Raw genomic sequence first — 285,827 nt, 5'->3', positions numbered from 1 at the left:
CATGACGCTGTGGCTAAGCTGTGAGCGCAGAGATACACGGCCGAGTCCCCCGGCTCTGCCGGCTGGATCTTGAGAGTGGAATGTGCTCCCTTGGGCCTCGCTGCAGAAAATCGACTCTTGGGCAACTGGGAATCATCCACAGCGTCTTTATTCTCAAAGCGAATCAGAAGCCCCAGGGCCTGTCTCTGAGTCTGCTGGTACCAGTAAAGGGTTTGGTGGCCAGAAATGGGATCGCACCACAAAGTCGCGGCCTGACTTTTTGCTATGATCCTATGTCTGGGTGACTGGGTGACCTGACCTTCTGTGAGTTCTGCTGTGTGAGGAAAGACAGAGGAAATAGGAAATGATTGGGATAATCACTGGAAAGATGACATGCAAAGATCTTGGTGTTCTTAGAACTCACCTGTCCCCAGGAGACAGAGGGTCACCCAGCAGAGGAGCCTGGAGCCCATGGCAACCTCAGGACAACAGAAGGAGTGATCACAGTCTCTCGGAAGACCCAGCTTTCCGGAAGCACCCCACCTTCCTGCATATCAGACTTGTATTAACCAGGAAGTCCTGTCAAGGGCCTCATTTTTATTTTCCCTTAAGAAGTTAATTCCCTTTAAAGTTAATTTCCTCGAAAAAAAACTCAGCCTACTGTATTTACATTTCAGAGGGCTTTGTGTCTGGAATACCTGTGAGTCAGGCTAAAGGAATCCAGGTCTGTCTTTGATCCCAGAACTGCACTTAGTGCATAATTGTGCCAGACTAGAGATTTGTCCCAGAGTTGATAGGGAACTAAGATCATTTGAGCCTATATATTTTTTTATTAAGTGCCTTGTTTCATTGTGTAAGATCTCTGCAAGACATGCATTATTGGTTTACAAATGCAAAAACTCAGACAAATATTTTCCGAACCACCAGCCCAAGGCAGGTCAGAATATGGACAGACAGGTCCCAGAAGCCGTTCTGTTTCCTCGTGAGCATATCACCTCTCAAGTGGACAGGCTCTCTGGTTTGAAGTTCTATGTCCTGGAAGTGGCAGGTGACCACACACATGATGTGTGGCCTCCCTGTCCCAGCTCAGATGCTCTTGAGGTGGGAGAGTTGGTGCCTCTTATATTTTACAGGTCATGGTCCTCAAGCGCCATGGGATTCTAGGACAATGGTGACTCCGGAGGCACGGCGATGTGGGTTTGATAGCAGGAGATATTAGAGCGTCCGGGAGCGACAGCGTCCTGTCCATACCATGATGTACTGAGTGCTTCCTGCTCTGAAACGTGGACACACAATGTTGACCATTCAGTAAAACATGTAACGTGCACATCCACAGTCACAGGGCCGGGGTTTCTCCCCTGTGCTGGGAATTGCAAGGTGCTGGCCAAGCTGGGAGAACATTCAGGAATGCTTAGGCTGAGCTCAACTGAGCAGGGAGTGTGAGAAAAGAGCAGAAACATCCATGGGATGTGGCTAAGCCCCCCTCCACCCAACATCCTTGCTGGGACAGGAAGGTTTGAGTACAGACAGGCACGGGTCCTGCAGGGCTGTGTCTAAGCTGCTGGCGCAGAGATACACGGCCGAGTCCCCCAGCTGCACCTTGCTCATGGCCAGCTCCGAGCTGTAGTCATCGAACTGCTGTGCTGAGAAGCGATCAGGGATGTTTCCTTTATCTCTCTCCATCTTTTCGTAATACTCAATGAGAAACTGGGGGCCCTGCCCCTGGGCCTGCTGGTACCAGTATACACTCCTGTGCCCAGTTATGGGATGGCATTTCAGAATAGCCTCCCCGCCGCGGCCTTTGATGAGGTGTTTTGGGGACTGCGAGACTCTGGCAGCCACCGACCCTGTGGAGGAAGGAGACCAAAGCTGGAGACCAGTACAGGAAGGAGACGGACATTCCAGCCGCTGTCGAGAACTTCGCCATCAACAACTTAGGTTCAAGACTGGTCCCACCTGAGCTCAGGACTCACCTGACCACAAGAGACAGAGGGCCACACAACAGAGCAGCCGAGTGCCCCTGGGAGACCCAGGCAGGACAGGACTGGCCATGTCCCTGCTCAGGGCTCTGGTCTTTGGGATAAGACAGTGGAGGTGTTGCCGCTCCCTCTGCTCTGTGTGGAGGCGTGCCTGTGATGTCACGGTTCTGAGTCACTGTCCTTGTAGCTCCTGCAGGCACCCTGCTCCCAGGACAGGCTCTGCTGGACCGGGCATTCTCTGTCCCTCTGCTCTATCTTCCTACCAGCATGTGCAGCTGGGCTGAGAAGGGTTTGCGGTAGGTGACCCTCCCCACAGCTCTTTGCTCTCCACCTTCCTGGAACACCTAGGCTGCCTCTCTGAAGCCCCATCACGCTCCCCACCAAAAAGAGGCTCCAGAGAGCCAGTAACTCCAGGCAGGGCAAAGTGCATGGCTCCCAGCTCTGACAAACCGACCTGCATGTGGGTTAATGTGAGAAGCTCTGATCAGAGGACTTCTGAGTCATCAGATAATCTCTCTGATGCAGGGACCTAGCCAAGACTCTCTCACTTAACCCTCCCTTTCCCCCAGGGCACCATTGGGGTCACTGCACGGATCTACAGCGCCCTCAAGCGGCCTCTTGTGCAGTAGTGCTATTGACATTGCTCAAACTGGCTGGATTCCCTCTAAATTGGGCGCCAGGATACTGCACAGCTACTCCTGCTTTTATGTTTACTGGTCTCTAGCTCACTCTTCGCATGTGTTAGTGAGGGTCACATGACACCTTTTTCTAAAAAGGGAATAACAATTCTAAATCTTACAATAAGTGTTCTAGGAAAGAAGATACCATCCAGTCTTTACATATCAATGTTCTCAAGTTTTTTGCATAAATACCCAAGAGAGGATTGCTGGGTCATATGGTAGTTCTATTCTTAATTTTTTGAGGAACCACCATACTCTCTTCTATGGAGGCTGCACCAGTTTACATTCCCACCAACAGTGAATGAGGGTTCCTTTTTCTCCACAGCCTCTCCAACACTTGTTAATAATAGCCAATCTAACAAGTGTGAGGTGGTATCTCAGTGTAGTTTCAATTTGCATTTCTCTAACAACTAGTGGAGATGAGCATCTGTTCATTTTGGGAGAAGTGTCTGTTCGGGTCCTCTCCCCATTTTTTCATTGGATTGTTTGCTTGTTGTTGAGCTCTGTGAGTTCTTTATATATTTTGGATATTAATCCCTTATAGGAGCTAGTATTTGTAAATATCACCTCCCATTTTGTTGGCTGCCTTTTTGTTTTGTTGTTGGTTTCTTTGCTGTGAAGAAGCTTTTTAGTTGAATATAGTCCCATTCATTTATTTTTGCCTTGACTTCCCTTGCCTTTGGGGTCAAATTCACAAAATGATCTCTACAACCAAAGTCCATAAGTACCTATGTTTTCTTCTATGAAATTTACTGTTTCAGACCTTATATTTAGGTTTTTGATCCATTTTGAATTAATGTTTATGCATGGAGACAAGGTATAGTCAAGTTTTATTCTTTTGCTTGTGGCTTTCCAACTTTGCCAGCACCATTTATTGAAGAGGCTTTCTTTTCTCCATTGTGTGCTTTTGGCTCCTTTGTCAAAGATGATTTATCCATATATATGTGGTTTTACTTCTGGGTTCTTGATTTTGTTCTATTGGTCTGTCTGTTTTTCTGCCAATACCATGCTGTTTTTATTATCATGGCTCCGTAGTATAATTTGAAGTCAGGCAGTGTGATATCTCCAGCTTTATTCTTTTATCTCAGGATTACTTTGGTTATTCGGGGGGTTTTATGGTTCTATATAAACTTGATGATTTTTTGTTCTATTTCTTTAAAAAATGACAGTGGGATTTTAATGGGCATTGCATTAAATTTGTATATTGCTTTGGATAATATGGTCATTTTAACTATGTTGACTTTTCCAATCCATGAACATGGAATATTTTTTCATTTCATTGTGTCTTTTCAATTTCTTTCAATAATGCTTTGTAGTTTTCAGTATATAGGTCCTTCACATCCTTTGTTAAGTTTATTCCTAGGTGTCTTTTTGTTGCTGTTGCAATTGTAAAAAAAAATTGGTTTGTTTTTTTTATTTTATTTTCTAAAGTTTCATTGTTGGTGTATAGGAAAGCTGCAGACGTTTGTATGTTGATTTTGTATCCTGAGACTTTAATGTATTGGTTTATTGTTTCTAATAATCTTTCTGTTGAGTCATTGGGATTTTCTATATACAGGATCATGACATCTGCAAAAAGTGATACTTTTTCTTCTTCTTTCCCAATATGGATGCCTTTTATTTTTTTCTCTTGCATGACTTCTCTGGCTAAAACTTCCAGAACTATGTTGATAAAAGTGGAGACACGGGGCAGCCTTGTCTCATTCCTGATTTTAGAGGAAAAGCCTTCGTTTTTTCACAATTTAGTATGATATTAGCCGATGGTTTTTCATATGTAGCCTTATGTTCAGGTACTTTCCTTCTGTACCTGTTTTATTGAGTGCTTTAAACATAAAGGGATGTTGTATCCTATCAAATGCCTTTCCTGCATCTATTGATAGGATCATATGATTTTTGTTCTTTGTTTTGTTGACATGGTGTGTTACATTAATTGATTTACATATGTTGAATCATCCTTGTGCTCCTAGAGTGAATCCCACTTGATCATGATGTATTATTTTTTTACTGTATTGTTGTATTCGATTTGCTAGTATTTTGTTTAGGAATTTTGGATCTGTACTCATTAGAGATATTGGTATTTAGTTATCTTTCTTTGTGTTGTTTTTGCCAGGTTTTGGTATCAGGATTATGTTGTCCTCATAAAATGTGTTAGGGAGTATTGCTTCTTCTATTATTTGGAAGACCTTGAGAGGGATAGGTACCAAGTCTTCTCTGAATGTTTGGTAGAGTTCACGAGTGTAGCCATCTGGTCCTGGACTTTTGTTTTGGGGGAGGTTTTTGATAGTTATTTCTATTTCCTCCTTGCTTATGGGTCTATTTAAGCTTTCCACTTCTTCATGATTCTGTCTAGGAAAATTGTACAGTTCTAGGAACTTTTCCATTTCTTCTAGATTGTTCAATTAGGTGGCATATAATATTCCATAGTATTCTAGTATGATCTTTTGTATATCTATGATGTCTGTGGTAATTTCTCCTCTTAAATTTTGATTTTGTTTATATGAGTCATTTTTCTTTTTTTCCTTAGTTACTCTAGCCAGGGGTTTGTCTATTTTATTGATCTTTTCAAAGAACCATTCACTTGGAGTCTACTTTTGTCCTTGCAGCTTAGGTGTGTCTCTTGAAGGTAGTATATTGTTGGGTTTTGCTTCTTTACCACCGATTTGCTACTCTGTGCCTCTTTATTGGTGAGTTCAGTCCACTTACATTTAGGACAAATATTGATGCTTAAGGATTTCCTAGAGCCATTATATATTTTGTTTTCTGGTAGCTCTGTGTCTCCTTTGGTTCTCTTTTGTGTTTCTGTCAGTTGTTTTTAATTGATAGTATTTCATACTTCTTTCCTGTTTCTTATATATATTTTTTAAGCTGTATGTTTCAGTATTGGGTTTTTTTTTTCATGGATGTTTACTAAGGTTATTAAGAGAAAAATTATCATATATACAAGAGTCCTTTGTCTTATGAGTGCTTCTGCACTCCATCCCCCTTTGCTACTGCAGATATTTATTCTCTCCCCTTTTATGATATTATTGTCACAAATCATCCTTGTTTTTATTATAACCTTGTTGGAGATTTTATTTGCAGTTTTTTTTGTTCTTTGTATCTGATAGAATAAATCCCCTTGAGTATTTCCTGCACTGGGAGTTTTCTGGTGATGAATTTCCTCAGCTTCTGTATGTCTGGAAAAGTTTTTATTTCTCTTTCATATTAGAAGGATAGCTTTGATGGATATAGTATTCTTGGCTGGTAATTCCTCTCTTTCAGAACTTTGAATGTTTGGGTTCACTCCCTCTGGTTTGTAGTTTCTGCTGAGAAGTCTACGATAACTCAATGGGCTTTCCTTTATCTGTTAGGTTCTTCTTTTTCCTAGGTGCCTTGAGGATTCTTTCATTGTCACTGATTTATGACGATTTTATTATGATGGGCCTTGGAGTAGTTCTATTTGGGTTGAGGTAATTCGGCATTCTATTTGCTTCTTGGATTTGAGGATTAACTTTTTCCAAAAGCTTGGGAAGTTCTCATCAATTATTTGTTTGAATAGACTCTCCATTCCCTTCACCCTCTCTTCTTCTGATGTACCTGTTATTCTTAAATTGTTCTTTCTGATGGAGTCAGACAATTCTTATAGAGCTCTCTCAAATTTTAAAATTTGGAGTCTCTTCTTCTTTCTGTAGCATCTCTATTTGCCTATTGTTGATTATCATTGATTCTCTCCTCTATCTGTCCTGTTCTATTAGCTAAACTTGCTACCTTATTTTTCAGTTCATGTATTGAGTTTATCTTCTGTGTTGTTTTTTTTGTTTTTGTTTTTTTTTTTCATTTTTCTGAAGCTGGAAACAGGGAGAGACAGTCAGACAGACTCCCGCATGCGCCCGACCGGGATCCACCCGGCACGCCCACCATGGGCGACGCTCTGCCCACCAGGGGGCGATGCTCTGCCCGTCCTGGGCGTCGCCATGTTGCGACCAGAGCCACTCTAGCGCCTGGGGCAGAGGCCACAGAGCCATCCCCAGCGCCCGGGCCATCTTTGCTCCAATGGAGCCTTGGCTGCGGGAGGGGACGAGAGAGACAGAGAGGAAAGCGCGGCGGAGGGGTGGAGAAGCAAATGGGCGCTTCTCCTGTGTGCCCTGGCCGGGAATCGAACCCGGGTCCTCCGCACGCTAGGCCGACGCTCTACCGCTGAGCCAACCGGCCAGGGCTATCTTCTGTGTTTTTAAAGTTTCAGTTTCCTTAGTGAAGAATTAATTTTGTTCATGATCTTTTTTTTTTTTTTTTTTAGTTTTTTGAGCTCGTTGAATTGCCTATCAGTGTTTTCTCACATCTCATTTATTTTTAGAACTTCAATTTTGAATTCTCTATCATTTAACTCCAAGGTTTCCATGTGATTGAGATTGCTTTCTGGAGATTTTTCATTTTCTTTCTGAACTACATCTCTTTCTTATGTAGCCATGTTATTTATTTCCTTCTTCCTTGATGGCACTTGAGAGTGGTCTTGTTACGAAATCTAACAAAAAACAACTAAAATAATTTAAAATTTTTTAAGAGAAATTAAAAATAATAATAATGAAAAGAGAAAACCTACAAAGTGCAACCCCCCAAATCAAAAACAAACAAAACAACCACAGACAAAATGTCATGTATGTATATACATGAAAGATGAAATTCAAAAGGAAAAAAAAGAAGGAAGTTCAGTTTTGAGAGGTTTTCCTATTTTCTTCTAGCAGATGGCACTGGATTACAAGTTGCAGGTCAGCAAAGTTCCTGGGCTGACCTCCCTGGCCATGTTGCTGCCATAAGGATGGAGGCGGAGCTGCGGTTAGGATGATGGGCGGGGTGTGTTGTGAGGGCTTCATAGCTTGGCTTTTCCCCTTCAGCAATGGCGAACTCCTGTCTCTGGAGCTCCTCCCTTGTCTCAACAGAGCAGGGGACCAGATGCCGGGCACCTCTTTCTTCTAGGGAGAGAGTGGTCCTGGAGAACTAGTTGTGTGGTATGTCTGTCACTCTCTGTACTCCCCGGGGAGGGAGGCAGGACCTGGGAAGCTGGGGCTGCACTTTGCTTTCCTCTGTATGCCCAGTGTGGGCTGTGGGCAGACTGCGGGAACACCAGCTGGGACCCTGGCACAGTTTACTATCTCCCTCACTGCCCTTCCATCTCACCCCTCCCCTGCAGAAGGAGACCCCATCAGTCCAGGTTGCTCCCCTCTCTGGAGCCCCCTGAGTGCCTCTCCTCCTCCAGCCCCTTCTCAACCCTTCCCACATGTGTTTGATTCCACCTTCAAACCTTTCAGGCACGCTGTTGAGCCCAGCTGCGGTTCCTTGAGGGCTGTTCAATTTGTTGAAATTTCCAGAAGAGAGCTCAAGGGTATTTCCCAGGCTGCCCTTACTATGACGTCACCCTCTACAGTAATTATTTCTATTTGCATATATGTCCTTTCTCAGATAGATGTGTATTTTTTCCTTAATATCTTTTGATAAACATGATTTAAATTTTTGTATTTTAAAAATGTGCTTTTCAAAGAAGAATATTTTTTTGTCCTCTAAGAAAGCTTTGCCGACTCCAAGGTCATGAAGATAATTTGCTATGCTTCCTTTCGGAAGATTTTATAGATCATCGAGAACGTTGACTCATCTCATATTCATTTTATGTATGTATATATGTATGTATGTATTATGAAAATGGTGGGGAGAATTGAACCGACAACCTCTTATACTTATTTTTTTTCATGGCAAGAGTCAGCAAACCTTTTTGGTGAAGGATCAAATGGTAAATAAATATTTGGGGGTTTCTGTCGCAGCTACTCAGTTCGGCCACTGTGTTGATAAAGCAGCTGGTGATGCTGTGACCGTGAGTGGGCGTGGCTGTGTTCCAATAAGCTTTGTGTATGGATACAGAAATCTGAATTTCGTATGATTTTTGTATGTCACAAAATATTGTTTTGAAATTTTTTTCAACCACATAAAACTGTAAACATCATTGGCTGACTTGTGGGCCCTTAAGAACAAGCAGAGGCCAGGGGTTGCCCACTTCCGGTTTAAGGAATGAGAGAAGGATTGAAATTCATTATTTTTCCACATGGATAGTTTTTTGAGCATTGTTTGTTGACGTGACAATATTCTCCCTCTTTGTGCTACTTTTAAGTTTGATCTAGGGATTACAATATGTGTCTTGACCTTACCATAGTCTACCTGCAAAAACGTCTATTGACCACAGGTTTTCCTAATAAATGCCCTTGATTAGGGGAAGGACTTTTCCAAGTGATTTTAATTTACCAAGAGTTCTTATCAGGAACAGATAAGGGATCATATCATCAAATGTTTCTTGAGCATCTATAGAGATGATCATGTGTTTTTTCTGTTTTTTAGTGTTTTAGATGTTAAACTACACTGACGTATTTTTGAATGTTAAACTGACTACATGTTCCTGAGATAAACCCCACTTGGTCACAGTGCACTATCCTTTTTGGATGTTGCATTTGATATACTGGAATTCTAACAGGATTATTAGAGCATGTTCATGTTCATGAGGGATATTGGTCTGAATGTTTTCTTTCTTTTTTCTTCTTCTTCTTCTTCTTTTTTTTTTTTTTTGGTAATATCTTTGTCTCATTTCAGTATCACAGTCGTGCTGGCCTCGGGATGAGGAATTATTCCCTATTTTTCAGGTTTCTCTCTGCAAACTGCTTTAACCACATCCTACAACTCTTGATATGTTATATTTTCATCTTTGTTCTGTTAAAATCTCTTTGTAATTTTCCTTTTGATTTGTTTCTTTGCCCGAGGAGGTTTTAGAAGATTGTTATTTCATTTCCAAGTATTTGGGAATTTTCCCAGAGCTCTTTCTCTTATTGATTTCTAATTTAGTTCCTTTGAGGTCAGAGAACATGCTTTGTAAAACTTGCATTCTTTAAATTTATTGCTACTGATAAGCCCAAATTCTGTAGTCCATCCTGGGACGTGGTCCGTGTGTACTCACTCTATAAGAATGTATATTCTGCTCCTACTGGGTGAACTACTCTATTATGTCTTCTATAGCCTCACTAATTTTATTATTTTGTTGTTGAGTTGTTCAATCAATTAGTGACAGGTGTTGAAATCTCTGACTAGTGAATTTGTCTATTTCTCTTTGCCATTTTTTGCTTCAGTATTTTATAGTTCTGTTTTTGTTTTGAATGCCTATATACTTATGATTGCTATGTCTTCTTGATCAGTTAGCCCTTTTGCCGTTAGATTATGACCTTTGTTATCTCAGACGATATTCTTGGCTCTGAAACTTCCTTTGTCTGATGTTCATATTGAAGCTCCAGCTTTATTTGGATTTGTGTTGGCCCTGGTATACCTTTTCCATTCTTTCACTTTTACCTTCTGCGCCTTTATGTTGAAAGGAGCATTTCTGGTAGGTAGCATACAGTTGTTTTTGTTTTTGGTTTTTGTAATTCAGTATTACAATCTATGCTTTTTAACTGGAGCATTTATATTATGTAGATTTAAAGTGAATATCTGGTTTCCTTTGTGTCTGTGGTTTTGCTAGTTGTTTAATATTGATCCCATGTGTTCTTTGCTCTTTTTTCCTTAACATCTTCTTGTGTGTTAATTGGACATATTTATAATGTTGCCATTGGCTCTCTTTGTTGGCTTGTTTGCTATAACCCGGTGTTTGTTATTTTAGTGGTGCATTTGCATGTCAGCTATAACCCATGCTACCTTCAGGTGCTAGTATACCACCTGACACAGGTTAGGAAACTCTCACAATGGAGAGTTATTTACCCGTTTACCTGTGCCCTGTCTTGCTGTTGTTGTGATGCATTTTACCTTTATGTACGGTACTCCACCCTTATCTGCAGGTTCACTTTCCATGGTTTTAGTTACCTAAAAATATGAGATGTTTTAGTCCACAAAATAGGAAATGGTGAATTCCAGAAATACACAATTCCTGATTTAGAAATCATGCACCATTCTGCGTAGTGTGATGAGGTCTCGTGTTGTCCCACCCGTCCCACCCCGGATGTGAGCCATCCCTTTGTCTGGTGTCTCCGCACTGTATAGACAACCAGCCCTTGGTCATTTAGTAGCTGTGTCAGTTATCAGACTGACTTTCATGATGTGCTTGTGTGCAGGTTACCCTTCATTTTCCTTAATAGTGTCCCCAAAGAACAGAGTAGCGACACTGCCAATTCAGATATGTGCAAAAAAAAAAAAAAACCCATTAAGTGCTTCCTGTCAGTGTAAAGGAATGTATGTATAGGGGAAAAACACCTTATATGTAGATGGTTTGATACTATCAGCTGGTTCAGGCAGCCCTTGCTGGTCTTGGAATTGAGTGCCTAAGGATAAGGGGCATCTCCTGTGACTGATACTCACACCTTCTTTGAGTCACTTCCCTTTAACACCTTTTCAGGTGGGGTTGTAGTTTATTAAGCCAAGCTAAATTAAAATTTCTATGAAATATAGACTAGAGAAAAAGACTATAGGGTCATCAAAAATAAATAAATAAAACAATACGGGACACACACTAACATGTATTACTGTGGGTGACTGTTGCTCCCAGATGATTGATTTTGATGACAATTCTAACTTAGGATTCTAACTTGTTTATTTGTAAGACTGGTGGCAGCCTGTGGTCTTACCAGTGTCCTGTACTGGCGGGCTCTCACTGGGGCAGGATGCAGTGTGAATCAGTGACACTGTGTGCTGGGAGTTTATTATAAATGTGCTGAAACTTGATACTTTACTAGAGGGGAGTTCACTACACGTGGGACTAAGCTCTGGAGCTCGGTCTCCATGATAGAATCCTGACCTGTTCAGAGGAATCCCAGAAATCCACAAGCCAGAATTATTATTCCCCAACATGACCTGTTCTGGTGTTTCAAGGTTATTTCCTAACCTCCCTCCATCAGTAAAAGAGAAAAAACGTACTAAATGCACTTAGTCCCCTTGAGAAGGGAGGAAGGGACACTCTTTGTTCAGCATCCTGGGAACTAAGAGGAAAGGTGAGCACATGAGGTTTGTGAGCAGGGAGGGTGGCGCTGCGCTGTGGCTACTGCTGGCACAGAGGTACTCGGTCGAGTCCCCGCTCTGCATGCTGGATAGTCAGGGTGGAGGAGGAGCCCTGCGGTCTCTGAGCAGAGAATCGAGTCTTCGGCATCCCCGATGTGTCCACAGCTTCCTTGCCTTGGAAGTACATACATCAGAAACTTTAGGCCTTGCCCCAACGTCTGTTGGTACCAGTAAAAGACAGTGTGTCCAGAAATTGGATCACACCTGAGAGCCACATTCTGTCCTCTCTCTGTGACAATGTGCCTGGGAGGCTCCAGTGTCTGTGTGACCTGTGGAGACAGAAGTTGGGGATAGAATAAGGAATAACAATTATAATTCACACACACACACACACACACACACGCACACTGAAACTGCTTGGACTTCTGAGGACTCACCTGTGTCCAGGAGACAAAGGGTCACTCAGCAGAGGAGCCTGATGCCTGTGGCAGAGTCAGGACAGAAACGAGAGGTTCACCAGGTCGGGGTCCTTGTGAGCATGTGCAGAGGAGGAGGGGACGTCCTTTGTCCGCACAAGGCAGTTTCCACAGTGACATCACAGAGCCTGACACTAACGAATGAATTATATCTAAGATGCCAGCATTTCTGAGATGCACCGTTCAGCTCAGTACTGTTAACAAAGAAAAATAAATTGTCACTCACAATGAGAAATGTTAAAAGATGAAAAGTTGTGAGACACAGAATGAGTGAAGAAGAGTGTTTTGAACGTGGATTTAAATATACATGGACCCTGGTGGACTGCTGGGTTCTCACCCCTCCGATTTCCGGTGCCCGTGTTCTGTCCCCCGGGTCCCACTCTCCCTCTCTGGCCAGTCTGCTCCCGTCCCTCGTTCTTTTCATGTTGTCAGCTGGGCTTTGCCACCTGGATTCCACAGCACCTCAACGTTGAGGTCTAAAGTGCTGACATTGTCATCTTCTCTGTGAACTCCCCTATTTCTGGCCTCATTCCTGCGTTTGCCTGGCCCTGCCCATGCTCTGGGCAGCAGTGAGCGGGCCGCATGGGAGAATTGTCACCTCTTTGCCCTGAAAGCAGCTTGAATTTACCGTTCAAAGCCGTAGGCACTGATCGAAGTGGTTTGGGTTCTTCTATTAACTTGGGAGGGAAAAAACAAAAAGCAATTCCCCTTGAGGACTTCATTCATCTATACACTGACTTTTGTCCTCAATTCCTGATCCTGATGCCTCCTGTGTTCCTAAGGTACTTCTAAAATAAATAGTGTCCTCAAGCTGCAGAGAGGGTAGAGGCTCAGGCCTCTTGCACCAGCTCCAGCTTAGAATAGTCCCGTTTGACAAGAAAGATAAGTGAGCTCCCTCTAGTGCCTGCATTTTCACACTCAGTAGAAACCAGCTCCATTTCCACAGGCTCTGAAATGCTCTGCTTTTGTTCTGAGTCAGGTAGCCGTGGTCTTACAGTGTTGATGGTGACATTGTCCCAGGGTTTATGAACAGGTCACAGCTTTCCCAAATAAGGTTTTCACAAGTGAGCAGGGAGAGCTGCTGTCATCTGTCGGGTAGATGTTCTCATGCCCGTCTTTTTAGGGTTCGACACTTTGAAATAAGGAAGCTATTTTTGGTCTTTGCTGCCTAAGGAGAGGAAGCCACATTAGGCGTTCAGGGAATGATCTGAATCGTTCAGGCAAAATTGGGCCTTTGGGCTATTCCTGTATCATCCTAGATAATGCGGTTCTTTCTACCCAGGAAGATGCCCGCAGCTCTTCAAGGACCAATGCATGGTTGCTCTCCATCGGTGGAGCCTCTGCCATTGCTAACCCCAAAGAAGGGAGGGCACATTGTCCTGCAGCACAGCCAGGGTGTGGGAGTGGGGGTCAGGACACCCTCAGCTCCATGCTTTTAGCATTGCCCACTGATACACAGAAGGGGACGTTCCTAGTATAGCCAGGGTCTCAGGCACATGGCCTCTATGTTAGCCAAGGGGTGTTCATGCCTTGGAAGCCCCTTACCTAACAGAGAAGTCATTGTGTTTCCTTCTCCATCACCTTTGAGTCCCAGTGCTTGACATCCTGCTCCTGATCGTTGGCAGTGATTAGGTGCCAATGGAGAAGGAAGGCAGCGACCCTTCAGTTGAGAAAGCCGGTGGGCAGATGGGGAGCTGCAGCCCTGCAGGGAGGCTTGGGATCCAGTGACAGAGCCCACACTAGGTAATTCTCAGGCATCTCAGGAGACAAAAGCAATGGAAGTTCCCAGCTGAAGACAAGGGCCATCCAGGTACCCACCTGTAAGAGACTGAACAGATGCATGTGGTACACAGTGGAATACTGCCCAGTGAGAGCGAGAATAAGCCAGTGATGGATGTAGCATGAGTACATTTAAAACATGTTAATTTTTGAGAAAAACATCAATCAAACAGAAGTATTTGCTATGTGGCTCCATGTATATGAGGTTCAAGAATAGACAAAATGATGGTGATAAAGATCAGTAGAACGGTCAGCCCCGGGAAATAAATCCACTGAGAAGGAGTGTTGGGAGATTCTCGTGGGTGATACAACTGTTCTTGATCTGATATGGGTCATGGGAGACTATGGAGTATGCACTTGTCAAACTCTCCCACGCTGTACATGTATTAATTCAGGTGCACTATTAATTATACCTTAAGACAGTCTTACTAAAACACAAATAAACAAGTTGCATAAAAGACGGAAGTCCTATACAATGTCGTGTGTGTGTTCCGTATAGTCCAACTTAGAAACGGATCCTACGCAAACCAGAGGAGGCAGGAGCACTCACATACATAAAATACTGAGAAGGTGAGAAGTGCTCGGTGACTGAAATACACAGCACCCACATTTGGCTTCAAAATCAGCCACACTGACAAGTTTGCCAAGAAACAGCTGAGGATCAGATCGGCGGTTGAGGGAGAGCTGTAGCCAAGCAAACACTTCAACAACAACAACAAATTCTCAAAGGCTGGTGAGATCATCCCATGAAGCCATAATTTGACAACTGGGCCATCCATCGGTTTCAGCATTTTGTCTTCCAAATAGACTTTCAACAGACTGGCCAGTCGGTGAATGGAGCTTTTGCCAAACAAACAGCTGGCTCTTGTCCCTGGGATCCGGTTCTGAGAGAGCCAGCACCCTGCCTTGCCGACGCAAAAGGGAGTTTGTGGGCACAGCCGGGGCTCGGGGGGTTTGTACCTCCCAGGAAACCCAACTATGCACCTTACAGTATTAGAGTTAGTGGGTCCCAAGCTAAGGAGCCTTGATTTGGGGTGCAGGATTCCACCTGTACAAGGACAGGGGCTGGAAGAGAATAACATTATCACCCAGTATCATTTTGTAAATTTTTACAAAAAAAACTTTGAAGGAGCTCGTGGATTTTAATCTAAGCCAAAGGGATGTTGAGAATTGGGTTCTTTCTCCCGTTACCCTCTATAACCTCCGAAGTCTCAAAGTGCTGCGCTGGGACCACGGGTCGAGACTTGTTTTGGAGCCTCCCTTTGACAGTTCCGCAGTTGGCCATCTCTGGGTCTAATGCTGTTCTCTGATGCATCTACCAGCATGTCCCCTGAGTGGTTTGCTTCCTGGTGTCTTACATAAGTCCATTATTGAGAAAGCTTTTCCTCCAGAGAATTCCTGCTTGGTATTCAGTGGTTTTGATGCCCGGGGCAACTGTATGTAAGAGTGTTGGACTTGGAGGATCTCAGGTCACTCGGGGGCTTTTAAAGCTGTTTCCAGCTTTGTTCTCCTCCATGGAGAAGACAATGAAATATAAATTTGATGTTGTATGCCACTGTGCCTCTGCTTCACTCAGTTACCAGAATGTTTCAAATTGAGTGAATAATAGTAAGTGCTGTTTGCATTTACACACACACACACACACACACACACCCCACACACATGCATACATGGGCACAGCCCAGGATGCTGGACCTCAGTTTACATGGAGGACACACTCACTGAGGTCCCTCAGACTGACACCCCCTTTCTGGGGAGTCTGGTGACAGCTACAGTAAGGGCAGTGTTTCCTCTTAATGAGACAGGGGCCTCTGGAAGGAGTGTCCCTCACGCTGTGGCTGCCCTTTTTGTGCAGAGAGGATGTGGGTGTGCGCTGCTGTGTCGTCGCCGCTGGCGCAGAAGTACACTGAGGTCTGGCTGGTGCTGGCCGAGTCCAGCGTCAAGGGGAAATGCTTATTCTTGGATCGGGATACGCTGTACCCTTCCGGAACATCCCCTTTGGCTGTGCTGCCTTCAGTGCTTGAATAATAGATCAGCCTCAGGCCCTGTTCCCGGTCTTGTCGATACCAGTACATTGAATAGTGGTTCGTATCCTGGGAACACTCCAGGGTCATCTTCTTCCCTGTTTGTATAATGTGGTGTCTTGGCGTCTGGGTGACTGTGGCCTCAGTGGGGCCTGCTGAAGGGGCAGATGGAGGTAAAGATCAGCCTGGAAGAGTGACTGGCTCTTTAAAGTGGGGGGAGGGCTTGGAGCTGGGGCTCTGCAGAGCCAGGGCAGCGGTCCCCAGCCGCACGTGGAGCTCACCTGCCGCAAGGAGACAGAGGATCAGGCAAAAGAGGTTGTGGCCCATGGCCGGGTCAGGGCGAGATGGGGCTGTCCCAGCTAAACGCTCTGACCCACGGGACTGAGAGGGGCTTCAGAGGCCCTTCTCCAGTGGACAGACGGGTCTGTCTGCCTGGGATATCCTTGCCCCCACCCCAGCAGATGCTTTCTGGCCCAAAGAGCCTTCTGACTTGGCTCTGAATCAACAGCCCCTCTCAGAGACGGAGCTCAGCGTGGCCCACGGGGAGAAGAGGCGTGGCTGCCACAGGCTGAGTTCAGAGAGCACCCCAGCCCTGGTTCCCACGTTCCTCTGAGACTGCTGCCTCTCCGTCTGCACCTGCCCCTGCCACCAAGGCTGCCCCGCCTGATCCTTCAACCACGGATTTCCTTACCCTTCAGAGGGACCGCCCACCTCTTCCGCCACCTTAGGTAGCCCAGCACCAACTGAAAGTTTCTTCAGCATCTGTCTAAGGTTGGATCCCTGCCAAGTGTTTCTTAACCCTTTTCCATTCTCCCAGATTCTCTCCCCAGAATCCCTTAGATGTCGGTGGCATGACAGTGCCATCTGGTGGCCAGCAACCGGAGTTTCATCCTTGTTTCTACTGCAAGGGCCCAGGGAATGCTGGGTAGTGTCTGCATGGTCAGCGGGGAGAATATTCTGTAAATGGTATTCTGTTCATTGTACGCTCAGCGTCCTTAAGCCCTCATGCCAACACTGATTCTAACCCTGACTCTGTTCCTTTGAGTTATCATGCTTAATATCGCCCCCTTGTTCTACGTAACTACAGCTGCATTATCCGGCTCCTCTAGACTGGGGTCAGCTTCTCGTACACTGTCTCTGAAAGGGAGAGATGGGGGATGGGAGAAAATAGTGTTTCGTCTAAAACAGGAAGGAAAACACAAGTTGAAGCATGATGAGTCTCTTTCCTCTCCATTACTAAAAAAAAAAAAAAAAAAAGCAAAGTGAAAAAAAGAAAAAAGACAATCAATGTTATCTCCAAAATATAGATCAGCAAAGGGCTGGGAAGATAATGAGGTGACCTTCAAGATGGGGGACAAATACATATGGATGCCTGGAGCTGAGATCAGAAAGGACAGTGTACCCTAAATGAGTGACTTTTACCATGTGCACCTGCTGATTTGAGCATCAGGGAAGGGAGGAGTGATTTTGGGAAAAACAGAGGTGTCCTGGGAGAGAAGAAAACCTTGGTGCAAAATAGAGTCATAAAGAAGTGGAATCTGCTAGGATCATGGGTGGGAAGGGGGCAGCAATGGGAGACAAGGTCTGGGAAGGAAGCCCCTGGGTGACATACTAGAGACAGGAAATTCCCTTCTGGGTCCCGGCTGTCCTCACTCCCAGGAGACACGGGCACCAGAGCATGGAGTGCTTTGCCGGTGCCACAATTAAGATAAGACCAGGAAAACTCCCTTCCAAGGATGCTCATCCTCTGGGGAAATAAACTTGGTGTCCTGAGCCACCACAATTTTTGAGTGGATTTGGAGGGACAGTTGTTCCACTTACCAGCTGTGCAAGGCCCGGGGCACCTGTATCATGGCCGAGTCTATGACATCAGTCCCAGTCTTGGAGCATTGAGTTATCCCTGAGGACACCCGGAAACCCATGATCCATAATCCCATCCCCTCTGACCAGGGCTTTAGATGTCACAGGTATCTGCAGCTGTACCCACAAACAGGAGTGTAGTTACTTATAACAAATAATACATAACAACACAACTCAGCAAATAAATAAAAAGAAATAAGGTATCATTGTCAAGAAAATATCTCGTCGTCTTGAGCTAAAGAATTCAAGGAAGTTAAGGTTAGGACGCCAAGTAACGCACTGTCTTCAGAAATCAGATTGCCTCATGGACTCAAGATGAAACCGGAGAATGGCGAGCATGTGCGTTAGTGTAGCGCTCAGGACTGGCGCAGTGGGGGAACAAAAGCAAAATAAAGCGGGTTGATCCGACCAGGCAGACGAAGGGTCAAGGTCTCACTGTATGACCATTGGGTGTATCAGTGAACAAACACAGTGAAGACCTTGACTTCAAAGAGGGAGCCAGGTTGGAGAATATGGATGTTGCGGAAAGTTTCTGATGTGACAGAAGAGGCTATCGAGGAAGAATACGCCAGAGGAAATCTTCACAGCCTTCTCGGAGCTGCCCACACTTGCAGAGGGGAAGGTGACTTTCACAGAAGGAAAGCTATGTTGGGGACAGCAGCCTCACGGTCCTATGGAAAACTGTTCCTGTCCGGGACACACAGTCTGTGTCTTGCAGCGCTGAGCTGCCTTGGGGACTCCTAGACCCCAACATTTTCAGCCACAACATTCCAGGTGATCATTTGTGATCTCTTTCTACCAAAAAGACAGCTGACATCCAAATCGACTTCTTTCTGTTGGGGAGTGGAGAGCGAAGAAGGGCCCCTTTAGGGTCTCTTGTAGCTGCAAGGAGAGAGGCAGGTTTGTGAGCAGGGCGGGGGTGGTGGTGCCACGCTGTGGTTACTGCTGGCACAGAGGTACACGGCCGAGTCCCCCGGCTCTGCACGCTGGATAGTCAGGTTGGAGGAGGTGCCCTCCGGTCTCTGAGCAGAGAACCGAGTGTTAGGCATCCCTGATGTGTCCACGGGATCCTTGCCTTGGAAGTACATCAGAAACTTTGGGCCCTGTCCCAGCATCTGTTGGTACCAGTAAAGAACAGTGTGTCCAGAAATTGGATCACACCTGAGAACCACATCCCATCCCTTCTCTCTGACTCTGTGCCTGGGAGACTGAGAGACTTCAGTGTCTGTGTGACCTGTGGGGACAGAAGTTGGGGATAGAATGAGGAAAAATAGTTGTAATTGTCACACACACACACACAGTGAAACTGCTTGGACTTCTGAGGACTCACCTGTCCCCAGGAGACAGAGGGTCACCCAGCAGAGGAGCCTGATGCCCATGGCAGGGTCAGGACAGAAATCACCAGGTCGGGATCCTTGAGAGCATGTGCAGAGGAGGAGGGACATCTTTGTCTCCACAGTGCAGTTTCCATGGTGACATCACTGTAGATCACCCCACCCTCTGCGACAGGTGGTGTACACTACAGCCCACTTGGATGACTAATCTAAGTAGGTACAAGCTCCTCTTCCAACAAAATCAGTGCTCGGCTGTCACTCTGGACTCCCGGCCCGTCTGGATGTGAGGTCTCACCCTCTGCATCTCACTCACCGGTCACTCCCGTCTGCCGGGCATTTCACGAGGACATGTCACTAGCACCATCAATAAAAGATGCCAGAGGGTGAATTCGGGATGTCCTGCGAGCATCTCTGTTTCTGTCAACTGACCTATTCAGAGGTACAAGATAAAATGATGCTCTGGGAAAAGGTCTGACTGGGAAGCTCCTCTTTCGTTGGCAGGTCACGACCCACTGTCCTCTCTCTGTTCATGAACCGCCAGGTAGTGTTATGTCTCCATGGCCCGTAGCAAAGCCCCATGTCCTTCGGAGTCACCATGCATTTAAAGACAAGATTTCTTACACCTTCTTTATGAAAGAAGGCTCAGCTCCATTGACCTAAGACACTAGGGTGTAATATTATATACCAGGGGTCTGGATGGATCTGGTTTACCGACAATGGCCCATCCTGGAGGCATCAGGTTCATGCTGATGACAAGGAAGGCTAGAGCTGGGAAAGCGCCTTCCCAGCCATTGGGGCAGCTGCAGAGGACAGACAGACAGACACACAGATGACAACAGTGGAGATGAATGTGCTTGAGGCTCTGGGCCCGGTCCAGGCCATGCAGACACTGCCCTGGAGGTAGATCTCCGCTCACACCAAGGTTCACCCTGCAGACACGGTACACTGGGATCCCCAGGGAGTAGGGGTTTGCACAGGGCTCCGTCTCGGGATACTGGGCCTCTCCTGCCTTTTTGTGCAAAGAGGAGGCAGCCGTGTGGCACTGTGGAGTCACTGCTGGCGCAGAAGTACACAGATGTCTGGGAGGGGGTAGCAGACTCCAGCGTGAGGGAGAAGTCCTCTGCCTTTGATCTGTTGACAGTGTAGCCATCAGGGACATCTCCTTTGTTGATGATCCCAACACCGACTGAGTTATAGATCAGTACCAGCCCATGGCCCCGGTCTTGGCGATACCAGTACATGTAGTTGTGGTTCATGTCCTGGGCACATGTCAATATCACTTTATGTCCTGATTTCATAATCTGGGTTTTAGGGGTCTGAGTGATGCCAGTGGTCACCAGACCTGAGGAGGAGAAAAGCAAACAAATGCTGCAGCCTCCACGGCAAAGCTGGGTGCTGGGACCCTGACATGGTTGTCAGTGGAGGGGACACAGCCCCAGACTCACCTGCCTGAAGGAGACCCAAGGCCACACAGCACAGGAGGCCACCACTCATGGCCGGGGCTGGGCAGGTGGAGTGTGCCTCTGGGGCTGCGTGCTGACAGAAGGGAACAGGGCTCTCCAGGAAGTCATTCTGACATGTCACTCTCGCTGCCTCAACCCCAGAGCTGACTTGTCACCAGGAGGGAGCCACACCCCTCCCCCCAGAGGGTCAAATCAAAAGTCAGCGTACAAGTGGACAGTTCAGAGTGAGAAGAATGCTTGGAGCTGTGGTGACACAGTGTTACAAGTCATCCTGAACCTTTTTGTAAATGGTGTGTAACTTTAGGTCTATTTTATTCCTGTCATTATAGATCTTCACTAATAATACTCCGGTGTTTGTGTATCTGCATCTTTCTGTACTTTTGAATCTGAGAGAAAATCCTGATGGATTTCTGATGCCTTTTTTTTCTGACTCATGGGTCCCAAATAGTCCCTCAAGCACCTTGGCTACTGTGTCTACGTGTCCATCATCCCGTCCACGTCCATCCACCCACAGTGTTCTCCTGGCCTCTGGTGGCCAGACCTCAGGCACAGGATTATTTATATCTGAGGAATAGTTTTGCTACATTTCTTATCAAATGAGCCAGAACACTGGCTCCCGTGTTTGGGGTGAGACGGTGGCCACCGACCCGGCTCACACCCGTGTGACCTTTCTTTGTGGCTTCCCAGCTCAGCAGGTGGCCTCCGGTGACCGAGGATCATGCTGTGTGAGGGACACGGGCAGAGGTGCCTGGCTCCAGGGTGAGGGAGTAAACAATGCTCTGTTTTCATTTGAGGCGTCATTTCATGGAGACTATCTCCTTGTGAAGAATTGCTGCACTAATTACATAAGTATCGTGGCTCTTAGACCACCTGTAGTGAACCTGCACACAGCCCCGCGCTTAGGAGGACCCCTTCCCTGCTTCAGTGATCTGTGGTCAGGACCATCGGGTCTCGAGTTGAACCACGATCCCTGCAAATGGTGCAGCCGGCTTCAAGTACGTGATTCTGAATTTCAGATCTGCGATGGCCTCCCGAGGGGCTGGTTTTCACATGTCAGGGGCTGGGTGACTCGACCTCTCGGGGCCTGGGAGAGAAGGACACAGAGTCTAAAGTCAGACTTGGAGGAGGCGCCTGATGTTGGAACCGCAGTGACAAGCCATGACCTGGGGCCTGGCCAGCCCACACGTGGGTTTCATGTCTGTGCCCGGGACTTCTCTGGTCCTGGACACAGAGGGCACAAAGCCTAGGACACTGGTGCCCAGGCAAAGCCCAAACTGAAGGGGGACTTTCTAGCTCAAGGGTCCTGTGTTATAATTTGGACACCTGAGACCAAGGTAAAGGGGGGGACCCTTTTCCCAATGTAAGATGTTCCCACTGGTGACGTCTCTAGTGCCCGTGGTCTGCTCAGCCCCGCACACAATGTGGGAGGGTCACTCAGGCTCTGTGTGTGTATTTGATGGGAACTGAACACCATTTCCTTGGAAATGGTGGACTTTTGTCAGAATATCATTACAAAGAAATTAAATGAATGGGTGCGGGAGAAAAGAAATGAGTGAAAAATAAGTAAATTCGTTGTATAGAAATAGCTTTGCCAGCTAGAAAGACTTTTTTTTTTTTACTGTTATAGAAATGATGAATTAAGCAGAAATTTTATTTCCAAGCTCTTCATAGATTGTTACAAACACAAAGTGTCCTTTTAAAAGTATCTCAAATTAAATCAAAGACATATTATCAAAGTAAAATACCTATGACATTAAGAATTCTTTTAGGTTGTAAGATTCTCATATTACTTTGTCTTTACTCATTCACAAAGTTTTTAAGTTACATTTTAAACATGTTTTAAAGACATGAAATAATGTAGTATTTTTTAAGTACAACCACAAGTATAGAGGAGAGGACCTGAGGCAGATAGAGATCAGATCTGCTTCATACACAGAATGGGCAGATCTAACACAGGACACATTAATCTTTCCAAACCAGTTTGCTAAGAATCAGCTCCCATTTTTAGTGTTAAAAATAAAACAATCTTCTCACAAAAATCAAGGCATCATTTGATTAACAAAGCCTATTCTTCACCCAATTTTACACTGCTTTACCTTCATTTAGAAATTATAAATTCATGAGAAAAGACCAAAGTTTGTTATGGTATAAAAATCTTAGAAAAAAAAAGTTACAAATACTCAATTTTTTAATAGCAAAAACGTTTTCCTTCCCAAAATGTAAACATCCAGTAAATAAAACATACACAATATTCCAAATGTAGAAACACTAGTAATTCACTTATGAGAGAGGTGCATTTTTGTGTATTCGGTGCTAAGATTTTTGTCTTAAGTATAAAGCACTTCGCCAAATAAACCAGGCCATTATTATTTAAAAGTCTACTCCTTCACTCAGTTTCCTTATTTGAGTTGAAACTCATTAATTTCTGTAGAATGTTGGCTAAAGGACCAGGCCAAGGAAAGGTCTGAAACACCTAGAAGTCATTTGGTTAAAGTAAAACGTTTGCTTGAGAGTTGGAGGCCGTCAGTCAGTCATCACTTCGTGCCTGAAGGCATTCCTCAGAGAACTTCTTTCCAGTCCTCAGAGTAAAGCACAGGATCTGGGCTCCCGGAAGGGGTGGCTGCCCGCCGGGACGCCGACCAGCAGGGCATCCTTGCAGGCGTTCTGCATGCAGTACTGCTGCAGCTCTGCGGCCGCCTGGGAGACCTTGATCCTCTCCACGCCGGCCTCCAGCTTGAGCTGCTCCACCAGGCGCTGCAGGGTGTTCACGCTGGCCCCGGAAGACATGGCGGTGATGCTGCACTTCTAGAAAGACCTTTTGATGATCATTTCATAGCTGGGTTTCAAGGCAAAGTGTGTCCATATCTACCTCTGCACGTAGCCTCCCCCTCAACAGTTCCTATCAGAGATTAACAAAGGGAATCCAGATACCTAGATTTCCATTATGTCCTATTTCAACCTCATTGCACCTCTGTACAGCCCTGGAAGATGGTGTGTTGGTCCGTTTAGTGTGTCCACTGGACTGAGCCGTGGCGTGTGCAGGTAATCTGTTCGAACATCATTCTGGGTGTCCCTGCGAGGGTGTTTTCAGATGAGGTTAACTTTAACTCGGGAGACTTGACAACTTAGACCTTAAAACTCTCGAAGGATCCAAACAGACTTATTTTTATTTTCTGTGTTTATGTGACATAATACTCTGTGCAAAATATGGGAGCAGAAATGATTGAGCAAAAGGAACGAAGGAGTAATAATACTCGTGTTCACTTCCCTCGAGGGGATTGTGTCTGCGTGCAGGAGACTGCCTTCTCTTGGCAAGTGTTCCATTCCTTCTACCCAGCAGCTGGGAAGATACATCTGGGAAGCCTTCTGCCCCCACAGCCTCCGTCAAAGATAGCACGTGGCCCGGGTCCAGGTGATGGCTACCGTGCAGAAAATAGTGCCTTTCTCTGTCGTCACAATGAAGGGTCAGTGGGTATCCATTGCCTTGAAGCCAAATGCTCCTCAAAGCTGTCTGGGAAGAGGTTGTGACCATCACAGGTGCTGCGTGGTGCTATCTGGCCCGCTCACCTGGACCTGGAAAAGGGAAGCCAGATGTGGGGACAAGGCTGGGGGTGGAGGCAGCAACCCCAGGAGTTGAGGAACAGACTTCTGTGCTTTCTTGCTCCACCAGTTACGGCACACGAGACCCGAGAACCTTATTTCCCATCAGATATCTAAATGGGTAAAATAACGACCTATGTGTGGCATGATTTCTGTGAGTGCTAAAAACCTAGCACATCTCTCAGCAGCAGGAAGAGCGCCAGGGAGAAAGGCAGTCGGCTGTGCCCGCCTGCACCTGTCTGGCTGGCTGCCACCCTCACAGTCACTTCCTGCGCCGGGGCGGGCGCGTTTTTGTACAGGGGGCTGTCAGTCGTTCAGGGCTGTGTCAGGGCTGCTGGCGCAGAGATACACGGCCGAGTCCGTCAGCTCCAGGGAGCTCATGCTCAGGTTCGAGCTGTCTTTACGAAGAAACTGGTGCACGGAGAACCGCTCAGGGAAGTTTCCCTTTGCACTCTCCTCCTCATTGTAGTACTGGACGAGGAACTGGGGGCCCTGGCCCCGGGCATGCTGGTACCAGAACACAGAGTGATGGCCAGAGATTAAGGAACAGTGCAGGGTCGCTGACTGGTTCCTTGCTTTGATCAGGTGTTTGGGGCTCTGGGTGACTGCAGAGTCCACTGGGCCTGTTGGGAGGAGACAGACAGAGGCTGGGGGCTGAGGACAGGGAAGTCCCCCCCTGGAGCCACCACCGGCAGGCTCGTGTCTCAGGGATGGCGGACGCCTATCAGAGGCTTAGACAGGGTGTCCGGGGCTCACCTGCTCCCAGGAGACAAAGGGCCACCCAGCAGAGGAGCCTGGGGCCCATGGCAGTATCCCGAGATGACTCCTAGCTCGGGGCGGGGTGTCCTGGGGTGAGCGGTCTGAAATGCTGGACCTCCCAGCTCCCTGATAGGAGCAGATGCCTGTGACGTCACTGCTCTGATGGAGATCTCCATGTAGGCTGCCTCTGGGCTCACTGTCCCCCTGTCCTGCACAGCCCCCTGCAGGGGTGGCTGCAGGTTGAGCACTGTCCCCATATGTTCACAGTGTACCTTATTCTCCTCTGCCTGCCCCAGCCTGACACTAATTATGCAGCCCTTGCCATCCCAAGCCCTACACCACCCCCAAGGCCCCTGTGGGCTCAGGGAGCCTGCCTCCTAGGCACATACTGAGGATCACGGCACATGTCCAGTTCCTGGCAGTGAGGAGTCCATTTGAGCTCCACATATGTTCCCAGGACCCACTCAGTGGCCTCAAACTGCTTCCCCCATGCAAACAGGAAGCCCAGAGTTCCCTTAGGCTGTGCTTGCCTAGGCCACCCCCTCAGCCCTCTCAGGGTTGCTTGCAGAACTGACAGTCCACAGTGCCTCCCAGTGGTGGGCTACCCACAGTCTCCTGGATTCACAGCTGTCTATATTAGGAGAACAAATTGGCCCCACCCATCACCCCTGCGGGCCCCCACCCCACCCTCACACTCACTGACTCTGCTTTTATCCCAGCCTGGCTGATTCAGGATTGATTTTCAATTATCGCCCTTTGTTTTGGAGGATAAGAATATATGAAACAACATTTCGACTAATGAATACTGGATGAAGTAATCGCCATCACTATGCTAAGAAGGGAGAGATGAGCCAGAATAACATTGGCCATTAAGATACACAGTCTGCTGGTCCCACATGGACCCAGCCTGGACCACTGCAGTCCACAGCCCCTCCTGTGTCAGATCCGCGTAGCTCCCAATCTGTATTTAAGTATCACCACCCTTTAAATAGTGCATTTTCATAAAGAGGGCTTGTACATTTTACCTATTTGTTTCTGAGATTATACAGTCTTGAGATACACACCCTGCGAGCTCTAGTTAAAGGTGGACCCAGTTGGGCTGACCTCTGCTGTCATTACCCAGATGCTCTGCTCACTGGCAGGATGACTTTAATACATGCCCACAGGAGAGAAACTACTTCAACTGGGCGTGTCTCTACGAGAAGACACATGCGTGTGCGCTTGCGCACACGCGCGCAGGTGCACACACACACACACACACACACATTAAGTGGCAAGAAGGCCAAAGTTCTATTACTGAGCACAGCAATTTTTAAATCTGCTGTTCAGGTTCGTGTAGAAGAAACACCTTCAATGTTGACTGGTGATGTCTCTAATGACGTGGTTGGTGGAGTGTGAGGGAGAATTTTGTACAGGCTCAGGGACTGGGTAAATGCCACTGTGACATAGTTTTCTCTGTCCCAGGCAGAACAGGGCCCATTTCACTTGGATTCAGCCGGGGCACTTTATAGCCTGGTGATCTGGCCTGGCTCTGAGGACACAGCTGCTCAGAATACCACACAGTTTGCAGAAAGCCCCGTGTGCCCCCCAGGGACTCCCTGCTGCATTTCAGATAGGAGGGGACCTAGGGAAGGAAAATAGTGGAGTGACTAATAACATTCCATGGCTCTCTAGAAGTGGGCATTCATTTATTCATTTCACGAGTATCAAAGTGCATTAATCGTAACTTAGTTTTTCCTATGAAAGTAAAGGAAGGGGGGAATGTTGTTTCTTCGAAGGGAATTATGCCCCCCCCAATTTATATGGTGAAGTCCTAACCCCCGATGTGCATGCACCTGGAGACAGAGCCTTTAGGGAGGTTAAAATAAGTGAGGAGATAAGGTGGGGACCCTAATCTGTTAGGACGGGTGGCCTTCTCATCAGAGGGGGAGACCCCAGAGAGCTTTCTGTCTGTCGGTCCAAGCACAAAGGAAAGACAATATGAGCACGCAGGGGGCCATCGGCCATCTGCAAACCAGGACTGGAGCCTTCCCCAGAAACCAGCCCTAGCCCCTTCCTCTCGGGGGTCCAGCCTCCAGCCGTGGGGAAATGAACGTCTGCTGTGGAAGAAGCCCTGTGGGTGGCATTTTGTTACAGCTGCCAGAGCAGAGGAGTCAGTGTTTAGTTCTGTGAAGGGTCAGGGTCAGAGGCAACTGAGAAGGCCTGGCTGAGCCCGTCCTCGCAAGGTGAGCAGTCTCCGCGCTGTGCGGGGAGAAGGGAGGGCCTCCGGGCCACGTGAGGAGCAGGCACGGATGCAGAGGATGTGAAAGCCATCCGCCATCCCTGTGTCAGGAAGTGCTGCGCAGAGCTGAGGGTCAGAGACCGAGGCTCACCCTGAGGCTGCCTAGATGCGCTGCTCTGAAGGTCACTGAACTTGGGCAGTGATGCTTATTTGGGGGGGAGGTGGAGCACCACTGCCTGTTTATAGTCAGGGGGGCATGCCTTCCTCTGAGTTTGAGGGGGTACTTGACTGTCCCCCAAGAAGGCACAATTGGGATAAGTAGTCAAGAGGGAAGAAGTCAGAACCAACCGCGGGTTCTCACAACATCGTGTGGTGATGGCCTCTCCTGGCACCGCCCCCGGGGTGGCCGCGCTCTAAGGCCTTGCTCTATACCTCCCGGGTGTGGAGACTTTGGAAGAGGGGAGAAGAGTGACAGTGTTACAAATAACCACCTCTTGCAGTTCTATCTCTGTTTTCAATCATCTTGGATCATATTTTCTTCCCTAGACTTTCCCTGAATCTCAATTTCTTCCCCCGAAATTATATAAAGCAAATGATTATATTCTGTGATTCTGTTTTCTCGAGTATACATTTAACTTTTTTTTTTTTTTTTTACAGAGACAGAGAGTGAGTCAGAGAGAGGGACAGACAGACAGGAACGGAGAGAGATGAGATGCATCAATCATTAGTTTTTTCATTGCATGTTGCAACACCTTAGTTGTTCATTGATTGCTTTCTCATATGAGCCTTGACCGCAGGCCTTCAGCAGACCGATTAGCCCCTTGCTGGAGCCAGTGACCTTGGGTTCAAGCTGGTGGGCTTTTGCTCAAATCAGATGAGCTCGCGCTCAAGCTGGCGACCTCGGGGTCTCAAACCTGGGTGCTCTGCATCCCAGTCTGATGCTCTATCCACTGCACCACCACCTGGTCAGGCTCTCGAGTATACATTTAACTAATAATTTTGATCCTCAAATGAACTGCCCCCACTCCAAAATAAGAGGCGCCAGGTATCCAGCCCTTCCTCTGCCCTGTCCACCAGAGCGGCAGGCGGGGAAGGTGACCAGTGAACGTGAGGGGGGAGCATCGGCCTCTGAGCACACCTTCCTGTCCTCTGTTGTCCCGGAAGAGCCGAGACTGCACTCCCCGGGGCCCCACGTCGCTCTGAGTCCCCCCACTACCCCCAGGTTCTCACAGACAACCCAGCAGCTCTGAGGTTGCTCGCGCTGCACCGGGGAGTTTGAGCACAGCACGCTGGTGACACCGCGGGGCTGTGTCAAGGCTGCTGGCGCAGAGATACACGGCCGAGTCCCCCAGCCCCAGCGAGCTCATGATCAGCTCCGAGCTGTAGTTGCCAAGAAACTGCTGCACCAAGAACCGCTCAGGGAAGTTTCCTTTTTCTCTCTCCTCCCCGTTGTAATACTCGATGAGGAACTGGAGTCCCTGGCTCCGGGCCTGCTGGTACCAGTACACAGAGAGGTGCCCAGAGAGAAAGGAACATCTCAGTGTCACCTTCTGTCCTCTGGTTTTTATCAGGTGTCTTGGAGTTTGGGTGACTCCAGAATGCACAGGGCCTGAGAGGGAGGGAGACAGGAGCTAGAGAAGGAGCAGGGGAGGGGCCCGATGGGGCCTTGGAGTCAGGCGCTGCCAGGCTTACACCAGAGATGCCCCACCTGGGCCGAGCACATACCTGCTCCCAGGAGATAAAGGGCCACACAGCAGAGGAGCCTGGAGTCCATGGCGGGGTGGGGCAGAGCTGGGCCAGAGTCTCCCTGCTTAGAACTCTGGTCCTCTGAGAGCTGACATTCTGGGCACTCTTCTCTGATTAGAGGGCAGGTAGTGATGTCACTGCTCTGATGTCATTGCCTTTGCTGGGTCTCAGCGGATGCAGGTACCCTGCTTTGTCCTGCAAAGCCTCTTGCATGACCTGTGGGGCTGGACGGGGCTGGTGTAGGCGGCCCTGTCTTTATGCAGACCCTGTCTCTGTGCCCAGGGCATGCAGGCTGCCTGCTCCCAACTTTGCACCCTTTACTTAACATTGTGAGCTCAGAAAGCCTCCCTAAGCACTGCAAAGTAGGAATTCATGGCTCCCGGCTGGGACAGCACCTGCAAATTAGTGTGTACACTATTGAGCCTTTTAGTAGATAAAAGCACAAGCAAGCCTATTCCTTAACCCTCTGGGTCCCAGGCAGCTAGCTCTGCCCCCATGCGCTGCCCCAGAAACCTTTGGAGAGCGTCAGCTCTATAGTGCCCCCGTGTGGCGTGTTCAGGCAGTAACTGAGATTTTGCCTTGGCCAAGATGCAAGAAGACAAAAATCCTGGGATGTGTTTAAATTAGGAATGATTTTTACCATTTGCACTGTTTTTCTTTTTTAAACTAGAGGTAGACACACAGTTCTAGTTGATTTTGGATTTATATTGTGAGAGAAAACAAGAGGTCATGAGATGGACTGCAGATGGACTCCCCCAAGGATTTTTGATGATTAGGAATGAACAGAAGCTGTTTTATCTTTGCCCAAGGCGACAGCTTGCCCAAGGCAGATAATTTAGTATTGCCGCAGCCAGTGAGGCGACAGGCAGTGTTCTGGTCTGAGATGTCTGTCTCGGGCCTCACGGGAAATGCTGAACCGAGCCTGGGTTCCCCACAGCTTCCTGGCTGGCCCCCGGGGATTTCTGCACAGCAGGAGGCGACTCTGCACGGCTGTGTCTCTGCTGCTGGCACAGAGGTACACGGCGGAGTCTTCCGGCTGCAGCGCGTCCATGTGCAGGTGTAACTGAGAGCTGTCTGTGCTATTGGGTGTGAAGCGGCTCGGGACAGTCATGTTGTCAACGAGTTCCTTATAGTTGTAGGTAAACATGAGCTCCAGTGGCTTCTGAGCGCTCTGTTTGTACCAATACATAGCACTGTGGCCCAGGTGTTGTTCACACTCCAGAGACTTCTTACTCCTCATCCCCGTTACCAGGTGTTTTGGTTTCTGAGTAACTCCAGAGTCCATGCGGACTGTTGGGGAAAAGGGGCAAAATTCAGACAAAGCCCAGAAGGAAGGGTGTTGCTGCAGCCACAGGGGAATGGCTTGGAGTCCAAGGGCAGCCCATTTGCACCCGACACTCACCTGCTCCCAGGAGACAGAAAGCCACACAGCAGAGCAGCCTGCAGCCCATGGTGGGGCCAGGACTGAGTGACACCATCTCACTAGGACATCCTGTCCTGAAGGGGGGTGCTGGGCTCTGGTGTCCTTGGTCTTGGTTGGTGGTTCTACCTATGATGTCACTGTCAGGCCCCAGGGGATCGTCCTTCTTCCCCTTTGGTGCCTCATGTTGATTCTGATAGAAGGTGTATTTCAATGGACTGTGGTAGAATATACCTCAGACAGCTGCTTGCTTGCTATTGGCTGCCTTCCTCATTATACAGATTCTCTATCCCCCTCCCTCCCAGGGCCCCTCTAAGCGATCTCCCCCCTTCCCTGCTCTGTCAGGCAGGACATCCCTCAAAAGACATTTCCCTCCGAGCCTAAGCTCCTTGGAGCCCCTGTGCCCGACTGCACGGAGGGGAGAAGGCTGGAGGGAATGCTGCCCCTCATTTAAAATGTACTACTCGAACGCCAGGAGCCAGCCACCGGGGAGGGTAGTGAGGGATCACACGGGACACCAGCTCTGCCCCTGGATTGCACATCCAGGGCTTTGGCTGGGCTTCTAGCAAGTGGATAAGGAAATCAATTTGAAAGTGATTTTAGTTTAATATCGTCAGGATGTCTACCACTGACGCCCCCAACCGACCTAAGGGTGGCACCCCAAAGCCCTAGCTTCCCTCCTTACCCCACCTTTCCCCTCACTTCCAACACCACCACCCCCACCAGCCTTAGAGGTTTTGAATAGAGCCACAGCGCCACCTTGTGGCCAAAGCGGCACATTTCCAGTCCAGCGTCACCAATCCAAGTCAATCCCTCTTTCCATGGACTGGGAGCAGCTGTGATGGGTATGGAACCCCAGGGAAGTGTGTGAAGAAAAAAGCCGCACCTAAAACAACAAAAATAGTTGGCAACAGTGCCACTCACCCACATGCCAAGGATAGGCAGTTTTTACTCAACAGAGATGGGCTATGTGTGGGTTCTTAGTAATGAACCAAACAGTCCTGCAGAAACTGGCCCAGCCTGAGGAGCTTATGGGCAGTTTGCTCGGTTCAGCAAATGCTCCCTGAGTGCCAGCTATGAGCAGGCCTAAAACCTCATGCCCACCCACAGAATTCTATTGCTGCGGGGTCATCGAGCATAGTCACCGATAACGACCTGGGAGTAAAAATGCATCATGTGATGTTTGAGAAATGTATTCAGCATTTCAGTGATAAAACCACTTCATGTTTGTGATTTCAACTATTACGGGGGGGGGGGGGGGCTGCAATGAAATGATCTCCAAAGCCTTGTCCTATTCTGAAAATGTTAGAAACCCAGGATTTGGTCTACAGATGGCTCTCCTCTTTGGGACTAGCGAGGGTGATCTGCCATGAGTCGGTTCTGCTTCACCATGTAGACTGCCTGTTTACGCTGTTATCTACTGCCTTACTGGGGTAGCATCTATTGTCATAAAATGTACTGTTATGCCAGTGTTGCGTTTTTGTTCTAGAAATTTTATATATATAAACACAAAAGCGAAATGATCTATAACTGCTATTTTTAACACTCATTTGTTATGTCAGATATTTATTGACCAACTAAAAACAGAATTTAAGCTGAAACCTTGAACAATGAGAGAACGTGGAAGGCTTGACTGTCTTGAAACGATGGCCAGAGTGGGTTTTTCTGCAGCAAGGGGTAGGAGGAAGGGGAGGCGGTTATCTGCTTGTGGAGGAAAAGGAATCTAAGGAGGGTCTGCCCTGCAGGAAGGAATAGCAAAGAAGTGAATGGTAAGCATGTAATTGAATGCAAATGTTGCCTGTATAAAATAGTAACGGCATACGTTGCTTGAAGATCAATAAGAGAGACCTAACTGATCCAGGACAGCTGGGAGCTGGGGTACAGAGTACTGAAAAGGAGCCCCAAGAATACAGGTAAGAAAATCCCTTTTTCTTAGCCAGTTTCTAATGTGGATGCCCAGGGTGGGCACCGACATGTACAGCGGAGAAAAGAAAGGCGTGCCTCCTCCCATCAGTGAAGGTCTTCAGTGCCCGGGACCGGGCCCTGTCTCGTTTGCAGAGTCCCGAGTACTACGGTGAATTTATGGGAAACCCTTGCTCTAGCTGATGACTGGGATTCTGTAAGACTTCTGGGTGCACAAACTTCAGAACTTCCCTACTGGGCTGTACTACAGAGGAAACTGCAGTCGGGTCGCACAGCTGGGGGACAGGAGCCTCGGGGCTGGGTGGACACGTCCCACAGCTTCCTGGCTGGGCCAGCGGGTTTGTGCACAGGGAGGCAGTGACTCTGCACGGCTGTGTCTTGGCTGCTGGCACAGAAATACAAAGCCGAGTCCCCTGGCTCCAAGGAGTTGATATGAAGTTTCAAATGAGCTTTGTCAGGAGATTCCGGTGAGAAACGGCCTGGCACTGACTCATTTAGAATGAGCATCTTATTATTGTAGGCAAACATGACCTTCAGCGGCTGCAGGGAGTGCTGTTTGTACCAGAACATAGCATTATGGTTCAGCTTCTGTTCACATCTGAGGGACGTCTTACTCCCCACTCGCGTGACCAGGTATTTTGAATCCTGGAAAACTGCTGTGTCCAAGGGACCTGAGGAGAAAGGAGGCAGAATTCAGACAGGTGCCTGAGGCAGCCTGTTGCTGGAGATGTGAACGGGCTTAGAGACTCAGAGGGGATCGTGCCACCAGGGCCCTCACGCACCTGCTCCCAGGAGGCACAGGGCCACGCAGCAGAGGAGCCTGGAGCCCATGGTGGGATCAGGGCCAGCGGGCAAGACCCTAGCCCAGACTTCTGGCCTCCGGTGGGAAGACTGGGCTGCAGTGTGCCACGCCCTGGGCAGGTGCTTGGCCATGACATCACCGCCTGGTGTGACTCCCCCCCCCCTCTCAGGCTCGCCTCAGATGAGTCCTTTCACGTCCTGCACTAGCTCCTTTCAAAGAAGTTTTAGCTTCTACTCCTTTCAAAGGAATTTGGGATTTCTAGGGATCGTCTGAGTGGGGTGGGCATGTCCTTCAAGGCTGTTTCTCTGACGTCATCCTTGAGCCAGCAGCTGCCTCCCTCCCGTGTCTGCCTCCTCCCCCTCCCCCGCTTGGGCCCCCTCTGAGTCACCGAGGTCCCCTTCACCATAGTGCAGACTGATGCCACTGGCATCCTGGCTCCCTGGAGTGTCCCATTTACGCTCAGAGGAGGGCACAAGATGAACTGCGAGCCCCTCCCCCAGAACCAGCCACAGGCCACACTGAATTGCACGAGTTGATGCTGGTTAGGAGCACCCCGGTCGGCCTGTCCTTGCAGGGGACAGACTGCAGCCCCGCTCCCTGCGCTGTTCTTACCTGTCCGGAGGGCCAGAGCCACGTGGGGACTAGGAGTCAAGAGTAACAGCGTGGAGGTTGGAGACATTTCAGCAGGATGATTTTACTGCCCATGAATTGTCTCCGGGTCACATTCTCTTTCGGTGGAGTTTACAACTCAGTGCCCAGCCCTCCTGACATGTTCTGTGCGGGGCTATCCTGTGCACTGCAGGACGTTCCGCTGCATCCCTGGTGTCCATCCACATGCCAGTGGCACGCCCCACCCCCAGCTGTGACAACCAAATGCCTGCAGACATGCCAAACGTGAGAACTAGTTTCCTCCTTGACTCCGTCATTCTGCCCTCCCTCAACCTCAGGGCAGTTGTCAGGGCTGGTGGTGGGGCCACAGTGCCTCCTAGTGGTCATCAAGGTTCAGGTTTTCCAGCGAGACTTCCACATGTCTCCAGTAGAATATATCGATATTCTGAGGCTTGTAATTTTGTGGACTTCTGGGGCTTTTAAGAAGCAAGAGAATTTTTTGTGTGTGTGTGTGACAGAGACAGAGAGAGAGAGGGACAGACAGACAGGGAGGGAGAGAGACGAGAAGCATCAGTTCTTCGTTGTGGCACCCTAGTTGTTAATTGATTGCTCTCTCATATGTGCCTTGACCAGGGGGGCTACAGCAGAGCAAGTGACCCCCTGCTCAAACCAGCGACCTTGGGCTTAATCTGGTAACCTCCGGTTTCAAACTTAGGTCCTCCACATCCCAGTCCGACACTCTATCCACTGCGCCACCGCCTGGTCAGGCAAAAAACAAGCGAAATTCTAAAGGCTTAAAAAACACAACAACCCAGGAGCCTTGAGTGAAAGCAAAGTGAGAAGCCCTGCCCCAGATCTGGGTTCTGGGTTTCTTTTCTATCTCTAGGTGTTTTGCTGTCAAGTGTTTTCATGTCTGGACAGTTCTAGCTTCCATGGACCACTGGATTAGAGATGGCGTCCAAAGGGAAGTCTGGTGCTGGTGTCTGAGTACACACGGACGGTTCCCTCTCATTGCTCAGAGCTCTCCTGCTCCAAGAACTTAGACCACCCCGCAGAGGGATGAGCGTAAAACCCCTCCTGGCTTAGCTCCCTGACACTCTGTGGTGAAGAAGGTGGGGCTCTAGGTGTCCTTTGGCCTGGTAAGGAGGTAGCCGTCCCTAGGTTACTGCTGTGTCCCACTGCCCAGGCGCCAGAAGAGCCCGGCTCAGTGTCCCAGCAGGGCTCCACTGGGCGGGGCTGAGTGGGGCAGTGGCCCTGCCCTCCCCAGCCCCTCTCTTGTCTGGGGAATGTCCTCCACCTGCACCTGCTGGGGGCTCCAGGCCCCCCACCCCAAACCCCTCTTCCTCCTCCCCCCCACCACGCAGGCGCACATGTGGCTGGCAGGGCAGGTTCCTTCCTGGGACAGAAACACCTGCAGACGCTCTGTGTCTGACCCTTCCCATTGCAGCACCGACCCCCAGCCTCTGCCAGACACACTCTCCCGTGCTGTAAACAAGACCAGACTTCCCCACCCAGGGAGTCCTCCCAGTCCACCTCCACAGCCACCTACCGCTCTGTAGAGTCACAGCTCCTCCTGGTGGCTGGAGGGAAACCATGTGCTAGGAGTCAGTCCCCCCAGCCCCCAGCAGAGACAGGAAGGCAGTGGAGGTCCTGGCGGTAAGGACGGACAGTCAGAGGTTGTAATGAGCCCCCAGCCCTCCCGTCTCAGAATGAGGCTTACTGTTGCAGCAAAGCACAAGCCCCGGTGACTTCCTACCGTTCTGTGCAGCCCAGTGCACACAGTGATGTCCCCGATGTCGTCTGCACTTCAGCGTGTGGCTTCTGTACTCTGCAGTGTCCTGCCTGCCAGCCTCCCCCGCGCCCTGCATCGTGCTCAGTGACCCCAGTGTCCCAGCCCTAAACCCCCTTCACCACCCTCCTCCCTTCTTCCTTTCCGGAAGCATGATTTGAAGAGAAGGCAGTGTGAGATAGGTAAGGTCACTAATTCATTCCAAGCCAGGCCTGATTGTTTCAGACCCACACCTGGGCATGTAAGTAGTTCTCTCCCTTCCAGAGCAGGGCTGACAACCAGTGGCCCAGAGACAAGTCGGCTACAGCCAGAGGCAATGAGGTTTACCCCGAGCCGGCTGCACCCGCGCATTAGCATCCTGTCTCCGGGAGCTGTCGTGGCTACACCACGGAGCAGTCGTGACACAGACCCTGTTGCCTGCAAAGCCAAAATCATTGACTACCGGGCCTGCTACAGAAGTTAGCTGAACCCTGCAAGTAGTCAGGTAGAGAGACTCACACTAGGGTGGAAATGACCCCCACACTGACACCACCTCTAAGCAGGGTTCCTGAGGAAACTCGGTCTGGTGGTCTGGTTCCGGAGTTCCCTTTACCCAGATAGAACATTCTATTCACTGGTTTTCTGTATATGGTAAAGGTTACAAATTCAGCTTAGGCCCTCTGGTTAGCATCAAGGTTATTATTACATAAGCATCTGCTTTGTACCTTGTTTTGTTTTTTTTGTAATTTTTCTGCCCTGTTTACTTCAGTTTTGGGGGGCTTTTTAGTTAAGTTTCTCAGGCCATCTTTTTTCAAGGAGTGGGATTATTTTAAAAATCTCCCCGCACGTTGGCGGTGTCAGGAGCTAGCCTGGCCTCAGGGAACAGTGTGTAGGAACCCGGGAAGTGGCCGGAGAAGGTCAGGACAGGAAAACAGAAATCCCTCAGGGGGAAAGAGCTTAAAATCGCCTTTAGAGGCCGGAAGCACTTGCTCCTGACCATGCACAGCCAACAGAAGTGCTGGCGCCCAATCGGACTGCAGCTCAGGCACAGGTTCACACGGTCCTCCAAGGCCACCAAGCGCTGTGCGTGGGAAAGACAGGTGACAAATACAGATGAATTAAATACTGACACATGCCTCCGGGCCACCATGTGCTTGAAGTTAGGAACAGAAGTATAGGAAGCAGCATCCCCTGCACGTGTGGACCACAGACATCCCCCACCCCCCACCCCTGAATTGATGGCTCTGTCCAAGGAGGGGGGGAGGGGGCTGAGGAAGGAGACCGGCACAGTGTGGCATGTCCAGTGATGGTTGTAGATGAGAATTCATGGATGTCCTGGAGAACACAGTGTGGCACTCATGAAGTCCTGGCAAGAATTATGGGGAACTTACAACCCAATTCCGCAGGGTCAAACGTCACAGAATGAGTCCCAGTGTTTCAGAAGGAAAGGTCTCTTGCAGGTTTAAGCTCTTTTACAATCATGCAAGGCCTCCCTCTCCTCATCTACAAAATGGTAAAAGTTACAGCAGTCGTCCTAAAGCTGTCGGAGAGGACTGGATGAGTTGATGTATGGAGATGCATGTTCACAGTGCTTGACGCATGGTACACACTCCGCAAATTTCAACTGTCTTATCATTGGCCAAGAATTCTGTATTGTCCTGCTCTCCAGATCCCGGTGAACTGACTGGGGCGTGTTGCACAGCGGCTAAGAGCAGGGACTCTAAAGGCCAGTTTCCTGGGTTGGGGTCCTGACCCTACCATGTACTTATTGTGTGGTTTTGGTCAAGCTCCCTATACGTTTGTGTGTCTCCATTTTCCCACCTATAAAGTGGGGATAATAATGGGAATCTTGTAGAGCTGTTATGAGAATTACTTAGTTAATATAGGTCAAGTATTGAGAAAAATCCTAATCTGTTGTAAGTTCTAGAAATATATAAGTTATCATTCTTTCACTCTCCTGTTTAGAGCTCTTGTAATTTCAGATCAGGATAATTTTTCTATTCTCAAGGGAACAAGTTTCCATTAGTAACGAAAAGTTAACATGGATACACAATACAAGACCAGAGCCACCCCTATCCTCAAATTAAATAATTGTGAAAGAGCCAGTGTTAAATATCAAGGATGTAATATTCAAGGTGGTCTTCAGGATAAAAGTTCACAGTTGGAACAACCAAGTGCCTACGACTTTTGTCTGGGAACCAGGACACCTGTCACCCTGTTCTGTGGCCTTACTCCAACTTACACTTCTATTCTGGGGAGCAGGTCCCACCAGGTGGGGTCACTGCTTTCATTCCCATAACCTTCTGGAAAAGTGGCCGATGTTTAAATTTGATGCTGAATTATTGTTCCGTTGGCACAGCGCTGGATTCTAAATTTGGATTTATCAGTTTCCAGTGAAATCACTTTTCTGGCACCTGTGGCCATGGGTCTCAGGGACAAGCCTGGAGGTATAAATAGCAGTGTTGGGAGACCTGTCCCACATGCCCATCCAGATCCGGTGAGCAACCATGAAGACTCTCATCTTCCTCGCTTTCCTGGGAGCTGCTGGTAAGTCTCTGTTACTACATGAATCAGTAGGTGGCTCGCATGTATTTAGGTTTGCACTGTGTACCCTTGGAGACAGCAGTGGGTGTTGAATATAATCTCTGTACTCAGGAAGCTTAAAATGTTGAGACAGTAGTGCACAGTACACATGTCTATAAATCTCACTTGCTGGGAAAAGATCACTGAGCAGGAGAACTAAGTCTTCTAACAGCTTCCTTTCTGTTATTTCCTGGAAATATCTATTCTATACCAACCAGTACAAATATTGAGTATTTCAAAGCGTTGTGGAATACCTATTGGGTAACTACTAAGCCCTGTTTTATATAAAAACTGTTCTTTATATTCTTAGGTAGTGGTGTGTTTATGTAGAGTCATTTATTATGTAAAGAGTCTCTTATCTGTGTGTGGGGAGCATTACAGAGGTAAAAGAGCAGAGTGTTAAAATTTAAAGCATAAATTAAAACCTAGATACTTGTCTAAGAAGTAAGGTATGTGTTAAAGGTATAGAAAAATTAGGTTTTGAAAGACTGTTACATTAAATATCACCATTTCCTGAGAGAGCAGTGCAGATTAGGGATAAAGAGGCACAACTTGCCCTGACAGTCACGGTCAAATCTATGGAGAGAAAAGGAAAGGAGAGTCGACAGTGAGGAAATGCTGTGTTGACCTCTGTAAGGGTTTGGAGTTAAGAACTAGGACTAATGACTAATACTGTGCTCCTTACAGAGGCTGTGCGGGTCAGAGCCCGAGGCTCCTCTATACTAAAGGGCATCTTAGCAGGGACCGTGACAGGCGAAGCTATTTTATTGCTCATGCATAAAAGCTATGAACTGGGTTTTATAACATCTTTGCTAATGAAATCTCTCCAGTGTAAAATAACATGTCCATCAATCATCAGAAGAGACAAATGACTATTTTTATACTACTAAAACTTACTACTAAATTTTCCCAAAATGGGCAGGTTTAAATTCAATACAAGGGTGTGTATATCTGGCGACATCTTTCCCCAAATTACTTTTAAATACTTAAAGAACAGGACACATATAATACAATCCAAGACTTTTGGAGCCTAAGAAATCTTCGTAAATCTGAATAGATTGAAAAATGCCGGAAAGATAAATGGGATAAGGGGAGAGGCTGGGGATGGAAACCTTATGATGTTCTATGAAGTTATTTTGTAAAAATTTTTGGTGAGAACCAAGAAGAGAAATTTCAGGGCAGGGGTGAGTATGAACTTCCCATGTTCTTCCTGGCCAGAACATCCTCAGGGGTCTTCTAACAGCTTCCTTTCTGTTATTTCCTGGAAATATCTATTCTATACCAACCAGTACAAATATTGAGTATTGCAAAGCATTGTGGAATACTAATTGGGTAGCTACTAAGCCCTGTTTTATATAAAAACTGTTCTTTATATTCTTAGGTAGTGGTGTGTTTATGTAGAGTCATTTATTATGTAAAGGGTCTCTTATCTGTGTGTGGGGAGCATTATAGAGGTAAAAGAGCAGAGTGATAAAATTTAAAGCATAAATTAAAACCTAGATACTTGTCTAAGAAGTAAGGTATGTGTTAAAGGTATAGAAAAGTTAGGTTTTGAAAAACTGTTACATTAAATATCACCATTTCCTGATGACAAGTGACAGGAAAACATTACCTGAGGTTCCTGGTTAAATGGCAAAAGTGTGGCAGTGAGTCAGAACCCCAGGACAGGTCTGCTTAACAGACAGTCTCCCACTTTTCCCTGCCAGTCGCCTTCCCCACTGATGATGACGACGACAAGATCGTCGGGGGCTACACCTGCCGGAAGAACTCCGTCCCCTACCAGGTGTCCCTGAACGCCGGCTACCACTTCTGCGGCGGCTCCCTCATCAACGACCAGTGGGTGGTGTCCGCGGCTCACTGCTACAAGTCGTAAGTGATCACTACCCACACCCTGTTCTCGAGGATCAACTCGACCCCCAGCGCTTCCAGAGCAGGAGCAGGGTAAACAGTAGAGTTAGACTGAGCGGTGAGCGTTCAGGGTCCGAGAGCCTCATTATTCCCCCGGGCACGGGATGATGTGTTGAGGGACTTGCACATGGTGCCCATAGAGTTCCCCGGCATCCCTTCAAAGACATGGGAGGGGATGAGTGAGTCATCCTGAGAACTAGCTTCAGAGCATTCACCGTTAAACAATCCTAATCCTCACAGCTCACCCAGAAAAACATGCCATGTGGAGGTCACAAAAAATACATGACATTTCCATCCAGTACACTGACAACAAGCCCAACTCGCTCTGACCCCTTAATACTGTGTCACATGTGCTGCCACTTCTCCCTGCAATGACTGGTAATCCCAACCAGAGAGGCTATGGCAGGGGCTGGTTAATTGCCACCAATTCTCTTTTCATCTCCACTGTTTGAGTGGTGTCACTGGGTCCCATGCCCTACTATGCCAGCAAAGATGGTGGACTATGAATCTGTGCCTGTAGTGACAGCTGCCTCAGGAATACTCTAACTGCACCTTATCTGGTGGGACAGTCTCACGTGTACAATAGCCTGTGTGTGTGAATGCCCGACCAGGCAGCATCCGTGCTTATGCTCACGCCTAGGATGTTCTGGTGAGGTGACATGCTCAGGTTGAGTACTTACAGACCCTTCAATCCTCTAATGCAGCCGAATCCAGGTGCGTCTGGGAGAACACAACATTGAAGTCATTGAGGGCAACGAGCAATTCATTAATTCAGCCAAGGTCATCCGCCACCCCAAATACAACTCCAACACCATCGACAATGACATCATGCTGATTAAGCTGAGCTCACCTGCCACCATCAGCTCTCGCGTCTCCAGTGTCTCTCTGCCAAGAACCTGTGCCTCTGTTGGTACCCAGTGTCTCATCTCTGGCTGGGGCAACACCCAGAGTGTTGGCTGTAAGTGTCACCACAAACACCAGCACCAGGTCTGAGGCTCCCAGTAGTAAAAAAAAAAGGCGGGTTGAAGGTCCGTTAGTCCAAGCTGTCCCTCAAGTCAAGGTTCACCGAGGGGAGTCTGTGGATCTGCGGAGCCTTAGAAGATATTCATGGAAATGAGGATTGCTTTGGGGGGAGAGTTAGCACAGGAGAACTAGGATCAAGATGTCAGGTAACCCACTGATTAGGGACTGGCCGAGAACTAGGAAAGGAGCGTAAGCAGAGCCGAGGCTGAGGGATTTGGGACGGTCTGAAGGCTAACCCCACTTGGGAAAAAATGTCTCTAGATCTGAGATCTGTGATCATTGACGCTCATCTCAGAGAGCGAACAGCTTGTTGATTAAAACACTTTGGGCCCTGGCCGGTTGGCTCAGTGGTAGAGCATCGGCCTGGTGTGCGGAAGTCCCAGGTTCGAATCCCGGCCAGGGCACACAGGAGAAGAGCCCATCTGCTTCTCCACCCCTCCCCCTCTCCTTCCTCTCTGTCTCTCTCTTCCCCTCCCGCAGCCAAGGCTCCATTGGAGCAAAGATGGCCCGGGCGCTGGGGATGGCTCTGTGGCCTCTGCCTCAGGCGCTAGAATGGCTCTGGTAGCAACAGAGCGATGCCCCAGATGGGCAGAGCATCGCCCCCTGGTGGGCATGCCGGGTGGATCCCAGTCGGGCACAGTGGGAGTTTGTCTGCCTCCCCGTTTCCAGCTTCAGAAAAATACAAAAAAATAAAATTAAAAAAATAAAACTCTTTGGAAGGCCTCCCAGATAAAAGTTGTTCTTCCAAAGAAGAAGTCATTGGCCATTGGAATGAAAGGGTGGGAGTATTGGGAAGGAGGGGAGAGACCGTGGGGATTTCTAGGAGTCCTGGGGGTAATCTTCTTCCATGTTCACTCCCGCACTGGACAGCTAACTACCCCGAGCTGCTGCAGTGCCTGGAGGCCCCCATCCTGTCCGACAGCGCCTGCCGCAAAGCCTACCCCGGCCAGATCACCAACAACATGATGTGTCTGGGCTTCCTGGAGGGCGGGAAGGACTCTTGCCAGGTGAGTCCCTTTGCGCCCCCCTCTTCCCAACTCCGTCGCATGCATCTCCTGCAAATCTCCCCGTTCCTGAGACACAGAAGGTGGAGAGGGCTTCTCTGGGACTGATCATGAGGGTGAGGGACAGGTTTGGGATCAATGGTCATCTTTCTATTCACCACATGAATGGTTAGAATTAAGGCTGAAAAGATGCACAGAAGATGGTGTGCAAACCATACATCAAAGGCGCCCTCTGAGGAGGTCTGTGATAGGACACTCTTTGGAAGGAGCAGGGCTGGCCGGCAGCCTTACACAACACCCCTGTCCCGGTCCTCACGTCCTCGCGGCCCTACAGGCCTGCAGCTATAGAAAGAGAGGGTCTGGGAGGAGGGAGGCGGAAGAATGGGGATGCACAGTGGAGACTGAGGGCAGGACTTCCGGGGGAAGACAGGGGCCTCACGGCGGATCCGCACCTGGGAAGACTGACCAGGACACTAGAGAACCATCTTTGAGCATTCATCCCATCTGGAGTGGCTGAGCATTCTAACTGGCTTCTCCCTCCCACACAGGGTGACTCTGGTGGCCCTGTGGTCTGCAACGGGCAGCTCCAGGGCATCGTCTCCTGGGGCTACGGCTGCGCTCTGAAGGGCAGGCCCGGCGTCTACACCAAGGTCTGCAACTACGTGAGCTGGATTCAGGAGACCATCGCTTCTAACTAAGCCCACATGTCCCGTCACAGAGCATCCCCGAGACAGCGTCACCGTCTCCCTATGCCTGAAAACAAACCTAAATAAAACTTTTTGTCCTGCACTCAATGTGTCCAAGAACTGTCCTTACCTGGTATTCACAGACGTTCTCTTAAAACTGGCTGCTGAGTAAACAGGTGGGCAGAGAATCAAGCTAGTATAGGAGGGTCGAATCTGCAAGGTGATTTAGTTATATATTCACAAACTACAATCAGAGACACTGATAACATGGAACAGACTGACGGCTGTCAGAGGGGACGGGAGTGGGGGCTGGATGGCAGAGAGCGAAGGGATTAAGCAAAAGGAGAAACACACACATATATAACACATAGACACAGACAACGGTGTGGTGACGGCCAAACGGAAACGGGGTGGGGGAGGTGTCCCCAGAAGCCTACAATATATGTGGAGCCTACGGTTATAGGTGTTTTATTTAACAGGCATTTATATAGCATTCACTACCTGCCACTAGGAGTCACTGTTCTAAGCACTTGATAAATAGAAAATCTGAACAGACCAATAGCCAGTAAAGCAGGGGACCCCAAACTTTTTACACAGGGGGCCAGTTCACTGTCCCTCAGACCATTGGAGGGCCAGACTATAAAAAAACTATGAACAAATCCTTATGCACACTGCACATATCTTATTTTAAAGTAAGAAAACAAAATGGGAACAAATACAATATTTAAAATAAAGAACAAGTAAATTTAAATCAACAAGCTGACCAGTATTTCAATGGGAACTATGCTCCTGTCTCTGACCACCAATGAAAGAGGTGCCCCTTCCGGAAGTGCAGTGAGGGCCAGATAAATGGCCTCAGGGGGCCGCATGTGGCCCGCGGGCCATAGTTTGGGGACCCCTGCAGTAAAGAGATGACAGTCATAAAAAAAACTGCCAACACAGAAAACCCAGAATCAGATGGCTTCCCCGGTGAATTCTACCAAACATTTGAAGAATTAATGCCTATCCTTCTCAAACCCTTCCCCCCCAAAATTGAGAAGGGACCACTTCTAGACTCATTCCACAAGGCCAGCATTATTCTGCCCCATGGACAAAGGAGGACATTACAAGGAAAACTATAGACAACAGTCCCGATCAAACCTGTTATTTGTTGCATATGTCTGGGGGGGGGATCAGAAAGAGGAGTAAGTGTCAGACACCTGGGCAGGCGAGGAGATTCACTCTGTTCAGACTACCACAGTAATCAGACACCCCAGACTCGAATGTCAGTCTCTCCACAGAATGGCTGTGCCTTAGATTTTTACCAGGATTAACAGACAAGTTACAAATGGGGAGATATGCAGTGAGATTGTTTTGCAGTCGGGAGTTCTCAGTCAGCTGTTTCCATTTAGCTAGTTCCAGAGGAAACAGTTCTGAGCTCAGCTAAGCAGCCACCAGGCAAAGAACGGGCAGTTGCAGGGTCTCTGTCTGGTTCAGGCAAAAGGAGCAAGGTCTGTGTTTGACCTTGTCACAGGCAACCGGTGGTGGTGGTGACGGGTCATCCAAAGTCTAAGACTGGGAGCCACCAGAAAGTCTCTTCTAACTCACCTGGGGAAGCCACTTCCTAGAATACAAAATTCCCAGGGGATATTTTTACCCACAGCTATTTTCTGGGAGCTCAGGTCAAGTTGAAGCTATCTAAGGACATGTGGACTCAGTTCCAAGTCCTGACTTTGCCACGAATCCCCTGAGGACCACAGCTCCCTCATCTCTACAGTGAAGGGGGGGGGGGGGAATTTATTAAATTTGTTTTCCACTCCAGTATTGAGTTTATGAGAATGGTTTTATGAGGGACGCTGGAAAGGGGGAGGGGCAAGTGAGGGCAGGGAGAGAGGCTGGAGTCACAAAGACAGGAGCAGACAACAGAAAGGCTATGTCACAGAGAGCAGGAGAAGTGTCAGCGGACACCTGGCGACTACGGAGACTCCCAGGGTCAGAGAAGAGGCACCAGGGGCTTGACCTGGCTGGCTCCTCGCTCTCCCCCACGGCAGACCCAGCCTCCAGCTTTCCCTATACACTGAGTTCCGCCAGCTTTCCCGATACACTGAGTTCCGACAGAGACTGGTCTGAAGGCTTCTCCTCCTAACCCTCAGCTAGCGCTCCTCTCCCACTGCTCTCGCCGGGCACACCTGGACCCAGGATTGGGCTCATTTCCTGTTTGACTCAACTTGTCTGCTCTGGGCGGGATCGCAGCCCACCATGAAGTGCGGGCTCTTCTTCGCTGTCCTGAGTGCCGCTGGTGAGAGGCTGGCCCTTGTTGCAGCTGTGGGGGAGGCTGGGTGCTGCGGGCACGGGTGGGCAGGGGCCGGGAGAGGAGTTGTGGGCAGTTCCTTCAGTGAGCCGTTGCAGGAAACAACAGGAACCTCCCGAGGCCCAGCGCCTCCCATTGGCATGCCCCCAACCCCCCCAAGTCCTGGCAGCGCATTAGGAAGTGTCACTAATGAGTGACCTGCTCTTGCGTACAGGCCTTCCTAGACCGCCACGTTCCGTGGGCAGCCGCAGGAAAAGCATGTCTTCCCTGTGTGAGGGCAGCGGGACTTCACAGCCATGAGTACAGGAAGGGAGGTGGGCTGGGTGGGGCTCTGGGGGCCTCGTGCTCCCGCCCCAAGCTTTCCCACGGGCAAAGCCAGGGAGTACTGCTTCCCTCCATGCCTGGCAAAGCCATGTCAGTGTCCTTGTGTATAGCTTGAGGGACATGCTTGAGTCTCCCTGATTTAAAATATATATATATTTTAAATATATATATTTAAATATTTTATATTTAAAATATTTAAATATTTTAAATATAAAATATATATTTAAAATATATTATATATTATATATATATATATATATAGAGAGAGAGAGAGAGAGAGAGAGAGAGAGTAATATAATTTGAAAACCTTGATACTATCTTTGAAAAAGGCTGGGAAAACTACCCCGGCCGCCCCTCACCTCTCAACCTCTCTCTCTCCACCTACGACCCCCATCAACTCTGTAGGAGTCCTTCTGGCCACAGATTATGGGAAGGAGAAGCTGAGCTCAGCAGGGTATTTCACCGTTCCGTACCTGGCCTATCTGCAGTCCAGCCCGGAGCCCTGTGTGGGCTCGCTCATTCACCCTGACTGGGTGCTGACTGCTGCTCACTGCCCCTCACCGTAAGTATCCCTGTGCCCTCGGGAGCCAGGAGGGACATGCTTAAAGGAGCAGAAACAAGAGCAGGTGTGGTGAGGCATTCCAGGAAGCTTCAAGGGTACCCTGAGGGAATGAGAGGCCCCTGGGAGAGAGAGGACCTTCTTCCCGATGGAGTAAGCCGCACACGTTTGGTTAGTTTCAGACGAGGCCAGTAGGAAGATGTCAGAGACTCCTTCCTACAGAGCAGGGGTCCCCAAACTATGGCCCGCGGGCCACATGCGGCCCCCTGAGGCCATTTATCCGGCCCCCACCGCACTTCCGGAAGGGGCACCTCTTTCATTGGTGGTCAGTGAGAGGAGCATAGTTCCCATTGAAATACTGGTCAGTTTGTTGATTTAAATTTACTTGTTCTTTATTTTAAATGTTATATTTGTTCCCGTTTTGTTTTTTTACTTTAAAATAAGATATGTGCAGTGTGCATAAGGATTTGTTCATAGTTTTTTTTATAGTCTGGCCCTCCAATGGTCTGAGGGACAGTGAACTGGCCCCCATGTAAAAAGTTTGGGGACCCCTGCTATAGAGAATAAATAATATTCTTTCATCGTCTCCGGGGACGGCTTCGTGCCCAGGGAGAAGAGTGAGGGAACAGATAGAAAGGAAGGAAGCCAAAATAAATAAATCACCAAAAAGAAAACACAAGAGAAGTGGTAAGTGGTAATAGACAAGAATGAAAAGAATGAATAGACACCTGCTTTAGTTGGGGTAAGGGGCGGGGTCACGTGAGGCCCTTTTGAAGAGATGAGACCCCAGGAAGAGGAGGAGGCAACTATGTGAACAAAGCCAGGGGCACTGGGTCCCTGAAGTAGGGAAGATGTTGAGGAGACCTGCGTTGGCTGAGTGTGATGAGTAGGGGATGTTCACAGGGTGAGGGCAAACAGCCAGGCAGGCTGTGTGGCACAGGAGGAGGGCAGGAGCACACCACACATAACAGCACTGTAGCTCTCAAACCTCAGCGTCCCCACTGTGGCTGGGTCAGAACAGGTTGTGTGACCGGGACCTAACAGAGTTGCAGGGATAGTCCAGGGCCACTTCAAACTCAGAGCTCTCAGCCACCTGGTTGTTTAAGATAATATCCTCAAACATAGACTGAAGCCTTGCTCTGCACATCATCAGAATGACAAAGGAAAGAGAATTTGCATGGGGTATGCAGGGCGGGCACAGTGCCAAGTGTAGATGGTGTTATGTTGAGTGGGACACTTGAGACCCTGTCAACACAAGAAAGAAGAAAGAAAGAAGGAAGAACTAAGGAAGGAAGGAAGTGGAAGAGAGGAAGGAAGGAAAGGAGGGAGGGAGGAAGGGAGGGAGAGAGGGAGGAAGGAAGGAAGGAAGGAAGGAAGGAAGGAAGGAAGGAAGGAAGGAAGGAAGGAAAAAAATACAGTTTGTCCCCTCTAAGAATTGGAGTTGGAAACTCGGACACTCTTCTCTCAGCCAGATCTGATGCGTGACCTGTCTTTGGCAGAAAATGGCTCTTGTATCTGGTGCACGACTGGCTTTCTGGTGATAGGAGTGAGTGGGTTTGAATTTGTCCAGGAAGTACAATGGAAAATGGTAACTGGAAGCCCTCACGGACTACTAAGAGCCTTGTGACTCTATGATCAATGAAGGTGGCACGTGGTAAATATGATGACATGGGCTGGAGCAGGGCTGGGAAGGGCGAGGGGCATCTAGAAATGAAGGGTGCAGTATGCTTGCTCAGGAGCTGAGTGAGACAGTGTAGCAGAGGCAGGGGCCACTGGAATAATGGACTGTGGTGGCATCTATTGCCTGCCCATCCCTATCATCTAAATCATCATCGTCGTCGTCATCCCAACAACTAGACTGCACAGGTATGTTTTAGGTGGCGGATACCATGGCCGGTTCCATACAGACACTGACTCTTGAACAGCAATCCTGTAAACTGTTGTTATTACAATATTACAGACCAAGACGGGTCACTTCAGTTCTCAGGTCCAAGAGGTAAAATGAAGACGACTGTAGAAAGTCCCCTCTGACGTTTCCTGCCACTGTAACATTCTGTGACCCTGTCCTTTTCCATCTCTCTGCCCTCTTTCTTCCAAAGCGTTCAGATTCGCCTGGGAGTTCACCAGCCCAGCATCAAAAATAAGAAAGAGCAGGTACGGAACCAGTCACTGACTGTGACCTACCCTGACTTCAATGCGCGCACTCTGGACAATGACCTGATGATGATCAAACTGTCCAGCTCAGCTGTTCTCAACACCCATGTGGGGACCATAGCCATCGCCATGGAGCCTCTACCACTGAACGACTCCTGCTTCATCCCAACCTGGATGTGGAATGAATACAAAAACCGTAAGTGCTGGACTCTGCCTTCTTTGAGCCGGGAAAACAGGGAGGGATGAACTTGAAGGAAACGGGCTGGGAGAGCATGTTCTTGACCCTGGAGCAATCACTTCCAGGGACCTAATAATGCCAAGATTAGAGGCCAAAAGATAAAATTCAAAGAGACGACAGCCCATCAGACATCAACAAACGGATCAGACAGTTATTGTTACGTCTCTAGAACATTCAAGGTCAGCATCCTGGGAATTGATTTCAAATAAAGTTGGGTTAGTATCTCACTCTAAAGACAATATCAAGGCATTTTGTGGGAGGGTGGCTTGCAGCTTCATGGACAGTTGTTGAAAGTCCACCAAGCAATTAATGAGTCCGTAGTGGGAAAACCCAAACAAAACATCACAGGGAGCCTGACCAGGTGGTGGTGCAGTGGATAGAGCATCGGACTGGGACACAGAGGACCCAGGTTCAAAACCCCGAGGTTGAGAAGACTCATCTGGTTTGAGCAAGGCTCACCAGCTTGAGCCCAAGGTCTCTGGCTTGAGCAAGGGGTCACTAGGTCTGCTGGAGCCCCTGGTCAAAGCACATATGAGAAATCAATCAATGAACAACAAAGGTGCCACAACTAAGAATTGATGTTTCCCATCTCTCTCCCTCCCTGCCTGTCTGTCCCTATCTGTTCCTTTCTCTGTCTCTGTCACAAAAACAAAACAAAACAAACATGAGAGGGAGGCAACAGAGGATACTCTCCACCCCCAACCACAGACAACCCAGCCTATGTTGATGGCTTTTCATTCAAGGGAGCCTGAGAGATAAGAGGGTGGTTGGGGAAGCCATCTCTCCTGTTACCAGAGCAGTTTCCATGCAGAGAGTGCCAGTCTCAGACCTACCGCTCCATCCAATAGTTTCCGCTTAGGGGCGGAGCCTAGCAGAGTTATGGGAGTTGATCATTATGACGTGCTCCTGCTATGTCTCTGGGTGTCTCTCTGGCCTGACACACTGGAAAAACGGCCACACCCTGTGCTGCAGGCACACCCCCTCTCCCTCTGAGCTCTACCTGTCTGGTTTCTGCAGGATCACGTCTTATCAAGGCCACTTTATGCAGAGCGTGGCTTTCTTACATATTTTGTTGGTCCTTGGTGGCCTTTACTTCATGTGGCTGCGAAGAGCCATTCTGTTCTCTTTAGGTATTGTCAAAGGGTGGTGGAACCGCCACTTGAGATCTGAAATGCAATGATAAAGCTAAATGTCGTAAGGCAGGGCAATGCTGAGCCAGCACAGTCTCGGAGCAAAGGAGAGTATTGGGCTTATACAAAGTTTGTGGGAAGCTTGGTAGACAGGGATTGGGGGACTTTCAGAGGCTTAAAAGAGTTGACATCATCTGTAGAGGCGTGGTTACTTGGGTAAGGCTGTTGTTGATTGGTTGACACTTGGAAGCATTTTTTTTGGAGGGCATCTGATTGGCTGACTTTAAAAAGTGACACTGATTGATTGGGTTGCCAAAGAGGACTCCACTGAGGCAAACTGTCATGGATATTAATCAGGTTTAAACCCACTGGTGGCAACAGAACAATCCATCTGTTCTGTAAAAACAAATAAAAAGTAGTAACTTTTAAAATCGATTTTGCAAAAACAAATAAAAAGTGGAAACTTTCATATTCTGCGTATCTGGCAACTTCATTTTCAATTTAGAAGCAACGTTCCTGGGAATCTAAGTGAACATATTTTCTGAACAAACCAAAGATTTATGATTTTTATCCTTGACTTTATAAGCCTTACTCAGAGTAATTGCATTGCATTTTACAAAAGCGATTTATTACATCCCATTTGAAAACAGAAGGAAACTGTACAGAGGGTTCATTACATAGGCCTTGCAGGTCAGAATCACAATGACACTCATTCTATTAGCTCTCTGCTGCAAGGCCCCCAAGAGTTATTAGGAATCCATTACTTCAAGTAACTAGATTACTTTTGTCTAGCTTCTTCTACTCATTTCAATTCCCATAAAAAATCTACAACTGAATGTTAACACCTCTCTTTTCCGACCTGACACACACTCTGGTCTAATCTGCTTTGGACATGAGATTGGATAGACTTCATGAGAAAAATCCTGCTCTATAACTAATGCTAGGGTTTTGCTTGAGCAACCTCTGGTCAGTTCTTTTGTTTCCTCCTCAGTATTCTCTACCAGAGATTAAAATAATATAATATCTTGGTTAGAACCCTTGCATCCTGAGCTTAACAGGATAGTAACAGTTGCTAGAACGGAAATAAATACTATAACCAGTTAGAGGAAACTTGTGTTATATTTATACATATAGGCACATGCACTTACAAATAAACATTTTTTTAAAAAGTCCTAAACACATTAAAAACAGTTTTCTCCCGCCCTGGCCAGTTGGCTCAGTGGTAGAGCGTCGGCCTGGCGTGCAGAAGTCCCGGGTTTGATTCCCGGCCAGGGCACACAGGAGAGGCGCCCATCTGCTTCTCCACCCCTCCTCCTCTCCTTCCTCTCTGTCTCTCTCTTCCCCTCCCGCAGCCGAGGCTCCATTGGAGCAGAGATGACCTGGGCGCTGGGGATGGCTCCTTGGCCTCTGCCCCAGGCGCTAGAGTGGCTCTGGTCACAACAGAGCGACGCCTCAGAGGGGCAGAGCGTCGCCCCTTGGTAGGCATGCCGGGTGGATCCCAGTCGGGCACATACGGAAGTCTGTCTGTCTCTCCCTGTTTCCAGCTTCAGAAAAATACAAACAAACAAACAAACAAACAAAAAACAGTTTTCTCCCTTTGTGACTAAATTTAAAGATGATGAAGTAGGTACCATAAAGATTTCTTGGAAACAAAGGCTTTGTGCCTGTCATTCCCGTGGTCACTTATGGATTTTCAAGGATTTCTAAACTGTGCCTAGTGGAGAGAGAGAGAACCACAGATCTCATGTCTGACGTAAGGAGGACGCACTGCTCTGAATGCAGTGCTCCGACACAGAGACCCCGGGGGTGGGGGGGAAGCCCAAGGAGGACGGGGTGCTCACTACCAGTAGTGGCTATGCGCAGGGATCAATGCACTTGTGAAACTGGGGCTGATCACCAGAGTGTATGTGATAAGGAGAATAACCCTGGATTTCACTTCTCTTCTCTTTCCCACAGTTAGTGACCCCGACAGCATGGTGTGGACAAACCAGTATTTCCTTCCCGTCAAAGTGTGCCAGTATATGCTAGGCGGCAAAGAAAAGGCCAACATCACGTGTGTGGGACAACCTCTGAACATCATGACTGAAATGAAGGTATCTTTCCTCCCCCCAGAGAGAGAGCAAAGGGTCCATGAGGAGGAGAGGTGATTGTGGGAAACCAAATGCGACCCATCCGAAAGGCCTGGAGTCCCTCTCTCCCCCCGACTCCGCCTCTGGGGGGCCACTAATCCCCCCCCCTTTCAGAGTGTACGGGATTCTGGGTAGCACCGTTTGTCCTTTCTTCACCTGCTTGGTTTCAGGTTGGACCAAGCTTGACCCAAGAGAGGTGAGACCCACGTGGCTGTGAAGAGAAGGTTGTCACCTCTCAAGAAAAACAACCAGTCCCTTAAATGCCCCTGCTACTCTTATACGCCCACGTCTGAGATTCACTCTCGTCCCACGAGGACAAAGCAGTGTTGGCCTCCTGTTCCCTCTCCCCGGCAGGAAGTGTCAGCTGCTCCGGCCATCTGTGGTGGGAGGCTGCATGGAATCTTGTCCTGGGCAAAAGGAAGTGTCACCCTGGGCAGCGAAGGATTCTTCACCAACATTTATCCCTACGCGAAATGGATCCTAAAAACCATGAAGAGCTACTGAGGCTCCTCTGTCCCCCTCGGGGCACTGTCTTCAAGACCTCTACATGGGGTCCCCAACTCTCCTGATCTTTCTTGTTCTTAAACAGAATCCAAATAATGCACCCAATAAAAAAAATGCCATTAAGAACTCATACTGTGAGCCCTGACCTCTTTAACATATCGACTGCGAGACCAATGAGAAATTTAGCAACATCCCCACCGCTGGGTTCATTCATTCAGAAATTACGGAACCTTCAGCTCTTCCAAAGGAAGAGCTGCCTATGCGAGGGGTACACGAGTGACAGTGACATGGTCTTTGCCACCAATCAGCCAACCATGATACCTTGTGACAACTGCCACAACAGAGATGAGCAACAAGTTTTGTGAGAATAAAAACACACATCACATTTTGTGACACACAGGGGAGCTGTCACCAAAGAGACAGACAGATTAGGGCATGATATTGTAAAACTGAGAATACAGTTAGTTAAAAGTCAGAAAAACACACAAAAATTGTGGCATGTTCCGGAAGATATATGTAAATAAGGAACATCAGAGACAAAACAGAGAGAGAATGTGATAAAAGACCATCACTGGTGGCTGAGCATGGGTCAGGCAGGGCCTGACCTGCTTGGTGAAGAAATGTAGATTTTTATCCTGTAGGCATCAGAGGTGCTGTCAGTAACATCTCTGGATTAGAGAGAATATGGCCCAATTTCTGAACCTGTGCAATTCATCCATAGACGTAGATGTGAGTAGCAAAAAGCAGAAATTGTCTGAGCTAACCCATATTTCTGGCTTGGGCAACTGGGTAGGTGGTGGTTCTCAAAGATAGCACAGACAGCCTGACCTGTGGTGGCGCAGTGGATAAAGCATCAACCTGGAAATGCTGAGGTCGCTGGTTCGAAACTCTGGGCTTGCCTGGTCAAGGCACATATGGGAGTTGATGCTTCCAGCTCCTCCCCCCTTCTCTCTCTCCCTCTCTGTCTCTCTCTCTCCCCTTCTCTCTCCTCTCTATAATGAATTAAAAAAAAAAAAAAAGATAGCACAGACAGAACCAATGTTTCCATCTATAAATGATGAGGGGCATGGTCCTGAATTCGGAGAGGTGGGGCACGTTATTTATGGCATCCTTGAAGGACATGGGGGCTGTTGTTCTAGCTGTCAGCTGGCGACAAAGATCTGGCTCTCAGGTGATATTTGGGTGGGGGGCTGTCTATATTTACGGGTAGCAGTTGCCGGCTTTGGTAGAGTCTCGTGCTGTTAGGAAGCGCCCTGTGGGGCTTACTTCGTCCTCTCGCACAGGCATGTGGTGGGGGGACGCACAGCATCCCATACCCACGACCAGACCGAGACACCTAACAATACAGAATTGTGCTTCCCCTAAATTCACTGTTGAAGCCACACCCCCAGTGCGACTATATTTGCAGATAGGAGCTACCAGAAGTAATCGAGTCAAAATGAGGACACTGGGGCGGGACGTTGACCTGATGGGATTAGTGTCCTCATTAAAAGAAACCCCAGCGAGACGGCCTTTTCTCCCCCTGTGGTGCATACGGAGAAAAGACCATGACAGGATACAGGAAGGCTCTGTCCACAGCCAGGAAGAGCACTACCCACTCACACTGAACCTACTGGCAACTTCATCGTGAACTTCTAGTCTCCAGAACCGTCAGAAAACAAATGTCTGTTGTCTCAGTCGCCCAGTCTGTGCTATTTTGTCATGGCCACATTCAGTAAGGTGTCTATTCAGCTCTTTGGCCCACTTTTTTATTGTTTGTGTTGCAATTGTTGAGTTTTAAGACTCCCTTATATACTATTTGGGACACACATGATGTAACAGATAATGTGTTTTGCAAACATCCCCACCTAGACAGCGGTACACTAGGTTTTCAGCTCTGAATACTTCATTTTGTAACTGCCCGTAAATGGCCTTGCTGTTCCCCTAGCCTCTATGGTCTCTGAAGGCAGAAACAATGTCCTCACATCCAGGGATCCCCAACAGTAAATCCAGCGCCTAGCACAGCTCAGACTCATAACATAAGTCAGGGGCTGGCTGGTTGACTACATGGCTGAGTAGTGACATGAAGAAAAAGGCTGCCTGACCAGGCAGTGGCGCAGTGGATAGAGCATCAACCTGGGACACTGAGGACCCAGGTTCGAAACCCCGAGGTCGCCAGCTTTACTACGGGGTCACCGGCTTGAGCGTGGGATCATAGACATGACCCTATGGTCACTGGCTTGAGCCCAAGGTCACTGGCTTAAGAAAGGGATCACTCGCTGGGCTGCAGCCTCTTGGTCAAGGCACATATGAGAAGTAATCAATGAATAACTAAGGAGCCGCAATGAAGAATTGATGCTTCTCATCTCTCTCCCTTCCTGTCTGCCCCCCACACACACACACTTTGTCTCACTAAAAAGAAAAGAGAAGAATGAAAAGGGCTAATACAGCCCGAGGAGGTGTTTGGTGTCAGGCAGGGGGCTGAGGGAAGCACAGGTGACAGCCCCTGAGAGGAATGTCAGCAGCACACAAAGAGAGGCTAGCATCACACAGACGGGTGGGGCCGGTGGCCTGCATGCAGCTCTGAGAGGGACAGGATTTCAGAGTTGACAAAAGGGGAAGGAGCAGGCTGAGGGCACGCTGTGAGCTCCAATGTCTGTCAGATGAGGTACTTTCTAATTGGATGGAGTGTAAGATGTCGACCTGTTCTCTTTGTGTCAAGGACTGAGTCACCCGATCTCTGTTCTTGTCCTTCTGACACTTGGTACCACCACCTACTGGACTGACAAACACCGTTTCTGGGACTGGATCCTGCCACCAAAAGAATTCAGATGGTAATTTTTTCCTACATGACCACCCTTCCTGCCTTCTCTCTCCCATTCTTTCCAGAGACTGAGCCGAGCCTCATCCTCTGACAAGCCTTCGACATCATTATGAAGTCTGTCCTCTTCTGGGTGGTCTTGAACTTGCCCAGTGAGTATCTGCACATCTCTCTTTACTTACCAGACCAAGAACATGACACGTGAGAGGTGGGGGGAACATGGAAGGCGGCTAATGACAGAGCCACGTCCCAGACTGCGGTGTAGGCCCAGTTCTCTGGCCCGCCCCACCACTGCCCTGCCCCCCACCCCCGGGTCACCTCCTGCGACACTGCCTGCCACCTCACTGCAGGGAGACTGCCCAGTGCTCTGTGGGGGCATGGGCACTGGAAGCCCAGCCCCAGACCAGCTGACCCTGAGCAGGACAGACTTGGTCCTGAGACAGTGAGAAGTGGAGGCAGGGGGTTGAGAACAGGGGATCTAGCTGGTGGACACTAAAGCATTCAGGGGTCTAGGTCTCATCTGGGTATGGCTCCAGTATTCAGGCAGACACCTTGGAGGTACCTGTGAATCCTCTTTCTCTCACACACCCCCATTCCACCAGCTGGGGAATTTCTGTTGACTCCCTCTTCTCAACAAATCCCGAACCAACCACATCTTCCCACCTCCGCGGCTCACCATGCTCCGAGCTCCTGTCTCGTGCCTGGATTATCAAGTCATTCTCCCAGCAGGCCTCTCCGTCCTGTCCGCCCACACTCAGCACGTCCCCACGAGGAAATGACCACTGCCCTTTATCACACAGCACGCCCATCACACTCAGAGGCAAGCCCATGTCCTCACTTCTGTGGTCCCTGTCCCCTCCCCTCTCCTCTCCTTCCCCCCAGTCACCATGCCAACCACATCGGCCCCTATGATGCTCCTGAAACAGGTGTTGGGACTCTTCATCAGCTGTCTGCTCTGCCTGGAATCCTGTCCCCAGAGATCTGACCATCCCCTCCCCCAACACATGTCACCGGTCATCTCTCATATCCACACGATCTGCCTAACTGCTGATGTAACAATGCACAGTGTGCATGCGCGTGCATGCGCACACACACACACACACACACACACCTGCTACTACCTTCCCCTCTCTCCTTGTTTGACTTTAGTTTCCAAAGCTCTAATCACCACCTACGTGTTATATTTGTATTACCAAATGTCTCCACTCATTAGAATGTCTGAGATGCAGGGATAGTTCTGTTTTGTTCACTTTACAGATCGAACACCCCAAACAGAGCCTGGCACACATAGGCACTCAATATTTTCTTGTGGAATAAATGGACGGTGCCCTCAGCTTAGACTCTGTTAGCACTTGATCTCTTTTTTAAACAACACTTAGACCATTTTGCCTTGCGTTGCTGTTGGGAGGACAGGATAAGGTTGGTCAAAGCATTCCAGAAATGATCAAAATAGCCAAGTTCTCTGTGAGTGGATTTGACACAGGCCCACTGAATTGCGGGAGGTATTTGAAAAAGCTTTTGACCCTGGCCAGTTGGCTCAGCGGTAGAGCGTCGGCCTAGCGTGCGGAGGACCCAGGTTCGACTCCCGGCCAGGGCACATAGGAGAAGCGCCCATTTGCTTCTCCACCCCCCCCCCCTCCTTCCTCTCTGTCTTTCTCTACCCCTCCCGCAGCCAAGGCTCCATTGGAGCAAAGATGGCCCGGGCACTGGGGATGGCTCTGTGGCCTCTGCCTCAGGTGCTAGAGTGGCTCTGGTCGCGGCAGAGCGACGCCCTGGAGGGGCAGAGCATCGCCCCCTGGTGGGCAGAGCATCGCCCCCTGGTGGGCGTGCCGGGTGGATCCCGGTCGGGCGCATGCGGGAGTCTGTCTGTCTCTCCCTGATTCCAGCTTCAGAAAAATGCCATAAAAAAAAAAAAAAAGAAAAAGCTTGTGTTTTCAACAGAAGAATATTTAGTGATGATCAAAAGGGAAAACACCGTTTCTCTTTGGAAAGAAACATGTTTCTATCATTTTCTTCCTATTTTACAACAAGGGAAACCAGCTTCAAGTTACAGGGACTGGAGGGGTGGTAGGGAAACGTGGGTCTACGCAGCAATTGGACTTTGTTTTCTCGAAGTGATCCCGGAAAAAAAAAATCTCAGAACTTTCTGTCAGTGTTTTCCTTCCAGGTGCTTTGGCCTTTGACCCGGAAGACCCAGACAGCTTTGCTCCCCGCTACCTGGCCTACTTGAAATCCGATTACTTGCCCTGCGTGGGAGTCCTGATCCACCCGCTGTGGGTGATTACAGCTGCTAACTGCAACCTGCCGTGAGTGACAGGCCCCCAGTGCCCCTCCACACTTGGGTGCTCAGGTTGGACACAGCCCCAGGGCCCTGCCCGGGACCATTGCTCATTCATTAGATGGGATTGGGGCGGTTCACTAGAGCCGCCTGGGGTGGTTCAGCAGTGGAGGAATGAGTCTTTGGGGAGGAGCTCATAAAATCCCAGAAGGATGGACAAGCCATTGCTGTTCAGTCCTCTCAACGACACCCACACTGTTCCAGGAACCTGCAGGTAAAGCTGGGGATTACGAATCCATCAAGCCTCACTGAGCAGAATGTGCAAGTGGTTAGCTATGAGAAAATGATCATCCACCCGTATTTCTTGGTCACCTCTATTGAGCATAACCTAATGCTCATCAAGCTGACAAGCTACATCAAAGTCAATGACTATGTGAACCTGGTCAGCCTGCCCAAAGCACCCGTCCCTGAACACACCATGTGCACAGTCTCCACCTGGGGCTACAGCTTCTGTGACATCTGTTAGTGACTCCAAGCTCCTCGTTTTCCTCCCAGAATCGGACACGCTCCTCCCCTTCTCTGCTCCTGGCTTCTGAAGTTCTCCCCGGCTCTTTGTTCTAACTCTTTATTCACCTGTTTCATCTCCTTTCTCCTCTCCCCACACCTCACTGACGGAAGCCTTCAAGCACCCACCCTCCCAACTGTCTTTCTATCCTCTTTGCTTTCATATGTGACAGACGTCGCGTCTGTGCCAAGGAGACACTTGCATTCTGGTCCTAATTTGCTATGTGATGGTGGGCCGCTGCACCTTGGACCCTCAGTTGTCTGAACTCTAAAACTATACCAGAGGTTTCCAAACTATTCAGGCAATCCAGAGCCTTAAGTACTTGAAATATGAAATAATAGTTGCGTAGGAAACAGAAGGTGTATGTGTACATAATATAGTGCTCAATCAGGCAGACCAGACCTTCCTAGTAGAAGACTGATACATCATTAAAAGTTTAAAAAAATATTTTTGAAACATTTTGAACTGATAACATTCTGAAGATTCTCTTTGTTATCCAGAAAAGTTAAAAAATGACTCTCATGATTTTTAGCCATAAAGGTCTCCTGTAGCCTGACCAGGTGGTGGCACAGTGGATAGAGCGTCGGATTGGGATGCCGAGGACCCAGGTTCAAACCCCCGAGGTCTCCAGCTTGAGTGCGGACTCATCTGGCTTGAGCAAAAGCTCGCCAGCTTGAGCCCAAGGTCGCTGGCTCGAGCAAGGGTTCACTCAGTCTGCTGTAGCCTCCTGGTCAAGGCACATATGAGAAAGCAATCAATGAACAACTGAGGTGCTGCAACGAAGAATTGATGCTTCTCATCTCTTTCCCTTCCTGTCTGTCTGTCCCTCTCTCTGATTCTCTGTCTCTGTCACAAAAAAAGGTCTCCTGTATATAATTTGAAACTGCTGACCACATGTTCTAATTAAGCTTTCTTTTTTGTCACACTTTTCAGATTCCATAAAAACAAAGAAACAAACAAAATAACAAACTTAAGACAGCTTTCTCTTGTCTAAGTTTGTGTCTGTCTGCCCCCATCCATCCCAAAATTTTCATGCACATTCTAACCAGCTATCTGTAACTATGAATCAAGACAGCAGTGAATACTGGGGAAGGGGGTAGTGGATTAGCTACAAGGGAAACAAAACTATGATATTGTCCACTTGGAAAAATTTTACTCATGAGTAACTTATTTGAGTTACTTACATCATACACTAAGACACCACAGTTTGGAAGGAGTGATTTTTTTTTTTTTTTTGAGCAGATACTAGAGTTTTTGATCTGACAAACCAAAAACTAGGCTTCAAGCTCTCTAAATTCCTTCCAACTAAAAATAGGCATGGAGGTTAGGGATGCTAACTTGCAACTAGTCGATAAATAAGTCCTGGAGATCTAATAATGCAGTCTAGTGAATAGAAACGATATTGTATTGTAACCAAACTTGCTAAGGGACTAGACCAGGCATGACCAACATATGGCCCACAGGCCGAATCCGGCCTGCGTAATGAGTTTATGCAGCCCGCGATTAAATTTTTAATATTCTCTGCACGACGCACTGTGGAAATGAAATAAGTGGTACTTTTAAATCATTATAGGTAAACTACGATATCTAACCATTGTACAACAATGAAAGTTAAACTCTCAGCTACTCAGAAGCGAAAGCGTCTTTGATTATTGGAAATGGATATATTTAAAGAGGATAATGATATGCAGAAAAGAATTCCACATGTGACTAATCTAGGGTTAACTTCCAATTGGTCGAATGGATTCACGCTACTTCTTTATTTTTTTTAAAAATTCCATTATAAAGATTTTTTTGTTAATTTGTTGTACTAAATCACTTACATTTATTCATAAACAAATTACATAATAAAATTTTGTTTACTTAAATGAGTCATTTTTGTATTTAATATTTTTTAATTTTAATATTTCATCCAGCCCGTTTTCTTTCTAATTTGGCCCAGGGGCAAAAACTGTTGGCCACACCTGGACTAAACCTTACTTTTTCCCAAGACAAAGAAGAAGTGGTAATTATGTGATGTGATTTTGATGTTAACTACTGTCACAAGAGCAATAATCATCTTACACCACACAAATACACCATACCAATATGTGGAATACCTTAAATGTACACAACATTGCAAGTAAAATATATTTCAAGAAATAAAAGAGAGTCGGTGCTGAATTTAAAATCTGGGACAAACAATAAACACAAAAGCTAAATAAATAAATGAAATTCCACCCCAAAGGAACACTCATTAAATGTTTAAATTTCCAGAAAGTTTTAAAGTTATTCATTTCATGTCACTGCAGAGATCTCTCATGTTTACATATAAACTTCCAAGAGTTTCATCTGATTTGGAAGGTATACATACTGATATCAAGAGAAACTGTTAATCTGATCATTTGCTGTTGTCTTAGCTGCCACAGTTCTGATTTCTATCTTTGGCCTCCTTTCGTTTCTGCTGGGAGAAGAAGAAATGTGTTGAAATAGGGGGGAGGGAGAAGAGGAAGAGAAGGTGTGGTATCCAAAAAATGCTTAAGGGTGTTTTCCTCCTGTCTTTCTGACAGCCAAAGAGCCCAACTCCCTGCAGAACGGGAACGTCTCTGTTATCTCAAACACTCGGTGCCAAGACGCCTATCAAAGACACCACAAAAGTATCACAAAAAGTATGCTGTGTTTGGGCATTGTGCCCGGAAGACGGCAGCCCTGCAAGGTAAGGTACTCTCAACGACCTCTCCCTTTTCCCATTTTTGCTCTTTGTGCCTGTGGCCAGAAAGAGAACCCGGTTTCCTTTTCCCTGGCAGGAAGTCACAAGTGCCCCAGCAGTCTGCAATGAGGTACTTCAAGGAATCCTAACTTTCGCAGATGGATGTGTTTTGAGAGCTGATGTTGGCATCTACACCAAAATCTTGAACTATGTGCCCTGGATTGAAAACACAATCCGAAACAACTGAGCTCCCAGGGTGGAACTTTCGGACCATTGGACCATTGGAGATAGCTGGTACCCATGTCCCGCCTCCCAATCAAATCAATATAGGACCAATGGACACAGCTGGTAACCACGTCCCGCCTCTCAATCAAATCTAAATAGACTCCTTGGGTCACATCCTGCATCCCTGCCTCCCTTCAGCTCAACAGAGGTCACCTGTACAAACCTACCCTGTGACTACACAGTGGTCTTTCTCTATCAATAAAGATGGCAAACTCAATACCCTTAGGCGATTGAAGTTTATAAAAGTGGGGATAGTGTTCTCTCTGACAAACTGATCACTGAGTTATAGAACAACGATAACAACAAAAGGCCACCCAATAGCCATTTTGGGTGACAACACTCCTACTACTGCCCGAGAGAGGGATGAGAGCCGACACAGTAACTGCGCGGATCGTGGAGAACCGTGGGCACATGGCGCCCCCTGGTGGACAAAAAACTCCCCCTCTGCACACACGCCGCGGAAAGTGCGCTTGCCAGCCGCTCTGCAACCCACACCGCCCACCGCAAGAGATGCAGGTACCCCACCTTGCACCCCACTTACCTGCTCACTTGAGATGAAGATGCTCCGAGCCAGAGTGAAGTGTCTCAGCTACTGCAGCCTGGCCCGCCTTCCACCTCTGCGGAGGTCTCAGGATCCCAGCCTCTCCCAAAATGCACCGCCCAGCAGGTGGTCCCCAGATGTAGCCGCCCCGGCCCCTTGGCCCCGCCCCTTGGCCCCGCCCCCTCTGATTGCAGGTGCACCTCTGGCTCTGCGTCCTGGCTCTTTAACAGGTGTATACCGGGTCAGCCCTCCTTTGTGGATTCCAGAGTTTTCCAAGATAGGCCCTCTCTGAGGACCTTCCTTTTAAAAAGATCCACCTCAGACTGGGGTGTGAGCCGCTGCAGGGGTGGCAGGCAAGGAGGATGTGGCTCTAATTAGAAAAGTGGGCGTTTATTTATTTATTCCAGGTGTGAGAGAGGGGCCACAATGGAGACGTCCCTTCTCTTCCTGGGCGCTGAGACTGATATTAAAAATGCAGTGTGCTTTTTCTGTACGCGGATTGTGTGGACAAGAGCTAATGCGAATTCCGTGCCTGCTGCCTACCTGTGTCTTATACTGAAGGCTTCACCTGCGCCGGGATGCTTCAGGCTCGCAGGGGCCCTCTCACCCGGGGAGAGTGACTGTCTGGACTCTACAGACACGGAAACGAAGTTTCAGAGAGGTGAAGTCTTCGCTGCAGCCCACAGGTGGCAGAGCCATGGTCTCACACGAGTCCCCAGAGCCTGGGTCCCTGGTGGGACTCTGCTTGCAGTAAAGATGCCAGGATGGAGGATCTGGGGCGAGAACCCGCAGGCCTGCGGAGGAGGAGCCTGGGTCTGTGGGTGGGAACCTGGAGTGGTTTTTATTCATTGGGCCAAGGAGGGTTTCTCACTGTGTCTGTGCTGCAGGTGCAGTATAGGGTTCTGCCCTGGGTCACATTGGCCACGTGCAGCCTCAGCTCCTCCTCATCGACCCTAGTGACTTGGTAATCCGCTCCAGGAAGGGATATGGCGTTCTTGTCCCCAGTAAACCGCAGGCTGGCCAGCACCTGGAGTTGCCCCTGGAGATCCTGTTGGTACCAGCTCATCCAGGGGTACTGGGCATTCCTCAGGAAGCAGCTCAGGGTTTCAGCCTGTCCACGATGTACCAGGGCCCACTGGGGCCTTTGCTCCACCAAGTCCACAGTGGTACCTGGAAACAGAGGCAGGCCAGGCTGGGGGTCACCCCCAGAAATAACCAGGGCAGCCAAATCCTAAAGGGGCATCCCATGAGTGATGCCGCTAGGAGACAGCTGGGAACAGAAAGGGCACTTTCTCAGGGCGAGAGCCTATCCTGGAAGAGTCCAGGCAATGCTGGGATCAGGAAGAAAAACTCTCTGTGCCTCCTGGTGACCCAGTGACCCAGTCCCTATCCCCTCCATCAACCCACTGAGTGGCTTTCCCTGCCTGGCATCTGACCTGTCCTCACAGCAGCCATGAGCACCCAGCCCCACAGAATGGGAAGTGAGGTCATCCCCTGGCCCCACGGGACCCCTCCAGGAGGGCGGTGGGACAGCGGGCAATGAAGCAGGGCCAGCAAGGCAGGAGAGCCAGACCCTGGCCTGCACGGCGGCGATTAGTGGCTGACACTCCCTGGACCTGAAGTTCGAGAGGGAGTGGCTTTTTCAGGAAACACTAAGACTTGTCTCATCTTCTCACTGGGCCTCAACCCTCAAACTGGAGACGGTTTCCCATTTCCTGGGTACCAACCCCCACTCCCCCCCACACACACTCCCCACCGTCACCTAGTGCCCCAGAGTCCCCGAGCTTCCTAGAACAGCGCTTCTGAATTGTGCCTCATGTCTTCCCAAGGGATTAAACTATCTCAGTGCAACCAAAGGACCCTTGTAGATTAAACACGGACCTCTCTCCTCCCCCTTGTGCTTCACATCTGGGCAGAGGCTGAGGGAAGGCCCCACTGGGCCGTAGACAACAGACACTCATCTCCAGTTACCCGCACTTCCCTCTCTAAGGGCAGATATAAATCCAATACCAGAGGCTTAATTCTCCAGGTTACAAATAAAGGAAGGTCCCCCTACCCCAACCCACCCCCCTCCACTTTCTTAGAGCATTTTACTTTAGATAACTTGAAAGTTCTTTCTCTGTCTCTTTGAAATGCATGCAGATCTTTCTGAAAGCTAAACTACTCGATCCAGGGTTAAGACCCAGGGATGCCTCCCCCCACCCCAAAAAAAAAAACTGTAACCACCTCTTTCAAATACACGTGTCAAGGGGGATGAGCCTAACTCAATTTACAGCGGGACCGACCCCCACACCAAGCTGCAAATGACTCCCAGTCCTCAAGTTTATTTTTCCTTTGGATAAAACCAGCTAGCAAACACAGAGGGACACCCAATGACCACATTACCCTGGGATGAACTATGGATTCACAAAAGGTCCTGTCAAGTCCTCCAACCTGAGGACTGATCACTGCTTATCTTGAGAGAGAGAGAGAGAGAGAGAGAGAGAGAGTGTGTGTGTGTGTGTGTGTGTGTAAAATGGGTTGTGTCTGCTGGCCTAAAAAAAGGCTGAGGTATCTTTGTCTTAAAAAATGCCTGGCTTATGTGTCGCATTCTGATTTAATGTTTATTCAGTAATAAAAATGTTTTATTTCCCTCCTGCCTTTGTGACAAGATTTTCTGAATCGGAAAACTCAGAAACTGTTTTCAATTGTATTTTCCCAATGACTCATAGTGCCACCATTACCTAGCCGATGCGACCTTGGTCTCCTAGCCTCAGCGTCTCCACCAGTAGGATGGAGAGAATAACGAGAGCTATTTCATAGGAATAAATGGATTCATACAGAAAATTTCTTAGAATGAGGCCTGGCACAGAGTCAGCTCTTTGTGAAGTGGACTTCTGTTCTTCAGTGGCGAATTTCTGATTCAATTAAAATCTGACAGAATGAATAGCAGTTTTTATCTTTCTCGGATTGTCCACCACTTAGTAATCAGCGGAGATTAAAATCACAACTCCTCATGACTTTTTACCATTAAAAGGCCTTATTTCTCAGAAAGCTTGGAAACCAGTGATTTGGGAAATTAGATTTAAAATCAGGCCCTGTTTCCACCATCTCTCCAACCTCGGCATCTTTCAGACAGCAGTGTGGAGACACAGGGGAGTTTAGCAATTGAACTTCACTATTTCAAGACTTGAAACTGCACGATATTCAAGTCAATAAATGAAGAGAATTGGAGCAGGGCAGGACTGCGGACCCATGTCCCTGGAGAGTCCCCACATTGGGGCCCAGCAGTGCCCTGCCATCCTGAGTTTGCACCTCCCAGATTCATTTTTCTCTTTTTAATCTTCTGAAGTTTTAATACATACAACAATAGAGTTCCCATAATTCTGACAAAGGATCCATTTGGTGGCAGCATAATACAGTGTATAATTCACTTGGCTTGCTAACTTTGAAGCGGTATGTTTCTTGATTTAAATAAAAAATACAGATTTTCATTCTGTACAATTTTGTGTATAAAGTGACTTCACTGATATCTTTTGTATCACCCGATTTCAAAATTGCACACTGTAATGATGCACAAAATGTCAGTTGTGTTACCTTCTAAGGAACACGCTGATTCAGTTTTGCCTTTGTCCCCATTACCTGTCCCCAACCGCTCTGGGAGGCATTACCCAAAGCACACATCCTGAGTACCAGAAAAATGCCCACACCAAGATATATGTGTCCTTATCTCAGCAAGCCATGTGCATTTAATGCTGAGTGTCGCTGTGGACAGAGTCACTCTGGGGCTTAGACAATGAAAGGAAAGGGGACAAAGGAGGAAAGGGAGAGAAAGGCCCCATGGGAAGCCAGGAAGGCCCACGGACAGATTCCCCACTGCAGTGGCTGGCTCCTGCTCTGTCCCGTGGTTCTGCCCCTCCGGACGCCAGCACTGAGGCCGGGCCAGACGGATCACAGGATAAGGGATCCCGGGCACATCTCAGTTTACAGGGCTGGCTATCCTGTCTCCCTTCCACCCCGTCCCTTTGCCTTAATCCCGAAATGTGATTGGGATCAGAATGTCTCTAACACGCCTGTTATCTCCTCCCTGAGCTCCTGATCCTCACGGTCATTGCCGCCCAGGCTCCTCCTCTGGCCTTGGCCTGGCTCCTGTCCTGGGCCAAGGTAAGCCTCTTCCTTCCGGGTGGCTGCCTAGCTCCCCACCTTGTTCCTTGCTCAGAGCTGGGCACTATCGCTGCCCCGCTAGGAAACGTGTTCCTCCCCCACCGCGCCCCGGTTCCTGCTAGGGTGCTCTTGGCAGCTGCAAACAGCCTCAGCAGGGTCCGTAGCAGCTTTGAAGAGCTCAGCAAGCAACAAGAATATGCACGCTCTGAATGGAGGCATAGGCAGCTCCCGTCCACCGCTGTTTGAGCTGAATTCATACGAGGAGATGTGTGGTCCAGTTTCTGGGCTAGGAGAGGCTCTCCGGACACATGTCCTTGTTCATGGTTCTGAGCCTCTCCTTTGTCTAATGGAGGAAGGACACTGGGGATCAATGAGATGACTTCCAGCTGCAGGTCAGCTGTGTCTGACCCCAGGAGGGAAGAACTTTGCTCCCCTCCCTAAGAAGCCATCCACAATGACACCATCTCCCTCCAGGACAAGCCCTGGTGAAAATGCATGGCAGGGGCTGTGCCCTGTGAGGTCTGTGACCTACGGAGGGACGGGGGGACGGGGAGAGCCCTGGCCTGGGGCAGGGCCCTGTGTCCTGTGTTGTCCGCCGTATCTGGATGATGACCAGCCTCTGCTCATGTTCCCTCGGCCTTTCTGTTTCCTCATCTACAAATGAAGTTGGTGGGAATTTTTGGAATATTGGGTGGGTCTAACATCCCTCTTCACTCTTGTGTTCTAATAGTTTAACATTCCTTCTGACTTAGTATTATTTGCACAATACCAAAGCAAGTGCTGGCCCGTGGGGACATTGGGCCAAGCCTCCAGCAGGAGTCCCTACAGGTCACTCCTCTGAAACCATTCGTGGGGGGAAGGATGAAGCACAAACCCTCTCAAAGGCGAGTTCCTGTCGATGCCTGCTCTGTTCCTCCTCTTCCCCTCACCTCCTCCTCCCTCCACCCAGGACTGTGCAGACACCAAAGCTGCCCAGGCTCGCCACCTGGAAGTTGATAATGGCTCCTTCACCTCTGCACGTCCTTCCCAGGCTTAGCAGCAAAGACTCCTCCTGGAGATGGAAATCACCGCCTTCCCCTCCCCTGCTCCCCACCACATCTCTCCTTCCCACTGCGGGGCTGGGGCCTGATGGGCAGGCTCACCGCACCCCCCAGCCCTGCTTGCGCCCCAGTTCTGTATATAAACAAAATAGAGAATGCCCATGATGGCTGGGGTGGGGACCTGTGCCATAGGACAAGTGCTCAGTAAGGATGTCCAAGGACCCAGGGATGGGGAAGGAGAGGGGAGGGGAGGAGAGGGCAGGGGAGGGGAGGGGAGGGCAGGGCAGGGGAGGGGAGCAGAGGGGAGGAGAGAGAAGGAGAGGGGAGGAGAGAGGAGGGGAGGGAGGGGAGGGGAGGGGAAGGGAGAAGGGCAGAAGAGAAGGGAGGAGAGGGAGAAACTAAACCCCCTTGATTCTGCGAGCTCCCCGTTGGCAGGACACTGGCATGGGGTTGGGGTGGAAGAGCCTAAAAGATTAACTACCAAGAATTTCATGACGGGCCCCAGTCCAGCAAGAGCAGTCCACTCTGCACCCTCCCCGATACCTTGCATCCCCAGGGTTATGTAAGTGGCCCCACTCTGAACCCAGGGAATGATCAGATCAGAAGAGCCCAGCCTGTCCCTCCCCTGTGGCACGGTGCCTGGCACAGGGAGCAGCACATATAAGTCCTCACTTCCTGAGTGTCGCCCGCAGGACGGCTGTCCCAGACCCCCGGAGCCATGGCCTGTGCCCCTCCCTTCCGGCTCCTCCTGCTGATGGTCCTGGTGGCCCCCTCCCAAGGCACCCGCCTCGGCCCCACATCTCGCTTGCGTTATTCCAGGTTCCTAGACCCTTCCAATGTTGTCTTCTTGAGCTGGGACTTTGACCTTGAGGCTGAAATAATCACCTTTGAGCTCCAGGTCCGGACGGCTGGCTGGGTGGGCTTGGGGGTCACAAATCGCTACACCATCGTGGGAGGCGATCTGGTTGTTGGAGGGGTCTTGCCTGACGGCCATGTCTATTTCTCGGTAAGTCGGAGGGCGACTTTCTTCCGAGGATAAGGGTCACTCGCTGGGGTTCAGGATAGTTCTGAGTCCAGGAAGGATCCACATTTTCCAGATATATGCAGACACATGCCCAGAATACCTGCTGGCTGCTGACCTCTCCCTACAGAAATGGTCCATTGGAAGGAGTCAGTCTATGTCTCGTAGATGCATGTCCCTAGGTGCTAAGGAATTGGACTGAGAGAGGAGGTCCTGTCTGCCATAGCCCACTGTAGCCTTGCTGGCCACTGGGGGCGGGGGCTGTCACAGCTGTTTGAGATACAGTCTTCATCCTCAATTTCCTTTAAGCTCAATCAGCAAGAAATAGTCTCATAACAACAGCTGCAGAAGCATTCATAATAGCTTGAATTTCTTACTTACTCTTAAGTAACCAGGCACTTCCCCAAATAGTCTGCATGTTAAAACTCACAGCATCACTGAGGTGGACGATTATTATCCTATTCACAGGGGAAGCAGCGGCTCGCCCCTCCCCTTATTTCATCCTTCTGAACCACATTTATATGGGGACGTGTTGCTGGGAAGAGCCACAAGGCAGAATGAGTAGCATAGAGTTCGGAGAGTAAGTGAGCTTTCAAGGGTTCGGGATACAGGAATATTAGGATTGATGGAGCTGGGATTTCAAACAGAAGTCAAGCAGGGTCAGGCGGTGAAATTCTCGGTAGATGCTGTCTATCCCTCTGCCTCAAGGACCCGCCCTGATGCTGCACTCTGTCCTGGGAGCAAATGACATAATAAAGAAGCCTTGGGGTCTGCAGCTCTAGTGCCTGAGGGGGGTGCAAAAGGGACATCAGCTGCTCCCAAGGCATGACCACTTGGGGCCCCTGGTTCTTATGCCTTGACCTTCACTGGACTCCAGGACCGGCACCTGGTGGGTGAAGACACCCTGCAGGAGGACGGGAGTCAGGACGCCGAGCTGCTGGGGCTGACGGAAGACGCCGTCTACACCACCATGCGCTTCTCCAGGCCCTTCCGCTCCTGTGACCCTCACGACCAAGACATCACGGTAGACCTGGGGGAGGGGAGGGGAGCAGCTGACAGCAAGCAGCTTCTCCTCCTGGGGAGGTGTAGTCACCTCCACGCCGGAGGGCCCCTACCTCTCAGGCAGCCAGCCACAGTCCCCAGGACTTCCTCTCTCCCCATCCCAACGGGGGTCCCCTCTTACAACCCACAAGCCCCCTGCAGGGTGGCTTCCCACTGACCTGACGCAGTGCCCACCCCGCCCTCCCCAGCCTCCCCCACTGGAAGCGCCTGTCCCACTGCACTGAACTTCAGGGCATCGTGGACAGGAGTAAGAGAGGGGACGTAACTTGCTCAGTGTTTCCAGCGAGTTGGCCTCGGGTGGAACTAGGACCAGACTAGCTCTGACACCCCCACTTCTACTCCCACCCCCGCCTGAAGCTCTTTCCATCCCACTGTGTGGGTGTGAGCAGCTGGCTTGTGTTGTGCCCGGGTGTGGTGTGTGCAAAGTACTGCTCATGGGCAGTACCTCAATGCCCACAATTCCCCCAGAGCGACACCATGAGGGTGCTGGCCGCCTACGGCCTGGACGACACGCCGAGGCTGGACCGGGAACGGACCTTTGTCAAGTCCATCTTCCTGCTACAAATAGTCCACCCAGACGAGCTTGACACCCCCGAGGACACCATCATCCATGACTTGGAGATCACAGATGTAAGACCCACTCAGTCCCACCCAGCCTACTCCGGCCCCCTTCCTATTGCCCCTCTCCAGCCAGACCCCCTTCTTGTTCCCAGTACTCAGTACGTTCCTGGCAGTGAGCTTTCTCTGACTTCCCTCAGTCCCTAGACGATGGCCCGCCCGGCCTTAGCGTGAGCACCCTTCCCCGGGCCGGCCTTCTTCTCCGCTCTCTAGGAAGCAGCCTCACTCCCAGCCCAGCCTGGGCTCTGTGTGTCTCCCTCCAGTTTCTAGTTCCCGAGGAGGACACCACGTACGCCTGCACCTTCCTCCCTCTCCCCATCGTCAGGAAGAAGCATCACATCTACAAGGTATGGTGGCCCACACAGCGGGACGCTACCACGGCGGCTGAGCACTCAGTGGGCACATGGACTGCGAGGGGATGGTGTCATCAGACGGTGGCTGGGAGGACACAGGAGGGAGGCAGCGGGGACCAGCGTGGGGACAGGCCAGGTTGGGTGGATGTGATAGTTTCATGATTTCCTGTGCCCAGAGCTATAGCTCCCAGCACTGTTTAACTCGAGCCCCACCATGCAGCGAGGTTTGGATGAAGGTGACACATTCATAAGCATTTGTGAAGGACAGAGTCAGCCTCACTCTGGCCCAGGAGGAGGTGCTGGCTGGGAGGGCCATCACCCAGGGCTGTCACGTCAGGGATGTCTGGCTCAAGGGAACTCAAACTTGGTCACCCACTTGCACATTGGGGTTGATTCCAATTTTGATCAAGTAAATGAAAGTGCAGTCTTATACCGAGTGGCAAATGTGTGGGAGCCATATTGTCTTTAGAGGGAGAATCCAACAAGGAGTGGTCACACGCTCAGTTACCATGGACTGATGAGGTGATTAAGGGGAAGGCCGAAGCATGGGATTTAGCGTGCTGTGCACTCAGGGAAGGGGTTCAAAGGGGTAGGTCCAGAGAGGGGACAGAGAGTTGGAGGAGAATGACAGGTTGGGGGAGAAAAGCAGATTAGACCTGGAAGAGAAAGAGAAACAGAGAGCAGCCGGGGGGGAATGGGTATGGTTTTATCTGGGGAAGGGGAGTGTGGGGACTAGGATGACAGAGATGACCCTTACCCCCTCCTCCCGCCCCCTGCAGTTTGAGCCCAAGCTGGTCAACCACAATGAGACGATGGTGCACCACATCCTCGTGTACGCCTGTGGCAACGCCAGCGCTCTGCCCACGGGCATCAGCGACTGCTACGGCGCTGACCCCGCCTTCTCCCTCTGCTCCCAGGTCGTTGTGGGCTGGGCTGTCGGGGGCATGGTGAGTCCTGGGCTGAGAGACAGGATGCTCAGGGGTGCGTGCTGTCCGGAACTGTGGTTGAAAGGCCGGGAAGGGCCCCTGCACCCAGCTCCCTGCCCTTCTTGCTGCCCTCTCCCTGTTCATCCTGCAGAGTTACCAGTTTCCAGACGACGTGGGCGTCTCTATTGGGACGCCCTCGGACCCCCAGTGGATCCGGCTAGAGGTTCATTACAGCAATTTTCGCAACCTTCCCGGTGAGCGGCTAGAGCATTTATGGAAGAACGCGGGGCAGGCTGCCTGATGCTGCTAGGTGTGGGGAAGGTGTTAGGGGTGCATGCTGACCCCTTCCGCTCACACCCCACCTCCGGCTTTGCCCGGCCTCCTTCTCCCACATTGCGACCGCTCTCCTGCCTTCCGCGACCGTGCCTTTCTGCTCCAGGAGTGCGGGACTCCTCGGGCATCCGGATGTACTACACGGCCAAGCTGCGCAAATACGACATGGGGGTCCTGCAGCTGGGCTTCCTCACCTTCCCCATCCACTTCATCCCTCCGGGCGCCGAGTCCTTCCTGTCCTACGGGCTGTGCAAGACGGAGAGGTTTGAAGAGGTGAGGCTGGGAGGGCCGCCTCCCCGGAGGGTCCCAGCCCCCCACCCCAGCTCTGGTCAGGTCCACAGCTCACGCAGCCCAGCCCCACCCATGGACGATGACCCCGCTCCAGCGCTCAGGAATATCACCCACCTGGATTACGCAAGGGATGGGAGGAGGTGGGGCTTTGAGGACAAGGGGACTGAGGCAGGTACAGATTAAAGGGCTCCAGGTCAGTCACGAGAGGAAGGTGTTAAATATTGACGGTGGTAAAGCAAGGGGCAGGACATGGTGAGCGTTCTCATCTCACCAGATGCCCTCCCCCCTATCGCAGATGAACGGCGCCCCGGTGCCCGACATACAGGTGTATGGCTACCTGCTCCACACCCACCTGGCTGGTCGGGCTCTGCAGGCCGTGCAGTACAGGTACCGGGAGAAGACACAGGTTGGAAGCCTTCCCCGTGCACGTGGGAGTAAATCTGAGAAACAGCTATTTATGCTGCAGCATAAGGTTGGGAGTAAGGGGGAGCCGGGTCTGTCCACAGGGCAGAGCGGGGAGGAAGGCTGTGACGACTGACACCCACACTCTGATCCCACACACGGCTCCTTCATCGAGACATACTCCCCACTTCATCCTCCTTGTCTTATCCCTGTCCCCTCTCTCCCTCTCCCTCTAGAAATGGAACACAACTCCGCACGATCTGCAAAGATGACTCCTACGACTTCAATCTGCAGGAGACCCGAGATTTACCGCGTCGGGTGGAGATCAAGCCGGTGGGAGCCGGGGGAGTGTGGCTGGGTCGGGGCCGTGGCTGGGGCAGTGTGGCTAGGGCGGTGTGGCTGGGTTGGGGGCGTGGCTGGGGCGTGGCTGGGGCGGTGTGGCTGGGTCGGGGGTGTGGCTGGGTCAGGGGCGTGGCTGGGGCGGGGGCGTGACTGGGGCGGTGTGGCTGGGGCGGTGTGGCTGGGGCGGTGTGGCTGGGGCGGTGTGGCTGGGGCGGTGTGGCTGGGTCGGAGGCATGGCTAGGGCGGTGTGGCTGGGTCGGGGGTGTGGCTGGGGCGGGGGCGTGGCTGGGGCGGGGACCGGCAGGGGCGGGCTCGCTGCTCTTAGTCGGGAGCATTCTATGACCAACCAGGCCCCTTGGAGTCTTTCTGTTGGCCTTTGCGTTTCACTCTGACTAGGGAGACGAACTGCTGATAGAGTGTCACTACCAGACGCTGGACCGAGACTTCCCGACTTTTGTAAGTACCGCTCTCCCGCCTTAGTCCCCTTGACAATAGGCTCAGAGTAGAGCCCTGCCCCTGGCCTGGGCTGCCCAGTGACTGGTTATTCTAGCTGCACCCCCCTCCTTTCTCCAGGGGTGTTGCCCATGCACACGGGGCTGTTCATGTTCTCACACCCCCAGAGACTGTAAGATGGGTACAAGGATTCCCTACTTCCTCTGTCCATGACCCACTAAGACCATGGAAAGACAACACATTATCATGCTGAAGAGCCTGGGTTTGAATGCCAACCCAATCATTAGTAGCCTTCTATTCTCAGACAAGTTATTCGACCCCTTTGTGTCTCAGCTTTCTAATTCACACAAGAATCAATAACACTATCCATCGCCTGAGAGGGCTGTGAGAGTCGATAAAGACAGGTAGAGTAACTAGGCCACTGCCTGACTGGTAGCAAATGCTCGATTAGAGTTAGCTCTTGTTATCATGGCCACAAAGAGCCCCACCCACACTGGGTGTGAGGAATGGTTTCATGCCTGTCCAATTCAGAAGGAGTTGCTTGCTGTGAAGAAAATACAGCCACTCAAATGATTCTGATACAAGGTGGACAGTGTGCACTCGGGGAAGTCCCCGGGGAAAACCATAAGGTCCTACTACAGGCATGAGAACAGGTAACCTATTTGAGCAGGCCCTCCTTTACATGGGCACCGATGGGGGATTCTGGAGACGATCTCAAAGAAGAGGCTCTTTTTTTTTTTTTTCAACAAATTCAATTATCTTGTCTTCTCTTCTCAAACCAAGATAGTGGCAGTGGGAATGTAGAGGACAGGGCAGTTATGTGGGCACTTCTTTGTAAATAGTATCAATAACTGTTCACTGATTGGAACTAGAGGAGGAGGAGGAGGGGAGAGGTGCAGTGAGGAGTGGTGAGTAAGGCCCAGTGAGCTGGCTGGGGAAAGGCAGACAGCTCCGTTGGTGCCGTGACCACCCAAATCCTCTCTGCCTGCTTCATGCTCTCCACATGCCTTTGTATTGCTGTCCCTCCATCTGTCCCCCCTTCTCCTCCAGGGGGGTCCCAGCACCACTAATGAGATGTGCCTCGTCTTCCTCTTCTACTACCCCCGGAACAACATCTCCAGCTGCATGGGGTACCCTGACATCATCTCCGTGGCCCGTGAGCTGGGGGAGGAGGCAGCAGAGTGAGTCATCCCAGACGATAAGACCCTCAAGTGTGAGCTCTAGAAGTTAGATCACCTATGGACGGGTTCTTGATCTCCTTTTTTCTCGTGCACTGCCTGATTCAGTGGGACTGTGCTGACTTTCAAGTAGTAACCCTTAATTTTCTGGGGATGAGGCTCCTCTCTGAGACTCTGGTGGGAGCCCAGAAATTCCTTTCTAAGAATGCACATCTGGGCAGATGTACCCCATTCTGCAGACAATTTTAGGGCATTGCCAGATCCCTTGAAGTCACCCCACCAACCTCCTTGGACATCCTGGCCCTCAGATGTCCTTAAACCACTTCTTTAAAGAATCAGAAGTTTCTTTTAGTCTTAAAAATTCTCATCTCTGAGTTTGGATGCGATCTCTTCTTCTGCCAAACTCGTGATTGTCTCTCCGAGTTGTAAGGCATCCTTTCGAGTTTATGTTGATACGAAACAGACACTAACAAAACTGAGGGTATTTCTTTTTTTTTTTTCTTTTTTCTTTTTTTAAATAAATTTTTATTAATGGTAATGGGATGACATTAATAAATCAGGGTACATATATTCAAAGAAAACATGTCTAGGTTATTTTGTCATTAAATTATGTTGTGTACCCCTCGCCCAAAGTCAGATTGTCCTCCGCCACCCTCTATCTAGTTCTCTGTGCCCCTCCCCCTCCCCCAAACTCCCTCCCTCCCTCCCTCCCATGTCCTCCCTCCCCCCACCCCTGGTAACCACCACACTCTTGTCCATGTCTCTTAGTCTCATTTTTATGTTCCACCAATGTATGGAATCATGTAGTTCTTGTTTTTTTCTGATTTACTTATTTCACTCCTTATAATGTTATCAAGATCCCACCATTTTGCTGTAAATGATCTGATGTCATCATTTCTTATGGCTGAGTAGTATTCCATAGTGTATATGTGCCACATCTTCTTTATCCAGTCTTCTATTGAAGGGCTTTTTGGTTGTTTCCATGTCTTGGCCACTGTGAACAGTGCTGCAATGAACATGGGGCTACATGTGTCTTCACGTATCAATGTTTCTGAGGTTTTGGGGTATATACCCAGTAGAGGGATTGCTGGGTCATAAGGTAGTTCTATTTGCAGTTTTTTGAGGAACCACCATACTTTCTTCCATAATGGTTGTACTACTTTACAGTCCCACCAACAGTGAATGAGGGTTCCTTTTTCTCCACAGCCTCTCCAACATTTGCTATTACCCGTCTTGTTGATAATAGCTAATCTAACAGGTGTGAGGTGGTATCTCATTGTAGTTTTGATTTACATTTCTCTAATAACTAATGAAGCTGAGCATCTTTTCATATATCTGTTGGCCATTTGTATCTCTTCCTGGGAGAAGTGTCTGTTCATGTCCTCTTCCCATTTTTTTATGGGATTGTTTGTTTGTTTGTTGTTGAGTTTTATGAGTTCTTTGTAAATTTTGGATATTAGGCCCTTATCTGAGCTGTTGTTTGAAAATATCATTTCCCATTTAGTTGGCTGTCTGTTTATTTTTATATCAGTTTCTCTTGCTGAGCAAAAACTTTTTATTCTGATGTAGTCCCATTCATTTATCTTTGCCTTCACTTCTCTTACTATTGGAGTCAAGTTCATAAAATGTTCTTTAAAACCCAGGTCCATGAGTTTAGTACCTATGTCTTCTTCTATGTACTTTATTAAAACTGAGGGTATTTCATGCACGTTTTTGTCAAAGCTGTAAGTCAAGCCTAAGCTAGTGTCTGTCACCACCACGCTGCCCCCACCCACACAGTTCCATGGAGGGCATGATGGCCATGAACAACATCGAGTGGACCCCAGAGAGCATTAGGAAGGCTGAGAAAGCCTGCAAGGAGGCCCAGCAGACCGTGATAATAAAGACCATTGACGTGAGTGTCCTAGGAGACACTGCCCCCTCAGAGTCAGGGGATGGGGTGGTGTTGGGAGAGGCCAGAAATGGAGAAGGAGGGAAGTGAATGACAATGGTCGGAACACCGGGTCGGGGGAGGAGAGGCTGGGGAGCTGGGAGTTGGGCCGAGGCAGGTCTGGGTTAGGGGGTGGGAATGGAGTCCCCCAGTTAGCCCGTGTGGCTGCAAGGACTGGGGATAACCAAGTAAGATCCCAGGGAAAGAAACAAGGTGGGGAGGCTCCTACCTTTACCCACTGCTCTCCTTCTCCTGCAGGAGACCGTGGAAAACACAACGGGCTGGATTCCGGAAATCACCCCGATGCCTCGGGGGCCCTGCTTGGAGTCATGGGGGGGCAAAGTGGAGCCCCAGGATGAAACCCCCGCTGGCTTCAGGGCAGCACCAGGGGCTCTCTCGGCTGTGGGCACTGCTACTCCATGGCGCCTCCCCATGGCTGCCCTCTTGTTTGGACAGGGGGCCTTTTCCTGGCTCCTTGCCAACCTGCAGGCTGGAGTCTGACACCCTCTCCTCATAGCAGATACCCAGGCCCCTCTCTGCTCAGTCCTCCCTGGTCATCAAACACAGAAAACACCCTCTGCTGTGGTTCCCCCAAAGCTCCCTATCTGTCCCCAGGACACTGCAGGTCTGGGCACTGCAGCTAGGCAACTCATCTGCTTCAGAAGGACCTGTGGGACCACGGAGTTTCTAAGTCTGGATGCAAGGTTGGGTGTGAAGTAGCGGATCACTCTCTGAGAAGTCCCATGCTCTGTCTCGCCTAAGGGGATGCCACATGGGGCGGGGGTGGGAGGTGGGGGCTGGAAAACAGGCGGAGAGCCCTGGGAACCCTCCACCTCCCATGCAGGCCCTGGAGGGTGCTCCTGTTTCTCTCTTCTCCTGGCGTTCCTGTCTAATCCTCCCCACAGCAGAGGCAGCAAGTCACATGGGTGATATTTGGTGAGGAGAGGGGCTGTGCTTGTAAGGAACAGAGCTTAAGACGTAAATTAAATAGAACTAAACTTGCTTCCTGTTGCCGTCTCCTTCCTTTGAGGCCTTGGTCCAGGAGAGACAGCTGGGAGGTCTCTTGAATTGCTCGGGGGAAGGCATTCGAGGGCACTGGTGGCCCCATAGACCACACATAACGCAGTCCTTGCTCTTTTCACTGTGCCTGTACCATTGGACGATCTTAATCTCATCAAATGTCCCATTGTCAACATTCAGGTCAGCAGGTGGGAAGATCCTTAACTAGCCAGGCCAGCTGAACTGGGCTCTGAGAACAGGTCAAGGACAAGGTGGAAAGCGGTGGTCCCTAGCTCGGGAGCCTGGGACCTGTTGAAGAGATTCACCCAGACACAGCCTGCAGTTTGCAACCCTGTTGATAGACCCACAGTGGTGGATGTTCTTAGAGCTTTTGGGAGCATTCTTTGTTCCAAGCCTGAGAAGCTCTCTGTCCCACAGTGTCCTTTAAGATTTAATGTGCTACTCTCTGAATTGACTTATTCATTGGTCATGTCCTATGGAGGGAACCCCAACTCTGGCTATGCCAAGGGGTTGAGAGGGATCTTAGTCCCTTGGAGACCACTGTCTGAGGGGTCAACATCACAGCCCTTCCTTTGGGCACGGTGAAGTGCATGGAAGGTACCAAGCCCAATGCCCTTAGTGTTATTTCTTCTGGGGAATTCTGGATGCTCCCTGCTGAGGTTCTGCAACATCTTCAGTGTTCATGTTCAGTTCCTTCGGTCTCTGCTGGGTGTCTGCAATGCTCGGGGTCACACTGGGGCCTCACAGAAGGACTTGCTGTCTTTCAATCAAAGAGGTTTTTCAAAGTTTATGATTATGGGGAAAGCTAGGCTCCCTTGAAACCAGAGAATTGTCTGTGCTCACTTGTGGACATCTCTGTTGTCATCATTCAAGGAAAATTGAGGCTTTCCTTTGAGAAAAGGGAGAGTTTTTCCAAGCAAGAGTTTTGGGCAAATTGGAGCAAAGAACTTCTAATCTGCATGCTGTAGTATAGACCCTTGGACTAATTTCACTGTCAGGCATAACAAATCAGTGACAGAATGTATTTCTTAGAGCTTCAAATCACTAGATTTTATAGGTAATTATTTAAATAGCTATTTTATTTATATAGCTACATATAATAGAAGCCCCCCCCTCCTTTTTAAACTAGATGTTGTGAAAGGGATGTTTGAAAAACAGGGAGCTATAATCTTGATGATTAGTTGGAAAATAGTAGCCACCATCAAAAAGGTGAAAGGCTATCAGAGAGATGGTTTAAGATGAAAAATTTAAGTGTATGAGTAAACTTTTCTTTTTAATTAATTGATTTTTTTTTAGAGGGAGAGGAAGGGAGAGAGACAGAAAGAGATATCAATTCATTGTTACACTTATTCAAGTCATCATTGGTTGGTTCTTGTATGTGCCCTGACCAGGGATCGAACCCACAACTTTGGCATGTTGAGACGATGCTCTACAGTAGGGGTCCCCAAACTACGGCCCGCGGGCCGCATGCAGCCCCCTGAGGCCATTTATCCGGCCCCCACCGCACTTCCGGAAGAGGCACCTCTTTCATTGGTGGTCAGTGAGAGGAGCACAGGATGTGGATGCATCCTATGCTCCTGGAATACTGTATGTGGTGGCGCTGCAAAGCACGGTGTCGCTCACGTACAGTACTACTTCCGGTAACGCAGTACACAGGCCTCACAGCTCCAGAAGCGCATCATATCACTTGTTAGGGCTAGCAGTGACAAATATGGAACCGACATTGACCATCTCATTAGCCAAAAGCAGGCCTATAGTTCCCATTGAAATACTGGTCAGTTTGTTGATTTAAATTTACTTGTTCTTTATTTTAAATATTGTATTTGTTCCCGTTTTGTTTGTTTTTTTCTTTAAAATATGTGCAGTGTGATAGGGATTTGTTCATAGTTATCTTTATAGTCCGGCCCTCCAACGGTCTGAGGGACAGTGAACTGGCTCCCTGTGTAAAAAGTTTGGGGACCCTGCTCTAAAGTCTAACCAATTGAGCTATCTAGCCAGGGCCCATGAGTAAACTAAAAAGTCAAAAGTTATCTCTGTATCCTAAACATGTTCTAAAAATTAATACTGCCCAACTGTTCAACGGGCAAACTTCTGAGGAAGGATGTGGATGCTGATGAGGGTTAGAAAGACATGGTTTAGAAAAAACTCTTCTTATGAGTAGGGATTTTAAGCTACATAGGCTTTAAAGTCTGTTCCAATTCAGGTGTGCTTTCATCTGGGCATATATTGGGAAATAAAATAGTGTTCAACCCATAGCCCAATCTGTCATCTACATTAGCAATGTTTTCTCTGATTAGTTACCTATTTCAATAATTCAACAAAAGACCAAATTTTTCTCCAGCTGGCATTAGAAACATAATTATTCACAAAGGCCGTAGAACTGTTATGATCATAAATTATAACTTGCCAGAAAGAAAAAAAATGTGTTGTTTGCCATATAAAATAAAATATTGTGCATTCTGAGTTCACACACATACACACACATACACATGGTCTGTAAGAACTCTGTTGGCCATTTCAAAAATTTTCTTCTCTGTCATTTGTTTATACATTTGGTTCTTAGCTAGAGCTAAGGCAACACACAAATAGCAGCAAGTATAAAAAACTTAAGAAAACAGTAATATAAAATTCCATAGCCCTGGCCGGTTGGCTCAGCGGTAGAGCGTCAGCTTGGCGTGCGGGGGACCCGAGTTCGATTCCTGGCCAGGGCACACAGGAGAAGCGCCCATTTGCTTCTCCACCCCCCCTTCCTCTCTGTCTCTCTCTTCCCCTCCCGCAGCCAAGGCTCCATTGGAGCAAAGATGGCCCGGGCGCTGGGGATGGCTCCTTGGCCTCTGCCCCAGGCGCTAGAGTGGCTCTGGTCATGGCAGAGCGACGCCCCCTGGTGGGCAGAGCGTCGCTCCTGGTGGGCATGCCAGGTGGATCCCGGTCCGGCGCATGCGGGAGTCTGTCTGACTGTCTCTTCCCATTTCCAGCTTCAGAAAAATACAAAAAAAAAAATTCCATAAAGTTATTTTGTAAAGTGAGGAAAGGCAGGCATTATTTAATCTAGCAGTGAAACCTGGTGTTCAACCTTATTATAAAGTACTAGCCCCAAGGAGAATATGCTCCACTATCAGGAAATCCAAGGAGAAGAAGAAGGAAAAAGTTCAAATAGACACAAGAACACTCAGGGAATTGCATAATAGTCATAATAAACCTTGCATAGACTTTTACAGACCGAACATGCATATCTATGAACATCACAGCTCCAACCATCAAGCCATCCAGACAACAGTACAGTCATGTAGGTAGGTCAGGAAGTCATGCAAATGTGGTCATAGTAGGTGGTTGACATCTGTGTGTAGCATGAGCCTTAAGCCATGTATGCTGGAGTTCATACATGCTGGGAAGTTTCATAGTATATGTGACTAGGACCTGAGAGTGAAACTAGAATATTGTTGCTCTAGGAAGTAACCTCCCTGACTTTCTGGTCTCAGGAACCCTTTACATTCAAATTCAGTAAAAATCCGTGCTTTGTTTGGGTGGGTTATGTCTCGTATTTACTGCATTAGAAATTAAAATTGAGCCCTGGCTGGGTGGTTCAGTGACTAGAGTGCTGTCTCAGTGTGCCAAGCTTGTGAGTTCAATCCCCAGTCAGGGCACATAGAAGAAACCAATGAATGCACAACTAAATAGAACAACTAAGTGGAACAATGAGTGAATGCTTCTCTCTCTCTTTCTCATTTCAATGGAAAATTTTTTAAAAAAATTAAAATTGAATCATTTGTACAATATTTTGTCAAATATTTTTTATTCATTAAAAATAACAATATATCAACTCCATGTTAACATAAATAATACACTTTAAAAAAAGGCCCTATATTTTCCAAAGCTAAAAATAAAATGAATGAAAATAATGACATGGCTTTATATTTTGTAAATCTGTTTAGTGTCTGGACTAATAGAAGACTGCTAGGTTCTTATTTCTGACTCTATAGTTATCTATGGTGATATTACAAAACAGAGTCTCTAGAAAATGCCACAATACACTAATGAGAGAATGAGAGTGAAAAAGGCTAATAGCAACCAATTTTATAAAAATAGATTTGAGTCCCTGGCTGGTTGGCTCAGCAGTAGAACATTGGCATGTGGATGTCCCAGGTTTGATTCCCAGTCAGGGCACACAGAAGAAGCACCTATCTGCTTCTTTACTCCTCCCTCCTCCCCCTCTGACTTCTCTCTCTCTCTCTCTCTCTCTCTCTCTCTCTCCTCCTCCTCCTCCTCCCACAGCCATGGCTCAGCTGGAGCAAGTTGGCCCCGAGTGCTGAGGATGGCTCCATGGCCTCCGCCTCAGGTGCTAGGAAGAGCTCAGTTGCTGAGCAACAAAGAAACACCCCAGATAGGCAGAGCATCACCCCCTAGTGGTTTTCTGGGTGGAATCCAGTCAAGGCACATGCAGGAGTCTGTCTCTGCCTCACGTCCTCTTACTGAATAAAAATAAACAAAAGAAAAGAAAAATAAAATAGATTTGATCTTGTAGAACCCAGAAAGAGTTTTGAGGCCTCCTACGGGTCCACAAACTATATTTTGAAAACACTATAGTAGAGGTAAGCCTTCTATAGCACTCAAAATTGAGCCTATTCAGGGGAGTCTAGGTGATATAGGAAAGTAATAGATCCAAGATGAATAGTGAATTTGGATATGAAAGGCCAAGAACATGCAGGAAGTCCTAACCCCATGACCGTGAGTCTGGAGTCTGAGTAGAAGTACTGGTTCTGGTCAGTGCCTCTGGACACGCATTATCTGTGGTTTTGTCACAGATAATGACAGGGGTGCCTAAAGAAGGTGGAACTGCATGATCTGAGTAGTAGTTTGTTCAGAAGGAGCATTTGTAATCAAAGTAACTGCAGTGATGCCTATCGTTCTTTATGTGTTTCCTGCAGTGGTAGTATTCAAAACATTTGTAGTAAGTGAATCCATATTAGCAGAATCAGTACTGGTATTTGTAGAAGGAGGAATAGTTGTAATTGGAGTGGTGTTATTCGTGCCAGAGGTATCAGACCCTGTTGGAGAAAGAGCAGTAGCACCAGTGGTAGTATCAGCAATGTTTGTCGGGAAAACAGTGCTTGTGGTAGGAGAAGCAACATGAGTGCTAGGAGTAGGAGTATTTGTAGGGGAAGAAGTCATATTAAAAACAGTAGTGCCAGTTGGGAAAGAAGTGGTTGTGATAGGGAAGGTAGTACTAGTGCTAGAAGCGGTAGTATTTCTGGGTAAGGGAGTAGTGATATTAGGAATAGGAGTACTAGTTGTAAGTTCAGTAGTACTAGCAGAGAAAGAAGCAGTTGTGATAGGAAAGGTGGTACTAGTGGTAGAAGTGGTGTCATTTGTAGGGAAAGGAGTAGTGATATTAGGAACAGCAGGACTAGTTGTACGTTCAGTAGTACTAGTGGGAAAAGAGGTGGTTACGCTAGGAAAGGTGGTACCAGTGTTAGAATCAGTATCATTTGTAGGGAAAGGAGGGGTGATATTAGGAACAGCAGGACTAGTTGTACGTTCAGTAGTACTAGTGGGGAAAGAGGTGGTTATGATCGGAATGATGGTACTAGCACTAGAAGTGGTGTCATTTGTAGGGAAAGGAGTAGTGATATTAGGAACAGCAGGACTAGTTGTAAGTTCAGTAATACTTGTGGGAGTAGAGGCGTATGTGGTAGGAAAGGTGGTTCTAGTGCTAGAAGTGGTGTCATTTGTAGGGAAAGGAGTAGTGATATTAGGAACAGCAGGACTAGTTGTAAGTTCAGTAGTACTTGTGGGAGTAGAGGCATTTGTGGTAGGAAAGGTGGTTCTAGTGCTAGAAGTGGTGTCATTTGTAGGGAAAGGAGTAGTGATATTAGGAACAGCAGGACTAGTTGTAAGTTCAGTAGTACTTGTGGGAGTAGAGGCGTATGTGGTAGGAAAGGTGGTTCTAGTGCTAGAAGTGGTGTCATTTGTAGGGAAAGGAGTAGGGATATTAGGAACAGCAGGACTAGTTGTACGTTCAGTAGTACTAGCAGAGAAAGAAGCAGTTGTGATAGGAAAGGTGGTTCTAGTGCTAGAAGTGATGTCATTTGTAGGGAAAGGAGTAGTGATATTAGGAACAGCAGGACTAGTTGTAAGTTCAGTAGTACTTGTGGGAGTAGAGGCGTATGTGGTAGGAAAGGTGGTTCTAGTGCTAGAAGTGGTGTCATTTGTAGGGAAAGGAGTAGTGATATTAGGAACAGCAGGACTAGTTGTAAGTTCAGTAGTACTTGTGGGAGTAGAGGCGTATGTGGTAGGAAAGGTGGTACTAGTGCTAGAAGTGGTGTCATTTGTAGGGAAAGGAGTAGTGATATTAGGAACAGCAGGACTAGTTGTAAGTTCAGTAATACTTGTGGGAGTAGAGGCGTATGTGGTAGGAAAGGTGGTTCTAGTGCTAGAAGTGGTGTCATTTGTAGGGAAAGGAGTAGGGATATTAGGAACAGCAGGACTAGTTGTACGTTCAGTAATACTTGTGGGAGTAGAGGCATATGTGGTAGGAAAGGTGGTTCTAGTGCTAGAAGTGGTGTCATTTGTAGGGAAAGGAGTAGTGATATTAGGAACAGCAGGACTAGTTGTAAGTTCAGTAGTACTTGTGGGAGTAGAGGCATTTGTGGTAGGAAAGGTGGTTCTAGTGCTAGAAGTGGTGTCATTTGTAGGGAAAGGAGTAGTGATATTAGGAACAGCAGGACTAGTTGTAAGTTCAGTAGTACTTGTGGGAGTAGAGGCGTATGTGGTAGGAAAGGTGGTACTAGTGCTAGAAGTGGTGTCATTTGTAGGGAAAGGAGTAGGGATATTAGGAACAGCAGGACTAGTTGTAAGTTCAGTAGTACTTGTGGGAGTAGAGGCGTATGTGGTAGGAAAGGTGGTTCTAGTGCTAGAAGTGGTGTCATTTGTAGGGAAAGGAGTAGTGATATTAGGAACAGCAGGACTAGTTGTAAGTTCAGTAATACTTGTGGGAGTAGAGGCGTATGTGGTAGGAAAGGTGGTTCTAGTGCTAGAAGTGGTGTCATTTGTAGGGAAAGGAGTAGTGATATTAGGAACAGCAGGACTAGTTGTAAGTTCAGTAGTACTTGTGGGAGTAGAGGCGTATGTGGTAGGAAAGGTGGTACTAGTGCTAGAAGTGGTGTCATTTGTAGGGAAAGGAGTAGTGATATTAGGAACAGCAGGACTAGTTGTAAGTTCAGTAATACTTGTGGGAGTAGAGGCGTATGTGGTAGGAAAGGTGGTACTAGTGCTAGAAGTGGTGTCATTTGTAGGGAAAGGAGTAGTGATATTAGGAACAGCAGGACTAGTTGTAAGTTCAGTAGTACTTATGGGAGTAGAGGCGTACGTGGTAGGAAAGGTGGTACTAGTGCTAGAAGTGGTGTCATTTGTAGGGAAAGGAGTAGGGATATTAGGAACAGCAGGACTAGTTGTAAGTTCAGTAATACTTGTGGGAGTAGAGGCAGTTGTAATAGGAAAGGTGGTACTAGTGCTAGGAGTGGTGTCATTTGTAGGGATAGGAGTAGGGGTATTAGGAATACCAGGACTAGTTGTAAGTTCAATAGTACTAATGGGGGAAGAGGAGGTTGTGGTAGGAAAGGTGGTACTAGTGTAAGCAGTAGTAGGATTTGTTGGAGAACTAGTGACAGTAACCACAGAAGCGGTAGCCTCCGTGGAAAATGTCGACTGTAGAGAAGTCGGTGAGAAGGCACTTGTCACAGGTGTAGTTGAAACTTCAGGAGCACTGTGAACCCAAGTGATCTGAGTTAGCTGTTCCAGGCTGATATGCTTGTCCATCAATTGAATAGTTAGTGTCTGCCAGAAAAGAAGGGACAACATTGGTATTTTAGAACTTAAACATCACATTTAACAATAATAACAACAAATGACGTATTCAGTCTTCTCCCAGAAAGTAAAAGTAGGTTCCTTTGCCGATCACACTGACTCCAGAGAGAGAGATATGGAGAGATGAGCTGTGGGCATCATCCGCATGCTGGAATGTTTCTTTCTCCTTCATTTAGTCAGAACCACACTGCTCCCAAGTATTTGCATCTTTAATTAGAACTAATGTCCATAAACATCTCTTTGTTTTGCCACTAGATTTTAACCTTCCTGAGGGCAGGCTGGTCTTGCTTCTATCCTTCCCAACCCCTAGTATACAGAGGAGCACACAATTCAGTAAATGTTAGCCCTGATATTTGGGTTTCTTTTTTTATTCTTTTTTGTTATGACGTAAAGCTTCAATTGCCACATCTAACTGTTTCAAAGATTCTCCCACTTTAGGCTCTTTTTGTTTTCGAGATCTTGGTTAACTTTTGATTGATTGATTGATTGACTGATTTTAGAGAGAAAGAAACATCAATCTGTTCCTGTATGTGCCCTGACCAGGGATTGAACCCGCACCTTTCCTTGTCAGAACGATGCTCTCTAACCAACCAAGCTATCCAGACAGGGGTCTTGGTTGATTTCAACAACTGACCATTTGGGCTACTTGTTTGTTTTCTCTTCCCATGCTTGAAAATCTCCATGTTTTAAATTCACCAATCAGGAGTGCACCCTGGAAGCCTTAGGCCCCCACACTTCACTCCCCCAAAAGCTGAACCCTCGGCCTTTGCCCATGCTCTCTCTCGGCTCAGGTGCTCCTCGTGTGGCCCCTAAGGTGCTGTGTGATCTCCAGGACTTGTAATTTATAAGCCTGTATCTTTTAAGAGTTTCTCGATGGTCATTGCTGACGAATGTTTTACCATCATAACAAGAGCCACAAGAGCTGGTCCAGCCACAAACCTTGGTTATTGATCGGTTGAGACCAGCACAAAACAAACAGGCACCTGATATGCTACAGACTTTCCCTAAAACAAGGTGTTCAAAGATTCTCTGTATCAGCCTTTACTGGAACTATTTACTTGCCAAGAGTAGTACTGAACTCAACAAAACAGGAAAAATGTTTTGAACTAGAGAGCTAAGAGACAAGAGAGAGAAAGAATCTACTTGAATGTTCATAGGGTCACTGTCCAAAATTCAAATACAAGCAGAGCACCCTCTTCACCTTTTGGAAAACAAGAACTCCCTTATCCATTTTCTCTTTTCTAAACCACCCCCCCTATGAGTGACTGGATCCATATTAATGACAGAGCTGGTGTTCAAAAGTGGGATACCTCTTCCTCCGCTGTTACTCTTTTTTTTTTTTTTCTTTTCATTTTTCCAAAGCTGGAAATGGGGAGGCAGTCAGACAGACTCACGCATGCGCCCGACAGGGATCCACCCGGCATGCCCACCAGGGGGCGATGCTCTGCCCCTCTGGGGCGTCGCTCTGTTGCATCCAGAGCCATTCTAGCACCTGAGGCAGAGGCCACAGAGCCATCCTTAGCACCCGGGCCATCTTTGCTCCAATGGAGCCTCGGCTGCGGGAGGGGAAGAGAGAGACAGAGAGGAAGGAGAGGGGGAGGGGTGGAGAAGCAGATGGGCGCTTCTCCTGTGTGCCCTGGCCAGGAATCGAACCCGGGACTCCTGCACACCAGGCCAATGCTCTACCACTGAGCCAACCGGCCAGGGCCCGTTGTTACTCTTGATAACTCTGCTTGTCATTTGTTTTCCAATGAGTTGGCTCTGGCCACCAAAGCAGACTTTACTAGAGGGTTCAGTGGGGTCTGCCATTTATGTCCCTCTGGTTTGTCCACCAAATAATTTATCTCACGTTGCAGTGGGGCATGCTTATGTTTATGATTATTACCATAGTTTACTGCCGATTCTCACCAGCTTAGAAGATCTGTTGATCATCTTGACCTGGGATATGAGTACTTTCAGGAAGGAGGGAGACAATCTCCAACAACAACGTTAGGGGATTACTTTGTTGGAGTAAAGTAATCCCCTTTTTACTTTTCTTTGTTGGAGCCCCTGCCACAGGTACAGGTTTTGTGACACTCACCTGGGACACTGGCCTCAACCCATAGCACCGTTTCTTCAGGAAGTGCGTGGAAAGGATTTCATCAGACCCTCGACCATCACTCCCTAGACTACACTGGCCAGGACCACTGATATTTTGATATTTTCTATCTCACAATATAATTCAACACTCGCAATGTTTCGGGAACATATCTATTGCACATAGCTATTACCTGACAAATGTAAGTAAATATAACAATGATAATAATAGTGGTGATAACTTTGCAGAATAATAAAATTAACGTATAACAACATTCTCTTGAGACATACCTGATGGGAGGGGTCACTCGTGAAATTTGCCAGAGATTGTTTGTTGTCATAGGTGACGTTGACTTGTGTCACGTAGGTACAGTTGGTCCCCCAGATTCTAATATATCCAACTCTCAGTGGATTTGAACCATTCAAGTACTTATTGTGTATGGTCTGGATTGTCAATATGTTCTATACAGAATGCATAAAGACAAAAATACATAATACATCTGTTGATCGACTATAGTCCACACATTCTTTATATATATATATATAATAGAGTGATGGTATATTGCATAACTGTCAAAATAAGAACTGTTTCTTCCTTATTTCTGTGTCAACAGACTTGATTTACAAAGGCCGGAAGGTCTTGCTATTAAGATGTGGGATATTACAGTTAATAGGTAATGTTTAATCTGTAGCTAACTGGAAAAAGACTTACACAATTCAATGTAAAAAAGTCTTACCTTAGTTGCTGAAAAGCTTGCCAAGAAATAGTTTCTATTTTCATAGCTGTCTGCAAGCAAGAAAAAGAGAATCAGCAACTACTATTATTTCATCTGCAGCAGATAACCTCACAGACGGCCAGAAAGTGTCTCAGTGGCATCACAGTTACCCATCCGGGGAATCCTGACTTGTCTGAGGAGTCTTAAAGGGAGGAGCCAAGGGAACATTTCCCTCCAGGTAAGTGTGGGGACATGCATATGGAAGAGAGCATTTGAGGGAAGGGTCCAGAGGTTGGAAAGACCAGAGAACTGGGGTTGGACTAAGGTCTGCTATCATAGGTAAAGAAGTGTGAAGGCTACTGGTTGGCTTTTTGTGTGCCAACACAGCAAGCACACAGTCATGAGAGCACACCTGGCTATGATGATACAAGCTCAAAGAAGAGGGCTTCAGCTTTGCAAATCAGACTGACATGGGTTCAAATCCCCACTTGTGTGCTTGGTAGTTGTGCAAACTCAGGTAAGTTCCCTAACATTTTATCAGCCATACAATGGAGCTAAAAATAGGACTAGCTCGTGAGAGTAAGGTCCATAACGCGCTGCTTATACACAGTAAGTGCTCAAAATTTGTTGTTCAATGTCATCATCGAAGTCATTGCCATCATCATCTTTGTTACTCTCTGTCTACTCTTAGCTCACCCTTCCACAAAATTCTACATCTGAAGCCCTCCTGCCTCTCTAGGACTTACTCCATCAGTTCTTCCCCACACCCTCCCTTCTCTTCCAAGCTCCAACTACGCTCCAGAGCAGGGTTCCCCAAACTTTTTACACAGGGGGCCAGTTCGCTGTCCCTCAGACCGTTGGAGGGCCGGACTATAAAAAAAAACTATGAACAAATCCCTATGCACACTGCACATATCTTATTTTAAAGTAAAAAAACAAAACGGGAACAAATACAATATTTAAAATAAAGAACAAGTAAATTTAAATCAACAAACTGACCAGTATTTCAATGGGAACTATGGGTTTGCTTTTGGCTAATGAGATGGTCAATGTGCTCCTCTCAATGACCACCAATGAAAGAGGTGCCCCTTTCAAAAGTGCGGCGGGGGCCGGATAAATGGCCTCAGGGGGCCACATGTGGCCCGCGGGCCGTAGTTTGGGGACCCCTGCTCCAGAGCATTCCACTCTGACAAATCCTTGACTTGATTCTCTATCAAGCTACTATATCTCCTTTCTAGTGCCACATGTCTCAAAAAAGGCACCTCTGCTTGTTAATGTTGGCGTACTCAACGCATAATTTGATTCTCCACCTCCTACCCCTCAGCTCCTATTTCCTCGTCTCATGGAATTGGATCCTTTCAATGTCACCAGTGACGTGATGCGTTAAATCTAAAGACTCACATGGCTGCTACGCCTTCTGTTTCTTAAAAGTCAGTTTCATGTCATGTTCTTGTCTCGACTCTTGTCAACACTGTATTTCTGACCAATATGATCTCATAGTCTCTCCCTGAACCAACAAGTCCCCTTCTTTGTTTTCTAAACAAACTCTACTCTTGTGGAAACAAACAACCATAAAACCCTATTTTTAAATTTAGCCTTGGCTAGAAAATGTAGCCTAAGCAAATACGATAGCCTTTTTAAAGCAGTTTTAAAGAATTTTTAAAAGGGATGATTTTGTTAAGATAGTTGATTGAAGATGATCCTTGAACTAGCTATTAACTCTCCTTAAGTAAGTAAGGGACAGTTTAACTAACAGCTGCAAACCTGTTTGCCAAAAATGTCAATGACATTTACACTTATGCCACATCTTGTTATTTTCAATTGAATTTATAAGTCTGTTTGGTGAAGTTTTTCTATGGAAGTTAAACAGTTTAAAACTCATGGGGACTGGAATAAATAGACTCTAAGCTACAGAACAAGCATCCATGATAAGAGGATTTGTGCCATACAGGGCAGCCCGCGATGACTAATGTCACTGGGGACCACAGTGATGGCGCCATAAGGAAGTCTACCTGCCGAGACACCATCATCCCAGTACAGCTCTCCCGTTGCATTTCGCTCGTCGTCCAAGGCAACGAGGAGTCCCACCGGATTCTGCCGACTGTGAAAGAGCAATAGTCCATTTCAGAGGAGGAAGTAGGGAGACAACAATGGTCAACCAGCCCCCTCTGTGCCCCACAAACAAGACAGATACTCTCAGAGTCTGCCCTAGGAATGGAGTAGATGCTGACCTTGTGTGGAAACACAGGAGCTGGTGTGGGGAGACAGCAGAGGTTAGCAGTGAATGAGCTCAGAAAGAGCAGGCGGAGGAGACGGTTTCTGCCGGATGCCAGGTGTGTGACAGTACTAACAGTGAGGACTCATGGGTGCCCACCATGTGCCAGGGACTCCTCTAAGTGTCTTACACACAGTAAATCATTTCTATTATTTCATGTGCTCCTTATGTAACTCTAAAAAACAAACCATCCTCCTCCTCGGTTTACAAGTGATGAGCAGAAACACAGAGGGTATGTCCTAGAACTGAGGCTTCAACCACAACTTTCTGACTCTTGACCTTGAAGCTATGTTGATCGTTAGCTCCTATTTAACTTGCATTAAATTGTACCTAAGCGGATCTCCTTGGGGACAATTTTTGCCCATAAAGAAATGCACACGAGTGGCCATTTGACTATTCTTATCATCCGAGCCTATCATTTTCCAAAAATAAAAGGCACCAGGAACCAAGGCTAATACTTACCCCCCGCTAAAGGAATAAGATGCTAATTTGGAGCCAATCTTGAGATAAGGGGAGGAAGATCACTGACTGGAGACATCTGCCCTGGGTTTACCCACGTTTAGTCTGTGGGTTACCCTTTCCCATCATGCTCTGCCTCTGGAAGCACAGAGCAGTCACGCCTTAGAAGGATGAGGAGCTTACCTGGTGTCTGTGGTCATGTCTGGCTGCTGGACGGGAAAAATGTAGCCCCCTCGAAGGTGAAGTCCTATCCTGTCAGGAGGCAGTTGCATATCCACCAGTTGTTTCCTCCATTGGATGGCTACTCCCTAACCAACAAAGAAAAACAGATCAGATGATAGGCAGCTTGGGCCAAGAGGCATGTTGGAGGTCTTCTAGTTTGGCTGCCTATTTCAAATAGGAGAGAAACAGAGATCCCAGAAGTGAAGTGATTGATGTGTCCAAGGCACACAGGTTGTAGATAGTAGAGCTAAGACTTATTTCTTTGTATTACACCGTGCCATGATTCCACAACTGGGCCTTAATTCTCTGAGTTATCACAGCCCAAGTCTAGTAACTAGTCCTGACAGTTGATTAGTGGCCAGGTTGACATAATGAAAACTCCCACCAACCTATCCCAGTTATTCAAAGTATTTCACTTTATATTTAAAAGGCCTTCCATTTGGAAAAGTACCCACAACCAACTAAATGTAAAACCACCAAGCTCCTAACACTGCCAGAAGTGTCCCTCTGCTAGAGACAGATCTCAGGACCAAGTGGGCTTCGTAGTGACCACTTACTGTCTCATAGTCGTACCAGATGGCGTCTGGTATGTACGCTTTCACAGAATGCGTGCCCTAGAAAAACAACATGAATGAGCAACATTACACTCCTTTGCAGTTTACACAACACTGCCCTGTGCTCCTCTGAACAATCCCGAGAGAGAGAGTGAGGATCCTCCCAGTCTATCAATAAAAATACAGATATTCTGAGAGGTCAGGCAGCTTACTCAAAACAGTTGTACCAGAAATTAAGTTTGTCTTGCTTTGAGGCACATGCACTTTCTAAGAGAAGCAGAGAAAGGTCATTCACAGAGTTGTTTGTGTCATCTGACAGGTGGGAGGAGGCTGGAACAGGCACCCAGGAGAGTCTTCTGGCAGGACCACTCGCTGGTTAGCCGGACCTGCCACGAGGCAGTGTGGCTAAAACACCAGCTCTGAGCGCCTTTGACCTAAAAACATTGGTGATCTTTCCTGTCTACAAACTGACCAGCATAATTCTGACCTCTCCTCACCCTCCCCTACACTTCCCCATCACAGCGGCCCCAAATCACACTTAGGGTGGGGACATGTGGTCCCTCACACATGGACTTCACAGTAACACCCTCTCCTACCCAGCACTCCTCTCTTCCTCCCTCCTCCTCTCCTCACCTCTTCTCTCTTCCTAACCCCAAGAGCATATCCCCTCTGGTCAAAGGGAAACACAGACAGGGCCAGCCCAAGGCATTTGAAGCCTCTGTCAATGCCCAGATGCTTAAGGACATAGGCTTTAATGTATCTTGCAAAATAGAAACTGTGCTGCTGAAGAGACAGCGGGACCAAGAATTAGTACTCTTCTCATTTCCAAACTTTCATAATCTTTCTCAAACTTATATTTGTATTTATAATTAAATGCATCTGAAGACACCCAGGCTCTGACTCATTCAAGTCCAGAGCCAGGAGGACACGTGTGATGTCCCACCCCACTGTGCAGATTATAAACACACTGGGTATAAAACAGGCGTGATGAGGAGTCCGGGCCCCCACAGGAACTGCTCGTGCACCTCCCACGTAGCGTTGTCCTGGTAGAACCTAGGAAACAGAAAAGGCAGGTGAGGCCTCCGGTATAGGACAGCCGCTTGTCACGTGGCAACAAGGTCCTCACGAACCTTGTTACGATTCACGAGCAAGGTGAGTTAGCGATCTAAAAGAGTCCCTGTGGGTCGGGAAACTCACTCGTGGACCAAGGGCCTGGCCACCGTGTCCCCCCGGCTGTGGGCGCGGAAGAAGAGGGTGTAGAGGTAAGGCAGCAGCATGTAGCGAATGTTCAGGTAGTGTCTGGAGGAGTTCAGCAGCAGGGAGTCTTCCCCAAAGGCAGCCGGATCCTGGTCCTGGAAGGAAACGGAAGAGATGCCTAAATATTTTCATCACGGGTTCCCTACGACAAAAAGCTTTCTTCGAGGCAAGTAGCTCTGTTCTCCGAGCTGAAGACATGAAGGCACTTCCAGACCTGGAAGGATCTGGTCCCGCCCCTTCACTGTACAGAACAAAACCCTGTGGGAAAGTGCACACAAGGGGCGGAGTGGGAATTTGACACGTCTTCTGACACGGGTTCATGGCAGCCTCCCACCAAAATTGGTTTATTTTCTCTACTCCCAAGACCGTGACCTCTATCTGTCCTTCAGCACACAAAATGCAAAGAAATTATGAAGCCAGTTTGTAGCAGATGCATCAAAGAGCAAAGAAAGAGCCCTGGATAAGGGTGATCTAATTGTCTTAGGACCCAGAAACATACATTTTCTGTCCGCGATGGGCACTCACTTTGTTTGTTTTCCTTGTGCGTGGAAAGATGGGCATATGGTGTTTAACCTTGTCATCCGTACTGTATTTTTATTTATTATTATTTTTTTGGTATTTTTCTGAAGTGAGAAGTGGGGAGGCAGTCAGACAGACTCCAGCATGTGCTTGACCAGGACCCACCTGGCATGCCCACCAGAGGGTGATGCTCAGCCCATCTGGGCCGTTGCTCCTATGCAACCAGAGCCATTCTAGCACCTGAGGAGGAGGCCATGGAGCCATCCTCAGTGCCCCGGCCAACTTTGCTCCAATGGAGCCTTGGCTGCAGGAGGGGAAGAGAGACAGAGAGAAAGAAGAGGGGGAAGGGTGGAGAAGCAGATGGGTGCTTCTCCTGTGTGCCCTAGCCAGGAATTGAACCCAGGACTTCTACATGCCAGGCCAACTCTCTACCACTAAGCCAACCAGCCAAGGCCCTGTACTGTATTACTAGGACTGAGTTTTAGAAAAAAATTATCTGAATTGATTCCTTTCTTTTGTTCCTGAAGTTGCCTCTGTTTCCCCTCCAAATAGAACTACTCCACAAGACCACTCTATGCCCCCAATATAAGGTTCAATTAAAACCCTGAGGCCAAACACCAGAGTAAATAACACTCCACAGTCTCTCTGGTCTCCAAATGAGGAAATACAGAGATGCACTGTCCACTGTGGTGGACACGAGACACGTGGACTGTGAAACATGTGAGATGTGCCTGACCAGGCAATGGCGCAGTGGATAGAGCATCAAACTGGGACCCAGAGGACCCAGGTTCGAAACCCCAAGGTCTCAAGCTTGAGCATGGGCTCATCTGGTTTGAGCAAGGCTCACCAGCTAGACCCAAGGTCACTTGCTTGAGCAAGGGGTCATTCAGTCTGCCATAGCACCCCCCCCCCGGTCAAGGCACATATGAGAAAGCAATCAATGAACAACTAAAGTGCCGCAATGAAGAATTTATGCTTCTCTCTCCCTTCCTGTCTGTCTGTCCTTATCTGTCCCTCTCTCTGACTCTCTGTCACAAAAACAAATAAACAAACAACACTTGAGATGTGGTTAGTAAAATTGAGGAACTAGGGCCTGACTTATGGTGGTGCAGTGGCTAGATCATCGACCTGGAATGCTGAGGTTGCCAGTTCAAAACCCTGGGTTTCCATGGTCAAGACACATATGAAAAGCAGCTACTACAAGTTCCTAGTTCTCCTTTCTCTCTCTCTCTCTCTCTTCTCTCTCTCTCTCTCTCTCTCCTAAAATCAGTAAATAAAATCTTTTAAAAAAAGATTGAAGAGGCCTGACCTGTGGTGGCGCAGTGGATAAAGTGTCAACCTGGAAATGTTGAGGTTGCCGGTTCGAAACCCTGGGCTTGCCTGGTCAAGGCACATATGGGAGTTGATGCTTCCTGCTCCTCCCCCCTTCTCTCTCTCTCTTCTTTCTAAAAAGATTGAAGAACTAAACTTATAATTATATTTGATTGTAATTAACTTAAATATAATCCTAAAAAACTGAATCACGAGAGAGATGACATCAGAGTAATGGCACAGTAGGAAGCGATACTGATAAATCTCCCAAAAACTCATCAAGATCTCCAACCAGAAACAGAAAAATCTATCCTTGGAGCCTCCAGATGTTCTGCAATACACCTGAAGGTATGGTCGAGCAAAAACATTGGCTAAATATATAATCAAACCCCAAAGAAAATAGGGAGTAAGAAATACTTCGCCTTCCTCACTAACCTAAATAGGGCTGCTTTCACTGGGAACTGAGAGTATAGAAACTGATGCAGGCAAAGGGGGTGAATAGATCCAGGCTGCGACACAAACGGCCAAACCAGGCTGTGGCACGGAGATCCAAGCCGAGGAAAAACTGTGCCTGTGGCAACCCAGGCAATACAAGCTAACACTCGTGCCAAACCCAGATAAAGAAAGACAAATGGGGCAGCCATTCGCCCCGATCTCCTGGTCAGTGCGCGCAGATAGTGGGCGAGAGATTCCGCCGAAAGCCCCGGGAGTGGGTGCCCATGTTATCCCACAGAGAGGCAGAGTCAGAGGCCTTTGTGTGGGCTGAAAAGCAGAATCTCGGGACCATCCCAGCGCCCTAGAAAAGCAGTGCACGGGGAGGAAGCGAGAGCTAATTTCAACACTGGAACTTCTCCGTGCAGGCGGAGGTCTCTCTCGGAGTGAGAGACAGCCGGCCTGATATCCTGGTCAGAGCGCGCAGATAGTGAGCGAGAGATTCCTCCAAGCACCCCGGGAGTGGGCGCCTGCCCGCCCATGTTACCGGATAGAGTGGCAAAGTCAGAGGTCTTGTGTGGGTGGAAGCCCCGCCTGATTATGCTAGCAGCTCTGACTGACTGAGCCTTACCCAGAACCCTGTGCTGAGTGGGAATAGAGTGGGGAGTTGCCAGCTTTTTGAGCCTCTTACTATCCAGGCAGAGGCAGCAGCAACCCCATAGCTGGATTACCAGGCTACTAATTGAGGAAGGAAAGACTAGGAGAGAGGCTCTGGGAACATGAACTCTCTCACTGTTGGAGCCTACAAATGCTAATGAGCCTCGACTGCCAACGAGACTGAAGCCCAATACATGACATCGCCATAGAGACTTATCAACTGCAAACCTCTACCTGAGCGTGCCACAGGGGCAGAACCTGGGGTACAGAGTCACCGACCAGGAAGAGGGAGAGAAAAGAAAAAGCAAGAAGATAACCTCTCAAAATCAAGAATAATCCACAGACTTTATAACCTATCCCATTTTATTATATTTGTTCGTTTGTTTCCCTTATCTTCATTCTTGATTTTTTTTTTCTCCTCTTCCAATTTGGTCGTTTAATTCTCTGCTGGTCTTATTCTCTCCTCTCCTTGAACTACACTACCTACAAGTGTTACATCTCCCATTATCTTTTCTTTCCTCTTCCTTTCTCTCTATGAGGGTTGCACTCCAAAACCCTTAACTCTCTCTCTCTCTCTCTCCTTTTTTTTCTTCTTTTAGTGGTTCCCTCTTTTTTTCTCTCTCTCTCTTTCTTTTCTCCCTCTATATTAGTTTCTTCCTTTCTCCTTTACATCTCCTCTCATTCAATCCTCAATAATGAACAAATGATCTTATCTGGGACTCAAACTTATGTTTCTGGCATTTTGGGTTTTTTTTACTTCACCTTTTTAACTCACTAGCAGTGATCCCAACCCGGGCTCTCCATTTTATCTAGTTTTTGTTCCACTAAATACAATAGTAAATTTTTTAATTTGTCCCCCCATTTTCCTGATTCCCTCTTATTCCTCTCATCATATCTCTTAGTCAACCAATACCTAAAAGCAAATCATTTTATTCTTGACCCAAATTTTTTCCTTATTTCCTTTTGGTAGGTCCATAACCCCTTCTTTTGCCCCTTTATTACTTCTCCCCAAATCAGGCCCTCCATTACAGGCACTGTTTGTTCTATTTAGTACAATATAATTCACAGTTCACCACAAGATTTTCTCAAGAAAGAGGGGAGAGGAGAGGAGAGGAAAAAAAGGGGGGAATAATTTTCTTTTTTTTAATTTTTAATTTTTTTAAAAAAAATTCTTTTGTATTTTTTATTTTTTAACTTTTTATTCTTTATTAAATCTCATTAATACTATCAACAAAACCACCCTCAGATGCCATTAAGGAAGAGAAAATCAAACATCATGGATACAAAAGAAAGAGAGGTAACACAGATAGATGAGGAAAATCTATAGAGAAAAAAATTAATATATTGGAAACCTTGGAGTTAAACGACAGAGAATTTAAAATAGAAATCCTAAAAATACTCAGAGATACACAAGAAAACACAGAAAACCAATTTAGGGAGCTCACAAAACAACTCAATGAACACAAAGAATATATTTCCAAGGAAATTGAAACTATAAAAACAAATCAAACAGAGATGAAAAACTCAATTCACGAGCTGAAAAATGAGGTAACAAGCTTAGCTAATAGAACAGGCCAGATAGAAGGTAGGATTAGTGAAATAGAAGACAAGCAACTTGAGGCACAACAGAGAGAAGAAGAAAGAGACTCAAAAATTAAAAAAATGAGATAGCCCTACAGGAATTATCTGACTCCATCAAAAAGAATAACATAAGAATAATAGGTATATCAGAGGGAGAAGAGAGAGAAAATGGAATGGAGAACATACTCAAACAAATAATAGATGAGAACTTCCCAAGCCAGTGGAAAGAACTAAAGCCTCAAATTCAAGAAGCAAACAGAACTCCGAGTTTTCTTAACCCCAACAAACCTATTCCAAGGTACATCATAATGAAATTGGCACAAACCAATGGCAAAGAAAAAATTCTCAAGGCAGCAGGGAAAAGAAGAATACAACATATAAAAGAAGGCCCATTAGATAATCATCAGATTTCTCAACAGAAGCTCTACAAGCTAGAAGAGAGTGGACCCCAATATTTAAAGTCCTGAAAGAGAGAAACTTTCAGCCATGAATAATATACCCATCAAAGCTATCCTTCAAATATGAAGGAGAAATAAAAACATTCACAGATACAGAAAAGATGAGGGAATTTATCATCAAAAAACCTCCACTCCAGGAATCACTAAAGGGGGTTCTCCAATCAGATACAAAGAAAAAAAAAGCCACAAGTAAAAGCTCCAAGAAAAACACAATAAAACCAAATTTAAACTGTGACAACAACAAAAAGAAAGGGGCGGGGGGAGAAGATAGAGATTAACAGTAGCAAAGGATGATGGAGTGCAAAAGTACTCACAAGACAGTGCGCTACAATGAACAGGGTAGGAACCCTTTTCATTACTTAATGGTAACCACCATTGAAAAAACCACCACAGAAGAACATGATTTAAAAAAGACAGCAACAGAGGAAAGATGTATGGAATACAACCAAATAAAAACAAAACATAGAAAAATGAAAGAGAAGAATCAAACAAGACACAAAACTAACAGAAAGCAGTCTATAAAATGGCAATAGGAAACTCACAAGTGTCAATAATTACACTCAATGTAAACAGATTAAACTCACTAATAAAAAGGCACAGAGTAGCAGAATGGATTAAAAAAGAAAATCCAACTGTATGCTGCCTACAAGAAACTCATCTAAGCAACAAGGATAAAAACAAATTCAAAGTGAAAGGCTGGAAAACAATACTCTAAGCAAATAACATCCAAAAAAAAGCAGGCGTAGCAATACTCATATCTGAAAATGCTGACTACAAGACAGCAAAAGTACTCAGAGACAAAAATGGCCATTTCATAATGGCTAAGGGGACACTGAATCAAGAAGACAGAACAATTCTTAATATATATGCACCAAACCAAGGAGCACCAAAATATATAAGACAGCTACTTATTGACCTTAAAACAAAAACTGACAAAAATACAATCATACTTGGAGACCTCAATACACCGCTGACGGCTCTAGATCGGTCATCCAAACAGAGAATCAACAAAGATATATTGGACTTAAACAAAACACTAGAGCACCTGGATATGATAGACATCTATAGGACATTTCATCCCAAAGTGACAGAGTATACATTTTTCTCCAGTGTACATGGATCATTCTCAACAATTGACCATATGTTGGGCCACAAAAACAACATCAGCAAATTCAGAAAAATCGAAGTTGTACCAAGCATATTTTCTGATCATAAAACCTTGAAACTAGAATTCAACTTCAAAAAAGAGGGAAAAAATACCACAAAAATGTGGAAACTAAACAACATACTTTAAAAAAATGAATGGGTCAAAGAAGAAATAAGTAGAAAGATCAAAAGATATATACAGACAAATGAAAATGACAATACGACATATCAGAATCTATGGGATGCAGCAAAAGCAGTGATAAGAGGGAAGCTCATATCACTTCAGTCATATATGTACAAACAAGAGAGAGCCCAAGTGAACCACTTAACTTCACACCTTAAGGAACTGGAAAAAGAAGAACAAAGACAACCCAAAACCAGCCGAAGAAAGGAGATAATAAAAATCAGAGCAGAAATAAATGAAATAGAGAACAGAAAAACTATAGAAAAAATTAATAGAACAAGGAGCTGGTTCTTTGAAAAGATCAACAAAATTGACAAACCCTTGGCAAGACTTACCAAGGAAAAAAGAGAAAGAACTCATATAAACAAAATCCAAAATGAAAGAAATCACCATGGACATTGTAGATATACAAAGAGTTATTGTAGAATACTATGAAAAGCTTTATGCCACTAAATTCAACAACCTAGAAGAAATGGATAAATTCCTAGAACAATACAACCTTCCTAGACTGAGTCAAGAAGAAGCAGAAAGCCTAAACAGACATATTAGTAGAGAAGAAATAGAAAAAACCATTAAAAACCTCCCCAAAAATAAAAGTCCAGGCCCATACGGCTATATCAGCGAATTTTATCAAACATTCAAAGAAGACTTAGTTCCTATTCTACTGAAAGTCTTCCAAAAAATTGAAGAAGCAGCAATACTTCCAAACACATCTTATGAGGCCAACATAACCCTCATACCAAAACCAGGCAAGGATGGCACACACACACAAAAAAACTACAGACCAATATCTAATATCTCTAATGAATACAGATGCTAAAATACTAAACAAAATACTAGCAAATCAAATACAACAACATATCAAAAAAATTATACATCATGATGAAGTGGGATTCATCCCAGAATCTCAAGGATGATTTAACATACATAAAACGGTTAACATAATACACCATATCAACAAAACAAAGAAAAAAACCCACATGATCTTATCAATAGACACAGAAAAGGTTTTTGATAAAATACAACACAATTTTATGTTTAAGACTCTCAACAAAATGGATATAGAAGGAAAATATCTCAACATGATAAAGGCCATATATGATAAGCCATCAGCTAACATCATATTAAATGGCACAAAACTGAAGGCTTTTCCCTTTAAATCAGGAACAAGACAGGGTTGTCCACTCTCTCCACTCTTATATAATGTGGTACTAGAGGTTCTAGCCAGAGCAATCAGACAAGACAAAGAAATAAAAGGCATCCATATCGGAAAAGAAGAAGTAAAGGTATCACTTTTTGCAGATGATATGATCCTATACATTGAAAACATTCCAAAGAATCCATAAAAAGACTACTAGAAACAATAAGCCAATACAGTAAGGTCGCAGGATACAAAATTAACATACAGAAGTCCATAGCCTTTCTATATGTCAACAATGAAACATTTGAGAATGAACTCAAAAAAATAATTCCCTTCACGATTGCAACAAAAAAAAATAAAATACCTAGCTTATATAATGAAAACTACAAACCATTGTTAAGGGAAATCAAAAAAGATATAATGAGATGGAAGAATATTCCTTGTTCTTGGTTAGGAAGAATAAATATAATCAAGATGGCCATATTACCCAAAGCAATATACAAATTTAATGCAATCCCCATCAAAATTCTAATGACATTTTTTAAAGAAATGGAACAAAAAATCATCAGATTTATATGGAACTATAAAAAAACCTGAATAGCCAAAGCAATCCTAAAGAAAAAGAATGATGGTGGGGGCATTACAATACCTGACTTCAAACTATATTATAGGGCCACAACAATCAAAACAGCATGATATTGGCAGAAAAATAGACACTCAGACCAATGGAACAGAATAGAAAGCCCAGAAATAAAACCACATATATATAGTCAAATAATTTTTGATAAAGGGGCCAACAACACATAATGGAGAAAAGAAAGCCTCTTCAACAAATGGTGCTGGGAAAACTGGAAAGCCACATGCAAAAGAATGAAACTGGACTACAGTTTGTCCCCTTGTACTAAAATTAACTCAAAATGGATCAAAGATCTAAACATATGACCTGAAACAATAAAATACATAGAAGAAGACATAGGTACTAAACTCATGGACCTGGGTTTTAAAGAGCATTTTATGAATTTGACTCCAAAAGCAAGAGAAGTGAAGGCAAAAATTAATGAATGGGACTACATCAGACTAAGAAGTTTTTGCTTAGCAAGAGAAACTGATAACAAAATAAACCAACAGCCAACTAAATGGGAAATGATATTTTCAAACAACAGCTCAGATAAGGGCCTAATATCCAAAATATACAAAGAACTCATAAAACTCAACAACAAACAAACAAATAATCCAGTAAAAAAATGGGAAGAGGACATGAACAGACACTTCTCCCAGGAAGAAATACAAATGGCCAACAGATATATGAAAAGATGCTCATCTTCTTTAGTTATTAGAGAAATGCAAATCAAAACTGCAACGAGATACCACCTCACACCTGTTAGATTAGCTATTATTAACAAGACAGGTAATAGCAAATGTTGGAGAGGCTGTGGAGAAAAGGAACCCTCATACACTGTTGGTGGGAATGTAAAGTAGTACGACCATTATGGAAGAAAGTATGGTGGTTCCTCAAAAAACTGAAAATAGAACTACCTATGACCCAGCAATCCCTCTACTGGGTATATACCCCCAAAACTCAGAAACATTGATATGTAAAGACACATGCAGCCCCATGTTCATTGCAGCATTGTTCACAGTGGCCAGGACATGGAAACAACCAAAAAGCCCGTCAATAGATGACTGGATAAAGAAGATGTGGCACATATACACTATGGAATACTACTCAGCCATAAGAAATGATGACATCGGATCATTTACAGCAAAATGGTGGGATCTTGATAACATTATACGAAGTGAAATAAGTAAATCAGAAAAAAACAGGAACTGCATTATTCCATACGTAGGTGGGATATAAAAGCGAGACTAAGAGACATTGATAAGAATGTGGTGGTTACGGGGGGTGGGGGGAGAGGGAGAGGGAAAGGGGGAGGGGGAGGGGCACAAAGAAAACTAGATAGAAGGTGACAGAGGACAATCTGACTTTGGGTGATGGGTATGCAACATAATTGAATGACAAGATAACCTGGACATGTTTTCTTTGAATATATGTACCCTGATTTATTGATGTCACCCCATTAAAAAAATAAAATAAAATGAAAAAAAACTGAATCACTGTAAATATTGTTTTAATTACACATAACTTGATTGTTTCAGTAGGACTACATTTCACTCCAACTACTGAATGGTTAGCATCTAAACTGAAATGTATTGCAAGTGCAAAATGCACTGAATTTTGAAGACGTTGCAGAAAGAAAAGAAGGTGAAATGGCTCATTATTAATATTGTGTACAAAATGTGGGCGATACGATGTTCAGGGTAGGTTGAGTTATATAACGTAGATTAAAAATAACGGCACCTGTGTCTTTGTACTCATTAAAGTTATATCTAAACTATCATTCTGGGGTCGGCAGCAGTTGGGAGGAAAGGAAACAAGCCCAGTCACCTGGCAGCCAAAGTGACCTGAGTTCTTATCGACATAAGTCCTTCCAGGACCCCTCTTCAGGAAGAACACTGCCTTTCCTGCTCCCAGACACCTGCTTAGAATTCAGAAACAGTTCATTTCCCTCTAGATCACAAATGGCTGGGAAATCCCCAAGGTAAAATACTTTGAAGACCTGACTACACATCTTTCCCACGTTAGAGACATGTCATGGGACAAAGTCACGAACTGGATTGGAAAGGAAGATGAATAAGTCACTCTACTGAGCCCAGTGAAAGCCAAACCACTCAATGGAAAACACTGCAGTTGCAAATTTCTCAAATAAAAGAAAGGGCATCCCACCCAACTCACTCCTGACATCACCACAAACATCTCATGAGTCCCTTGGAACCCATTTCTACTATATACTTGTGCATCAAAAATATGATTTTGGTTAGAAGAGGAGAAAAGTGGGATATGTCATGAGAAGCAGTGGGCAGTGGTCTCCCAAACTGTTCATAGAAAGAAGAATGTTGTCACAAGGTGAAAAATAAAATTTCACATCACTGACCTGCTCCTCCCTAAATCTTTTCCCCTTGCTCCTCCATATCTACGAGTGGCTTCCCTTGGATTACTTGAAGTGAAATATCCAATCGTCCCATCTTATATATGGTGGTAACAGAAGTGATAGCAACACCATAGAAACCTTAACAACTCTTCTAACCAATGTTTGCTGGTGAGTTTCCAACACTAAAACCATTCAACAGAGTATCTTTATTATATGCGGCTTAAGTGTCTGTTTGTCGCCGATAGCTTATTGGTTGCTTGCGTAACTGTACTAGCCAATGGGGTGAAGTTGCCATGGCTGAACGCAAATTGAGCCTGTCAGGGGGAAGGTGAACATTTGTTTGCATTGGCAATCATCTGCTTTTGAAACAATTTAAGGCTGAACGCAAATTGAGCCTGTCAGGGGGAAGGTGAACATTTGTTTGCATTGGCAATCATCTGTTTTACATAAAAACTACATCTTAACGTAATTTCTTTTAAGAATGCCTCCTAGAAAATACAGCACTGAAGAGGAAAGAAAAGGAGCTAAAGCTACACAAAAACGGCTTTCTCAACAAAAAGAAACCACTGAGCAGAGAAAGACAAGGCTTGCTTCAGTCGCAGAGCAAATGCGTCTTTCTCGGCAAAATGAGACTGATGAGCATAGAGAAACAAGGCTTGCCTCAGATGCAAGACAAAAAAGCCTGTCTCGACACAATGAGTCCCTTGAACAAAGGCAGGAGAGAAATGCAAAAAAAAATGACTGAGTAATGCTGACCGAAACGCAAAAAGGATTAAAACAGTTTCAAACGGAGAAACTTTAATTTTTGAGCATTCCTCTGGTGACATGAATATTAAATGTGAACACTGTCAGTCCTTAAACTTCAAGTTAGAAACTAATCAATTTGACTGTGGCAAGAAAGGATTTTCTCAATGTTGCAAGTACGGAAACATTGTAGTTCCACTAAATGACACCAGAAGGGGTCTTTGCAATGGTACAAGACTAGAGGTTCTCCAATTGAAAAATAATGTCATAATAACTAAGTCTTTGGCTCTTCTAAAGGTGAAATACATGTCATTCCAAGAATTGATTTGGCTCCATCTCAAACAGGGTTGCCGTTTCAATTGAGACGTAGACAATTTCCTGTAAAACTTGCCTTTGCTACGACCATCAATAAGTCTCAGGGCCAAACGCTTAAGCGTGTTGGCATTTTTTTATCTGAGCCTGCATTTGGACATGGTCAACTTTATGTTGCCTGTTCAAGAGTTTGTGAAAGAACGGACATAAAATTAAAAATAATTGATGGTCCTCTGCAAGGCGAGCTTAAAAATGATGAAAAGATCTACACAAGAAATGTTGTGTACAAAGAGATCTTTGACATGTGAATTAACATTTTATTATTTAAATCACCTTTATTTATTGAGCTAGCGGTGGCTCTTAAGAAATATACCGCCAGTGGTTTCCTTCATTGCACTCTACTTTAAGCAATTAAGCAAGTAGAAGGGGAAACCCCGTGGGGCAGTAAGCAAAGGGGCGTCCTCCCCACCTGCCCTGGGTAATTCAGTTTGAATTAGCAGACACCTTTACAAAAATCATTTTAATTACAATTTATAATATCTAGAACAGTGGTCATTTCGTATGACCACCGGGCTTTCTAGTATATATATATACATACTCTATCCCACACACCATCACCCCAATACCCTGCGTTTTAGGTCTATCACCCCAAATGTAACTATTCTGCTCCTGCTCTTAGAGGCCAACCTGGAGGTTCTTCAACTCCTCTTTGGGAACAGTTAGATTAGAGAACCCTAAGAATTGTCTGTCACTTCTCCTGGGGGTCTTACCTTGAACCCGGGCCCGTTGTGATTCCTCGATAGTGGATAAAAGGCTCCAAGCTGCATCCATCTTCTGCAGAGCTCCTCTGTGACGTCACCTTTGTAACCACAGATATTGGCACCTACCTGGGGAACAAGCACACACACAAGCACCGTGCCCTGTGAGAGAGGGGAAAGCGCCGACTGCACACCCACGTGATAAGGGGAAAGAGGACCTCTCATTCCTATCACTCCCTGCTTCCTGGGGGCCCAGGCTGCCAGGGCAGCCCTCCAGCCATGTGAGATAAGAGAGCAGGTGTGCAGTCACTGACGGACCAACCGAGAATCAGTTCCCGATTTCTCACTTTGCTTCTCATCAGTGCTCTGTGGATGGAATTTTTCTGTGATACAAATACATTTTTACTCACGGGATTTTCTCGCTAACTTCAGAGATGCCATGGACGACAATGCAGGGGTAATGCTACCATCCTATCTTCAGAAAGCAGCTGACACCACACAGAAAAATTGTTTTTTCTTTCCCAATACATATCTCAGTAAGACATAGGCCACTTGGTGTTCAGAGACCTCAAAGAGTGGTAATGGGAAGAGTGTCAAAGGGCAAAGGGTGAAGGCTCCTTGGCTGACCATGAAACTCACCATGGGGATGCCAAACAGGTTGAACTCCAGGATGCTAGGGATGGACCACCGAAGGTCATCCCATGTGGCTGCATTGTCCCCCAACCAGTGAGCAGCAAACTTGCCAGACCCGGCAAAAGTAGAACGGGATAAGATGAAGTTCCTCTTCTTGGGGAAGATGTTCTTCAAGGCCCTGAAAACAAACGTAGCCCATTGAATGTGAAGGGAGCGGCGAGTGTCCAGGATTTACCTATAACCAGAGGTAGCTATGGGCTTCCCAAGCAAACTGAGAAGAAACCTCAGGGTATCAGGAAGGTGAGCAAACTAGATTAGCATTCTTAAGTGCTTCTTTCTCACTTCTAGACAAGGTTTCAGACCTCATATAGGACAGTACATACCTCTACAGTCCCCCTAAGAAATTTCTCTAGGCTCCTGTTGATTATATTTGCTCATCCAGGACCTGGTTGTGATCTAGCCCTTTTGGTTGACAATACATGGGAACCATGGGGTCTTGACCCCATCTTCTCCTTCCAGAAAAAAATTTCCCAATGTCCCTTGTCTCCGTGCCTTGCTTCCCATTCACCACCCTGCTTAGCACAGCACCAGCTCAGGTCGGAACCCTGCACCCACTGCTTGCCAAAGAGGAGACTTTGTACACAATCTGGGCTCAAGGAACCTGGCTTCCCTTGAAGCTTCAGAACTTATTATTAGCAATTCCCAATGTTAGGAAACTCTAATCTATACAAACTAATCATAATTGAAATGAGTAAGTCTCAAAAGATGGCCCATGACACTCTTACTGAAGTTAAAAGCAACTAAAACATAAAATTTTTCATTGTATGAATTATAAAATAATACAAATCAAATAAAACTATACAAAAAGTAAAACAAAGGAATTAAGGACAGGAATTCAGGAAGGACGGGGGGCATATGGCTGTGAGATAATACACAGTAAGATGCAGGCTATTTTCCTAGCTTTTATTCAAAACACTATTTTGCATAGGCCTCTCCCTGCTCTCTCCTCTCTTATACAATCCATACCTTCCTTTAGTGTTTTAAAACTGAACAATGATACAACTATCGGATGGTGATACCTGAGCCACTACTGAGTCTAGCTCTTGGCAGGCAAGCTCCTTAATCTTTCCTTCCAACCCACCGTCTGAGACCCACATGCCCCCAGGGACTGGGCAGTTCCTCACAGACTCCCACACAGTCGCCAACCTTCCCCACTTCCTAAGGCTGTTGTGGGGCATCTAGAAATGCAGAACACCTTAGCATGAAAACAAGAAGAAAATTCTGAACTAGGAGATGGGTTTAAGAGAATGAAGTACCCCCATTCTGATGATTTAACGACTGAAAGATCAGGGCAGAATGGAAGAGACTCACTCTCCAACACCCACCCTCACTTCTCCTTCGGTATGGACTAGCGACCCTACCTGTATTACCGCCAGCGGGAGGGTTTACAGCACCCTGCCAACCTTGGTCATGAAAGAAACACCTGCCAGTTATATTGAATACAAAGTAAAACTGAAACGGGAATGAGGTTATCTGAGTTCCGTGTTGATTTAGAGTGAAGCCATTATGGTCACACTGATTAGATAACAGCCTATTTATTTTTTTCACAGCTCAGAGGAGGAAATGTACTCAGATATCCCCAAGTCCCTTGGCCTATTTGCAGTCAGGTCTTGATCTCAGAATGACAGGGTCTGGTTTCTTTCTGCCTTCAGGCTTTCAAAGGAAAGTGAACTGCATTCTCTCGGTAGACTGACCAGGAACCACTGTCCCCAAACTCTACTTACAGCTAACATCGAGCCAAACATTCACCAGATCTATAACTTCAGTTCTCCTGATGCCAGATCCCACTGGATGAACATCATATCTGTATTTTAACCAATGCTGCCTGATGCCCAAAGGCCAAATTCTGTTTATCTCCACTGTATTCTGGGAACTTAGACCTTTTAACCATGAACGATAGCTATTAGAACATATTGACCCAGTCCACCACGGGGGTACAGCACCTTGATCATGTGGAGACTCTGGCAACAAAGCAATTTGGAACTCTCCTTCCTTCCCCCTGCCTTCCCTTTCTCTTTCTCACCTGGCCATTAGCCACTCTACCCCCACCTTCCACGCTTCGATAGACGCATCCACGAGTCAGAATAGACCAGAACAAGAAGGCATGTGGGAAACACCAACCCGAGACTCTCACTGCAGAGATGTGGGAACTGTCTCACCCACCTCGCTGACGCCCCAGGAAAGGTTGAATGAAAGGCAAAGAGGTCAGAAAAGGGGAGACGACAAAATCAGAAATGTGTGTCCCTCTTCTTGCAGCTTTCATTTCTCAAAATAAAATCTTTTGCATTTGCTGGACAAGGACACAGTCTCACCATAATATTACATCATGAGGACAGAGCGGTGCAGGAAAACAAAACAGACCCCGTGATGGCTCTCATTCATCGGGTCCCATTGGGGCCTGTTCAGCTCTTCTTTCTTGTCTCAGGCTAGGTCAGGGGTCGGGAACCTTTTTGGCTGAGAGAGCCATGAACGCCACATATTTTAAAATGTAATTCCATGAGAGCCATACAATGACCCGTGTACGTTACACATTATCCAATAAAAATTTAGTGTTGTCTTGGAGGACAGCTGTGATTGGCTCCAGCCACCCGCAACCATGAACATGAGCAGTAGGAAATGAATGGATTTTAATACATGAGAATGTTTTATATTTTTAACGTTATTATTTTTTTATTAAAGATTTGTCTGCGAGCCAGATGCAGCCATCAAAAGAGCCACATCTGGCTCATGAGCCATAGGTTCCCAACCCCTGGGTTGGGTGTTTTATTCAACAACTGTGCTTTTAGTACACACACGATCCCTCAGGCCAGGGTGCATGGGTGACTGAGCCCACAAGGAACTGACAGTCCAGCAAGGAAAAAAGGGGGAATACCTAACAATTATAGTATGAGGTGTCTGGATACCAGGTATAGTATAATATGAACAAAGGTAGCACACAGTGAAGGGGTTGGGGGAGAACAGTCTTTTCCTAGGACGGTTGGAAAGGTTTCCAGAATGAACATCTGAGGTGAAGTTTTAAAGATAAGTGTATGTTTGCAAAATGGGCAGGACAGGGCAGGACATCCTGGGCAGAGAGAGCAACACGTGCAACCATGTGGAAGAATTAGATGGCATTTCAATTCAGGAGAAATACACAGTTCTGTTTGACCAGAGCGTAAAATATACAAGTAGCAAAGATGAAAGAAAAGTACTAAGGAAGTGTTACCCACGTGATGAAGAACCTTACAGGTTTGGGAGGGTACCTGGGCTTTATTGTCTAGGCGAAACCAAGCCAAAGATCATTTTTTTTCCCCCACTGGGGAGAGAAACGAGCAGACGTGAGATTCAGAAAAATCATGTCAACAGCAGTAGGTGAAGAGCACTGCTTTCAAAGCTTGAGCATCCGCTCAATCCCCCTGGGGATCCCGTGAAAACCCAGAATGCTCCAGTGCTAATATGCCTCCAAGCGATGCCGATGTTGCTGTGCTTGGACCACACTCTGGATAGCAAGGGTAGGAGACAGATGAGTGGGACACAAAGCTACAGGCAGGGAAGGGAGGCTAGCGGTCATGGGACTGGTGTAAGCTTTACGTGAACGATGATGATGACTTCCATTAAATGTGTCAGTGGGGAAAAAAGGGAGATGGGTATAAAAGTGTTTTAGGAACAAAAGGATTGAAGACTGATTGTAAGAGAGGGTGAGATGGGAAGAAATAACTCAAGGATGATGCCAAGTTTATCAGTTGGCAGTCTAGGAAAATGGGGTGGTGTTGCTACCAACCGAGACAGGGAATTTAACGGTCCCAACACTGATTAGCCAGACTGTGGAGGCTGGGCAGAAACAGGTAACAGAGTCAGGTGAATGGCACTGGAGGTGCTGGAAGACGTCCAAGTAAAAAAGATCAGGAGGTAGTTTTGGATATCTGGATCTGAAAATCAGGGAGCGATCTAAGCTATAGAGGTCCAGAATTATAGATTTTGAAATTATCAGGATACAGTACAGTAAAAACCGAGCAGGAATAGAGTATGATGGTGTGGCAGAGAGTGAAGAAAGAAGTCTAGGGATCAACCCCAAAGAGTCATCAATAGTGAGAGAGTAGATTAGAAAGATTCAGAGGTCAGGAAGGAACAGAGGTCGGGAAGGGACATCTGGAAAGAGAGCAGGTGAGACAAGTCAGAGTGATGTCTCAGCACCAAAGGAACTGACTTTCAGAGAAGTGGTCAGTGATGTCGGTTGCTGTAGAAAAGTCAAGTAGAAGGACTGGGAAAAGTTCCAGAAGGGTATCAACGTCTCCCTCCCTCTGGTCCGCCACCATGGAGTTCTAGAAACACCAAAAGAAATAAGCAGAGGGAAACCTAAGACCTTCTTTCCCAAGCCACTGGCCAGTCCCCAACAAATCCTCAAATACTTGAGTTTTGCCATCTGTTTTGTAAATGTAAATGAAAATCTCCTTAAGCTTAGCCCCAAGTTTCTTGCTGTCTTGGACACAATGCTTGTGTTTTACCGCCTTCCAAAGAAGGAACTTGGTGGGGGCAGGGGAGTTTGCAGGGAGCTATTCCCCAATTTACAAAGTCATCAGCAAACAATTCATGTGACAAGGTATGAAAAGGAAGCATCTGTCCCTCTGTTAGGTTTTCACGCCGAGTGGTGGTGACGGTGGTGGTGGTAACAGTGTGTGTGTCTTGGGGCAGAGGGAGAATTTTGAGGGTGACCTGGGGGGTAGTGGGGTGGGAAGCCAGGAAGGTATGGTATAACATTGCTGTATAAATACAGGACAGTCAGGTAAACTTGAATTTCATATAAACAATGAATTATTTTTAGTATATAGACATGTCCACAGCAAACTGAACTAGGTGTCCTGTATTTTTATTTGCTAAGTCAGACAACCCTAGTGTGGTAACCCTAGCACATTCAGTCACAGAACCCAAGCCAGGGCTGATTTCCAACTGAGGGTTCTAACTAACTTGCATATTGTTTCCAACTAGTATCAAGTCCTCAGGAAAAAGCCAATCAGAAACAATCCTGTGCAGAAACCAAGAGATTATCTGAAAAGACCTCTTCAGTGGCCTGCAAGATCTGAGCTTCTAGAGCCCTATAACTACAAAATATATATATTTGAAAAAGATACTTAGAGATGACAAGAGACACCCTCCATCTCCCAGCGCCACAGATCTGGCATTAGGAAGGTAATTAAGTGCTTACGAGTTTGTGGCTTTTGCCATGAGGTAGCCGTACAAGCTGTGCATGTTATAGTGAAGGTCCTTGCTGAACTCTGTGTCCATGCAGAGGGTCCCTGCAAACAGCACGGGGTCCGGGACTCCTGCGGGGAAATACCCATTGTGAACCGACAACGAACTCGAGCACAATCACCACAGAGTCATTTGGTCCCTGTACCTTCCCCACCCAATCTCCACCTGGCAAAACCCTTTCCAGATTTTAAATCCTATCCTAAATGCCACTTCCTACCTGGGGTCTACAGGAAACCCCTCGCTGAGATAAATCATTACAACTAATTTGCATTCCCTTGAGCTCACAAAGAATGGTGCTGAGTGGAGGCCACCAAGGAACAAGCCCAGAGCAATGTGAAGTTGATCTGAGATAAAACATAAATAAAGCACACACATATAACTATATATATTTAATCAAGGAGACTTGAGTGTACAAAGAACAGATATGAGAGCAGAGAAAAGGGAATATATTCACTCTACTATTACCTGCATTCACACCGCAGTTATACTTTAAAAAGAAAAATGAGGTATGACATTGGAGTGGTTTCAGGAATAAGAACTTAGGTCCTGCCTTTAGATATCAGCATTCTGAGTGAATTTTCCCTTTCTCACACCTAAAATGCTCAACGTGTTCCATCTTGTGGCCTACACTCTCCTCCTGCTCCTTGGGGACCAGCCCTGTCATCCTCCGTGAAGCCTTGCCTGTTCACAGGGCCTCGGTCTGAGGCACGATCTCAGAATCTCAGAAAGTGGTGGAACCAGGAAAGACCAAGCTTGCATTTTCCCCACCCGCCCAACAGAACCAGGGTTTGGAGTGAAGAACTGTGTATAATTATGAAAGAAAGAGACAATTATGTTTCTGGCATGGCTCAGTTTGTGGCCTGAGATTCACAGCCACACTAAGATTTCCCCATGGGCAAAGGTAATATGTCTCAATCTTTTTCATGCTAATGTACAATACATGTTCCGATCTATGTAAATAGACAAAATACTGGGAGGCAGGGAGTGAGGTACTTGTCACAAGCTTACAGGTAATGAGATTACAGTTTGTGTAGGAAAAAAATACCCCACATCTTAGTTTTGGCTAAGTAGAAAAGTAAGAGATTAAAAAGGAAACATGATTAACTGATGCACAGGGAAAAAATGGGGGGAACACAGAATGAGCAGAGGAAGAACAAAGGATAAGTGGGGGAAAGAGACAGATTTTGCAAGAAGTTAAATGGTCTGAAGTCACAGTTCCTCCTAAAATGTTCTCCACTCCTTTAGTGACCTAATGGGGAAAAGAAACAGCTAAACCTTGGTCCAAGGGTGCAAGTAAAGTGGAGAAACAACCAGAAGAAACAGGCTGAAGACTGGCCACATGCTCACCAATCCTGTGCCTTCTTCGTGGGAGCCTGAGACTGTATTTTATATTTTTGCCTGAAGTTTAGCAGAGACTACGTGATGGGATTATGGCCAAAGAAATGTAAGCAAGTTGAATACACCCTACTTCCAGCCCTGTCCATAAAATTCCCACTACCTTTATCTTTCTTTTTGACCTAGGGTGCTGGAAATGGAGTGCTCCGAGACAGGGGAACCAGGCAATGGAAGTAACTGTATTCCTGAATCACCACCTGGATGAGAGCTACACATCGTCCACCAGAGTATTATATAAGCAAAAAATAAACTGCACTGTGTACTCCATTGAGATGTTAGGGTCCATTTGTTTCCACAAATACTATACTGTTTCACAAACACACACACATACACACTGACACACACACTCTTTCAAAATCAGGGACTAGAAAACTGACTTTGACTAGAAATGGGAATCAAAAATAGTAAGGACTAACAGGAACCAATGACGCTGTTGAGAATGAGCTAAACACACACGCGCACACACGCAGACACACACACATTGCAGATTTACTCCAATAGAAGGTAGTTTGTACTTCCAGTATTCTAATAGTCTCATAAAGTTTAAACTTGAACCACATGTGTAAGGGGGTTAGACAAAGTGAACAGGAAGGGAGAGAATGTAGAACTCAAGACCAGGAAATATGAGTTTCACCACATGCTTGCCCTTGAATGATTGCAGCAAAAAGGTAATCGGGGACCAAACAATACAGCAAGGTCTCCAGGACAGGAGAGGTAAGGGAGTATGTGGGGAGTGGGGGAAACTCCTTAAACTGAGAAGTAAGATTGCTCCTGGCCACACTGAGTCCCACTGAGTTTATTTTCAACGTCTTATGTGTACATCCTTGAGAACAGGTGAAAACTTACGAGGAGTGAAAGGAGGATAGTTCCATCTGGTGTCTTCACACTTATGGTCACCATCCTGGCGGATAGACAGTTCATCCATTTCCTTCAGCGGCACAAAATACACACCGTGGAAAATGTTACGTATATACAATTAGTTTTTGAATATTGACTGAACTAGAAGCTGGATAGCTAGGGTCTCATTGATTTGGGGGTCTTAAGTAATCTTCCTAAATTTTCTTGACCTTTCTTTCATCTTTTGGATTACATTGTCTCTAAGGTACCTTCTGACTCTAAATGATATCAGGTACACTCAACCTTTTATATGTTGATTTTAATCAGTTAATTAAGAAAAACTATGTCAAAGGCTAACTCTTCCCTTTAATTTGTGATTTTATTGTTGCTGATATTGTTTCAGTATTGTTTTAAAGAATGTAAGATAGGGTAATAGTCTATTTTATAATTTTTCTTGTCTTTTATTCCTCTCAGTGGGGGGCAAAAGGAAAATACAATTGAGATTAAATCTATCTATAAGAGATTAAAAATAGGTGATGCATAATCTTGCTAATAAACAGAGATGATTTTTCACATTTCAAAGTAATTTCCTCACCTGCTATGCTCTGAAAAATAAAAGGGGCCCTAATAATAAAATAGAAGTTGGCTCTACCACTGAGCCAACCAGCCAGGGCTAAAATAGTATGTTTACGTGAAAAGACAGTTAATGGAAGAAAAAGCCAAACTCTGAGAAAGCAAAAGACTTTCTCAAAAAGAAATAGCCAGCTGGGTGCAGACTGAGGATTAAAATTCAGGGTTTGGGGGCATCTAATTTATCGCATAAGAGCTCAGCATTAAGTAAAAGGATTTTCAAAAACACTGTGGTGAGCCAACTATTTTATTACAGATTGGCATTAAAATTCCTCTCAAAATTTGAAATAGCCATCCCCAAAAGTAGTTTGATCCTGCAATAATGACTTACGATCCACACGCCGTCAAACTCGAGAGTCTTGTGGAATTCTTTGAATTCATCCGTCCACCACTGGGTACACTCGGGATTAGTAAAATCGGGAAAGACTGTGTTTCCAGGATACCCCTAAGGAACAAAGAGGCCATGATGGCTTGTTTAGCGTCTCACTCGTGCTGTTATTGTTGGCTGCTGTCTCTTCTACCAGAAGCCCCATGTTGCCTATCATTTTAGCTTCCAAACTTGTGACTCTTCTCCCAGAACAAAATGTTAAGATAGATGCAAGGGACCGAAGGAAAAAAATAAATAAAAGGGGAAAAACATCTTATTGTGTAGATGAGAAGCCACCAAATGTCTTTTTTCTATAATAAAAAAAAGTAAAATTTTATTATGCCAGGCCAATTGAGAGAACTGTTTAAAATACTGGAACGTCTAACTAACTAGATATTTTACAAGAAAATGATTGAGTTTATTTAATGTGATGTTAATTGAATGTCATCTAAAATCTGCTTTGAATTATGCTGTTTATAAATAATACATTGGTTTGGGGTATATAAACAATCTTTTTTTTTTAATGGTTAAATAAATTTTGTGCCTCTTACTCAGGTCAAACATTTTCTATTCTATCTTTTCTTCCTATCCCTACCAAAGGTGAGATTCTAACATTTTCCACAAATAATACTAAGACACAGTCATATCCAAATTACTGAAAATTCTGAATGGACAGGATATAAGGTTCTACACATCTATTCTTGCTTATTTTCCCACTAAATGATAGGTTGTCATTTAGGGACAACTTTATGCTCAGGCAGTATAATGAATATCTATTTGTCTATCTCCTGGTTCTTTGTTTTAGGTGATGGGGCACCATATAATAATCAGAAGTAACCTTGAACCCCAGGAAAAAAGTGGTGTGACAAAGGTATAGTATCTCCTATAGCAACACTGTACCTAGACAAGACCCAGCAACGCTCATTCTAACCAAAGTCCTTTATAATTAACCCATATCACCTCCAGCACTATCACTTCTACCAGCACCTTAGAGCAAATGATTCCTGGTATTTATTGGTCAGTGGAGGTAACTATCTAAATTTTTGTGATTTTATGCAGATTTCTAATTCTATACCACTCAAATACGAGTGCTACTGAAGTGACTCACAGGTCTGGATAATCTACTTGTCAGATAAACAAAGCAATTCTTATGTGATCGTGGCCTCTGATTTTGTATTTGTGTAAGAATATTGGTCTATCTGATATTTTAGAAATTTACATGAAACAGTAAAAGCAAAGAATTGGTTTGGAGAAGGAAGGGAACTTCTCTACTGCTTCAATGAAAAAGAAAATAAATTGAAATAAGTATGGTAGACAAAGTCAACACTAGGGATTAAGTGAGCAGTTAGGTAAGGGGTCATCGATAACCTGGAAAAGACAAGTTTTGCCAAGTGAAATGTCAGGAGCAACAAGAAGTGTGGCCATGTGAACTTTCAGATGAAGCACCAGTTTTAGTAAATCTCCCATGATCCAGTCATGCAGTGCTGATTCCGCACATCAATGGAAGAAAAGGTTGACTACGTGATTTGATTTAAAATACCTCTCAAAAGCTCAGCTGCCCTGTAAACATGTTCCTAGGCAGCCTGTTCAAATGCCTGAAATTGCTCTGTTAGAATAAAGGCTGGGTCCTCTTTATAAGTCTCATGTAAATGAAAAACCTATTCGCTGAGACAGTTTTCAAATTAGCCTATGAGCATCCTCGCTCCGTGATCATAGTTGAATTCATTGTCTTGGGGAAGAGAGAGAAACCGTGACACAGGAGGACTTGAAGAATAAGTACACTTTCTTCTAATAGTATATTGCTCCTCAACTTGCTGTATTATTAGAGGGGCGAGCTTTCTAGAAACTAGATATTAGTTATTCCACCACGAAAAAAAGAAATGAAAATACGCAATGCGATTGCGATGTTATCGCTATAGTGGAAATCATACGGCAACATCCAAATGTACCAAATCAACATGTTGTACACTTTAAACTTACACAGTGTTAAATATCAAATATATTTCAACTAAAAAAAAAAAACATCCTTAAGAATTCTAATCACTCTACTATTACATCTACGGGTTAAAAAAATAATAACAGAAATCTCTGAAGCCATGAGAATAGTTATGAGATTGTCATATGTCTTCCACTGATTAGCATACCAAAAGTACAAACTTTCCTAGATTATTGTAATTTATTCTGATTTTTTTTTTTTTGAGGAATTACCTGCCCAGCAGCAGGGCCTTTATTTCCCATGATCCATATTTTCTTGCCATTTCCATTCTTATAGGGCTGGTATTGAAGATCTTGCAAGATGCCAGCATGCTAGTAAATAAAGGAGATAGTGGTTTTCTAAATGTCTTCTGCATTTTAAAGGAAAAAACTAGGCTACCGAGTGTTTGAACATACCATAATAATTACATATTTCAGTCCATCTCTATGTAAGTCCTTGGCAAACTCCGAGAGATGGGGGAAATTGTTTACATCAAGAGTAAAATCCTTCTTTCCATCCATGTAGTCTACATCCGAGTACTGGACATCCTGGAAGACAGAGCTGGCCTGTGAGAACCTAGGCAATGTCACTGTGCTGATGACTCTGGTTGCTGATCATTAAAACTGAAGCTGTATTTCTTTCTCGTATGTGCCTTGATGGGGAGCGGGGGCTACAGCAGAGTGAGTGACCCCTTGCTCAAGCCAGCAACCCTATGCTTCAAGCCAGCAACTTTTGGGCTCAAGCCAGTGACCTTGGGGTCATGTCTATGATCCCATGCTCAAGCCAATGACCCTGTGCTCAAGCTGGTGAGCCCGCACTCCAGCCAGTGACCTCGGGTTTTGAACTTGGGTCCTCTGAATCCCAGTCCGATGCTCTATCCAGTGTGCCACCGCCTGGTCAGGCCTAAAGCTGGATTTCTTAATGAGCCTGGACTTTCCAGGACCTAACTCCTTCCTAGGAGTAAATAAGACCTTCCTGAAAGATGAAGGGGCTCTTAGGCTGTGGTTTTATCTTTTTGCCTTGATGGATGCCTGTTGCAAGGTATAGGGAGGAACCTGAGGTGAGAACTGTGTCTTCTTTATCCAGGCAGTGTGAGAGCTTAGATGTTTGAAATAAAACAGGCAATCTTTAAAAGTTTGTTTGAATGAGACTTTGAGTCACGTTATAACAATGTACTAACTTGGACCCTGGACATCAAGCTAGAAATATCATAAGAGTTTTCTCATCTTATAAAACTTCCAGGGTAACAATTTTAACAAAGATTAATGGGGGGAATGATGTGGTGTATAAATGGTGTTATATTGAGTTGTCTACATGGGTTGGCGAACCACATAAACCCAATAATTTTTTTAAAATAATTTAAAAATTAAATAATATAAATGACAAAGGGACAGAGTTTTAATTAACCAAACTCTCATACACACATTATTCTTGTGTTTACATACCAACCTGTGAAGAGTGGTTATTAATTTTAGTGAGAAGATTAAAATATGAAGGGGTTAAATGATTCCCAAGGTCACATGCAGGAGCAGGTGGGGCCGGGGTCAACTGGGGCTTTGGCGATAGACTCTTTGACCCCACAGGCTCTTTAGTTCCAATCTGCCTTGCACTTTAAAGACATATGAAGGTCTTCTAAGTACCTGTAAGTGTCCCCCATGTCGTCATGCATTACGGGCTCTGACTTATAAAAGGAGAGGGTGGCTGTGGCCTGTTGCCAAGGCAGCTCCCTCTGCTTTAATACTGGGTAGTCATGAGAGCCCAGATGTCCTCCACAGCTGTGTGGCCTGCTTCACACCAGAGTATGTCTTAGATTTTCATTTTATAAAGAAGGAAACTAAGCCCTGGCTGGTTGGCTCAGTGGTAGAGTGTCAGCCTAGCGTGTGGATGTTCCAGGTTTGATTCCCGGTCAGGACACACAGAAGCACCCATCTGTTTTTCCACCTCTCCCCCTCTCACTTCTCTCTGTCTCTCTCTCTCTCTCTTTCTCCTCCCCCCCCCCCTGCAGCCATGGCTCAATTGGAGCAAGCTGGTCCTGGGCGTTAAGGATGGCTCCATGACCTCCATTTCAGATACAAATGGCTCTGGTTGCAATGGAGCAAGGGCCCCAGATGGGCAGAGCATCGCCCCCTAGTGGGCTTGTCAGGTGGATCCTGGTCACGGGGCATGCGGGAGTCTGTCTCTGCCTTCTCTCCTCTCACTAAATCAAAAATATATAAGGAAATTAAGATACAGAGGTGGTAATTAACCAGCCCAACATTGCATACAGCAAGGAAGAGGAAAAGCTAAAATTCAAAATCACACCCATCTGACTCCATCACTGGGCTCTTCTCCTGATGACATAGGTAATTAAGTTTGCAGATTTATGACAGTAGTTGTGTCTGTCGGTCAATCTATCCAACCATCCACCCATCTACCTATCTATCTATCTATCTGCATTTTTCCTGATAAATTGAATTAGATACAAAAAAATTAAAAATAGGAAATGGCATCTTATGCATGATAAGAGAAGTTCCAACTTACATATGGGATCTTAGCTTCCTGAGTTCGTTTTACAACCTTCTTCAATTCCATGATGTTACCGTAATTCCTGCGACTCAGCTGGAACCCAAGATTCCAGTAGGAAGGCATGAATGGTCGTCCAATGAGCTAGAAAGATAAAGAATTGTCTAAACATTTAGAGTAAACACCATTGGTTGCACCATGTCCAACACAGACAACTTGGTCTCCATTTCATTTTCTGTTACATTCTCAGATCTAACATAACAGAGCCAAGAGGAATAGCCTGAGATAATCTGAAAAATTCTACAACTCACATCTTTATCAAGTACTACATGCAGGTCCAGAGACAGCTGCACCACCAGAGAACCATGGGATTTGCATAAAATGCTTACATAACAGAGTCATCTCCTGGAGGTGGGGGTGGCGGAGAAAGTAACATTTATTCACACAATAAACATCTTCTGAGTGTTCACAATAGGACAAGTGCCAATATCGGCACTTGGGATACGGAGGTGTAAAACAAACACAGTTCTGTTTGCACAGAGCTTAAAGGAAATACCTAAAAGTCTAATAGAATTTCAGATAGTTGTATGTGCTAAGGATAAGGGAATAAGGACTGATAGGGTTACAAGTGGGATGGGCGAAGAAATACTGAAATAAGATTAAAATCCAAGTCTGCAGGTGACGAAGGCCAACATTCTGAGATGATCCCAGATAGCGTCCTGCCCTGCACGGTTCCCTAAGAGCCCCTGTGCTCCCACTGGATGGTCCCCTCAGCGGGGTGCTTTCCTTCATGCTTCTGACATCCCATTCAGTTTATCTGCACCTCACTAATGGCATTTATTACAAGGTGTTTCCAGTGATAATTATTTTAGGTTGTCACATTTCCCCTATTTAATTATGAATTTGCTGGTCCCTGGGACTGTGTGACCCCTTGATATGTCATCTTGAACAAATCACTTTGGTTTTCCATTCCTGGGCTTTTTCATCTACAAAGGAGGAAGTATAGCCAAATGGTGTCTGAATTCCTTCCTATCCCCCAGGCTGAGTCAAAGGTAAGTAGCACACTTCCTTTCGCCTGGTTTCTTTTTGCTCCATTTTTAATTTATTGAATGAATGGGTGAACTCTGCTGAACTGAGGCCTCAGATCTTTGGAAGGACCACACACGGGTGGTGTGTGAGTTGCCGGGAAACAGCATAAAGCCTGGTTTAGTTCTGCATGTCTCAAGCCTTGCACGGTGCCCTGTTAGCACGCTGAAGGCATTTGATAAATGTGCATCCAAGTAAACATATGGTGAATGAAAGACTCATAGTCCCACACGTTCTGTTTTTCTCGGGCTGATTTACAATAAGCGTATGCAGTAGCAGCCATACATAACGACTGTCTGTTTCCCAGAGCCTTACCGCCAGATACTCCTGAACCACCTGCTCCGGGGTGTCTCCCAGGAAGACGTAAAAGTCAAATATGCCCCCGATGATGCGGTAAGTGATCGCGGGAGCAGGCTGAAGGGTGACCTCTGGGAGGATTAAAATGAGAGCCATTAGCATTCCATACTTGCAAATATACTCTCCTCCAGAATTTAAATACCCGAGCCGATCAAAACAGTCTCAGTCTCATTTCTGAGAGAGCTGAAAATCACACCTGTTCCTTTATCTGACTGCTGACGCTTATCAAAATAGTGAATGAGTACAACACCAACGAAGAATTGATCGATTATTTTTTTTTAAGAGAAAGAAGAACACATTCTATTTCTATCTGGCCATCTAAAATTACAAATGTATGGGATTTTCTAGTGATTTAATCAAAAAATGTTTTAAACTTTATTAGATGATTTTAACTCCAATTAAAAATAAAAATTAAAAACCCCTTATTAAAGCACCATTCGTCCAGAAGCTGGAGGAGGAAGACTCCGGAGTGGGGCAGGGGTGGGGCTATGAGAAACAGCCTCTGTGTGGACAGCACAGTTTACATGTTGATGTCTACAGGTGCCTCCGGAACATGTTTATCAATGAATCCTATCATCTACAAAAATTATGGGAAACTTTACATGAAAAGAGACCGCGCGAGCAGTTTTCCATAAAAGTAGCTTTCAGCGCGAACTGGAATTGTAGAGAGGTTACCCTACATTCTCTTTCCGGTTCCTACAGACGCTAGGAGGTCCAATACGCCTTCCCTTAAACAGTGATGTCACCACGCGAGTCATTTTTATGAAAGTGGCATCCCGAGACATGTTCCTGCCGAGATGAGGAGATGCATCCTACCCATGGCATTGCTGTTCATCAGAAAAACCCCGAAAGAGGAGCCACTGATGTCCTCCAGGCACAAGAAGAATGTGTGAGCGCCGTACAGATTCATCGCGTCCTGTCAACCAAACGACAAGAAATAACAGGGTACGTTTAAAATGTTTTATCACCCAAAACGAAAGTCAAAAGCCACACGCAGCACGTACTTGGTCAACACTTGACGTAGTTAGTGTTGTCCCAAAAAGGTATTAAAATGGTGTAACATCAACGTGTGGGCATGGTACAGCCCCACAATGGAAGACTCCAAGTAATAATAAGAAGTGAAATGCTGACACATGCTACTGCATGAGCAGATCTCATCAATGTTATGCGAAGTGAAAGCAGTAGGCACGAAGGATCATGTATGGCGTGATTGACTTGCATGAAATGTTCAGGAAAGTCAAATCTATGGAGACAGGAAATAGATTAGCGATGGTCTGAGGCAGAAGTGAAAATAGGAATCAAGTGTAACAGGGTATGGTAGACCTTAATGGGGAGATGAAAATTGTCCTAAAACTAAGTTGTTGACGATTGCACAACTCAGTCAATATACTAAAACCATTGCATTGCCCTCAAAACAAGTGAATTTTATGATATATAAGTTATACCTCAGTCAAGTTATGTTTTTAAAAATTGGAAAATAATCAACAGTTCAAATGCTATAGAGATGTTTACCTGAAACCTATGTGCTCTTATTGATCACTGTCACCCTTTTAAATTTAATTTCCTAAATAAAATTTTTTAAAAGTCCTGTAATAAATATAAACAGGGAGAATAAAGTAAAAAAAAAAATCAGAAAACATTTGCCATTACATATCATAAAAATGCAAGCAGAAGATGATAGTCTTAGGAGAAATTTTGCATGTCTTCCTTATGCTTAACTGTATCTTCTAATTTTTTTCTATAATTAACACATATTAGGTAGTAGCATAGTTTACAGTTTTTAAAAATGAAAAAGATATACTGGAACTGTCACAGGGCTCTGACATGTCATGAGAGCACTGATATATAATAAAACGTAATGTGTATCATTGTAAGTGATGTAGGAATAGAGGCTATGAGTTTATAATACACAGAACGCTCTAGGGAAGCTCCCTGTATAGTGTTGCACAGTGGGCCCTTGGTACGCAGGGTGAGGCATGCATTGCCGTCAATTTCAGGAGAGGAGGAGGAGATTCAGCATGGTGTGTAACACAGAGAAGCCGGCAGACCTCTGCGAAATCAGGCCAGCTTTAAAATTATAGACAGGGAAGTCATGGCATCAGCACTTGCAGAGAATACAGAGTAAATTTAAAATGTTAAGAGGAAATAAGGAGGGAGGAAAAGAAAAAAAAGAAAGGAAAGAAGAAAGGGAGGGAAGGAGGAAGGGAGGGAAGGAGGGTAAAAGGGGGGAGAGAAGGAAGAAGGGAGGCAAACTGGCTATAATATAGTCATTAAATGATACTTTTTTAAAAAGCGAAATGTTGCCTGACCAGGTGGTGGCGCAGTGGATGGAGCATCGAACTGGGATGCGAAAGGACCCAGGTTCGAGACCCCGAGGTCGCCAGCTTGAGTGCGGGCTCATCTGGCTTGAGCAAAGAGCTCACCAGCTTGGACCCAAGGTCGCTGGCTCCAGCAGGGGGTTACTCGGTCTGCTGAGGGCCCATGGTCAAGGCACATGTGAGAAAGCAATCAATGAACAACTAAGAAGTCGCAATGTGCAACGAGAAACTGATGATTGATGCTTCTCATCTCTCTCCGTTCCTGTCTGTCTGTCCCTGTCTATCTCTGCCTCTGTAAAAAAAATAAAAAAATAAAAAATAAAAAGCGAAATGTTTTTAAAAATTGATACGTTAGTATCATGAGCTTACAGACCTCAAGGACAAGTACTCTGCTACACAAACAGATGTAAATTGGGCCAAACAGTAAATAGATGTCACCCTGCAGGTTACTTTATAGTTCACCTCACTCTGCAGGCTACTTTCTGAGAAGGCACGAAGGCATGCGTCACTGTGAGCCATCAGGAGGGAGGGCCCTCACCTTGGTGGGGGTGGCATCCCGGGTGAAGATGGGCCACGTCTTCCAGGCCATGTCGTGGCGGTACCGCTGGTGCACGTGCTCTCCCAGCCCATACACGGTGGTATTGAACAGTCGAAAAGACAGCTGCAGGTACTGGTCAGTGTACACGAGGGGCCCGATGCTCGTGTCCAACCTGGGCCACGGAATAAGAGCGAGAGTCATCAGACGCTCTCTCTGCCAGGAAACCATCTGCTCCTTGTTCTGTACACTCTGAGAATAGTCGTTCTAGGTCTTGCCATCCATTACCATGCATTTGAAGATGGCCCTTCTAGGGCGTCTACGATTCTATAATTCTAGAGGAGCTGAGCACTGGGGATGTAATACCAGAAACTCAAGCGGGATGATTATGGGAGGAGCAGGCATGACCATGCATTTTCTGTGCACCTGTTCTATGTATAAAACCCACCGGGTGCTTTAGAAACATGACCCCGGTACACGTAGCAACAAGGGATGTTTTGATTCCCTTTCTATGGACAAGGAAACTGAGACCAAGATCGTGAGGTACTGTGCCTCGTGTCACTGAGCTGGCTGGTCATCGGCTCATACCAGGATTTGAATACAGGTTTGACTGACACTCGTTCCTGTATTTTCTCCAGCACAGTTTGTGGTTTAAGTGGAGGCTGCCATTAGGTGCATGGTGGTAAGTTTCTTAGGAAATAATACTTTGGAATGGTAAACAGTGAAGTTGAGTTCCAGTGCGAATGCTCATCCAAAAGGGTGAAATGCCGAATTTCATAACATACGTGAACCGCAAGGCTATTTCTATAACTCAGAAAACCAGCACATTATAAGTTTTTTGTTTATTGGGGTTTTTTTTGTTTGTTTTTTGGTTTTTGTATTTTTTGTCTGTAATCGTAACAGAGTAACAGTGTTAAAGATTTGCACTGAAAGCTCTGACATTTTTCTGTGGTTCACACATTTCCCGATCACACTTAGCTGACCTGACCGCCCACCCACAGGAGGTCTGAACGGACAATGATGGGACTGTGTATTCAAAGACATGCAAAAAGTGTTGAAAAGCTCACAAGACTCTTTGGTCGCTCTTCCTCATTATTTTGAATCTGAAGGGTTTCTTCTCAGTCACCTGGATGTCATAGTTCAAAGAGGTGGCCCGAGCAGTCCTATTAAGTGACTCAATATTTTCATGGGGGACTTCATAACGGATTTTATCATAATCAGTGATCTATATATAAAAAAAAAAGAAGAGATACCTCCTGATAATACCACTTCCTTGTAGAGCTACAACATATTCTCACTCCCACACAGCTCCCCCACCCCATGAGAATAGCTTCTCCTTGTTCCGGATCACGTGGTTTGGAAGGAAAAAAAAACAACAACAACTCAATCACGTGTTCCCCCTTCAAATAAAAATTAGCCTGCCCATGAAATCCGGAGACACTTGCAGAGTCCCAGAGGTCTAGTCTGCCTCCACACCCCTGTGAGATTGCATAAAAGAGCGTGATCTGAACCTGGTGTATGGGACCTGCTCTCTTCTGAGGTATAGTCAAGGATAACTACCAAACCGACCTTGAACCGTAGACGTTTGGGCGTCTGATATTCAGCTGTGAAGAGGGCATTGCTGATGTGATTTTCAAACAGAGATGTGTACTGCAACCTTTCCAACCTGGCAGTGAACCCTGGGAATGTAGAGTGGGGGGGGAGCAGAAGGAAAGAATGAAAGAGAGAGAGAAAGAAAAGGGAACGTGTAGCCTTTATTTTGCAGTTAACTTACCTGGTCATAAAGAGTTGTTGGGGAGCACAGTGCTCACCTGTGCTTGTGTTTCTCAGGCCAGGGCTGTCTTTACTGAGGACCTCATAGCCCCAGTTCCTGGGGAAGAAGCACCTCGGGACATCAATGTTTGCCACAGGCCCCCAGCAGCACCTGTATTGCTTTATGCAGGCCTCCTGTAACAAAAGCACGGAGTAAGCATCATATGAAATGAAGGAAGGAAAGTCTATTATATGTCTATTTATTCATAACCATATTTTTCCCCAAGTGTTTACAACAGCTCATAATGACTTTCAGTCACTTATTCATTCTTTTATTTTGTTATTTATATATTTAGCCAGCCAGCCAATAGGCATTTATTACCTACTAGATAAGGAACTAAGAATACAGTATAGAGAAATAAGACACAGTCCTTGCCCTGGGCAAACTTATAGTCTCGTAGTAAACCCAGACAATTACAGAATGAGGAGACCAGTGCTCCAACAGAGCATGCCCAAGGGCTCAAGGGACCACACCAGGCCTTGGACCCAGCCTAGAAGGCTGCCAGTGGGCTGGGGGTGGGGGTGGGGGGGGGAGGTGTCCAGGCGGGTGAAAGGTCAGTTCAGTCCTAATGCATGAAGGGGCTTAGACTTGAGCAATATTTCTTTCTTTTTTTTTTTTTTTTTTCTGAAGCTGGAAACAGGGAGAGACAGTCAGACAGACTCCCACATGCGCCCGACCGGGATCCACCCGGCACGCCCACCAGGGGCGACGCTCTGCCCACCAGGGGGCGATGCTCTGCCCCTCCGGGCGTCACTCTGCCACGACCAGAGCCACTCTAGCGCCTGGGGCAGAGGCCAAGGAGCCATCCCCAGCGCCTGGGCCATCTTTGCTCCAATGGAGCCTTGGCTGCGGAAGGGGAAGAGAGAGACAGAGAGGAAGGAGGGGGTGGGGGTGGAGAAGCAAATGGGCGCTTCTCCTATGTGCCCTGGCCAGGAATCGAACCCGGGTCCCCCGCACGCCAGGCCGACGCTCTACCGCTGAGCCAACCGGCCAGGGCCTTGAGCAATATTTCAAGTAGAGAAAGCAGCCATGCATGACAGACTCAGAAAACAAAACAAAACAAAAACAAACACAAGTTCAAGTGCCGAGAACATGGAGTGAGGGAAATGAGGCTGGAGGCAGACAAGGGACCTCCATCCCAGAGAACCAAGCAGCCTGGACTTTCTCACGGGGAAGAGTTGTAGAAATGGTTAATAACATGGCATGAAGAAACACATTTCTGAAAGGTAAGAAAAGTACCACAAAGGAAAATACAAGAAACTTAAGATAGAACTCGGACAGAGGGTGACATTAGAAAAATTCCTAAGACCAAAATAAATTATGTGTGACTTCTCAGAGTGGGTTGGTTATGGATTTTTAAAAAAGTACCATTATTTGGTGAGATGTGTTTTCTAAAGGTCCTACAACTTGCAGAAGAACTTATATTAATAAAAATTGTTTTGTTATAATAAATTAAGTAGATGGCAAATGGAATCAAAATGTTGAAATAAACACAGGCACCCACCTCTTCACCCAACTAAATTTGCATGAAGTGACAGAAATGTCATTAAGAAAAAAATACAAATTTATTATAAAACAGTAAAATATGCAATATGGTAAAATAGACAATGTGGTAAATTGGAATACCCTAAACTTAAATTTAAATGTTATAAACTTCCTGAAATACAGATGCCATCATTAGTAAATAGACCTTGTTTCCACTACTGATTTGAAATGTCACTTTTCTTATAAACTAAATTTAAGTGCACATAAATGAAAATATGAATACATATTTTGAGATGTTCTATTACATTCAAATGGTATACATATCAATTTCCGCTATAATTCCACACTGACAGCTCCTATCATATGCGGACATGTTTTGCTTTTAGTTTGGCAGATCAATAAATCTAAAGAAGACTCTTATAAAATATCAAAGAAATATGAATATGTCTTATTAAAAATCCTATTTTGACAAAAAGAGAGGGAGACAAAAATGATTAGAAATAAATATAAGAAATGACGATGAATACATACTTGATTTCTTTTTTTTAACACAAAAATTATGAGCCAACTGTGTGTATATACATTTGCCAATAAAGGTGAAATTGTAATTTGAATCTTTAGATAGTAAAAAAATTAAAGAATGAAAATTAGATGAGAGGAGATAGAAAACTTTGAAAGGATCAGTAGCCATGGGAAATTATAAGAAGTAGTCAAAGATATTTCCCTTAAAAAAAATGATATCTTTCCCCGGCCTGTTGGCTCAGTGGAAGAGCATTGTCTGGGTGTGGATGTACCAGTTTCAATTTTAGGTCAGGGCACACAGAAGAAGCAACCATCTGCTTCTCCACCCCTCCCTCTCCATTTCTCTCTCTCTCCCCCCTCTCTCTTCCCCTCCTGCAACCATGGCTCAATTGATTCAAGTGCATTGGCCCCAGACAGTGAGTATGGCTCTGTGGAGCCTTGCCTCGGGCACTAAAAATAGCTCAATTGCCGAGCAACGGCCTTAAATGGGCAAAGCATCACCTGTAGGGGGCTTGCTGGGTGGACCCTGGTCACGGTGCATGCAGGAGTCTGTTTCTCTGTCTCCCCTCTCTCACTTAAAAAAATAAAAGATATCTTGCCCAGATAACTTGGGGAATAGAATATGCTCATATTATATGATGATATCTTTTCAGGACATAAGAAAATGTGAAAACTTTCCTGACTCATTTTATTAAATCTGAAGAATTCTGGCAATAAACCAGGCAAGGGAAGTCCAAATAAACAAGCAAAAACTGGATAGTAAGCCAATTCTATTTAAAAGCATGAGGTATAAAATTTTAATTAAAGGTAATATTTGAATTCATCAGTGCATTGAAAATAATCAATGCATCCTAGCCAAGTGAAAGACATCAAACGAAAGCTGGAATGGTTCAAGATGAAGGAATCTTTGCATGTAATTTATGACATTGACAAAAGACAATCAACTGTGTGACCATCTCAACAGAAGCAAACATTTAAAAATATATAATTATGTGGTAAATTTAAATGACTTAACTTAAAAAGCAACTTATAAACTAACATATACAGTATAATCAAATCTGTGTTAAAACAAAACAAAAATACATAAGTATATGTGCAAAATATGTAAATATACATGCAAAAGCTTAGAAAGCTCAAGAGAAAAAACACACATCAAGCCATTGGTTAATTCTGGATAGGGTAATTTTGGGGTGGAGGAAGCTTTATGAATGAATAGGGCTCTCCCGTTTTATTCTGTGCATAACCACAATATCTGAATCTTTCTTATTAAAAGAATACATCACACAAATTGTGTGACAAAAAAATAAAACAAAACAAAGAATATGTCATGATGCTACTCATATGGAAAAGGTATAGTGGCTGACAAGTATTTTAGATGCTAACACTTGTTGTAATTGGTCTGAAAAACCACAAGAGTAGAACTTAAATCAATGTTCCATGCCTACTACCTGTATAAACAAAGCTATCACAATACGACCATAAGTCTTCTTAAATGTATCTACTTCTTCTCCATATATGTAAAGTATATCCCTGCTCCATCCTCTTCAGATAGAAAAAGAGAGAGTTTGGGGGTGTTGGGAAACCTCTGGATAACTGAATATCCTCGGTCAGAGGCAGACAGTAAGGACTTCTGCTACCGCTGAAACTGAGGGCTGTAAAGTCCAAAAGGTTAGTTTCATGGCCATAAATTGTTCCAAAGTCTGCAGACCTCTATAAAAATTTATAAGGCAAGAGATCCAGTACATTCAGCTAAACACAATTACTTTTGCACGCAGTCTGCCATAACATCCCTATTTCAGTTTTAAGCCATAACCAGTACCCTAGAAACCAACAGTCAAACCTGTGAGAGACACACAGGGCGGAGCAAATGTAGGTTTTCGGTTGTGAGTACACGAAATGTGGGGTTTATTTCTGTCATACTATTTATTAATTATTGTATTATTTTCCACCCAAACTATCGTAAACCTAGCATGGCTCAAATAGCTGATATTCTTGCAGAAGCTATTCAGGGAGGAACTCTATGTTCTTTAGCACAATATTCATTAGGATCTCTTGCCAACAACACAATTCCAGAAGGCTCTTGTTATAACAAGTCACTTGAGTTCACCAAGAGACTGGGTCACCCATATGTGCTTGATGGCTTCTGTTCTCAAAGGATGCGTGGTCTGTCTCACCTCCTGACAACCTTTCCATGGTTACCCTTGGAATTGCACCCATGACATGCTGAACCACACTGGGAACTCTCCCTTCATGCCGGACTGGAGACCCATGGGCCAACACTCTCGTTAGTTCCTCCTCCTCTCCTCTTCCCTTTACCCTCCCCATCCTCCCTCACCTCCGTAGTGCCGTTGCTTAGTAAGGCAAGAAAGAGAGAACTCCAAACACACCAGAGTCCCATTACCCACTCCACCCCCCATTTCAAATACTTATTTCTGGTAAATAAAACCCAGCAGGCCAACAGCGGGGAGCCCATTTCTCTGACCTTTGCCACTGCCTTGCCAGGTGCGCAGTCTATCCTTTCTGATACGGGGTTCGCTGAGCACTGTGAAGTAAATGAAGCACCTGCACAGGAATTAGAAAACAGAGTTACACATCTGCAGCACATGCACAGTTCCAGGAGGGAGCAGGCAGTGCAGGGCTCTCAGCCAGGTTTCCAGCCAAAGATCACCAGCAGCTGGTGTCTACCTTCATAGACAGTCTTTGAGTGATCAACACATTTGTTTTTGGTTTGGTTTGTTTGGTATTTTTTATTCATTTTAGAGAAGAGACACAGAGAGAGAGAGACAGAGAGAGAGAGAGACAGAGAGAAAAGGGGGGAGGAGCAGGAAGCATCAACTCCCATATGTGCCTTAACCAGGCAAGCCCAGGTTTTGAACCGGTGACCTCAGCGTTCCAGGTCGACGCTTGATCCACTGCGCCACCACAGGTCAGGCAATTGGTTGGTTTTTATTGAAATATAAATCACATGCCATAGAATTCACCCTTTTAAAATGTGCAATTCGGCAGTTTTGGAGAATTTTATAAAGTTATGCTATCACTGCTATCTATTTTCAACATTTTTATCACCCCAAAAGAAATCACATCCTCATTAGTCGTTATACCTTTCCCCTCTCCTCCCAGTCCCTGGTCAACACTAATCTATTGTCTGTCTCTATGGATCTGTCTGTTCTGAACATTTCATATGAGCAAAATCATAAAATACATAACCGTTGGTGTCTGGCTTCTTTCTCTTGGCATAATGTTTTCAAGGTTCATCCATGTGACGGTACATAACAGTAACTTCATTTCTTTTCTATGGATGAATCATATTCCATTGTATGGATATAACAATTTTAATATATTTTTTAATTTTATCTATTCAATTTAGAGAGGGAGAGAGAGAGAGAGAGAGAGAGAGAGAGAGAGAGAGAGAGAAAGGGAGGACCAGAAAACCTCAACTTCCATATGTGCCTTGACCAGGCAAGCCCAGGGTTTTGAACCCTGTGACCTCCAGGTTGATGCTTTATCCACTGTGCCACCACAGGTCAGGCACATATAACACTTTTAAATCTACACATCAGTTAATGTACATTTGGGTTGTCTCCACTTTTTGACTGTTATGCAGAATTCTGCTATGAACATTCACATACAACTTTTTGTGTGGATGGGTTTTAAATGATCTTATTGATATACCTGGAAGTGGGTTTGCTAAGTAAGATGGTTAACTCCAACTTTTTGAGGAACTTCCAGACTTTTTTCCAAAGTGGCTGCACCATTTTTTATTCCCACTAGCAATGTGTAAGTGTCCTACTTTTTCCACATCTTTGAGAACACTTTTATTGTCTGTATTTTTTATAAGAGTAGGAAGGATATTTCATTTGTCTTGCGTTTTCCAAAATAGCGATAATACCAAATATCTCTTCATGGTTTATTGAGTTTTTGCAAATGAAGAAATGTCTGTTCAAATCCTTTGCTCATTTTTAAAAACTGGGTGTTTTTTTTTAATTGTAAGATTTCCTTATATATTCTAAACACTAGACCATTATCAGATATGCCATTTGCAAATATTTCTCCCATTCAATGGGTTGTCTTTATATTTCCTTGATAGTGTCCTTTGAAGCACAAAATTTTTCAAGTTTCCAGTTCAACTTGCTTTTTTTTTCTCTTTGGTTGCTATGTTTGGGGTGTCATATCTAAGAAACTATTGCCTGACACAAGGTCACAAATATTTACACCTACATTTTCTTCCTAGAGTTTTATATTTTTGGCTTTTAAATTCTAACCTTTGATTCATTCTGAGTTAATTTTCATGTATGATGCAGGTAGGGATCCAACATTGCCTTTTTACATATGAATATCCAGTTGTTCCACTTTTTCGTTGTTTATTTGTTTTTTTAGTTTTGAGGGGGGTTTTTATACTCACAATCTGTGAGGTAAATTCAGAAGCTATTATTGTCCCTACTTGAAATAAAGACCTTCACTCAGCCTCGGCTAGTCTTACATTAGTCTCTATCGCCATTGTGAAACTCACTCTCCTTCCATATAGCAGTGTTAGAAGTAGGATCTGGTTCCATGGGCTCCATGAGCATCCACCACCCAAACCCCATCTGAAGTCTGAGGCAACAGTGACTACCACCACTTCCCTTTCCCTTCTCTCTCTCTCTCTCCCTCTCTCTCTCTCTATCTATCTCTTTCTTTTCCCCTCCTGCAACCATAGCTCAAATGGTTCAAGTAATTTGGCCCTGGATTCTGAGGATGGCTCCATGGCCTCATCTCAGGTGCTAAAAATAGCTTGGTTGCCAAGCAATGGAGCAGCAACTCCACGTGGGCAGAGCACTGCCCTATAAGAGGCTTGCCGGGTGGATCCTAGTCAGGGTGCATGCAGAGTCTGTCTCTCTGCCTCCCCAGCTCTCACTTAATAAAAAAAAAAGCAAAAGTAGACAAATAGGACTACAGCAAACTAAAAAACTTCTGCACACCAGAAACAAACAATCAATACAATGAAAAGGCAGCCTAAGGAATGGGAGCAAATATGTGCCAAACATATATCTGAAAGGATCAATTTCTAAAATATATAAGAAACTCCCATCACGCCACAGCAAAAAAAAAAAACAACAAACCCATAAATGAATGACCTGTTTAAAAAAATGGGTTGAAGACTTGAACTGACATTTCTCCAAAGAAGACATACAAATGGCCTACAGGTATTAAAAAAGATGCTCGATATCACTAATCATCAGGGAAGTTCAAATCAAAGCCACAGTGAGAGGTTAGCTCATCTGTTAGGGTGGCTATTACACAGAAAACAAAAGACAACAAGAATTGGTGAGGATGTGGAGAAATTGGAACCGTTGTATACTAACAGTGGGAATGATGCGAATTGGTGCATCATTTACCATTTCTGGGTAAAGAAAACAGAGTAGAAAAATAAAATATTATTATGACATTAACTGGACTATTATCCAGATTTTAAATATTTTAAAAGTTGGGCCATTTTTTAACAACTTGGATGAAGCTTGCAGACATTATGGCAAGTGAAATAAGCCAGGCACAGAAGGACAAGTCCTGTACGATTCCTACCTACATGCTATATCTAAAACAATCAAAGTTACAGAAGCAAAGGACAGAATGATAGTTGCCAAGGGCTGGGGAAAACGAGTTGTTGCTAATTAACATGGATAACATTTCAGCTATGCAGAATGAATGGACGTACAAAACTGTGCCCATAGATAACAATGCTGTGTTAAACACTAAAACACCGGTTACGAGGGTACATTTCCCATTCAGTGTTCTTATCACAAATAAATAATAATAATAATTAAAACATTTTTCAACTCATGGAAATATCGTCAAAAAACACATAGGGACAAACTCCATGATGTAAAACAGCTAAAATTGAAACTATGACGCATGAATTGAGAGTGTAGCTTAAGCCTGACCAGGTGGTGGCGCAGTGGTTCGAGACCCCAAGGTCACCAGCTTGAGTGTGGGCTGATCTGGTTTGAGCAAAACCCCACCAGCTTGAACCCAAGGTCGCTGGCTCCAGCAAGGGGTTACTCGGTCTGCTGAAGGCCCGCGGTCAAGGCACATATGAGAAAGCAATCAATGAACAACTAAGGTGTTGCAACGCGCAATGAAAAACTGATGATTGATGCTTTTCATCTCTCTCCGTTCCTGTCTGTTTGTCCCTGTCTATCCCTTTCTCGGACTCTCTCTCTGTCTCTGTAAAAAAAAAAAAAAAAAAAAGAGTGTGGCTTAAAATGAATGCAGGTGTGAAAGTCTAAGTTGGTGTTACATAAAGAAACTACTTATTCATGTACACTGGATACTAATCTCATGGGAACTGCTATCCAAAAAAAAGTTTTATAGGAAAAAAAAGCAGTAATAAGCCCAAAGTTGTTTAGATCAATGGTTTCCAAAGCATCTTTCAAAGTCATTGTTGTTCCTAGAAAGTGCCGTAATATTTACTGTGGATAGTGGTGAAGAGATTAGTAGCTAGGGTTCTGCTCTCAGAACAAATTTCTTTTAACCACATGCTTAATCTACATTTACAAAGTGAGCTTTATTAAGCAGAATATACCTCCAATTCCACTTGAATTGAGAAGAAAATTCTGTATTACACATCTTCTCTTGAGTATAATGTGTGTATGGGAGAGAAGGCATTCTGTTGGATGTTTCTATGAGAGAGAGAAAACAGTTTCAACAGTATCGTGGAGAAATCATAGCTAGTCCAAGTAGAATATGGGTTAGAGGCTGAATGTAATTGATATATGTGGGTCAAGTGCATCAGCCTGCAGCTTCACAGTCACCTCATCTCCTTTTCCACTGCATAACGGGACTGGGCACTGTTACCTCAACCGTGCTTTCTCCTGGGTTGAAAAATGGGCATTTGATGAGCCTAATCGTGCACCTTGTTAAAATTGCATCAAACGGGACTTGAGAGACCCTATCACTAGCATTCAAGGTTTAGTTGCAGAAAAAGAGCACACCTCCTTTGGAGACCAACTTGAATGGTAAACAGTGCAATGTGGTGGCATGCCGAAGAGTGAAGAAATAATTTCTTTGCCATCCAGAAGGGACTTCTTTGCCAGTCCTTCCAACCCAGCAGCCACAACATCATCCTTACCTGAAGACTTTCCGACCATCAGAAGCACCAACATGATATCCACGGCAAATACAATCAGGAAGAAGGTGATCAGAAGGATTTCCAACACGCTGAGCTTCCTCGCCATCTAATAATGGTATGAAGGCAAACCACAAAGTCCCATCAGTCCAAAAGAGTAAAACAGGCATCGTGATTGGAATAGGAACTCCTTGGCAAGATGCGTTCATCGATTGTCTGCATTCCCCTTTACATACACCAGAGAATATTTGTTTCTACTTATCACTGTCTCCAAGTTCATTCTAGTCACCTGGTCAGCAAACTGCGGCTCACGAGCACACGCGATTCTTTGGCCCCTTGAGTGTGGCTCTTCCACAAAAGACCACGTGTGGGTGCTACCTCGAAAAGGAATGTACCTACCTATATAGTTTAAGTTTAAAAAATTTGGCTCTCAAAAGAAATTTCAATCGTTGTACTGTTGATATTTGGCTCTGTTGACTAATGAGTTTGCTGACCACTGAATGCCTCGAGTGTTCTTGCCTAACCAAAATATCGAATCATTTTATTGTACACCTGAAACTAATATGAACAATGTAAGATTGTATGCCAACTGTACTTAAAGATAAATGATAAAGAAAATAAAATCATTAGTGTTAAAAAAAAAAATCCTGTCCCACCAGTTACCCTTCATTTTTCTTGCACTACCAAACTTTCCTTCTGAATTTGCTCTTTCCCCTCACACATACACCCCAAGTCATTGTAACTCTCTTAAACTCGGTGTTCCTCTCTAGGTACCGTAACTTCCTTTCTCCTTTCATAGCTAGCTTTCCAAAATGATAACTCCACGCTGTTGGCATCAGCGTCCTCCTGCATTAGTGGCTTGGCTTCAGTGTCTGGCAACTGCTCTTGCCAAGGTCACCAGCTGCTGAATACAATGGCCACTGTATAAGTCACCTGGCATATCAACCACACCTTCCTCTTTCAAATTCCCCACCTTTGGATTCCTTGATATCATTCAACCTCTGTGGTTTTCACCTCTATTTCTGGTTCCGCTTCAGTTTGCTCTGCAGTGCCCTGTTCCATTAGAGGCTGGCATCCCAAGTATCACTCTCTTAGGTCCACTCCCCGCTCTCCTTGAACAATCGTCTCCACTCAGGTGACTCTGTATAACTACTGAGGTCAATACAACCTGGGTTTCTAGCCCAGAGATTTAGCTTCATATATTCAACTACTTATTGGGGTGTCTCTCTTGGATGTTCCCCAGGCTCCACCAAATTCAACACATTTATACATGAAGTCATCTCCCCCAACACCTCAGTCCCAACCTCTGCCAGTTCTACCAAATTGGCTGCTTCTCAAATAATTCCGACCTTGAAAAACAGAACCATAATTTCTTTAAAAACCTAGGTCAGTTCTGTTTCTTTCGTTCTCTCTTCCTGTTCATCCGCGCAGCCTGTGACCGGTTAAGTCTGGAGCGTCTCTCAGAACCTGTCTACTCTGCTCCCTCTTCTCTATCTGTATTGGAAATGCTTCAGTTAGGCCACCATGTCTGGCCTGAACTGTGCCCACAGCTTGCCCACCGGTGCCCTGTTTGTGCTCTTTCTTTTCCTGGAGTCCATCAAACACGCTCAGCAGCATTGATCTTTCTGAAGCATAAAGAGGGCTGTGTGGTTCTCCTACAGTCAAGCCTTCAATGGGTCTCCAGATAAGGTATCAACTCTTTAGCTTTGTAATCAAGGTCATCATGATACCTCCCTATGACCACCTGTCCAGCCTCTTCTCTCTCCTGTGTTCCAGACATACCAAACCAACCTTTATGTAGTGACAATCTATAAATCTGTGTGGACAAAAGAATTTCTCTCTCTTTTTTAAAATTTCACTTCTCTTTTAAATTTCATTTCCCTGCGCCCCTAATTGTCTCAAACCCAGCCCAAGACCATGACCATTTCTACAAGTATTTTCATACAGACCTAGCTTAACTTTTTAATTAAGGCAGCCTTAAGGTCAATGTGTCATAAGCCAAGAAAAGAAGCACCTTAATTGTAAGATGGGGGTGAGAAGCAAGGACCTACAAATAACCTGCCAAGGTGGGGCAGTGTGGGGTGGGGTTAGGTTTGGGGTTTGGGATTGAAGTTGGATACATTTATTCCTTCTTATTAGCCTATATCTGAGGCGTCTCTCCTCTAGTCGAAATTATTCAAAGGTTTACTCTAATCCCCATAAGATCTATATTGTATTGTTACATTCCCATAAAATTTCTACACCAGAGTTGATCAGGCAGGGGTGAAAGTTGACATAAGTGGTGCCATTTTAAAATGGAGCCAAAAGCCATTCCAGGGGAACTGCCTTATACATCTTGCCCTTGAACCTTTGAAATGTTTGAACTGGGCAAAATAACCTTTAGGCTGGGTCACAGCAATATCGTTCTACAAACAATTGTTTGTAAGCTAACGGGAAAGCAGACATCCTGCCCACAAGGACTGATCATTAGAGAGATTCTTTAGAATCAATAGCGTGCCCTGTGTGGCTAACAAGACTCAGTGTTGACAATAACAGGAAATTCTCTCCTCCATTCATGTAATAATTTCCCTTCCTTTCCCCATAAAACCTCCTTGCCCTTACCCTGCAACAGGGACACAATTTGGGCTTCCTCTTGAAGCCATGTTCCCAAATTGCAATTCTGTGATCTCAAATAAATGCTTGTTGCTTCTCATAAAAAGTTAGCTTTTTACTTCTAGGGGAATGCAGGCATCGAGATCCCCATTTCACAAACCAAGGCTAAGGAGCTGTGCCTAACCACAGTCAGTTACTGAGGCAAAAGCAGAGTGGCCCCGCTTCTTACACTAGGACTTGAACAGTCTCTTCACAATATCACCTAGACGGCCAGAGCTTACAGATAGAGAGGCTGAGTCACCAGTGGTGGAATTTCAGATGGTGAAAGAAGTCTGAGAGACCACCCTATATGTTCACAACACCTAGTTGAGTTTCTCACATATAGAGTCCATGGTTCATGAACCCAGTAAACACACTGTCCACCAGTGAGACTCCTTTGCTTCTCGCCATGGGGAGACTTGTCTTTCCAGCCTCTGCCAACCAGAAGCACGTACCCCTTCCACAGCTCCTTCATCCTCCTGGGGGAGCAGGTCAGCACCCGAGGCTCAGCACACTCTGGGGACCATCCCAGGCATTGTCCTGCCACAGGGACTATGTCAGCTGGGCAGAAGGTAGGAGCGGAGATTCCTAAAGGTAGAAATTCTTCCCTCCTTAGAAACCTTCCTTGCCCGAAACCACTTTTCTGTATCAGAAAACATTTTTGAACAATTAAAAGCCAGATTTTATTAAAAACCTTCATAATTGTGTAGCCATTTCCCTCAGCTTGGAAAGACACATTCACCTGACCCTCCATCCTTGCCAATCTCACTGAGCTCCCAGAGGGGTCTCGTCTGGTTCTTCCTTCCTCAGTTTCTTCCGGTGAGAGAGAAACTTCACACATCAGACCCCCCGCATCTGCCCCCACACACACCCACCTCGTCTCCGGGCAGCCCGTGGCTCCATGCACTATCTCATCCCCTCTCCTCCAAGTCTGTGCCGAGGGAAGAAGGTATCAGGTCCAGAAAAAGGTATCTGCTGTCCAGACCACTTAGCAGAGAAGGAGACGAGGACCTGCCACTAGGAGAAAGGCGCACGACTTGCTCAAAGCGCTGCCTGCATGGGAAACAGTCCTCACCTCATAGCCCTGTTGTTTTATTTGTCACTTCTATCCCTCGGCGGTTCTCTAGAAGCACTGAGCAAAGGTGACTGGGCTGATGTAGCCAGGATTGATTTATTGCCCTATAAACTGACGGCCACTGGAGGAGAGAAATGCATTTCTCAACAGACCATAAAAGGCCCTCACTTCCCCTGTGACATGGAGGAAGCTTCATCTGTTAATGAAAGGGGCAAGTGGAGTTTTAATGTGACTGTTTCTTCCGTGTTTCTGTCTGTATCTAATTCCTTTGCTTCTCACACAGTATTACACTCACTTGCCTGACCATGGAGCCTAGAGAATTCAAGAGCTGAGGTCTCATCCATCTCCTTCCCTGTTGTACCTCCTATGCTGAGCACTCCGCCCAACATCCATGGCTAGTTCAAAATACACAGCCATTCATTGAATTAGAAAGAATGGGCCCTGGCCGGTTGGCTCAGTGGTAGAGCGTCAGCCTGGCGTGCAGGAGTCCCGGGTTTAATTCCTGGCCAGGACACACAGGAGAAGTGCCCATCTGCTTCTCCACCCCTCCCCCTCTCCTTCCCCTCTGTCTCTCTCTTCCCCTCCTGCAGCCAAGGCTCCATTGGAGCAAAGTTGGCCCGGGCACTGAGGATGGCTCTGTGGCCTCTGCCTCAGGCACTAGAATGGCTCTGGTTGCAACAGAGCGACGCCCCAGATGGGCAGAGCATCGCCCCCTGGTGGGCGTGCCAGGTGGATCCCGGTTGAGCACATGCGTGAGTCTGTCTGACTGCCTCCCCATTTCCAACTTCAGAAAAATACAAAAAAAAGAAAAAAAAGAAAGTGAAAGAATGAAGAGCTCTTGGCTCTCCTCATCGTTCCTTTCTTTATTTCTCTCGCCCAAAGTTTCCTTGAGGTAATTCAGCTCTTCATTTGTTTAAATAGCCTTCCCACCTATTATTCTAAATAAGTGAAGCACCATTAAAATAGAAATATCATCTTGAAGTGGGAAGACACCTCTAAAGGAAATCAGTCACACTCTTTGATAGATCAGCACTTTTTAAACGAGCCTTCTAATACTTTAGGAATTTCCAACTTTGAGAAGTCTGCCTCCCCAGGGAAGAGGCCAGAAATTCTCTTTCAGCCAAGGTGGAGGCAAGTGGCTTGTACTCAGTTGACGGGACATGGCTGTGACCCAGAAGAAAGTGAGGTGGAGTGGCCGTGTGGGATCCAGGATGGTGAAGACACACCATTTCAGAGGGAGCAGGGACAAGAGACCTATTGCTCAGTATTGGAGGTACAGGCTGCCAGACTTTTGCTAAGGACCCCACCCCGCAACAACCCAGCCCCTGGCCAGGGTGACTGGGCTCTTGTCCCTGGTCACACAGCCTGCAAACCTGACTCTAGCCTTCCTGGAGTTCCTATGAGTCACTAACACCTTTTAAGCTTTTCTTTTCTTCTTAAGCTAGCTAAAGAGAAAAAAAGTGGTTTTAAGAGGACTGAAATATAATTTGCATACTATGAAATTCAATTCACCCTTTTAAAGTGCAAAATTCAGTGGTTTCTAGTATATTCACAAAGATGTGCAACCATCACCACTATCTAATTCCCAAACACTGCTATTGTCTCCAAAAGAAGACATCCATTCACTAGTGGTCACTTTTCACTCCCCTCTCTCCCAATCCCTGCAACCACTAAGCTACTTTCTGTCTTTATGCATTTGCCTGCTGTGAACATTTCATAGAAATTGAATCATATAATAGAGGCCTTTTGTGTTGGCTTCCTTCGGTTGGCATAATGTTTTCAATCCATGTGGTTGCAGGTATCAGACACCTATAGACATCAGAACTGTATTCCTTTTGATGGCTGGATGATACTCACTATACTAACATATCGCACTATGCTTGTCCACTCATTAGTTGATGTACACTGAGGTTGTTTCTGCTTTTTGCTATTATGGGAAATGCTCCTATGAACATTCAGTTTTCTGGGTGATATACATAGAAGTGGAATGTCTGGGTCATATGGTAACTGTACCTTTAATTTTTTGAAGAACCAGAGAACTATTTTCCAAAGGGGTGGCAACATTTTGCGTTCCCACCAACAATAGATGAGGGCATCTAGCATATATAGGGTATTGTATAGTCCATATATGCGGGCATGCTATGTTTTGATGGCACCTAAGACCCATCAGGAATATAGCACCCACAGCAGTTCAGGTTTGCTACAAATGCTCAGTGTGACAAGCACCCCCCACACACACACTTGCTTTCTGCCTTTATAAACCCTCAGCTTATCTCTGTGACAGTACAAGGAAGCCTGTGTTACAGAGAAAATACACCTGGATCTCATTTCAAATTGGGATGGCACCTTGGCCAATGACTAAGAAAGGAGATTTATTATTACATAAGATCTTTCTATTTTTTTGTGTGATACTTGACTCTTTAACTCCTCATATCGCCGTGCTTACCGACAGGCCCAACTACCCGTTGTTGTTTTTAAAGCACTGAAAATAGCTAACTTTGCCATCCTTTCTTGCTGACTGGTCATTGGATGATACAGGGTCATGTGCTTGTGCTGATGATGAACAGGTAACAGATATTATACTTTGGAGGGAAGAGATAAGCATGTGACTGAATATCTTTTGGTTGTTCATGAGTAGAAAAACATGGTGAAGATAGCTCTTGGCATAACTCATAATGTGATCAAAGCAAGCAGATGGCTGCAAATCATCAGATCAGAAACCAACAAGATGTTTAGCCCTGAACTCTCAAGAGTTCAGGTTGGTTAGAGGAGGGCCAATGTTTTCTCACATTTTTAGATCATGGTTACTTCCCCACATTTCATATTAGTTGCATAGTTAGCTCAGGCTCTCATTCCGAATAAGCCCCTTATTTTGATAATTAGAAAATAAGCCAATTTAACAATATTATATTCTGTAGACTTCTGCACACACTCACACATGAATACACAAGCAGAATGTGGCTTTCTGGTATTAAAAAAAGAGTCATAAGAATATAAACACATTCATTTCTAACACATTCATTTTCAAGTACTATAATACTAAAAGTAAACACTCCATTTAATTTTCTGGATTACAAGTACTGGAGAGGTTGTGGAGAAAAAGGAATCCTCATTCACTGCTGATGGGAATGCAACCATTATGAAAGAAAGTATGGTGGTTCCTCAGAAAACTAAGAATAGAATTACCATATGACCCAGCAATCCCTCTACTGGGTATCTACCCCCAAAACTCAAAAACATTGGTACATAAAGACACAGGCACCCCCATGTTCATCGCAGCATTATTCACAGTGGCCAAGACATGGAAACAACCAAAGTGTCCCTCGATAGAGGATTGGATAAAGAAGATGTGGTACATATATACAATAGAATACTATTCAGCCATAAGAAATGATGACATAGTGCCATTTACAACAACAAGTCTGGACCTTGAGAACATTATAACTGAGTGAAATAAGAAATCTGGGAAGCTAGGAACTATATTATTTCACATGTAGGTGGGATATAAAACTGAGACTCATGGACATAGATAAAAGTGGTTACCAGGGGGAAGGGAGTATGGGGGAGGGGTGGGGAAAGGGTGTAAAGAGGACAAATATAAGGTGACAGAAAATGATTTGACTTTGGGTGGTGGGTACACAACATAATCATCAGTTCAAACGCTACAGAAATGTTTACCTGAAACCTATGTGCACTGTACTCTTATTGATCAATGTTACCCTGTTAAATTTAATTTTCTAAATAATAAACTTTAAAAATGTTTCTGGATTCATGTTTGGTTTTAAAAACTTAATAATTGGGAAATGAAGAATACATTTCAAATTATTCAAATTAAGTAAGACATTATGTAAAAACTAAAATTTGTATTTACCAACCAAATAATGACACCTTGAGTCTGCACTAGGTTTCACTGTTTTCTGTTTTAAGCACAAATAAAAACACCAAGTAGCTGCATGAAATGGCAGAATTTGTTATAAAAGTAAATATTCTTGCTCTGGCCAGTTGGCTCAGTGGTAGAGTGTTGGCCCGGTGTATGGAAGTCTCAGGTTCGATTCCAGGCCAGGGCACACAGGAGAAGCGCCCATCTGCTTCTCTACCCTTCTCCCTCTCCTTCCTCTCTATCTCTCTCTTCCCCTCTGGCAGCCAAGGCTCCATTGGAGCAAAGTTGCCCTGGGTGCTGAGAATGGCTCCATGACCTCCGCTTCAGGCACTAGATGGCTCTGGTTGCAATGGAGCAATGCCCCTAGATGGGCAGAGCATTGGCCCCTGGTGGATATGCTGGGTGGATCCCGGTCAGGCACATGCGGGAGTCTGTCTCTCTGCCTCCCTACTTCTCACTTCAGAAAAATAAAAAAAAAAATAAATTAAATAAATATTTCTGTTAAGCATTAATATGCAATTTTTTATCCCAAATTTTAACCATCTAGTGTTTTAACCAAGGGTATTGCAACTTCTATTTTGCCAGAGTTGATGTTTACCACATACAGGAACTGCTATGGTGGTTAAAACAACAATGGTCCAAGTACACTCTTCCCCAAACCTAAATTTTATAAAAAGCCATGTCAAAGCTGTCGGGGGGGGGGGGGGGGCGGAGGGAGGAGGGCTGGTCATCCTAAGCTAACCATTCCATTGGTGGATTTAGACTGCCAGAACTCTGATGCCAAGGAAAACAAGACCAATTTACAAGGGTTGGCTGAATAATACGTAGCCTTCATCCGAAGAGACCATACCCATGGTCAGCATAGTAAAAACGTCACAATCTCTTGAAAAGATGCTTGTTTTATTTTGCTCTGGCATAGAGGTCACATGCATGTATGTGTACATCAGGTCGGGTTATTTAGAGAAGTAAGATTTACACATTTCAAAGCACACCACGACAGCATTATTGGTTTTTTTTACATTCAAAGTCCTTTCTTCAGTTTCGCCTGCTTCAACGTCACCCTCACCCCTACTTCCATACGCTAAGGGTTTCCCCTAACCCTTCCTGCTTTCAAGTAGTTGGCTCTTCCTTTCTCTTCCCCCTGAGGCTAATCTTCCTAATATTTTAACACTATCTTCTTATTCATCAAAATCACTTTCATCACTGTCTGTTTCTGCTCTTTCCTACTTACCTTTCCTTGTGTTTGCATTTTCTTCCCCTTATCTCCTGCTCTCAACAGAACATTCCCATCTCCCCATAACCAACCAACAGGTGTTCTTTCTTGGTAATTTCTCGGGGTGATAGCTCCAGGGTCTGAAAGTGTTTTAGCAAGCTTTTTCTTGTGTATTCAGCAGGAGATTGAGACCCTTTTCCTGGTTACATGCACATGCACATGCTCACACCCTTCACCATGGACCCAGTTCATCTTCAGTAAATGTTGGATGATGAACACTAAATACTGTACTAATCACAGAGACGTTAAGGTAGCCTGTAGATTTTCTACATCTCTCTACTGCCTATCCCACAGGGCTAAGACACAACATATAACAGAATTAATAGAAGATTTTAGCCATGCTGGGCATGAACCAATTAGCAACAGACAATTTTATAAGCACGAAGCATAATGTAGTTTCAAAGTCATTCACAGGATCTTGCTCTTAAAATTCACGGAGTACTCCCCCATGTCACTGAAATGAAATTATGTAGGCTGATGTTTCTGCTGGTCACATCAATAGTTAACACCTGTGGGGAAGCAAAGGAAAAGTATTGGGCTTTAGATTATTGAAATTTCCTGCTAATAAATCAGATAGGAGCCCATGGTCACACACTCAGATACTTTCCCAGTTCATTGCCTAGATCCAGACCTCACTCAGATTTTCAGGTGAGAAGGGTGTTTCTTAATTCCTTAGAGTACAAATGTCACCCAGTGATCGGGACAAGACAGCAAGCCCCCAAATAAGGCAATAGGCAGCCACTGTAGAGACACAACCCCATAGACAAATTGGAGAAAATATTCTCATTTCCATTCAACTGAGGGTGTGTTGATTACCCTGAGATCTCCACTCCAGCTAGTCCCTAGCAGAGCCCAGCTGAGAGCCAGTTAGAGTCCGCGCTGCAGCTGTTTGTTAGGCAAATCCTTTCGGGAGAATCTCACAGCATGTGCTGTCCAGGAGTTGGTTGGCAACCAAAGCGGGTAAAGTCCTTTGTGAGCTCTCGGCAAAGTTTGGGGAGTTGGTTGGCCAGAAAACCACAAATAAGAGGAAACAAATAAAAAATACAAAATGGAAGGAAGAAATTCTGTTTCAGACCTTGTACTCGGGGAGGGCTCTAGGAGGAAAATATATATAGTCCAGGAAAAAGCAAGAAGCCAAGCTCACAAGGAGAGGTCCTTGACCACAGGAGAAGAGATGTGCAGGATGTGCATGAAGTCAGACTGCGTCTTGCAATCGACAGCCTTGGGAATGCGGTGAGTGACAGTGACGATTACCCCTACACCCATGGATGCCTTTGCTGTCGCTGCACTGCGAACAGGGGGGCAGCAAATCTCGTAAGGATTATTGTAGGGAGAAGTCTGCACCCTGGCTGATAGTAAGATCGAGAGAGCTCTGAGAGGCAAACCCATCTAAACATGCTAGTGGCTGGGAAGAAAAGGCTCCCGGACAATAGTGGGAGAGTTGTATGAAATTCTGTATCGCCGGAACCTCGGGTAAGTCACAGGAAACGCCTTAACCTGTTGGTGTCATGTAGCCTCCTTTCAGATAATAAGAAATAATAGGAGATTTAGATAATAAAATAATTTACATATATAAATAATAAAAGGGCAGTATGTGGTACACATTGGTTCGGGCATTTCTCACACTTCTTAACATCCGGGGTCTACCTCTTGTGAATTACTTCTATGTCGCAACATCAAAGCCCCTGTATCGCCGCCCCACGCTTTTCCCTGTATTATCACTTAACATATAAAAACCTATGTCAAAAGAAGTTTTACAAAACTCTCTATAAGATCAAAATAGAATGTTCAGTGATAGAAAGTCACTGTATCATACTTTTGTCATTCATTCTTTCTGTCTTTATGGCACATGGAACAATGGGGTGGCTTTTAACTATGGTGCTGTAGAGTTGATGAAATACGATAGAGAAAGCTATTTGGGAAGTCTATCTCTGAGGTCCAGGCGAGGGAGCAAACCGCCTGGTTTTACAAATAGCTTTGCAGGCAAGCGGTGTGCGTAGAAAGTATGGATCCAGACCCTCAGTCTCCAGTGAGGATAAGCCCGATTCCCCCTCCATCACCATGCGGTCCCTCGCCGGCACGCTACAAACAGAGGGACTGCGGGAGGGCTTTGCAGGAGACGGGGTGGGGGTGGGGGGGCATTAGAGAGCAAACAGGCAGGCATTGCTCAAGGCAGCTCAGGGCTGGGAAATGCCATTCAGACTCTTCGCTGGGCACACACCTGGGTTGTAGTGTCGTAGGTGAAGCTGGGGGTTATCACCGCGCTGCTCACAGAGACGTTGACACTGGACACGGGGACACTGCCCGCTCCCCAGATCTCAAAGTAGCCCAGATTCAAAGGGTTGGCATCGGTGATGTATTGGTTGAAAACTACACGACTCTCCATCGTATTCTGTCAAGTTGGAGACAAAAGAAACCAGAAAGAAAAAATAGCAACATTTGTTCAAACTTTTTCCCACCTCTTTCTTAGGGACAAATAAGCATCGTGAAGTAAGACAGCTTCAGGGTCACCATCGTGTGTGTCCCTGTGGTGCCGTCATGATTCCAGGACTCTATCTCCTTCCTGTCACCAACTGTCACATGAGTTTTCATTGGCTAAGAAGCACCTGCGAGGTCTCTAGCATCGCCCTGAACTAGAAGGAGACAGTCTCAGCCATCGGGAACCTCCCATGCTCCACGTGCAGAAGTCGTAAAACACACAGACCATTTCAAGGCAACACGGGAACAAGAGCTGGATAACACTGAACGAGTGCATCCATCTCTGCCCAGAGAATAAGTTTAAGATGAACCATGAACAGGGCTGAACCACGGAAAACTTCTTGGGAGCGCATTAAATCGATCAAAGTCTAGAAAGTGGGCAGTGAAAGAATTCTAGGTGGTTCTTTGTACCCTCATGATGTGCAGCATCCTACTAAGCCAGGAGAACTCTGGCTCCTCTTCGTAACATCAGTCACACTCACCCGGCTGGCAGAGAAGCGAGCCAGGTAATAGAGTCCTTTTCCATAGGTATCTGCAAACACACAATAGGGGAACTGTGATCAGAGTTAGGCTCTAGAATTGTCATTGCCTACCTGTCTTGGTTGAGAAAATAGCGGTTATTTTTTTTCTTTACAGATTTCTATTTTGTTTAAGACCTATGTACAGAGATCAGTCAGACTGTGCCCCCAACCTCAGTTTGCATAGGACGTTTGAAATGAGCATGTATAGACCATCTGTCCGACAGAGTCACTGCACATAATGTCACCTGAATCTACCTCTCTTCCCTGTGGGCTACCTCTCCCAACATCTTCCTAGACACCTCGGAACTTCCAGGCTCCTTCTGCATGAAGCGCACATATGTGAACATACATGCAAACAGAACAGGTCACAAACACCAACACTGGTGTCTGGGTCAGCTAGTCTTATGAGATGTCCAGTAATTTCTTAAATGCAATCCCTGGAGAACAAAGAGAACCACAGAAAATGCTTCTTTGTCCTTTATCCTCAGTTTATGCCACGGGCCCAGGGAGAACGTGAAGCGCAGCGTGTCCACTAAAGGTGGGTGGACCAGAGCCTTGTCACAGGTGAGCCCAGCCCGCATCCACCCTGCAGCTCTCTGCCTGGCCCCATGCACTCTCCTCTTTCTGATTTGCTTACCGCTCCCTCCATCAGAGGGCACTGGCTGGCCCAGTAGAATTGTGCTGCCCAAGGGAGCCACAAGCAAAATGTATTGATTTAAATTACAATGAATTAAAATGAAGTGACATTAAAAACTCAGTTCTGCCTGACCAGGTGGTGGCGCAGTGGATAGAGTGTTGGACTAGGATGTGGAAGACCCAGGTTTGAGACCCTGAGGTCGCCAGCTTGAGCGAGGGCTCATCTGGTTTGAGCAAAGCTCACCAGCTTGGACCCAACGTCGCTGGCTTGAGCAAGGGGTTACTCGGTCTGCTGTAGCCCCCGGTCAAGGCACATATGAGAAAGCAATCAATGAACAACTAAGGAACCGCAACAAAGAACTGATGTTTCCCATCTCTCTCCCTTCCTGTTGTCTGTCCCTATCTGTCCCTCTCTCTGACTCTTTCTCTCTGTAAAAAAAACAAAAAAGATAAAAAAAAAAAACTCAGTTCTCCAGATGCACTTGTCACATTTCAAGTGCTCAGTAGCCACCTATGCCCAATGGCTACATTGGCCACAGAGCTACAGAACATTTCCAATCACTGCAGAAAGTTGGCTAAGGCAGCACTAGGCTGGAAACAGATAGTGAGTGATACTTGAGCCGTCCTCCTGAGAGTTCACTAATTCCTGTAAGCCCGTAACAGAAAATCCCCCCCCCCCCCGCGGTAGTAAACAGCACAGCCGACAGCGGCACTGTCTCTCCTACTGGGACAATGAACCGTGCAATTTGGGAATTTACCTTTGAATAGACACCATACGGAAGTATATTTCAATCGGGTCTGAAGAAATTTTCACAATGACTCCCACAGTGGATGAGGACAGTGGATAATGGCGAGAGAGTCACAGCTAAGCTTCATTTGTGTGCAGCACAAAGATCACATACACTACGCATTACTCACTTCAAAGTGAGGGCTATCTTTAACGAGCGCAGGGTTGCTTTAACACGGGAAAGGAAAAACAGGTCTCCAAGGTACCCAGGAACCTAGCTAGTCAGTGGTATTGGCACGAGTCAGAGGCAACCCTTACTCACCGATGCTTTCCCCATCATCCCAGAAGAGCCAGCCTTCAGCAGTCCCCTTGTCGTCCAAAGCAACCTTGAAGCCCAGGAATTTCTGGCGGCTGCAGGCAAGTGGGAGAGAGGCGTCAGCTGAAAACCCAGCCACGGGCTCAAGCCAAGGGTTTCCAGAACACGGAAAGAAAGTCCTTCATGCTCTAAAGACCAAGTGCTAGAGTTCAAGGGGCCATGATGTACCTCTGGTTCTGTCACCGTTAGCTCTGTGGCTTCGTGCCAGGAACGAATGAATTAATGCATGAAGCAGAGGGGAGTTCCCTTCAAGGTTCTACAAGCTCTACCAGAAACTTAGCCCATCCCACTGGGTCCTTTTCCTTCCCCGTGGTGAGGAGAGTCCTGGTCTTGCGGTCTTCCTTCTTCCAAGACTTAACCTCCCAGATATGTGCGCCGAGAGTTCTGCTTACAAATGTCCCAAGTCCTTCTGTTGGTAACTGAATTTTTGAACTCAAGTGAGCAGGGCTCTAAGAATTTGAGTTTGATGTTAGACATAGATTTTAGTCCCTGCTCATCTACCTACTAACCATGTGACTTGGAGTTCATCACACGGCCCGCTCCCCAGACAGTAATGAAGCTCATCTATAAATTAACAGTGGGGATAATAACAGTGCTTGCACCACAGGGTTTCATTTCTTTCTCTTTGGTAAGAAAAAAAACCCAGAAATTTCAGTTCTGGACACACAGCACGCATTCATTTGAGTGCAGAGTGTGAAAAGGGTTAAAAAGCAAACAAGCAGGCCCTGGCCGGTTGGCTCAGCGGTAGAGCGTCGGCCTGGCGCGTGGGAGACCCGGGTTCGATTCCCGGCCAGGGCACACAGGAGAGGCGCCCATCTGCTTCTCCACCCCCGCCCCCTCCTTCCTCTCTGTCTCTCTCTTCCCCTCCCGTAGCCAAGGCTCCATTGGAGCAAAGATGGCCTGGTCGCTGGGGATGGCTCCTTGGCCTTTGCCCCAGGCGCTAGAGTGGCTCTGGTCGAGGCAGAGTGATGCCCCAGGGGGGCAGAGCATCGCCCCCTGGTGGGCAGAGCTTCGCCCCTGGTGGGCGTGCCGGGTGGATCCCGTTGGGGCTCATGTGGGAGTCTGTCTGACTGTCTCTCCCCATTTCCAGCTTCAGAAAAATACAAAAAAAAAAAAAGCAAACAAGCAAACCAACCACCAACAGAAATGTTTAGTAAAATTGCTTTTGGGCCCGAGGGGACTTGCTTGCAGAGCGGCGGGCACTCCACCAGGCTCCGAGCAACCGCGTGTAAGTGAGGAGGGACCTGGTTCCACCACTCACCTTAAGTGGGTGTTCTGCGCAGGCTCCTGACAGGGCAGGATGTGGCCCCCGCGGACGTGAAGATTGATGTGGTCAAGGGGGGCCGGCAGGGCCTTCCACTGCCTGCTTGCTTTAATGTCCACCCCCTGTGGCCCAGAAGGTAAGAGATGAGGAGGGAGAGAAGGGGCCTCCGAACAACACACTTACCAGAAACCTGTTCGCTCTTCTGAACTTACTACCTGTGCACAGTCCCTGCACACGTATCCATGACTACGGCCCCCCACCGTCAGGGCCCCTTGCCTAAAGGGTATCCCCAGCACCTACAACATGGGCCCACAGTGTGGGTCTCACTCCGCCCCCGTGCACCCCCTCCTCCTGTGTCACGGAGCACAGCAGGGCGGGACCGTCTGGTATGCAGGGCTTGTTGGCTCCTGGTCCACTGAGCACACTGGAGTTTCTGCACCTGCTCTGCCTTCGTCTGCTTTGTCTTCGTCTCCCTTCACACTGCCATCCCCATGCCCGCCAGCTCAACTAACACCTTTGGCACGTTTCACAGGAAAGAGGAGAGTGAGCTGACTCAGTTACAAATCCTTGTCTTAAACTCACTGGGTCTTCTTAGATGTTCAGATCTTTATCTTGCCTCATGAGTGACAGGGAGAAGTGCTCTCTGACCTGGAGCCATAAACCTCCATTCTTAAGAAACCATCCTTCCATATTTTCTCAAGCTACAGAGCAGGGCTTCTCCATGTTAGCACTGTGAACAATTTGTTCTCTGTTGTGGGAGCCGTCCTGTGCTTATTGGGTGTATAACAGGGACTGTCCACTAGATGGCAGTAGCATCACATCAACCCACTGCCACTCTTGCCAACCAAAAATATCTCACCATTGTCAAATGTCCCCAGATAGGCAAAATTCTCCCATTTCAGAACCACGCCCTTAGAGATAGGAGAAAAGCTACCATAACATTCCTTTGGCCCCTGATGTTCATTTTATTTATTTATATTTTTTATTTACTAATTTTAGAGAGGAAGGGGGAAAGAGAGAGAAAAAAAGAGAGAGACAGGAACCCTGACTGGGGATTGAACCGGCAACCTCTGTGCTTTGGGACGATGCTCTAACCAGCCGAGCTCTCTGTCCAGGGCAGTAATGTTTATTTTATACAGGTTCGACCTGTACAGAACTAGGTGGTAGAAGGCAGCATGGTGACAGATAACTCATGCCAAGTTATACCTGCTTCATGGCCCGCCTTAGGACTTCAACATTCATAGGACTTAATAAAAAACTCCAGCCCCCTGTCTCTGGGAATCTTCCATTTGCTCACTGCTATCACGGGGAACTGGATCACCTTGTACGCCAATATCTTATGAATGCTGGGCGTTTTCTGGGACTCAGAGTAGCCTGGAAACATTCTGCAACAGGGAATGATGTGTCCAGCCTGCATGTCTAAATGCAACTGCATTGCTCCTGTGCACAAGGGCTGGGCCCCAATACCTCTGTGTGAGTTTTACACATGGCCTAAGACCTCACTTACCCTAGAGAGATACGATTAACACCTCCTCTGTGGGCATCTGGGCTGTAGAAGGAGATGTGGAAGAGGAGAGGAAAGGCCTAGCAGGGGAGGACGAGCAGAAGCTGTATTTGCAGCACAGTTCCCAGTGTTTACTAGTGTGTGGTTCCACACCATTGTGAAGAGTGTTGGTGTAAGGAACAATACAAACTAACGCACAAAGACCACTCATGAGAGCCAGGCAGTGAGTGAGATGCTTCGAGTGTCATTTCACAGTTCGGTGAGGGGAGTGGAGGGAACTTGGAGGTAAGAAAATGGGTGGGGTCCAGAGCCACGGTGGGTGTGAGCGGAGGTCGGTCAGATTCCAAAGCCTGTGCACACTCCCGTTTTCCCAGGTTGTGTAAACAACCAGAAAAACTCACCATGTAGTAATCATACCAGCGGGCTTCAGGGAAGTATGCAGTGATGTTTCTGGTATTCTAAAATGAAACACACACAGGTCAAGGGCTCAGTTACCTAAGGTGGGGTCACCAACTTGGTCAACACTATAGTGATGGCCTTTGACCCTCATGCTTCATGTCTCTAGAGGTCGGAACTATGGGGGAAGCCTTCATTGTCCCCCTACTTCAAACAGGGGAGACTGGCCTACCCCAGACTGGTGGCTTCTGTCAAGTCCTTTGGGATCCAGGACTTTGGAGAAAAATTATCATTTGCTTATAGACTTAACCCTTCTAGACTGTCCCATGAACCAGACTCTGTTATGATGATGTTAAAGATGAGGGAGCGGAGGACCAGAACACTTAAGTGATGAACTTCAGCTCAGCGGGAGAGGCAGAGATGGAGGTAGAATAAGAAGCCACATCTCAGGACCCCCCCAGCAGATCTGGACTCTTCTCTTTGCCCTGTTCTCCAGGCTCCGTAACGGGGACCCGGGTCTATCGGAGGCCTCCCTACTCACAGGCCCCAGGACAGGGCTGACCAGGAGGGCTGGGCCCAGCAGGAACTGCTCGTCTATGTCCCAGGTCACCTTGTCTGACACAAACCTGGAAGGCAAGCCAAGACACCACAATCAGGACTCCAACAGGACCCCAGGCCCAGGCCTGGAGGACACTCCCCCAGTTCAGACCCAAGTTAGAAATCTAGCTTCTCCACCTCACGTTACCCTTCCATCTTTAAGCAGATCTACGTTCGCTTTCTACATGTCCTGTTCTTCAAAGTCCAGATATGATTGTGTTTAGACATGTTCTTACCTATAAACATCTCCATGTCTCTTAACCATGGCACATCCTAAATGCAAGAATGGCCTCCATCACTCTGATCTCGCCCTGGGATGCCTTGTAACCTAAACTTCTATAAAAGGTAGGTGGGTCTTCACATGCCCCAGTTAAAAGAAGTTGTTGTGTTATATCATTTTGAAAAAAAAATTTTTTTTTATTCAATAGCCTCTTATTAATGACCCAGGGTATCATTGACACTATGCTAGATAACATATTTACGTGCCTAGAGAGAGCTTATGGCAAAAGGTGATCATGTTTTTAATTCAATTTTGGAAGAACCGAAACCACATAGAGAGAAATCACTCCCTCATCATTTGGGTTCCAGCCAGACACTCACTCGTGGAGAAGCGGCCGTACCACCGTACTGCCCTGCATGTGGGCCTGGTGCATCAGGGTGTAGAGATACGGAAGGAGGGTGTATCTGGTCTGCAGGACGCTTCTGGAGATATTCACGAAGGCAGCATCCCAGGACACAGGGTCTTGCCTCTGGAGGAGACAAAGGCATTGTAGAGCTCGCCACAGGGGAGCTGTGGGACTTGAGGTCGCTGAGCATTTATTAGAAATGAAAATCATCCACGGCTAAGTCAAAGATGGTGACAAGTAAGACTTTGAGAATGCTCTTAACTGACTGAAAGGGGTCACTGAAGCTCTCCCAGAACAGCAGCTAAAATGCTCCCATAAGACACTCTTTTGGGGATATATTTGATACAATACTGCCCAAATGAAAAGGTTAATCTAAAGAACATGGAAGAAGATGGTTTGTTGAAACATGAGGGTTTTTTTCATGTAGCCAATTGGCCATTTGTACGTCTTCCATGGAAAAAATGCTTATTCAGTTCCGGTGGCCACTTTTTAATTAGATTGTTCGGGGGGGGGGGGGGGTTGTGGTTGAAATGTGTGAGTGCCTTACAGATTTTGGATATTAAGCTTTTATCAGATAGATGGTTTGCAAATATTTTCTCCCATTCCTTAGGTTGCCTTTTTATTTTATTTTCTATTGTTTCTCTGTGCAGCAGCTTTAAGTTTTACATAGTCCCGTTTATTCTTTTTTTTTTTTTTTTTTTTTTTTTTTTTGTCTTTGTTGCTGGTGCTTTCAGTGTCTTACCAGAAAAAAAAAAAATCATCTCCAAGCCCAGTGTCAAGGGACTTTCCCCTGTGTTTTCTTCTAGGAGTTTTATGGTTTGGGGCTTTACAATTAAGTCATTAATGCATTCTGAGTTTTTGAAAGACTTTAAGGAAGATTGGCATTCATTATTCTTTAAATGTTTGATAAAATTCTCCAGAGAAACCATCTGGTTTTTTCTTGCAGGGAGATTTATTATTATTATTATCATCATTATTATTATTACAAAAAAGAAATAAAAACAATCAGAGGTGAGAAAGGTATTAACTAACCCCACTGTGGTCATCACTTCACAATATATGTGTATAAAAAAAATTTTTTTTAAGGATAAGAAACATGAGGGTTTCATGGTTTTAAAGCCGGGCCTGGGGACTCCGAGCAGCTCAGAACAGGGGCTGCGTTCCTACCCGCGTCCCGATGGTGTTGTGGTTCCTGGAGAAGGGGTAAAAGGCCCCCAGCTGCATCCAGCGAGCGCACATCTCATACTCGGCATCCCTAAAGAACCCACAGATGTCGGCTCCGGTCTGAAACAAGACGGAGGGGAATAAGACTGTGACGGTTTCTGAGAAACGCCACTACCCTCCTGGGGGACTAGGAGTGACCCGCAGGGCACTTACATAGGGTATGCCGAAGAGGCTGAACTCCATCATGCCTGCGGTGGGAACACAGCTGCATCAGACATGACACGCCACGCTGCCCCGCGTCCTCCACGCCACTCTGCCCCGCGTCCTCCCTGCCCCTCCGCGAACCCCTCAGCAGGGACCCTGTCTCCCCTCGCCACCGCGGACGCCCCGGATCAGCCACACACCGATGACCGATTTCTTCAGCTGGTCCCACGCGGCGGTGTTGTCCCCCAGCCAGTGTCCCCCCCAGCGGCCGGAAGAGGGGAAGGTGGAGCGGGTGACGACGATGCCTCGCTGTCCCGTCACCTCCTGCACGGCTCTGGTTGGAGGGGAACAGGAGGTGGCTGAGATCCTGACATCAGAACAGGGGAGGACGGGCCACACAGCTCCCCCTCCCAGCACTTCTAACCCTGGGATGTGGGGACACAGTGCTTCCCCTGTCGCTGGAGGAAAGATGGAAGTCTAAGCCATGGTGGGGTCCCCACCGACCAGCACCAGGAGGCGGAGAGAATAGCAACAGTTAATCCTCTAGTGTAGTTACAGTTTTACAAAGAACTTCACCATGTAATAACTCACTGGATTGCCTAGAAACAATAAGTAATGAATCACCAAGTTTTACTATTTATTTACTCAGTATTCAGTATTATATACTGGAGAGGGATGAAGGTAAATTTCTTCATAAGGCGGTTCCTTGGGCTCATTCCTATTTGTCATTGGCTGAGCTCAAACTGGGGCAACGCTAATGCAGTAGAACTCTAGTTGGCTATCCAACAAGACTGACAAATTAAGGGGGGGAAAATCCCAAAAGAGCTAAGTGACTTCTGAAATAAAAGAGGCCTCCGGTCCTCCGCATTCCCTTTGCCTCTTATAGCTCATGTGGTCGCAGCACAAGCTGCAGTGTGTGATAATGGCCTGTGCACTCCCCACGAGGACCACCGTCCCTCTCTGGCAGGACTGGCCCTTATTCAAATCTGTCCTGTCAACTACGACCACGGGGCCAGGCTCCATGCGCATGGGCATTTGTCTAATAGGTGAGAACTGCTACACAGCTGTGATTAAAACCGTTTTGAAACCACAGGAAGAGGGACAGAGAGGGGAAGCAGGGTAGCGCCATCGTCATGGGCTGAAGGGGAGGGAGGTGACGACTCACTCGTATGTGGGTCTGGTCTGGGACCACCCGTACAGGCTGTGCACGTCGTAGTGCCGCACCCGGGAGCCGTCGGGCAGGACCTGCTCGCTCTCCATGCACAGGGTCTTGCTGCTCAGACCCCTGTCCCTGGAATCCAAATCTGCGGACCAAGAGCCTGGGATGTGAAAGCCACCTCTGGTCCTGTTTACCCCTGATGTCTCTTCGAGGGATTGCACTCTACATCTGCAAGGGGCCCTCTTCTTCCCAGAGGCATGGGAACTGCTCAGCTCTGTGACCTGCAATAGTGCCCATGGGCATTTTCAACATCGAGTCCTCGGGAATGTTCTCCAGGAGAAAGCCAAGGGCGTGGGGAAGAACACAGAGCTATCAGACACTTAGGGGACACGCTCCAGCCTAGGTTTTTGACATGTGGATTATTTCATGTCATTCTTATCTTAATCCTATGCAGAAGATATCATTATCCCCTTCTTACAGTTTAAAAAACGGAGATTTGGGAACATCAAGTAGTATGTTGAAGGTCACACACTCACAGTGAGGATGATTTATGGGGCCAAGCTGTGAACACAAACATTAAGGCCAAAGTCCATCAACTCCATGATAAGGGGAAGCCGCTAGGTGCCACCCACTGGTGGCACAACAGACTCTTGTGGGGGAATTAACGTAAGCCTGAAGAAGTAAGGAAGGAAGCTGGAGCATCCTTCGGAGAGACAACCACTATTAAGTGTTTTCTGAACAAATTTTAACAATTCACTCAAAGTGGCCTGTGACTTGCACACACCCTACTGCGTAAAGTGCTTAAAGTGTGTTTGTCATTGGCCCACCTCAAAAAAACCAAAGCAGCACTGAGGATGTGCGCTGAACAGCCAGGATAAAGCCCTGGCTGCCGGCCTCTCGCAGGGGTCACTCCTTGCAGCCACGCCCCTGCCAGCAGGGGAGACCCAGGGTCCTTACGTGGCATATAGGGAGGGCGGTTCAGGGTGGCATCCTTGCAGCCCGGAGGGACTGCCCCATTCACGAAGCTTGCCGGTTCATTCATATCCTAGAAGTGTCAAACACAGATACACTTTGCTTTTTAAAATAGACTCAGAGAGAAAGACGTAGGGAATAAATCATTCATCATCCAGTAGTCATCAAATCCAGCTGAGGGTTAACCAGAAAGGTCAATCAAGCCTGACAGAATGACTGGCTAAAGCCTGGTCCCTACCACCCACTAGTGGGCGCTCCAGCTTTCATGGTGGGCGGTAGCACAACAACCAAAGTATAAATAAAAAGATAGATTTAACTATAGTAAGTTGTTTTATAAAGATTTATTCTGCCAAACTTAGCGAAAATCCGACATAAAGTACTTGGTAAGTAATTATTATTATATGCTTTAACTTGCTGTAACTCTGCTTTATAAATTTTATAAAGTAAAGTTACTTCCCTACTTTATAAATCACCATTACTTTGGAACCGGTGGGCGGTTAGAAAATTTTACTACTAACACAGATACAAAAGTGGGCAGTAGGTATAAAAAGGTTGACTACCCCTGGGCTAGAGGATTTGTTTTTTGGTATTTTTTCAAATTCTCCCTCAGGATGTGAAGCAAGTCTCAGTTCCAAGAAACTCCTAGTAATCAGCTTGGAGATTTACGGAAGGAACCTATGACAAGGTCCAAGGTCTGAGGATTGTTGGGGCTGCCCCACTCCCGACAGGAGGAACCAAATCTGACATGTCCAAGGTCTCCCTGGGACGATTACCATCTTTCTCAATTAAAGGTCAGCAATAGCTGCACTTCCACACGCAAAGGCAGACACAGCCCGGCAGTGTGCGCCGACACAAACACTCACAATCCACATGCCGTCATACTTCAAGCTCTTCTCTGGACTCTGGGGGTTGGTGTACAGTTCCTGTAGCTCCCTCTTCCACCAGGTGGCAGTTGAATTACGAAAAAAGTCTGGGAAAGCCACATAAGCTCGGTATTGCTGTAAAAATTAAATATATTTGCCCCAAATGAGTGTATCAGACAGCCAGCGGGCATTCACGGAGAGCTTAACTCATGCACAGCCTTGTACTACACGGTGACCGATGATCCACAGAGAGCCCAAACAATGATCTTCACTTCTTTTATTGGTTTTTGTTTTTTTTTAATCTTTGTTTATTTCAAATAGTGCAGGGGGAAAAGCTAGCACAAACTAGATACCTCCTTAGCTTTTGGAAAGGATCTATAGACTGGTTTCCTCTCCGTATCAACATGAACAGTAGCAATCAACACCTGAACCCACTACCTCATGTATTAGATGCCCAACCCTCAGTTTCCATCCTGCGGACTCCTAAGCACTCCTCAAAGACAAGGCGTGAGTGAGGGAAGATCTCTCCCTAGAGCCCGCAGCCAGGAAGAGGCCGACAGCACATGCCCTGTCAACAGGTTGGAAAGAAACATCCAGTTGATCCTCTTGTGTCTCACTCCCATGAGGGAAAGGGGTGGGGGAGAGGCAAGGTTGCCTTATATCGTGTTAGACCATCTAACTAGTATGCCTCTGTCTTTTTTTGTAGTTTTGGAATCGCTTGAAAACAGCACTGGTGTGACAAGGAATTTGGGAGGACTTCAGGAGGAAGTTGCAACTCCCCCTTCTCTTTAATGTCCTCAAATAATAACAGTCACGTCTACATTTCAACCTGGAACGCAGACCCAAGGCATAACTCCTTAACTGTATTGTAAGGATTTTGAGAGCAAGGACCCTTGTTTTATTTCCTTCTGATTGATCTCTGTATCCACCCCCACCCTGAGTGCTTAGCTTAAAACCCGATGTAAAATAAATGCACAGTGGCTAACTGTGAATTCACACCACTTAGCAGCAGCAAATATTCATCAATTTCTAAGCAGGTCACATGGCTTGTTAAGGAAGTGTATGGTCCTCTGTACGTCTCAGTAAACAGGTGCCTCTATCTGTGTTCAACAGTGCGTTTTAGGAGTTCAAAAGCTCAATCATACTGGAAGTAAGGATGGGGGAGCAACGGAAGGAAGGTGTGCTCGAGGAACCTCCAGCTCTCACATACAACAGACAGAAGGCAGGTAGGAACCCGGTTTCTAGAGAAGAGGCAAAGAACACAGAGGGAAACAGAAACACGTCGGTACCCAGGGGTCCGGCTCACAGAGAAGGGAGAGGGTAGTGCCATGCCACAGACGGTCTTGTGAGGGGGGCAGGCCAGGGATGGCTTTTGTTCCACACGAAGGGTAGGAACATGGAACCGGAAGGTCTTTCACCAGAAACGGAGAGCTCCAGCATGGGCAGGTTGGAAAACACAGGGGAGGGGAGGGCGATGGAGGACTGGAATAAAGACTAATATCAGTCACATCTGAGTCATCTTTTAAAAATAAACTGATTAAAAGGTAGACCTTCCTGGCGACCCTGACATCACCCAACACCCACAAAGGGCCCTTTACCTCCACTTGACTCTCCCAGTCCAGGGACCCGTTGATAGTGACATTGGGAAAATCAGGCCAGACCTGTGGAGAGAAAAATGTTCAAAAGCAGTGCAGTAGGTAATGTCTCTTATATAGTATTTCCTAAGAAACTATGAATCCGAGTCCTACAGGGGATAATAACTTGGATTTTCATGTAGGATTGATCGAGAGAGAAGTGCATCTCACAATGCAGGTGTGGGCCTTAAAAAGTCCTTAACAGGCCCTGGCCGGTTGGCTCAGCGGTAGAGCGTCAGCCTGGTGTGCGGGGGACCCGGGTTCGATTCCCGGCCAGGGCACACAGGAGAAGCGCCCATTTGCTTCTCCACCCCCCCCTCCTTCCTCTCTGTCTCTCTCTTCCCCTCCCACAGCCAAGACTCCATTGGAGCAAAGATGGCCCGGGCGCTGGGGATGGCTCCTTGGCCTCTGCCCCAGGCGCTACAATGGCTCTGGTCACAACATGGCGACGCCCAGGAGGGGCAGAGCATCGCCCCCTGGTGGGCAGAGTGTCGCCCCTGGTGGGCGTGCCGGGTGGATCCCGGTCGGGCGCATGCGGGAGTCTGTCTGTCTCTCCCCGTTTCCAGCTTCAGAAAAATACACACACACACACACACACACACACACACACACACACACACAAAAGAAAAAGAAAAGTCCTTAACATAATTCTGACTTCAGAGCCCAAATGAAAAAAGCCAAAAAAGCCACAGGCACAAACACGCCACCAGTCACCCCCACCCTCCGGGCTGGATCAGGGCTCAGGCCCTACCTTTCCCCAGACAATGTCTCCCCCATTCGGGGCTTTGATGAAGACATCGTCCTCCACGCCCCGAGTGAACGCAGGGTAGGGCTTTGTCTCATTTCCAGAAATGGCTGGGTCCTAAAATCAAAGCACAGGTCAGGTGAGAACAACCAAAGCCAGAGAATGACTTAGGGACAGAAAAAAGGAAAACTCCGCCACAGGGAAGGCGCGGGCTTCCGCCTGAACAGTGGGCTCCTGCGAGTCCTGGCAGATAGACTTGTCTTTGGGACCCTCAACTTCTCTACTTGTAACAGAAGCACAATAGGTGTAAGGCTTTCTCCACCAAAGCTTGTCCCGCCCTCCAAACAGACACCTCCTGCGCCCAGAGGGACAAACCAGAATGAGGATGACCCGCATCCCGTCCGCCTTCATGCGGGTAATGAGAGCCGGGAATCCGGCGAAGTTGGGGTCGAGGGTGAAGTCCAGCTGCCGCTCCATGTAGTCGATGTCCGAGTACTGCACGTCCTGGGGGTGGGGGGCACACAGGGAATGGAGGGGCTGCTGGCTATGGAAGTCCAGGCCCCAGGCGAGGACAGCCTGCCACTAGCCCGACAGGTAGTGGATTCCAGGTGGCCTTTTTCCGACTCTCACATCTCAGTTCTATAATCTGTCAGGTGCTCGGTTCTGGAAAATCTACCTACCTTCCTAATTTTCCTTTGTAAAATAGTTTAAAAAAAAAAACACAAAAAACCTAAATTAGGAAAAATAAAAGATGACAGTGCCAATTGGGCAGGGCTGTTTTGAGGATAAAAGAAAACGGTGGATGAGGAAGCCCCTTGCATGTGGCCAACATAAGGAGCAACTGTGGTTACCTCCCCAAAGAGGCTGCCCTGGAGTCGGTGGTTCAAGTTCAGAGAAAATAACACAGTGTAAATCACCCACTATAGATACAACATGGATGGAAACCTACCAAGAACAAAACAAAACCTGCAATTGCTTTGGCATATCCAACCCTGGGGGGTGTTAAACGCGACTTTCTCATTAAGAATAAAATATGGCATGCTATACTTTCCAGCCATAGAAACAATTATAAGCAATAAAAAATAAGTAGGATAAAAATTAAAGACATGGGGCAGGCAAAAATAGGATTATGGTTGTCCATATGGAAAATAATACAATAATTAATAAATAATACAAGAATAAACTCTGTGTTTCCTGTACTCGCAAACTGGAAACCTATGTTTGCCCATCCCTGTACGTGCCTGGTTCGGGGGGTCGAGTCTATGATTACTGGACCCCTCTTGGCAAGTGAAAGAGTTCTCTTCCACACATTTTTTTATGGAAGCCACTTCCAAGATCCCCACATCCAGCCCGGATGAGCCCAAAGCTGAGGATGCTCTGTCCCCTCCGGCACTGGCCACGTGTTGGCACGGAGCTTCTGTCTACGCACACACAGTAGTCTGACTGAATTTGGGTTGAGTTTTTTTTTTTTTAATTTTTTTTTATTTATTCATTTTTAAAGAGGAGAGAGAGACAGAGAGGGAGAGAGAGGAGAGAGAGAGACAGAGAGAGAGAAGGGGGAGGAGCTGGAAGCATCAACTCCCATATGTGCCTTGACCAGGCAAGCCCAGGGTTTTGAACCGGTGACCTCAGCATTTCCAGGTCGATGCTTTATCCACTGTGCCACCACAGGTCAGGCAGGTTGAGTTTTTAAAATTAAACAATACTGCTGTTTGGAGGATCCCTTTTCTATGGAACCCAGGATGCTTTTGACTAAATATTTTGAAGCCATGTAACAGAAACAGAAGCATGGTCCAGCAGAGAAAGCCCTGAAGCTGGCCCTGGGTCCTCCTCCACTGGCAAATCACTCTGCAGTGGGGACCATGACCCCCACCTGCATCACTGGGCTGGGGTGAGACCCGCTGTGATATTGTATGAGAAAGCACTTTGTCACTATAGAGACTCACACAAAAATTAGACCAACGAGCACAGATGCAGAGACAATAAGGGGAGGCCATGTGGTCCCAGAGCGAGGGCACCACAGGTAGAGAACGTACATAGGGGACCTGGGCAGCCACCATGTCATCATACAAGCTGGCAATCTCAGCGTCGTTCTGGTATCCATAGCGACACAGCTGGAACCCCAGGGCCCAGTAAGGGACCATCACTGGACGACCAATCAGCTAGAAAATAGAAATAAAATATTAGCTCTTAAGGATCTGGATTGAAACTGCTCACTTTTCCAGCACCCTAAACTGGACAACCAACACATTCCAATCCGGAGAGAAACAGAGAAGGTGCACAGCCCCCGGGAGCCTCGGAGAAAGCTTCCTGCCAGACTGGACCTCCCTCCCCAGGAACTTCAGGAAATCTGATTTTACTCTGATTCCTAGAGGCAGTCTAGCTTACCAGTTAAGAACCTCGAATCCAGAGGCAAAATGCCTGGGTTGCCAGACAGGCTGCAATCCTGGCTGGCTGCGTGGCCTTGGGCACAGTACCTGATGCTCTTCTGCATCAGTTTCTTCACTTGTAATTGGGGGATAACTATTGTATATTTGCTTCTTAGTGTTTTTGTGAGTACTGAATGAGTTAATATATGTATGTAAAGTGCTCTAACATGAAGTAATAGATCAGTGAAACACAGTAAGGTTTATATACATGTTTGTTAATGCTACCAAAGCAACTGTCATGGCCACTATTATCACCATTACCACCACTATTCTACCATCATTATCACATCACCAACAACAACAACTATATCATCTCACCACGACCACCATCATCACCATCACCACCACCACCACCATCACCACCACCACCACCATCACCACCACCACCACCATCACTACCACCACCACCATCACCACCATCACCATCAACATCACCACCACCACCACCATCACCATCACCTCCACCACCACCATCACCACCACCACCACCACCACCACCACCATCACCACCATCACCATCATCAACACCACCACCACCATCACCACCACCACCACCACCACCACCATCATCAACACCATCATCACCACCATTGCCAACTCCACAATCACCCTATTAACTCTGCTGCTCCGCAATGCTTTGCAAGTCTATGAATTCAACGATGATTGGAATATATATTTTTCCTTATTTTATGATCTACCTGACTCCCAATAAGACCAATACTTCCAGTTATTATCAGAGAACTACATTAATAAATGTGGGTTTTGGAACACAAAATATACTGCTGAAATACTGTGTAACCAATTGAATTCCCTGCTACCTCAGTGTACTGCTGAGTGACAAGCTCTGGAGTTGGCCCCAACACCACGTAGAAGTCCAGAATGCCTCCCGTGGTACGGTATGTCAGGGCAGGCAAGGGCTGGAACGTCACATCTGAAAATGCAGGAAAATATCAATCAGTCTGCAGACCTTCATAGAGAGGGACTACCCCTGAAATGCTAACTTCCCCTCTCCCTCTGCCCCCGTAGCGAGAGAGTGTACTGCACAGTACCCTCACAGGACTGAGCACAGTGCCCTCACAGGATTGAGCACAGTGCCCTCACAGGACTGAGCACAGTGCCCTCACAGGACTGAAGACGTCTAGTGCAAATCTACAGGGCTCACGTCTGGATTTTCCCACTTTGGTGTTCTCTAATACCTTACTATGTTTTGTCATTCTGCTCTTTTTAATTATTAAAACTTTTATTTACAATAGTTTACAACTTACAAGTTACAGAAATTATATCCGAGTAAGCCCTGATAGGCTCACCCAGCTTCCTCCTATGATGACATCTTAGATAACCACTGTACATTGTCAAAACCAGGAAACTGACAGATGGAGTACTACTCACTCAGGTACAGACCTCATTCAGATTTCACCACTGCTCACATGCATGCTTTCCCCTCCCCCTCCCGACTGTCCAACCTCTTTCCAATAACGAGTACACGAGTACACGTGTTCTTCACATCCTCACACACACACACACACACCCCCAAGAGCGTCCTCTGACCCAAGCTTCATCACTAATTCAGATCACACAGGTGGCCCCACGGGCTGGCCTCCGGGATATTTGGGACTCACTTGGTTTTGTTATTCCTTCTTACATGGTTTTTTGTTTGTTTGTTTGTTTGTTTGTTTTTTGCCAAATCAGTTTAGTGAGCTCTTGTTAATACATGTTACTGAACTGAAATAAACAGGACAGCTAAATAGAAAGGCTAAGAAGAAAATAAAACTGTTTACATGATAATGATGTTGACATTAGGGGGCAGCTAGGTCAATACATTCTGAAGTTCCTCGAGAACTTGGTTTTGTGCGCTAAGGGAAGAGCTAGCACCTCTTACCCATGGCATTGCTGTTCAGCAGAAGCACTCCGTGGGCGCTGCCGTCCTCCTCCAGCCCCATGTAGTAGGGGTGGACGCCGTAGGAATTCTTCTTATACTGGGGGAGTCATGTGAAGAAGTGGCAAGAGGTTAAAAGACATTGTGACTGAGGAAGAAACAGAAACTCAACAGAAACGGATCACAAGGTATGTCTCGTCTTCTCTGTGAAACATACTAACTGCACAGAAGCAAAGGAGCCTGAAAACTGGTCCACTATCTGAAAGCAGAATGTGACCACCCACACTAAGTCTGGGGAGATGCAACAGGGAGTGTGCACAATGTGGGTGGAGAGAGGCAGAGGCGCAGATGCCAACCTTCGGCCCTTACCCCCGGGGGCTGGTCTCGGGAAAACATCCCCCACGTGTGCCAGTTCAGGTCTCGCCTGTAGGAGGTGTGCTCGTTTTCTCCGAAGCCATAGAGATACTCGGAGGGAAGGCGTGTGGAGATGCGGAGAAACATGTCGTTGAAGGTGAAGCCAAGAAGTTGAGAGTCCCAGCTGCAACACAAAAGGGTGTATGTGGGAAAGAAAAGAAATGGGCTGTTGGCTTCATGCAGCTGCACTAAATTCTTGATCCCTCCTCCCCCACTCTGCTAATCTCCCAAACCAAACAAAGTGTATCACAGATGTCTTTGCTAGAAGCCCAGGAGCCAGCTGCGTTCTGTTTTCCTCCATCACTGCCTCTTGTCAGTCTTCCCTGCAGGACGCCCAGTCCAATCACACCCTCCATCTCGGCCGGTCGCTGCCGCTCCACACCAGCCCCAGCTTCCACTCTCGCTCTCCCCTAGTCCATTGACTACGAAGGACTCAGAGCGAATCTTTTCAAAGTATCTCATGTCATGTCACTCCCTTGTTTACAATTCTTCAGGGATTTGCGTTACGACACCTTATAAAGTCTTCAACCGCCATGCCTGATCTGAAACCCACCTAAACCCAGCTTGACCTCCCACACTTACTTCCCTACGTACTACACTGCTCCAACAATATTGGCCATTCCCACCCCCACCCCCACTATGCCAAGCTTGTTCCTGTTTCGTGGCCTGTGACCTTCCTAGCTCATCTGTCTAAAATGCTTGTTCCCTACCCCTCAGATTTCCACCTGGGTGCCTCCTTCTCCTCACCCAGGTCCTATTCTCAATGTCACCGCCTCAGAGAGATCCATTCTGACCACAGCACTGAAAGCAGTGACCTCCAATAACCCTCAGCCATCCTGCTCTTTTCCTACATAGCAACTCTCACTAAGTCTCCTTATATTTGTTTTAACTTAAATTATCTTTGCTATTTACTTACTATTTTTTGTCATGAAAAGAGAGACCTCATCTTCCATAACCACATAATACAGAGAAGGCACCCCATAAATATTTGTTGAGTGAATATCTAAGCAGGTGCAATTGCCTCTGTAATTATTCCCAGGAGATCAAAGCATTCTGATAAGAACAGACCCCAAGGAAATAACTTATTCATTAATCTGGAAATGGATAGTGAGGTGCTTTGGGCCAGGATATCTGCAAGGACAGTGGACCGAGCAATAAATGTGCAGGTGACCATCAATCCAAGCCAGACTGGGAGCCATTTACATTACGGTGCCTGTACTCTTCCGGCGGATTTCAATCCCAAAAGGATTCTTCTTAATAAGGACATCATAGAGTCGATTCTCAGGGGTGCTGGATGGAGCTGCGGGTATATTGAGAGGGACTGGGACTTCATACCGCTTGTTGTTGGGATCATAAATCTAGGGACAGAGAAAATTGGTTTTTAGGTAAGCACAGTACTCTTAAAACCTGTACCCTTAGCAGAAACTTGACTGTGACAAAGAGTCTGAATGCCATTATTTGTCTTCTTGAAGCTCAGGATACTTGGGATTTGATTAACATATCAAAGAACAATGTCAGGCTTAATATGTGATTTGAGTCTGTCATATCTTGTTTATAAGATCTTTATTATAGTAATACCCGCACCTTGACATTGGTGTTATCTTGGCAAATCAGTCTAGAATCAGTTTGGTATTTAAGAATATATTATTTATCACTTTATGTGTAGGTGTATGAGTCAATGCGAATACCTGAAAACTTTTCTGAATTCAAAAAAAATTCTCCCATAAACTCTACTTGATCAAAAAAAGCAGATGTAGCCCTGGCCGGTTGGCTCAGCGGTAGAGCATTGGCCTGGCGTGCAGGAGTCCCGGGTTTGATTCCTGGCCAGGGCACACAGGAGAAGTGCCCATCTGCTTCTCCCTCCCCCTCTCCTTCCTCTCTGTCTCTCTCTTACCCTCCCGCAACCGAGGCTCCACTGGAGCAATGATGGCCCGGGCACTGAGGATGGCTCTGTGGCCTCTGCCTCAGGCGCTAGAATGGCTCTGGATGCGACAGAGTGATGCCCCAGAGGGGCAGAGCATCGCCCCCTGGTGGGCATGCCAGGTGGATCCCTGTCGGGCGCATGTGGGAGTCTGTCTGACTGCCTCCCCGTTTCCAGCTTTGGAAAAATGAAAAAAAAAAAAAAAAAGCAGATGTTCTTGTTAAAAATGGGATCAAAATTGATTCCCTGAGTATCTACTGTATTCTTGCTTATACTGTACTAGACACTAGGGCAGTGGTTCTCAAAGTGGTGCACATTAGAAGATTTCCAGGTACACCCTATGGTATTCCAGAGAAATATGTGCCTGTTGGGGACCAAAAAACCAACAGAGCTTTTGGAGTTTAGATTTTTGGGGGACAGAGGTGTGGGAATTGACTGTAAGCTGACAGTCTGCCCAACCCCCACCTCACTTGCCTGATTAGGTTGCAAAAGGCTGTTAAGCTGTGGTGCTGGATTGTTTACACTACCCCCCATGTTCCCCGGAAAGACTGGAGGCAAGTTTCTTCTATCCTTTGTTTGGTGTAAAGTTAAGATGATATGTATGGTGGGGGTTTTGGATTGATGATTAAATATAAGAAATTGTCTCTTGAAGCCTTTTGGATTTCTATAAAAGAAAAATATGTGGCAATATCTAAAAAAGCTTTGAACATTTTACTACAATTTTCTACATCCTATTTATGTGAATTAGGATTTTCTACCCTCAACACAATTAAGAGTAAAAAGAGAGGAATTCTTCAATGTATTGATGAGGAAATGAGAGTTTGCCCTTCAAATATATGCCCAAACATTGAAGAAATCGCTAGGACACATCAGGTTCATGTTTCTCATAAACACAAGAATAAAAAAATTTAACACATTTGCGCCCGGACCTGCTGAATTTGATAAATCTTACTAAGAATATATCTATATATATAAAAAGATAACATTTTTGTCATTTTTTTTAACCCTTCTTTTTTACGAATTCTAAAAAGCATAACTCTAAAAAGTTTTTTAATGTGAGAATAAATTTAATTTTGTCATATTTATTTCATTTAATTACCATAAAAGCATGCTTGGACTTTATTTTTTTCTTTAATATTTGACTTAATTATTATAATGTATTTCTCAGAAATCTGTATATAGTGTGCCTACAATTATTTATAGAATTTTAAATGTGCCTCGACTTCAAAAAGTTTGAGAACCATTGCACTAGGGATAACTAAGCTGCATAAGACACATTATTATTTTTAAGAAATTCACATGCTAACTGGTACACTCACAACCTTGGGTGATATATGCTGATGTAGAAGTGTTGTGACATGGTAGGGAAGGAGATACCTAACACTATTTCAGGGGACCTGAGACAGTTTCATAGGAAAAATACAGGCTCAGTCTTGAAAGCTTCGTAGCCATTAATCAAACACCCAAAGGAAATCAAGTCATTCCTGGTAGAGAAATACCGTATTTCCCCACGTATAAGACACAGAATTTTTCAAAAAATTTGGGGTCTAAAAACTGGATGAGTCTTATACAGTGGTTGTAGAAGAGTGGCATTTCATATGCCATAGATGAAACTGAGGACGAGGCAATATATGAAGACAGTGATTCGTCCTCAGACACAGGATGGGAGTTTTGACAGTGATGAGGAGTTGTATGAATTTTATGATGAATAAAACTTGAGTTCAATAACTTTATGCAATACATTTTTTTTTAATTTCAGGCCCCATAATTAAGGTGCGTCTTATACATGGGAGCGTCTTATACATGGAGAAATACAGGTAAATGCAAAGGCACCAAGTCTCAAAGCGGGGTCAGAAAGAGGCCAGTATTTCAGAGAGAGCTCAGGTGATCAGGAGGTAGAGTGGTAATGGGTTTAACCCTGGAAACCAAAGCAAGTTCATTTATTTCAAATCCACTAGGTGCTGTCAACTGTCACATGCCACCAGTGTTCCGGTGAGGACTGACATATAAAAGAGCCCAATCCTCACTTTAGAAGATGTGTAAGAACTCACAGTCCAGGTTGACATTAGATTGTGAAGAACCTTTCAGGCAACACCTGCTGTCTTTTGTTTATCCTCTCAATGAACACCTGGGTGCTAATTATCTATCAGGCTCTGTGTTAGATTTCAGAAACACAAACATAAAAAGGACAAGTCCCTGTCTTTCAGAGACGCACAATTTAATAGAGAAATAGACCCCAAACAGTCCATCACTAAGTCCTGACATGTAATCAATCATAGAAAAGAGGGATCACTACGTTCTCATGGCTATTTCACAGATATCCAAAGTTCAATGCCCACATCACCGTCATCCAGGAGGAGATTCAAGCTTAGAAACATGGTAACCACTCCTGACGCTTTCCCTCGTCATCCCCTACTGCAGCTGTCACCAGATCTCGTCACACTACCTTCCCGTCTCTCAAAGATGCCCACTGTTCCCCACCTCATTCCAGCACTTGTCTAGGCTCAGGCCTCGTCCAGCTTACCTAACTGGGCCGCCTGACCTCCTAATTTTGGCTCTGCTCTTTGCTCTTGTCCTCCCAACCATTCTCCTCACAGAAGACACAGTCATCTTTCTGAAATGCGAATTAGAACGGGTCTCACCATTCCATCACCGTTTCCCGTTGCTCGGAGGATAATGACCGAGCATGCTGAAGCATGGTTCACTCAGAAGAGCAAAGCTACGTTAGGGTTCTGTAACCTTGACTAGCAAAATGTCGGGGAGCGGAGAAGCGCCCGGTCAGCACTTGATAAGCAGACTGTAGGCACGCACCTTGAACTGCAGCATGTCATTCTTGTGGTAAGTCACATCCAGGCGGAGGGAGCTCACAGGCGTTGAGGGAAAAGCGTTGGCATGAAGGGGAGACTTTAAGGAGATGGCCGCCGTGGCCCCATGTGAGTGGTACTGATCATCACTGACGGAGTACAGCTCACTGATGAAATAGCAAGCAGGGACTCCTGGAAAAGGGGACACCTGGGAAGGAAAGCCAGAGTGAGCTCAGCATGTGGTCCTAAGATGATCACATAGAAAGGGGCTGGAAAAGGCAGTTTACAGGGAGATAAAGCCAGACCGTCCCTCACCTCCTTATATACTCTTTGGCTGTGATACAAGTTTAAATGCCTAGTCTTCATGTAAAATATTTGTTAAAAATCAAACAAATCCTATCTCACTCCTGTCCCCCAGACTTCATATCCAGATTAAAAGAATGCAGATTCCTTTGGAAGTCCTTTCTTTCTGTGGGTTTGAAGTAATCACAGAGGTACTATGTGCTATGCTCGTGAAATTGTAGGTCTAGTGCAGAGAATTTTAACGTAGGAACCCATCAGCACAGTTACCTCCCAGGCACAGCCGCGGGCAGTACAGTTTGTTTCAGAAGCTCCATGCTCATCAGGATAACAGTCAATTTTTTCTGTATCCTTGATCTTCAAGAGCTCCCATTCCACAGTGTACGCTTCTCCCAGGGCAAGATCAAGTCCTGTGATAAGGGCCACCTGGAGGAATGGGAAACAACAAGGAAATTTACCCTCAGGACAAAGGCCTTGCAAGATCGAAAACTTCTTTTAAGGGAAGGAAGAGACATCAGACCAGATCCAACAATCCAGGTAACACACCACTGGAGCCTCTATGAAGAGAACCACATGGGGGTTGGGGAGCTACTCAATGACCACAGGGCCTGTGGTCCAATGTCGCAACTCTATGTGAATCTTGTATATGACATTTGGAAAGAGTTTGGTCAAACACAATCTTCTGTAATCACCTCTTTCTTTCCTTCCCTGCCTCCTCTTCCTCCTCCTTATTGTGTCAGGAAGTCTCTCTTCTGCATTTCCCCTTGTGACATCATGCATGCAAGAACAGGGACCATGCCAAATTGAGTTCATCTCCTTGCCCTCCATTCCCCACACCAGTGTTCCCCATTGGTCTGGGCTGAGGGCAAGAAGAAGGGATGAGAATAATGGGGCCTGGCTTCTCCTCTCCATTCTGCTGGGGAAACCTAGACACAATACTTCAAATTCTTTGGGTGCCAGTTGCATCAACTGCAAAGTTGGTGACTTGGCAAAATTATTCCATTTTCTTCTGTTTCTAACATCCCAGCCTCTTCATATCTCTAAGCCCAAAGTCTCAAAATTTGAAACTCCTTTAAATTCATTCATTTAAATATGTAATATTTTTTCTATGTGTCTCTTCTTTAATTAGCAATTTTCTTAGAGAAAGTTCACAATTGTCTTGAGTTATGACATTGCATACTAAGGGGTATCACGCTTCTTCCAGTCTCTTCCCAGCCTGAATTCATCCTGAACTTCCCTGTACTATGGATCCCACCCCCCCTCTATAACACTCTCATAATGGCACAGCCTTGAGTTGAGGATCAATACGAGATCCTTTGAGAATTAGATCAAATCTTTCTCATTTTGGCACTAAGATCTTCCAAAATCAGACCATAAGCTATCTGTCCAAACTGATCTCCTTCCATAAGTGAATCCTACCTATTTCTAGTTATACAATATTCACAGACTCACGCAAGGCTAATCTCTCACTAAAAGAAGGCTCTCCTTAGATTGGCTCATTCTGATATATCAAACTTGAATGCTTCATCCAGGTAAGTACCCTTTCCAAGAAAATGATGCCCATCTGTAGAATATACTGCTAGTTGCCTACTACTCTGCATAGAAGTTAGCTCCCTTCTTAGTATTTAGAATACTAAAGTTTCCACTTAAGAACTAAAATTTTAACCCATGTAACATAGCTGTGGCTATTAATGGGTTAGTGCAAATCCCCCAGAAATTTCTTGCTTCCTCCTGCTCCCCCAGCCTTCCTCCTGCTCCCCCACCCCCAGTACCATAACAAGGTCACAGTGACTGGAATTAAGCAGGAGGTACTTCCAAGCACAAGAGAAGAAAAATAAAAAACCTCAACCTTGACAACCTTGAGCCACTGAACGAATACCAGGAACAGACCTCTTTCTAAACTTCCTATTGCATAAGGAGAAAGAAAAAATCTCAATGGGTTTAAACCACTCTTTAGCTGAGCTTCCTGTCGCTTGTAGCTCAGCGAATCTCCAGGTGATGCATCGTCTTCCAGAGTCCAGTTCCAGCCCCATGTTCTCCAGGGGCTTCACTCCATGAACAAGTTAAGCTTTGAGCATTAAATCAGCCTGGCGTTAAGTGAACACTTCCTATGTGTTGCTTTGGGTTGCCTGTCCCCTTCCTGATGTTCCATGTGTTTAAATCATGTCTCTCTACCGCCCAAACTGAAAGAGGTAAAGTGTTCCTTTGGTCTTATCATCCCTAATTTATTCAGCAAATAGTTATTGAGTCTGTTTTCACATATGTGTCCATCCAACAGCATGCACTTTGCTATACTTGTGAATAGAAACATAATACTTGACTTCTAACTTTATAGTGGATGCACCCTCAGGGGATGGTGCCAGGACATGTCAAATGTCATTGGTGTGTCATTATAGTAAAAAAATAAATGTACTTATTTCCTCTAAATTCTGAAGGTCCCTCAGAAACCACACTGACCCAGTAGCCCCTGCTCCCAGATAATACCCATTGCAAGGAGTATTTAAGGAAAGGCTCCCTAATGATGTTAGAATAGCAGAGGAACTGGTTACAGCCGGTCCAGGAGTATCAGGACTTACCACAACTGATAAAAAATTATGTTATAGTGATCATCTCACCAAATGAGTAGCCATGAAATTAGCAAGGCCTGTCAAATTCTTTGACTTAAAATAGTCCCTAAAAATGTATGTGTTGGAGTGAGAATCTATATATCACAATACATTAAAAAAAAAAACTCACCTCAAAATTTTTCATTAATGGGAATCCCAGCTCCCATTTTTCCCTTTCTAGCATCAGCCAGCAGCTTCCAGACCTACTTTTCCTCTAATGCTGGTTCCCAGGCTCCTAACTGTGCCCTCCTGTCAGCCCAGACAGAACAGAAGACTGAGGGCACCAGGGGAAGAGGATGGAAAGTTCGCTCTACCTTATCCCAGCTTCTCAGCAGCTCCCTCATTCATTCTAGCTCGGGTCCACTCCTGATTTTTCCCCCTCTCCTCACCCTCTGACTTCACACCCCAGGCCGCCAGGACCCATGCCACCTTGATAAGACACTATGAACTGTAGAGAATTCTTGATAAACTATCGCCACCAAATGGATTTTTACCTGCAGGTTAGAATCGTAGGTGACGTTAGGAGAAGCCTGAATTTGGACACCATTACGTTTCACTATAATGTTGTGAGGTTCCTGGGTCCCAAGGATTTTGATCTCTTTAAATACTAAGTTGTTGGGGTCTTTGTAGGTTGACTGCAAAATCTTCACATCCAAGCGGTTCTGCAAAACAATGAAGCACAAAGGTCTAACTATACCATACAGATTCTTAAGTCACGTGGAAATTCCATCTTAGACCAGATACCCAAAACTGGGTTGAATGCTTCTTAGCTGTCTCTACTAATGTGTGCTTAACCAGCATAAACTTATTTTGATACTCCCCGAGCAAAAGAAAAGAAAGAAAGAGAGAGAGACTGATTTGAAAACTGCATTTCAAAAACTGCTTTCACTTATTCATTTCATTGCCTCCTTTTTACTAACATGGACAATTTGATTATTAGGAGGATGCACTCACCTAAAACATAAATGCACATGAAGCTACAAATGTAATTACACACATATACAAAATACACACGAGCCTGTAGTCAGACAAAACCCCACACCTAAGATTCACAAAAATATACTACTCACTTGGGTGGCGGAAAACTCACAGAAGAGGTAAAGTTTATTGGCCACAGTATCTGAAAGTGAGAGGAAGACAACTCAGACTCCGGTCTGACCATTACAGAAGAACAGAGTTTACCCTGGCTGTTTTGAAGCTATATCTTGACAAGGACAAGATTATAGACAGAGTCTCCCAAGCCCAGCCACCATTGTCCCTTTTCCTTTCTCCTTTAACCTTGAAAAGCTCCCCTTCCACATGCTTCCAAGGCACATGCCTCAAGTGTGTCTACCTCCCAGGCTTGAGCCACAAGAATTGTTGGTATATTGGAGACAGAAAAATGTGCTAAGGAGCCATATAACGACACTTAGGTACATTCTCACTGCTTCACTGGTATGTTTTTCATATCGGCATGTGTTCATTGGTATTTCGGAGAAAGATGTCTACACTGAATGGCAGGAACAATCTTGAAAACATCTCCTTCAGGTGATCAGTGACAATGGAATGAGACTCTATGAATACTGCTGACCAATGAGAGAATTATAAGAGGGAGAAATATGTTTTTCTTCCATCAGTGGTCCATCTACCACTACCCAGCAACAGTGCTACTGAAAACAAAACTCCTCTCGAGTGATGACCACTACTGTGCTGGGGAGATTTCTCCCACGCTGGATGACCAGCAGGAGTGACTCAAAAGATGCAGGCTCAGAAACGGCCACACTGTCACAACAGTGCTCACCCTTCGTTTCCCCATCATCCCAGAAAAGTTCGCCTTTTGCTCCTTTTTCGTCGTCGAGGGCAACGATAAGACCAAGAGGGTTCCGTCGGCTGTGGGAGGACAAGATTTATGTCACAAAGTCTTTGAACTCAGAGGGTTTTTGACAAATGAGCTGGCAACGAGTCTTATCAGATTTCAAATGGGAAGGGATCCTAGCAGTGGATGGCTCCGCTTGTCTCCAGGCACAAAGGCAAAATCAACAGGTGCATCTTTCTCTAGAGTCAGTAATGCCACAGAAGAGAGAACTATCCCCAAACATTAGCAATAAACATCTATGTAGGGGGCAAGACTTTAAGCACAGAATCACTGCAGTGGCTACAAGAAAAGCTGCTGGTGCAACCATTATTTGGAATACAGACTACTAGGAGACAGAGAAATCCTAGACACTAAATGATTCAGCTCCATCATTTTAGAGATGATACATGCAGAAGAAGTATTAACTTTGGTCAGGATAGGGGAAGATATATATATATCATATATATCATATATGATATATATATGATATATATATATATATTTGCCCCTGCCAAATAACCATTTTGACTCAGAAGGCAGTAAAATACAATAAGATCTAGCTATATAATGGCACCTTTCCTAATTTTATTATTTATTATTAGTTTGCTTTGAGAGAAGAATAGAACATTCTAACTATCTGCTTTGCAAATACGAATAGGAAACACAACATGCTACTCAAAAAGTGGGTGAAATAGATGGACTCCGAGAAGGGGGACAAAAGAGCACCTTCCAGCTGGGATCTCTCCATAGGCCAGCGCTCCTGCAGACCCCTCCCGGGCCTCACAGCCTCTGCTGTGCACTGTCACAGCTCACGGGGAACGGGTGGGGGTGGAAATAACCAGCTTTGTCGGCCTCCCCCTTAAAGGGAATGCCCAGCCACGCTGTACCTGGCCACTGTGGTTGTGGCCGGCTGTTGGGTGGGGAAGATGTAGCCTCCTCTAAGGTGAAGTCCAATTTTGTCTCCAGGAAGCTCCATCTCCACTTGCTCCTTCCTCCACTTCACGTAGCCCCCCTGAAGCAGGAAGACAAATCAAACGCGTGGCATGACGTGACATCCACCTCCACCTGCCCTCCATGTGCTGAGCTGTCTAGGATTCTCCCCCTGACTGTCTGTCTAGCTGAGGTACTATCCAGTTGGGCAATCAAACAAGAGGAGGGGAAAAAATCAAAAGGTCTTGTCATCAGTTGCGGCTTGGGGGAGCATGTATGCCATGTTTGAGGCTATCTGACATATATTACATGAGCCAATGGTTCTAACTCGTGACCAAGTCAAACTGTCCACTGGGCCCCTCCCGTATTTGCTCATGAGGCACTCTACTTGAGTCTTTATCTTATCAATGGAGAATGTATATGAGAATATGTTTTTCAAATTTCATTGTGGCTGATGGGAAGTGACTTGGGCTCACGTCATCGGCTCGGCTGAAATTACAGACCGCCCTGCAGGAATACACGGTTCACGGACAGGTGCTTCTCCCTCATCGACACAGCTGCACCATGGCCTCAAAGACAAATCAGTGCTACTTACCGTCTCGTAGTCATACCAGACGGCATCAGGCACATAGGCTGTCACTTTCTCTGCGCCCTGAAATTGAGAGAGAATATTGTTCCTCACGGCCCCACCATGGAAAGAGATAAAATCAATGCCCTAGCGTTCCCTGCGGACTTCTTCACCATAGACTGAGTGCACATACATGAGCTTTCTTGGCCCTGTTATCAAATCATGCCTTTCTTCTAATAGGAATAATAGAGACAATAACTTGGCAACCAAAAAAACCAAATCCTAACTGGAACCACCTTAGGAATAATATTAATAATATTGAAACATGTTGCAGTGGAAACTCCAGTTCTGCATTGATGATCTCATTCATACTACACAGCAGTCCCTAGTGATGGAGGTTATTGTTATTCTCTGGTGGGTACAGCTGGGGCACTCGCATGACAACGTGTACCCGACCACACTGGTACTGAGCGGCCAGGCAACAACCACAGCCTGGTCCGCCCAACCATAGAGTGAGGCTGGGTCACTGCTCTGTTCTGCCTCTACCTCATGGAGCAAGCAGTGATTTGCTCTGAGGATCTGACAACAAATAGGGCTGTTCTGAGAGCCAGGGTCGCCAGGAGATGCTTCTACTCTGGTTGGGAACATGGTCAGGAAAAAAAGACTGCTAGAGGTGAACAATGTGTATCAGATGTCCAACTTCCCCAACCCCGGCACGCCGTCGCCGTCTCCAAGGCATACGCAGCCGCAACTGTGGGCGATGCGTTTGGAATACAGGGAAGAGAGATGCTCCCGAGAAGATAGCGGCAGGAGCAGAAACAGAGACCGCCATGTGTCTCTATGGCAACACTTGCCTGGTCCAGAACCGGAGTGATGAGAAGCCCGGGACCCCACAGAAACTGCTGGTGCACATCCCAAGTGTTGTTGTCCTTGTAGAACCTGGAGATTGGAGAGATGGTCCCTGAGATCTGGGCCATTGCTTCCCAGAAGCTCCCCCCCCCCCCACCTGTCCAAAGCACACAGGCTCCCTGCCTGGGGCAAAGCCTCCAAATTATTCCATGACACCCACTCAACTCCCCCCTCCCCGTTCCTGCAGAGAGCTCTGCTTTCCCCCGCCCTGTGCCCTCCTGTTCTCCCCCAGGTTGAACAGGACTTCCTAGAATAGTACCTAGGTAACAACAGCCCTGCAAATACCCGCTGGGTTTTCCAGGATATATATAATATACGATATATGTACTTATATAATACATACCGTATTTTTCGCTCTGTAAGATGCACTTTTTCCCCAAAAAAAGTGGAGGGGGAAATGCTCATGCATCTTATGGAGCAAAAAATACTGTATTTTATTAAATATTTTAACACACCATTTGGTTCAGCATATTTTTTTTTCTTATTTTCCTCCTTAAAACCCTAGGTGTGTCTTATGGTCAGATGCGTCTTATGGAGTGAAAAATAAGCTAAGTAACTGTTTGAATTGTTTCAATTTTCACTCTTATATTTGATGACATAGCCAATGCCACCCAGTTGCATAAACCCAAGTCCTTCGGGTTCGAAGAGCATACTCATGCAGAAGGGGCCTGGCCACCGTGTCCCCCCGGCTGTGGGCGCGGTAGAGGAGGGTGTAGAGGTAAGGCAGCAGCGTGTAGCGGATGTTCAGGTAGTGTCTGGAGGAGTTCAGCAGCCTGGAGCCAGCTCCGAAGGAGGCCGGGTCCTGGTCCTGGAAGGAGGAAGGAACTGCAGCTGTGGTCTGGCTGTGAATCCCAGACCCCATCTGTCCAGCTGGGCCTCTGATCCGTACAGGTGGGCAAAGGGAGGTCACTTGCAAAGTGAGCGGTCACTATTCACCTTGCAACTCAGGGAGACTGCCAGTTAAAACATTTGGAAGCATTTCCTCATTTCATTTTCATTACATAATGAGCAATGTGGATAATGTGCACAGAGGTTTCACATGAACCTTTCCCTGAATGCAGCAGTATAAACAGCACAGGGCATTTTAATGGTGCGGCATAGGTCCTGGTTGATGGCAAAGAGCGGTGCCAATCAGCCAAGGGAAGCACCAGGCAGGAGGGTAACTCAACACAGTCCTTAGATGCTGATAGGTCTGGTCCTAACATATGCAAATTTATTTCGATCCTGCCTCCTGGGGGACTGACCTTGTAGCCTTGGCCATTGTGATTCCTGGAAAATGGGTAGAATGCTCCCAGCTGCATCCACCGCCTGCACAGGTCCTCGGGGGCATCCAGGGCAAAGCCACAGATGTCGGCACCCACCTAGAAGGACACCCACAGCTCGTGAGGGCACCCCACTTTGCTCTCTACCAGGGGCCTCCCAACTGAGCTTTGCTAACCTCTTCTTCAGAAGGCTAATATGGTGTGACCAAATCAGGGTATATCCTGTGTCCGCTCTTTAGTGCCTACTGACTTTGAGTAGCTTACTTAACCCGTTGTGCCTCAGTTTCCCCGCTTTGTTAAAGTAGGCACAAATTAGCTACAGAGGGTTGTACTAAATTAAGTCATATAAGCAGAACACTCAACACACAATAGCTTTTTGATGAACAGTTACCACAACTACTGCTGATATCGTTATTTTGACCACACCACTCTCAGAACTTTCCAAAGTCTAAATCTGATACTGTCACTCATGAAAATTTCCAGGGTCTCTGTACAGCTTATCCTATTAGCTCCTCAAAACCAAGCTCCAACCCCCTTTTCCAGCACGACTTCCCATTCCAGTCCTACATGCCTTCCCTCACAGACCCATCAATGTCTTACTCTTATTTATTTCTCAATATTAAAATGACCTCCCTTGTGAATCAGGTAAAATGTACCCACTTTTCAAGATTAAACTCAAGTGCTATCTTTTCCACAACTTTCTCTTGACTCCCTCCCTTCTGTTCCCTGTAAACTTGTCAGTGCCAATAAGTCCCTTTCTCAGGATCTCCATTGATAGTTAACATATGTGTCCCTGTTGGCACGTGTACCCATTTGTCATAATTTTTTGTTTATACATGTCTCCTCCTGCTAAATTATACACTCTTTAGGAAAAGAGGAGGTGTTTCTGTTACTATATTTATGATTTTCTCCACCCTCATCATGCATCCCTAACTCAGTACCCTGCACAGCGGAGCTCAATAAATAAATATAGATGTTGAATTTAACTAAAAGATGCCAAAGCCACTTCTGGGGTGCTAGTAATGCTATGTTTCCTCATCCGGGTGCTGGAAACAAGGGCATATTCAGTTTGTGAAATTCACTAGCCATATAGTTAAGTACATGGGCACTTATTTGCGTGTGTGCTACACTTTAATAGAAAGCAATGTTCCAATGACATCGCTTCAAGGGTTAACTTTCTGTCTCTATAAGGCAATACAAGCAAGCACGTTGGGGTATCAGAGAATGAAAGAAGATGAAACACATGCTCTCAAAACATGAAATCCCTGGGTCACAGAGGGGATGGGAGGGGAGGAAAGAAGGGGCGCCTTATGATTTGAAAACTTTCTAGAACAAGGCTTTCTGGGAACTGGGGTTTGTAAGAGAGGTTGGGACGTGGACTCACCATTGGGATACCGAAAAGGTTGAACTCGAGCATGCCAGGGATGGACCATCGAAGGTCATTCCAGGTGGCCGCGTTGTCTCCCAACCAATGGGCTGCAAACTTGCCTGATCCCGCAAAGGTGGAGCGGGTTATAATGAAGCTTCGTTTATTGGGGAACACAGTCTTGACAGCTCTAGAAAGGGGGGACCTGGGAGTCAATGTGCAACCCTTAATGTGTCCCAGCCCAGCAACATATATACCCAGGATCTCAGGAGTCCACACCCCATGCACCCCTTCTAATTCTCTGCAGGATGGGTGAGGGCTGCCAATGGGAGCAGACTGCACCGTTAAGTATATTTGTGTTTTGTTTTGTTTTAAGGTATTTTATGTACATCAACACCTCCAAGATATTCAAGTATTTCCAAAGCAGACATAAAAAAGGCTACTAACTATAAATACAATTTTTAAGGAACAAAGGTAAAATTCAACTTCACATGGCTGTATGTATACAGGGTAAGGCAAAAGTAGGCTTACGTATGTGAAACACAGTTTATGCTTGTATTATTATTATTTCTTAATTCTTGTATTATTTTCCATATGAACAACTGCAAACCTACTTTTGCCCCATTCTCTACATTGATCTTTCATGTGGTGTAACTTTAGACCAGGGGTCCCCAAACTTTTTACACAGGGGGCCAGTTCACTGTCCCTCAGACCATTGGAGGGCCGGACTATAAAAAAAATTATAAAAAAATCCCTATGCACACTGCACATATCTTATTTTAAAGTAAAAAAATAAAATGGTAACAAATACAATATTTAAAATAAAGAACAAGTAAATTTAAATCAACAAACTGACCAGTATTTCCATGGGAACTATGCTCCTCTCACTGACCACCAATGAAAGAGGTGCCCCTTCCGGAAGTGCAGTGGGGGCCGGATGAATGGCCTCAGGGGGCCGCATGCGGCCCGCGGGCCGTAGTTTGGGGACCCCTGCTTTAGACACACACAAAAATGAACTCAGGATCCCCCTCTCGGAACTTAAATTCTTTTTAAGTAGAAATACTTTGGTCACAACTTCATAATAAGCAAAGACCTTTTAAAATTATATATGTGTGTGGGTATGGGTACTTTTTACAAGTAAACATAAATAGATATCACCTATATGTTTAAAAAAAGAAATCTGTTATATGCTTAAAGACGTTCGCCTCATAGTTTTTCAACAACTTTCAGGAAGGCTGAAATTCTACCAGGACTTTGCTAAGGAATGGACGTGGACGTGGGTCTGTCCACCTTCTGCCACAGCTGCAGTGACTAGAGCACATCCTCGACACCTTTTCCTCACTGTAAAATCGGAGTCCACTCCCAAAGGCAGACACGGTGCAGTAGAAGGATGCTAAGCCAGCATCTAAGCCCCAGAGCACGTGAAGCCTGAATTCCTTAACCCTCCACCTTCCAGTCAACACAGTGTGGCAGGGAGGAAGACACACGGACCTCAGACTCGGGCAGTAATGGGCTTTGGTGTTGCTTTTACAATTCATTAGCTGTTTGACCTTGGTTTAGTTACTTCTTTCTTTCTGCCAACTTTCCATTTATTCATGTATTCATTCGTTCTTCCATTTCATACATTCCATCAATATCTATGGGATTCCTTCTTCCCCGTGTACTAGGTAGTCTCTTCATTCACTCAGCAAAAAGAACCATACTTATCTGGGAAAGTCCTTAGGAGTACCACCCTGGCACCGAGCATCTAGCAAGAGCAGTAATGTGCCATGTGCGAGGTCTACAGCCTCGGTGGCCTTACTCTGCTGTGGCGATGGCCATGGAGTAGCCGTACAGGTTGTGGACGTCGTACTGCTTGCCCCAGTGCTGCACTGCGTCCATGCAGAGGCTCTTGCAGAACAGGCACCCATCCAGGATCCCTGGGACAAACAAGGGAGCAGAGAGTGGGCGCCGGCAGTACGTGTCCTGTAAGTGACCGCGCAGCGTCCTCGCTGTCGGAGGGCCACACACTTGGGGCAGCTGCTCTGATGTACAGAGAGACTGCACTGGCCCACACACATCCTCCCACCTGGGCGCTCACATGACCAGGGGCAGGCGTTTGGGAGCAAGAGGATTCAATCAGATTTGGGGTTTCTTCTGAATTATTCCATCCAACTCAGCAAAGTTAAATGATTCAAAAACATAAATATTGGGTGAAAGTATTACTTAATTTATCATCCCTTCTCTCCATTGACCGAGACTTACTGGGAGTGAACGGGGGAAAATTTAGATCGCTTGTCGAACAGCCTGACACTGAACCATCAACAAAGTTGGAGACCTCATTCATATCCTACAGGACAAAGGGCAAAAGTTATTAATAAACAAAAACATGTCCATCTAGGTTGTACTAATGGTGTCCTATTTATTTATTTATTTATTTTTGAGGAATCAGAATAATGATCCCAGATATTTCTTTCTTTAAAGAGGTTCTCATGTACATGGAGAGAAATAGACACTCCTGTCTTCTTTATACATTGAAGGTTTCATGGAGCAGGTTCGTAAAAATCCCTTCAAAATTATACGTCTATAATTACTGAAAACAAAAACTTTCCAAACGCATTAGGTGAAAAAATATTTCAATTTATATGATTCAATACACATCAACTTACATATTCTCTGTATATCCAAATATAGCTATGAACACACACATATACACAAGCAGAGAGAGAGAGAGAGAGAGAGAGAGAGAGAGAGAGAGAGAGAGAGAAGAACAGCGTGTCCCAGCGGCTGTGCAAGTAAGAGGTCCGGAAGATACATAGTAAGATGTGTCTTTGGTTGATATCATTTTAGAGGGTTTTGCTCTCATCTTTTTAGCTCTCTGTATTGTTTAAAGTTTCTACATGTCTCTTATAAACAGAAAATAAACTCTAGAGCTCCCAAAATTTGGCTGAACATCTGTCACTGTGCATTTGTTTTCCTTTGACAATACATGAGACATTGGCCCTTACTGCAGCCACCATTTGTCATGCACCTGGGCACTCTGGCTCTAGTCAATCTGCCCAATATCCCCAAGTAAAAGGGCCCTGAACTGGGAACTGAACAATTTGTGTCCTTGTGACAATGTAAGGAGTGTATGATATGACCTATTTCTGCTTCAGCTCATTCATTTGTAATAGCGGTGCTGGACTCAGAGGGGGAAAAAACAGATTACTTCTAACTCTAACAATCTGATTTTGATTCTAAGCTACATGTTTTGGTAAGACTGTCTGAATAGAAAGATGGGGAATTTGAACATCAAGAAGTTAAAAATCACACCCATAGAAGAAATACACAAGTCTAACATAGACAAACAAAGACACTGTAATTGTAAGGTAAGATTTTGCTCACCTTGGTTCAGTCATCAATTCACATGGAGACTGCAGCCAGGAAATCAACAGAAAGAGAAGACTCAAAGGGCAGCAATGGGAGAATTAGGAAAGATCATTAAGAGCAAGGATGTGTCACTGGAGACCGAGGCTGGGATCATCCCACACCCTCGGATTCCCAGTTATTCTGTACGGATGAGAAAGTTGGCCAGTGGAGAAGGCTGATAAGAAAAAATTGATTCATTTGAAATATGGTGTTAGAGGAGAGCTCTGTGGATACCATAGACCACCAGAAAGATGAGTAAGTGGTCCTAGAGCAAATTAAGCCTGAGAGATCACTGGAGGCAAAAATGACAAAAACCAAAGTGTCCCGCTTCTGACACATCATGAGGAGGCAGGGTTCTTTGGAAAGCACTTTGATGCTGGGAAGAACAGAAGACAGCAGGAAAAGAGGAAGACCAAACATGAGATGAACGGACTCCGTAAAAGAAGCCATGGGCGTGAGTCTGCAGGCGCAGAGCAGGGTGGTGAGGACGGGATACTGTGGGCGTCAGTCACTCACAGGGTCACCAGGAGTCGGAGCCGACTCAACGGCATGTAACACACACAAAGCAGGAGATGCTTAGAAGTCTCGCCATACTTGCCCTCCCCGCCTCTCTCCCCCTGTGCTCCCCGACTCAATGACAGCGTTCCGCACAGTCTGAACATCAGTCACCTAGTAATCGGGACATTAAGAACTCACAATCCAGATTCCATCAAATTCCACTTGATCGTGGAAAAGCTCAAACTCTCTTGTCCACCAGCCAGCACAGTTGGGGTTGGTGTAATCAGGAAACACAGTACTTCCAGGCCAAACCTAGAGAAGGGGAAAGAGAAAACACATTGATCAAAGTAAATTAAATGACTACAGCATGAAAGAGAGTACTTTGGGAAAAATCCCTCATATGATCATGACAACAGAGGTGCCAGGCACGGGTCCTGCTGAGTTAGAGACGTGAAGCACTCCAAGTACTAGACTACGTGTCAGGACTCAGTCACTTGAGAAAACACTGATTTTAAAAAATTGGTTAAGTCCGTGCTAATCTTCAACTCCGGTCCATCCTTCCCTCTGACTTTCTCTAGCCCCAATTCTAGGAATGATAAATGAGGGAGAGATATAGAAATTTCAACTGGTCCATGACCAATTGTGGGTTCCCACCATCAATTACTCTTCTTTCTACCTCGCCTGTCCACTTCCCCTCAGACACTATGTACTCGGGCCAGCAGAGGTAATAGACATGAACCGGCAGGTAACACCTTCGCGGACAACGAGGACAAAGAAAAGCTTGAGAGAGAAGTAGTCGAAGTTGTCAAATGCTACAGAGAAACTGAGTAGGAAAAGGGACTGAAAACAGTTCCACTGGGTTCGCCAGTTAGGAGGCAACGGTGCCATTTGGCAGAGCGGTGCCAGGAAAGTAATGGGGGAGGAAGGTGGACACTCAGTATGGGGGCTGCTGTGTACAGGGACTTGGCTGTGGAGGGAATGTAGGGGCTAGGATGAGTGGTCAGTATCTGAGGACGAAAGGACAGGGAAAGTTTAGCCCCAGCATACATAAAGCATCTGAAAATGTGAAACAATTACACACACACACACACACACAGGCACAGCCGCCCTGCCAGCCCCCAGCTTCCCCATTAAGTTACCTTCCCAATGACTGGAGTCACTCCATCCGAAGCACTGACCCATATCTTCATATCTGAACCCCTGTCGTAGGGGCCGTAGGGGTAACTTGAGGAAGAGTTGTCGGAGATAGCTGGGTCCTACGCAGGAGGAAACACAACAAAGGGCAGAGCTTTAAGTCAGAGGCATGAAAAGGAGATTGGGAATTGGGGACGGAGGAAGGGGAGCTGGGTGCAGGAAAAGGAAGAGCGAGTGCCCAGTTTGGGGGGAAACGAGTGTGGCACATACCACAATGATGACCAATTTCTGTCCGTTATTGTGCAACTCCTTAGCAAACTCAGGAAAGCCTTTAAAATCCACTGGATTATAAGTGAAGTCTTTCCTCCCATCCATGTAATCAATATCAGCATGCTGAACATCCTGAAAGAACACCCAAGGTCCACAATTCAGTGCCTGCCTAGGAATTTCCCTTGTTGAACAAGCCAGTCCAAGGGTCACTGACATTATTCAGGAAATACCCTCAAGCTGTGCCGGGCTCCAAACAGGGTTCCTAATCAGGGCCTGGCATCTAAGTGTTTCTTTTCCCAATGGTAATTTCCAAACAAAAGACCCATTGTTCCCCTAAGGCCTGACCCCACCCCTGAATCAAGATAACTGCACCACCCATCCTACCTTGTTGTTGGCCGTTGGCATTAGAAACCAATTTCACCAACAAACCACAACAATGACAGATCACTAAGGCTATCAGAGATAGAGCCATTCCCCAAAGTCTACTCCACCCACAAGACAAGGCGGGTAGGGGCTGTCATCACCCTCATTGTACCATCCCCACGTTGTCATGTTGCTTCTTTACTTCGTTCGACTCTTCTTTGCTGATTATTCTTGCCTAATCTAACCTGTACAAAAATAGTGGAGCCCAGAATGAAGCTGACTCTTGTTCTAGACCCAGACGTCTGCCTCCAAGGGGCCGGGATGGGAGAAAAGAGGATTATGGGAGAGAAGAGGGTTATTCCAGAGATTCCTGGGCTTCTCCCTTTGCTCCCTTGTAAAACCTCACCCTGCCTCATACAGCAGACATGTTCAAATTTAGCCATCCAAACATCCAAAACATAAAAATACTTTATTACATCTATGTACTGTATCCTTTTGCTCACTTAAAATACAAAAAGTCTTGAGAACTAAATGCATGAGGTAAATAAATGCATATGATATGAGGTGTAGTTACTATAGTAAGCATAAGAAAATGTTACTAATAAAAAATATGATTAAAAAAATAGAGGCAATAAACAGATTGCCCCCTAACTCCATAATTGCGGTCTCTAAGTACTATTTCTTACTAAAAAGAACATATATAATGTTAATACATATATGTGTATATATATAATGTAACATATATAATGTTTATACATATATATATATATATATTGAACTCAGGAGGAGATAATATAAACAATTATTCCCAAGGGAACTCTTTTATTTGTGGAGGCTTTTTAAAACGTGGCTTACGTAGGGGAGCTGGGCTGCCCGATTCCTCTCCACAACCTCCTTCATGTTATCTAGGCTCCCATAGTCATAACGACTGAGCTGGAATCCAAGTGACCAGTATGCAGGCAAGGCCGGCCGGCCAATGAGCTGAAAGAAATATTTGAAATAAAAATTAGCCACTTTGGTTAATAAACCATTGGTTTAGGGGCACAAAACAAACTCCATTTTCCAACACACACTTTTTTTCATTAATGATAGACGGTTAGTCTACTTCCCTGGTCCCTTTATAAATCACTGAGGGTGGGGTCAATTTGTAATAGTAGGCATACGACAGCTCCGAATAATAGCGGATTTTCAGGAGTCACACTTTCACATTGAACTTGCTATTTAGGATTGTCTCAGTCATGGTCAGGATGTGAGTTTACCTCTAGATACTCCTGAACCACCTGCTCTGGAGTATTTCCCAAGAACACATAGAAGTCCAGAACGCCCCCGATGGTGCGGTACGTGATGGCTGGTGTGGGCTGGAGGGCAACCTCTTGATGGATTCAAAGTGAAGAAAATAAAAATTAGAACCTACTCTAGAGTAATAATGACAAAGCCCCAGAGCAGAGGATCACTGCCATCTGAACATTAGTAAAGTGATCCTAAGATTTTTCTACACAAAGGGACAAACTCTGATAATCAAAGGCCACGCCCACAGCAAATGGGAGTCCAAGCATTGGCTCTGTGACAGATTTTGATAACTGGTGACTGGAATGTCTTCACTCCAGCATCTGGACCCATTCACAAAAAAACAACCAACTTCATGAAGGAGTCCAGAATAAGCCACTGTAGCATAAAAACTGTTTTAGAATAAAGATACTCATCAACCTAAAAGTACACAGTTGTCATAAACTCCTCCCCCAGAGCAACCGTAACCTTCTCTGAGACAAGCAAATATTGTCACAAGAACATCACATCTCCCAACTGTTCGCCTACGGGCTCATTTATCTTTCCAAAAAGTCATGTGCTTTCCCCTAAGTGCCTTTTCTCCCTCCCACCTCCTCTAAGTCATTCGTTTCATCGCAAGTGCCTTTCTCTCCCTCCCATTCACCCATTAGGATGATAAGTAAGCCCCAAATTATAACCACCTCTCTAAGTCATTCTTCCCTAGAGCACACGTGTGAGTATGCATTTTGCACATGTAAATAAATTGTCTTTCTTCTTGCTAACCTGTTCTTTGTCAGTTTGATTCACAGGCCACCAAATACTGAACTTAAGAGGGTAGAGGGAAATAAAATGGCATTCACAATCCTATCACATGCTACTCCTACCTTATACTCCACCGTTACTGCAGGAATATAACCCAACTAGACACATTGAGTGAGGTAGAAGCCTCAATGGATCTCACAACAATCAAGAGCCAATGTAAGAAAAAAGTCAGAGATGATACTCTACATTCAAAACACCTTTTAGCTCCAATCACAACTCTCAGAACTGAGGCCTCCCTATACTCGTTGTTTGCATTTAGGGGTGAAAGGCCTCAAAATCTACTGAATGTACTCTACAGCCATGGGAACCCTCACACAGGGTAGCTAGTACCCTGTGGCCTTTCCTTTGCTTTCTGGCTCCTCTCAACTACCTGAAACTGTACAATCCTTGTACTGTCTCAATCTGTTCTGAGATGACTAGGTACCTCTCAGAACCATCTAAAATTCCACTGGGTGTCATAGAACCATCTTAGATCACTGATTCTCAATCTGTAGTGAACGATCAGATCTTAGTTTTTAAATTTCCAGTTCTTTGACAACTGATACTTTTGTAAAATAACATTAAAATGAATTACTAAGAAAAAGGTTTATGCATGTATTGGATGCTTCGACAACTCTTACTCTCAATTTCTACACTCATCTTACTGGAGACCTGAAACTGTCTACAAACCACCTGTGGGCCATGTTCTGAGCATCACAAATCCAGCTGAGAAAACGGTAGAGATCAATGTCCTGTGGCCACCATCAACCCTGGGAGACTCTGATATATCCTTCTTCCCCTACGGTGATTGACTCATTGCCACTAGGATCAGTTGTTACTGCTGCAAGCAGAAAAAGAGTTGAGAATCATTGCTTTAGTCTAAAACCATCAAGGACAGGGAAGCTACCTACCTTCTAGAATCATGTGATAGTGCACTATTTGGTTTTAGACAAGCTGATCTTGCTCTGCATGACCCTTGCCACTCCACTTTGCTACCCCTGTAGTGTCTAATTGTGACATTCACTGCTCAGTGTTGTAGCTCCCTGGTCAGGCCCAGCTGCTGTCATCAACAGGCCCAGAGCAACTGGCTACTTCCTACCGGAGCTTATATCAACCCCTCTTCTGGATGGAAGTCTAAGGAAGGAGAAGAACCCATTGGTAGAAACTGCCTCTGATTACAAGGAAGAGCTTGCTGTCTTAACTCTGTAATAGAAAATATTCCAACAAAGAAGAACACATTCAGCAGAATCATGAGCTGGGAGAGAAACCCCTACTAATGGCTGCCGTTGGTCAACACACGTGGCCTTAAGCTATGGCTCAGCCATTCCCAAAGGGTCCATTCCTTTTATCACCATCCTGTAAGAAAGGGACTGAAGAGCACGCTTATGCATTTTTTCATGAATATCCCTGTAGTACTTTACCCATGGCATTGCTGTTCATCAGAAACACTCCAAAGGACAGTCCACTAGCATCTTCAAGGCACAGGAAGAATGTCTGTGTGCCGTACAAATTCGTTCCATCCTGCAGAAAGATCATTAAAAACCACAAATTTACAGTCTAATAGTCTAAACCCCACTCTGCCAGAAATGGCTTAGGTCAGGAGATCAGTGTTAACCACGTGACAGGGAACTCATGGTCAAAGAAGATGTGACTAAATCTTGAAACTATACGGTTGATGTTACCAAGCGAACTAGTGGTTCCCCTATTGAATGAGCCTGCTGTGACCATTTATCTTAAAAAAATATGAGAGCTTCGTGCTAGGTATTAGGACTTGAGAGAACAAGAATTTTGAAACTGAAGTTCTAAGAAGCTCTCCTCTCAAAGAGGCTTATCTTATTGACCTAACCCCATCTGCAAAAGCTCCATCAAGTCTTAATATCAATCAGTCACCCTTCTAATGTGCCACAAGATGGCGCTCTCCTTGAGATAGCGATTCAAGTCTTCACACCAGTCGAGTTCAGATTTTGAGACTTCAGAATAGTATAGTAGAGGTATTCTCAACCCAGGCTGCATCCCAGCCCAATTCAAACAGAATTCCTGAGGATGAGGGGGAACATTGACTTTTTATATTTCCCCAGGTGAGACCAACGTGTAGTCATGTTTGAGAATCACTGCTCTAGAACAGCATTCCTCAAATTTTGCTGTGCATACAAATTATATAAGACTCTTAGCTAAATGTGTATTCTAACTTAGTAGACAGAAAAGGGATCCGACAGCCCACATTTTTCCCACATCAGGGCCCACACTGGACACTTTAGGTAGCAAGGATCTGGGAGGGGGGGCTCCTTATTAAAGAATCATCACCAGCCCCTCCCAGAGGAGCTGCTCTGATCTTTTCTGTCTTTTTCTGCTAGGTATACGCATAGTAAGGAGCATAGTTTCAAGTTCAAAAGGCCAGGGATCAGATTTTATCTCTGTTACATACAAACATTTTCTTTCTTTCTTTCTTTCTTTTTTTTTTTTTTTTTTTTTTTTACATAGGGGAGGAGGTTATTTGGCCTTTCTGAGCTTCAGTTTCCTCATCGGTTAAATGGAGTAAATTATACCTATTTTTTCCAGAGTCCTTTGGGAAAATAGTAATGTTGGATAGAATAGCCAATAAGTTATTCCACTGACCCCTTTTTAACCATCTAGCCACTAGTTCTGCTTAGACAGGATAATTGCTGAACAAACCCTATATTTGCTGAGCCTAGAAAATAGCTCTGCTTTGGGCTTTAGCAGTCAAAATGGAAAATAAATAAACACAGAAAAGCAAAAGAAAAGAAATGATCAACAACAACAATAGAACTATTCTTTCACTGCCCTGAACATTTTTCACACAGAGAATGATTAATATGGTATTGTAGTTGATATTGTATGCTATTTTGCTGACAAAGCTGGTAAGCTGGAGATTTATAAAGGTCAACCTGAAATATGGAGACCCTAACAAACGTACTGTGCAGTCAGTATTAGTGTTTTCTCCAGGACCAGTTAGTTCAAGAGGAATATATAATGAAAAAGTAGTTGACATCCACTGAGCACTCTCTGTGTGGCTGACATCCTTCTAGAGACTGTATGTGTATCAGTTCATTTAATTCCCATCACAACTCTATGAGGCCGGTATATTACCCCCGTTTTGTAGATGAAAAACTGGAGACACAAGAGATAACTTGCCCAGAACCACATAACTGGTAACTGGCAGAGCTAGGATTCAGACCCAGACAGCCCCACCCTGACACCTCACTCTTAACCATTATACTGTCCAGCTGGGAGTGACCTTCAAGAATGAGGCTCTGTATTCAGTGGTGAAGGGCGACCCGGAAAGCTTACCCCATTGGGGGTTGTGTCCCTGGAGAACATGGACCAGGTCTTCCAATTCATATCGTGGCGGTACTGCCGATGCACATGTTCTCCCAGCCCATACACGTTAGCGCTTGGCAGCCGGACGGAGAGCTGCAGGAACTGATCGGCAAACAGCAGGGGTCCAATGCTCGAGTCAAACCTACATACGGGGGAAGGAGGTAGGGAACACAGGGACAGTGGGCAAGTGCGGTGGAGAGAACACAGTGCCCAGAGAAGTGGTCTTTCTACGCCAAGGACTGAATACCCCTACTTCACCGGCCCCACCTGTCCTCCTGCGACATTTTTCGGACACGAACAGATCAGGGCTCTTGAGGACAGGTACGTGTGCCACATTTCTTAGATTTGTCTCATAGACACCCTATCACATGACCTGAGGACTACTCTTGAATTACAGTAGGTATTCTGTAAACAGTTACTGGTGGATGACCATGATTAGATAAACGGAGGAAAGAAAGGGAGGGATGCCCAGTGTCTGGTCTATAATAAATGTTTAGTAATGACAACAACAGAAAGAAGGGCAGAGGAGAGTAAGGTAGGTAGAAAAAAATGTACATTCATTTGGAGGTGAAAAGTCTGGTCTCCAACAGGGTACTCGCAACCTTGAAAAATAATGTTGAAACGCACCCTCCCCCGAGCTTGCACAACTCCCTCCCCCTTCCTACTCGGTTCCCCGGGTAGCTTTTTCCAGACTTACAGAGCACGGCCATTGTTTCTCCTGATCACTTTGATGCTAAATGGCTGGTCAGAGACCGCAACGTCATAGGTCCGGGAAGCAGCAGCACTTCCTCTGAAGGCTTGGACATGTTCGTGGGGTACCTCGTACCTGCCGTTGTCTTGGTCAGTTAGCTGTCCCGAGGGATGAAGGAAAAAAAAAACAAAATGAACACTTCTTCTCCGTTTTCCCCGAATAGAAGCATCCCTACCAACACCAGTGCTTCTCGATGTCTGTGCTCATGGTTCGGGAACTCGGGCACTGTTCCAAATGGCATTATGTCTAAGGTACGTGCACCCAGTATATTATCAAACTCAGATGTTGGACACTTGGGCATAAGTTAGCCTTTAGGTAAAAGCTATACCCCAGGTCTGCAGAGATGGAGTAGCTCTAGAATTTTCAAAGAAGTGGTCATGTTTTTCTCTCCCTACTCCATTTCACAGGGTGTAAAGGGCAAATAAGTGAAAACAAAAGCTCATAAGAAAACTGTAATATATAGTTAGGACGTTACCACACTGAAGGAAGACTACAGATGCCTTCGACACACAGGCGTGAAGAATAATGACAGTGGAGAAAAAGACCTCCATTAGCAAAATTTTCTATTTTTAGTAACTATAGTTATCAGGTAGGAAACAAGAACCTTGCAAACTAAGATTTTTTTAAAAAAATAAACAAAGCCCTGGCCAGTTGGCTCAGCAGTAGAGCATCAACCAGGCATGTGGATGTCCCGTGTTCGATTCCCGGTTAGGGCACACAGGAAGAGCGCCCATCTGCTTCTCCACCCCTCCCCCTCTCCTTCCTCTCTGTCTCTCTCTTCCCCTCCCGCAGCCAAGGCTCCATTGGAGCAAAGTTGGCCCGGGCGCTGAGGATGGCTCCATGGCCTCTGCCTCAGGCACTAGAATGGCTCTGGTTGCAACAGAGCAAAGCCCCAGGTGGGCAAAGCATCACCCCCTAGTGGGCATGCCAGGTGGATCCTGGTCGGACACATGTGGGAGTCTGTCTCTCTGCCTCCCTGCTTCTCACTTCAGAAAAAAATAAATAAACTAAATAAACAAACTGTAACCTTAAAGTGGAAACGATTAGATGTCTGATACTCTGCTGTGAGAAGGACGTTGTTGATATCATTTCCAAAGGGGGACGGAGAAGGCAACCTCTTCAACTGGGCTGTGAACCCTGAAACAGAGAGGAAAAGGTGGCAGACCTGGCTGTATACATTCCCAAAAGACAGACACATAACAATGTGCCTTTACGTCAAAGGGGCTGGTGAAAAGCCCTTATTTCCCCCAACGTAGGGAAGATACAGACATATACCCCATCACAGACTCATACAATCTCCTGCCAGAATCTGAAGGTAGGTACTGTCATCACCTTGCCCAAACACCATGCCTCTCTTCTACAAGAGTGCTGGGAAACCTTCCCCAAAAGGCCTAACTCTCATTCCACCAGCCCATCCGTTACTCCGTGTTAATCACATACCCTTTCTACTCTCAGCCCTCGGTTAGCATAGCTACAATATTCCTTCACGGTTATTTTCATGTGGCATTACAGGTGATCATGTACATCGATGCCGTCTCACTAGTTACGTAAGCCAGCTGAGAGCGGAGACCTCAGAAGAGCCCGACAGGCAAGAGCCTCTGGATAGGGAGCAGGCCTCTTCCTTTATGCTGAGAGCCTCCCCCAAACAGTCAGCTTATGTTACGTCCTGGGTGGTCATTAGTATGCCCTGCCTTTTAGGGTAGGAGGGGAAAGAGGGGATGTTTAGTTCATGCACACCGACATTGGCTAACTTTCAAAAAAATGTTTAAGAAGTTGGAATTGTCTTCACATCATTAAAACAACATTGTATTAAGAGTTGTGAGTAGTCTCAGATAACTGAGTTCAAATCCCTTTCTTTAAAAGTTAGAAACTTGGAGACCAAAGAAGTCATGGGCATGGTGTTTGCACACGGTTACAAAGGTACATGAAGGGAGAGCCGGCGAGAGAGTATGTCTCTCAGACGTTCCAAGGCAGGGTGATTTTTCCTTGATGCCGAAATAAAATCTAGTCTTTGCTTACGAGCAATGCCCACCTTCTGCCACCTGTGCAAATGTGGCCGTGTAGAGCGAACTCTGCATGTTGCAAAAGGTCCCCTCTGGAGCCGGCAGAGCCAACTCCCAGAGGGTCCAGAGCACCTGCCCCCGGGCCGGGCTTACCTGCACCTGTGTTTGCAAGGCCGCCCTCCACTCGATAGCCATGGTTCTTAGAATAGTAGCACCAGGGCCCACTGGCGGACCCCTGAGGCTTCCAGCAGCAACCACGCTGCTCACACGTGGCCTGCAATAGAGAAGTGGTCCAAGTAACTCCACTAGGGACTGGAACACTATCACTTACGGACGCGGTTTGAGCTTGTGATACCATTCCCTTCACTCTACAAACAAGGGAATCGCTGGCTAGAGAAACTGTGGCCTGCCCCAGTCCATGCAGATCTCATACTCAAAACCAATTTTTCTGGCCTGTGCCCCTTCCTGGTTATTGTTATTATATAACAATGTAGGGATGACAGTCCGTATCTGTCATCACAATAAAACTGAAAGATCTATTTAAATATTCTACACTACAATATAGTTACTATTGCCAGTAATCCAAAATTACAGTTGGAGCTTCATATATATAGGTTTCGGCTTAAAAACCCACCCTCTATCTTGGTTGTAGGAAACCATTAATCTGTCATATATGTGCCCCACAGTTTCCTCTTCTGTCCCTTACTTTACGTCATCTCTTGCATCTTGAAATCACTTTCCATTCCTCCCATCTCTGTCAAAACCCTACCCATCTCTACGAAGGCTCTCACCTTCTCCTTGATAATACCAATCCCTCTGTCTTCGAGCACCACAGTATGTCCTTCATGTCTTAGGAGTTCCTGTTTTCTTTCCCACTCATTGACTCTCTGGGTTTATCTCTTCTACTAGAATTGACAATAAGAAAACTGTATACAGTCTAACCAAACCTGTAATCCAAGATACTAAGCTTCATGGCCTCTGGCCCCATACTGAGTGAAGTGCTTCTGTTCTTCTTTCTCCCTTGTGTCTTCTTTTTCCTTTATATCTAAGACTCTTATTCTCTCTGTGCTTCTCATTACACGACTCCATTTGGCCTTACATGGCTGATCCTTGCTGCTGCAGAGCAAAGCCAGCCCCTCCTCTACCTGATTCCCATGGTCTTCCAAACTCCACACCCACCTTTTCTGCTCCAAGGAGGCAAGTATCTGCGCTAATCCAAGAGCAGCAGGTCAGGGCAAGACACCAGATGAAAAAAGGGGACGGAATACTACCAGAGTCTCGGTAAGGCCAACTGATCTACCTGGCATGCCATCCTACCTCAGCAGGCTAGCTGCCCTTCCATGCTCCAACAGCTGGACCGGGCACTGCTTCATCCTGTCCTGGGCATTTCCTGATCCTCAGCTATCTGTTCTAGTGGATCGCTCTTTTGCCTTCAACACAGCCTCTGGAGGTCCTGGTTCGTTTTGCCTCATCACTCTGCTCCAATCTGCAGCCTGTAGGCATTTTCTCTACTCCAAGAGGCTGACGTGGCTCAGGTTGCCTCCTCGGCCTGCATGTCCACCCTGCCCACGAGCCTCGCGCACCCCACCCTCTGGTGCATCTCCCACCCCCTCTCTCTTTGCCACTTCACCCACTCTGGCAGCACCTACACCATCCCAGTCTATACCCAAGGCTCGAGTTGTGATCATTTCTGTTTTCCACAGTTCCCACCTCTCGGCCTTTGTCCATGTTATGGGCTAAATTGTGTCCCCAGAAAAGACATGTGGAAGCCCTAATCCTCTGTACCTCAGAATGTGACCGTATTTGGAAATAGGATTGTTGCAGATGTAATTCATTAATATGACATCACACTGGAGTAGGTGGGCTCTTAAATCCATGATGACTGGTGTCTTTAAAAATGGGAAATTGGCCTGACCAGGCAGTGGCGCAGCGGATAGAGTGTCAGACTGGGACGCAGAGGACCCAGGTTCGAGACCCTGAGGTTGCCAGCTTGAGCAAGGGGTTACTCAGTCTGCTGAAGGCCCACAGTCAAGGCACATATGAGAAAGCAATCAATGAACAACGAAGGTGTCGCAATGAAACTGATGATTGATGCTTATCTCTCTCCGTTCCTGTCTGTCCCTATCTATCCCTCTCTCTGACTCTCTCTCTGTCCCTGTAAAAATGGGAAATTGGATGTACACACACTCACACACACACACACACACACAGAATGCCATGTGAAGTGATAAGCAGAGATTGGAGTGATGTAGTTATAAGCCAATGGACATCAAGAACTGATGTCCATCACCAGAATCTAGGAGAGTCAAGGAATGGATTCTTTCTCAGAGTCCTCAGAAGGAACCAACCCTGCCCACACCTTGGTTTTGGACATTAGCTTCCAGAAATAATGAGAAAAGAAAAAAAAAAGAAAATTAAAAAACATCTTTTGGTGTTAGGACCTTCAGACAAACCAAAGCATCAACTCTTAAGCATTGCACAGATGGTCCCAGGCCACTGACAACAGGATGGCCACAGAGATCAATGTGGGAGTGCCATGTGCCCAGGCAAGACCTGCAGCAAGAGGCTTTCTGGGTCTGATACAATCCTGCCTTTTCATGTCAGTGGACTTCACCCCGAAGGCTGTACTTAGTGTTCATTCATTCTCAGTGTGGAAAGTGACTGATATGGCAGGTGCAAGGTATTTCACAGTCATGGCAGCTGGACTTCAGCTGATGATCTTGAAACCCTGCCCTGATGTCAATATGCGGATGCCTGCACTATCTCTAATCTGGTATTTATTGCCTTCTTCTTCCAGAGCACGGCTCTTGAAACTTTGTCCTTACTCTAAATGTTTTGTGCATGTGAATGACTTTTTACTGTAGACTCAGATAACCTTTTGGAATTCTGGAAGGAAAAGGAGAGTCAGAGAAAGGGCAAGAAACAGAGGCTGTAACAGAGTCAGAGAGAACCAGTGAAGCGAATAGTGTGGCCAGAGGAAAGGACAGAACCATTCCAGGATAACTGAGTCCCAAGTCTTGCATTGGACATTCTTACACTAAAAAGAAGTATTGGCCCTGGCCAGGTGGCTCAGTGGATGAAACACTGTCCCAATGCAATGAGGTTATCGGTTCAATCCCTGGTCAAGACATATATGAGAAGCAATCAATGAGTGTACAAGTAAATGAAACTAAGTGAAACAATGAGTTGATGCTTCTCTCTCTCTCTCCCTCTTTCTCTTTAGTGAATGAACTTTTAAAAAATATAAAACTATTAATTGTTTATCTGAAAGTCAAATTGAACTCGTCTGTCTGCACTTTTATTTGCTGATCTGTCAACCCCAAAGAATCTCGCAGCTCTTTCTGCCTCTCCCGAAGCTATGCCGCCACACCTGCATGGACACAGGACTCATTTGCCCGAGCCACGAAGAGCTGCAATGCAAACAACTCTCTGTGAGTTTTAAACAGAAAACAAAAGATACACACACACACACACACACACAATAAGTAAATAAATAAATAAAATTAAAAAAAAAAAACCTCCAACAGCATAAACTCTTAAATGGAAACAAGAGCCATAACGCAAACCTTTGTGGGTAGCTGCTCAGGGATGCAGTTGATCCGCTCCAGTTCGCTGACCACCGGGCAGTCGGCAGGGTCGGGAGGGGTGCTTGTCCCGGGACCTTCGATTACCCCAAAAGCAAAGGTAAAACGACTATCAGACAGACTTACTGTCACGGGCATTCAATATCCCCATGGTTCTCAACACCTCCAGGTACGCAAACTCCGCTACCCCGATTGGGTTTCACGCTCACGGGCTGGAAATGCATTCGCTTTCCAAAGCCTCACAGCGCTCCTGCTGACTGCGCGCACCTCTCTGCACACCCATGTCGTCTCCTTTCACCAGCGAGGCCCTCCCCAGTGACACGGCGCTGCAAGAGCAAGGCGCCTGACTCTGGCCTTCGACTGGAAGCTCAGGGAGGCAGAAACCAAGGCTGCCTTTTCTGGTCCAGGGGTCGGCGCAACAGTGCCCTGTGGGCCGAACCAGGTCACAGCCTGACTGTTAAGTATGGCTGGACCCCAGCCACCCCAGTTTCTTGTGCATTGTCTAGATCTGCTTTCCTCCAGTCCCAGCAGCTGGGTCACCACGGCTTTGCACACGGAACCTGTGCAGACTACGCTGTTGACTGGAATGTTACTAATCGAACCAGAGTAACCTCAGTTCTGCCTTGCTCAGTCGACAGGCAGTCCCTCCTGAATGTCATCACTCAGCACAAGGGACACATCTGAGTGACGGCGGTCTCAGGTAAACGTCAGTCTCGCATGACATCAAATGTGAAGGGAGCCCACCAGCCCAGAAACTGACAGCTAGAACCCGCCCAAGGGCTTTGATTCTGATTTAAAAGCGAGTGAAAGTTTAAAAGGCACATTTAATACACTCAAAGGTGAGGAAGTGAGACTTCTAAGACACTGCAGTGAATGAATAACATTAAGTTAAAACAATGAGGCTTTTCATCGGTTTTCTTTTCATTAGGGTTTCTAATCCAAAACTGCTGGATCACTTGGGGTGATGGGCGCACAACACAATCAACAGTTCAAGTGCTACAGAGATGTTCACCTGAAACCTATGTACTCTGATCGATGTCACCCCATTAAATTAAACTTCTAAATAAAAATAGAATAAAAAATGTATATAAAAACAAATGTTATAAAAAACTGCTGGATTAAAAGAACTGCATAGTTGTGCCAGTTTCTGCATAAGGTCTCAAGTTCCATTTTCAGAATCAGAGAATTTTAAGGAATGGACAAACTTTGAGAGTATTTCATCTAACTTCCCATGAAAGTAGGAAGTACTAGGACCAGGAATGAGATCAAAGGCCCAGGTCTCCTCTGGCCACAGACTGACCCTTCAGTGACTGACAGGTAAGAAATCAGCCCCTCTTTTGGACTGAAAGAGTCAATAAACTTTTTTCAATCTTTAAAATTTTTTCAATTATAGTTTACATTCAATATGAACCTGCATTGGTTTCAGATGTACAGCAAAGTGGTTAGAAAGTCATGGACTTTACAATAAACTTTTAATAAAATAACTCTGGGAATGGTTATTATTATTATTTTTTTAATTTATTAAATTTAATGCAGTGACATTGATAAATCAGGGTACATATGTTGAGAGAAAACATCTCTAGATTATTTTGACATTTGATTGTGCTGTATACCCCTCCCCCAAAGTTAAATTGTCTTCTGTCACCTTCTATCTGGTTTTCTTTGTGCCCCTCCCCTCCCCCAACCCCTCTCTCCTTCTTCACCCCATCCCCCCTCCCCCCACCCCCCACCCCTATTGCCATCACATTCTTGTTCATGTCTCTGAGTCTCATTTTTATGTCCCTTCTATGTATGAATTCATGTAGTTCTTAGTTTTTTTTTCTGATTTACTTATTTCACTCCGTATAATGTTATCAAGGTCCATCCATGTTATTGTAAAGGATCCAATGTCATCATTTCTTATGGCTGAGTAGTACTCCATAGTATATATGTACCAAAGCTTTTTAATCCACTCGTCCTCTGACGGACACTTGGGTTGTTTCCAGATCTTCGCTATTGTGAACAATGCTGCCACAAACATGGGGGTGCATTTCTCCTTTTCGAGCCGTTCTATGGTGTCCTTGGGGTATATTCCTAAAAGTGGGATAGCTGGGTCAAAAGGCAGTTCGATTTTCAGTTTTTTGAGGAATCTCCATACTGTTTTCCACAGAGGCTGCACCAGTCTGCATTCTCACCAGCAGTGCAGGAGGGTTCCCTTTTCTCCACATCCTCGCCAGCACTTATTCTGTGTTGTTTTGTTGATGAGTGCCATTCTGACTGATGTGAGGTGATATCTCATTGTGGTTTTAATTTGCATTTCTCTAATGATTAGTGATGTTGAGCATTTTTTCATATGCCTGTTGGCCATCTGTATGTCCTCTTTGGAGAAGTGTCTATTCATCTCTTTTGCCCATTTTTGGATTGGATTGTTTGTCTTCCTGGTGTTGAGATTTACGAGTTCTTTATAAATTTTGGTTATTAACCCCTTATCAGATGTATTGTCAAATATGTTCTCCCATTGTGTAGTTTGTCTTTTTATTCTGTTCTTGTTGTCTTTAGCTGTGCAAAAGCTTTTTAGTTTGATATAGTCCCATTTGTTTATCCTGTCTTTTATTTCACTTCCCCATGGAGATAAATCATCAAATATATTGCTCCGAGAGATGTCGGAGAGCTTACTGCCTATGTTTTCTTCTAAGATGCTTATGGTTTTACGGCCTACATTTAAGTCTTTTATCCATTTTGAGTTTATTTTTGTGAGTGGTGTAAGCTGGTGATCTAGATTCATTTTTTTGCAGGTAGCTGTCCAATTTTCCCAACACCATTTGTTAAAGAGGCTGTCTTTACTCCATTGTATTTCCTTGCCTCCTTTGTCAAATATCAGTTGTCCATAGAACTGTGAGTTTATTTCTGGGTTCTCTGTTCTGTTCCATTGATCTATATGCCTGTTCTTATGCCAGTACCAGGCTGTTTTGAGTACAATGGCCTTGTAGTATAACTTGATATGAGGAAGTGTGATACCTCCCACTTTATTCTTCTTTTTTAAGATTGCTGAGGCTATTCGTGTTCTCTTTTGGTTCCACATAAATTTTTGGAATATGTGTTCTATATCTTTGAAGTATGTCATTGGTATTTTAATTGGTATTGCATTGAATTTATAGATTGCTTTGGGTAATATAGACATTTTAATGATGTTTATTCTTCCTAACCATGAGCACGGTATATGCTTCCACTTGTTTGTATCTTCCTTGATTTCTTTTATCAATGCTTTGTAATTTTCTGAGTACAAGTCTTTAATCTCCTTGGTTAAGTTTATTCCTAGGTACTTTATTTTTTTAGTTGTAATTGTGAAGGGGATTGTTTCCTTAATTTCTCTTTCTGACTGTTCATTGTTGGTGTATAAAAATGCCTCTGATTTCTGAGTATTGATTTTATATCCTGCCACTTTGCTGAATTCATTTATCAGGTCCAGTAGCTTTTTGACTGAGACTTTAGGGTTTTCTATATACAATATCATATCATCTGCAAATAATGATAGTTTTACTTCTTCTTTTCCCACTTGAATTCCTTTTATTTCTTCTTCTTGTCTGATAGCTGTGGCTAGGACTTCCAGGACTATGTTAAATAAGAGTGGTGAAAGGGGGCACCCCTGCCTTGTTCCTGATCTTAAGGGTATTGCATTTAATTTTTGCCCATTGAGTATGATGTTGGCTGTGGGTTTCTCATAGATGGCTTTTATCATGTTGAGGTATGTTCCCTGTATTCCCACTTTGCTGAGAGTTTTGATCATGAATGGGTGCTGGATTTTATCAAATGCTTTTTCTGCATCTATTGAAATTATCATATGGTTTTTCTCCTTCTTTTTGTTTATGTGATGAATCACATTGATTGATTTACGAATATTGTACCATCCTTGCCTCCCCAGAATAAATCCCACTTGATCATGGTGTATGATTTTTTCCATATATTGTTGGATCCTGTTTGCTAATATTTTGTTGAAGATTTTAGCATCTATATTCATCAGAGATATTGGCCTATAATTTTCTTTCTTTGTGTTGTCTTTGCCTGGTTTTGGAATCAGAATTATGCTCGCCTCATAAAAGAAGCTTGGAAGTCTTCCTTCCTCTTGAATTTTTTGAAATAGTTTGAGAAGGATAGGAGTTAGTTCTTCTTTGAATATTTGGTAGAATTCTGTTGTGAAGCCATCGGGCCCTGGACTTTTCTTTGTTGGGAGTTTTTTTATAACTGTTTCGATCTTCTTTGTTGTAATCGGTCTGTTTAGGTTTTCTGATTCTTCCAGATTGATTTTTGGAAGATTGTATGTTTCAAGGAATTTGTCTATTTCATCTAGGTTGTCTAGTTTTTTGGCATACAGTTCTTCATAGTATTTTCTTACAATATTTTGTATTTCTGTTATGTCAGTTGTTATTTCTCCTCTCTCATTTCTAATTTTATTTATTTGAGTCCGCTCTCTCTCTTTTTCTTGGTGAGTCTAGTTAAAGGTTCATCAATCTTGTTTACCTTTTCAAAGAACCAGCTCCTAGTTTCATTGATCTTCTGTATTGTTTCTTTAGCCTCTATGTCATTTATTTCTGCTCTGATCTTTATTATTTCCTTCCTTCTACTACATTTGGGCTTTACTTGCTGTTCTTTTTCTAATTCTTTTAGATGCAGGGTTAAGTTGTTTATTTGAGCTTTTTCTAGCTTCTGAAAGTGTGCCTATAGTGCTATGAACTTCCCTCTCAGCACTGCTTTTGCTGTGTTCCATAAATTTTGAGTTGTTGTATGCTCATTGTCATTCGTTTCTAGGAATTTTTTTATTTCTTCTTTGATCTCATTCTTAATCCATTCATTATTTAACAACCTGCTATTTAGTTTCCATGTGTTTGAGAATTTTTGAGCTTTTCTGTTTCATTTCTAGTTTCATGCCGTTGTGATCGGAGAAAGTGCTTGATACAATTTCAGTCTTCTTAAATTTGTTGAGAGCACTTTTGTGCCCTAACATGTGGTCTATCCTAGAGAATGTACCATGAGCACTTGAAAAAAATGTATATTCTGCTGCTTTAGGGTGAAAGGTTCTGAAGATATCTATTAAATCGAGTTGATCTAGTGTTTCCAATAAGTCTGCTGTTTCTTTGTTAATTTTCTTTCTTGAGGATCTATCTAGTGATGTTAGAGGGGTATTGAAATCCCCTACTATTATAGTATTGCTGTTGATCTCACCCTTTAAATCCATCAAAGTCTGCTTTATATATTTAGGTGCTCCTATATTAGGTGCATAGATATTTATAATAGTTATATCTTCCTGTTGGATTACTCCCTTTATCATTATGTAGTGGCCTTCTTTATCTCTTACTATATTCTTTGTCTTAAAGTCCAATTTATCTGATATAAGTATTGCTACCCCAGCTTTTTTTTCATTTCCGTTTGCATGAAACATTTTTTTCCATCCTTTTACCTTCAGTCTATGTGTGTCTTTTGTTCTAAGGTGTGTCTCTTGTAGACAACATATGTATGAGTCCTGTTTCCTTATCCACACAGCTACCCTATGTCTTTTGATTGGATCATTTAATCCATTTACATTTAAGGTTATTATTGATACATAGTTGTTTATTGCCATTTTCTTCTTTAAAGGTGTATTCCTTTTTTTTTGCTGTATTCTTTTACCACTTTGATCTGTTTACACCAGGCCCCTTAATATTTCCTGCAGCATTGGTTTGGTTGTAATGAATTCCTTGAGTTGTTTTTTGTCTGGGAAGCTTTTTATTTCTCCTTCGATTTTAAACGATAGCCTTGCTGGATAAAGTAGTCTTGGTTGTAGGTTCTTGTTCTGCATTACTTTGAATATTTCTTGCCATTCCCTTCTGGCCTCAAGTGTTTCTGTTGAGAAGTCAGATGTCATCCTTTATGGGGGCTTCTTTGTAGGTGATAACTTTTTTTTCTCTTGCAGCTTTTAATATTTTCTCTTTATCGCTTAGCTTTGGTATTTTAATTATGATGTGTCTTGGTGTAGGTTTCTTTGGGTTTCTCTTTAATGGAGTCCTCTGTGCTTCTTGGATTTGTGAGAGTTTCTCTTGCATTAATTTAGGGAAGTTTTCAGCTATGATATGATTGAACAAAGTCTCTATCCCTTGTTCTTTTTCTTCTTCTTCAGGAACCCCTATGATGCAGATGTTATTTCTCTTCATGTTGTCACAGAGCTCTCTAAGAGTTTCCTCTGACTTTTTGAGTCTTTTTTCTCTTTTATTCTCTGCTTTCATGCCTTCATTCCAGTTGTCCTCTAACTCGCTGATTCGATCCTCTGCTCTATCTATCCTGTTTTTAATTCCTTCCATTGTGGTCTTTATTTCTGATATTGTATTTGCCATCTCCAACTGATTCTTTTTTATACTTGCTATTTCTTTATTTAGGTTTTCAAACTGCCCCTCCATTGTTGTTCTAAGATCCCTAAGCATCCTTACAATCATTATTTTGAACTCCACATCTGGAAGTTTGATTATTTCCATATCACTCAGTTCATCTCTCGAAGGTGTCTCTTGTGGTTTCATTTGGATTGCACTCCTTTGTCTTCTCATCCTCTTTTTTTTGTTTTATTTGTAGAGTTGGTTGAGTCTAGGCTTGGTGTTGTCTGTCTCCAGTTTTCAGTTGTGTTATTTCTAGGTCTTCTTGGGTTGGTATCAGCTGTTATCTGTAACCCACTTTCGGATTTGGGCAGCTTTGAAGTCTTGATTTGTTTGTTTTCTTAACAGGTGATAGTCTTGTTTACTGATCTCAGCAGGGGGCTTCCTTGAAACTGTATCCAGGAATGCGATGAGTGTAACCTGAGACTCTGAAGGCCTCTTTAGCCAGCTAGACTCACTGGGGGCAGGGTGTTTTCTCAGCTTCAGTAGGGGGAGGTGTATCTCAGATCTCCATGGAGACCTGAGTTACTGCCCCTCCTCCCCACTTCTTGTTTTCAGCTGTGTCTTGTTGCGCTGATTGGAGCTGGAGAGATGTCCAGAGATCTCTGATCTGGAAGCACTTCAGCTCTGTTTTGTGAAAGGTTCAGTCCCTCCCCCAGCTATGGCTGCCTCCAGCACAGCTGAGTCAGCCCTTTTAGCTCGTCTCCTGCATTCCTTATCCCCTCACAGTCTGTCCCTCTCCCTGTCCTCTCCACCTGGGAGATAAGCTGGTCCTTTCAACGCACCTCGCTCCCTGGTCGCCAGGCAAGTGGCTGTGAGCAGTAGTTTCTGCTCCCCTCCCACCGAGATCCTCTCTGGGCTCTCAGCCCCACCCCACCCCCTCCGTTCCGGCAAGCAGAGGAGGTTCAGGCACTCCCTACCAGGACTCCTGTGATTTCCTCTTTGCTCCTTGGTTTTTGAGAGCCGTTCTTGCAGTTCAGAGTTGGTTTTTCATGCTGATTTTTCCTAAATTGATTTGTATTCTAGTTTGGTGGTGAGAGCTGGGCATCTGTGCATCTGCCTACTCCGCTGCCATCTTTTTCTTCTTATTATTTTTTTTAAAGAACCAAACTTTAGACTAAAATACTTCCATGGATTATATGCTTATTTGACTGCCCTTTGTATAAGGGTATCGTCCATGATCATTGTTAACAAAACTGGAACTAGTCAATGGAATTGGGCAAATACATTTCACGTCAGCTGTGGGGTCCTGCACTGTGCTGATTGGGAAATGAATGTGTCAGGACCTAGGCCTACAGTGAATCGCTGCTGAGTGGTCCCAGTTTGGCTGAGTGCTCCCAACACATACAACACACACACACACACTCCCAGCAAAGAACACGAAGCATCTCCTCCCTGCCACTCCGGAGGACGTTGCTCTGGTAAGAGCAGCACATGGAGGGAGAACACCAGAGCGCCTTGTTACCTTTGGACTCGGAAGACTCTCTGGCAGAAAGCACGAAGAGAGGGATAGTGATGATGAACAGGATGAGCAGGAGGGCGATGAGCGTCAGCTCCAACTTAGTGAAATCTTTACACTTCGTTCTCGCCATCTACAAAAGGTGAAAACAGTTTTAGATCAGAAAACAATCCAAAATTTCCTACAGTTATTGATGTATGGCTAGTAAGTTTTCTGTTTTGTTTTGGATTTGTTTGTTTGTTTTTAGCTAAGTAGGTTTTTTAACAGAAATATATGCCCCGGTAGATGAATAACAAATCCCATGGACCCATCATCTAGAATAAAAATTACCAACTGACGGCCAATCTCGTGCTTATTCCAACTTCCTTCTCTCCCTAACCTTGCAGTACTGTTAAGCAAATCTCAGATTTCATATCTTTTCGTCTAAAAATGTTGAAGCGTATTTCTTTTTTGTTTCACTTTTGTTTATTGATTTGAGCAAGAGAGGAAGGAAGAGAGAGGGAGAGACACAGCATCCTGCAAAGGGGGCCAATGGGATTGTCCGTCTAGGAGCTTTAGGAACTCACAGATTTACACACATTACATCCATATTTACCCTTTGATATTATTATTATTAGTGCTCATGTTGTTGCATCTTTTACCCAGTGGGAGTCTCTTCAAGTTGGTTCCCTATAGTGTTGACAGTGTCCTTGCATTCTGGTATAACATGGTGACTTAGCCTCATATTGTTCATTTCCTGCCCCCAGTCCCAAACCAAACAACTCTAAGCAGCACTTGTTCTTTTTAGTGGGGAGAGGATTCAGACACCATAATCTGGATGAAAGCTAGTGAATTTAACTAGACTTCTAGATCAGGAGGGCCCTAGGGGTCATCTTGACCTGTGGCTGCCTTTGCAGTCCCCAAAGGAGGCCATGAGGATTTTCAATTTCAAAAAATATACCAAAATTATACATTTACTTATGTTAGACTTGTTAGGAAGCTTGGCTAAGAGTTAGATACTTTTTCAAGAAGTTTAAATCAGATGTTCAGCACCTACTTTTGCCCTAACCCATCTAATCACTCTCAGGGGGTTAGGCTTGGGCATCTGATTATATAAATGTTTTAAGCTGTACAGGTAGGTGACTGCTATGCAACTATGTTGCAGAAACAGTGAACCTACTATGAGTTCACAAGTTGTAATAAACATGTTTTACTAAGCAAACATATTAAGACATGGTGTCCACAAAGTTAAAAAAAATAACACTGGAACCAAAAGATGAGTCGAGCCCCTTCCGTTTATAGTTAAGTAAGGTAAGCTATACTAGGTGAAGCGCCTTGCTCTAAGTCACATAATGTGGGATCAGAGCCCAAATTGTCCCACTAGGTGAATGTAGTTTTCTTGGGCTACAAAGTCTATCTACTTGGCAATAGCTTATCTGGGTGGGGACCTTATGAATGGAATACTCTGGAACCGACTACGACCTCAGTCTTCAACACCGTGCCTCAACCTATTCCTGTCACCCTCTTCCAACCTGCTCTTGTCCTAATAAGTTGTGTCTGTCCTGACGTCCTCCATCAGATTTGACTTAAGGTCCTGCGTTCCTGACAACGAAGGACCTGATACATACTAACTGATTACGATAAGCTGCCTTGCAGTTGAAAACCCTCCTCCTGCACACATCGGACTCTCAGGACCTCCAACCACAGAACTTTCCACGTGGATGGTGTTGTCCCTCTGTGGAAGCTGGCACAGCGTGTGTCATCCCCCATTCATCGCCCCCGTCAAATAAACTACAGCCCCTCCACATCGCCCAAGGATCCTTCGTGCTCCTGAAGCACACTGAAATCGAACGCAGGATGCTCAGGTGCTTGGATGCTCAATGTAGATTGCATTTTAAGTAAAAAAAAATTGAATCTTAAATAAAGATCCATAAAATTCAAAACCTAAGAACAGTATCTTTATAGTTAAAGACCCACCATAAATTGGACTTGGAAGTATTTTCTCACTACTAACAAAGGGTTAGGCAAAGTCACACACATGCACACTCATTCAATCTCTCCGTGCTAGGGCAAGCGACAGAGGAGCCTGTGCCCAGAGAGCAACTGGACTGCTCAGAGGGGTGGGTGTTGATTCACTGTCTAGCTATGGAGCAGAGAAGCATCACAAATGTCCAAGTAAAGAAATAAGTACCGCAATCCGAAGTATTCCTGAGTATAATGAGCTACACAGAAATGGTTTTGAAGAGAGAAAGAAATGAAAGCTAGGACAGCAGGGCCCACTGGGATTGTCCCTGTCACCAAGCCTCCATTTAGTCTCCCTTAGTCTCTGACTGGGAAGCCCACAAACGGAGTTAACCACCATGCACAAACTCAAATGAGAATTATGCCTCACGTGCAGACCTTTCCAGAACTCTCCCTCAGCGTCTTCATTCTAGAACTTCATCCTTTGTTGGGGACAATTCTGATTCTAGACTGAGCTGTGGCGCTGAACTGCATCAGTAGCAAGTAGCATAAAGCATCATCACTCACATCTGTCCTTCCCGTGGTTTGCCCAGATGTCACTGCATTTAGCCCCTCCTTCCTCTGACCCTCCTACTCTTTAAAAAGTCTGTTCTTTGCAGGTCGACATCCTGGATTCTCTCTCAAACATGAACTAAAACACATCCTCTGGTCACTTGTGCCACACTACTAGTATGGAAGAACTGGGGCCCTCTTGTTTCTTGCTGTGGTAATCGAAAGAATTTCCTTAAATACTCTAGGTTTTCAGTTTTCTTATCTGTGAAAATGGAATTCATAATACCTGCTTTTCTTATTACCTATGGTTACCCTATTGTGAGAATCAAATAAACTTATTTACATAATAAACACGGCAAGCCAATAGGTCATTATTGACCATAGGGAACAAAGTGGCTGCTGGGTGAGAAACAGCAGGTTCCTAAGAAATAAGTCAACCCCACTTCCGGTGGGTGTGGCTTTGTAGCTCACTCTGCACTTTGTAAAGGGTGGATGCCTATTCTTGGCTGCGGTCCCTATGAACCGGTTCCAACATGGGCTGCTATCTGCTAAGTGCTTTATGGCTCCATCTCTCGGGCGACTCACACGTTATCTGAGAACGGGAGCAGAAAGCTAGGAAGCAACTGGAGGAGCCTTGGGCGGTCTTGCCAATTCAAGGTCCACTTTCTCCACCAAGCCATCCACGGACCTTCTCCCAGGCTCCTATAAAATCACACTGTCTCTACTCAAAACAGCACATCTCCACTCCCTTCCTCCCTCAGGTCTTAATTCAAAGCCCCCAGTCTCACCCCAGCTTGGGAATCTGAAGCCCAGAGCTCAGCCGAATGGTTTGATATTTTCTTGCAGCTTCATCCTTCAACCAACCACTGAGTCCTCACACTACCTCCACATCCTCCTCGGCATCCTCAGTCCTCTACCCATGGAGTAAATGACAAGAGGACTTGCTTCTCATATACGGAATGAGAAGCTGCTGATTGTGAATGTAAAGTCCTCTTACCATAAAAGAATGGGGCTCTGCCTTTTTCAACAAGAATTGCCTTATTTTGTTTTTTTTTAAATAAATTACCAAACTCTAACCTTCCTTACCTGCCCTATGCTCAATACCTGACATTTTTATATGCTATCCCATACTATTAATCCTGCATGTAAAATTACAAAAAAATTAATAATCTTCCATGCCTGGTATAATTAAATTCAGTAATGAGGTAAAGAGTGGTCCGACATTCATGGCAAGAGGAGGAGTTATCAGAATGCCCATCAAAGAGACCACATCTTTTTTTCTTTGGTGGTGCTAATAGTTACGAGGCGGGAGATTTTCTTTTTTTTTTTTTTCTGTATTTTTTCTGAAGTGAGAAGCGGGGAGAGGGGTAGGGTGGGAGAAGGCAGGCAGACAGACTCCTGTATGCACGCAACTGGGATCCACTCAGCATGCCCACCAGGGGGCGACATTTGGCCCATCTGGGGCACTGCTCCGCTTCAACCAGAGCCATTCTAGCGCCTGAGGCGGAGGCCACGGAGCCATCCTCAGTGCCCAGTACAACGTTGCCCCAATGGAGCCTTGGCTGCGGGAGGGGAAGAGAGAGACAGAGAGGAAGGAGAGGGGGAAGGGTGGAGAATCAGATGCATGCTTCTCCTGTGTGCCCTGACTGGGAATCAAACCCAGGACTTCCATACGCCAGGCCAACACTATACCGCTGTGAGGTGGGAGATTATTGAAATTTTTTCCTTGTGTTTATAAACACACTGTGTTAGATACTGTGAAGAAAATGCACCCACACATTGCTAGTCAAATAGTAAACACCACATGCTCGATGAAGATTTGGCAAAAACTATCAAAATTACTTCCACCCACAATCTGGAATTCCATTTGCAAAAATTCATTCAGCCCGTTAACCTATCTGCACACATGGGAAGCAATGTATGTGCAGGTGAAGGTTTTCATTGTAGCATGATATAACACATGTAAGAGCCAAAGATTAAAAATAGCATAGGTCCTGGCCAGTTGGCTCAGTGGTAGAGCGTCGGCCTGGCATAGTGGAAATGCCGGGTTTGATTCCCGACCAGGGCACATAGGAGAAGCGCCCATTTGGTTCTCCACCCTTCCCCTCTCCTTCCTCTCTATCTCTCTCTGCCCCTCCGACAGCCAAGGCTCCATTGGAGCAAAGTTGGCCTGGGCGCTGAGGATGGCTCCATGGCCTCCGCCTCAAATACTAGAATGGCTCCAGTTTCAACAGAGCAACGCCCCAGGTGGGCAGAGCATTGCCCCCTAGTGGGCATGCCGGGTGGATCTCGGTCGGGCACATATGTGAATCTAGCTCTCTGCCTCCTGGCTTCTCGCTTCAGAAAAATACAAAAAAAAAAATTAAAAATAGCATAAATACCCACAGAGAGAGGACTGAGTAAAATGCATAAGACAATAACATTTACATGATTTGAAATTATGATGTGGTTGGTGGTTTAAAATTTTACAAGTCCACGGATTCTTTGCTACTTCTCCCTTCAGAAGGTGGAGCCAAGCCACGTTCCCTCACTCACTGAGTGTGGCTGGACCTAGTGACTCATTTCTAACCAACAGAACAGGGCAGAGGGGATGGAGTGTAACTCCCAAGAGTAGGTTGTAAAAGGCTTCTCCCTTCTTCCTCTTGGATCACTTCCTTGCTGCTGTTCTCGGGTCATTTATTGGAGGAGCCAGGTGCTATGTCAGAACGACACTCAAGCTGGCCTGTGGGACAGTCCTGCAGCCAGCAAGAGGCCTTTCGCCAACCGTCACGTGAGTGAGGCATCTCGGAGGCGAACCCACAAGCCCCAGTCGAGCCTTCACGTGACCGCAGCCCAGGCAACATCCTGGCTGCAACCTCGTAAGAGATCTTGACCCAGAGCCACCTCTTCAAGCTGCTCCCCAGTGTTCTGAACCCACAGAAACTGTGAGATGATAAATGTGTATTGTTTCAAGTTGTTCAATTTGAGGGTACTTGGTTACTCAGCAATAGATAATTAGCACACACGGGTAAATATGACTTTTGAATAACATCATTTGCGTTTGAAAAGTATCTGCTTGCCTCCTATCAAAAGTTCTTTTGCATCATATATTCAAATATGGTTACATGCTCTATGGTATAATAATTATTATTTTTTAACTATAGAAGAGAAACATATCTTTAGCCCCAAGAGAAAAATGACCCTTATCAGTATTTTCTGATTGACCTTCCTTCCCAAATTATAGGAACACAATTTTGGAAAAAATCAAGGTCAAGAAAAATGGAAAAATGCAAATAGGATAGGAAGTATTTTAAATAGCTAGTCTTAATTTCTTTTAAATGCTTTTTAAAAAGGCCTCTTGGAAGTCTGTCATCGATCTTTGACTATTCTGTTTCGGGTGACAAACACAAATTGTGCATTTTTAGCAACAATGACAATAATAGCTAACAATGATTGAGTGACTATGCTAAGAGGTTTCAGAATTTGTCACAGGCAGACCTCACAACAACCCCAAGCTAGTTACTGCCACTAGCCCTGCTTTCCAATGAGGCAATTAAGCTTCAGCAAGGCCAGACCCCCTGTCTGATGTCACATAGCTGAGGAGGAATAAAAAGCCACAACCTGAACACTAGCCCTCTGACTCCACAGCCATAATGTTAACCATCACTCTATGTTCTACGCTATACTGCCCCACATTGGAGACCGGAGAAGGCAACATTTTGTTATCAAACAATGTCCGGGTCATTAGAATATGTGAGCCACTATGCTAAGCATGTACATGTATCATTTCGTTTCGTCCTCCCAACCACAGGTCGGGACTGCTATTATCCCTGCTTTATCAACGAGTTAGCTGAGCCTGTTAGAGGCTCGTTTGACTCGGTCCACAGCTCAGAGCCAGGCTTCAAACCGGGCCAGCGGAATCCAAAGCCAACTTCCACTTCCACAATGTGATGCAAATGCAGAAAAACTTATCCGTTCATAACAAATTACGGCTTCGGCTTCGATTAGGAGGAGGTAGGAGAAGGAGATGCCTGCGTCCTTCCACAGACAACCACAGAGTTGGAAGTCTTATAGAAAGAAAGGGAAATAAACATTCTGCAACATTTCAGTTTCCATTGCACCTGGGGGATGGACAAGTGGATTCGTAAGCACCTGTGGTAGTCAGTGCGTGTTAAAGTATGGCCACAGCACTGTTTTAAATTCTCTGAAAGACTGGGGGGGACAAGTTGCTGGTGTAGCACAGTACCCATCAGGCTATCAATGCCATGTCTCTGGAGGAATGGGAGATCTCACGGAAGTTTATTTATTCACTCATCAATTATTTATTAAGCTCCTACACTGTGCCAAGCATTCCTCCAGAAATGGGTTATACAACAAACAAAACAGATTAAAAAAATTCTTGTGTTCTTGTGAGTACACAAAAGCGACAGTAAAGCAAACGAATACACAACAGATTAGACTGTGATAAATGCTACAAAGAAAAATAAAGTGGGGGTGGGGAGAGATGAGGAATATGTGGAAGAGAGTTGCAATTTGAATTAAGTTGTCAGGGGAAATCTCCCTGAAAAGGTGCAAATTATTATCACACACACATGGTGCAGACTCCAACAGTAATATTTCCCCTCATGGATTAGAACGGTTACATGAAGAATTGCCAAGGCTCATTTTTGCTAGCACCGTTACAGTGATTTAGGCAAAGTAGATAAAGCAGGTGGGGGCCAAAATCCGTGAAACGGCCATCTAAGTTCATTTGGTAAAACTGGGTAATCAATTCTCGTCTTTTCTGAATTACAGCAGTGTCTGATTCATGTCTGGTGAGCTAAGCCTTTCTTTCAAAACTCCTTTGATAATGTAAAGAAAGAAATCTAGTGGAAAAGGAGAGAGTTAGTTTTACAGAGATGGAGAATAACTCACAAAGAGGACCCCAGCAAGTCATGGCTAGTCTTCAGAAATCCTGGGCAAAATTCGCTGGGTCAGACCACTGTGCCCAGCTACTTGGAGAACAGGAAGGGAGAAAGTAGCTGAGGGCCAGTACTTCTTCCAAGTCTGGTCATATCCGAAGTGCAGAGATCTGGCAGCCAGCTCGGATCCTGCTCAGCCTGGGAACTTGGAACAGCTGCATAAGTTCCCTGGGCCTCAGTTTCTCCATCTGCACCACAGCGGGAATCGTCTCCAGAGCATAGCTGAGACCTACTGTGACCCCGGCATCAGGGTGTGCGAAGGCTTAGCTCCCAAGTCACACTTAGCAGTTACCTGCTGAACCAATTTTAAATGAACATTGTGTTCCTCTAAGTCCATCTACTCCTCACCATTATTTCATGCTTGTGGGGCAGTTTGTAAAGTGACTTCATCAGCTCATTGAAACTCATTTGTGAGAGAAAGCCCGTAAAACATCTCTGGCTTCACGTGTGCCTGAGATAATGACGAGCTATCTTGAAAGTGAGGGACGGGATAGAACGGCCTTCCATTGCCTGTGGTCCCTGACGGCACCTCGGCCTGAGCCAGCACAACAAGCCTAAGGTCCCTTGTAGGAAAAGACCCTACCCAAATATAAATGGCAGTTAATTTCAGAGCAGGGGTTACTTGGAGACAGAAGATCTTGGAGGGGGTTAACCATAACAGGAGACCGGCCTGGGGCTACTTGAATGCAAGTACACAGGATTCTTGGAGGAATGCCTCCAAGAACCAGATGTCCTTTATGATTGATAAGCTCTGAGACTCTGACTCTTCCTGTGTCCTTGTTCATGAAGGAAACAGTAGACATGCAGGATTGGGGATGAAACGGATGGGGGAAAAGGCTTTTGTAGCTTTCTAGTTTTATCTGCTGAGCTATAGCTTTTGGATCTCAATAAATATGCAGAGGTGCAGTTTCTCGGGGCTGATTCCGCCTAAGAGTTTCAGCCCTCTGCTATACTACTTTCATCTGCTGTGTCTTATTCCTTGCGAGTCCCGTAACAGTCCCTGCCTCTCCCTCCCTGCCCACCACACATATACTCACTGACACATGACACCAGGAGTCCCTTTAGTTCAGTCTCTATATTAGGCACTCATTGGTAGCCTATTCTAGTGAGACTCTGGCTTTGACCTTGGCCTCCCTCTTTTTCTCCAATAATAACTCTTCCTTCCCACTTTAGTGGCCAATTAGAAATGCCCACAAGGCCCAGGTTGAGTAGCTTAGTTGGTTAGAGCATCATCCCAATACACCAAGGTTGTGGGTTCGATCCCCGGTCAGGGCACATACAAGAATTAACCAATGAATGCATAAATAAGTGGAACAATGAACTGATGTTTCTCTCTCTCTCTCTCAAATATATATTAAAAAATTTTAATAAAAAACACAATACAGTGTACAGATGATGTGTTGTAGAATTATGTACCTGACCAGTGTCACCCCAATAAATTCAATTAAAAAGGGAAAAAAAGACCACATGTGTCTACCTAGACTCTGCCAACGAATTTTACGTTTCTATCAGGAGAAGGACCAGCAATAACCCATTGCCCTCCCCGCTTCCCCTTGGCCCTGCTATTCTATTCACGTGCCCCCAAGTCCAGACACAGCCTCCTCCCCTCGCACCCTCTTTCCACGCGGAAGCTCTCACGATCCCTACCACGCTCTGCACACTGCGCGTGCACGCCTCCCATTACTGCACACGCACACCCTTAGGCTCTCCCCCGTAGTAATTTTTTATTTGATCAATAAAGGCACAAAACTCTCAGGGATAGTTACGGATGTCTCCATTTCCTGACTGGGATGAATTCTCTCATCGCTGCTCCTCAATCACAACTCGACACCCTGTTAGAAGGTACATCCCCAAATGCTCTACTCTGGCTCCCAGGTGTGAAAGGCCTTCCCTCACATCCCTCACCTCATCTGCCCAATCACAAACAATTCCCACCAGCTACCTTACCCCAAGTATTTACTCATGCAGCACGCCACACACAAACAAACTCACAAACACACAGGTTTATCTACAGTAGGACTTGTAGAGCCAGCCTTGGTCCAGAGGAACACACACACACACACACACACACACCCTCCCCAAGAAAAGAAATAAATGAATTGAATTTTGTTTTACGTGTGTCTGTGTAATTTCGTGCCCTTTTGTTGCAGCATTCAGCAAAGCAACAAAGGCACTGGGACAAAAGGAGCCCACAGGAGCCCACACACACTTGCAAGCACGCCTCCAGGCACCGTGAGCACAGCTTACAAACATACCTCGTACCTCGCCTCCACCTCCACAGGCACCTCTCCGCTCTCTCCAGAGGAGGGCCGCAACAAAGGCCCAGCCACAGAAAGCAACCTCAGCCCTGGCTAATGGATTTCAAATGCAAATGACTGCCTGGCTTTCACTCTCAGGATCAGATTTCCCAGTTAATTAGTAATCCCGGTCTTCCCCTGAGCAGACATCTCTAAGGACTCAGGACAAGCTGTGGCCACCCTGACCTCCTCAGGTCCCTCCGGGCACCAGCTGTTTATTCAGCATGGAGGACACCCCCAGTGCCCCGTGAAAGAGCACAGGTAGACTTAACGGGTAGGCAGATGATCAAAAGCAAAAAACAAATGACCGTGGTGGCCCAGAAGAGCCCTCTCTCTCTCAGGGACCCCTAACGTCCCGGGAACCCACTGCCATGGAGTCACACAACCAGCTGATTGGTGTGGGAAGAAAACAGTTTTGAAAACATGTCAAGGCCCTGGTTGGTTGGCTCAATGGTAGAGCGTTGGCACGGTGTGTGGAAGTCCTGGGTTCGATTCCTGGCCAAGGCACACAGGAGAAGCACCCATCTGCTTCTCCACCCCTCCCCCTCTCCTTCCTCTCTATCTCTCTCTTCACCTCCTGCAACCGAGGCTCCATTGGAGCAAAGTTGGCCTGGGCGCTGAGGATGGCTCTGTGGCCTCTGCCCCAGGCTCTAGAATGGCTCTGGTTGCAATGGAGCGTCACCCCCGGGTGGGCATGCCGGGTGGATCCTGGTCAGGCGCATGCAGGAGTCTGTCTGTCTGCCTCCCCACTTCTCACTTCGGAAAAATAAATAAATAAATAAATAAATAAATAAATAAATAAATAAATACTAAAACGTGTCAAAATAGTTGTCCTTTTTTTCTTGCCTCGGGAAGAGGCGTCTGTAAGCTTTGCTGCGTACAGAAACCCTGTGGCAGTGTGGTGGAGACTGTGGGGAGGTCCGCCCAGCACCAGAGCCCATGTGGGCGGCACCATTCAGTAGTACCCCCAGGAGAAGCACATAGCCCTTCAGTTTACAGATGAGGAAGCCGGAACCCAGGGGTTCTACAGGTTTGCACAAGTGCAGTGATAAGAAGGTCCCGACCTCAAGGCAGGGGCACCTGCATTCAAAGGCCAGCCCGCCTTCCCATGGGGTAGGGGGCAGAGCCAAGAAAGCCTCAGCTTCCCTAACGTAAAGGAAGATAAAAATGGCCGCCCATCCAGCTGAACTTCAAAGATTAAACAAAATAAAGCACATAAAAAACTAGGTACCACGTAACTACCCAATAAAGGTCAGTGATAATAATTGTTACTATTATGCACCTGTCCCCAGCTGTGACTGGAACCCAGGCCCTGGACTCCCAACCCAATGACGAGGCCATTTTTACTTCTCTCCTGGCTCAGATGTCCCCATGCAGTAGGTACACATTAATGTCTCAAAAAGAGAAACTAGCGGGTACCTACTTTGCACAAGGCACTACCTAGTGACATGTGTGACACCACTTGACTATAGCAGTTTAACAGTTTAGCCCCTGAATTTAATAAGAGAGATGGTTCCAGCCAGACCAAAGAACAGGGTCGGCAGTGCCTAGAGCGGTTTGCCATCCCGGCGACATGCCTTACCTGGGCCTGAGGGTGCTGGAAACCACATCTGCTCAGGCACCTTGGAGGCCGGGCATACGTGAGAGTCGGTAGCGTGAGGACAAAACTCCCCCTCACATTCCTTACTTGGACCCTCATGATCCCAGGGCAGGTTGTGCACCAGCTCCTGGTTGGCCTCTCGGCTCCCCACCCTGAAAACACAACCCTAACCGCTCCCTAAGCACAAGTCAATTCAACATTTAGCGATCATAGGTGTTCTCTAAACAAGGTGCTACTGGGATAGCACTAACAGCGACACTGCTGAGCTGCTGACTGTGCATCCGGTGATTCCCACACGACTGCTTTTCCTCATCACAGCACTATGAGGCGGTGACTGTCCTTATCCCCGTTTCACAGATGAGAAACCCGAGGCACAAGCTGAAATGTTCCCGAGGTTATGCAGTGAATAAGAGGTGACACCAGAATAAAAATCCAGGCACGCCGGTCCATCCTGAACGTGAACACAAAAACACAAATGTGAGTGACACCTCCACACCCTCACAGCCAAGGGAGTGGAGGAAGCCAGGTGGCTGTGAAACAGCAAAGGACAGCACTGACCAATGCTACTGGAGCCAGAGCACACCCAGCGGGAGGGACAGGAAAGAAAGGCAGGGGCAGAAGGGAGTGAAAGGGAGGGAGGGCTGGAAAGACAGGTTGGGCCAAGGGATCAGCATGAGCAAAGCGCAGAGGCAAGAAAGACCAGGATTTGGCTTAGAAACCACAGCAAAAGATACAGACAGGGAAGACAGCTGTGGGCAAGCCAGGGACACTGCTGAAAAGGTACAGAGCTGCATCCTGGGAAGTCTAGCCTGTTAGCAAGAAGACTTCCATAACAACAGGAACCCATCACAGATAAGAAACTGCCTGGGGGGGCTGTTTTGATTTCTGAGCTCCCCCCCCCACCCCAAGACTCAAAATGTTGGGTCATCTGTCTCTCCAAGTCCTTAATCAGGATATGACTTCACCCTGTACCTCCAAACAGAGCAAGTGCACATAGTAGGGAACTCTGGAAGCTGTACAGTCTGCCTGTCCACTGGAATGACACAAAAGTATGGACTTCAGCTACCCCGAGATCCTCCATAGGCATTCCCTGAGGACCAAAGGACCAGTGACTCCCATTGTCAATGCCAAGCAAGGACACCTGTCTCTCCCTGAGCGAGCCTTCCCTACACAATGCTTTATTCAGGCTGCTGCTCTCAAACCTGAACTGTGAACTAGCCCTGGTCTGTTCTTCAGGATACATTTCAAACTCTTCTTTCTCGCTTTAAGGCCCTCTGTACTATTCTCGACTCTACTGTTCCAATACTGTTTCACTCTTCATTGATGCTGCTGCATATTTGCTTAAGCACAGCCTCCCTGCCAGGAGGGTCCCTGTCCTCTGTCTTCCTAGGCAAACCTTTTTCCTATTGCAAAGCCAAGTTTAAGACTCACCCTGCCATGAGATGTCTCCAAACACTCAATTCTGAGTGGTGATGCTACTCCTTTTCTGAGCTAGGGGATTGATGGTGCATTCCGGAGCATCTTGTTCCATTTTATAGGTGGACATACCTCAAAGTGCTCAGAGTGTGAGCCGTTCATCAGGGCCCTGAGTGCCCCCAACCTCCCCAAAGCCAGATCACGGAGGAGGCTATTCTGACCAGTGAGCCGAGAAGGGACTGTGTGTTCTCATCCTCCCAGCACATTAAATCAAATTCTTATGATAAAAATAGTGAGATACTCATCTGTCCGCATTTCACCATCAATGGGCTGTGGGAGTTCGATGACCCTGAAAGCATCCCTAAAAGTCTATTGGTCTGAAACAGTTGAATATAACATTGAAGTCGAGATCAATCGTTTCTTGGAGAATGTTAAATGACCATCTGTTGAAATCTTCAGATGGTCATTTAGTGATCCTCTATATGGTGTCATAAAAAGCATGGGGGTTGAAATTAAACTAGCCTGAACTTTGCCATCAAACCCTCTACTTCCTCCCTATAGGCCTTGGGCAGTCGCTGAAATTTTCTGAAGCTCAGCGGTGTTCCCTGTATGTTAGAAATGATAACATGTATGTCCTAGCCGGTTTTCCAGTCCTTTCCCCCACTTGTCTTCTCTCAAAATAAAGACAAGCAAAACCTAGCACCAATGTCATTAGCTTAACTTCTGTTTAGAGTTCTTTCTGTAATTCGCCAACTCCCAGAAACAGCCTCACTGGCTTGGGCTGGAGAAGGTGGGGGTCTCTTCCCCCCATGGACCACTGATGGACAAGCAGGGAGCATCAGTGCCTCCTTACACTGAACTGATTCCATGGGCCAGTAGGGGGAAGCCAGGCCTGGCCCCTCACTCCCTTCTGCATGGCTCTTTAAATGCTCTCCCTCTCTCCACCTCTCTCTCTTGCACACACACTACATCACACTACTCACATTCACAGCTCACACCATCTATACCCCTTCCTGTCACAACTCACCTCTACCAGTCGTCTCCAGAGAGCCTGCAAACTTTACATCCTACCTCTTTCTTTGAATTGCTGCCAAGCTGGTTTTCCTTCTCTGGTTCCAAACACAGCCCTTCACATCACAGCCTACCTGGAAAGAGAGAGGAGGAGCTGTTTGGGTTAGGAGTAATATCTCTGCCCAGAAACGTCCAGAGGAAGGTGAGAGTACAAGCTGCTTAAGCCGATCATTACGACACTTCCTTCACTTGTGAAATCCCTGTTGTTCAGCAGTTTCATACTGCTCCCGCCCTTCCCTACCGCTAACCCCTCAGACAGCCACGCAGGGACGCGCAGGTGGGAGTCCAGGGGGAGAGTTACCGGAAGTAACACATTGCCTGGCACCTGGCGTTCACATGTTAGTAATAAAACTCTACATTTGTAGAACACCTTGCAGTTTTCAGGGCACTTTAATCTACATTATCTCTTTAATCACTGTGATAGAGCAGGTAGTTTTCATTCCCATGTATAAACAAGGAAATGGAGACTAAGAAAAATGACTTGCTAAAGGTCACTCAAAAAATAGCTGAGTCAACTTATACTAATTTAATTTCATCTAGTAATCCAGTGGCCATCAAGTCCAAAATCAGCAAACCCAGAAAATTACTTTTTCAGACTACCTATTTGTTCATTCATGTAAAAAGACTCATACCCTGGCCAGATAGCTCAGTTGGTTAGAGCATCATCCCAAAGCTCAGAGGTTGCCAGTTTGATCCCCAGTCAGGGCACACACATGAACTGATTGATATTCCTATCTCTCTCTACCCGTTCCTCTCTCTCTAAAGTCAATAAAATAAACATTAATAAAAAGAATTTTTTAAAAATCAAAGTTCAGTCTCCATCATGTCTCCCACAGTGGAACCCCTCTGATCCTATCAGTTATGGAATTCTACCATCCTCACCTCCCAGGTGGCTGTGTCTCTCGAAGCCCGACTCTTGTGCTAGGGACTCCCATCATTTCCCCCATGGCTCCCTCCCCCATGCCCAGAGAACACCCGCCCACTCCTGCAAGGGAGCCCAACATCACCCTAGCCCACTGTTCACCCCAACCCACTGGACCAGCACTGGACAGCTGACCCAATCTGGCCCAAGCGGATTCTCCCTCCCCGAAATTAGGATTTGAGACAAAGAGTCTGAATCACGTCACTCTAGGTGCTAAGTCTGTGAGATCATGTCATAATAGTGAGAGGCAGAAATTAAAGAGTTTTACTGAAAATACCTGTTTTCCCAAAAGAGAATGGAATAGATGTGTAGAAACTAGTAGAGACAGGAGATCACTCAAACTCAAAGATTAAAGTGATCTTAGGGCTGTGCCTAATCCTAAAATTCCATGTTGGTGCCAAAGCGGACTGGACCGGGATGGGCACCTAATGCAAAGGCAGCCCATCCTTAGACTGGCCTGCACCTTACGAGGCAGCTTGCTGTGTGGCCCCTCGATGACCAGATTCTCTATCTGAATGTAAGACACAAGGGGGTCAATCAGTAATTGATGAATTAGCAGGACAACTAGTAGCAACAGCAAAATCTAGAGACAAAAAGAACTGTGTGAGACGACCTTTAACCTCATCTCCCACGGGAGTACCACACAGCCCACCTCCTTTTGACTGTCCTGAGGGGACACAATATGCTTTAAAATGCAGGGCGCAGAGACAGCCTTCCTTCTGTCATTCTTGCACTTCCCGTTTCCTGCCTCTTCAGAGCCTGCAAGCCTGACCTCCTCTCTGTCCCATTTCCTGGCATCATGTGCTCAGATGTGCAAATAGATTCAGGCCCTTCTCACCAGCAAGTTATCACAGTTAGTGGCTGCATTCAGCTTCCAGTAAAAGTGGCCCAAGCACTGTAAGTACAGACATAAAGGGATCACCTTTCTTGTATTCTATGAGAAGCTTCTGGGATGCTGAATTGTAGGCGTGGTTTCAAGCACTAGAAAATGTCAGTGCAAGAGCTTGGAGGTTCCCTTGCTTCTCCCTGGTGGAGGGGAGCTCCGACATGACGCCTGAGTTCAGGCCCAGAAAGAAGGAAAGGCAATAAGGGCTTTCTAAGAAATCTCACCCAGTAACTTCTTGCGTCACGTTGGCCACCCTGAAATGGAGTTTTGTTTCAGCTGGGAATACTGATCTACCAAACAGCACGAGGGTTCTCTTGGCAACAGAGAGAGCTGACATCGTGTGGACTGTTGGTGACATCTACCATGCACAGAAGGACAGGTTGGATGTGTAGACCTTGCCTAGGTCCATGGCATGCTCCAACCCAATCTGTCCAGGTGCCAGCTTAGCTTTTAATAATACCCACACGCCCTTCACTACCATTCTCAGGTAACAGGAGTGACTGGCAAAGCTGGCGTGGGGAGCTACTCAGACTCTTCTCCATATCTTCACTGACACTTGTTTTGTCTCTTTGATGACAGCCATTCTAGTAGGTGTGAGGTGGCATCTCTGGACAGTTCCCCTCTGTCCCCCACCTCGGCAACCTCTGTGTTCATATCAGTGTGTCTTCAGTGCCCAGAACAACTTCTGAAATGTATTTTGTTCTTAATATATGTAGTTTAACGTATCCATTGGATATATTTAAGCAAATCATTGGAAACGCTTAAGCAAGGCAGCCAGAAAAAAACAAGATTTGATAATACTAGGAACAGTGTTTTTGTATCAAACTAATCAAGAGCGATTAAAAAAAAACAGTTCAAAGAATTTAATTCCGATATCCAAAAAATAAATGCCAACACAAGTCCAAACACATATATTTTACGCAATTTTCAACACCCATTTATTTGCAAAATATAAGTGGCCACAAGTTTTTATCACATCTGATGAGGATTTTGTTCTTGTCACTGCTCTTAGCATTGCAACTAGTGGAGCTGTTCTGAGCTTCCTAAATGGACCAGTTTTCAAAACAACAACAACAACAAAAAAAAAAAGGCCAGATGGTAAAGATCGTTCACACAGATCTTTTGTACAGTCCCAAACACCGCGTGTACATCAATCCAATGGGGGGTACCTCTGAGAGTTTCTGCCACTTGTTTCTGTAAGAGCTATTGGTTACTGAAAGGCTGCAGTGGAATTTGATACTCACCAAAAAAAAAAAAAAAATCACTTAGATCAAAGACTTTATGGATTCTTGATACAAAAGGTTATCATCCTGATATACGTGTGGGTAACTGTGTTTATATGTCTCTGCTTGTGCAATGAAGGGAGAAAGTGATTTCCATCAGGACGCTTCAGGAAAGCAAACGGCTTTCCTAAACACCGTCGGCAAAACACTGCCCCCTGGTGTGAAAAGAAGGGGCAGCATGCTTTCGTTGAAGGTCCGCAGCTCTGTCTCAGTATTTGGCATTCTGAAAGGACTGACTGAAATGAGGTGGCTGCAGACACGAGGCATTCAATACAACTTCGGTGCCATGTGGTCATATACCATGAAGGACTGTGTGGGCATCTGTATAAATGGTTCATAACAAGACAAGAGCAAACGTTTTTAGTAGTTACTGATTTTTGTCACATTACTTTTACAAGTAAAAGAAATGAGCTTTAGTTAAAAGTAAACATGCAAAACAGAAACAGGACACACAGATATGGAGAACAGCCCAATGGGTGCCAGAGGGCGGGGGACTGGGTGAGAAAGGTGAAGGGGATTGGGAAGTACAGACTGGTAGTTAAAGAATAGTCATGGGATGTAAAGTACAGCACGGGGAATAGTGTCTATAATACTGTAATGACTGTATATGGTGCCAGGTGGGCACTGGAAATACTAGAGGGACCACTTTGTAAAAGTATGTAATTGTCTAACAACTACACCATACAGCTAAAACTAATACAAAATAATACTGAAGGAAACTGCACTGTACTTGGAAATTAAAATATTTTAAAAAAAATTTTTTAAAGTAAACAAAAAAATGAAGTATCTATAGAAACAAATGAGGCAATACAGATGACCTTCAGATTAAGGAAAATCTTTAAAGGATATGCAGAAAACAGGACAGAGTGAAGAACATCAGGACAGATATATTATAACAATGTTAATAACAACTAACATTTACTATTTCTTCATCCACAAACATAATATATTTATTTAGGCTTCTTCAATATCTATCATTTTCTCAATAACTTATAAGTTCTCAAAAGGCTTTATCATTTTCTCAATAACTTATATGTTTTCTGTTAGATTTATTTTTCAATGTCATATATTTTTCTTTCATTATAGATTATAACTTTTGGATTTTTCTTAATAAAACTGCATATATGTTTACTATGTATAACATAATGTTTTGCTATATATAGTAAAATGATCACTACAGTCAAGCTAATTGACATATTCATTTCCTCAGTTACCTCTGACTGTGTGTATATATGTGTGTGTGTGCTGAGCACCCCTGAGATCTATTCTCTTAGCACATTTCTAGTACTTGATATAGTATCAACTATAGTAACCATGTTATACATTAGCTCTCTAGAACTTACTAATCCTATGTAACTACAACTTTGTACCCTTTAACCAATATCTCCCGGTTACCCCTACCTCCCCACCCTTGGTAACCCCTATTTTATTCCCTGCTTTCATGCATTCAACCATTTTAAATTCCACATATAAGTGAGATGATGCAGTATTTGTCTCGCCATATTTGGCTTATTTCACTTAACACATCTTCTAGGTTTATCCATGTTATTGCAAGTGGCAAGATCTCTTCTTTTGAGGCTGAATAATATTCCATGGTATGTATCTATCACAACTTATTTATCCATTCATCCATCCACAGACATTTTGGTTGTTTTCATATTGTGGCTGTGGTGAATAATGCTGCAGCGAACATGGCGTGCAGATGTTTCTCTGAGGTAGTGGCTTCATTTCCTTTGGGCAGATACTGAGAAGTCGGGTCACCAGACCATGTGGTAGATCGATCATTGACATTTATTGATTGGACATCATATGACAAACACAAATCTAAGCAAGTTACGTGGTCGATTTAGGTAATCCTCCCAAACACTCTGAGCAGGTGTTCTTGTGATTGTCTTCTCCATTTCATATGAGATGAATAGTGAAGATTCAATCACCTGCCAAGGTCATGCTGAGAGGAAGTGTATAGCCAAGCTGTAACCCATGAGCCCCCACTCCTGTCACTGAGCCCCCCTCCTCTTACAAGTGTCATGGAACTGGGAGCACGCTCAGAGGGAGCAGACTGCCCAGAGTGACCCTGCGATAAACAAGCAGAAAGCGCAGGAGAAGCAGGAGGCTGAGCAAGCGGTGAACTGAGGTGAGAAAGCCCCGCCCCTTTGAGGAAATGTTACCAGACAACGAATAGCAGACCAACCATTCGGCTCCCCCTTTCCTTTCATCTTCATTTATTCCACAAAATAGATGAAGGAGTGAAGCATGAAGGATAATAATGAAGAAACTGGAAAAGTTAAGATATTTGCAAGCGGGAAGAGAAGCACCAGCTCAGAGGGAAATGTTATGCAACCTCTGGTCTCTAAATGACCAGTTCTCCAATCTTTGTTGAGCAACCAGTCAGATTTTTCCCCCAGAGATCACAGAGGTGAACATGAAATCAGTCCATATGACTTCAGAGACTGGGGAGAACTACAGCTTTGGAAAGACAGAGCTCACCAAGTATTTGGAAATATCTCGTAGGGGGCAACGCTAGATTTCAGGAATTGTGGCCACGGGTGTTAGAATAGAATCCTTAGGAACGTTAGAAATGTCCTAGAGCAGTGGCCCCCAACCTTTTTTGGGCCACGGACCGGTTTAATGTCAGAAAATATTTTCACGGACCGGCCTTTAGGGTGGGATGGATAAATGTATCACGTGACCGAGACAAGTATCAAGAGTGAGTCTTAGACGAATGTAACAGAGGGAATCTGGTCATTTTTTAAAAATAAAACATTGTTCAGACTTAAATATAAATAAAACGGAAATAATGTAATTTATTTATTCTTTCTCTGCAGACCGGTACCAAATGGCCCACCGACTGGTACCGGTTCACGGCCCGAGGGTTGGGGACCACTGTCCTAGATGCAATCCTTCAGAATGTTGTAAACTATAAATGCTTCATCTGTGAACATTTCATTCATTGAAAAAAGTGTTTACTAGTACCTACTGTGTGCTTTCATGTAAGCTCACGAGGCCTACATTTTTTAGTGGGGGTGGTTTTAGGCAGTAAATAACTGGATATATGCAGAAACAGAGGGGGTAAGGAATACCATTCATAGGACGTTCTGGGAAGGTCTCTCTGATAAGGTGACTGTGAAGAAGAGACCTTTTGAGAAGAGAGTGAGGCACTGGAGTACGTGGCGGGAAGGACTCAAGCAGCAGTCCTGAGCTGAGAGGGCGCCTGGTGAGGTCACGGAGCATGGGAGAGGCCCATGTGGCTGAGGTGCAGTGAAGGACAAGGCAGGGACCACAGTGACATCTCCAGGCCACTGTTAAGGACTTAGCTTTCATGATGAGGGACGTGAGAGGCCCTGAACGGTTTGAACAAAGCAATGACATGTTATTCGTTATATTTCTCAGGATCTCTATTGCTGCTCTGTGAGAAATGGGGTCGGGAAGTAGGCAAGGAAGTAGAGTGAGCAGTAAAAGTCTCCTGCAATAACCCGAACCAGATGTTCCCCTCCCATCTCCCTTCATGGCACGGTGCTGGTCTTGGTCATGGGAATACACAGTGTCTGGCACAATGATGGCAGAATGAAATCTCTGATGGTGGCAGTCCTACCAGTCACAGATTGGTGCCCGGGAAGGAACTACGCATTCACTCATTTAAAAACAGACTGTGATTAGAGTCATGCCTCAGAGGTGACACAGGCATGCAAATTGAAATAGACACCATTGCAAACCATCATCCATCAAGAATAAATACTTTGCCTGCTGCCAGTTCCCTTGAAATTCATAAGCAAATCCTACTCTCTTCTCTGCCCGCATGGGTCCAGGTGGGCATGCAAAACCGGGCTTGGGTAACTGAGACCCTGTCTTGTTTGCATCCGTGACGCTGTGCCGTGGCTATGTGATACAACCAGAGTGGAAGATACAACCATCATTCTCCTGCTCTGACAATGAGCCTCTGTGTGTATCCAAGAGATACCCTTAAGCAACAATATCCCTCCAAGTTTCCGGCCAGGATCTCCTATGCACTTGGAGGGCCAAATGTCTTGTGAAGGAAAGGTCCTAGCTCAGAAAGTCCATTGCTCTTCTCTACCAGGTGGTGTGTGAGTCTTAGGCTGGCCGAGCAAGAAGAGACACCATGTTGACTCTGACTCCTGCCATCACTGTGTCCTATGAAGTCAAGAGTTTGTTTCTGCTCCTGTCCATCCTGGAGTTTGCAGTGGGGGTTCTGGTCAACGCCTTCATTTTCTCTGTGAATTTTCGGGACATAGTGAGGAGGCAGCCGCTGAGCAGCTGCGATTTTATCCTGCTGAGTCTCAGCTTCACGCGGCTCCTCCTGCACGGGCTGCTGTTTCTGCATGCCTTCCAGCTTGTCTACTTCCAGCAGATGCGGGACCCGCTGAGCAACAGCTTCCAGATCATCCTCTTGCTCTGGATGGTCGTGAACCAAGCCAGCCTCTGGGTCACCACCTGCCTCAGTCTCCTCTACTGCTCTAGGATCGTCCGTTTCTCTCACGGCCCCCTGCTCTGCTTGGCAAGCTGGGTCTCCAGGAAGACCTCCTGCGTCCTCCTGGGCATGGTCCTTCTCATCTGTGCCTGCACAGCCTACTGTTCCTGGGACATTTTCAGATATCACCTCACGGTCTCAACGATGCTGTCCATGTACAACAATACAGTCCACAATCTGCAAATTGCAAAGCTCAGTTTCTTTCATTCCTTCCTCTTCTGTAGCTTGGGGTCCATAGTGCCTTTCTTGTGTGTCCTGTCTTCTACTGGGCTGCTGATTGTCTCCCTGTGGCGCCACATGAGGACAATGAGTGCCAGGACCGGGGACTCTCGCGACCCCAGCCTGGAGGCTCATGTCAAAGCACTCAAGTCCCTCATATCCTTTCTCTGCCTCTTCGTGGTGGCACTGAGCGCCGCCCTCCTCTCGGTGCCCTTACTGGTGCTGTGGCACAACAAGACGGGAGTCATGGTCTGTGTCGGGATAATGGCAGCGTGCCCCTCAGGACACGCAGCCATCCTGATCTCGGGCAATGCCAAGCTGAAGAGAGCTGTGGGCAGCATTCTGCTGTGGGTTCGGAGCAGCCTGAAGGTGAGGGCCGGCCCCAAGGCAGGTCCCAGGACACCAGAGCTGTGTTGAGAGTGGACAGGAAATGGGCTCTTCGTGAATACTTCTGATTGCTCAGAAGCCTGCTCCAGTGTCTTCTGCACGCTGTAACTGAGAAGTCTCTCCACTCGACAGCAACGGACTCATCCATCAAAGAATAAAATTATAAAGCTCTATCTACCACCTAGGCAAGTAGAATGACATTGGTTCCCTAGATGTGTTTTGATAAAATAAACAAAACAGAAAGGCGAGGTCCTCAGTATAAATGCTGTGTAGACTATATATACCTTGTTAGTGCTTGGGATGAGCCAAACACTGAGAAATCAGGCCTTCTAAAATGATGTCTGATTCCTGAGATAACACGGTTGGCTTTTCACATGACTGCTAAACCCATTTTATTAAAAAAACAGGTGCCAGTAGAATGTTTGAAAATATTCACCCCTGTGGCAACCACATGATCCTCCTAAAACTCCACAGATGTCATGGAAACATAAGAAGTGGAAAGACAAACTTGGAAAAACAGTGTCACCCCTTCAGTTTCTAGAGGTATGTCATTAAAACTTCTACAGGAACCAGAGGGTTGGGGTCATGTTGTCTGAAAATACACTGACTCAAATGTATACCTAACCCGCTATACAGTGTGGCGGTGGAGTGGGGAGGGAAACATTTACTTTGTAGGCACCCTGGCTACCAGCACCTGCTGTGAGCCTTCCTGCTGGTCTCCACTGGCCCTTGAAGACAGTACATTGCCTGGTACCAAACATCGGTCAATCCAGTTGGGCAACCTGCTAAAATTAGCCTAGCTAAAAGGTACGTTTGTAGCAATTTAGCGTTCTCTACCTGCCTGCACAGGAAGGCTTTCTTCAAATCAGATCCTAAATGGCCAAGCAGAGAACAAGGTGTCAGACCTAGATCCCAACGGACTTCAAAGGCATAGCCGGCCATCCCCAGAGGACATCTCCACAGCTCTGCTAGCTGTGGGCGCTACTGCAGAACTGCTTCCTTCTCACCTGGCCTTGATAAATCCAATCCCTCCTCTCGGTTCCCCCAAATATGCCCTTTCATCACCTCCAATGGCTCCAGATTGCAACTAACTAAAGTTCAATAGTCGTTGACTGCATTTCTTCATTTTCAGGTAAAATTTACATACAGCAAATTGCACAGATGTTAAATGTATAACTGGTAGAGGTTAGATAATATATGCATGCGTGTAACCAACACCCCAAATAAGACAGGCAGAATTTCCACCAACACAGAAAGTTCCAGGATTCCTCTTCCAGTCAGTCACCACCCGCTCACTATGGGCAACCACTCTACTGACTTCTTCCTATGAATCAGTTTTGCCTGTTCTTGTATGGAATCATGTAGGAAATACTTCTGTTTTGCTACTTGCATTCAACATAGTGTGCCTGAGGTTCATTGTTAATAGTATGTGAGTCACAACTTGTTTGTCCACCCATTCCTGGTGAACATCTGCACTGTGTACAGTTTGAGGCTGTTATGAATGAAGTTGCTATAAACAATTCCTGAATATATCTTTTCTTGTGGCCACTGTTGTAATTTCTCTTAGGTACCTAGTGGTGGAATTACTGTGCAGTAAAGTTGATGAACATTTAACTTGACAAATAACCACTAACGAGTTTTCCAAAGTGATTCTGGCGTGTTATGCTCCATCAACAATGCAAAGGAGCTAAATGTTATTATAACTTTCTGGAATCATACAGGAGTTTTCTGTGTAGATATCTCTATAGAGTCTCTTTAAGCAAATGATATTTTAACAAATATACTGTCCTGCTACTTTCTTCTTTATATATAAAATGTGATCTTATGTGCATGCTTGTATGTGTGTACTGAACCTTCCTATATTAGCAACCATATAGCAACCACACTTTAAGTGATTGCTTAACAAGTATTTACTTTATGAATATACTGATCATTTACTTAATGAGCAGGCTGATGAGCATGTGATTTTCTCCAGTTTTACTCCTATAAATACTGATGCAATAAATAGCTTCTCAAGTCTATAAATTTGTACAAGAGTATCTTTTTAATGATAGTAAATTATTGGCTGTTATCATCAAATCACCCTCAAAAACAGTTGAATTGATTTAAAATCTCTTGAAGTGAGAGATTATATGCCTGTACCCAGGGCTGCTGGGAAAGATGTTCCTATCTCAGTGTCAACCCTGCGCCCATCCCAGAATGACCCTAACATATCAGGAGTCTGTAATAACATTGTGAAGTAAGGGCCCAACCCAGAGAGGTCCTCATCTCCGTGGGAACAATGTGGACAGCTGCCCAGGACCCTCTGTCCTAGCACCTGCCTGTGAGCCTCTGAGCGGCTGTGTTGGGTCATGTGACAAATGGGAAGCCAGGCTAGTGGCAGACGAGGAATCTAAAGAAGACCACCCTTCCTCTTAGAATCCTTATTGCAGGACCAACTTCCCAATTCAAGGTATGACTCAGTTTCTCTAAATATCCTTCCAGTCGTATCTAAGGCCACAGTAGCCCAGGAGACAATTAAGGAGTAGGATAGAGTATAAACGAGTAAAACTCATTGGGAAAAAAAGTTCATCAGTTCCTTTAAAGCTAAGTACACCCCTTCCCTATGATCCAGCAATTCTACTTGGAGGGAGTTGCCTGAAATAAATGAAAATATATGTCTTCCCAAATACTTCTGTTCATAAATATCTTTATTCATTATAGCTAATAATGATGGAAAACAAATACCCTCAACAAGAGATGATATGTTTGCATGAGGAAATACAACTCAGCAATGAAAACTAACAAACTGCTGATGAACACAAAAGGGGTGACGCCCACATACATCACAGTGAATGAATAAGTCAGACACGATCCATGCATATTCCATAACACCATCATAATAAAGTTAATACAGTCACCATGCTATACATTACATTCCCAGAAGTTATTTGCCTTATAACTGGGTTCTTACCCTTTGACCAATATCTCTAAATTTCCCCCATTCCCCAGCCCCTGGCACCCACCACCCTATTCTCTGTTGCTATGAGTGTAGCCTCTCTAGATTTCACACACAAGTGAGATTGTACAATATTTGCCTTTCTCTGTCTGACATTTCACTTGGCATAATGCCCTCAAGGTTGCTCTCTGCTGTCCAGGGTGTCACAAATGACAGTTGGGTTTCCTTCTGTTTATGGCTGAATAATATTCTATTATCTGCTAATGGGTGAATGGGTTAGATGTATTCACTGACTGACTTCCAGAGAAGAAATGCCTTCTGTCGTCCCCGCGAGTGAGTCTGAGCGGTTCTAGTGACCCTGAGGATTTGTCAGACCTTCTATGGACACACCTGCCCCACCCCTTTTGTGCCCTCCTGTGGCTGAGTTCTCAAGGTACGTGTCCTTTCAATCTCTCAAGACACCAGGTCTGGTTCCAACAAGACTCCCTCTTGCTCTTCCAAGGACAGAACTAACACCCCAGTCTGTGGTCCCTCCCTGCCCTACAGACTCGGGCCGGCTCTGGGCACATGCTCACTCACCTTCTGCCAAAGCTCCTTCAAGCTGCCATTGTCAATGCGTACAGGAGTCAGCCACAGGGGCAGAGGGGGGTGAAGCACACAGACTGCAGGCTGGTGTGCCTGTGCAGCAGCTGGAGGGGGGATCCCCAGGCAGGGTGCCCCCAGAAGTGGCGTGCACGTGTTTCTATCTGACCAAGTGACAATAGAGCATGACATTGGGATAAAAACATCTCAACATCAAGAAACTTACCTCTCGTGAGCTTTCTCTTAACAGGATCCTGGAAATTCTGCTCCATCGAAACGTGGCATCAAACCAGGAAAGAAGACCTAGAGAACATAAGACACAAGGAGCAACCACTGTTGTTAGATTTGTGATATCGGCAGGGGCATATGACAGGGGGAAAGGGAGAATGTTCAAGGGACGTCTTAAAACAAGGCAATTATTCACAACCAGAAAAACAAATTTAGAACAGAAGCACTAGCTGTGTAGGTATATTGTTCATAAATCTATACCGGTGGGGGTAGCTGAACATGCCTACCTCTGAAGAGTCACTCTGTGGGTTAGAAGGGAAAGGGGCGACTGGCTAGGCATTCATTATATAAATCATTTAGAATTATTTGATCTTTTTTCTTTTTCATTATGGGAAATAGTACTTCACATAAAGTTTACCATTTTTAACCATTTTTAAGTATGCAGTTCTGTGGCATTAAGTACATTCGGATGGTTGAACAATGTCCCCTCTCTCCAACCCCAGAACATTTTAACCTTTAAAGTGGAAACTCTGTGCCTATTACCTGGTAACTCCCATTGTCCCCTTTCCCAAGCCCCTGCTGCTCCCTATGTTGCTTTCGTCCTGTCTCCAGAATAGGCACTCTATTTTATGTACCTTATATAAGCAGAACCACACAGTGTCTGTCCTATTGCATCTGGCTTGTGACACTCAGCGTAGGTTTTCAATATGCATCCATGTTGTAGCATGTATCAGAATTTTATTGTTTTTTAAGTCTGAACAATATTCCTTTGTCCGTATATAAGACATTTTGTTTATACACACATCTGTCAATAGACTTGGGTTGTTTCCACCTTTTGACAATTGTGAATTCTATGATTGTGAATAACATTGCTGCTTTCTTTTGTTACAAATTCCTAAGAGTTATTAACAGCAAATCATATAATACATGTAGAGTTACTATTTGGGTATGGTATGTGAATGGAAAAAATTTGCCAGGACTGGGTTGACCCCTCTGATTCAGAATCTATAGGAAGAGCTCCCAGTTGCTAACCACCCAGGGTGTCGCTGAGCGGGACACAGGACATCAGGCACAGCGTTCAAACACAATATTGGCTCTGGGTTGGAGGGGCTGAGGCTGTGGGCAGAATCGGTGAGGGCTCCAGTCTGCTAGAGTGACCTGACAAAGCTATATGACTTCTCAGGAGCTGTAGAGCCTACCAGATGGTTTGGTACAATGGCATCATGACAACAGAAAGGTATACACTGTGAGATAAAGCCACTGGTCCATGCTGATGACAGAACCAGGAGCAAGCCTAATATCACAGAGGAAAGACAGACAACCCTACATTTAAAATGAGACACAGAAAACAGGCATGAGAGATGGAGGAAAAATTGACTTTCTACCACCAAAGAACCCACACTCAACCCAATGTTCAGGCAGAAAGTGCCAAATCATCCATAAATCAAGGGTTCTATACCTTGGGGCTTTAATTATAGATTCAGCAGTCTCAATCAATATCCCAGCAAGCTTTGTGGTAGATATCCACAAACTGATTCTAAAATTGACATGGAAAGAGAATGGCAACAGAATAGCCAAAACAGTTGTGAAGAAGAAGAGCCGTTTCTGTATGTTCTTCATTCATACCACATACTGATCTAATCACCTGTGTACATATGTTCATCTAACCACGAGTGCATACTGATGCCTCCAACTCTAATCTAGCACCATTGCCTTATTCTAGCCTGCTCTCCCTGCACATCTGTAACTTTCCCATCCACAAGGAAAGACCTGGGTCCCCCAATGTGCCACCATTTATTTATTTGCTCAGTGGTAGCAGACAGACACAGCAATTTCGGAATTGTTACCTCACATCCCCCAGTGAGAAACAATGTTACTAACAAGAGTACTGTGATTGTGCATGGTTCCTTTTCTTAACTTAGCCTTATAGACTCCAATCAAAACGCTGTTCTCAGAGTTATGCAGGTCAGCTCCCTTTCCCCCACGCATGGACAATGCTAGGAAGGCCGTCTCATGCGCACAGTTCTTTTGTCACCTGCTTGGCCACACAATAGCAGGAATGTTGATTGACCAGAGGGGTGTGACAAACGGGCTGGGACGGAGCAATGTTGAAACTGAGACGTACGTGTCAGGGAGCTCAGTGTAGAGCTGGAAGACAGCTTGGTCCACTTGGTCCTGTGGGGTAGGGAGTGGGGAGAAGGAACACAGAAATGCAGCCGAGAGAGAAGGGAGTTGCTGGGTGGCTGGCTCCCAGAGGAGCCGTGGAAGGGAGGAGAATGGAGTTGGGCTCAATCTCTGCCTCTGAGCTCATCAAGCCGGAAGATCACTCTGCCTTCCCTTAGAAGTGGGGGAGGGAGTTCGGCAAGAGGTCAGGAGTGTTTAAGGGGAGCAAACGGAACTACCCTAATCAGAACCTATCACACTGTCACACAACTCACCCTTCCTGTCCTATCCAGCGAATCTTCTGTGTTCGCTTACCCTGTAGTGTCCCCATTCTGGACTACTTACTGTGTGCCAGATGCTTACTTACCAAATGCTGTCCCTCTCTCCTTGAATTCAGACTTCTATTCATGCTGATTCTTGAAATGCCCTCTCTTCCCATCTTTGTCCATTAATATTGTACCCAGAGGTGACGCACCAGCTCAAATGGTGACTCTTTGGAGTACGCTGTTCTTCCTTCCAGATGTGATCGCGTCCTCTCTGGGATTTCCCAAGCACTCGGTACCCTTCCTCAAGAACTTAGCAGGTTCCGCACTGCACAATAGTCATCTGTGGATATGTCTTATCCCAGTTTTGTGGCTTTTTAGTTCATGGTTCTTAGTTCAGGGACAGGGTTCACTTTCATAGTCCTCACAGAGTCTGGTGTAGTATTGAACATAGTACAAGTATTTAGTAAGTTTTTCTTAAAAGAGAAGCAAATGTATGTGTGAATAAACAAGGAATTCCCCAGATTCTCATTTCTAGAAAAGTTTTGTCAACTGACAAGCCAAATGCTCTTTGATATATGCAAACACATATTGCGATCTTCAAAAAGAGTGATGTGCTTCTTACAGATATAACTATAGAGCAGGCATCCCCAAACTACGGCCCCCTGAGGCCATTTATCTGGTCCCCACCGCACTTCCTGAAGGGGCACCTCTTTCATTGGTGGTCAGTGAGAGGAGCACTGTATGTGGCGGCCCTCTAATGGTCTGAGGGACAGTGAACTGGTCCCCTGTGTAAAAAGTTTGGGGACCCCTGCTATAGAGTAATGGTTTCAATTTATTGTGTGTCTATCATGTGTAAACTCCCAGGCATAATCCTCATGAACTCCTCTGCTCCCCTCCCCCTTTAAAAAGTTATGTGTGATTCCATGCAACTAAAAAAGCAGTAAGCTAGGGGGGAAATGTATTAAAAAAAAATCCATCCTACCATTTATGAAATCCTTGATATGTGTAATATGCATTACAGCTATAGTTCAAAATACAGAAATCTTTGTTCTAAAAATTACATTGGCCTTTGTGTAGCCTCAGCAAACCTAAGCCAAACCTGAATACCATCAACCTTTTTTCTTTTAATTCAGTGAGAGGAGGGGAGGCAGAGACAGACTCCTACACATGTGCCCCAACCAGGATCCACCCGGCAAGCCCACTAGGAGGAGATGCTCTGCCCATCTGGGGTGTTGCTCTGTTGCTCAGCAACAGAGCTCTTCTTAGCATCTGAGGTGGAGGCCATGGAGCCATCCTCAGTGCCTGGGGCCAGCTCACTCCAATCAAGTCATGGCTGCAGGAAGGCAAGAGAGAGCGAGAGAAGTGAGAGGGGAAAGGGTGGAGAAGCAGACAGACTCTTCTGTGTGTCCTGACCGGGTATCAAACCCGAGACATCTGTATGCCCGGCCAACACTCTACCACTAAGCCAACTGGCCAGGGCAATAGATCTTTTAAGTAGCTAATGAAAACATTAACTACAACCACCCACAGATGTACACACACAGACACACACACACACACTGACCCAGGAGATAGTGGTCTTTAGAAGAATGGTTAAATCACTAAATCAATTTTCAGCAAATTACTGTTCAACTATGCAACATGTGCTTTATAGCTTGCCTAGATAGACTTCTAGTAGTTATTGTCCCTCATTTCTATTTGTCGTCTTCTTTGTTCTAAGAATAAAACAGAGAGTATTTTAAGAGAAGTGCCTGAATTACTAGAATCCAGAAAGCTTCCTGGGCGACCTCCACTCCTTGAGACCAGCATTCATGTTTTCAATGCTATATGCTCTTATTGACGAGCTGGGGATGAGCAAACAAGCAGCCAAAGAAACCAGACACATGCCAACACCTGGGAGTCATCAACGATCTCTTTTGAAACTCCACCCAAGCCTAGGTCCTAGGAGAGAGCTGGGACTGAGATGCATGATGTGGTTGCCATAGGTCGGCTGGGGGGTCAGGGTGTCACTGGTGTCCTCTGCTAGCTTATTTTGTAGAAATAATGTTCTTGATCCACGGGCTATAGCTGTGAAGGTCGGTGAAGACAATAGTGTATCCTGTCAGAATACATCCAGTTGCCCAGGACATAATTCCTTGTAATTCATTGCCACAGATGGCTGGTGCAGCTGTGACCACCTGCCAGACAGAACAGAGGTGGTCAGAACTCCCCTCCTGCCTAAAAAAATCCTCAGCACCCAAACACAGGTGAGAGCCACCCAACTGGTCACGCAAAGAAGACCAGGACATCAGAAAGTGGTGCGAAAGCTCCTTCTCCCTTTCCCCTGCACCGACCCTCCCAGGAGTCTCTAATTCCGAAGCTGGAAGAGAGCTTTGCACTCCCAGGAAACCTATTTCTCTCATCCCTGATGCAGGGGGGAGGAGAGATAGAGTCATTGTTCAGCTCCTTCCTCTTGGAGCTCCTGGGAGAGGGAACAGAGCCACAAAGACCATGGGGCAGGCAGACTACAGAGCATGTCGGCGAATGGGAGAAGGAAAGTTACCCGGCATTCCCTTTTGCTTCCCAGGGTTTGTCTCATACAGAACGTGTCTTCGAGAAATTTTTCACCCAGCAATTTTGTGCAGTTTAAACCAGGATTTAGTTGAATCTGCATGCGGTGCAGGTTACCATCTGGATTTCCTAAGCATAAGAAATAAGAGCACTTTTCCATTCCTGTTGGCATTTTCGTAAGGCACCCTGCCTTCAGGACTAATTCCTGGTTAAAGTGGATGGCAGAGGAGCTGCTTGCTGGAACTCACCATGGATTAAACATCGCCTCCTGCTCCGTGTACCACCCCTGACAGAGGACCAGCATCAAGGGGTGGCTGGTGAGAAGACAGCAAGCAAGTCTAAACCCCAGCTATGCCACCACCAAGTCTGTGACCACGGACAATTAGTTAATCTCCCTGAGTCTTGGTTTTTCTCATTTAAAAGACATAAATCCTAAGAAAACATCGACATGATGACTGAATACTATGGTGATGACTGAATACTATGTAGAGGGGACTGAGAGCCGGGTACGTGATGGGTGCTCAAAAAAATGGTGGCCATTGTCGATGATGTCATTATAACAATATCACTCCTGTTAAGTAAGGGGAAAATATGACTTTCATAAATTCTCAAATTAAGATCCAAAGAAGTTAAATAATGTATCTGTAACCCTATAATAAATGGCAGAACCAATATTCAAACATAGGTCCCTCAATCCCAGCCCCCTGCCATGTGTGTGTCAATGTGATACATACACGTGACACCTTAATTTAGGATTTGATCCCCAAAGCCCTAAAGGAGATCACTTCTTCTACTCTAGACAGCCAATGCTGTTGCTCCTTTATTAGTGCTGCACACATGCTTAGAAATCTGGTACAGGGCCTATAAGTTCTAATCTAATCCCTTCCCCTCATTCCTAGGAGGAGACTAGATCCAAGAATACAACTCAGTCTTCTTTTAGGCAGTCACTCACCAAAAATATCGGTATCCTGTATCCAAGTATAAATCAAGCACTCTTTAACTCCACTACGTACAACGGTGGGCAACTGCAAAATCCTAGTGAAGCTGAGAGGTATAGACAACTTTATCAACATGATGTCATTTTTAGGAGAAGTGACAGTGAAGTTTGGGTGAACAAAAATCTTCTCATAAGGTATGATCTGCCCAATAAAGTATTGAAAACTTCGAGAACCACCAAAGGAGATGAGCTGGAGATCTCTGGAAAATGAAGAGGAAAAATATTAATAATGTCACACATCACAAAGCTAATCTCTCTCTCTCTCTCTTTCACACATACACACACACACACACACACACACACACACAAAATGTCCTTCTATAATAACCCACTTAACCTTCTCTTCTCTTCCGTGTCCATTTGATATTTTATGTGTAGCTGCCACAGGTGGTCATGTAGGTTGTGCACTGTATAAATTCAATAGTTGCCATTTACATATAAATGTGAATGGTGAAGCCTGTAATGTGAAATGTGAAGCCTATAATGTGAATGGTGTCCCCAGGAGTTAGGCAATGCAATGGCTTGGGCTCATTCTTGGCATAATTCCAGAGGGGAGCTTCAATTTGAGACCAAGAATGCTGAAAGAAGCATGCGAACACACAGTCAAGGCTTCTATGAAAGCAGAGGATGCTATGAGGGGGGATTCCTTTGGGAGTAGGAGGGAACAAGACATGTGACGACTGGTCTAACCTATCACATGTCAGAAATGTATGATTAAGTCATAATTATTAAGATACTGGTGTATGGTCCATAATAGCTACACCAATGGAACAGCAGAGAGAGCTGAGAGACAGACCCATGCAGAGATGGAACTTTGATACAGAAGTAGCATGGCCAACCACTGGGGAAAGAAGGGACCATTACGCAGATGATATCTAGGTGTTTAGTTTCCTGTGCTAAAAGAAATAAAATTGGGTCCATACTTCACATAATTCACAAAAATCAATTCCAAAGGACGTATTTAAATATGAAGATCAAAGCTTTAAAATCTGTAAAAATAAACTTTAAAAAATATATTTCTGATCTTAAAGGCCATAAAGAATATTTTCAACTAAGCACAATACCTAATAACCACAAGTAAAGATTGATAATTCAAGTGTTAAACTGAATTACATCAAAGTTAAAACTGTTACTCATCAGAATTCCATAAAGAGGCGATCAAGGCACAAACTGAAAGAAGAAATTTTCAACATATATATAACTGGCAAAAAGAAAAGGGTAATAACTAGGGCATTTATAGAAGTCTTACAAAGCAATTTTTTGAATTCAATACATAAAATATTCAAGAGATGTGAAAGAATATTTCCCAAACAAAACATTATTGGAAGGAGGAGGAGGAGAAATAAGATGTTAATCATCACTAATAATAAAGGTAATAAAATTAAGAGCATAATAAGATATTTGACAATCAGCAAAAAAAAAAAAAAAGTTGGACAATACTCAATATTGGAAAAATGTTTATAAATTTCTGGAGGATGCATAAAAAGAAACATTTATATCCTCTATGACCCAGCAGTTCTACTCCTAATTACAGTAGTTTCCCTTTATTTGTGGGGGACAGTCCCAGAATCCCTGAGGACAACAAACCGTAGATAATGCCAAATCATATATATACTATGGGTTTTTCCCTATATGTACATACTTTATGATAAAGTTTAATTTTATAAATTAGGCACCATAAGAGCATAACCACAACTAATAATAAAATAGAACAATTTTAACAATATACCATAAAAAAGTTTTGTAAATGTGGGGTCTCTCTCTCTCTCTCTCTCTCAAATTTTATCTGAGTAGCTGAGCTCCCCTTAACCATCAGAGCCTGAGGATTCCCTGGCCAGCACAGGCTCCGTAGACTTCCCCCAGGAGTGCTGAGTCCTGGCCTTGGAGCTTTGGAACAGAGTGGACTGGCCCCGTGACTTACGGTAAGAAGCAGTGTGCTGCTGTCACCACCCACTGAGGGGTGATCATGGTCCCCACACAGGGCTGGTAACTAGACTTCAGATACAATAAGTAGAGCATATGATTTAACTCTTCCATGTCTTCACTAACAGCTGGGACAACACCTGAAACACAGAAGAGAATCAAGACATGACCCAGCTGATGAGAGGCAGCAGGGTGGGTGTGGAGATGTTACAATGCCCGTGTCAGACCACATCAGTATTTCCCACTTACTCATCACTTAGCGCTTACTCTATGGTGTTAGAAAAACACACTATAAACACACTGCACTAAGCACGTCACATAAAAAGAACTTCAGAGTGTGTAAATTTTATATTATTTTAAAAATTAAGAACTTAACATTAGGACACTTCCTAAGGTCATTCAAATGGTAGACATTGGTTGGTCCAAGGGTTCAGATTTCAGCCTATCCAATTCCAAATCCCATGTACACATTTACTCTCTATGTGACCTCCTTACTTCTCTCCGACATCCTTGCTCAGTTCCTGTCTCCTAACATCTCACTGTTTCTTTGCTCCATCCACAGTCTCAGTAATGAAGCCTTTCCTACAGCTCCATGACTTTTCCTACAAGTCAACTAGGGATGCTCTGGGACCAGTCAGCATGATGCCAACTAAAATTAAAACTTTCAGGAAAAGTCACAGGCTAACACAATTTTAAAAAATAAAACAATGGAGTGGAAGCAATCACTTTACCCACTATTAAGACCTGCTTATTAAATTTACAGTAGTCAAGGCAATACTCTGTGGTATTGGCAGAGGAGCAAACACAAATTGATGGAACATGACAGGAAATCCAGAAATAGACATACACAAGGATGCCCAACTGATTTTTAACAAAGATGCAACACAATTCAATAAAGTACAGCTTTTTCAACAAATATTGTTAGAGCGATTGCACCTCCATAGTCCAAAGAAAAACTTATACAAAATTTTAACTTAAAATGGATTATAGCCTTAAATATAAAACTGTAAAGCTTACAGGAGAAAAATGAGAACATTTTCAGGACCGAGGCTTAAACAAAGAGTTCTTGGACACGATACTAAAACCAAAGCCCATAAAAGAAAACATTGATCAATCAGATCTCATCATAATTAAGTTTAGGTTTACACCACAGAAGACCCTCAAAAGAGAGTTTAAAGACAAGTTACATACTTGGACAAAAGGTATGTGCAAACCTCATATCTGACAGAGGACTTGTATCTGGCCTAGCTACATACTCTCAAACTCAACAGTTAAGAAAACCCAAAGTCTGATTAGAAAATGGGCAAAAGGCAAGAATGGAGACTTCACTGAAGACAATACACATATGGTAAATAGGCACATGAAAAGATATTCAATGCTGAGGCTGCCAGTTCGAAACCCTGGGCTTGCCTGGTCAAGGCACACGGGAATTGATGCTTCCTGCTCCTCCCCCCTTCTCTCTCTTTCTCAAATGAATAAACAAAGTCTTTAAAAAGTATTTTAAAAAGAAAAGATATTCAACATCATGAGTCACTGGGTAAATAAACATTAGAACTACAAGATATCACTATACGGTAAGAGAATGGCTAAAATGAAAAATGATGACAACACCAAATGTTGGCAAGGATGTAGAAAAAATAGTTTCACTCATACATTGCTGTTGGGAATGTAAAGATGGGGCAGCCAATCTGGAAAACAACTTGAGTTTAGTATGAAATGCAACAAAATTACCACAGGGTCAGAAGCTGCATTTTTGAGGAATGTATCCCAAATAAAAATGTTATCACACAAAAATGTAGCAGCTTTATTCATTGATGTCCTTCGATGGGTGAATAATTAAACCAACTGTGACACATCTATTCCAGGGAATATACTCATAATAAGAAGGAATACACCATTAATATAGACACAACTTGGAAAAAATCTCAAGGGGATTATGCTGACTTCTTTTTAAATGATAACTGTGGTCATGTAACTTTCATATTTAAAACTCTTTAGAGGCTTTCTATTACATCCAGGTTCATTTCCAAAACCAAGGCTAGCAGACCCTCCACTGGATCTACTATATAACTCTCAATCCACTTCCTTCCCCTGCACTGCAGCTATAAAAGTGGTCTTTTAGTTAAACAGGTTTGACTCATGACCTTCACATTTGCTGGTTCATCTGTGTGGATAAACAACCTACCCACCCCCCTGCCGCACTTAACGTGGTTAACCACACTCAGTCTGATAGAGGTTTAGAAAGCATTATATATCATGGAAAGATTGACATTTTGCTCATGTTTTACATAAGAAAACTGAAGTTCAGAGAGGTTAGGATATCTGTCCAAAGCCACTTAACTACTAAGTCAGAGAGCATTACTGCCTAATTACAGAGCCATACTAATTTCATTATGGGCAAGTTATTTAATTGATCTGTGCCTCAGTTTCCTCATCAGTAAAATGAGGACAGTAATACTTATCTCACTATATAAGTACTATGTAAGTATATACTTCCATGGTGGAGGTGACAGTGACAGTTATGATTATTACACATTCTGTTTTAAAGCCCAAAGAACAAAACCTACTTTTTCCTTTTGAACATTATGGCAAAATGTCTGCTGTTTTTGCTTTTTGTCTTTTACAAATTCATCTGGTCCCTTCCAGGACCCTATCTTCACCCTCCCTTCCGGCATGTCTCTGGGTTTCAGCCCAAGAGGTTATCAGACATTCAGAGGAGGTTTTAAGCCCATGATAAAAAGGTTTCATTAGGTACAACAAATGGCCAAGCCTGTACAGAAAATGACTAATGTATCACCTACTTCTCAAACTTCTGAGTTCCCGATCCACCAGCTCCCCTCTCCAATGAGCGCCACAGCCTCAGCCCGGCCTCCCCAGCGGAGTCCCAGTCAACTCGACAATGAGATACTCACCAGTCACCATCAGCAAGGTTAAGAGGACACTTTTCATGTCGATGCCTGAATCCTGTTGCGAAGATAAGGATGTCGTGGAAACTGACAGGCACAAAGAAGCGGAGACAGAACCAGGAACGTACCAGGGGTTCGGCACACTGGGAGGAGGTGCAGACTGAGACCGGAGCGAGGGGACGCTATGCGTGTCTGTGGTCTGGAGGGCTCTCCTTCCAGCATTGAGCCTCAGTGTAAAAGAGGATAGTAGATGTGAAATCTCAGCCTAAGTAAAACCGGCCCAATGGGATGATGAGTTCCAAAGATGTGAGCTTTATCCACCTCGCCCACAGGAAAGAAGTCCAAAATAGGAATCAAGTGCACCTTCTGTGGAGTTCAAATTCATGCCAAGTTCCTGCCCTTGCCTCTCAGTTCTTCTCAGCAGTTCTTTCTCCACTGTGTGTGACTTGTACCCCTCCCTCTACATGTCCCATTGACCCTTGTCCATTCTGGGCTACTCGGATGAAGCAGAGCTGTCCCCACCCCTCTGTGTGACATGGACTCCCCTCCCCTTTATGCATATGTCACACCCAGCCCACCCCTCCCCAGACTGCTTCACTTGTACGGATTTGTATTGCACAACCACAGACATCATTTGAATAAAAGTTCCGGCCAATCCCCATCCCTGTGGCTCCCGTCAGATCTTTGTACCTGTTCTCACTATACTGCCCTCGGATGTGGCCTGCTCACACTCACTTGCATGTGCTCTCTCTCTCCCTCAACATGCTCTGTAGCTGCCTTTTTTAAATTTGTTTTTGGTGGCAAAATAGTATAACAAGAATAGTACTTAGATAGAAAATCAGACGGCAGAATGAAACAATGATAGACTTAGAGTCCTATAAATGTGAGTGCGATAGTCTGGGGAATGAGGCTGGGGACACAGATGTCTCTCCATGTACACAGGATCAATAATAACTCTAAAGGTAAAGGGCTTAATAACAACTAGTTGCAAACACATAAGGAAATGTTGACTGGCACACACACACACACACAAACACACACACACACACACACACACAGCATCCATTCATCCATCTGTCAATCCATCCATTGGATTCTAAAGTTATTTTTAAGAGCAATGTCCATATCAGCTATCAGTCTCCTAAAGCAAAAAATAAATAAATAAAAAATAAAATGAATAAATGAGATTGACAAACTAAAGGAAGAATTCAAAAGCTAAAGTGATACAAACAATTATTAGTATTAAAACAAGAGAACCTACACTTAAGTTTGGTAGGCCCTTAACAGTGTGTGGGGTGAGCAGGTGGAAGAGGAGTGTCCAAGAGGGGAGAAAAGATGGGTGACGAGGAGGGGAGGCCCCTAAACCATGCTCAGGGTTCATTCTTTAGGCAGCAGGCAACTACTGAAGAGTTTTAAGAAGATGACTGTGAGCCCATTTGCATTTTAGGGGGAAAATACTGGCCTGGATTGGGATGAGAGCAGTGAGGATAAAAGATGTGGATGGATTTTAGAGATTCCTCAAAGTGGGAGGGACTTCAGGATTGAGTGGCGAGAAAAAGGAAATCAAACAAGTGGGTGGTAGATTCATTTACCCCTTCCAAAAAATACGGAAAACAGGTAAATGAATGAATATGAGAGGCTGGAGGAGTGATAAGTGTACATCTAAAAATTTATCTAATAAGATTTCTCCCAGTTATCCCAGGATGACTGAGATAATCTGTTATTGGCTGAGAAAGCTCTTCGTTAGGTTAAAAAGCACTTTGAGGTCCTGCCTTCTTACTTGTCAACGACATACAGTAGACCCTAGATCTGATGTAATCTGGAATTCAAACCATTCTCCAAATGCCAAAATGATTGGTCTTTCTATGAATGCTGGCCATTTCTCCATTTCCTCAGCTCAAAGCTGTTGCCCAAGGCAACCAGGCCAAGTTGGTGATGATGCTGAGGGGGGAGTGACGAAACAGGGATCCCAGGGAAGGGTGGAGCCAGTGTAACAAAGGAGGGAGGGGCTGAGGGGCACGTATAAGTGACTGTTCGGGGGGTTCAGAGCAAACCTGGGGACACTGTCTTCTTGAACTAAGGTGCAGAACCCTGTCCCCCACTGCACGCTCTGGCCTCAGAAACCCCACGGGGACTAGAAGTCCCGTGCCTAGTGCCTTTCCCACAGACAGATGGGTTCTTAGGGGCAGCAGGTAGCAAAACCCCGGATACAGAAGTCTAAGGAACCAGGCTTCTTTTCCTTCACTGAAAGACCCCAATAGGGGTGGTCCCCCCATCTTCCCTGGAGCAGAAGAGCCTCCACCTGTGTATCGGGAACCCTCTTCCTCCTCCCGTCTATGTCAAGAGCGGCTTCCCTCCCCATGGTGCCCCGTGCCTAACGGTATCCACTGCTTCCACAGGTGTTCTCCAGGGGAAGACTGACCTGATCGTCTACATGACCAGGGGAAAGACCAGACTATGAAACCTATCTTCTGTTTGAGTGTCCTTGTGGGTATGTATCCATGGCCTTGTACTCAACCCAAGGCATAGGTTCACGTAGGATGGAGTGAGGCAGATGCAGGAGGTGTGGAGGGTGCACAGAAAGTCAAGAAAAAGAGTCACAAGCAAAATTAGGGTTCTCCTCTCCGACACCCCACCCAAAGGCGCTCAGGCCCAGCTGCGCCCACTCTTCCAGTGCTGAGCTGTGGGGTGGTTTACGGTGCACACCCGCCTTGAAGAATGCTCAGCAGTGAGTGTCCCCTGATCATTTCACAGTGCAGGCCTCATCCCCCACTGGGCAAGCCCAGCGTGGCCCTAAGGACAGAGCTCATTTTGGCATCAAAAGCTCAGAGTGCAGGGAGTGGAGAAGATGGGAACAAATGATCAAATACAAGGGCCCTACTTCCTGCACACCCTGACTTCCATAAAGCTCTTCTGATGGCAGAATCTACTGCTGAGGGAGGCACTTCCCCCTACACCCCCCCACACGCCCCGCCCCGGCTCCGCTGACTGCCTTGGCTGCACCACAGATTAGCTGTCTGGGCTGGGACAAGTTCATCTATCCATCTGTGCTTCAATTTCTACAATCAACACAGGGACATATACTACCCACATTACTGAGCCCTAGTGAAGATAAATAGATCCATGTAGAGGTGCTCAAGGTCTTTTATCCTCATTAATGCTTCACCTTTCTGCCCTGGGCATTTATTTCTGTGATCACACAGAGAAGTGTGTGGTGAGACACAGCCTAGCTGGCCTAGGGGTGGATTACCAGAAGGACTGAGGGCCACAGAGACAAGAACAGTACTCTATTCCTGGTACTAGAATTAGTCTGCCCTCCCTTACTTTTCTAGGTTTTTTGGTTTTTTAATAATTCATTTATTTAAAAAATATTCATATTACAAAATTTAGAAATGTTAAAAAAGAAAAAAAGAAACATAACTCATAATCCCCATCAACACATGCTCATGCTTGGCTTGAGTTTACTCCCAGATTTTATTTTATTTATATATATATTTTTGCATTTAAGTGATTTTTTTTTCTTTTTTGCTTCTTGTTTTTAGACAATTGACTTACTGGTTTTAATTATTATTTTTAACTTAGAGGAAAAATTACCAATGTTTACTTTGCTTTTAAATATTTATAAATATTGTTTATACAATTTTAATATGTATGATGGTCCATTTGTACATGTACTTTTCCATTTCAGTGGCCAGCATTGCTCTATTGGACATTTATTTTTCCTATGTTTAGCTATTATAACTAGTGCTAAAACAACCACACTTACTCATAATCTTTGTCTACATCTGATTATTTCAGTAGAACATAGGACTCGAGGCTAGGACTATTAGGTTACAGGACCACTTAGAATTCTTGACGTCTATTTCTAAATTGCTTTTGTTGGTCAAATAAGTTTGTAAATATGATATATATGTTTGCTCGCTTATAGTTTGCATTGGGTGTGGGGAACAGGTTGTAAACTGGTATGGTCGTTATAGCCTAAGGCTTAGTTTTAAGACTAAGCCTTTCCCACCCTAAGTGACTTTGTATCAGAGACTTCCTTGTTTGTATATTGGATTAAAGGTTTTGATTTCTACACTATAAAGTGGGGCAGACCTGGAGCTTGCTCTCTCTCGGTTCCTGAGATTAGCATTAGAGAGGAGAGCAGAGAAAAGGCCATGTGGAGGAGAGGAGAAGCAGCCAAGATGGCAGAGTGCTGAGGGAGAAACCAGTTTGTGCAGAGTTTGTGCAGAGAGAAGGAGATAGGGAACAGAAGTGAATAAGGCTGGTAAGCTAGAAACCTTTGATTTCAGGAAACTTGGATAAGTCAGTGGCTTTGGGAGCCCTGAATGGAAAGGGAAGTGTTTTCCCACTGTGTATTTCTTGCCTGCCGGGTGCAAACTAGGATTAAAGCTAATGGCCCACCAGTTATTGGCTCCATTGTTTCATTACCATCTGTCTGAATCAAATGCGAATCTGCATGGGCCAGGTGGCTGTGATGGTGGCCGTGGCTACTGGCTTTACACTTTTCAAAAACTTAGGGTCAATTCACATACCTACCAGCAGTGAATGAAAAAGTCTTTCTCATTGTACTTTCTCTGATTGAATCTTATCAACACTAACAAATAAAAATTAAAAAGATCATTATAAATATTAGATAAAACGGTATGTCATTTTAATTTACATTTTTATTAGAAAAAAAATGTCAAACATTTGCTGTCCAATCCATTACTTCTTTAAGATTGTACATATTCCTCTTCAACGATGAAACTGTTGATGGTATCATTTGTTCTAAGAATGTCTCGTGTACGGAGGGTATTATTTTCTCAGGGACATTTTTCTCTGCGCACTCATCGGTGCAGAAGGAAGATGACGCCCCCTACCTGGCGTACCTCAAGTCTCACTTCAACCCCTGTGTGGGTGTCCTCATCAACCAACAGTGGGTGCTGGCGCCAGCTCACTGCTACTTACCGTGAGTGCCGGGCACCCCCGCCCCGAGACAGGTGCTGCTCATCCCCTACCCGTGGTTCTCAGATGGAGGCAACTGTCCCTCCTGGGCACATTTGGTAAAGCCAGAAGATATTTTTGGTTGTCACAGTGGAGTTGGGGGTAGGGAGGGCTGTGCCAGGGCAAGGATGCTGCTGAGCGTCCTACATGCACAGGACAGCGCCCACCACACACAGTCATCCAGTCCCCAAGTGTCAGTGGCGCTGCCACTGAAGAACCTATTCTAGATATTATCCTCCTCAGTCTCTTATCAGTTTTTCAAGTTTTTTTAAAACTGGCAATAGCAATGTGTTTTATAAGTTAAGGGACCTGCAACTAACTTACGATGCACCCACATTAGAGAAAAATGAGAATTTTTTTAAAAAAGAATAACAATAAAGGTATGAACGTGGGAACTAGGAAACACACAAGGATTAGTTGGGTACTCCAAGTTAGCATTGGAAAGGGGCAGCTACTACCCCTAGACCTACAGGAGCGAGGAGAAAATGGGTACTAGTGGGGAGAACGGTGGGGGGAGGGGAAGGAGAGAGAAAGGAATCGTGTATGGAGAGACCACTTCTATGAGCTATGACCTTTGGTCATGAGACACAGCCAACAGCCAATCTGCAGCAACCCTGCAGGGAGGGAGCGGGGAGGATAAATACTCCAACCTGCCCTGGCCAGTTTGCTCAGTGGTAGAGCATCGGCCTGGCATGCAGGAGTCCCGGGTTCGATTCCCGGAAAGGGCAAACAGGAGAAGTGCCCATCTGCTTCTCCATCCCTCCCCCTCTCCTTCTTCTCTGTCTCTCTTCCCCTCCCGCAGCCAAGGCTCCATTGGAGCAAAGTTGGCCCGGGCGCTGAGGATGGCTCCATGGCCTCTGCCTCAGGTGCTAGAATGGCTCTGGTCGCAACAGAGCGACGCCCCAGATGGGCAGAGCGTCGCCCCTGGTGGGCATGCCAGGTGGATCCCGGTCAGGCGCATGTGGGAGTCTGTCTGACTGCCTCCCTGTTTCCAACTTCAGAAGAAAAAAAAATACTCCAACCTCACATCCTTCTTCCAGAGCTTCCTACTGGCCAAAGCATCGATTTAATCCTCATATATCACATCCCAAGGGTACAGAGCAGGATTGGGAGTGATCTGCTGAAACGAACAGGAGCTATCTCAGACTCAGGCCGCCCCGTTCCCTTTCTCCCCTCCGCCAGAGGGAAGCTGGGATGGAGGGAAACCTGTGTCTGAGCCATGCAGAACGTCCCTCCCCGCACATTAAGGGCACTGCCGGAAAGCACGCAGTTACAGGCTCCACCACTGACTGCGGGCAAATCACTCTTAGGTGCTTCCGTGACTCCATCTGAAAATGAGGATTAAAAATAGAACCTGCTCCATAGATTTGTTGTGGGTGGTCAATGAGGTAACCCAGAATCCAGATGGCACACTGTAACATTCAATACCAGCTCTGGTGATTGTGATGATGGTGATAGTGATGGTAACAAGAGTGATCACTTCCAAACACTTCTCCCTCCAGAAATCTGAAAGTGATGCTGGGAAATTTCAGGACCAGAGTCCGAGATGGGACAGAGCAGAGTATTAGCCCCATCAATATCGTCCGCTACTGGAACTACAGTAATAGCTACCCCCAGGATGACCTCATGCTCATTAAGCTGGCCAAGCCGGCCAACTTCAGCCACAAAGTCCAGCCCCTTGCCCTTGCCACCAGCAGCGTCCGGCCAGGCACTGTCTGCCTGCTTTCAGGTTTGGACTGGAGCCGAGACAACAGTGGTGAGTGCGCCTTCCCCAGAAAGCCAAGGGCATTGGCTGACCCTCCAGAGCACATCTGTCCGCACAGCTGAGAAGAGAGCAGGAAGACTGGGGGAGGCCCAAGGGGAGACTACATGAGTGGTCAGAAGCCCAGAGCTTCTCCTTCCCCAGGGAGTCCCATGCCCCAGCCTCTGGGGTGTCAGCAGCTAGATCCACTGGCCATCTGACTACACGGAGGACACAGGTCCTCACTGTCAGAGGTGCGATCCCCACTAAGGAGACTGTGCCCCTCCCTCCCACACACACTCATTCTCCACACAGAGACCCCTGAGAACGGAGGCCAGGTCACTTCTCCCGCCAGGACTGGACACAGAGCAGGAACAGCACTCTGCTTCTTACAGAGACCGAAAGGCTATCGCAAAGCCCTCAGGGTGGACTCTCATAACCACGTCCGGGTCGACTTCTTCCCTGTTTCTCAGTCCTTGTTTTCTACAGACACACAGAACAGCAGGTGCGGGGGCGGGCGGTGGTCGGAGGGCTGTGTGACAGGTGCGCACAGGAGGGCTCCTGTCTCCCGTCCTCCCTCAGGCCGGCACCCTGACTTACGCCAGAACCTGCAGTCCCCTGTGATGTCTGACAGAGAGTGCCAGGAAAGCGAACAAGGGAGGAGACACAGGAACTCCCTATGTGTCAAATTCGTCAAAGTGTTCAACCGAATTTTTGGGGTAATCTTTCCTCCATGCTCAGCTTTCATGAGTGCATGTGTCTAGTTAACCACTTAATCCTGATAATGAAAAGAAAAAGAAAAATAGAAAGCCCTCATCCTTGCAAATAGTTTTTGAGAATCTTATCTGGCTGCAGCAAGCCCCACTGTTTCTTCAGGAATGGGCTCTCCTCAAAGATGTCTTTCTTCACGTCAGGGCTGCAGGCAGTAGCTGAGTTAATAATACTTTTATTCTCAGGGCTGCAAGTGCAAGTGGACATCGCTGAAAACAAAGCCCAAACGTTTCACAAACTGAAACAGGCTTCACTAGTTCAAATAAATGGGGTTTGACTCATTTTAAGTGGGGGTTCTACAGAGGGTTTTCTCTGTCTCAAGATCACACAGGGCGAATGACAGCAAAGCCAGAGAATGACTTCAATGTCCTGTGTCCCAACTCAGCACTCCTTTCATGACCCAGCATGCCACCTCTAGGCAGGACTCACCCAAGTTGGGGACCAGAGGGCTCCTTTGAGGAGAATACCTGAATTAACATCTATCTCTCCCTCCCCCTCTCTGCACGGTCTCTGGCAGGAAGTGGCTGTCGCAACGGTCATCTGCAAAAACAGGCTCCAGGGGATCGAGGTCGGACACTTCATGGGAGGGGACATCGGCATCTACACCGATGTTCACAAGTACATATCCTGGATTGAGGAAGTCACTAAAGACAAATGAGAGGGAGATCCTACTATTCGCTCTGCCGCCCAGCAGCTCTGCTCTGACTATGCAAGCTCTATTTTCCCCAAACTCAAAATAAAATGTCCAGATAGAACTATCTGGATGCATCACCTATGTTTTCTGATTTGTGTCTCTGCCCATACCCCATAACGATGGGGAGAACCAGGAACAAAAGACAAAACGAGCACTTAGTACACAGCACTGGGGTCCATCTACTATCTCATAGCAAGCCTTCGAGGTTATGTTGTACCCTCACATCACCAATGAGAAAACTGAGACTAAAAGAGGGCCAATAGCATTGTCTGTAGCTGGTAGATATCAGATCCTGGACTGGAACCCCAAAATGTCAGATCCCCACTCCCACACTCTTAGCCTCAAAATTACAGGGGAGTCCATGTGGCCTCACAACAGACGTTGTCTTCTATTTTCATTCTCGTCTGATGTCACTTGACATTGTCAGTATCATTCGACAAAGTCAGTCATTCCCTCTCTCAAAGTTCCTTTCGCTCTCAAAGTTCTTTCTGGGCCCTAGCTGGTTGGCTCAGCAGTAGAGCGTCGGCTTGGCATGCGGGGGACCCGGGTTCGATTCCTGGCCAGGGCACATAGGAGAAGCTCCCATTTGCTTCTCCACCCCCCCTCCTTCCTCTCTGTCTCTCTCTTCCCCTCCCGCAGCCAAGGCTCCATCGGAGCAAAGATGGCCTGGGCGCTGGGGATGGCTCCTTGGCCTCTGCCCCAGGTGCTAGAGTGGCTCTGGTTGCGGCAGAGCAACGCCCTGGAGGGGCAGAGCATCGCCCCCTGGTGGGCAGAGCATCGCCCCTGGTGGGTGTGCCGGGTGGATCCCGGTCGGGCGCATGCGGGAGTCTGTCTGTCTCTCCCCATTTCCAGCTTCAGAAAGAAAAAAAAAAAAAAGTTCCTTCTGGAACCCCAGCTATACACATACTTACTCTGTTATTTCCTTTTTTCTTTTTCTTTCTTTTTTTTTTTTTGTAATGCTGGATTTTATTTTACACTAGGTGGTGGGCACAAAGCACCCCTCCCTAAGAATGTTGACCATTAGTTTCACTCAGAACACAGTTTTTAATAATGTACACTTGACAAAAAATAAGTATGTACTCGCCAACTGTCCTGCAACCCAAAGAGACAACAGCCTGGGAAACAACGTGTAGAAAACAGCAGCTGATGTAAAAAGCCGTCACAAAAATGGGAGCAGCACAGGTGTGACATGGCTCTGGTTTTAGTGTCCTCACTGCATCGCCAGTGTCAGAAATCTGTCCCTCCCGCTGGCTCCCTGCTCCGGATGTCGAGACATAGCTTTCCTTTCCGGTTTCCTTTCATCTTCTGGGACCATCTGAGGTCCATGAGCTCTTTTCCTTTAAAGTCCCGGATGCTGATGTGCCTCATTTTCCCAGTCTGCAACACGCTATCATCTCTGCTGCTTCTCTGCTGGGAAGAGGACAGGGTTCTCGAAGTTGTATCGTCAGTGCTCCTTCCTCGGTTTTTCTGAAGGAACATGCTTTTCCTCTATAACATTGTGTTCCCTTCACTGTCAGTGGCCGTGAGGACTGCCCACAGAAGCAAGTCCCTCAGGTGCAGGCACCGCTCTGCTCCTGCGGAACAGCCCCCCACTGCTTGCTCGGGACTCCACCTGCTACTTCTGTGTCCGATACATCTTCCCTTTTCTTCTACATTTCCTCTGTCGGTGGATTGCTCCCCGAGACTTTCTGAGTGGCTTCTTTGAGCTGACCTTCCCATTCACAAATTCACCACTAGCTGTATTAATGCTGCTGCCTAACCCACTTGTTGGGCACATAATTACATCCTAATTTAAAAATACGTTGAGTTCAGAAGCCAAAGAGGAATGGGACATTTCCTCCCCCTAGGACCTGTCCACTGGGGCAGGAGCGGGACCTAGAATCAGCCAAGCAGAGGCTCCTCGCTGGGATTTTGGACCTTGGAGCTGTGACTCAAAGGGACTCAGTCACAGAGGCGGGGGCAGCATCGTGGATGCAAGGCTGACAGATGAACTGTGGGCAGTGTGGCCAGCGTCAGTCCCTGTGGGGTGACGTGGTTCCATCCTGACGTGGATGCTCCAGCCTATCAGATTCTCTGCGCTAGCCAATTTCCTTCCAACAGATTCCTTTTCTCCCTAAGTCACATGGAGCTGCACCTGAGCTGGGCCCCGGGAGAAGTGCAGGATGGTTGAAACACTAATTTCTCCCTTCTACATAATTCAGATTCTGTAGATACCGTCATAAGTTAGGGTTCAAAAATAAGATTTTTTTAAAAACAAATTACTTAATTTTTTAAAATTAATGATGCAAAATGACAAAGTAACTAAAACTAGTCAAATTTAGGAAAGGGGGACTGGATTGGGGGTTACATGAGATAGTCCCCAAACTGTGATGAACGGATTCAGCAGCTGGACAGCTCCCAGTTGGCTGACCAAGTAAAGGGGCAGAGCTCATTACTTAGACTTGCAAAGCAGTTGCTGGAAGAACCACTGCAAAGGGTAAAATGTGGCTCCCTTTGCTCAGTGACACCAACCATAGAGCAGACTGGACAGAGGTCACAGTGCAGGTCCCACCTTTCTGTACCATTTCAATCTTTTCGGGTCTTCCTCTAGGCTACCTCATCATGGATCACACCCGTAATGGGCAGGGTAGTGATAGCAACACGCGCACGCATGCGCACACGTGCCCATGGCCCCAGCTGCAGCCCCGCAGCTCTGAGAATGCAAACAAGACAAGATTTAATTACACGGGAATCGGTTCAAGAACACAGATTTGCCTCCAGATTTGTTTTCTGAGATAAAACACAAAGCAGCCTTCCACCCGATGTGAGCTAAAATCATGTACAGAAAAGGAAGGGACTCTAATCCCCAAAAGTGGCTGGGAAAACATAAGTGTGTTGTCCCCACGGAGAGCAAGCCATAAAAACTTCGGTCTGTCATAATTTTGGACCTGGGCTTCCAGGCATTCCTACCTACACCAGACTAGCAAGGTGAGGTGCTTACTTCAACTGTTTAAACGTACTCAGAAATGCGAGTATTGCACAGGCTAAGGCTAGCATGAATTGTTACAAGCATAAACCAGAGGGGTTTCCCGTTCACCGGAGACACACATGACTTGGGATCCAAAAGTAGCTGGGACTGCTTCCCCTGCATTTTTACCAGTTTATACTTGATGATCTTGAGCAAATCATCACCCCAGCCTAAATTGTGTCATTTGTAAGATCTGCACAGAGTTGCTATTGAAAGCTAATGAAATTATGCACTATAGATCAGTGGTCCCCAACCATTTTTGGGCCATGGACCGGTTTAATGTCAGAAAATATTTTCACGGACCGGCCTTTAGGGTGGGATGGGTAAATGTATCATGTGACCGAGACAAGCATCAAGAGTGAGTTTTAGATGGATGTAACAGAGAATCTGGTCATTTTTTAAAAAGAAAACATCGTTCAGACTTAAATATAAATAAAACAGAAATAATGTAAGTTATTTATTTTTTCTCTGCGGACCAGTACTAAATGGCCCACGGAGCGGTACCAGTCCGCGGCCACTGAGCTGGGGACCACTGCTATAGATAAAAATACTTGATAATACGTAAGCTCCAAAATAGTGTTAGGTACTGTGATTGTTATTGTTTCATCTGTATAAACATAGCCACGGCATAATGAAAAACATTCTACCATGAAGAATATAACCAAGGAGATAGATGCATCTCTCTACTTGAAAAGGATGAACTGTCATTCCTAGAAGACCAAAGATGGTGCTTGACCTCATATCATTCACAGTGATATCAGCGGAGCCGACTGTCACCTTAGTGACTGACATGCACATGTGCCTAGCGTGTATCTCAGCTGACAATTCTCGGTACGGAAAAGACACATGTTCTAGAGACTAGATTAATAAAAATAGATTAGTGGGACAAAAGATTTAAGTATATTAAGTACTGTCCATTAGATTCCAGATGCCCTTACTGAACCAAAAACAATGTGTTCAAACGAGGGTAAGAATGCAGGCTAAGAGGCCCTGGCCGGTTGGCTCAGTGGTAGAGTGTCGGCCTGGCGTGCGGGGGACCCGGGTTCGATTCCCAGCCAGGGCACACAGGAGAAGTGCCCATTTGCTTCTCCACCCCCCCCTCCTTCCTCTCTGTCTCTCTCTTCCCCTCCCACAGCCAAGGCTCCATCGGAGCAAAGACGGCCCGGGCGCTGGGGATGGCTCCTTGGCCTCTGCCCCAGACGCTAGAGTGGCTCTGGTCGCGGCAGAGTGATGCCCCGGAGGGGCAGAGCATCGCCCCCTGGTGGGCAGAGTGTCGCCCCTGGTGGGCGTGCCAGGTGGATCCCGGTCGGGCGCATGAGGGAGTCTGTCTGACTGTCTCTCCCCGTTTCCAGCTTCAGAAAAATACAAAAAAAAAAAAAGAATTCAGGCTAAGAAAGTGCACAGGAAGAGGGACAGGAGTCAGAGGAGGGAGAGGCCAGGGTAGGTCCCAGGAAGGTGGCGGGATGCCAAGGAAAGAGCCGTTGGACCGGGAGTCAGGAAACCAAGTTCCGGTCCCGGTACTGCCATCGGCTCCCTGTGCCCCCTCTGGGCCTCCATCTCTCTACAGCATCAGAGAGACAGAGGAGTTGTAAAACTAGCACAGCATATCAATCATTTAGCAACTACTTAGTTAGTGCATACTATGGGCTCGATAGTGATCTGGGCACCAGGAACCTGGGAGAGAACAAAACAGACACAGCCCCTGCTGCTGTGGACGGCACACTGGAGGATATCCATCCAGCTCAGAGACTCGGCACGCTGCAGCTGACTTCAGGCTGCGAGAGGCCGGAGGGGCCAGCCGGGAGGGCTACATGACCGAAGAGGAGGGCGCCTGACCTCTGCAACCAGCACGTTCTTTACTGAAAGCAGAAACAAGTGCCCTGCGCTCCCGTCTTGCCCCACGCCAGGCCTGGGCTTGGAAGCCTGATACAGATCATGGCAGCCGATGGACTTTTAGGGCACAAAGAAACTTCCAGAAATACAACATGTTTTGTTTTGTATTTTAGTTACATAACTAGACCTACCACCTTAAAGAAATAGGAAAATTATTCAATACATCTTTTCTTTAAAAAAAAAAGGCTAATCTAAAATGACTAACATGAATGGACAGGTGAAAGTTCATAAAAATTAACAATCACTGTATTAACTGTTCCTAATCTCTGTTTCTTAGAGCAGGAACGATGTAACTTATATATGTAATTTTAAAAGAAATAAATTATTTATGATACATAAACAGAACATTAACACCCATTTTACCAAACATAAAGCCCCAGCGTTGATTTCTAAAATATATTCGAATAACATGCTTTGCATTGCCCAAAGAGAGACAGCATCAATTTTGATTCTGTGTTTCCTGCTGCCCATGTGTATGAAAGAAGAAAAAACTTAAAAGACGTGTAAGGCAAACCCCTTATAGAGAGCTACCAAAAAGAGGATCTCAAAAGAGTATCCTAGGCACTCCTCACTGCCCAGCTCACAGGCCTCAGGACCTCCAGGCACGCACTGCCTTCCACAGGACTCTCTGACAAGCCTGCCTCACCCTAGGGTTCCCCATGACCAATATGACAGAGTGAAGAGAAGGGTAGGCAGCCATGAGGGTCTCCGAGATGAAGACAGTGGTGAGGTCAGCGGGAAAAGACTTGGATTTGATGGAGCAGGGGCTGGCCACAATGTAAACCATGTAAAGTATGAGGAAGCAGACCAAGGACTTGAGGACGGTGATGTGCGCCTTGGCCTGGGCATCATTCCTGCCCGCCATGTGGACCCTCATCCTGCGGTGGTGTCTGTACAGGGAGACCATCAGCATCCCGGAGGAGATAAGGAACAGCGCGAAGGGCAGCCCGCTCCCTGCATTGAGCTGCAGGATCGTCAGATAGTGCCAGGTCGAGAGGGCGTACAGCACGCTGCTGTTGCCGTGGAAAGGACTGGAGGGCCTTAAACCAACGTGGGATCCAAGTAACACATTGATCACGAGGGACCCCAGCAGGCACCAGCCACTCAGACAATAGGCCCTCTGCTTCAGCCACAGGTAGGCAGGGTGCTCAAAGGTCACGATCTTCTTGCAGTAGAAGACACTAAGGAAAGTGGCGAGCCACAGGCTGACCTGGCTCACCACCACCCAGAAGAGATTGAGAGAGCGAAGCCAGCAGCTGCTCTCGAAGAATGGAAACAGGATTAGGTCCACCATGATCAGGCACTGCAGGAGGAACCGGCAGCTGGCCAGGCCCAGGACGATGAGCTGGTATGAAGACCCCTTGCATTTTCTGACCCATTCTCCAAGACTCCAGACCATGAGGACTCCATTGCCAACCAGGCCGATGAGAAACTCAGCCCCTGCCACCGCCATCAGCAGTCCTAGGATGGCCACCTGGGTGGCTGGGGAAGGAGTCCCTGCATCCATGCTGATAAAGGTCTGGCTGAGCGTCAGAACCCCCGAGGATGACTTCACAAAGTCTCGATTTGACCTTCCCTTCCGTAGCTTGTCCTCAAACAGAAACTAAACAGCTGTGACCAGAAACAGAGAGCCCAGGAGTCACGGTCCCCTCTGTATTTGCATCCACCTGAGTGAACACTAAGCCGAGACACAGGGATGAGGCCGTAGCACAGGCTCCGGCTTTCCTTCTCAAGGTCACAGGTTGACATCTAGACACCAGCACACAGTAAGACAAGACCTCTCAACCAGAAAGGCCAAATCAAAACCTTCCCAGCTTCTCGACTCTGCCAGGTGGGAGTGCGTATGTATAGAAAAAAGACCTTTTATTTTTATTAAAAGAACTTCAAACATATAAGCATACAAGCTGAATCGTCGCAGAAATTCAAAATGTATTTCATTATCAAAGAGAGAAAAGGGGGAATTTGGGGGGGAAGAAAACAATCAGAGAGCCAAGACATTGTATTTAATTGCCAAATAATAAAAATATATAGGTCAAGTAGAGAAGCCGTTCTTGTTAATCAGGGTCTTTAAAGTCACCTGCCCTTGATGACCAGCTGTCCTCGTTCACTTGACTCAGCATATATTTTGCATCAAGCTCTTAGAGGAAAGAGATGAGGAAGAAGATGAGTTCAAGGAAGTGAAAAAATGGACTAGCACAGTTATCAAGAAATATAGCGACAGTCCTTCATTATTGTCCAGAGTCAAACTTTCCTGGGACCAGCCCAACACAGGTGTGTTTGTGGTAGACAGATTCTAAGATGCCCCAAGACCCTTACCCTGAACAACCCTTGAGCCGCAATGGGACTGGCACTAGAATGGGGTGGCACTCCTGTGTTTACACTATACAGCAAAGCGGAAGGATTTTCGCAGATGTCATGAAGATCCCAAATCATCCAAGTTGGAGTTCATCAGAAAGGAGGCCTCCCTGGATGGGCCTGACTGGATCTGGGAGAGAGTCTGGGCCCTCCTGCGGCCCTGAAGAGTCCAGTGGCCACAGGGTGAGAAACTGCAGAAAACCTCTAGATGCTGAGATTGGCCCCCAGTCGGCCTCGGTCCAACAACTGTAAGGAGCAGAGTTCCACCAACAGCAGTGAGCTGGAAAGAGGACCCTGCGTTCCAGAGAAAGTAGGCCCAGCCAACATCGCCACCCCAGCTTGTGGGACCCTGTAGAGAGGGCCCATGTGGGCTGTTCCCAACGTCCTGACCCACAGAAACTGTGACACAGTAAATGTGTGTCCTTTTCAGCTGCTAAGATCGTGTTCCTACACAGAAAATAGAAAACCCATACCGTGTTCAAACCAGGCCAGAAACAACCCTGCGGAAATGAGGAGAAAAAGGACTTGGACGAGAAAGGGGAGGAAGGCCACCTGCCATGGAGTTCTCCGACAAGTCGGATCCCTTGTGGCCGTGCTGATAAAATGGAGAGAAGTGCGGGCAGCCGCAAGTATCTCAGAGGGGAGTCGGCCGTGCGGCTGGAGGGGAGGGGAAAGAGTTGGAGAGGACGGGAGAAGGCTAGCCCAGGCATTAAAACCCAAGTAAAGGAGAAAGAAGGAAGTAGCAGCAAGACTTCAATTTCAAAGACACGGGTCTGAAACTTTCACCCAAAAAGTACCCTCCTCCGCCCCCCCCCCCACCCCCCGCCAAGTTGCAGGACTAAGTACAGCTCCGACCCTAACATCTGACGTATAGACGGCTCAGACCATTCTGCATTCCTACACACAGGCGGCCTTTTCCATGTGTCCCAGAAGTGTGCCCATATTGCCACTAGATGGCGATAGAGAAACTCCTCTGTAGCCACAGTTAACCTGAGCAAATGGAATTCTTCTCAAAGCGCTGAGTCCAGAAACTCAGAAACCGAGCAGACGAAGCACATTGTCAGCAAGCGCATGTAACAGGAACAAAAGTTGTAAGTGCACATATATAAATATATTCAGAGTCTCTCTGGTTTTTGGGTCTCTGGGTTAGTCCCGCCTCTTGAATCCCGGAATTCAGGTAGTGGGAGGGGGGAAGGAGGAATGCATTCGTGGCCTGACCGCAGCAAGGACCTGTCTTGGAGTTAGAATATGATGAGCATCAGCAGCACCGAGTGAAAGCACAGCAGGGAAGGGACCTGGCAGGTGGGACAGCAGGAGCCCCTTCTGTCTGCTTCCTGAAGGAGGAAGATTTGGGAAGGGAGGTAAGCACAGCCGACAAGAGTCGGGAGACCCTGTAGGAGGCAGGGATGAATTCCCCTTCCCCTGGGAGCGAGCTGTCTTGGGACTCTGAAACAGGGACTAGAGCAACTGGGCAGTGGAGAGACCCGGCAGACACCACCTTAACCAGCCATCAACGTTCACATGGCCAGTGATACGTCATGAGGGCACCACGTACCCCTTATGAGAGGTGATGAGAAGGGCGCTTCACCTCCCCCAAGGCCCATAATTGCAGTCTAAACCATGAGAAAAGTCTCCAACACACCCAGATTGAGGGACATTTTACAAAATGCCTGCACAGTAATCTTCAAAACTGTCAAGGCCATGGAAACAAACAAACAAGGGAAGGCGGAGAACCACTAGAGACCAGAGAAGACTAAGAGTACTCAGCGACCAAGTGCACCACGATACCCTTGACTGGGTCGTGCAACAGAAAAGGAATGCGAGGGAAAACTGGCCAAGTCGGAACCAAGTCCGGAGTTTCTCCGTTTGAACCAATGGACCAGGTTACTAACGACGGTCCCCTCAGGGAAACCGAGGGAGGGGACTAGGGCAACGCTCAGTACTCTCTGCGACTTTTCTGTTAAGTAAAACAAAACTGAAAGATTCAAACTTCATTTTTGAAAACATATCTAAAACTCAGTGGCAGAAAGCCGTCTGCCTGAAGATTATGTTTTTCACAAGCTGAGAACTGTGTTTTCCGGAGCAGACTTAGGAGATGGAGGTTTGCCCCAGCGTGTAGTGAGATCGTGCTCCGGGAAGACTCAAGCCGCGGGGACGGCTTCCATAGCAGAGTGCTCACGGCCCTGCTAAGGGAGATCTCAAATGCCACAGGACCACCGCTTCCCGGTTCCTTTGATACAGGTGGAGTTAGGGAAGGAATGTAAGGAAGGCCCCATGAAGGTGGGGGAAAGCGAGGCAGAGAGCTCTCCACAATTAGATTACAGGGCAGCTCACAAGACTAGGAGCTCCCTTGAGGGTGGTCCCACCTCCCAGGGGTCTGAAAAAAGAGATGTTTCCAAGGTGTTTCCTGAATATACAAGAAGATGGACGGGGCTATTTTAGGCCTGGTGCCTGACTGCCCACCATGACCGGCCCAGTTAGCAATCTGCAATCAGACCGCCCTGTGAGGTTCCCTTCCGTTAGATTTCACAGGGTCACTGTGATGAGAAAAGGACAGCTGAGATCACCCAGCCTGGTGTCTAGAAAATACTATTATCTGAGTCATGTTACTTTTCTTTCCTTCCTTGGAGATTTCTCTCCACAATCATGTCAATAGAACAGGAGAGCACCTGAAGTCTCTATTATTCACAGGATACAAATTAGGGAAGAACAGAGTTGCTGCGTCCAAAGAAAGGTGGTCAGCTCTGTACGGTTCCAGACTTTCTGGAAAGCAGGAACAAAGATGAAAGACTAACTACCCCAGGCCTTTAAAAGCATGCACTAAAGTCAAAGACACAGATTTTCCGAGTATTATCGGTATATATATTAAACTATTTCTTCTCTTGAGATTCAGATCGTAGTTCTCTAGTTGTCCCGATGATGAAAGCAGCAAAATTGAGACAAATAATTTTCCTGTATTTAAAATAGGCCAGAAATGTTATCAAACAAATATGTAAAGTAGCTACCTGTGTTTAGACAGCTCATTTGCAAGCAAGCTGTGCACACACTGAGCCATTTACCAGGGTCCCCTGCTCCCTCCTACAGGGGCCAAGTTGGCCGTGGCTTCTCCCTACATACCCCACAGCCGTAATCCACAACAATCCCGCTGTTCTGATATGATGTCATAACTGGTGCCCCCCAGAAGACTGACCTCACAGCCGCGCCACCCGTCTGGGGGGCATGGGGTGCAGGCTGTGCCCTCCCCCTGCCGTTGTCTCTACCCTTCACATCTCCCTTTCCCTCTCTTCTCCCCACCCTCCATCAATCCCTTCACTTCCCTGTTAATTTCCATGCCAGGCAAATCCTCACACATACACCGAGTTTCCTCTCACCCTTTTTCTCTCGAGGGATAAAGCTGACCAGGGGCCAGTTACCCAGATCCCAGGAGGAATGAGAAGCAGGCCCCACAAAATTTGAAACAGATTCCCAACAGACCCAGACTGCCTCTCAACTCCCCGGCCCTCTCTGAGAAGCAGTGGGCTAGACCAGAAGAGCCATCTCTAGCTTCAGTTTATAAAAAGAGACATTACTGGGAAACTTACTTTAAATTTTGTTTTACTTTATTTATTGATTTTGAGAAAAAGAGGGAGAGAAACATTGATATGTTATTTATGCATTCATTGGTTCATTCCTGAATGTGCCCTGATTGGGGATCAAACCCACAACCTTGGCATATCAGAACAATGCTCCACCCTACTGAGTAACCAGGCCAGAGCCTGTTTGTTTGTTTGTTTGAAGCAACTGAAAATGGCCCCTCAACACAATACTGGTAATAATGATTCAGGGAACCCAGAGTCACATATGTTTACGTGAACTTTCAGTAATATAAAGAAACTTTTTAAAATTCATGAACTGGCTAAGAATTGCATCTAGTTCTTACATGAACTCCACTGTTTCATCATCTTACTATTAGCTTAATCCTTCCCCAGTAGCAGCATTGAAAAGAAATTAAAAAATGGTTTCTTCTATAATGTTAATATTTTTGGTTTTAAAATGTATCTCACGGCCCTGGCCGGTTGGCTCAGAGGTAGAGCGTCGGCCTGGTGTGCGGGGGACCCGGGTTCGATTCCCAGCCAGGGCACATAGGAGAAGCGTCCATTTGCTTCTCCACCCCCCCCCCTCCTTCCTCTCTCTCTCTTCCCCTCCCACAGCTGAGGCTCCATTATAGCCCGGGCACTGGGGATGGCTCCTTGGCCTCTGCCCCAGGCACTAGAGTGGCTCTGGTCGCAGCAGAGCGACGCCCCGGAGGGGCAGAGCATCGCCCTCTGGTGGGCAGAGCGTCGCCCCTGGTGGGCGTGCCGGGTGGATCCCAGTCGGTCACATTCTGGAGTCTGTCTGACTGTCTCTCCCCATTTCCAGCTTCAGAAAAATACAAAAACAAACAAACAAAAAAAAATGTATCTCACATAAATATCAGGACTAAAAGCTAATATATACCGGACACCATAGCATTTATTTCACCTAAGGAAACCAAAAACCCACAAGATTTTCATACCTTCCTTCCCCAACTATTCCAACTACTCTAGATAGATAGATGACCAACTGATTAATAGATAGATAGATAGATAGATAGATAGATAGATAGATAGATAGATATAGATATAGATAAATATGTATCCTAGTAGCCCTGGGTCAGTTTTCAGGATGGACAAACCCTGCTTCAGACATCCTTTTGAGTATTTCTTCTAGAAAATAAAGCTTTATGCTTGAGCATGATACTGCTCCATCCCTATGTCTACACTCACCTTGTAATCTAGTGGGAAAAGAATGGGATTTAGAATCAGAAGAAGAATTGAAAGCCTTGGGTCTATTCCTTCCTAGTTTTACTCTAATGAGTCATTTATTTATCCTGTCTGCTCCTCAATTTCCTCATCTGTACAATAGGTAAAATAATACTCATCGCCAAAGAAGTGTGGGGAAAAAAACAACAAAGTAACATATGAAAAGGTAGCTAAGGCGATACCAGGCTTGCAGCAATTACAAGCCCATGGCAATGTCCCCCGAGTCATGGCCACCATGGTGGGTGTCTCATGATGTTATACAGACACTGCCCTGGTGCTCACCCTGTTTCAGAAAGCGACTCTTCTTAAGAGAGAGTTACAAACGTCCTCCCTTTCCTGAATTGGAAGAGAACATAGGGAGAAGCAGGATATTGTATATTTATACTAGAGAGCCTATAATGTATCATACCTTGAAGAAACTAACTCAAAAAAAGACTTTTCTTAACTCCTGTGCATGTTTGTATGTATTGGAATAGCTCAGTTACTGTCACCAGCAAGTTGAACTTGTCTTTGACCTTAGGCTAGCTCCCTGGACTTTGAGATCCTTGGAACAATCCTAGATCGGGCTTCTTTAATATAAACCACTTCCCTCCACCTAGCAACTCTGACCCTCCCCTTCCTTCTAGAACAAACCTAGAAATTCAGTCCTCCACAATGGTTTCCAAGGTATAGAAACTACCTAAGTGTCCACTGAAGGATGGATAGATAAGAGAAGATGTGCTATGTGTGTATGTGTGAGTGTGCGTGTATGTGCACATATTGGAACAACTTAGTTGCTGTCACCAGCAAGCTGAGGATCCTTCTTATGTGCACCTGCCACTAGGTGCCCCCATTCTCTTTCACTTTTTTCTTTACCTTCTTTTCTCTCTGAAACATCGCTTTGTTCCTTTCCTCTTCGCACTCTCTGGCTACGCTTTACATCAACCCAGCGAATCCCAGTTACCCAGTGCTGAGTCCTCACACAGGACACCTCAGCTGCACCTCAGATTTTAACTAACATGCTGTGCGCTTGTCTTGGCGGATTGATAACCAATACCGTGTTTGGATGGGCCCTTGTGGTTCTTATTGTAACTGTAAGACACCCTTTAGCAATAACCATCAGGAAACTCTGAAATAATAAAAGTTTATTACTTATAGAACCTGGAAATTACATAGCACACCTGGGGCCACAGAGCGAAGTCACAAGCTATGGAAAGAACCTGAGTGTCCATCGACCAATGAATGCATGGAGAAGATGTGGAGTTTACATACACAAAGGAATATGATCTGGCCATAAAAAAAGAATAAAATATTGCCACTCACAACAATATGGGTGGGCCTTGAGGGTATTCTGCTATATTATATCAGATGGAGAAGAACAAAAACTGTATGGTTTCACTCACATGTGGAATATATAACAAAAAAGAACCAAATGAACAAATAAAATAAAACCAAACTCATAGACACAGAAAACAGAGTAGAGGTTACCAGAGGGCAAGGGGGTGGGGGGAGGGTGAAATGGGTAAACCGGGTCAATTACATGGTGACAGATGGGAAGTAGACTTTCGGTGGTGAGCAGGCTACAGCATATACAGATAGTAAATTATGATATGCTAATAACCAATGATACTATTGGTAACCAATGTTACCTCAGTAGAAAAAAGAAAGATGTAAAAGCTTAAGTCAGGCACTTGTATTTACAGAAAGATATGGGACTGGCAGGGTTCACACTGCAGATGGAACTACAATGTATTCGGGGAACTTCCCACAAAACTGCAGGAGCGGGTAGAACAATAAGGTGATTTCCATTATCCCAGATACAATGCCCACACAAAACACAAAAGCAATACCTCAAACAAGGTCCTTAAAGGAAGTGCCGCATTTAAAAAGATTAGCAAAAGAAAAAGAAATGCAAAATGAACTGAAATACAGGTACACAAAGGCCTAAGAAGTCAGATCAAATTTTATATATACATATATAAAAGAATTGAAAAACAGGCACTCAAAAGCCTAAGAGGTCAAGACAATTACAAAAAGCCATTCCTCAGACCATAGGGAAAACAGCTAACAGAGAAGAATCCATCTCCCAAACCGTGGAGTGACTCCAGCCACGATTCACGACTGATTACTCTGCTACTTGTTGAAACAGAGAATCTGCTTGGCTTGGCTTTTCAGTTTAGGATGTGTGAGCACAATGACAACAGAATGCACCGAAGGGTAGCAGGTAGAAATGATCATGCACACAGCCTTGGTCCCCAAACCCTTCCTGACAGAAGAAGAGAGATAACAGAATAGGACAGCAGCCGAGCAGGGGATGTAGAGGAGGAGGAAACAGGCCATCAGCTTCATGGCCCCCACGTAAGCGTCAGTCTGGGATTGCCAAAGGCCGCTGGCGTTCCTCTGCATCTTCCGCATGTGTCTCCTCAAAGAGTGTATTAACAAGGACGCAGACGCCACATTCATGATGAACTGGAGGAACAAGCTTGAGAACATGGAGAACACCAAAGACGAGAGGCCCTCTTCAATGTGCAGTCCCGTGCCGTTCCTCCAGGTCACAAACTCAGGAAAGCGCAACGTGTGTCTGAGCACCGCATGCAGGAGCGTGGTGAAAGCAGAAGTCAGCACACAGGCCAGCAGCAGCCGAGGCATCTTTGCGGAGAGGTTCTGTCTGAGCAGGAGGAACATGGGGTGTTGCAAGTTAGTAATCTTCACACAGTAGAAGATGTTGAGCAAAGTTATGAACCAGAGACTACTGGAGTCCAAAAATATCCAAGAGAGCAGGAAGAAAGTGCGTAGGTAGGCTGGCTGTTCGTTGTTCAGAGAGATTAAGAAGAGGGTGACCTCCAGGAGACATAGGCCCAGCATGAGAAATCGAGTGACGCCCACGCTGAACAGGATCCTATCAGAAGAGGAGAGTTGGTGGCTTTTGACCCAAGTCCTGCAATGGACCACCACAATAAACAGATTCACAAGGAGTCCTACAGGGTGCAGAATTAAGGAGACAATAATAGCGGAGTAGAAGGCCATTTGGAGAATCTTACTTGTGGAGGAGCCAGCAGGGGTGGTGCGGGTGTGGGGAACGGGAGAGATACTGAGACGCACGAGCGGACACCAGTACCCAACCAGGAAGGGCATTTCCTTTTTTATTATTTTCCCCAGCATGGCACATGAGCCATCAGTGGTCTAGAGCCAGCTGCTTTTACTGAGATGCAAATCTTCCAAGGATTGCATTATTATTTCTTTACTCGTATCCTGTTTTCATTAGAAATGCCTAATTCAAACAGCCTAGGGGAGTCTGGGAGTCCACTATGCCGCTGAGAGAGAGAGAAGGACCGCAGAAGGGAGGAGCTATGACAGGCTCCCGAACTTCAAATCCAAAGGACAGAGTCGCCATGCGGCACTGGTCCTGGCACTCACAGTGGATAGAGCTCTTCTTCACAGTGACCCCAGACCATGGTGGGACTCCCCATGCCTGCCCACCCACCCCCACCCCCACATCCATGAGCTACCTGGGCCCAACTTCTTCCTCTCCTCTAATCTGGTCACGTCACAGCGGTCATTCTGGCCAGGCCAATGTTGCTCTCTCACCCCCTTAGCACCTGCGGTGACTTAGTTATCTAACCCAGTGGTCCCCAACCTTTTCTGGGCCACGGACCGGTTTAATGTCAGAAAATATTTTCACGGACCAGCCTTTAGGGTGGGATGGATAAATGTATCACGTGACCGAGACAAGCATCAAGAGTGAATCTTAGACGGATGTAACAGAGGGAATCTGGTCATTTTTTAAAAATAAAACATCATTCAGACTTAAATATAAATAAAACAAAAATAATGTAAGTTGTTTATTCTTTCTCTGCAGACCAGTACCAAATGGCCCACAGATCGGTACCGGTCCGCAGCCCGGGGGCTGGGGACCACTGATCTAACAGATCAAGTCCAAGGACCTAACACTTCCTTGAGAAAGCCTTTTCCAATGAATTCCATCCTCGCATGATGATTCCTTACTTTGCTTTCCCTCGCTAGTCACACGGACAGTCACATCATCATTTGCTGCAATCTGCTTTTGTTTGGAAGAGAAATGTCTGCAATTTCAAATTTCCTTTATAAATCTGGGTTCATGCTTAGATCACACGTAGCTATTTCCTCTTAGGCATCTAACTACCAATCAAAGTACTCTGGTGTCGGATACACGGTAATGCTTTAGTTATAGCTGTGCATTGTGCACGCCAAGTAGATAGGCTGATCACTGCCTGACTTCTCTGTAGTTGCTCAGGGAGGAAGAGGCACGATATGCCTGGCAAGTGATAATACCGAAAACCGTGAGTGAGTGCAGGAGTATGGCATCACTCCGAGCTGCTAGATCAGTGGTTCTCACCCTTTCTAATGCCGTGACCCCGCAATACAGTTCCTCATGTTGCGGTGACCCCAAACCAAAAAATAACTTTGGTGGCTACTTCATAACTGTAATTTTGCTACAGTTATGATTCGGAATGTAAATACCTGATATGCATTATGTATTTTCCGATGGCTTTAGGCGACCCCGCCGGGGTCGCGACCCACAGGTTGAGAACCGCTGTGCTAGATGAACCAAGGTGCATCCTGGAGGCAGCCACATGCAGGGTACCAAACCAGGATCCCAGTAGAGCATCCAAAGTCCTACACCAGATCCAGGTAGGAACTGATGAGAGGAAGGGGCTAAAATATGAATATTACTCAGTCCAAAAGAGTGTAGTAAATTCATGTGGCCCTTTAAGACAGGTGACTGGGGCCTGACCTGTGGTGGCGCAGTAGATAAAGCATCAACCTGGAAACGCTGAGGTTGCCGGTTCAAAACCCTGGGCTTGCCTGGTCAAGGCACATATGGGAGTTGATGCTTCCTGCTCCTCCCCCCTTCTCTCTCTCTCTCTCCCCCCCCTCTCTATAATGAATAAATAAAATCTTAAAAAAAATAAAATTTTAAAAAAAATTTTTTTAATAAAAATAAAAAAATAAAAAAAAAAAGACAGGTGACTGGAAAGCAAGCCTTGAAGAATTCCTTAAGCTGAAGCCCAGTCGCTTTTGGTACAGAAAGCTCTTTGTAATAACCACTGGGCACTGACAGAGGCGTGCCCAGGTCAGTTAAACAGGCAGACACAGAGTGGACAAGCAAGGCGCTGATTAAAGGGAAGGGCATATCATAACACATGTTTCCACTTAATTGTCTATAAAAGAGATTACTGCTTTAAAGTAATGAAGTTGAAATATTATAAAACCACATTTAAGTAGAATTAATAATACAGAGTGAGATATTAGGATCAAATGTTCCCAAAAGGGGGCGGGACAGTATTGGGCAGTAATCGACTCCATTCAGAGTCTGACATCCACGTTTGGGGGTCTCAGTAGCTGGAGGCACTATGATTAAGGTGCACAGGGCTTTGTAAAACTCGGTTAATCCTGAAACAGTTCCAGGAGGAAGATACAGTTATCCCCGCTTCGGGTGAGGGAACGGAGCTCAGGGAAAGCAGGTGATACCAGGCGTCATGGGAGAGCAGTGGCTCAGTTAGCAGGTTCTCCTGGAACCGAGCTCTTTCAACTATACTCGGCTGCTCCTCACTGGCCTGTTCGCTTGCCATATTGTTATCATCAGCCACTAATATGTTAGGCGCTGGGGACACAGAAAAGACTTACATCTTGCCTTCCAAAAACATACAGTCTAGTAGGAGAGACAAACAGACCCTGAGATCAGTGTGTTCGGGCTATAATAAGGGGAAACAAAGGCTGCGATGGGAGTGTTCAGGCAGGACATCTCTCCCAGCTTTGGGGGGTTCAGAAAGGCTCCCTGTGGGAGACATACAACATCTTAAAGGTGCAAAGTGATTATCCAAGCAAAAGGCCAGGTGGGATGGAGAAGGATGTTGCAAACAGGGAGAACCCTACTGAAAGAGGCGACAAAGATGAGCTGAGCCAGTACCCTCCATGATCAGACGGCCTCTTCCTCAGAGCTGCAGCCTCTGCTTCCGGGACATGGAGATGAGACACACTCGTTTCTGTGTCTTTTTTTTTGCCCATGAGATACGATGATTTTGAGAATAGGAACTGATCTTGTATAGTGCTTGGTGCAACATGTTAGATGAATGAACGAATGAACCAGAACCAAGAAAAGCCAGAATCAAAATGGAGTGAGATGCGCACTTCCCTGCCTGGACTATGACAGCAGCCTGTGCAGCCAGGCAGAACCCATGACCTTCTCAGAGACCTGCTGGCTGGGCAGTACGAGTCCACAGTGGAGCCACTGCGGATAACTCATAAGCCGTCCCTCTCTGGCTGGAACTGCCCTCTTTGGCGACAAACAGATATTCAAGATCGCTGTGTGCTGAAAAGCAGCACAGGTTTTTATTAATTACAGAAGGACCCGTTTCAGAATCCTTGTATTTCGGTAGATGAGAGATGAATATTAAAACATTTCTTTAAATTTTACTAGATGCCTTTCTAAAAGGGAATTTTAAGTTATGTCAGAATTAGGAATTTTCTTAGCAGTTTCAAGAGGCATACATCAACTCAAAAACAAAAGACATCCTGTTTCTATAATTTTAGAAACGATATATCTAAATTCCAGAACAACCCTAAAATTAATTTCTGGTTACAGATGACCAAATGCCAGGTAATGTGGTGCTCCTTTGTGCTAGGTCAAAATATAACAAAATAACAATAAGAACAATAGCAGTATTTATTGAGGGTTTTTACTCCAGGTGAGATTCTAAGCATTCTTCACGGCTTAACTAATTCGTTCCTTCCAACAATAAATACTACCAACAAAATACTACTCCCATTTTATAAATGAGGAAAGAGAAACGGAGAGAGGTTAATAAAGGAACTTCTGCGAAGTCACCTAGTTGACAAGGGCAGGAGGCAGGACTTGAACCGGGGATCTCAGGGTCCACATTCCCTGCCACAACCACTCCACGCCGGAGAGCCCCTTTGTGACAGAACCCCAAGTCCAGAATTGCCACGTGTCCCAAATAGGCTCACAAGTTTGAGAATTCACGATCATAAGCCATGATATTTTCATCGACTTGTCACCACTGTTCGGTGACAGAAAGTAAATTAATGTGTGATTTTATTAAATAAAAGTGATTCAATGTATGAACCCTGCTTATATAATGTTTTGATAAAACTCTGAAATTTTAAGAGCAGATATTCATCTTGGGTCTTTTTTTAAAAAAAAAAGAAAAAATGCCCGAACTTTCGCCTCCCTTCTAAAAATTAGAAGGTTTACTCAAAAATTTACTTTGGCAAAATGACTAAGCAAGGCAAGCACAACTGAAAGGAAAATGGTTTCCCCCCTGGAAGGCTGGATCGGAACCTGTCCTCAAGGGTCTCGGTTGCCATCCTCCGGCTTTCTCATTACACAGTGGATTTGAGGAAACTGGTACCACATGGGAACTGCTGCGCGACTCACTGTTAGCGACAAGAGGAGCTTGACCTACTTTCTGAGCACTTTATGGAACATGCTCTGCTCACGTTGGTGCACGTGGTCTTGTGAATCTCTACAACCCTGTGAGGTGCGTGTCATAGTCCACATGTGGGCAAGGGGGATGAGACAGGTGATTAACATGACTTGCCTAATGCCAGGAGTCTTAGGAAACAGACGGACCAGAATTCAAACCCGTCTGTGGGATCACAACGCATTTGCTCTCTCCCTCAAGTCCACTGCACTGTTTTACTTACACCAGCTGGTCACTGTCAGTGTAAATGTTACGCTCAAGGTAGTGATCAGCTCATTACGTTGAGCCGCGAGTCACGGTGAAGAGTGTTCTCACTATATTGACATTTCCAAAGACTGTTTTATCGCCTCCAAAACAACCACACAAAGGGAGGCCGTGAGAAGCGTCCCTGGGTGGGACAGGTTAGCAGCTGTCTCTCCCCTACTGATATCACAGCACGGGGGCCATGGGAGGGTCAGGTAGAGCCTGTCGTCATGGCGAGCCAGGCTGCAGGACTGCCAGCCTCCCGCCTGTCCCCTCTGCGATCTATGGGGAAAGACGTCGCCTGGACACAGGCGTCAGACGGGCAGGCTCGCACCAGAGCAGCTCCACGAAGGTCTGCTTCAGCTTGTTGTTGCCCAGAATGAGGACAAAGGAGTGGCCGGCAGGGTAAAACATTGTCACTGCCACCATGACCATCTTGGTCAACTCGGTTCCTGGTATGAAATAACTGGATGAGGCAATTAAAAAGGAGAGGAAGTAAATGAGGAAGAGGAAGAGAAAGGAGAGGATCATCTTGATGGCCTTCTTGTGGGCCTCGGTGCTGGGGTCGCTGGAGCTGGCTCCATGCTGCTGCATCCGCCGCGTGTGCCTCCCCAGGGAGAGGATGAGCAGGACGTAGGAGGCCAGGGACACGATCAGGGGAGGGAGGTCCCACAGCAGCCCGAGAACGTGGACCAGCTCATACGCAACCTCCTGCTTTCTAAAGTGCTCCGTCATGTTCTCTGCGCTGAGTCCGCGCAGGACATAATAGGCCTTAAACTCACGCATCAGAGACAGGACACTGCCGCACGACAAGACCAGTGCACTCAGCAGCAACCACACGACCACCCTGTGGACTCTCCACTTGAGCCAGAGGAACACGTGATGGGAGAAACTGGCGATTTTCAGACAGTAGAAGACGCTGAGACAGGTGGCCAGCCAGATGCTCAGACTGTTTGTGAATGTCCAGAGAGTATCAATAAGTTGGATTGCTATATCACTTGCATATATTGAACGAAGGTACCCCCTTACTAAACAATCAACCAAGAGAATCCACAACAGAGTGATCCTGGAGAGAGCCAGGCTAGTGATGACAAAGTCTGACACAGAGATTTTCTTGCTCTTGAACCAGCGGCTGCCATTGACCCACCCAATGAAAGCATTCCCCAGCAGTCCCAGAATGAACTGAGTGACAGAGAGAAACAGGATTGCAGCCCTGGTGAGTTCCGACATGGCCGCTATCAGGCAGGACTGACCTTGGCTCTCTATGTTGATACACAAGCTCTCCTTGCCAATCTGAAATGTCTCCCTGTGAACCTGTCGCCTCTACCTGCTGCGCTGCTGTACCCGTCTCTGGTCTCCTCCCCAATTCAGTCTGTTGGGAGAGCAGTTTACCACAAACCCCCTCTGGCTGGCTCTTCCAGGTCAGTCTGTCCTCTCCACAGGTGACATTGAACACGGCAGCTCTTTGCCCATATGCAAATAGAACAGTGTCTAGTGTCACACAGAGAAGGAAGAGAGATCTGAGTCACAAAGAATATGGAGGACTTGGGCTCAGTTTCATAGGGAGCAGGATTCTGAGCCACCCAGAACAGACAGGTGAGTGTCCCACATCTTGCTGGGTGGGCTAAGTACACAAGGCCCCGTCCAGTCTTCACCTGGGCCACTGTCTAGTGTTGTGTTTGCAGCAAGCACCCTTGAAGGATGAGGTTACATGTCCTTCCAGGACAAAGAGCAGTCTTGCTTCTTGCTTGCTCTAAAAGCAGTGAACTTCCCAAGTTCGGTGTGGCTCTGCATAATGACACCCATCTGCGCTCTCTGGGTTCCCCCTGGGAGACTTGCCTGATATTCACGCAGCTGGCTGTGCTGTGAATAATGTGATCCTTCATTCTCCTGGGAGTTTCGTGTCTTCTGCCAGCCATCACGGAACAGTGAAAGGCTAGGTTATTAGCTTGTGAACCAGGTAAAATCAAATCCCCGATCAATGTGGTCAGCAGCGCTTTGGGCAGCCTGTTCCAGTTCGTCACACGCTGAGTCCTAACCCCCTTCCTTCTACACGCTGTACCAGGGAGTCCGGGACTCTACAAACCACTTTCCAGACTCCCTTTCCAGGTGCCCCGCTTTTAGTGTCTGCCAAAGTGGACACCAGCCGGTGAGAGGAGACAAGAAGCCTGCTTCTTGCTCCAACAGGGTGGCCCTTGGTGGTGGCTCCTCTGACGAGGGAAAGGACTGATGACCCCAGACAGCAGGAACCTGGACGAAACCACCTGTTCAGCGTGCCTAGCCCTGGTGAAGGCCGTTGCTCTCCACCACACTGGGAACACAGAGGAGCTTCCCCAGCCAGGCAGCAGCAGGCCCAGGCTCCAGGCTCCCAGGCTCCCAGGCTCCCCGGCTCCCGCCCGGGGCTGCCACTGCCTCCGACCTCTGGGCGTGACCCTGCCCCCTTCTGCTCCTGCAGAACCCTTCCCATCTCCCTCCTTCTCTTCCCACACGATTACAAACAGTCCCTTGCACGAAGTTCCCTCTGTCTGAAATATACTGCTCACAAAAATTAGGGGATATTTTATGGCTTCATATTCATTTTAAAATATCCCTTAATTTTTGTGAGCAGTATACTTATTACACTGGTTTCCATTTTCCTGATGGGACTCTGAAAATTGCGTTGTACTTAGGAGCTGGCTACCTTGCAATGGGAGGCCTCCTCACTCCGGAACACCTGGTCTGCATTCTGCCAGGGGAGCACACGGACAACACTTCTGTCACAATCTAAGTGCTCCTTCACTCAATGGAGCTGTTATTCAAGGGTCCTCATAACAAACTACAAGCAAAACTATTTGATGGAAAAAAAAAATGTGCTGGTCTTCACTCTTCTGAAGGCTCTTGCTGAACTTTTGTGTACATTTTATGTCCTGTTCCCTCCCCAAACTTAAAACGAGACACAGGCTAAAAGCTGGAAGGACTATGGGAACAGAGGCGAGATTATATTTATACTTCTGCCCTGGCCGGTTGGCTCAGCGGTAGAGCGTCGGCCTAGCGTGCGGAGGACCCGGGTTCGATTCCCGGCCAGGGCACACAGGAGAAGCACCCACCTGCTTCTCCACCCCTCCGCCGCGCCTTCCTCTCTGTCTCTCTCTTCCCCTCCCGCAGCCAAGGCTCTATTGGAGCAAAGATGGCCCGGACGCTGGGGATGGCTCTGTGGCCTCTGCCTCAGGCGCTAGAGTGGCTCTAGTCACAACATGGCCACTCCCAGGATGGGCAGAGCATCGCTCCCTGGTGGGCAGAGCGTCGCCCCCTGGTGGGCGTGCCGGGTGGATCCCGGTCAGACGCATGCAGGAGTCTGTCTGACTGTCTCTCCCTGTTTCCAGCTTCAGAAAAATGCAAAAAAAAAAAAAAATATATATATATATATATATATATTTATACTTCTGCTTGCAGTGGAAGGTCATCTAAGCAGGAGAATAAAGAGGTGTTCGTGTATATGGAAATAAAGGCAAAAATGTGTAAATCGTAAAGATCGCGTTTAACTACAAAGCACAGAGAAGTGACTTGAACAAGGTAGAGCTTTATTTGTGTCTCCCATAGAAGGCCAGAGGTGGGCAGTCCAGGATGGGCAGGGTGGCTCCACGGTCATCACAGATCCCAGCTTCTCCATCCTCTATTCTGAAGATCGCCTCATGAACCAGGATGGCGATTGGAGATTCAGTCACATCCACATCTCGGACAAGACAGAGCCAGACGAGGGTCTGGAGGAGCACGGAGCATGAGCCTCCCAACAGGTCAGCTCATGGAAGGAACATTCCTGAAAGCACCGCCCACCGATCTCTGCTTGTGGCCCCTTGGCAACTCTCAACTGCCAAGAACAGGAATGCAGCATTTTCGCTGTGCAGACCGTCACCCCAGGGACGTACGGATGCTGCAAATGCAGCAGGGACAATGGACATTGGGTAGTATCTTAATCACGTGTTTTATTTCCTGTATTTTATGATGCACTGACATCTTGGGGCCTTGCAGACCATGGGAGGGACTGTCCCCCTCCCAATTTAGCTAATTCCTAGAAAGAGTAAATGACTTGCCCATGCCTGACCTCTGGTGGCACAGTGGATAAAGCATCGACCTGGAATGCTGAGGTTGCCGGTTCAAAACTCTGGGCTTGCCTGGTCAAGGCACATATGAGAGTTGATGCTTCTTGCTCCTCCCCCTTCTCTTTTTCTCTTTCTCTCTCTCTCTCTCTCTCTCTCTCTCTCCTCTAAAATGAATAAAAATAATTTTTTTTAAAAAATGACTTGCCCATGAGCATGCCTTTGCTATGCGAACCAACCAATCCTGAGTCCATACCCCCCACACTCCATCCCCCACCCCCACAGTAGCTTCCTTTCATCGGGCTACTACAGTACAGAACACCATGCCTCCACTTAAAACCACCCCAGTACCTGGTAGTTGACAGCTAGGGACCAACCCCATGCTCAGAGCCTGCTGAAAGCTATTCAAACTGCCCAACCCAGCACGTGTTCAGCTTGCCAGTCCTGTCATCCATTCTTTCCCCATGAAACACCACAAGAAAAGCTCCCACCCACACTTCCCCCACGTTCCTTCTGCCTCCTCCCCTACGCTGGTGCCTCCCTGAGTGGCCCCGCACAGTGTGTGGTGGCCTCTCCTGGTGGGAACATAAGAAACTGTTCTTTCAAAGGCAGCTGTCTCTATGTCTGATGGCGTCACACCCGATTAAAGCGCATCCCAGGCTGACTGCAGACATAAGCCTAAAGTTCTGTACGTTCCAAACAACACTCTTTTTCTTCCCTCTTCTCAAACCTGCTCCCTCATCCATCCAAATCCCTTCATCTCAGAAACAAAGCGTCACTATACACATGACTGTCCTAGTGGGAGCCTCAAAATTACCTTTTGGTCCTCTCGTCTCTTACCACCATCTACTCCATCACCACGAGATGCCGGGCAGGGGGTCTGTGTTCTTAGTATCCCTAACCCTGAGCCCAACAGGAGCCCAACACCTAACTGGCCCACAACGAATGATCAGCGTGAATCCCCAGTGCTGCTCCCGTCACCTTGAGCCCCCACTCGACTAACCCTTCCGGGCTTGCTCACGGCCTCAAGGCTTCTCCCCTTCTCACCCTTCACCTGTCTCCACTGTTCTTTCTATCGCACGGTTCTGACAATACATCTGTGTTATAGCGTCTGGCGGGCCCCCTCCACCCCCACCCCACTGCCAAAGCCCTCTGCAAGCTCCTGAGGCCCTTTCTGATGGGCCCCCGCATGGTTCTGACAATACATCTGTGTTATAGCGTCTGGCGGGCCCCCTCCACCCCCACCCCACTGCCAAAGCCCTCTGCAAGCTCCTGAGGCCCTTTCTGATGGGCCCCCGCCCCCCTGCATGGCTTTCTCTCTCACTGCTTCAGATGCTTTAACTTTCTGGGCCTCTGTTCATGCTGCTGCTTCTGCTCAAAACCTAACTCTTCTCTCTATGCCCCATGCAGGACTTTGCTTCTACTGCATTCTACTTAGCTGCACAGGCTCTGCTTATCTCTGCTTATCCTCCCCCCACCCCGTCATCCAGGACCAGGAGCTCCCTCAGTGCAGGACTCCCATTAGAGCCATCCCTACACCCAGGCCTGTATGGGCGCCTGGCACAGAGCAGGTGTCCAACTGATGTTGAGTTTAAAAAGACGCCCAGGTCTGACCAGGCGGTGGCGTAGTGGATAAAGAGTCAGACTGGGATGCAAAGGACCCAGGTTCGAGACCCTGAGGTCGCCAGCTTGAGTGCGGGCTCATCTGGTTTGAGCAAGGTTCACCAGCTTAAGCCCAAGGTCACTGGCTTGAGCAAGGGGGTCACTTGGTCTGCTGTAGCCCCCCCCCCCCAGTCAAGGCACATATGAGAGAGCAATCAATTAACAACTAAGATGCCGCAACAAAGAACTGATGCTTCTCATCTCTTTTCCTTCCTGTCTGTCCCTATCTGTCCCTATCTCTGTCTCAAAAAACAAAAACCACCCAGATTCACTGTAAAAAGCTGTGGAAGATTAAAAACAAACAAACAATAAGACATGTCCCAAGTGGGATATGTGCTCAGTAATCCATGGGTGTCAGTAACAATTACAATAACGAAAAAGGTCAAGGGCAATGCACCAAAGTTAACGTGCCCTCACGAGCATCCACGAGACCCGACGAGACGGGCATGGAGACTTGTTTCGAATCACGACGGCAGTGACAGCAGCAGTGAGCACAGGACACAGTCACTACGTACTAAGGAGGCCACATACTTCCTGTGCCCCTCACAGCAGCCCTACAGAGCAGGTACCACTACTGTCCCTGTCTTATTCCCAGGAAAACACAACGACAAAAGTTCAAGAAACCCCTCAGAAGCCACTCAGCTGGCGGGGGAAGCAGAAATTCAAGTCCAGGCTTTCTGGCTGCACAGCCCTAACTGAGCAGGTATGACACCACCTTTTTCTCAAATGGCAGGTGCAGCAGGAACACTAAGAAATGTCAAGACGTACTACTACTTTGCAGACAAACAAGACCCTGAGGTCAGAAACATGGGAGACAGTAAAAAGGGCGAAGAATATGGAGACAAGAAGCGAAATTTCATTGCCATGGCTGCACGATTCCGACCGCTGAGAAAGGTACACACCACCCTGTCACAGACCATGGGACTGGCACGAAGGCAGGTTACAGCAGGGGAGGGCCTCGAATGTTGACACCAGTCGATCTGAAGCCAGCCTGACAAATTCTAGAAACGTTAACGTGCCCTCACGAGCATCTTCCTGCCAGCTTCACCTCTCAGTAGGAAGGGAACCATGAGGGGCAGACATTGCTTAAGGGAAAAGGAACATGCAAACATAGCCTGGAAGAGAAATTCACTGACTTGTTTCCCTGCCAGACAGCAGACTGAAAATCAGAAATAACAGACAGAGCTACTTCTCCCCACATACAATCCCTCCCACCACCAAGTATGTATTAAACTCCCGGTGAGATTCAGAGGCGCCCTGCATGGGGTGCTGGTCTGAGGTTAACAGTGGGAGCTCTCACTACCAAGGGCAATGGGTGTGGAAGGGTGGTAGGCGGCGGGCAGTGGGCAGAAACCAAACTGCAAACGTCACATACCTAAGCTCGAACTCAAGGCTGCCCCTTTGAAGCTGCATGACTTGAATATGCTATTTAACCCCTACTGAGGGGATTCCTCCTCACGGGTGAAATGGGGAGAGACACTCCCTTCTTCTTAGGGTCCCAGTGAAACGAGACCATGATACAAACGCTCAGCAGTGCCTCGTGCGCAGTCAGCACACAGCAACCGTCGGCCACTAGGAATGACTGCGAGGTTTCTCTACAACTCACTGCCCACGACCATCTCATGCTCTCAGTGGGTCTGCGGTGGCTCCCAGCCGTCTTCATAGCACACGCAACCCCGGGCAGAGCACGTGGTAACCTGACCCTGCCCTCGCTTCCAGGTCAGCATTTCAGAACTGCGCCTGAATGACAGGCACCCACGGCGCCCTCAACTGTCGTGCTGCCTGGCTGAGCTGGACGGGACGGGACGGGACGGGACCCAGGGTTGTTTAAGAAGGTAAACCTGCCCTTAGAAACTGCATGATCTTCCGGGAACAGAGATAAACCGTCACTAACTCATCCTCACTGAGCTGCACAGGTTGGGCTGGAGCCCGGCTGGCCATGACAAGGAGTCCCCGAAAACAGCCATGGAAACGTGGCCTTGGGTCTTTTGGACATCTCTGGATCGATCATTTAAGAAACGCACGCTGGCTGAACTCTGTGCCGGCAGTGAACAGTGGGTCTCATGTGGGTTGGTCTTTCAAGGAGGTCGCTCTGGGGTGTGACGTAATGAGGAGAATCAAAGACAAAGGGTAGGAAAAAAGTGAATGAAGTGTCTAAGCATGAGATACCGAAATGCAGAAGGCAGGGAGAGACACGTGAGGATGACCCGGTCACCATCGGGACCTGCAGCGGTACCAGCTGACCGACAACAAAGCAAGCCTGGCTTGGAAATAATGGAAAGGTTTTATTCCCCAAAATGAAAACAGCTATTTATTTTATCTCATTATAAAAGTTATTGTTACACATTTTCAACGCTTAACAACAAAAAAATAACAAAAAAACTAGAATATACAGAATAGGAAATAAGAACTATCACACAAAATCACCCCCATCCAGAGAACAGAACATTTGATGTTTCTTCTTCCAGACTTCTCTAAGCATATAATTTTGTTAATTGCAACTTCTTTTTCAAAGCTGGAATAGCGCTGCACATGCTATGTGGTACTTTTCTGTGTACCATATTCATCTCTCCAGTGAACGTGGGATCTCAAAATCTAAACTGCAGGACAGATTTCTGCAAGTGCGGCCCCGACGCCGTATCTGAGAAAGGGAAAGCAGGACACATGGACCGGAAGGTCCCTGCGGTCTCTCAGTACGGTCAGTTCCAACGTCTCCCCAAGCCAGGACCAGGCGGGGAGCAGCGGAAGGGCTGCCCACGGGAGGGCAGAGGGCGCGCTCCCCCAGGCCAACTGGCTGTGGACCGCCGGGCCTGCAGGACCCAGCATGCCTGAGGCCTCCGCACTGAACAGCTGAGTGCACAAGCCCTGCCACCCACTCAGCCCTCTGGAAGCCTCCAGGGAGAGTTCAGAGAAGAGCCCCTCAGCTCATAATGATCCTGTAGGACACACTTCTGCCCCTGCGCCCTGGGCTCGGAATTCCTTCCAGTTGGTGGTTAAGATCCATAATGTAGCACAAGAATTCTGGACTTGTGAAGCCCAGCAGGACCTAAGCTGCAGTGAGCAGCACGCCTTCAGGCGGAGGGGAGAGGATTGCAGCCCAGGGCACATCGGCATAAGCCTAGCCGGAGCCCACGCTGGAACCCGGTTCAGATGGAACGAGCGATGTCTCCAGCGTGAACTGGACAACCCGCTCGGCAGCAGCCAACCTCTAAAAACTGTGGCCAAGTAGAGGCAGACCTGCGGAGGACTGACGTGACGCTAAGTGAGAGGCACTGCAAAGCTGAGCGCACCCTGCAGCGCCCAGAACCTGACCATGAAAGTCACAGTGAGTACACAACGGTCTGTGTACATGCATCGAGGGAAAGAAAGGAAAACGTCAGACCCGAGGCACGAAGCTAGGGAGGCAAAGTCAAGGTTGATCAGGGGGCTTCCCCTAGTCCTGAGTGACACTAAGGGACAGAAAACAGCAGAACCAGCACCCCTGTGGCACCACCTGGAGATGAACTGTCACCCCTAGTTATAGTTGAGGTCTTTATTACTCATAAACCTTATTTCATAAATGCTACTGTTGAAATTGTCCACAAAGATGGGAAAGAGGGAGGTCTGTCTTGAAGCTGTGCAGGTGAGACACCAACCTGCTGAGCAACCCCCTTCAATTCGGGTTAAAGCTTCATATCCCACTGGGATCAGCAGCTGTCAGCTCGCCCAGTGTCTGTTCACGCTGAGCACTGGTTCCCGTGCAGAGACACAGAAAAATACAGTCCTCGCCTTCCAGTGTATGGAGCAGACAGGAAAGAAAGTCGATGGTTGCAATAGCGAGCCAGAGGCCTGACTTGTAGTGACATTCAACACAGACGGAGCAGCTGAATCAATACTGTAACAGGAATGCGCACAAACAGCACGGGGTCTTCCCAAAGGACACTCGGCCCTTTGCCGCAGTGCCGATGAGCCTGACGGTTCACTCTGGCGCATACTTATACAGGGAGCATCCCTAAATGAACAACTGGTGAATGTCACATGAGACAGGAGCTACCACCGCACCGAAAGGGCAGCGGGGAGCAACAGTCAGGAGAAAGGAGAAATAGTGTCACTCGTTTTATATAAAACAGTATTTTAATTATTGTCCTTAGAAACTATAAAGACTATACATGATTTGGAAGGGAGACTGTACCAAAACACTGGCCAGAGAAGAATGGTCCACGCTACGCCTTCTCTTTTGTCTGGTCACTCAGAAATATAATGTTATCTGTAAAGAAGCCAGAGCATAAACGTTATTTTCAGAACCCTTCCTCCATCCCATTTAATCATTCCCCTCTAAGACATACATACTTCACTGCTGCTAACTAACAGAGCTTTATACAAAGTCTCAAAATACTACCTAACCCATGCTATGTTCATGAAAGGTGTGCACAATAGGCAGAGGGGAGCTCAGAGCTGGGCTTCGGCTGTCTGTCAACAATCGGACCCTGTTAGAAGAGGTGGGATGTTTCTTGTCTTCCGCAAAGGCAGTTAAGGTCTTCTCAGCAATAACTCTCTACCAAACAACCAGTCACAAGTTCCGAAGGGTTCAATGTTCAGACAGATGTCATTAAACCAGGCAGTATACATCCCCACGTAGAAAAGGGCCAAGAACCAACATTCCTCATGCTGGAGGTATGGAGGAAGGACAGGGTCCAACGTATGACCACGTCAGCAACAACAGATTTATTCACGTTGTTGAGTAAGTATGAACACTCACATGGAAGACATTCGATTTTTAAATTTTAAAACAGATGACTTTAATATACTCATTCGTTGGAAAAGTTTCACTAATCAATTACTACAGAGAGAGCATTATTATCTAACATCAGACATCGCTGCTCTTAGAGTACTGTCCCAGACGGAGTTAGTCTAGGACAAGCCAAGGAAAAGAATTAAGTAGTACTTTCTGCATAACTCCAAAAAGACCTAGATTCTTTTAACTTTGGAACCATTCAAAAGTAGTTATCTAGTGACTGAATATCTGCTCATGACTATATAGTCTTCCAAAAATCCAGCATTTTGGTGCAGAATGGCTATTTCAAAAGAGACTGTTAGAACTGTGTCATGCTTGAAGGCGAGGGCGCCACCCACTGGTGGTTATTTTTAAGTGACAGGCACCATCCCCAGGAGGAAAACTATGGCCTATAAAGCAGATCTACCAAATTAAGCTCTAGTCCCTTCAATTCCAAAATCAGTAAGCTCAATCACCCATGCTAGTGAATACTAGTGACGATAGCACCACCAACAAAAGGCAGAACATCTGAAATGCATCTATTTGGCTAGGTTCATGACAATTCACACAATACAAAATTAACCCACACCTTTGATTGACAGTAAAATACAACAGTATTAAATACTTCTTAAATAAATAATTAGTAGAGGTTTAGAAATGTCCATTATTATTTTATTAGAAACCTCGGCTGCCCACTGCTGAAATCACAGGTGTAGATTTATACCACAGGGAGGTCTGGAAAACATCTGTGAACAGGTAGATATCTCTGAAGATACGGCCAATGGAAGAACAGGGCATGTAGAAAATGACGTACTGTCACGACACTCAAGAATTTCGAAAGCAAAATAATCAGGAAGAACCTCATCTGAGGTCCGGTAAGGAGGGGAAGAAGATACCCACATTGGTTTTCAAGGACAATATGCTTTGAAAGAAACCAGTAAAAAAACACATGTTGTAACCATTATTTACAACAAATTGTAATTTCTCAATATGGTATAGCGGTTTATGACATGGACTCTGGAACAAGGGAAAGAGAAACATTAAAATAATCTGTTGATTAAAAGAGACTTAAGTTCTCAGACATCAAGCCTTCAGAATACTAAGAAAATAAATCTGTAATTAAAAAAAATGAGAGACATAAGACACAGGTAACAGTGTACACGTTGCACTTTGGTCATGGGTTCTAATTTAGGGGGCTACAGAACACACTGAACTTTCCTCTGTATTGTCCACATCTCGACTGGCATGGCTGTGGGCTGCTCCACTGTATACACGGTGTTAATCATCATCTGCGCATGCATACATGCTGCCACATCATCCTACAGAAACTGGGAGGGTTTTCCTTTTATTTGGTGCAGATTTCACATTTCTATCATCTTTTGTTGCTTTCCTGTGACTGGTCAAAAGTGCACCATGACTTTACGGACACACTGTAGAACGTTTGGACTTGTATTTATGGAGCAGTGAAGGAACTATGAACATTGTGATACCTGGTAAAAAATATTGTAACAATAATTTCTCAACAGCACTGCAGTTATTTTAAAATGAAGTCTGTATCTCAGAGGTTCGTACTGAAATATGGATGGACGAAGTAACATAAGCCTGAAATCCATGTCAAAATGACCCAGGTACAGGAGAAGTGGCTGGGGACACAGATGGAGCACTATCAGCCATCAGCTGATAACTGCTGAAGCTAAAGGATGGAATTAAAAACAATTCTCTCCACTTTTGTAAGCGTGACATTTTCCATAAGGAAAAAAATTAATTTTTAAATGCTATCTAATTTAGGCATTTATCTCATAAGTTTCTAAACATTGAGACACTACTACAATAAGATGTCTTTCATTCCCACCTACTTATTTGTGAAAAGGTTTTTTGGTGTTTATATCCGTAAAAATGAACAGAAGACTTTATTCAAGAATGGGGGGAAAGGACCATCTATATCATTGTAAGATGCATTCCATATATACAATATTTATTTTATTTATTTTAGAGAGAGGAAGGGAGAGAGCAGGAGAGACATTAACATCTGTTCCAACATGTGCTCTGACTGGGGATTGAACTGGCAACCTCTGAGCTTTGGGATGATGCTCTAACCAACTGGCCACAGCTAGTTTTTATAATTACCATATATATTTAAAGTTGTTTTGGTCAATTATATTAAAAGTATAAAATAACATTTAGCACCTTAGTGTCATAGAATTTTTAAAAATATTTTTAAATGTCTATTTATGTATATATTTTTGTTAAAAATATGACAAAAATGGATAATAGAAGATTCTTACCTAAACCATTAAGGTATAGCAGAGGAGAATGGAATGGAAAAACAGGCTCAGAGAAAAGGGAATACAGTCATGTGCCACTGAATGACAGGTACAGGTCCTGAGGAATGGGTTGCTAGGTGATTTCTCTGTCGTGCGAACATCGCAGGGTGTACTAACACAAACCTACATGACACAGTCTACTACACAGCGGGGCCATATGATACAGCCTAGTGCTCCCAGGCTACAAGCCTGTACAGCCCCGTGACTGTATAAAAATCCACAATGTTAAGTCAAGCACAAGAAAAATAGATACAATCAAGAACTGCCAGGTGTAACACACACTGTTTTATTGTCAAGTTCTTTTTTAAAGTAGAAAGAGTGCTCTAAAATAATACAGTAAATACCTAAACCCGTAACACAGCCTTTTATCAAGTGTTACGTACTGTACATAACTGTCTGTGCTACACTTTCAGACAACTGGCAGTGCAGGTTTGCCGAAACCAGTATCACCCACACACCCATGATGTATTGTTCTATGACGTTACAGAGGCTATGACGTCACTAGGTGAGAGGAATTTTCAGCTGCATTATAATATTATAGTATCACTGCCATATAGGCAGTCCTTTATTGACCCAAATGTCGTTATGCAGTGCAAAACTGTATTGTAAAATTTCCAAAAGTTGAAGAGCCTGTTCACAGATATTTTAAAATGAGAACTGGTATCAAATTGGTATGGTGTTCATATGCATTAATACATTTAAGAGTAACAATTTTACATTGAAAAAATGTTACTGTCAAAGATGTCCAATGGGGTACAGTTTTCAAAATTCTTACAGAATTTTCAAAGAAGTCTGAAAACTGCTCTAGGGGATAGCTTCCTAACCTCCTCTAACACTGTATGTCCTTCTTTCCTAAGCCACTTTGTGTTTTGTTTAATAGTTAAGAATTTAAAACAAAAGCATCATCACATTAAGTACCAAAGAGGTTCTCAATGAAGCTGCATGCGTCTAATGCCACTCATGTTAGTGTAACTACCTTGCCACATGCTTCTCCCTGTTTAGGCCACGTCCTTCCCAGATTCGAGAGCTAAGTGTTTCTAACTCCAAACAGTACGGACTGGCACAGTTTAATTTACACTCTACTCAACATTACCTGTGACTGAAACTGTCAGAGATAATTTTCTAACGGAACAGGTAAATGTAGAAACTCTTAGCAAGCCCACAAACCATTCCCGAGTTCTTCTGGTGAGCTGCCTCACAATCTCATTAGCATGAGGACTCCCAGCCCCAGTTAGTTCCTCATGACACAGGGAAGCTTTTACAGGAGGGGGGAGGGGGAGGAGGGGAGAACAGCTGTCCCCACAAGCTGCTTACCAGCTATGATTGTTGTTGCTTGCCGCCTCACATTATTTTTATCCATGTATTCGCCATAGTCTACTTTCCCTTCCACATAAACTCGAGACCTGAAATAAATAAAATTTGGTTTTCAGTCTGGAGAGTCTAATACGCTTTACAAGAGAGGAAAGGCTTGTTCACGGTTTTAAGCCACTCACACTGTGAGATTTCTTCCAGCCTCAACTTACCCCTTTTTCACATACTGATAGGCCACATCTCGGAGGCCCGGTCGGAATACTGAAATTCTGTGCCACGTTGTCTTCTGACTGACATCCCCTAGATCATGAGAACAGGAAACAGGTTACAAGCGCCAGCACGCAAGATGAACAACAAAGGACACAGCAACCCCAGCAAAACCGACATCACAGTGTCTAAGAGAACAGGGCCACTTTAGAGGAGAAAGAGCCTTTCCAAAAGTAGCTGCCTCTAGTTCGATAACTGATAACAGAAAGCAAACCACGTCTTCTGCTGCTGATATGATAAACACCCCGGTCTTTTGTACTCACCTATTTGGTACGTTTCATTTTCTCCTGACTTCCACATCTCATTTGTTGCGAGAGAAAATATTGTGACTGGGTTTTTCCCTTCTGCCTGCCTCATGACAGGGTCCTGACCCACTCGCCCAAGTAACTGCACACGATTCAGAGCTGAAATGCAATGTGTAGATAACATGAGACGGAGAGCAACGTCCAGAGCAACCAACACTTCAACTTCAATCTCGGCATTAAGCAAAACCCACGGTCTGGAGGATCAGATCAACAAGGGAAGGGGCAAATAAGGGGAGGCTGGGAGGGGAAAAATGGGCTGTCGAGAAAGAAGAGAACATTTTTAGAAAGAGTAGCCCCACAAAACAAATAGTAAGCTCTTTTTATCTTAAATTCTTCTTTAAAATACCTTAAAAAACAGTCTTTATCATTTAAAAAATAAATCTGAGATCTGAAAATCTTTATAAACACAAGGGAATATTTCTGTGAAACAGTAGGTTTCACAAACTTTCAATCCCTCAGCCAAATAGTACATAACCTTGGGAAACTCAGACACCCAATATGACTCAAGGAAATTCTATGGCAGGAGAGTGACAACAGGGAGTGAAATCTGACTGATAAAGGAAGAAAGGCCCACTTTATCTTAGGCCTTGCAGCCTGATGGAGCAAAGCCAAGGGCCGTGAGACAAATGTGAGCCAAAGGCAGGAAGACCAACAGATTATAACTGAACCAGTGTACCTCTGCAACACATCTGGGAGAACATTAGCACATTGCTATAAATGTCACACTTTACACTTGGAAATCAGCTACTACTTACATCTTTCAAGAACCAAGCTGCTTGCTATTTCAGACTCATGTCTTACAAACTGATGAAGCACCTAAAGTGGAACAAATGAATAAAAAGGCTATTAATTTTGGGGGAAACATTCAGGGAAAGGCAAACAGAAGACCTACTCACATCCGGTCCCCATCTTGTCAGCTCCTTCTATAGCACATGCCCCTGGAAGACAGGATGCTGGCCGCTTCCCATCGCAACACTTTAGGGCAACCGACTACAGAAGCCCAAAGGCACGAAGGAGGCACTACAGAGCATGCCCAGGAAAGTTAATTTATACTCCTGTTTCCTTCGTGTAACCCTCAAGAGTATGGTACTTCTGTGACTGCTCACAAAAGGTAAGTGGTCAAAAAAAGAACCATATGCCTTATAGGAAAATGCTGGGATAGGGATTCTCCTAGTCTTTGGATCAATAAAGACTTTAAATGCTCTTGAACTGATCTAAACACAACTAACATGTTTCTAACCGTTTTAAAAAGTACTCACTCCCATGATGCAGGGGTGTTGCATACTCACAACTGCAAACCTACTTCTGCCCACCCCATATATATGAATAACTAGAAAATATTTGTTTTGTTCTGAGTGAACATTGTTGACACAGGTAAAACCTGTCACCGACCCTCTGTGACCCTCTGTATCAAATTAGTATACGTAAAGTGGTTGGACTCGAAGGTCTTTGCCTCTGCAGTTAAAAGCCTACAGAAATCTTATCACTAAGGCTGACAATAATGCATCTCAACACTAATATGGAAAAAGGATTACCTGGAATACAGGTCTTCGAAACATTGCTTCTATTTTTCTTGTCCTACAATCTTATCTTTAGCCTTTTCCTGAAGGGGGCAAAAAAAAAGGATAAATTAATACTACGCATCATAGCAAGAGCCCAAATTCATGAATCCTCAACTCCTAACTGCATTTCTGCTTTGTATGCTATCCACCTTCGGCCCATAACACATTAACTAACGTTCCTGAACATTTCACAAGGATCCCTCCACCCCCGCCAACAAAAGTCTTACACCTTATCTTTTTGATCCCATTTAACTTTCTCGGTCTCCAACCCATAAAAATATATTATATATATATACCTGTATATAATATATATTATATATATTATTTTGAGTTATTCCCATTCCACTGCCTTCTCAAATTTTATTAAAAGACAAGCTCCGTGAGAGCAGGAATTTTTGTCGGATCTATCCACTGTCCATTCCAACCCACCTAAAACAGTTCCTAACGCATAAGAAGGGCTCAATAGATATTATAATGTCACCAAAGGACTTAAATCTGAAACTTGCTACTGCAAAAATGATTGCCTCCATCCAGGTTAGCAAGGACTAGGAATTCCAGGACTCCCCCGGCCCCACCGCCGGGACGGGCAGGTTCCCCTTTTCAAAGCGGCGCTCCCAGCCAAAGAGGTAGAAGGGATGCGGGGTTAGGGAAAATCGCGAAGTCCTCCTCCCCATGCGTTAAAAGAGAAGGGACAGACATCGCCAGCACCACCTCCCAACTCACGCAGGGCTGCACCCACATCCAGCACAGGGCTCACGCCCGCCTTTCGCCCTCACCGGACGCTCCAGCCCGAAAGCACCGAGCCAGGTCACACACAGCGCAGCCGTGACGCAATACGCGCGAGACGAAGGAGAAACCGGAAAGTCCGTAGCGTGCGTGGCAGAAACGCTGCCGGCCATCGCCGCTGGAAACACGCTCCCTGAACGCGTTGGTTCCAGCAGCTTTTTTTCCGGACGAGAGCAAAGTCGTCAACGCCGCCAAGTGGTGCGTGGGGCACATTTCAAGTTCATCATAAAACGAAATTATTTGCTAAGATGCTCAGCCAGGCCCAGGAAGGAGCGAGGTAGGCGCACAAAGGATAGCTTCGACCCTGGAGAGCTCTACAAAGGCCAAAGCCTCCTAAAGCAGTAAGAAAACAAGAAAAAGGAGTGGAGATAAGGCTGAGGGCGCCAAATAAGCAGGCGCGAAAACAATTGGCAATAAAGAGCAATATTTTAAAAAGTCAAAATTGATGCAAAAAAAAAAATTCGTGAACAAAAATTAAAATTTCAATTAAGATCTAAGCCATACTGGATTCTGAGGCAAAAGGAAAAATATGCGCCCCTATAGTTTCATGTGTTTAAACATTTTTTTTTTCCAGGTCCTGGCCGATTGCTTAGCTGTAGAGCGTTGGCCAGGCTTGTGAAAGTCCCGAGTTCGATTCCCGGCCAGGGCACACAGGAGAAGCACCCATCTGCTTCTCCACCCCTCCCCCTTCTCCTTCCTCTCTCTCTCTTCCCCTCCTGCAGCCAAGGCTCCATTGGAGCAAAGTTGTCCCGGGCGCTGAGGATGGCTCCATGGCCTTTGCCTCAGGCGCTAGAATAGCTCTGGCCACAATGGAGCAGCGCCCCAGATGGGCAGAGCATCGCCCCCTGGTGGGCATGCCGGGTGGGTCCCAGTCGGGTGCATGAGGGGGTCTGACTGCCTCCCCGCTTCTAACTTCAGAAAAATACAAAAAAAATAAAAATAAACATTTTTTTCCAGAACATTAAATTTGTTGAAGAACTATTAAGTATTTGCAAAATAGGTGCATTCAAACACAATATTAAGTTTAAATATTTTATTTATACCAAAAACAATTTATTATAATTTTAACTTCCTGGCTTGTCAGCCCAGCCATGTGCCCCCACCTCCGAGTTTATTGGACAGCCCCTTTTTCTTCACATTGTATTTTCAGGCAGTTGCACAATGTTCCTGAACTGCCATTGTTACCCACACAGATTTGACGCTGTAAAACAAATTAAAAGTTTATTCGGGGTCTTTAGAGGATTCGAATGCAAAAGAGGCCAATTCTGGTAGCAACCCAACTGCACTCTGGAGAGAACAAGTAAAGGCAGGGTTTACGAAGGCATGTAATTCTTTCATGCAAATAAAGGATCACTGGCTAGCTTAACAAAGACTAGTTGGTTCCAGTCTGCAACTGAGGGGGTGGAAACTACCGGAAGGAAGAAAGGTCCATAGATGTCCAGGTAGCAGCTGTTGTTCCAAGATGCTTAGGGCTCTGGGATATTTTTGGCTGGGCCTTGAGCTGAGTTTAGCAACAGGTTTAGCAACTTAATAGCAGCTCTTGAGAACTGTGGCAGGAGGTGTACCTTACTTCTTGAGTAGCCTCCTGACTATTTTGAGTGACTCCCTTAGCAATATTTATTCTATGTTATTACACTGCCTTCAGGCCTTACACAGGCATTAATCATTTCATATTCTACCCACTAAGACACTACCATCAGTGCTCTTCAATGATTTCCTACTTAAAAATCTTCCTTCCACTTGAGCTGTTGTGTCAAAGGAAAAACTAAGTTTGTCCTTTCTTTCAAAGCCAATGCCCCCCCCCCCACCATTCTAAGCTTCTTGTTTGTTTTAATGGCAACGAGATTCTCCAAGACTGAACTTTGGAATTATCTTCAAAACTTCTCCCTGATCACCTACATCTATTCATTTCTTCATTATGCCACTAATCCCTCCCTCTTTCTATGTATTCACAAATACCTGGGCGTGAGAAGCACAGAAAAGTTTTTTTTTTAATATTAGCAGAAAGTACTATGCAAATTGAAAGTAGACCCCAGTCCCTCCCACAGTGAACACTGTCTGTGCAGCTATATGCTCCTTTGGTGACTTCCTGCTCCCATGCAGCCCAGCAAAAGAGAGAGGGAGAGAAACCGTTAGTCTGACACCAGGTGCATTCAGATGTCGTGATAGGAACATGGCAGAGAAGGGGTCATAGACCCTAATAGTAGTTGTCAAAGGCTGAGAAGACAAGGATAATCAAAAAAGTCTGACCTATTTGCTGCAAACTCTCAATATACCTGTTTATAATCACTGATTGTGGTTGACCTTGTACTGTACTGCAAAGCACGTGGCTGGTTGAGAGTGACAAGAAATAAATTAAC

At 45.8% G+C, this 285,827-nt stretch overlaps 12 protein-coding genes, 1 pseudogene and 4 gene segments (V, D, J or C); 6 read left to right on the top strand and 11 right to left on the bottom strand.

Annotated features, from left to right (window-relative positions):
- Nucleotides 1-15,677: 15,677 nt before the first annotated feature.
- On the bottom strand, nt 15,678-16,235 carry LOC136322621 (T cell receptor beta variable 6-1-like). The segment is given in 2 exon segments: nt 15,678-16,063; nt 16,190-16,235. Coding segments are annotated over 2 exon segments (432 nt in total).
- Nucleotides 16,236-20,026: 3,791 nt separating this feature from the next.
- Nucleotides 20,027-20,596, bottom strand: LOC136322620 (T cell receptor beta variable 6-6-like). The segment is given in 3 exon segments: nt 20,027-20,047; nt 20,146-20,444; nt 20,548-20,596. Coding segments are annotated over 3 exon segments (369 nt in total).
- Nucleotides 20,597-22,757: 2,161 nt separating this feature from the next.
- On the bottom strand, nt 22,758-23,360 carry LOC136323446 (guanine nucleotide-binding protein G(I)/G(S)/G(O) subunit gamma-10 pseudogene; annotated as a pseudogene).
- A 6,366-nt stretch (nt 23,361-29,726) lies between these two features.
- Nucleotides 29,727-30,350, bottom strand: LOC136322619 (T cell receptor beta variable 4-2-like). The segment is given in 2 exon segments: nt 29,727-30,181; nt 30,294-30,350. Coding segments are annotated over 2 exon segments (504 nt in total).
- Nucleotides 30,351-32,465: 2,115 nt separating this feature from the next.
- LOC136322618 (T cell receptor beta variable 3-1-like) lies at nt 32,466-33,065 on the bottom strand. The segment is given in 2 exon segments: nt 32,466-32,905; nt 33,017-33,065. Coding segments are annotated over 2 exon segments (489 nt in total).
- Nucleotides 33,066-37,804: 4,739 nt separating this feature from the next.
- On the top strand, nt 37,805-42,720 carry LOC136326480 (cationic trypsin-3). Its single transcript, XM_066262486.1, has 5 exons — nt 37,805-37,960; nt 39,703-39,865; nt 40,609-40,862; nt 41,798-41,934; nt 42,480-42,720. Exons 1-5 carry the CDS (start codon nt 37,921-37,923, stop codon nt 42,627-42,629), a joined length of 744 nt encoding a protein of 247 aa, XP_066118583.1. The 5' UTR covers nt 37,805-37,920; the 3' UTR covers nt 42,630-42,720.
- Nucleotides 42,721-43,827: 1,107 nt separating this feature from the next.
- LOC136323445 (probable inactive serine protease 58) lies at nt 43,828-52,040 on the top strand. The gene is made up of 6 exons (XM_066255289.1): nt 43,828-43,881; nt 44,750-44,895; nt 45,637-45,793; nt 47,890-48,140; nt 51,269-51,405; nt 51,796-52,040. The coding sequence occupies exons 2-6, from the start codon at nt 44,856-44,858 to the stop codon at nt 51,943-51,945; spliced, it is 735 nt and encodes a 244-aa protein (XP_066111386.1). The 5' UTR covers nt 43,828-43,881; nt 44,750-44,855; the 3' UTR covers nt 51,946-52,040.
- Nucleotides 52,041-54,857: 2,817 nt separating this feature from the next.
- PRSS58 (serine protease 58) lies at nt 54,858-60,524 on the top strand. The gene is made up of 5 exons (XM_066255288.1): nt 54,858-54,897; nt 56,913-57,051; nt 57,288-57,544; nt 60,138-60,283; nt 60,375-60,524. Exons 1-5 carry the CDS (start codon nt 54,858-54,860, stop codon nt 60,522-60,524), a joined length of 732 nt encoding a protein of 243 aa, XP_066111385.1.
- Nucleotides 60,525-66,982: 6,458 nt separating this feature from the next.
- On the top strand, nt 66,983-76,201 carry LOC136323443 (putative DBH-like monooxygenase protein 2). 2 transcript variants are annotated; one of them, XM_066255286.1, is made up of 13 exons: nt 66,983-67,292; nt 68,185-68,331; nt 68,838-68,999; nt 69,251-69,334; nt 70,120-70,287; nt 70,418-70,520; nt 70,706-70,872; nt 71,165-71,277; nt 71,529-71,625; nt 72,031-72,090; nt 73,138-73,268; nt 75,045-75,159; nt 75,454-76,201. In XM_066255286.1, the coding sequence occupies exons 1-13, from the start codon at nt 67,005-67,007 to the stop codon at nt 75,694-75,696; spliced, it is 1,878 nt and encodes a 625-aa protein (XP_066111383.1). In that variant the 5' UTR covers nt 66,983-67,004; the 3' UTR covers nt 75,697-76,201. The 2 variants fall into 2 exon arrangements, with proteins under 2 accessions (XP_066111383.1, XP_066111384.1); XM_066255287.1 differs by having other exon boundaries at nt 71,186-71,277; nt 75,454-76,200.
- A 3,807-nt stretch (nt 76,202-80,008) lies between these two features.
- LOC136326478 (probable maltase-glucoamylase 2) lies at nt 80,009-136,481 on the bottom strand. 2 transcript variants are annotated; one of them, XM_066262477.1, is made up of 25 exons: nt 136,423-136,481; nt 132,720-132,825; nt 128,097-128,176; nt 123,606-123,741; nt 123,364-123,473; nt 122,862-123,019; nt 121,798-121,969; nt 119,758-119,857; nt 118,900-119,012; nt 117,517-117,642; nt 115,413-115,544; nt 115,230-115,328; nt 112,986-113,099; nt 112,034-112,115; nt 109,746-109,863; nt 104,510-104,681; nt 103,883-103,999; nt 91,578-91,732; nt 91,349-91,433; nt 90,384-90,440; nt 89,788-89,912; nt 88,883-88,971; nt 86,892-86,941; nt 86,446-86,616; nt 80,009-84,048 (listed from the first exon to the last, which is right to left on the bottom strand). In XM_066262477.1, the coding sequence occupies exons 2-25, from the start codon at nt 132,823-132,825 to the stop codon at nt 81,124-81,126; spliced, it is 5,592 nt and encodes a 1,863-aa protein (XP_066118574.1). In that variant the 5' UTR covers nt 136,423-136,481; the 3' UTR covers nt 80,009-81,123. The 2 variants fall into 2 exon arrangements, with proteins under 2 accessions (XP_066118574.1, XP_066118573.1); XM_066262476.1 differs by having other exon boundaries at nt 136,223-136,459.
- Nucleotides 136,482-141,185: 4,704 nt separating this feature from the next.
- On the bottom strand, nt 141,186-216,032 carry MGAM (maltase-glucoamylase). Of its 7 annotated transcripts, none has more exons than XM_066262482.1 (49): nt 216,014-216,032; nt 215,713-215,786; nt 201,902-202,028; nt 194,042-194,136; nt 190,629-190,749; nt 189,500-189,609; nt 188,419-188,570; nt 187,692-187,863; nt 185,804-185,903; nt 183,575-183,687; nt 183,171-183,296; nt 181,953-182,084; nt 181,688-181,804; nt 180,747-180,860; nt 178,905-178,989; nt 178,462-178,579; nt 176,679-176,850; nt 175,277-175,393; nt 174,686-174,840; nt 173,978-174,062; nt 173,151-173,207; nt 172,513-172,637; nt 171,572-171,660; nt 170,862-170,911; nt 170,286-170,453; nt 167,456-167,611; nt 166,893-167,093; nt 163,364-163,518; nt 162,116-162,284; nt 161,750-161,846; nt 160,689-160,801; nt 159,478-159,603; nt 157,817-157,945; nt 157,448-157,558; nt 156,661-156,723; nt 155,063-155,197; nt 154,185-154,272; nt 153,234-153,372; nt 152,269-152,402; nt 152,078-152,112; nt 151,868-151,984; nt 150,675-150,823; nt 150,019-150,103; nt 149,483-149,539; nt 147,575-147,699; nt 146,260-146,348; nt 144,536-144,585; nt 143,797-143,967; nt 141,186-142,084 (listed from the first exon to the last, which is right to left on the bottom strand). In XM_066262482.1, the coding sequence occupies exons 3-49, from the start codon at nt 202,026-202,028 to the stop codon at nt 142,007-142,009; spliced, it is 5,472 nt and encodes a 1,823-aa protein (XP_066118579.1). In that variant the 5' UTR covers nt 215,713-215,786; nt 216,014-216,032; the 3' UTR covers nt 141,186-142,006. The 7 variants fall into 7 exon arrangements, with proteins under 7 accessions (XP_066118579.1, XP_066118575.1, XP_066118578.1 ...); XM_066262478.1 differs by lacking the exon at nt 216,014-216,032 and adding an exon at nt 213,477-213,676 and having other exon boundaries at nt 215,713-215,965; XM_066262481.1 differs by lacking the exon at nt 216,014-216,032 and having other exon boundaries at nt 215,713-215,965.
- A 6,888-nt stretch (nt 216,033-222,920) lies between these two features.
- On the top strand, nt 222,921-223,925 carry TAS2R38 (taste 2 receptor member 38). Its single transcript, XM_066255285.1, has one exon. The coding sequence runs from the start codon at nt 222,921-222,923 to the stop codon at nt 223,923-223,925; it is 1,005 nt and encodes a 334-aa protein (XP_066111382.1).
- Nucleotides 223,926-240,905: 16,980 nt separating this feature from the next.
- PRSS37 (serine protease 37) lies at nt 240,906-246,604 on the top strand. Of its 2 annotated transcripts, none has more exons than XM_066255284.1 (5): nt 240,906-240,939; nt 243,258-243,399; nt 244,937-245,187; nt 245,758-245,894; nt 246,464-246,604. In XM_066255284.1, the coding sequence occupies exons 1-5, from the start codon at nt 240,906-240,908 to the stop codon at nt 246,602-246,604; spliced, it is 705 nt and encodes a 234-aa protein (XP_066111381.1). The 2 variants fall into 2 exon arrangements, with proteins under 2 accessions (XP_066111381.1, XP_066111379.1); XM_066255282.1 differs by having other exon boundaries at nt 244,937-245,190.
- A 5,525-nt stretch (nt 246,605-252,129) lies between these two features.
- Nucleotides 252,130-253,047, bottom strand: TAS2R5 (taste 2 receptor member 5). The gene has a single exon (XM_066254539.1). It carries the CDS (start codon nt 253,045-253,047, stop codon nt 252,130-252,132), a length of 918 nt encoding a protein of 305 aa, XP_066110636.1.
- A 7,780-nt stretch (nt 253,048-260,827) lies between these two features.
- TAS2R4 (taste 2 receptor member 4) lies at nt 260,828-261,829 on the bottom strand. Its single transcript, XM_066254538.1, has one exon. The coding sequence runs from the start codon at nt 261,827-261,829 to the stop codon at nt 260,828-260,830; it is 1,002 nt and encodes a 333-aa protein (XP_066110635.1).
- A 4,874-nt stretch (nt 261,830-266,703) lies between these two features.
- Nucleotides 266,704-267,651, bottom strand: TAS2R3 (taste 2 receptor member 3). The gene has a single exon (XM_066255281.1). It carries the CDS (start codon nt 267,649-267,651, stop codon nt 266,704-266,706), a length of 948 nt encoding a protein of 315 aa, XP_066111378.1.
- A 6,826-nt stretch (nt 267,652-274,477) lies between these two features.
- Nucleotides 274,478-283,535, bottom strand: SSBP1 (single stranded DNA binding protein 1). Of its 3 annotated transcripts, none has more exons than XM_066262475.1 (7): nt 283,421-283,472; nt 282,655-282,722; nt 281,875-281,935; nt 281,078-281,218; nt 280,760-280,847; nt 280,551-280,639; nt 274,478-276,405 (listed from the first exon to the last, which is right to left on the bottom strand). In XM_066262475.1, the coding sequence occupies exons 2-7, from the start codon at nt 282,676-282,678 to the stop codon at nt 276,362-276,364; spliced, it is 447 nt and encodes a 148-aa protein (XP_066118572.1). In that variant the 5' UTR covers nt 282,679-282,722; nt 283,421-283,472; the 3' UTR covers nt 274,478-276,361. The 3 variants fall into 3 exon arrangements, with proteins under 3 accessions (XP_066118572.1, XP_066118571.1, XP_066118570.1); XM_066262474.1 differs by having other exon boundaries at nt 274,479-276,405; nt 283,458-283,535; XM_066262473.1 differs by having other exon boundaries at nt 274,479-276,405; nt 283,405-283,528.
- Nucleotides 283,536-285,827: the final 2,292 nt, after the last annotated feature.

The sequence above is a fragment of the Saccopteryx bilineata genome, chromosome 2 (assembly GCF_036850765.1).
Source record: "Saccopteryx bilineata isolate mSacBil1 chromosome 2, mSacBil1_pri_phased_curated, whole genome shotgun sequence".
Classification (NCBI taxonomy): Eukaryota; Metazoa; Chordata; class Mammalia; order Chiroptera; family Emballonuridae; genus Saccopteryx; species Saccopteryx bilineata.
Note: the sequence above shows the minus strand (reverse complement) of the source record. Positions and strands in the feature narration are given on the sequence as shown.

Bases quoted from the DNA above. Each gene is read 5' to 3' on its own strand.
- LOC136323445 (XM_066255289.1), top strand. From the start codon at position 44,856: ATGAAGTGCGGGCTCTTCTTCGCTGTCCTGAGTGCCGCTG. The intron at 48,141-51,268 runs GTAAGTGCTGGA...TCTTTCCCACAG, and splicing joins GTGGAATGAATACAAAAACC to TTAGTGACCCCGACAGCATG. The intron at 51,406-51,795 runs GTATCTTTCCTC...TCTCCCCGGCAG, and splicing joins ACATCATGACTGAAATGAAG to GAAGTGTCAGCTGCTCCGGC.
- LOC136323443 (XM_066255286.1), top strand. From the start codon at position 67,005: ATGGCCTGTGCCCCTCCCTTCCGGCTCCTCCTGCTGATGGTCCTGGTG. The intron at 68,332-68,837 runs GTAGACCTGGGG...CAATTCCCCCAG, and splicing joins CTCACGACCAAGACATCACG to AGCGACACCATGAGGGTGCT. The intron at 70,873-71,164 runs GTGAGGCTGGGA...TCATCTCACCAG, and splicing joins AGACGGAGAGGTTTGAAGAG to ATGCCCTCCCCCCTATCGCA.
- PRSS37 (XM_066255282.1), top strand. From the start codon at position 240,906: ATGAAACCTATCTTCTGTTTGAGTGTCCTTGTGG. The intron at 240,940-243,257 runs GTATGTATCCAT...TTATTTTCTCAG, and splicing joins CTGTTTGAGTGTCCTTGTGG to GGACATTTTTCTCTGCGCAC. The intron at 245,191-245,757 runs GTGAGTGCGCCT...GTCCTCCCTCAG, and splicing joins CTGGAGCCGAGACAACAGTG to GCCGGCACCCTGACTTACGC.
- TAS2R4 (XM_066254538.1), bottom strand. From the start codon at position 261,829: ATGCCCTTCCTGGTTGGGTACTGGTGTCCGCTCGTGCGTCTCAGTATC.
- MGAM (XM_066262478.1), bottom strand. From the start codon at position 213,506: ATGCACAGTCAGCAGCTCAGCAGTGTCGCT. The intron at 154,273-155,062 runs GTGAGTGTTTGT...TGACACTTCTAG, and splicing joins AGTATGACGGCATGTGGATT to GATATGAATGAACCGGCAAG. The intron at 149,540-150,018 runs GTGAGTAGGGAG...GTTTCATTTTAG, and splicing joins TCAGCCCTGTCCTGGGGCCT to AATACCAGAAACATCACTGC.
- TAS2R38 (XM_066255285.1), top strand. From the start codon at position 222,921: ATGTTGACTCTGACTCCTGCCATCACTGTGTCCTATGAAGTCAAGAGT.
- TAS2R3 (XM_066255281.1), bottom strand. From the start codon at position 267,651: ATGTCGGAACTCACCAGGGCTGCAATCCTGTTTCTCTCTGTCACTCAG.
- TAS2R5 (XM_066254539.1), bottom strand. From the start codon at position 253,047: ATGGATGCAGGGACTCCTTCCCCAGCCACCCAGGTGGCCATCCTAGGA.
- SSBP1 (XM_066262474.1), bottom strand. From the start codon at position 282,678: ATGTTTCGAAGACCTGTATTCCAG. The intron at 281,936-282,654 runs GTAATCCTTTTT...GTTCCACTTTAG, and splicing joins TTCGAAGACCTGTATTCCAG to GTGCTTCATCAGTTTGTAAG. The intron at 281,219-281,874 runs GTAAGTAGTAGC...ATTGCATTTCAG, and splicing joins CAGCTTGGTTCTTGAAAGAT to CTCTGAATCGTGTGCAGTTA.
- LOC136326480 (XM_066262486.1), top strand. From the start codon at position 37,921: ATGAAGACTCTCATCTTCCTCGCTTTCCTGGGAGCTGCTG. The intron at 40,863-41,797 runs GTAAGTGTCACC...CGCACTGGACAG, and splicing joins CAACACCCAGAGTGTTGGCT to CTAACTACCCCGAGCTGCTG. The intron at 41,935-42,479 runs GTGAGTCCCTTT...CCTCCCACACAG, and splicing joins GCGGGAAGGACTCTTGCCAG to GGTGACTCTGGTGGCCCTGT.
- PRSS58 (XM_066255288.1), top strand. From the start codon at position 54,858: ATGAAGTCTGTCCTCTTCTGGGTGGTCTTGAACTTGCCCA. The intron at 54,898-56,912 runs GTGAGTATCTGC...TTTTCCTTCCAG, and splicing joins GGTGGTCTTGAACTTGCCCA to GTGCTTTGGCCTTTGACCCG. The intron at 57,545-60,137 runs GTTAGTGACTCC...TCTTTCTGACAG, and splicing joins CTACAGCTTCTGTGACATCT to CCAAAGAGCCCAACTCCCTG.
- LOC136326478 (XM_066262477.1), bottom strand. From the start codon at position 132,825: ATGGCGAGGAAGCTCAGCGTGTTGGAAATCCTTCTGATCACCTTCTTC. The intron at 117,643-118,899 runs GTAAGGCTCTGG...TTATCTTTCTAG, and splicing joins TGGTTCAGGAGTATCTGGCG to CTCATTGGACGACCATTCAT. The intron at 115,329-115,412 runs GTATGTTCAAAC...TTTATTTACTAG, and splicing joins TGAAATATGTAATTATTATG to CATGCTGGCATCTTGCAAGA.